Source organism: Pipra filicauda, unplaced genomic scaffold, assembly GCF_003945595.2.
Source record: "Pipra filicauda isolate LSUMZ 115617 unplaced genomic scaffold, ASM394559v2 scaffold104_size2351352_pilon, whole genome shotgun sequence".
Classification (NCBI taxonomy): domain Eukaryota; kingdom Metazoa; phylum Chordata; class Aves; order Passeriformes; family Pipridae; genus Pipra; species Pipra filicauda.
Window position 1 is genome coordinate 1,607,770 of NW_024103485.1, and position 288,358 is coordinate 1,896,127.

The window sequence follows — 288,358 nt, forward strand, 5'->3', positions numbered from 1 at the left end:
TTCAGTGTTTCTGTTTTCTGTCTCTGTTACCAGAAGTTTTATCCAGTGATAGCCTGGTCTTAATCCATCAAAATCCTGGCCACATTCATATCTGGGTCTGCAATCATCCCTGTTTGATTTGTTTTATATTGGTATTACTGCTGTTACTTAAAGAGTTTTTGTATCTCCCCATCATTCGTTGGAACTCGTCCTATCATGTGTGTCTTGAGCTGCATATTCTTCGTGGGTTAATGAGTATTTCAGCTGATAGATGCTCTTACTTTCCCTGTGTAAGTGAATGGGATTTGTTCTGAATTCAGAGCCTTCATAATGTGTGAAAGATTTTCCTTGAGATATCTGGCAATACCACCTGATTCAAATGCTGTTGTAAATTCAGATTTCTACGGTTGTTCTAATAATTCATCAGGTCTGTACCTGTACCTTTTGGGGAATGAAATCATATTTATTCTCTGTAAATCTATATATAACCCAGTGACCTGCCTGGTTTGGAAATTATAATCACTTTTTTTTCCCCAATGGCTGTGTGACACTATTATCCCTTGCTTAAACAATTATTAATTTTTTTTTTTTAGAACAATTCAGCTTTTTCTGAGTGAAGTGTTTTACCTGCAAGACATTCTCTAATATATGGAAAATATGGTAGTCAAATGCAACTAATTTCTTGTTTTCCATAGACTCCATGAAAATGTCCCGAATTACTTCCAGTTGCAAAGTCCCCTTCTGTCATGGGTGTCATTCTGAACAGAGAACTGGACTATGGTTCAAATGGCATTGCTATTTGAAAGGGTGAGCAGATTTTAATCATTTAAAAAAAACATGCAGTATGGTTACAAAGAGTTTTATGTGAAGCCAAAAAAGAATGGAAAAAGCGAGACTCTGAAGATCATCTTCCTAAAGGTCTGAATGAGAGTGGCAGCTTGCTGATACTCTAAATGGGAGAATAAGTGAGCATACAATGTCAGAATGAAGTTCAAAATGTTCCTTATACTTTGTGGAAGTCATCAGGAGAAATTGTCTGGGTCAGGAGGTAAGAATTAGTGCTAAGTGTCATGCTTTGAAAATAAAGCAAGAACATGAGTGAGAAGGGGGTTCGTGGAGCATGTCTGTCTAGAATAGTTCTGAAGTCATAACCTCTGACACTTTTTAGTACAGTTTATATCACATAGAATTATTTTTTTTAATTCTTATTTATTTTCCTAAATTCTTTCTGCACCTCAGTGTGCAACTCTGCTCTCCGGCACTGTAGGTCTGTCAAGTATCTTCAGTGATCTCTCACACTGGGTTCAAAAAAATGAGCTATATTTGGTGTAGGCCTGGTATCAGCTCCTGAAATATTTCCTTTCAGTTTCAGTTGCATTTGCAAAGGTGTTTCTGTCCTTGTCAATGATCCTTACTTTCTTATTCTCTTTGTTGTTTTTTAGATTAGAGGACTATATCACACTTGCTATTCCGGTGTAGTTGTCCTCTCCCCTAACACTGTGCAAAGACTGACACGTGTCTGCCAAGTGCCTCAGTTCACTGTCTTTCTCCTCAGCAGTTCTTTCTGTGTGTTGACACACAACTGCTGATGGTGGGACCTAAGAAGGAAACTCTTCTTTCCACTGCATCTTCTGACAGCACTTCCAGTTTGCTGATCACTTGTGTCCGAGCAAAATGGATTGACCATCTTGGATCTGGCTGACTGCCAGCATTCCTTGTCCTGGTGGTGGATAAACCTGTGTAGTTTTTGGGAAGCAGTTCTGAGAATGTCTGTCTTTCTTTGCTGATGTGACAAAGATGAGAACTAGTTTGTCAACACATTTATGGCTGTTCTTCATGCCTCACTTCTACTGAAATAGTTTTTTGTTGCTTAGTAAAATGAGTCCAGTATCTGTAGTTCTTTTCCTTGAACTTTGATCCATCACTGCATCGTAGAATTTTAGGACATCTTTCAGTCTTCTAGAATAAAAGCTCTTTTTAGTCACTTAAAACACATGTAGAATTGGAAAAAAAAAGCCAAAGAAAAAACAACCCAGACTAAACATTTCCATTACCTTCAACTACAGTTGGCACTGCACCCATTCATTAGCACTTCTTTGCTTTGTTATTCTTAAATGATACTGAGGTCTTGTGATGGCACTCAAAGAAATAATAGCTGTGCCCTTTATTCTTCACTATTTCTGTTCTCCTGGACCCATAGGCTGTGGATTTAGGATGGTTTTTTCCTTAGTAAAAAAACGCTAGTAATTTTGTTTACCAATTTAGAAAGAGATGTAGAAGAAATGAGGATGGGCTGCTCTGAAATGGTTGGGTTCCAGCCAGAATTAAACTGAAACCACATATTTCTAGCTTATGACCCTGCCCATGGTTGGAACTAGATGATATTTTAAGGTCCCTTCCAACCCAAACTGTTTCATGATTCTATGTGCAAAGCCATAGGCACTTGATGAGATGCTCAAAATAAGGTTATTGAGATGAGCTGGAGTTGCTCAGCTCACAGTCTCCTTGTACCACTGAAGTACACCCCAAGAACTGCTGGTTGTCAGATTTTTGCTAAGGTAGTTCCTGATCTCTCCCATCTTGCTGTAAAAAGTCTGACCCAGCTAACATGAGAAAGCATTGCTACTGCTCTGAAAGACAAAACAGAGTTAAGCTGAAAAGCAGACTGGTGTTTTCTTGTAATGATTTCTTCACTGAAAAGAAATTTTCTGGAAAGTATTCATGGAAGTCTTGGACAAGTTTTTCTTTAATCAGAGATCACATAGGGAAAGAGGAAGGGGAAGATCACTGTGGCTTCTCTGACAACTGGATTGTGTATTGAGCTGAGATACTAAAAGTATCTCTGGAAAGCTTTATTGTTAGAGGCTTGCACAGTTTAACAGTGGGGGGAAAAAAGCAAACCAGAAAATGAATTATGATAGGATTTTTCTTTTATCACTTTAATAAACTTCTCTGGGGTGCATCAGTAATCCACTCCACAACTTCTCCCACCCTCTCTTCCCTTCAAATCCATATATTCCACACTGACTGGTATAACGTGTGAAGAATGATACTACAAAGAGACTTGGAAATATGTAAAGATCCCTGAGTCTTCCCTGCATATGTTAAAATAGTCAACAAAAACATGGTAATTTCAACTTCAGTTCATTTGATCTAATATTAAATTAGCTGCTCTTGGGATATCCCGTTTTTAATCAGTCAGAACACTTTTGTATGCTCACATTTTTCTGTGGGGTTCATTAAGAGTCAAGGAATTGAACAGAACTGCTTCAAGTGGAGATGAGAGAATTCTCCTTCCCCTGTCCCAGATCATTTTGACCTTGTGATATTTTGGACATCAAAAGGATGAAACCTACTTTACTGTTTAGAATGAGAGCCTACAATATGGGAATGAAAACCCCATTAGTTCTCAAAATCCCACTGAGTCAGGGCATATCAAAACCAGAATCAATTCAAGGTTTTGGTTTGGATAAATGAGATGCAAAATTCTTACAAAAATAAGGTGAACTTTATTCTAAGAACATGAGAAAAGGAAAAGAGTGAGGTGGTGGGAGGAACAAAGTAGTAGCAAAGCATATGTAATCAGGAGATTTTTTTTTCCTTTAATTTAACAATCAATTTTACACCTCTAAAATATATGGTAAATATCACTGGACTTGCATACAATCATGATAGGAGCAAAGAGACTCTGAAAAGGAACAGAGACTTATTACCATGAGTCATCTTGCAAGACCAAAACCTTTATGGCAGTGGAGGTTGCTAGTCATGCTGCTGTAGTCTTGTAGTTTACTTTTTTGTCTGAAGACTAGAGAAAAGAAAATGTTGTGGATCTTTTTATGTAAAAAACCCCAAAACACCCAAAGCAAAAACAACTCTGTGCACATACACTGGAGTTTAAAAAAAAAAAAAGCCCCTTGAGTCCATTAATTTCATTGGATGCAATTCTAAAAGAAATAGCTTTGGATTAGCTGGCAATTGAAAATCCCATAGGAATGGGTTAGCTCACATACATGCTACCCAAGAGAAAACAAAATTGTCACATATTTTGCTTAAGGTGTGGGAGGAAAAAATCAAATCAAATAGCATTTTACAAGTGCATGTAATAACTTGAATTTAAAACAAGATATGTATTATTCAAGTAATTCTAAGCATGGAATAGTAAATTTTTCATGAAGGTTAAGAAAAAAATGACAGAAATATCATTTAAACTGAGTGTTTTTGATGCTGAACTTGAAAGTGGGAGATTTAATAGAACTTTTTTTAATATGACTAGTCTCAGATAACATCATATTTGGCAAAGTGCTTTATTGGTTTTTGGATTGGGATTTTTTCTAAATTTTTCTCTTCAAACTAATAAAATTGATGTAGCTGTCAGTTTGGATTTGATCCCTATTTTGTTTTGCCTCAACAGTGTAATCTCAATCAGTCTAACTTATTTTTATGCTGCATTTACAGGGTATAAAGATGACAAATCACTCATGTCTCAGTGCTGGTATTTTATCAAAAGTTTGTATAAATATCAAGGCTGAGGACAACAGAGAAAGATGAGGCTCAAAACAACAGCTGTGTGTTGCAACGTGGGTTGGACAGATTCTTCTGCCTTTACACCACTGCTCAGTAGTGCATTGTGTTAACAGTCCCATAAAAATCATCTTTGCACTGGCAAAAATCAACCTTATTTGTCCTGAGCAAAGGTAGAAGAATCCACAGGGAAGGTGGATAATGGGGCATTTTTTACAGAACTCATGAGGTCTTTGTCTTAACCTTCCCCTTGCTCCTGAATTGAGTGTCATTTGTGGTTCAATCTTTGAACCTTCTTTTGATGCCAGTTGCCTTCCTGATGTGTGAATGCAGGTAAAAGGAGGGGAATGGTGGTCTTGAGATGTGTCAGAAATTACCTCAACTCTATTAAAGAAATAAGCAGGTCTAAGAGCAGGAGCACTATATAAAAATGCATTTACTTTGAGTACTTTCTGTTGTACTGGTTTTATAGAGATTTTAAACTCTTTAAACTCTGACTGTTTTTTCACCATGTTTTCATGCAGAATGTGTCAGAATGAGGTCTGAATCTCAGGTGAGACATCTGGTGCCATTGTTGAATGCTATAATAATAGGAATTAAACTCCGATAGCTTGAGAAATATGAGCTTGCTTTCTTAGGAATTTCTACACTTTTTTTTCCCTTCTTTCTCTTAAGATAGGCTTTGCCTGAATTTTTTGATTCAATAATATTTTATTTCTGGCACATAAGATGTTGTTGAGAAGACAGAAATCCCCAGAGCATCATTTGTTGACCAGGTGAAATGTATCAGGGGAAGAAGTCGCACAGAAGCATTTTTCAATTATAGTTTCTTAGTCTCTAACTTGTGATGACTCACAAGCAGGCAGGAATATTAGCAGTGAATTCATCCTCTGAGGTTCCATCTCATGTGGCATTTGAGATGATTAGAGAATTAGGAGGTGGGATTAATGCGAAATATCAGGCACAGGAACATCTTGTTCCAAAGTTGGAGGATCAAATATCAACCTTTGGAAAGGAATTGCAAGCTCTGAATCAGAATTACAGTGGTCTAAATGAGAAGGCTGAAAGGGCTAGGCATTTAGCTGTAGTGTCAGTAAAGGATACTCTGGGCCTTCATGGGAAAATGAATGTGATAGAAAACTAAATTAAAATTAAGAACTTGACGTTGCTTGGCATGAAAATGAAGAACTGAATATAAATGAAAATAGGAACATGATATAGGAGTTGCTTGAACTTTGCCTTTTAACTGCTATGGATGAGGCATAGAGTTTTACTGTGTTTCTCCAAAACTTTTCCATTGTTAAGGTAGATGTATTTGACAGTGGTGAAGTCTTTAATGGAACACTCGCCTTATTTCTTAAGAAGGCAATAAAGAAGTACTGATGAAAAGTGCAGGACAAGAAAATCACTACTATTGCCTAAGGAAGAAATATATATTGTCCTCATCTGGGAAAGTACAGTCTGCATCTTAAGAGCAAAACAGTTTCCTGACAACACAGAAGAGTTCTTGAAAGTTTGATAATTTAACAGTCAAACCCCAGCTTCTTTCTTGTGTATACCTGCGGGTGTGAGAAAAGAAATTATAAAGTTCTTTCTTTGCAGATTTTCTTGGAGGAATATGGCTAGAGCCTTCTCTTAACCGTATCTCTTGCCAGCAGAATCTTTTATATTGTAATACCTTGTTAGAGACTCTGAAAGTGTGCTTATAATGTCTGATATTTTTCCAAAATGTGTGAAACACAAGCAGAAACAGGTAATGCTAACTGCTGAATGTGTGTAGTCCCAGAACTCCATGGATAAATATCTACCCAAACACACTCTAATACATCCCTTTTCATACAAAGATCAGAGTATAACTGGCCATGGAAGCTAATGTGCTTCTTAGGCAGTGTTTTCATTTAAACCATAATATTTAATGTTTAATATTAATATTTAATGTTTAATATTAAACTTAGAATCATGGAATAGGGTGGGTGGGAAGGAACCTTAAAGATCATCCAGTTCCAACCCCTCTGCCATGGGCAGGGACACCTTCCACTAGATCAGGTTGATTAAAGTCCCACCCACTCTGGCCTTGAGCATTTCCAGGGATGGGGCATCCAAACCTTCTCTGGGCAACCTGTTCCAGTGCCTCATCACCCTCAGAGTAAACAATTTCTTCCTAATGTCTAATCTAATTTTCCCCTCTTACATCATAATTTTTGTCATCACATGAGGTTGTTTTGGCATCATCTATTTCACTTCACTGAACAAGAAAAGTCCTTTTTATATGGTTTGTTGAAGTTTAGTAGTATTACAGGTGTACTGGAAGTGGCGTCTCTGTAGAGAGATGACAAAGACTGGAAGCACAGTCGAGATAACTACAATCTCTCAAAAAAAGCACTGGAATGAGTTCTTTTTGTCAGTTTTAAGGATATGTTGATAAATGGCCAATAATACAGGTATATTGTCCATACCAATCCTCTTCAGTGGATTGAAAACCCTTCAGCACCTGGCCTGCTAACCTGGTTCTTTTTTTATAAATGCTGAAGTTCTGCTAAATAAGAAACTTTTCAAAGAATTTTCGTACCATCTTTTCATTATTTAGCATGAAAATGAGTTTACTTCAAAGAATATTCTTGGTATCTTCCTAAAACGTACTTTGTTTTTATTTCTGAGACCAGGGCTGATTTATACTCTCATGAGCTGTGAAAACCCTGAAATTTTTTCTAGTTGTATAGAAAGTAACAAAGAAATGAAAATCCCTGATATTTGTGGGTTTGTTTTGTTTTGTTTTTAGAAAGTTGCTATCTCTAGATAATGAATTAGGCACAACTAATTAGCGAGGCACCACAACTGTGAAGATTCCTGTTAATTGAACTTCAAAGCTTTCGTGGTGACTGTTTGGAGGGGAGTGTTCATGCTAGATCATCATTGTGCTTCTCTGTTGCTTTTAGTAGTGTCAACAGTACCATGAGATGTACACTGATTTCCTCAATAGAGGCAGGAGGGATGGGGATCCTGATGATAGTAACAGATTTTCAAAACCTGCCTGCAGCATATATAAAACTTACATCGATAGGGTCAAATTTCATTTAGAAATTCCAGTTATGAAAACTGGGTCTGAAGTTGTGTTTAAAGTCAGACACACAGGACAGACTTTTTCATTTATCATGACTGTTCCCCTGGTAATACAGACTTATTCTTCACAGGAGATTTAATAAGATACTATTGGAAAAAGAACCTGTGTTTTGTGCTTTAGTGGAAACTGTCACTTGTAAATATCTGTCAGCCTCCTGTATTTCTCTCCCAGATGTGATTTTTCTAGGTTGTTTCTGGGTGAGCAAAGGGCTCTTAATTCCCCCACTGAATGTGGGGGCGTCCTTGTATTCATTCATGTGGCAGCAATTTTTTCCCCCTAGGATGCACCCGCACCTAATGCTCTGGGTGGGAAACAGAGACCAGACTTGTGGGTCAGATAGCAATGAACAGGAGGGTAAGGGCTAACTGGGATGAAAAGGGCAAAGACCTGTGCCAGCTTATATCCAGACAGGATTTCAGGCACCTTAGGCAAAGGACTGAGAAGCTCTGGCAGCAGTAAAAACAGGCTGAGTCCCTTGCAAGCAGTTTATTTTCCCGCTATGCACATGATTTCATGCTTATAAGTTGAAGATAGAGTATTATTTTCAAGTTGAAAACTTTTTCTTTGCCCATTTGATCAATTTCATTTGGTTCTTCTGTACTTTGAATTTTCCTTGGGGGTATTTGCAACATTTTCCAATGAAGTGTTGGTCGCGGGTTTAATTAACTTGTTGCTTATTTTTCTTTCTGCTATTCGACTTGAATTTTAATATATTTAGCATTAATAATAGTCTCTGCCTTAAGGGATGTACAGTAAAAAAATAGGGATATGTACAATATGTGACAGAGAATGTCTTATTTACAATTATAAACTTGCCTCTTGCAGCTATTGTGAAAGCACTCTGTTGCAGAATAGGACTTGAGTGAAAGGCAGTTAATAGCTTGGCTTTAACACAGCTTCTTCCTTATGCTAGTCAACACCTTGAGAAAAATGTTATTGACAATAACAATAACTACTCAATGTTCTCACAAAATTTCTGAAACATAAATAGTATCCAAGGAAGATTCCCCCCCTTTGCTTTTTCCTCCTACCCTTTATTTTTCTGTACTTAAATCGGTGCCCTGATGAATGAATAGATGTACAGAGAGCGCTGATCCTTATCTTATTAGCCTTCCAGATCTGATTTTATCTCGCTCAGACAGAATTTGGCTTCGGCTCAACACTTGCTGCTGTCACACATGTTGCTGGGCATACTAAGAGCCACTTTGTCACCATAATGGATTGCTGGTTTGGGGACCAGCTCATCCCTATTCAGCAAACAGCTGAGGAATATGCATACTTTTAGGAAAGTGTCCAAGCTGTTGACCTTAGTGCTCACTGTGGGGATGGTGTGCCCTGGTGTGCTTTGCTGAACTTGTACCCTCTTTGTTTATTAAGCACTGACAATTGCTTCTGCTGCAGCAAGCCTGTTTCTGGCATGTGCTTTGTGTTACAGAACTGGGCTGTGGCCCCTTTGCTTCCTCTTACATCTCTCGTGATCACTTTTAAAAAAGATTAAACCACTATTACTAAGTTGACAGTGGATTCCAAAGGGGTTCTTTTTACCAGGGTTTTAAAAACCTATGCCAAATCTAACCTACGTTTAGGTTTAAATATATGTAGACGCAATCATTGTTGGAGATTAGTGAGGCTTCTGTGCACAAAAGAATTGTCCTCACACAACAGCTTTCACTTTACAGTGTGTGTCTTAGTGTGTAGTTTTCATGCTTATCCAGGCTTGGAAAGTGGTAATTTTGAAATGTGGATACAGAAGCAGACACTTGCTCAAAATGTGGTGAACCTGGCAGAGAGGGGAGTACCTTGTGTGCTGCTCAGCTGCCCAGATGGCAATTGTTTCTACTGATAACCACTAGGAAGAGTTTATAATAGGTTAAATTTACACAGCCTCTGATGAGGAGATATCCTTTTAATTCTGTGTAGAAATCATAGACTATAAAGATGTGGTAGTTAAAGTCCTATGAACAATCTTCTTTGCTTGATTGTAATATCTGTAATCCCTGATGTTTAAAGCCCCCCCTCCTCTGGCCTAAGTGAAGATTTTAGCGATGATTGGTTTTCATGCTCAGCAGTTCTCTTTGTCCATTGCTTCGATGGTTCCCTGGTATGCTATAACTAGAAAATGGTAATATTTCTGAAGCTTACAGTTTAAGAAGTGTTAGCTCAGAAGCCACGTGTGGGTCAACTGGACAACTTCAGCAGTGCAAGCAGAAATGAGTGTGAGTGGATGCTGCATGCCTGTTTCCTTTGTGTGGGAAAACTGGTCACTGAATCATCCCTGCCAGGCAATTTGAAAAGCTCCACTTGCACAGTTGGACTCTCTCTTCTTGGGCTTTGAGTAGTGAGGCTCACTTTTTGTCCAGCTGTCAGAATATGTTATGGATCATGCTTGTAATTTTTCACTTGCCTGAGCTTTCTGCTGCTTAACCCTCAGTTTGGTGATCAGGACTGGAATCCTATTCTGGTTTCCTTTTTGGAAAATGCTTGATTCTCGTGAAAATGTTCAAAAGAATTTTTCTGCATGCTTTTGTTTCCTTGTTTGCCTTTTTTAAAGCCCCCTTGAATAAAAGACTGCATTGCTGGTTTACACTCTGGCAAATTGTCATCATCACCTGGGGTGCTTTTGGTTTTTTGTTTGTGGTTGTTTTTGGTTTGTTTTGTTTTTTTTTTTTACTAGGAAACCCATCATAGAGCTTACAAGCTTTTTTGGTAGAAAAAGCACTCTAGCAAGTCCTATATTGTCACAAAAGGTTTTGGTTTTGAAAGATTAATAATTCTATCAGAGAACAGAGGTTGAAGTTGAAAAATCCATAGTTAATCTCCATCTAGGAATGTTCCGTTCTTGTGGTGCAAGTTCACCTATGCTCAAAGCCAAGCTGATTCTTACTGGGCTTCCAGAAATGTGCCTAGTGAGTGAAACAGACTTTCTCCTATTTATAAAGCTGTTTTCACATGGGAAGACATCAATTTTAGCTGTGCTAATGCATAACAGATGTCACTGAAACAGGGAGCATCACCCATGTTGTGAAGAGTCCCAGCATGAGCCACCCTAACCAGAGTTTTATACAAGGAGGTAAGAAAGTTCTAATTAATTACCCTCCTGCCCCTTAAATCCACTCTGTTATAGACTAAATACAATGTGAGAGTTAAAGGTGCATTGGTACAGTGCACCAGTTGGTGTAGCATTGCTTAGCTCAAAATCCCAAACTGTGTCCTGGTCTTGTCCCTCTTTTTAGCAAGATGGGTGCTAATCAGGAGCTGTAATGAACAACATTTAACAGTATCACATTCACATGCTATAGCATTAATTCTTTAAGTGCTTCATTAGTGCTCCAAGTCTGGTTTGCTTTCCTTTCTTCACAGAAAAAAATGGAGTAGGAAGAGTTCTTGCTAAGGGCCTGCTTTACCAAAGCAGCTTGCTGAACTGCCTTCATTTTTTTATTTATTTATTTTTTTTTTTTTTTACATTATGAAATGCTGGAGTTCAAATCAAATGGTGGTGGAACAACAGAATCAAATCCACTCAAAAGCATTGCAGTCATGTCTGTAAGACTTTTACATTCTGTCCAAGTATTTTAATACTCAAATGGGACCCAGTTTTGCTGACCTGAAAGCTGTTTCCTGATTGCTGATTGTCTTTTGAGGGTCTGAAAGAGCATAATTGGGGCATGATTACTGAAAAAAAGTTATTAAAAAAAACCCCTGATGAACTAGTGCCTCAGAATTAGCTTTTGGAGTTATGAAGGTTGTTCATTTACACACTTCAAAGTGTAAGATTTTTACTGTTTTTACCCATGAAAAACTTGCAATGTGTGGATGAGGATGTTTACTCAGACTTTGTAGTATAAGAGACCAAATATTGAATTGCATTGACTTTTTTTTGGCTTCTTGTTTCTTCTTGATTTTCCTCTCTTTAGAATTGTTTTCTAGTTTTTGTGGGTACCCTCTCATCTTTCAGTCAGTTACTGTTGGTTAGAAACAAGCACTTGTTATAGTGGTCCTTTTAAATCAAGGTGCAAAATAGCAAGCAAGAAAAAAAAGCTGTAAAGGGAGGAAGATGCAGGAGACAATTAGGGAGATAAAGTGAGGTTGGCAAAAATGTTGGAGTGAAAACACAGAAGAGAGAAATCCAGCTAGCCCAGAGAAAACCTAAAAGCATTGAAAGGCAGCTTATTTGAAAGGCAGTTATTACTCAGGGTGTGGATTTTTTTTCCTTAATTCCCTGGGAATTTAGTCAACTAAATGTAGGCCCCAAGTCACCTTCTGACTGCAATTAAATGTATTCCCAGAGGTGAAGTGGTGTCTCTTTCTGTTCTCTTTCTCTGCTTCAGCTCCTTTACTTGCCTTATTCTCTTTTGTATCCCATTTTCATAATTTATCAGTTTGCTCCCTATAACTTTGTGTTCGATTTCTGTGACGTCTCTGCTCTCTGCTCTGTTTCAATATTTTTTTGCCTCCACTGCACTCCTGCTTTAGATAATGCCTTCCGTCCTCTGTTTATTTCTTTTTCCATCCTCTACTGCCCTCTTTGATGACTTTCTCTTTTGCTCCCGTCCTTATTTGCTATTCTTTACTTCTGATTTTTTGATCCATTGCCACAGAGCTTTGCCTGCTTTCTTTATTGCCTTTTTGCTTTCTTAATTTCCTTTCTTCCTTAAATCTGGCGGTATTAAGACAGCCTATATCTTAATATGTTTTCATACCACTGAGATCAAGGTAAAATATTCAGACCAACGAAATTATATGTGAATTGGGATTAAAGGCAAATTTCTTCTACATTTCTCCTCATTTTCCTCTCTGAGGATAAGACAGAGGATCACAAACCTCTTCTATGTCAAAAGTGTTTCTGTAGTTGTCAAAATGAGTTTTAGAAATTAAGTCTGTACTGGTGACCAAATGTGCTTCCATTAAATTTGTGATTGACCTCAAACTGCATCAGTTCTAGATATTATTTTGCATGTGTTACATTAGCATACTAAAACCTCCAGTGAAGTTTGAGAGCACCAATATGAATGACTCTAGTAAAACAGATCCCTGAAACGAAGGCAAAAAACGCAGTATCCCCTTAGATACAAGATCAAATATCTAAGATAGATCTAGAAACAAGTTTTCAGAGATTTTTTTTTTTTTTTAGAGCCAAATGTTTATTAAAAACCTTTCCCGTCTGCAAGAAGAGAGGGAGGTGAGCCAACAGGAAGACCAGAGATGTAAGTGGATCTACCACAAATCTCACAGGACCTCTGCTCCAGGCAGAGCAAAGAAAGACTGCTGAGATCTTCAGTCTCCAGCCCCAGTGGCCACCTTTCTGTTCCACTCTGGAAGGTCTTAGTGATGAGGCTACCTTGTTACATCGTAAAAAGCTGGTTTTCTTCTGCTTTGTCCTGTGCTTCTGCTGAGGAAAACACATGTTTAGGATGTGACAAGATGGGACTGTGAAGGATTAGGACTGTTTTGTGGTGTTCAGCTGCCTTCCGCCTTGAAAACTACATGAAAATCCATAGTTTGTTCAGAAGGCTCATCTTTCCTCTCCATAGTAGATTTGCATAGAGAATGTAGCTTTAGGGCTAACCCCTTCAAAGACTTAATATCCTTGAAATAGCAATTTTTATAAAAAGCCTCCATTTCTTTCATTCTTGTGGTGGGATATCCATAATACCATGCTCTTATGTAGTGCTTCCCTTCCATACCTTTTGAAGAGTTTTACAGGCAAAGGTAGTAACATTATTTGTATTTTACTACCAAACTCAGCCTTACAAAATAAATGTTCAAAGCTTGTATAATATTTTTCTGCTCTGCTCCCTGAAGCAGGGGTGAAATCCTGGCCTACCTGAAGATGGTGGCAGAAAGCCCCATTAACTTCCAGTGAAGATAGAATTCCACCCTGAGTGCCTGTCATCTATTTTACTTTCTCAGTTCTTAATACCCTGGAAAATTGAATTCACTGAAGCAACATCCCCTTTGGGCCAGGCTCCAGGGAATTCTAGCTGCAATTCAGCCCTCAGAGATGTGGATGGATCATAAGCTTTTGCCTTTTGGCAAATAAAAGAACAAGGGGGCCCTGAAACCCCACTATTCTTTCTGCAAACTTTCTAAAAAAAAAAAAAAAAAAGAATAAAGGGCCACTCAAAGAGAGAACAGAACAATCCAAAACAGTGTGTTTCTATAAGGGATCCTTGTTTTGAGTAGTCCAGTTATCTTTCAACAAGCTGTGTCCAGCTGCAAAAGGGCATATCTTGCCTTGTCCAAATATTTCAGTGGTGCAACAAAAGGGTTCAAAAATATGTGACTGAGAAAGATAGTAACTGAACCTCAGCAGTTCCTCAGAGCTTATTTCAGATGTGAGGTAAAGAGCACATTGAAAAGAACACAAAAATGCTTGAATCAAAAAAATGCAGTGCAAGACAGTTTTCTTCACTGTCTGGTACCTCTGTAGGCTTATCAGGATGGCTTAAGCTTCTCTTGTTGTCTAAAAGGGGAACCATGCCCTGCTCCTTGTTTCATCCTTTGGAATATGAGTCTAAATAGATGCATATCCAGTGCTTGGCTGTAGTTTACTCAGTTATAGCCTTCTGACTGGAAAAGGCAAAGTGGTGCTCTGTGCAATGAAAGCACATGGTTACGCTTAATCCTGCACATCTCAATATTTTAGTTGCCCTGTCTTCTAAAAGGCACTGTGGTTGGGACAACTTACATAGTCAGAAACTCAGGATTTCTTAACCCTTTCTTGTAATAACTTCAGGTCTCATGGCCCTTTCATAATTTTATCTGCTTGAAGCTTTTTTTTTGGGTACAAAACCAGTGATCATAATGGTTCTTAAAATTTGGAACTCGGGAGGCTGGGGTTTGTTTTGTAGTCACAGTTGTTTCTGCTCTGTTGATAGCCCCCTATGTGCTCTTCTTATGTGCAGGAATTTGCTATGGTACCCATCAGCATGTGGGGTACAGGGACCACAAAATTGTCTTATGGCAAACCTAAACTCCGTGAATAGTTAGTGAATTCTAAACTTCTCTTTCATTGTTTTTCTTAGCCTTCTTAGTCTGTCTTAATCAAATTTTACTGAGTAGTTATTTCATGTTTAATAGCTGCCCAGAGACTTGTTTCTGAATGGTTTTTTTCTCTTCTATAAAAAAATTGCACACCAATTTAAAGCAGAGCCAGCCTAACCCAGAGAAATATGGTCTGAGTTTTGAATTTTGGGAATGTGGAAGTTGACTGGTTATGTAACAAAGCCAATGCAGGCTTTTTTATCCAGACTTCCATTTTTTTTCTTCTTTCCAGTTGACTTCAACAGTGAATTTCAACCAGAGTCACAGAGGTGCATTCTGAGAATTCTCCATAGAATTTGGGTGGATAAGTGAGCTTCCATACCTTGGACCATTCAGCTAATAGCAGGTAAGATGTGTGCCTCTTGGTTTTTGGGACTGAAGAGTTAAGTCTTTGATTATAACTTGTAGATTTGTGACCACTTAACTCTAAACCCCTTTGAGTTTGTGAAAATTTGTGTGTATTGCCTCGTGCCTTGATTAGAACTCACTAAAAAGGCTTTGTTTTACCTCAGTCAGTTTTATTTGGCCTCCCTATAAATTCAGCATGGTGCTTTCCTGAACCACATCACTGTATGGAGGTTCTCTCTCCCACACAAAAATACCTTGCATGTAAGGGCCAGTCACATTCAGAGCAGAAAGCAGATGTATTATAGAAAAAGTGAATCTGGTCTAAGTACTGCACCCGTTTGGCCCTGCTGTGGGTGCTCACGCTTTGAGTGCTCTGCAAGAACAGTAAGATTTTGCTGTACCTAGTTTTTGAGTTAGAGAGCTAAATGGGGGGTTGTTTGCCAGGGAAACTACATGGAGGAGGAAAAAAGCTGGTGTGGGAGGCAAAAGGAGGAGCCCTTCTGTGGCTGCAGTCTCTCAGTTTAAAACTGTGAGGGTTTCACTTCTTTCATAAAGGTTCAAAGGGTTAATAGAAAGAGGGATTTTCATTGCATTGTGCACAGTACCTATGATGGTCTCAGTTTAAACTTTAAAGGACAGGTGAAAAGAGAGAGAGAGAGCTGAATGCTTGCTTATATATTGGAGAAATTGTTCATTCATGTGAAATGCTGACCTCTGTCATCCTGCCAAGCTGACTGGGCCCTAGGGTGAGAGGCTGCTTGAGTGCTGGTTGCAAAAGTTAAAGCTGCCTGGGGAGTGCTTTAAAAGGACAGTGTCAAGGTTGGTCTGCCCAAAATTTGACCTATCTTTTTTTCCTCTCTCTTACATCTATTTGAAAGTTCATGTCATTTGTTTTTGTGTTTCTAAAAAACTCTTCATCTAAAACAAAATGCTTCAATTGCTGTTGAAGGGTAGCGATTAGTGTTTGGTGTGGCAATGCAGATACTGGAGAGGAGGAAAGACCCTGAAGTAAAATACAAGTATGGGCACAATTGTCTTTGCATTAGGAGATAATTAGTAAATGAGAATTCAGGTTGAAATGGGGAAGGGATCAATGAAAAGGAGCAAGGATAATTTTTACTAATTGAAAATATCAATGCAGCTCCAAACTTCATTTCACCACAAGTTAATTCAAAATCTCTATATTTTTATTCTGATATATTTTATTCTAGTCGTATGTGCTCTTCCTTCTTCATAACAGTAGATTGTTTTATACAATTTCTGCCATAACAAAAAATTTACCCTTCCTTCTTATTTTCTTTGCTTGATGACCTAATTAAACCCACATTATATGAGTATGATTTTCTTTTATATTATATATTATCCTAAGATGCAGATAACTCTCTCATAAGTACTTCACCCACTCAAATAATTTCTAGTCTAATTTGAAAATAAATGAAACAACTACCTATGCAACTTCTAAAGGGAAAAAACCAAACAAACAAAACAAGAGGAAGTAGTAAAATCAAAGTAAAATATTTTTTCTACACATAATTATGTTTACCAGAAAATACGGGAGGGGCAAAGCCCGTACAAAGCCCCCCAAAACAACTCATAACCTGAACTCTGAGGATTGCCCTTCATCACTGGTTTACCGTACAAAATTTCCAAGCTCTCGAATAAAATGATCTCGCAATATCCTACATGACCACAAGAGGGCAACGGGATCAGACAGACACGTTTGCTTTAAAGTTGACCTTTCCAAGCTTTCATGAGTTTATTCCCGCTTCAGAAAAGTTTTCCTGTGAACTGCAAGGCTCACTTCTGATTTCCTTCTCAGTTCTGAAAAAAAACCACGCAGCTTCTAAGAAACCCTGGTGTGTCATAATCTCTTTCCTAGGTCCAAAATATTATCCTTCCTTTGCTTTATGTTGTGCAGGCTTTTCTAAATCCTGGAGGAGTAGATGACCTTGCTCTGCACTGTGGGACAGAGCAGCTGTGGTGAATGGAAAGAGATGGGAGTAAAGGTCTCACAGTGGCCTGTCCAGCTTTAAGGTTACAGGAATGTCCACAGAGAGTAGGAAGAGTCCGTAAAATAATCAGTTCCTCTATCCCTTCTAAACCCAAAATATCACAAATCATCCTGTGCCTTGAGAATATCACTTCTGTAAACCTTTGAAGGATATACCAAATTCTAGTACTTTCTAACAAAGATGATTACAAGAAAAACAAAACAACAACAAAAAAAAGCCCCACGCAACCTTTTTGCAAGACAGACTTCTACCAATTAAAATTTCTTAATTCTCTTCCTCTTTGTAACTAAGATTTCCCATATCATCTAAAGAAGTGTAAAAACCCAGGCAGCAGTAAAGAAGCTGTCTTGGTTAAAAGACACTGCCTCCTGCCAACAGAGCTATTGAATGTTTATCTCTATTACATCCATCTGTAGCTAATTGTATAGTTATGGTAATAGTGCCCTCCAGAGGAATTTTAAAGGAATTATAATACTCGGAGCTGATACAAAGGATCTTATAAAAATGAGTGCAACAGGAAAATGGAATATTATTAAAATGATAAAATACTTGAACCTCAGGGGGAAAAAAATCTCAATATCAAAGCTCTTTCTATTTTGCATGTGCATTTACATCTAAGAAAAGCATATCCTAGCTACAATAGACTCCTTCATAGCTTGATAGCAAACATGAAGTTTGCATAACTCCATTTGAATCAAGGATGTAAAAGGGGATCAACCAAGTGAAGAATGAGATAACTATTCCTAGTCTGCAGCAGACATGAACAATGTATTATGAGTGGGCTCCAGCCTCAGTCTAGGAAGTCTGAATTTTTCCTGGACTTGGTGCTATAATGTTGACATGGCACAGTTGAGGCACTCAGAAGGAAGTGCAGATGTTCAAGGAGTTCTTTGGATGAGGTTTATTTTAATATCAAGATAAATCACGCGTAGTGTCTCAAATTTCAGTATAGAGTCTTTTTTTTTCATGGCCATTGACTATAACACGCTGTGACACCAGGTCTAAAATGAAAGGCATGTTGCTGTGGAACATGATCTCTTATTTTAGACCATGTCCTGGAGGCCTGTGGTACAGCCTTCTGAGATGACACTTCAGCACCTGAATGTCAGGTGGATTTAAATTACCTTGGTTTTCTTTTTTTTTTGTCTTTTAAGGTTCTCAACCTATGGGGTCAAACTGCTTGTTTTACATTCTGAAAATCCTGTCCCCTTCTCCTCAAAAAAAAACAACCAGTCCTTAATGAAAACTGAAATGGTGGTGAGTTCTGTATTTATTTGCTTTTGGGCATACCCAAGGCTCATGTTTGACCTGAATGCTTCAGGTTTGTATCAAGGACAACCCTCACACTTACACTGCCAGAACTGGAAGGAGCAGTGTGGTGTTCCCGTGCTTGGGATCAGATGGATCTTGTAAGTACAGCACTTGCTTGGGAAAGAAGGGAGATGGTTTTGCTGCTTGTGATGTATTTCTTCATAATGGGATCACCCCCTCAGTCTAAAACTCCTTCTAAACTGGAGTTTCTTATTTTGCATGAACCACCAAGGTGAGTGAAGTGACCTAGGCACAGGCTGGTAGGGCAGGGGTGGCAGGGCATCACACTGAATGTACCTAACCCCAGAGCTTCCTGCTTTTTTCACTTGCCCCAGCAACTGTGGTGAGAAGTGTGTCTCTCCCTATCTGTGTTCACGTTGTCAGTGCATGGTGATTTTGGCCATCTTGTAGGTGATGGTAAAGGATGGTACTACCTGTTTATTTTATAGTAGTTGCCCTCACCCAAAAGTACCAGAAGATTATTGTCTGTGCAAAGACTACGGAGCTTTTTGAATGAGGGTTTTTTGTGGGCTGTTGAATGGGTGGACATGAAAAGAGAGCTCTCTTGCTTTCTCTCTTCCTTTCCTAACCCAGGGTTTGCCAGATGATTTAACCTCATCATGAACTGGGAACCTGTCCTTGGAAGACACCAGCTGCCCATAGAGGCCACCTTGAATGGATAGGATATTAAGTCCTTGCCCTTTATCTTCCCCTAGGCATCTCTACTTCAGCATGATTTTGTCACCTGCCTTTCCCACCTGGGCCTTGCAGATCCCCTCTGACTGTACAGGTGTAACAGCTCTCCCCTGATATGAAGCACTGTGCTCTTGGCTCTCCTCTCAGCACTGACTTACTTCTGCACTCGAGAGGAAGACAGAGCAAGGTAAGGAGGCCAGAGGAGTAGAAGTAACAAGGGTTGGCTGGGCTGCCCAAAGGTACTGCAAGGCAAACCACGAACCTAAGTCACAGCTGCTGCAGTGGAATGAACACCTTTGGTATCGAGTAGGATGAATGTTTATTGCTGCAGAAGTGCTGCAGTGTGAGTGTCTTGTCCAGCCCCAGGGAATGCACCTCACCTGTTTAATTCTGGAGGTAAAGTCATCACGGTCTTCCCTGTTGCCCCCCTGGTTCATAAATACAAAAACATTATTAGCAAAACCACAAGCAGGCTAGTGCAGGACCTGACACAGCTGAGAGCAAGTTGCTATTTAAGAATAATGTGTGTGAGTACCATTGAAGGGGAAGGCACTTTGGGATGATAGATGAAGCTGTGTTCTCAGCACTGCAAGTATCTCTTTGCCAACCACTCATTCACGGGCCAGTCCAATTGTGGTGGAAGGCTGCTGTGAGCTTAATTTCCACACAGGAGTTTGCAGAAATATATTTTATTGCAGGTGAGCAGTCCCTTGCATTATTTATGTGAAAACTTCAGTAAATTATTGTTGGCTTTCATGCTGCAGGTAAAGTTTTAATGAAAACAGTAATGGATGCTTTGCTGGCATGCATAGGCAACCTAAGTATGCAGCCAAATTAGCTATCTAAGCAGATGCTTTATATCCTGAATTGCATATAAGGAATGCTGTTCAGTTGGTTTAAAAATTATATATGCACCCACAAGCTATTTTCTTTTTTTTGTAAAAGCCATATGGTGGTTTGTTTTTTTTTTTTTTTTTTTAAAGCCAGAGTTTCAGTCATACTGTGAGCAATTATGACAGTACAATTAAAATCGGAAGAAAGATGTAAGAAGCTGCCCATGTGCAAGAAGTTCAGGGAAAATTCCGAAATACTGCATTAATTAAGATGTTGCAGTACTGCAGTATACACTTTGTTGCAGATGTAAGCAAAACATCCTTGAGAAAAGGCAAATTGACATAAGGTTGATTATACTGTGTGAGTAAGTTGTTCTTTGGGTTTAGAGGCCTGTATTATAGACTCATAGAATGGTTTGGGTTGGAACAGACCTTAAAGATCATCCAGTTCCCATCCCCCTGCCATAGGCAGGGACACCTTTCACTAGACTAGGTTTCTCCAAGCCCCATCCAACCAGGCCTTGAACACTGTGGGATGGGGCATCCACAACTTCCCTGGGCAACCTGTTCTGGTGCCTCACCAACCTCACAGTGAAGAATTTCTTACCAATATCTAATCTAAACCTACTCTCAGTTTGAAACCATTCCCTCCCATCCTGTCACTCCAGGCTCTTGTAAATAGTCTCTCTCCATGTTTCCTGTAGGCTCCCTTCAGGTTCTGGAAGGCCACAATTAAGTCACTCCAAAGGCTTCTCTTCTCCAGGCTGAACAATCCCAATTCTCCCAACCTTTACTTATGGGAGAGGTGCTCCATCCCTCCAATCAACTTGGTGGCCTCCTCTGACTTGCTCCAACAGGTCAATGCCCTTACTGTGCTGAGGACCCCAGAGCTGGATGCTCTAGATGGGGTCTCACCAGAGCAGAGGAACTGAATCACCTCCCTTGACCTGTATTTTTATGCTTACACAGTTATCAGTTTGTTTTCTTTGATAAAGGCAGTAGAGCTGGTTCAAACGTTATGTGAGGTTTGCAGTACATACTAGCTTATGGTATCTCATATGTATTGGTTTATAGTATAAAGCTAGCAAAAGGTGTTACAATTTTACTGGTTTCCCTGAAGGTACCTGTGGCACCCATAAGAGAAAAGGACTCGGTCCTGCTGGTTCATTTTCCCTTCTCTCACATGTGGGTCACTTTGGAGCTGAATTCAAAGCCATGTTTCAGTCAGGTCCTCTTCTAGGCAATTGTACCCACAGTAACAGCTCCCTGAGATAGCACAGCCAGGCTAATATGGCAACATTGCCCTGGCCCAGGTCTGCCAGACTGAGTGGTTAAGCTCTGTTCTTTGGGGTCGTCTTTGCCCTCCTTCTGCTCTAGCAACCCTGTAGAGGCCACAAGCTACAATGAAAGAGGGTCTTAGGAAGGGTGATGAGCCAGCTCACTACATTTTCCATAGGTCAAAGCCTGCTGTAGTGGCTAGGGAGCTTATCTTAACAGTGTGTTGGTATCACAAGACTGTTTTTATATTTGAACAGTCTATGATAAAGAACAATTTCTGAAAGGTCAACAAACCCTATTGAATACCCTGGAATGACAAAGCTGGGTTTCACAGAAAGCCACTGAGCAGGCACATTGGACCAGGGAGACGAAAGCAATAGCATAAGAAAACAGTGGGAAAATCAGAGAAGGCAAGAGAAAGGTAAGAAAACAGCACAGAGTAAAACTTATAGTGCCTTATGAACAAGAGCTTTGGCTTTTAGCACTTCTCAGCTTTGGGATGTTTGACTCTCATCTGAAACAGGTGGCCTGACTTCTTTTCTGAATCCCGTAAGCTCTTTTCTTGGGTCACTTAGCATTTAATAGGCATTTATAGGTATACACCTATTACAGGCTTTTACAGAGATCTGTTTATACATGTAAATGTGCACACATTTATGTTTTGTATGCATATGCATGTATGTGTAGATACACGTATATAAGCCTTACATATATGTGAGTGCGTCTATACCTGTATTTACACACATAAAATCTGCCTGCTTATCTTATTTTTAACTATATATTTAAGATGGTTGCCTTAAGACTTCTACTTTTCAGCACCCAGCTTTTCAGCGATTTGATTTTTTTTAAAGCTGGAGTAATTGTTTCTACCAGAAACAACTCTGCTGAAGTGCACTGTTCCTTTCAGAGGATCAAAGTACAAAAGATGTTCAAATAAAAGGAGAGATTAAATTCTTCAGTCTACATTTAGTCATGGCTAGCTCTGCAGTCAGTGTGTGCAGACTGTAAAGGCTGATCTTTCACAACAGCATATTTCAAACCTCAGGAGGGTGTAACTTTGTGTATTGGGTGTAGGTGTCAGCAGAGCCTGTGAAAATGTTTTCTATGTAAAACAATTTTTTTTCAATTTTTTTTCCTTGAAAAAGTGAAACTTTACTCCTCTTCTGTTCTTCTCTCTCTGTCCTTTCCCAGACTTGTTCTGTGTGAGTAAATAGAGGCTGAGGAGTATTTTCAGAACTGAAGAGTCCTTCTTGCCCTTTGCAGAAAATGTCTCCCTTACTGATGAATCATTTGCAGTTACTCAACTGCTGTATTGTTTGTCGAAACTTTTATTTTCTTTGCCCAGCAGCATCTACCCTTCTGGGTTTTACTAAACTGGTAAGAAGGCATGACCCCTGCTTGCTGAAGCTAGTAAGTGAGAAAGAAATAAGGGTCTATAGTACAAAACAATTCATTTTTAAATTTTTTTTTAACCAGAATTCTTGTTCATCTGCTGCTTAAACACAACAAACCTTTGCATTTGTTTTCGTCAGCACATGGAAGAAACCTGTTGTATCTATGTAGATTTGCTGATAATTCATCATCACCTTGGTGCAGTGGGACTAATCTAGGAGCAGTAGTATCACACCCTCTTCAAGCAGGACCTCAGCAATCGTGAATCTTTCCCATAAAGAGCAGCCTTCTGACAGGGGCCATATCTGTCAGGGATGGCGATAAATATGATGACATTCCCTGTAGCCAGACACAAAGCTTAATTGCCACTGTGCTCGACACAGCGATGTCTGTCCCCTGCCTCACAGTTTTGGGGAAGTGACAGTAGGTGGCACTGGAGATTAGTAACACAGAGGGACGAATCTGTTATGAAATGGTACCGTTTCCTCACTGGCTCTCTGTTTAACCAGTTTTCCATCCCCACAGATTGCCGAAACTTTGCTGCGTTCCTTTTGCAAGCCCCGTATTACTTGAAGCCTGAAGGCTTCAAATGCAAGGGTGCTGCTTGGGAAAGCTCCATACTGTGAAGCAACACTGACAGCAAAAGCCTACTGAAGATGCTGTATTTCAGCTTGGGGTGTGTGGAGTGATTATTTTGCCAGCTCTTTACCTGTAGCTTTTTGAGACCTGGCTTATACAAGCACACTCATGCATAGCTAAATCAAATCCATGATTCTTCGTTAATGAGGAGTGAGTGAGATGTGGGCTCCTGCCGGTGGGTGGAGCAGCGAGAGTATCTAACAGAAGTAAAGGAAACATCCCGGGGAGTATCCAGTTTTCTTTGTCTCTAGAGATTTTGTCCCACACGCCAGCAAAAGAGGAGGAGACAGTTCTTGGCAGTTCTAGGAGGAATTAGAGTAGAAAGTGACTCAGCAGTTTCCTGCCTACTCCTTTGATGGGAAGCGGAAAACAGAAAAATAGTGGCCACCCCAAAAGCCTAATATAATTCTGGAAATTTTCAGAGTTTCCCAAGAAAAGCCTTTGTAGCCTTCTCCTAGAAATCACCGTGGGGAGAGAGGGGGACGGGTCCCACCTCAGTTTGTATTATCCCTATCGCCCTCTGTGTGTGCTTGGGAATATGAGCTCTTCCCATGCATATTTCCTGTTCTCTCGATCCTCCTCCTTTTGCTGTGTCCAATCACTGTGAGATGAAGCAGCATCACACTGCCATAAACTCTGAAATGGCAGCTCCTAAAATTAGTGTGTTCCTCTCTCTCAGGATCACTTCACAGTAATCATTGGCAATGACTACAGCACAGCACAAATGCCACCAAATTGTGGAGCAAGTTGACATTTCAAGGGTTGGAGAATATATGACAAAAAAGGCATCACCTTTCACCAACTGAAATAAGTTTTGTCCTTGTCTATCTGCTTTTAAATCGCAATGACATCATTGGCTGCTTTTATACTTTGAAGGGCAGGGTTTTTCCTTTAATGCTTTATCAAATTATTACTTCAGTTTATCAGATATAAGATATCTGATATTAATTATTAACTTTAAATGCTTTGTCCTAATCTGTTCAGTCTTACTGCATGGCTTTTTGTAACTGAAATACTGTTTTGTTGATACTTACTCCCTCACTGCTTTTGCTGGTATTTTCTTGCCTGTAACAACCTTGAAGTAACAGGATTGGACTAGGGCTGGGATTTTGTTTGAGTTCTGAATAGCCACTTGAGTGGAGCAATTTATACCTTTTTAAGGAATGGTATGAAGTGTGAAGGCAGATGGTCCCTGGGGGAACTCTGTGTTGTGCCTGGAGCAGCTTGTGCTGCTCCCTTTTATGGAGGGTCCTGGGCTCTTTGAGGTCTAGGAAGATGTATGTGACCAGTGCTGTGTTTACTCCAGCTCTTAACCAGGCCCTTTGAGGAGGGCCAAGTCCTCATTGGTCCCTGAGAAATATCCCAGCATAAGAGAGGTTCTTCCCACATTGGACTACCCCAACTCTGTGTACTGAGGAGCCAAAGCCAGAGGGTCTCTCTGCCATCAAAGATCTGTCCCATCACCATCTCCTGTGAGTGGAGCTGGGAGCTCCTTTCAGAGCATGTACTACCAGCACAGATAGATGGAAGCTGTGTGAAGATGGAGTAAAGTTTTTGAATCCTGTTCTTGTGCAGAAGTCTTCCTAAGAGGCAAGTCTTTCCCTCAGTGAAGGTGTTATTTTAAACATGTGTGCAACTTGTACTGCAAGTGAGATCACCTACCACCCTGTTTAAAAAAAAAAAAAAAAAGGTTGGGTTCCCAAATTGAGAAAGGGAACAGATAAGGTGTTACCTTTTTATTGTTACTTCTGTTTCAACTTTCCCTGAAGGAAGACTTGGGAAAGACTCATCACCACCCTGGTAAACCGGTTAAACAGGAAGGAAGGCCTCTGACGAAAAAGTTACACCCCCTTGATACTGAAAGCACATAGGTCATCTAAATGTGTCTGTGAACAGGAAAACACAGGAGACTGAATATTCTTCAAATGAATTATGTGTTTCAGGTAAGAAGTTGCAACAGATAATTCTTACCACTTAACAAGTGGCCCAGTCATCTCCTCCTGGGCTCCGGTGAAATGGAAAAGTGAGCCCACAGTGCGCCAGGCTTTGTGGAATGCATGTGCATGCTGAAGTCTGGGAAGTATGCTTGGATGGGCTCACATGTGAGCATTGTGTGTTGCTTTCAAGTCTCTTTGTTTGTAATGAGTATTTTAGAATGCTTGTTGAGATTGTCTCTTAAAACCCCTGATCCCAGAACCACATGGTTATGTGAAAACGCAGCTGTCATTTAAAAGGAAAGGGAGGGTTCATAGCTGTAGGAGGAAAAAAGCCAAACCCTCCAAAATGTGAATTCAGAAACCACAAGGCAAAGAAATCTAAAAACTTAGGTTGTTTGTTGGGGTTTTTTTTTTTTTGTTTTTTTGTTTTGGTTTTTTTTTTTAGAAAGCATACCAATTTTTTCTCATTAGGTATTTTTGAAAATTCAGCTTTAGCAATGCGGTTTGCATGATTCAAATGATGTAATAGTGACAGGCAAAGAGCCAAATCACTTCCTGAATTTTGTATGCTGCTTGGAAAAAGATCAGAATTCGACCCTAATACAGAGCTTGGTTGTTCTAACTGAACTTGAATGTGAGACTTAAACCAGTGAGAGTTACACCACGGCATGCCAAAATTCCTGTCTAAATGGTTAATTTTAAATACAAGCCTATATGAAAGAAACAAACAGTGCTGTATGAGTGTCTGCTCCCTGCCAGGCCCTTCCTCTGCCCTGATCCAAGGCTGGGAGAGGGATCTAGTTGTGCAATCTTCCCATTGCTCACATGAGCTTCCCAGCCCAGTTGAGGAGAACAGGGGGGCAGAATACACAGACCGGCCTTGGGCACTGTAGCTAAACTCTGTGCTTTTAAAGACCACAGGGGAAGCAATCATTCTCCTGAACAGTATGGAGAGCACAGGAGATAAGCATTGATAACAGATAGATGGAGGTGGGCTCTGTGTGTGTGAATATTTGTTGCAGAGGTGTAGATGAAGCCTTAGTGGTGAATGAGCAAGGTTGGTTGTTAGGCATTTATGTGTCATCATTAGCAGAATTTGTTTGAAATGCAAACAAAATATTTTAGGAAGAGTTGGAAGGGTGTAAAAGGTAATGTATTTTCTGTACCTCAATTATAGTCTTCCAGGTAGCCAAGGTTTTCTAAGGAAGATGGGGCTGGAGAGAGATATCATTATTTTATCTTGTAATTCTCCTTAAATTCCAGTTTTTGAGATGGGTTAAAAAAGAATCAAAGACCTTAGACTTCTTGATTTAAAGGCTATATCCTTTCCTTTCTTGTTTTCCTTCTTTTGTTTACCTGCTGTAGAAATGAAACTGTAAGTTACAACTTTAGAACTGTAAGTTACAAATTTACAACTGAAGTTGTAAATGGGGACAATTTCATACAAAAAAATTCCTGTTGCTATTTTTTTTTTCCGAAAAAATGGTGCAATCTTTATCTAAAGACATAGTAAACTTTAGGGTTTACTCTCAGAGAAAGGTGGAAAGACTGTAATTAAAGTTTAGATCACAAATCAAAATGGTCTCTGTCATTTTGGTTATCTGGATTAGTGTAATTTCACCAATGCCTTTCTTTTTTTTCAACATGGTTAAAGCAAACCAAAGCACGCAACACATGGCATTACTAAGCTGAGTTCTTAAAGGAGTGGTTCAGCCTCTAAGTTGGAGATTTCATTTCAGCCCATTTAAGTTTTCATTTTGCTTCTCATTCCCCATGGTGGGTGACAGAAGCTTATGTCACCTAGAGTTTGACTTTAAATGAAACAAAAATAAATAAAATTGTGTGTCTATGTTCTGTTGTAACATAGATTTTCAGTGCAAGGTGCTATTACCTAAACTAATACAATATCTTGGAGACATAATGGAAAAGCTATTTGTGGAGCTAAGCTTTAGCAATTTCTGAGCACATTTTTTATCTCAATAGCTTTTTCTTTTCCTGCTAGGGAATACATTTTTCATTGAATTATTAAATCAGATGTTTCTGTTTCGTTTATGTGATAAAGTACTCTAGCACAACAGTGTGCTGTATGTAGTATTGCTGTTCTGTGTCATCTGTGTTTTTTAGGCTACATTTGTATCAGTAAATGAAACAGGCCAAGGCCTTGAGGGCCAGTGGCCCAGAATAGATTGTGACTGTAGAACTAAACTCCCTTCCTAAAAAAAGAGATACCCTCATGCCTGCTGACAGCAGTTTCTAGTACATGCTGCCCATCTGAACCAGAGGAGTACTTGGCACATACCAAAATTAGGTCAGGAAGCTTGCTAGTAACAGCATGAATGATGGTGAGCCTGCTGCAGAAGCTCATACCCTTGCCTGCTAATTTACTAAAGATACGGCCTCAGGCTTTGAAGATAAATCTTTTTTGTAAAACAAAGAAACAAAAAAGGCTGAAATTGATTTATTTATCTCTTCCCCCCCCCCTTTGTAAATACCATATCTAAGATTTTGGGGTGGAGTGTTTTGAATATTAATTGGAGGTCCATGTCTTCTATGTTCTCTTAACTTTCTTCACCTTATTACACTAAGATAAAAAGTGGTAGAATATGAAGAAACTTGAAGCACAAAGAAGAGGAAGATGTGAATGAAACTGACAACCATTATTCCAAAGCTTTCCTAGCTACTTGGTTTATGTCCCTGCATTGTGTGGCATCCAAGTGTAAAAATAATGAAAAAAACACGGAGATCTTCTTTAATGTTTGTCAGAATTAGTATCTTAATGTTTAGATCAATTGTTTCCAACATCCTGTTGCTATATTTAGGAATCAAGGATAATAATAGAATGAATTTGTTATTATTTGTTACTATTATTTAATAATAGCAACAACAATAGTAATAATAAAAATATGTCTGGAAATAAGGATCAGGCAAAAGAATATTCAAGCTCTACATGAAGAAAATATTTCCACCCTGTGGAGAAAGCTCTAAAGCAAAAAAGTGTACTGCAGTGCTTTCATAATATTAGATATTTTGGGGATTAACCTTTATTTTGTGCTTCATTTCAGTGGTGTGTAGCTCCAGTTCTGAACATTGCTCTCTTGACCTTGGAACTGATATGAGACTTTCCTGAAGATTAATAAGACTGAAAAGAAGAATGAACCATGGCATACTTTGGAAGGGTGCCTTTCTCACACAATGAATTCCATAAAGGACAGGCTGGGGACCAAGCATCTTACCCATTGTACCATTCTGGTTCTGATGGACAGATCCCTCTAGGATTTGATCGAATAGTTGATGAAGTTCGCAATGAATTTTTTTTTTATGGTTCATCACACTCACATCATCATGAAGAAATCTTTTCCCCATCAGATGTCTTTGGTCTGAATGTGCCTGGCCAGCATTTTTATGGTCAGCCTCTAGTTGCTTATGGAGAACCTAACCCTGAAAATCCAATCTCTCACTGGCAGCAAGGCACAGTGTCACCCGTGGCTGGATTCGGATCTTATTTGCTGTCTGACTACAGAAACTTCTCTCTGGTGGATCCCTACCCCTGCAGTCAAGGGAGAGAACTCTGTGGGTGGAGTAGTGTAAATTCAGTCACAAATGTGTTTGGTTCAGCTGTGGAAGGAGGTAACACAAGTCAGGGTTTTCCCATAGGCTTTGACGACGCAGATGCTCAATGTCCCGTTTTCTTAGACAACCGTCCATTTGGGCAAGAAGGGAGAGATGAAAGTGGAAATGGGGAAGCTCGTTTCACCAACACTTCCAGAAGATGCAGCACAGGACCTACTTGGCCCTATGGTTCTGGACATGACAGAGAGGTATTGAAATTCACTTATATTAACAGTCCTTAAAATTTTTTGTTCTTGTTTGTGTCCTTGTAGTTTGTGTATTCGCTCACACTGTTGCAACGTGGATTAGAAGCACTTAATTTGAAAACCTTATGAAAAATAAAACATTTATGCCTCGGGGGAAGCAAAAGCATTTTATACCAGAACAGAATCTAGATTATGGTCTAGAATGCTCCAGTAGGCTAATTTTTTGGCTCACTGAACCATAAAACTACCACAGAAGGATAAGTACGGAAATGTAGAGTAAGATGTGTTTGAAAGAGGTAAGATGACAAATCTTTATGGTCTGATATGAAACCTGAGATTCAAAATAACAATACATTATGCTGAATCTAATTCTTTTGTTGAATTAGATGATTGTCTGTGTGTCTAGCTTGGCTGACGTATTCTGATCCTGACAGATGAAACATACCCTATCCTGCCTTCACCATGTTCTGCATGCACTTACGTGTGCATATATAATTATTTTCTAAAAACAGACACGTCTGCTATAACTGTGGAAGCTGGATCCTATGACACACACTCTTAGGGCTGTCTTTTTGAGGCAAATCCTTTATCTTTTTTCCTCTTCCATCAGGTGTTCATAGCTCTATTTGTGATTTTGCCTTTTTTAACAACCATGTCTTATGGGACTCTCATGACTCTCTGATGTTATATCTGTCCTCATTTTCTTTCTTTCAAAATCCTGACATAGAGAAGGAAAAAGAAAATGATAAATCCACCCTTTCCTCCAGTCCTTGTTAGCTTTCTGAATCATTATAGGAATCCTGAAATAGCCTACAGGATACCTCTGCACCATGAATATTAAAAGACAGTTTGGGTTTACTTTCTGCTTTTAACTCCCAGTGATCACAGTATCTTAAAGCAAAGGGGAAGAGACACTTGATTGACTTGTTTCTGTGCCTGTGAATAGGGAGAACTACAGAAGTAAACATATGCAGGCCCAGACAGATGGGGAGGCAGCAGGGGGAAATATATCTGAGGACAGGAGCTCTTAAGACTAATCCTGTGCACCACATTTTGGAATTTGAGTGATGAATACAAAAGAGGAGGGGATGAATAGGTGGAGAGACAAAAGGCTGTTGTTGCTTTTTACTTATGATAGGAAAACCAAAGCATGCTGACATCATGATGAAAAGAACAAGCCCTCTCACAAGAAAAGTAGAAAATAGTGGGATACAAATGAGCAGGAGGAGATTAAATTGTGGTATGGGAAGAAGAGGTGCTACAGGAAGCAGGCATATAAAAACAGGCACAAACGCTTCTGTGATGGAGGAGGAGAGAATTGTAGAGGAGGGAAGAGGAGAGGAGTTGAGTCAAGGGCGACTACAATCAAATATGTGGGAGGATTTGATTAAGTCAGGGAAGTATTTGAGCTGTTTAGTGAGGAGAGGAAGAAATGGGAGAGAGGAGAGAATTGATTCGTGGCATAAAAATCGGTGTGGTCACAGGAATTCCTTCAGGGAGAAACAGCCAGAAAGAGCCAAGGCAAGGGGATGGCAGCTGAACTTTGAGATGATAAGGGGAAATAAAAGTGAAAGAAAATTGAGAGAGGGAAAATACTACTGTAAAGTAGTAACTCATTGCTTCTGGGCTGGGAGTTTTGGAAAAGGCAAGAAGTGCTGTGGGATGACAGAGCTGATGCCAACTGAAGACTATCAGAGTGGTTGGAAAAGTGGAACATGACAGTGAAAGAAGGAATGAGCACAGATTGGATTTGTGAGGTCCAGGATGAGTAAATGATGCATCCAAGTAGTCGGAGATGAGAACCAAGATTGCAGAGTGAAGTGGAAAGAATACGTGGAGGTTAGAATTGAGATAGGTCCTAGGCAGGCAAGATAAAACATTCACATTGGCTGAAATTATACTGTCACTCTGATCCTTAGCTCTTGGATGCAGTTGTATGGCCCTGGGCTTTATTTAATGTGTGCTAATCAAAATATGTCCACTGTAATAAAGGAAACTTTGAATTTCTCCTGTCTTGTCATCACCAGGTTAGATGTTCAAAAATAGTAAACTGTCTTCATAATATCCCGGTGAAAGGAGATGCTATTCTTTCTATATTAGAAAGAAAACTGAAATACAGCCTAAAAAGTAATATATTTATCTGTTTATTTAGAACCTAGTTTTAGAAGCTAATGTTTTCAGAGTTATTAAGAAGACTGACATCTCTACCCGAGTACAATCATCAGACCAAACTTCATGATTTTGCTTTGGGTGCTCCAGAAAGGAGAAATACACAATTAGTGTTCATATTTGGGAAGGATGGTTCAGATGACTTGATTAGCATAATGTGATAAATCTGTGGATTGAAAAAGATAGAATCCAGCCATCAAGGAATGCATTCTGTTACTTCATCCCTGTTATCATCAATTCTCTCCATACACAATTCTGTTTCATTCATTGCTCACTTTCAGATATTTGCAAGGAGTAGGGGCTCAAGTCCTGTTGAAAAATAATGTGTAATAATGTGATCATGTAATAATATATATATTATATATGTATACATATATAATATATATAATATATATTATATGTATATTATATATGTATTATATATATAATATATAATATTCCCAGCCTGCATCTTTTTATGCACGTTGCACTTCCTTTTCCAGCCAAAAAGAATCTTAAATTCTGTTAATTAGTTATTATGATGATTACAAATTTCCATACTTTTATTACTAAAATTATAAAATAAATCTTTTGCCATGTCTCAGTTTCCTCCTCTGTGACATCTTATTAGTTGCTTCTCTTTCTGAAAGGCTTTAAAAGCCTCATGCATGTCTCTGCCTGCAACAGAATGGGCTTGCAGATATAATAGTATTAAGTTCTTTTCTGGAGGTAATGTTCTGACTGAAAGGTTCTATGGCAAACAGACAAAGGGGTCCTCTGACCCAAAATAGTGGCTCAAGACCTCTGCTCTCCAAAGTGCACAGAAAACATCTGGGGATTTTTCATGGCTGGCTTCCTATTATCTGTCTTAGGGACTTCTGTGAACGATTCATAGAGTTTGAGGGGATCCTGAGCTTCCTGGAAGGCCATAAGGAGAGAAAATAAGGACTAAAATGCACTGCAGTATAAGCTTCAGTTTGCCCCCTCTCCCTTTTGTACACTCAACATACAACTTCTGCATTTAGAGTTATTTGTGCTCTGACACTAGGTGAATTTTGAAAGCTTTATAATTCCTTATGTTCTGCATGGAGAGGAAAAACTGTTGTTACCCAGGGTAGCTGATGCTTTGTGACTTTGTGGTTTTTTTTCTCTGAATGCATTTAGAGTGCAGTCAAAACGGGGTCATTTCTGTTTATTTGGAACTCCATCAATCAAGGGAAGAATGATAAAGTATGAAAGGTAACTCTCATGGAACCAAATGCAAGGTTAACCTCATGATCCTGTTTCTGATATCTATGTAAGAGCTCTGCTTTCTCTTTGTATTTTTAGGGTGCAGGTTGGTCTATCCAGCTGGTTGAAGCAAATCAAGGAAGTAATGAAAACACAGTTGGTTTTTGCAACGCAGTGGAGAAGTAAGTAATGAAACAAACTTCATTCAGCCAACTATCACATTTCATTTATTTATATTAATTGGATTGTTTATGCCTGTGTATGGAGTCTGACTGAGATGGAGTTAATTTTCCCCATAGCAGCCGTCGTAGAGCTGGGCTGTGCCTCGGCAGCTAGAAAGGTGTGGATAAAATACCAGTGTTTTGGCTACTGCTGAGCAGTGTTCCCACAGCATCAAGGCTGTCTCTCCAACATTCCCCCTTCACCAGTAGGCTGGGAGTGGGCAAGGTCTTGGGAGGGGACATAGCCAGGAGGGATGACATAAAGTGATCGAACATATAATTCCCTAACATATGATGTCTGCTCAGCAGTAAAAGCTGAGACAAAGGAAGAGGAGGAGAGGAGGGGTGATGACGATGTAATTTGTTATTACATTTGTCTGAAGCCCTTCTTCCTGGAAAGAGGCTGGGCATTGGCCACTGATGGGAAGTAGAGGATAAATATTTTGTTGTCCTTTACTTCTGTATGCAACCTTTGCTTTTGCTTTTATTAAACCACCTTTATCTTGACCCAGTAGGGCTTTTTCCCATCTTATTTTCTCCTCCTGCCCCTGCAACTTGGTGGGCACCTGACATCCACCCAAGGTAAAACCACCACACACTGCATTCCTGAACAATGCCATAATTCCAGTATCTACTTAAATAAGGAAACGCTTCTAATTTTGGTTTAAAGATTAAAGTACACAGAGGAATGTTAGTTCAAAAAATATTTTCTCTCTTAACTGTCCCTTTTATCAGTGATAAGTACATTTAACTCTTCAGTGTTGGTGGCTTATAGCGTGTAAAACTTAAGATCCTTTTTCTGTCGTTGTTTTGGACAATATTAGTGCCTGTGTAGCTCAGAGCAGGAAAAAAAGTTGGAGGAACTGACTGAGAACAGAATTTCTACCTACTGTCATGATGAAAAGTGAGACTAAGCAAGTGACAAAACCTCCTTTAATTATTGTTTACCGTTACAGTTAATAGCTTGGCTTAATGGGATTGAACTTTTTTTGCTTTCTTAATCTTCTTCAGAAAAAGAAATTGTGTTGAAATCCAAGCACGCTAAGAAATATGAGCTTTTAGACCATCTGTGCAGATTCATTTGCCTTTGTAGATACTCACTGATCACACTGTCAAGTTGTTAGCACAAATGCATGCTTTTCCCACCAGAAGACTAGTTGGAAAATAGAGAGCTGCTTTTTTTTTTTTTATTAGACCTTAATGAATTGATTTTGTTCAATGTCAGCCAAGCCTACTTCTCTTAAGGGGAAAAAAAATCCAACCAAAAAACCTAGTTTGATGTTGCACTGAAATTAACAGTGAATATATTATGTATTCATATGGGGTGGATGGTCATCTTCAAAGCACACTCAGTCACATACATCTCAGTTTTCTACTTTTCCACAGTTTTTCAGGCTGCACTCCAACCCAATTTTTCTACCATGAGATGCATGAAGGCACATTTCATATGACAGTTTTCATCTCAGATTTTCAGATTTTTTTAATGTCTAAACATTCTAATTATAGGAAAAGCTTTCTATTGATTTTCGAATAAATGGTTTTATATACAGGGCTAAAAGATAAATAGAAATAAGCCATTGCTGGTTTACAGGAACTTGTTTCTTGTGCATCCCGAGCAAATACTCTTAAAAAGAAAATAAGAACAACTTTTGCTTTTCTTCCATTAAATAAACAGAAAAACATGTTTAGGAGAAAAGGTCACAGCAACCAAAAGACCAAAAAAGTCATAAATTTTCAAACAACTTACATACTCAGTCTTGCCAAATGAGCATCCTTCTAAGGATGCTCAAGGTCCCCAATGAATCTCAATTGCTGGCGGTTTCATATGTCAGAGGCAAGATGTATAATTCAAACTCTGTGTCATGCATACTTGCAGCTCCAGCATGTAACTCAAATAGAAACCCGTCATGTTTTTCTCTAGGTAATACTTGTACAGGTAGAGGTCTATAATTGAAACATTTGGTTGTACATAACCATAAATCAGTCTGCAAAATCACTTTATCAGGTTACTTCTACAGTTATGAGCATAGCTGTAGTGAGCATTCATCCATGGATGGCTTCAGAACATGTCCTGAAGTGAGTTCGATACCAAGATGCCAATAGTCTCAGGGTTCAGTGCTGCAAAATGCAGAGTTTCCTCCACCTCCCACCGTCTTCAGGAATGGGCTCTGCCCTGCTGAGAAATACATCGTGTTATGAAATGCTGTCAAATAGCAAATCCCTGTAAATGTTAGTACTTTCCCTATACACTGAATTGTTGCAGCACAGAAAGCAAGTTACATGAGATTTTCTTCATGTAATACTTGTATAATAATTCAGCTATGCTTTGGAAGACCTAAACGTACCAAGTTTTGCAATGGGCTTGTTTTGCCCACCTGCTCAGACCAGAAACCCTTTAGTCACATGGAAATAGTAGATGGCCGTAAATGAGCAACACTTTCTGAAACTGGATGCATTTTCAGCTGAAAATCACGAAAAGCAAATTTGTGTCCCCACATTATCTTAAAATATAAGCAGTGTGTGGGTAGGGAAGGAGATGAGGTTCTCTTAGTTTTGAAGTGACTGCCAGTAAGTCACTGGAGGTGAGTCATGCCCCGTGTGTGTACACAGCCTGTTAATTTGATGCTGGAAGAAAGGGGAGTGAAATTTCCAACCTTACTGAGGCCTTGGCCTTCTCACAGAAACAGCTTACAGGAGTGAATTTGGTGATGGGGGAAAGTTTTATATGTACCTTGTACACAAAGAAAATAGACTGACATCAGCTACGTAGGTCATCCAAACAGCCTCTGTAGTATAATGGGTTTAAACAATGAGTGTAAATCTACCTTATACTGGAGGTTCTCTTGTCAAGCCTCATTTCCTCCTACCCCACTGAAACATCATGCCCCCTGGTTTTTCATTATAAGAAATGGGCTGCTTGACTGGATTACTAATTTTGGAAACCTGGGCTTTTTTTTTTTCCTTCTCATACTGTAGAAATGCATGGCACACGAGTAGTTTATATGGTTAAGAGACTTGGGCAGCAGCTCTGAGGCGAGGGTAACATAGCAATGAAGACCTTTAGGTGAGAGAACCATGGTTCAAAATACACTGTAATCAGGGATGGTATAAAGCCCTGCCAACCCAGAAGCTACAAAATGCTTCTTGAACTAACAAACAAAAGAGAATGCAGTATGCTTAATACAGCATGTTCAAGTTTAGCTACTAAATATTCAGGGCAATTAGTGAAATGTGAAGCTTCAGCTGGTACAGTATGTACCCTTACCTGCAACTGCAAAGTGTATTTACTTAAAAAGCAAATTGAATCTCAGATGACAGACATAATACCTGTGACCAGTGTTCATTAGGAAATGGTACCTCAGGAGGAATTAGTTTCTGCAAGACCATGGTAATTGAAAGGAGAAGGGGCAGTGTGTTTTATAGGTAATGATATATCAGAGGGACTCAATGACTGTAACAGTTACTATGCTCTACAGACATTTATATAAATACCCTGGGTTTTGGTAATGAGGGTTTCAGATTGGATTTGAGAGAGTTGTGAAAATAGAGACTGCTTAAGGTTTTGCATAGGAAGCATGCTCCTGTGTTCATTTTGTGTAGCTGTCCTAGTCACAGCACGTGCCCTTGGTTAGTTTTGTGTTAATACTCAGTTATTTAAGTATATATTTGAGCACCATTGTTTCTACTGTGCTCAACGTACACTGAAATCTCTGTTTAAACTCCTTTTGGTTTCACTGAGATCAAGCTCAGGCAGTGATGCTGTGAAGTTTATGAAGATTTTACTGCTGGTTTTCCTAAAAGTAAAAGATGTAGTTATGTGTGTTATCTGATGTGTGGTTATCTCACTAATGTAATGGGTAAACAGAATTTTATTCTAGCAACTCTTTATGTGCTGTTCTTATACGTGTCTTCTAGAATTTGTGTTTTATTCTTAAAAGAGATCAAAAATGTACACCCATTTAGACATGGTTTCTTTACATTTACTTTCCAGAATCAGAAGTGCCTATCCTGCTTCTGACTTGAAGACAAATACCGGGAAAATCTGGAGTGTCACAACAAGGTTCCCAGACCATATCCTTGGTGGAACAAAATTCAGAATCAGTGTTTGGACAGATTTTTCTCCATCTCCTGTGTTTCTTACACAACAAGGTAAGTGATTGAGGTGTCCATATCCTTCCACAACTGAGTTCCATGGAGATGATAACAAAATGCATTTGTTGTCTGGAAGGATATTTGGAGAGCAAGCCTTATGGGAGTCTTGAGTCCAAACTTTGTCAAGCATGTTCAGTGAGTATATTTGCTGTAAAATTAATATTATGTTAAATATCAAACTCTGCTAGTAGATCTCTACTTTCTTTTGTTGCAATTGGGGTCAATTCTGGCAGTCCCAAATGGGCCATCATTCAGAACTTTCATCCAGGAGGAAAAGTTTGTGCCTAATTTAGAGTGTAGGGGTAGCCCTTATATAGTCTTGGAACTTCTCACAGCCTTGATTCTGTTTTTGAATGTAAAACTTAAGAATCAGTGCTGAAACTCATCTGCACCCAAGGTTATGTGCAGGTCTGGGAAGGTACATCAGTCATAAAATGAAAAATTCCGACTAGGTGGAAAAAATAGAGGAGAATAATTGCTAATTGGAGCAGTTTGCCCATGGAGTTTGTGGAGTCTCCAGCCTTGGAGGCTTTTAAGGTGTTATAAGACAAAACTCTAAACAAGCTGATCTGAATTCAGTGGATTCCCCTGTGGAGGGGAAGAGACTGGAATAGATGGACCTACTGAGGTTCTTCCTAGCCTAGATTATTCTGTCACTGCTGACTGTGGGAAGCTGCCACTGCTCCTGTGCATCCTGTACCTCTCATGAAGAGAGAACTCTTAATTCCAGCTCTGGTAATTTTTATTCCTGCAACATATGCAAAAATGAAATAAATTACATCTTCTTCCCCCTCTCTTCCTGTTCTGTTGCATTAAGTGATAGTCTTTTTTTTTTTTTCTGAATCATTTCTTCAGTTGTCAAGGAATTATTTGGCTGTAACAGGCTGAGTACTAGTTTGTGTGGCAGGTTGAAAGCTGAAAATCCAAAGCTTTACAGAATGTCAGTCACACATATAAAAAAAAAAGCTTCATAAATAAGATAGCCAAGACTTAGAGACTTCACAAGTTTTCTGCTTGATTTGAGAACATCTACATAGTTATTGGAAAGCCTAGAAAAACAGTAGATTGTATCATCTCAAACCAATGTTTTGTGGATGCCATGGAAAATCTTGGAACACTTGGACCAGAAGGTAGTAATTCCAGCCCTTCTGTCAGCCAGGCAAGGGATCTACATGGAAATTCCCTGTAAAGCAAAAATCTTAATTACTGGCAAATGTTTTATCATTTAACATTACAGATTGTTTGATTTTTTTCAGTCTGCTTAACTTTGTTCACAAAATCTCTTTAGAAGGCACAGCTAAAACTGAAAGGGGGTGTAAGAAACAGTTCTATCCTAAACTTGCTTACAGACTAAGTAAGTGATAAGGGTAAAGTGCAGGAAGGGAGTACACTTTTCTACTCCATCTAATATAAAGAATTGTTGAGTTATGCAAAAACCTTTGGCAGAGAAAGGAAAGGAGAATGGGTCTAGAGAGTACAAATGATACTAGCAAGTTTCAGATTTTTTCCAAGGAGTGACCTGAGAAAAGTGCATGTTACAATTTTAATTCAAGATTCAGTGTCATTCTTTGGTTTCTGGAGTGTATAAATTTAGCGAAGAGGCACTGCAGTTTGTGTCAAACCAACTATGCTTAAAACAGCGAGTTGTCAGAGGGCTAAATGTTTAAAACTAGTAAAATTGGTAGAAAATGTGTAACTGAAGGGGCTTTCAGAGCAAAAGAAAAACCATTTTTCAAAGAAAATGAGCATTTTTAGGAGACACTTCTGAATCCATTGATACATTTGTTTTTCCCTGGGGATGACCAAACCAAAAAGCAAGCTAGCTGTGGTAACCAACTCTGTTTTATTTACTTGTTTCTGTCACAGCCCCCTCCCCTAAAAACGTCATCTGTTCTCTGTTTTTTTCTCAGTATCACATCCCCTTAAACTTCCCTGCAAAAACAATTTTATATTTCTTGGTTTGTTCTAAAATAATAGCATGACAATTCTGAACCAGATTTCTATTCTATTCTGTTCTATTTTTTTTTTCTATGAATTGGCTGCTGTGGGCAAATGGGTAATTCAGAACCTCATTAATCCTGATGAAACTGGTTGGTTAGACTCAGTTTGAGCCAGGTGTCTGAACCTGGACCAGTGTAAATTAGTCACCACACAAAGCTGGGTTACATGTTTATTTTCTGGGGATTTGTAGGTAGTTTCTGTTTATATATCTCAAAGTTCACTTAAAACTTCCAGAAAGGGCTCCTATGGCTGCTGCTTTTGAAGCAATAAACAAATACCACAAATGAAAAACAGAAAGGAAATTCTACTTTATCTGTAGCTGTTAACAGAAAAGCTAATGAGATTGCCTATGTGGAGGAAGTCCAGGCTTTATTTTTCATTATTAAACCATCTCTGTACATTTAATGAAGACTTTTCACTGAAGAGTCAGATTTTTTTCTGCTAGAGAAAGTTAGACTTGCAGGATCACTGCAGGTACACTGTGCTCTGCATGCCTGTAAAGACAAAACCTATCAGACATTATCCAGATTATGCAGCTCTTCTTTTCATTTTTGATCAATTCTTCAAAAATGGACAGGGAGGAAGTGTATTGGCAAGTGTTTAAAAATGGCTTAAAAAGCTGAAGTAGCTCCGGAAAAAAATCTCAAAATGCTGGAGTATTTCTTAACAGCAGGTTGTACAAAACTGACATAGAACTTCTTAATTTATAGGGATTGTATACTTATTTCTATAATATTATGTGGTTATACATATATTAAATAATTTTGACGTAATAAATGACATATATATAAAATGCATTTGAGTAGAAATTTACTACTTTGCTATGGCTAAAAAGGTGTGCATGGCAGAAACAACAACAAGTGAAATTGTGTAGCCTTCTTGTGTCATGAGTGGCTACAGAGTCAACTTTTGCATCAGGCCATATTTGCACATTGGAAATGTACCAAGATGTAAATCAGAAAAATTAAAAAGAAAAATAAATTGCCATTTGTCTTTTCCTTTCTTCTTGGAAATGTTGCTCATCTCGTCTTCATTGCAGCTACCTAACAAATTGCTAATTTCCTCTAAATGGACACAGATCCAGTGACACGTAAAATATTTGAAGAAAAATTTAAAAAATAATAAAATCAAGTGTGTCTTGATTTAATTCCTCTTGATGGAGCTAGTCTGCAGCAGTTGTTAGGACTTACGAAAAAAAAAATCTTATTTTCTTTGCTCAAGTATCTAGTCTGAAATTCTCTAGCAAGCTACTATTAATTTTTCTTGCTATCTTTATTTACAGCTGGCTGTATCACTCATGACTTAATTGTAGAGATCCTCCATTGCACAAATCAATACCCAGCCCAGGAGGAATGCTTTCTAAGTGTTTATGGGTCTGATGAATTCTTACAAAAGTAAGTATCTCATTAAACCATGAACCATGTAAACAAGAACCATAGGGAGAGTTAAGAGCATTGTGTTCCAAACACTTCATGTGTAGTTTCTGAAGGTTCTGAAACACACAGTACTTATGTTCTTCAGAAATGATGGTGTGCTCTAGTACAAGGATTCACATCCTTGCTCCTTTATATAAGCTTTGGGCAGCTTTTAATAATTTGTTTCACTCCATTGCCCTTCTGGTCTTCCTCGTCCATAATACAAGGATGCTGCTACTTCCACTATCTCATAGGGATGTTGTCAGCATATTCTCAAAGAGAGAAATAGCCAAAGAGAAGAAACAATATTATACAGCTGCATAGCAGGGGGTTTTTCTTCATATTCAGTGACAGTAGTAGTAAAGCAAATGAAGTCAGCACTTTGGTGCTGACTGCAGGTTAAAGAAAAACACATTATACATGCAAACAGGTCTTTCTGAATGTATGTAGTCTACTAGTAAGGAAGTAAATGTTCTGATTCACATTAATTCCAGTAGGCTCTTGTGGTGGTTGAAAGCACTACTGGACTCAGCTAGTTGTTTCTTGCCTTCTGGCAGCTTTTAAATTCAGCTGTCAGCAAAAGTGAGCAGATTCTGTGTTGAAGCAGCTAAAGTGCAGGCACTTGTCAGCTGTGCTGTGGGGATGGTGACTTTGAGCAGAAGGGGAGAAGTTGGCAGTACTCTGTGGTAACGTGTTAAGCTGGCACTGCAGGAATCGCAGCTCATCTATTAGAGATGTAAAAAGTGTTAGATAAAATAGGGTATGTCTGCAATTGAAAGGGAAAATTTTAGAAGCAGTCATATTTACAGTAGAGTGTAAAAATTACCTGAACCAGCCTAAAGCAAATCAGTTTGATTAATGAAGGTAATGTAGTTGTGAGAACAAGTGTCACACTGTATAAATTAGCTTTGTTCTGTATCCAGCTTGAACACTTGTATGCTAACACAAGCACATGGGTCAAAAGTTCAGATGTTTATGGTGAATTATGTTTGGAAACTAAAGATGGAGACTTCAACACCTGTAAACCACCTCTTCCCTTGTTCAAATCTCTGTAAAGCAGGAGCTGGGACAGCAGAGTGCTGTGTGAAGCATTAGAACACTAGAACCACTGAGCAAAGAACCAGGTCATACATAAGATCTGTTAATTACAGAAGAAAGCCAGGGTTTGTTTTTTTTTTTTTTTTAATTATTATTTTCAAGACTCTCTCTTCTCATTTCAAAGTAACTGCAAAAAAATAGAAATAATGAGCTGTTGTACTGAGAGTGAGCTCAGTGTGTTTCAGTACAGTGTACAGTACGTGCTGAAGGGTTTTGTTTTCACTGTTGGGAAGAACTCATCAACAGTGGACTGTTTAAATTCCTGCACTTGCAAAACCTCTGCACGTTTCATTAGCAGTGGAACAAGGTCAGTAACATTCTCAGCTTTGCTTTGCTCCTTCACTGTCACACAGAAAGCACTAAGCTGCACTTCCAGCTTCAACAGCTTGTAAGTCCATATTATACCTGTTAAGTTCAGCTCCCTTTCTTCTGCCTCTTCATCAGAGGCAGAAGAAATTTGAAACCCCAGACCATAATGATCCCTTGGGTAGCTTAACATGGCCTGCAGAGTTGCCTCAGGGTGAAGTTTTTCCTACGTGTGGGCTACCCTTAAGTGCAAATTGGTTTCCTCCCAATGTTGCTAGCACAGTGATTTGATGTACTTGTGCAGAGTTCTTCCCCAGAAGAGTATTTGGAAATTATTCAGGGATGAATTCTGGTAGTTCCCCAAGTTATGAGACAGCAAAAGGAATAAATACTCTGCTGCTGCTGCTTTACTGTAATCCAGAAAAAAACTAAAGTGTGGCCAAAATGGTGATGTGATAAATTGTTCTCAGACAAAGCGGAGCAGACAGCTTTGTGAACATCTGTCAAAAGCTTTCATTTACTGTTACATTGAGCTGCATTAATGAGCACTTCATCCCACCTCCTGCAGAAGCACCTGAAAGACTTGATGATTTCTGAAAGCCATTTAGTTTTGAATGAGATGAAGGAAAAAAATACTTGTGTGCTAATGACCATTACACTCAGCACCAAAAGATTTCATTGACCATTATTCCCTTCCTACAGAGAGATCCTGGAGCTCATATCCCATCTAACTCACAAGTAGAATATCAGATTTTTAACATCCAAATTTTAAAAATATCAGAAGGTTGCATCTAGACTGCAGCTGAGTCTGTAATTAGTAGAGCTATCTGTGAAATTCTGATTTGGAATCTCATTTGGTTTCTGGTCTTTAAGTGCACTTTGTGTACTGATTGGAAACCCTGGCCTTGCTGCAACCTGCAAGCTTTCTTCTTCTTCCTGTGTTTTCAAGTATTTCTTACAGTGCCTGTAGAAGCCTTGAACCTTGTCCCTGCTGCTTCTGTCGTTGTAAGGTGTACTTTAGTTCCTCCGTTGATTTGCTGTAGTTCCTTTTTCAGATGTTCAGTGTAAGTGCATCCGGAGGCAGAATCCTGCCTGAAAGATGCAGATTCCTTGAAAGAAGAGAAGACCAAACCCCACTACTCTACTTCTCTGGGTTTCCCAGCTGTGGGTGTGCTCTCCACTCCATTACACTTGTCCTGTTCATGATCATCTTATACCTCTTGGAGGGCCATCTGCTGTTTCTAAAAGTTCTTTATCATGCCATCATCCAAACCTTCTACATCCACCTTCAAATCTTGCTCTCACAGTTTACAATCTTTCCTTTGATTTAAAATGGATACCCTTAAAAATGATTTTGTGATGTCCTTCATGAAAGATGTTATATAGAAGTAAATTAAATTGGGCTTCAGCAGCTTGTGTCAAATTACTCCTGACTCTTAAAGCCAGCATCAAGCCAAAACCAACCCTTCTCATGTGTCAGCAATGAATCAGTCCTCCATTCAGACTGCATTGCCTTTAGCAAAGCAGGCCACAAACTCAGGGCATCCTGAAATGCCAGATAAAGCAAAACACATCAGTATATATATAAGAATAGGGGATTCATTTTTTTTTTAATTTCTTAATTTTTTTATTGATCTGTGTGCTGTCAATAGGTTGCAGTAGTGCAGATCCAGCAAAGGAATGTAGTACAAGGATATTTATAAGCTTTATTTCTAAACATGCTTTGTTTTTAAGGCATCAGTGTATTTAAAGTTCCATCTGCACTCTACCACAGTGTAATTTCCACAGGTACCTTACTGCTTTGCAGTTCAGCCAACACAGTGAGCAGGGGTATGGAACTGAAAAGTGTAAATGCTTATCATTTCTTCTCACATGCTTGTGACCTTATTGATGACATTTTATTATTTTTTTTGCCTTACTAATTCTGTTCTCTGGGAATTGAAATCTAAATAAGAATTGGTTTTCACTCAAAATTTAATCTATTAATTATACACTAGGCAGAGACATAATCGTGCAGATTGGAATCATAAGAAGCAAGTACCTTTGGATGAACATGTTCTTTGTGAAAAATAAACGTAATATTCTCTTGTCACTGCAGATTAAGTTTCTCATTCGGAGATGCTGCTCAGCTGAGTCTCTTAAAAAAATAGTCTGATTGAACTGTATTAGGGTTTGGAGCTAATAGCACATCAGGAAACCTTGCTGTGGGGAAGCCACTAGTAAGGGGGTCTCAGGAGAGAGGGATTTTCCCTTTCTCTGCTTCTGATATATTGTGAGATGACAGGCAAGTCCCTTTATTTTGACCAGTCATTACCATGTCTCCTAAAGACATGGACTACATTTCATGTCATTTGTCATGGCATTCCCACAAAGCTGTAATCTCCACGTGATTTCAGAAAAAATTAGGGGAAAACTTGAGTTAATAATGTTGTAGTGCTTTTATTTTTTTTATATACAGAACTCAGAGGGCTGTAAACCAGTTACTAATAATCGTATTATCCTCCAAAGGAAATATATTGCCTTTGTCTTAATGGTACAGGTGCAGTAGCAAATGTGCCTGGGGTACAGCTAAAACCTGTCCATCTGTAGTGAAGCTACACTTCTATTTCTTGTATTTCACTTTTCATCTAGACCAGGTTTCCACATTATTTTGCTGAGGCATTAATCCATTTTGTCTAGTCTCTTGTGTAACAATATCTGTCAAAATTTTTCTCTTTGTATTTGTGCAAATAAAATCCAGCCATGAAGTCAACTGCATGGCCAGTACTTCTGCCTGCAATATTTCAGGCAGCATTGCTGTGTCAATAAAGGATCTGATGATGTATAGTATCTGCCCGACACAGCAGAGCTAGCACAAACCACTGGTGTCGATGTAGTTACAATCAGAAAGTTCAGCTTCTCTTGGCATAGCTTGTGTTGCTTGGAAGCATGATGACATGGAAAAATTACACTTGCAAAAGGCAGTTTTTATACATCTGTGGTACAAAACTACAGAGGAGGGTATAGCTGTACACTAGGAGAACACTCCTCTGTATTGGTATAACTACACCAATATATCACCTTTGGTGATGAATTCCTGTCATTGGATTGGTGTGATGTTGGCATTGCAATAGGAATCTATCTACTGGATGAATGAGGAAAAAATTACTCAGGGCTCAGAGATGTGTTTTGTTGTGGTCATATTCTTGTCACTATGCCTGTCCCCAAAGGTTGGAGATGAGGCAGAATGCAAGGAGCAAGAATAATAGTGGGGTATAAGGCAAAAACCAGGTGTGAAGTAGTTCTAAAGTGTTAAGGAAACTTAGTAGTCTGACCATTCAGGAGCCACTGAGACTTTCACTGCTGGGACCGAAGCTTCTTCACAACAAGTGGCTCCAGTGACCCAGTGGGTCCCCACTTGATTCCCTTCACACTCCACTCTCACACAGTTTCCTCACTGACTCAACTGCAGTCACGGAGAGTTCATCATCAGTCACGAGGCAGACTTGATTAGCTGAAATGAGGAGAGGAAGAAGTTTCAAGAAAGCCATGGGAAGGCACAAAACAGAGACATGCTGAGGAGCAACAGAAGAGAATGTACGCATTGGTACAGTCACAGGAACTGGGAATTGGTTGCTTGGACTTTTGCTTCTGAAAGGATTTGAGAAGGGTGATACACAGATAGCACTAGTGCAGGTATTTCACTGTGGTACCTTGTCATTTAACTGCAAACTGTTGAGGTTAAAGAAGAAATCACCATGTGCCTGAGATTAGATGGACATCACAGTCCTTTCTGGTGTTAGATCTGTGACAATACATCCTGTGTTGGTGTCAGCTTATCTCACTCTTACGTCTGTACATCATGATCTTGAAATCAAGAAATTTTGCAAATGTATGGAAGTGCTACCAAAGGAGAACCTTTGGCATAGGTATTAGGTATTTGTTTTGTCAGATGAAAATGAGTTTGTCCTCTGTGACGTTTAATGTATAAGTTTAAAAAAAAAAATCCTATATCTACACTTGCACCTTTTGTCACCTCTAATGTTTTACTTAACTACAGTGTAGTATGAGTGCAGATTACTTATAATAGGTAATAATTCCCCGTAGTTGTGCTGAATGGCGATTACATACAGTGTATTTTTTAGTGTAACCATTCATTTATGCTGGGAGCCTCTGCTGCTCAGTGTGAGATCTGAGTCAAACTTTCCATGATTTATTCATTTTGATTTTTTTTAAAACTAAATCCAACTATTTTTATTCAGACATTCCATCAAAAGCCTATTTAAGTAGAAATAAAGTTTATATCTGAATTCTGAGTTTTTCATGGCCCTTGACAAACCAAGAAAGAATCGTCTTTTCTTCATGGACCGGTGAGTTCTGAAACAACTTACCATACTGCAAAACTGTATAAATACAGAATATCCTTTTTTGTGCTTGTCTGGTTGAAGCCTTGAAAAAAGCTACATGAATCTAACTGAACATACACTAGAGTTGTAACTGATGATGCATACTAACTTTTGGTGATGAATTTGTCTTTGTAAAACCCATTGTTCTTTTTCCTACTCATTAATCCCAAAGGATTTTTTTCTGATGTAAAAAGATGTTTGCCTTAACTCTGAAAAAAAAATTTGCGTTATTTCACCCTTTTAAAACAAGATGTGGAAGGGAAACGGTGAAATCATTTTTGTTCCAAGTAATTTCAAGTGACAAACCAAGGTTGTATTATAACTTAGAAGAAGTTGCCAAGTGGTAAGTGGGCTAGAAGCTACTCTGAGGAGGCAAATAAATAAGAATAATTAATTCCTCTGCCATGGGGGGAAGCGCATCCTTGACCAGCAGTGTATTTTGTAATAACCACTCCAGCTGAGTGAGTAGAGCTCTATGTCTGACCTTAGCTGCCATATGACTTGAGAAAGACCAACTCTGCTTTTACCACCTCTGTGTGAGCTACACAAGGTGAGAACTTTGATATCTTTAAGAATCAAGGGCCACCTGTCTTAATATGTGTGATCTTCAAACTTATAGTTAATATTTGATTTTTGAGTTGGGTATCAGACACTGCAAGTCGTCTGCAGTGATGCATTCATAACCAGGATACTTTGTATAAATTGCACTAACTTGGGTTTGAAGAACACGCATGAATAATCTCGAGTTTTGGGAGCACATGCTGTTGGTTAAGGCTGTTCTCTCCCTGTGTCATTTTTGTTCTGTTACAGAACTTAATGGTCAGTGATACAACTAATCAATCACTTTTCACAGAAATAGGCGCTAAGTACAGGGATTTTATTTTTCAGTCTTCTCTGCACTTAGAATTTAGTCAACTGGTGCTTTTAGGAGAGGGAGCAAGGAAAAAAAAAAAAAAAAGAAGGAAGTAACAAGCAGAGATAACGATTTGTTTGTTTTCCCCCAAACTGCAGCGACCACACTTTGGGCAGCCATGAAAGTCTTCGCAAGGCAACCCCCTGCGTTCAGCTTCGGCTGCACAACCCTGCTCACCTGAAGCAAAGTTTGGCTCGAACGGTAAGTTGTCTTTTTTCATTCCACCAGTCCTTATACATAGCAACTTTCGGTAACAGTCAGAGAGATTATTTGCTTTCCTGAGGGTGCATATATTATTGCTGAACTCCAGGTGAAATGTACTGGGAAACATCTCTGCTTTGCTCCCATATTTATATCTAGTGAGTGACTGCAGAGAACACGACTGAAAAAGACCGAAGGTTACTTTTTCAGAAAAAAAATCGGTTTTGTCAGAGTTTAATGCTGCTTTTTTCAAGTGGTCAGAGAATTCTTCATTTCCATTGGCCTTTCTGTTTTGAAATATAACAAGGGCAAAACTTCTCAAGGTACTGTGTAGAATGAATTAGATTTGGATTCTTGTCATTGTCACTGAAAACCAGGGTAGGTTTATAAAAGCCAGAATCACTGATGATGTGCTTGTGCATGCATGATGTGTGTGTCTGTGGTTGGTTGTGCCCATGCAGAAATGTCCTTGCAGAACATGTTGTTTTATCATCATCTCTAAATCCAGGGAGATTGCCATTAGGATTATTTGGCTTTAAGCAACCTTGTAGTGGATTACTGAGCTTCAGTGACACTGACCTGTGCTACTAAATGTGAACTTTATTCTCAGTGGGCAACCTTGATTTACTTCCAGCCCAAAGTCTGCAGTGCAGCAGAAGCTTTGCTCTGGGCAGTGTTCACTGACAGTGTGTTATCTCTGTTCACAGATAGTACCAATAACCTGCTTTGCATAGGTATGATAATAACCTGAGTCTGTCAATATATGAGTCAGATGAAAGATGTCTAGCAAAAAGACATAGGGACTTTTAATTTTTGTTATGTGTCACCATGTGAAACCTCAAGTTCAATACAATATTTTACCTGAAGCATTAAAAAAAGGACTATAATGAAGTTGATTATATATACACATTTAACATTTTAATCAGTTAATAGATAAAAGAGGTATAGTTTAGTGCTAATAGGTGCTATCCCAGTTTAAATTACTGGCATTCTTCACTGCCAGTATTATTCACTTATTTTTGAAAAGCTATTGATTCTCTTTGACATACTTTCTAAAGAAAGTAAATTGGGAAACATGAAACTTTTCATCACCAGGTCACTTCTTCAAATATGATTCAGATCAGTGAATTAACAACTGTTTGCTTTCAGTCTAGAGAAAATAGTTGATGTTTGAATATACCTTCAGAATGGGCTGAACAAGTGTCCACCTCATATGTTCTTTTTCATCTCATCCCCATATCACATCAGTAAAAAGAACACATTCAGTGACCACTGGAATGAGTTTTGTCTTGGGAAAGTATCTGTTGTACCTTGCTGTCATTTAGCTGCAAGTTGTTGAGGTTAAAGCAGAAGTCACCATGTGCCTGAGATTAGATGAACATCACAGTCCTTTCTGGTGTTAGATCTGTGACAATACATCCTGGGTTAGGGATGGAAAAGTTCATTCAGCTGCCAAAGGGGCTTGTGAAGAGTGAAGTGTTGGTGATTAGATGTAATTATGGACAGGTGTAAGTATGTGTAATGTTGGAAAAGTTATTTACCTTTTCTAGGTCAACATTACTACTATAGATCTTCAAAACTGGAACCTAATGATGTGTTCAGGAGTCTCTTGACAAGCTTCAAAGCTTGTTTGTGTGCTAAGGAAGTAGAACTCTACACTAAGGCCATCTGCAGTCTGACTCTTGCTTACCTTATATGACCCTGTTGAATTCAGATTGCATAGTTAAAAATATCTGTCTGTACATGCAAGTTACTATTATTTTATTATTATGCTTAATAACCAATATAAGTGGATACTTTCAAGTAATAAGCAGCTTTTTTTTTTAAACAGACACTTTTTGAACTTCAGCCAATAACTTAATATTCATAATTCTTTTGTAAATTAAGCTGAAAAACATATCTTTTAAGGTGAATACTTGCTTTCTTTCCTTTTGTGGGAATCTGGCATTCTATTATGAAGTATTCAGAGCAGGAAATTGTCTTCAGATGAGCAATTACAAGCAAGAAACTTGACCATGGGCTTTACATGGAATCACAGGTCCTTCAGCCTAGTGGATGACCTTTAATTTGGTTTTGGTTTTTGGAGATATGAGATTAATCAGCCTTAACACTCTTGAAGAAAAGTTTTTTAAGACACGAATTTTCAAGATGCACAATTCCTACTAAACTGATATAAGCTTATACAGGGAGCATAAGGTTATAGACTTTATACCATCTAGACAGAGCTTCTGTTGACAGGAGTGGGAATTCTGCACCTTAGAGATTTTTCTCCACACGCTGAAATCTTGAGATTGACAACAAATAGGGAGAAAATCCAATAGTCCTCTTATGAAGTGGTGGCCCAGTGTACACTGGTTGCAGTAATACTGAATAATGACTACTAGATTTGTTTTGACTGCACACCTGTCCTACTCTGTATTTTAACCCAGGTCTCTAAGAAGTGACTCTTAAGCACAAACCTCAAGTCGTAGCAGGTCAGAAAAGTTAAATTCCTAGCAGGTAGGTGGTGGTTTGAAAGCAGTGTTCAGTGGAATAGCATAGAAGCAGAAACCTTTATCCAGATACCATATCCAGGGAGTGCTCTGCCTGTCCTAGAGACCCATTTTTTTCAGAGTTTTCCCCACATTCTGATTATCTCAGAAAAACTGTTAATCTTTGTAATGGAGAGGCAGGAAAGAATTCTTATGGGTTCCTAACAAAAGCCTCACTTGCTCCCAGAAAGGGATTTTTGGCCTAAAAGAGCCAGGAAGTGGTATGTAGTCAGAGGCCCATCATGGGGAGAAGGTGAATATTTTTCCATATTTAAATGTTTGTAGTTTTCTAGAGGGATTGTGTAGTACTCAAACAGAAAGGAGCTTTGTATTTAAGTATCCCTTGAAATTGTGCTACTGAAAAATGCTGCATGTTCTATAAATATGTATAAAGTCTCCTTCAACTCTGTTGCAGTTTGACATGTTTAAACAAGGTTTAATATACTGCAATGCACTGTGGAGGCCAGGAGCAGAGGCTGAGCATCCTTGATGCTTCAGGTCTTGGAAATGGTTATAATTACCAGGTAGCATGATTACTAGCACACAGTAATGTCTTTCAGCCAGGTAACTAACAAGCTTGGAAGACAAATTAGCAGTGTTCAGGCCATTAGAAAATGTTCGTTATCTCAAAGAATTTGTGGAACCTACAATAGGGTTTAACTAGGAAGGGTGACATTTTAAGATCTGCTCAGGTGAATTATTGATAAACCCTTTATAGTAACACACAGCTCTGAGAGCTTCAGGCCATGAAGTTACTTCAAGTTACTAATAATAGCAAAGAACATGAGCAGCTCTTGAGGTGGAATAAGCCACAGACACAGAGTTTTCCTCCAGCTCCAGGGCATGCTTGTGACAGAGCATTTGTAAAGAAAGGAGAGGTTCTGCTAGCAGGCAGGAGTGCCAGTGAGTCTATCAGGACCAGAAAAAACCTAGCAGAGGAGACAGATATGGTGCATTGAAAACTGCAGTATTTATTTCACTTTGGACCCGGTTCTATAGATTTCTTCAGCTCTACTGAAATCTGCTCCAGTCACACTGAAATCAAGGCTCTGACAAAGTCTATACTGAGCTCACAGTTAATTTTGTTGTTGCTGTTATCTAAAACATGTGCCTTTGGCCACTGTGAAGTCACAGACTTAGTGTCAGGTTCTGGAAAATAAATTTCTTTCTCTCAGAGTTCATTAAAAAAAATGTGTAAAAAGTGTTCTTTTAAAAAAAAAAACAAAAAAAAACTTCAAGACTAAGATTCTTCAACTATCTCAGACAGTTATGCACTACTGTTTATTTTTGTGATATAATGTGCACTTACTCTTGGGGAGAATTTGACCTGTGATCTATATGATCCTTCTAAATTTTGAAATATGAACTGTGTTACATTATAGAAATCTCCACTAAGGTTTTAGTTTAACTAGTGTCATAGAAACATATGAATATCTTGTCATTCTTCTATATAATAATCAACCATATGTATTCAGATAAATAATTCACATACACCCTGTTGCTGTAGTCCATCACATCCTCTTTGGATCCTATCAGTCACACACTCATGGTTCTTTACAGAGTGGGTGTTCAAAAACAAGAAGTAGGTTCCCAGAAAGGTGGTCAATGCTTCATCACATCAGTCTCTTAGAAAGAGGCACTTGTACAAGCCCTTCATAATGGGCTTTAATCCTTGGCCAGTCCTGAAGAGGTGAGGGAGTTGGACTAGATGAAAACTGTAGATCCTGACCAACTGAAATACATTCTCCTTCCCTTCTTCCTCCCCGCTTCCCCCTCTCCCCTCTCTTCTCTCTATTGCATTCCATCACGTTCCCTTGTGCCCTTCTTGTAAATTAGAATAACACTGACTAGCTTCCAGTCGGCAGGGACCTCCCCAGGCTCCCAAGGCCTTTGCTAGAGGACTGAGGGGATCATGCCATAGGATCCACCAGCTCCTTTAGTACTTGAGAATGAATCCCACCAAGGCCTTGTGGACTTAGAAACATTCTTTGATCGTAACACACACGTGTGCTGGAAAGAACCATGCTGTTTATTGGGTGCAGGAGAGGGGGGATGCTGAGGGGCCGAAGCTACTCAGTGCCGTTGTGTGGGTCCAGGGGAGCAGCAGGGCCAGCTGGACACTCGCCTGCCCTCGGTGGGGCTGTCTCATAGGAAGCACTGGATGTGGGAGCCTGCTGGGAAGGAGCGTTGGAGGGCCCCAGAGCTGCGTCCTGCCTCTGGGCACTCTCAGTCCCCAGGAGGCCTCTTCTGCCAGCCAAGGGCTGTTGGTCGTGGGCCACCCATACTGGTTGTAGCGTCTCTGCGGTGAGTGCCTGGAAGCCCCACTCATAGGCTATCATCTCTCGCGCGAGGGCGAGCAGGCTGACCTTGTACTCCTCGTAGTCGCGGTCCCCTCGCACTGAGTACAGCAGCTTCTCCATGGGCTGCCTGCACACGGGGCAGTCGTCTCTCGCCATGGCCCACTGCCAGATGCACTGAAAGCAGAATTTGTGCATGCAGTAGGTCACGTAGGCCGGCTCCTTCATGTACTCCAGGCAGATGGGGCACCAGGAGTCTTCTGCTGCCTCCAGTGGTCCTGCCTGTGGCGGCTGGCTCAGGCTGCCACCACTTTCAGCACAGCTGCTCTCCCCCATGTCTTCTTTGGCACCTGATGCCATGTCCTGCCAAGAGAGACATGCAAAGTGCTGGAGCTTATCTGGCAGGAGGGGCACTCGGGATCTCTTGGGATGTCAAGCTGCTCCCTCTCACCAGCGCTGCAGCAGCGGGGACACAAGCAAAGAGAGAACCTGGCCTGGGGAGCAGTGGAAGAAATACACAGGTCCTTCAAGAAGGAAAGCCTCCCAGCTGCTCAGGGTGATGTTTCCCCTCCCAGCCCACCTCTACTGCTGTGAACTTGTCTCCTGGGTGCCCCCGCTGCCTGAATGTGCCATGGATAGGAAAAATCCTCCAACGGCATCAAGAGCTGCAAGGAGCAGCTCCCAGAGACGAGCACCAGCACCAAAGGTCTTGCCTACCACTCCAAACCTTGCAAATTTGCTCAGTTTGAGTTTGGGGCATGAGCTCATTTAAACAGCAAGAGATTCTGTGTCATCCGTGATGTCATAATCCATTGCTAGGTAGATCCATCATCCGATTGGGTAAGTAATTGGTGATGTCAATAGTGCATCACTTGGGCTAGATTATCACTCTAGGTCCCTACCAATTGAATTATATATTCTCTCCTCTCATCTCCTCCCTTGTATTTCACTGTATTGCATTCCATTTCTCTGTGCCCTTCTTGTAAACTGGAATAATGTTAATTAGCTTCCACTCAGTGGGGAGCTCCCCACATTCCCGAGACCTTTGCTAGATGACTCTGGGAGTACTGCCATAAGATCTGCTAGCTCCTTTAGTACTCTGGGATGAACCCCACCAAGGCCACATGGACTTAGGAACATCTGATTGATGCAGCTGGTCCCTCACAATTTCTGTATCCACAAAGGGAAAACCACTGTTCCCACAGCTCAGAGGACCAGAGAGTCCAAGGATTACCACCAGTATGAAAGACTGAGACAGAAAAAGCATTGAATGCCTCTGCTTTTTCTGCATGCCCGTTTGCCAGGGGACCATCTTCATGAAGTATGGATCCAGTGTTTTCCTAGGGCCTCCATTTACTACTGACATACTTAATAAAGTCCCTTCTTGCTTTCTGGCACAGCAAAAGCTGGTGGAAGAAATGCCCAGTTCCCTTGAGAAGGAAAGCCTCTCACTCCCCTGGGTCAAATTTTCCCTCCCAGCTTACCTCTACCTCTGCAAGTCATCTCTCCCCCTGGCCCACCACTGTATGAAATCAAAGCAGAACTGGTGCATGCTGTAGGCAGTGTTGTCTGCCTTTCTTATGGCTCCCAGGTGGATGGGACACTGGAATATGCTGCTGTCTCCACTTGCCCTGCCTGGATTCAAGTACATCCTGTTCCCCTGCTGAATCTAATTTAAAGCTCTACTGCTAAGTCCAGCTCACTTCCTTTCCTGAACACTCTTGCCCCCACTGGTACCTCTATAATACCACCCAGTGTACGAGAAGTATGATAAGATATTCACTAAATAAAGTTTCAGATTGAAACATCCTGAACATACTTAAGAACATGCTGACTTCGGAAAATACAGTGCAAATCTCTCCAACATACATGCTTCTTGTCAGAATGATATATCTCACTATGCACCTCTCTTCCACAGTGTGGGGATGACCAAAGAAGGTTCTGTATGAATCAGCTGTTAAGAGACACTTGTGCCATGAGACTGACTCGGTAAGCTGGTATTTAGCAATATTTATGTTTGCAATTGTTTGTATTTGCAGTGAACCTCCTTGCCCCAAAGGATAGTTCCAGAAGTACTGGAGACAGGAATGATACCAAAGAGAAAGACAGTTGTCTCAATATTTTAGACTCTTATTTTGAGACCTTTAATGCTTGTTCAGAAAAAATCAATAACCTCTTTTAGATCTGTGTAATTTTTCCTCATTCTCTTCCTTTCGTGTCACTGAAGTTTTCATTAGAGATTTCATGTTTCCCAAAGATTCCCATGATTGAAGGTGTCATAATTTTTGAGATTAAATACTGTAAAAATAATAGGCTTACTCTTCATTAGGTCTGTATTTTCACACTTGGGTGATCTTCTAAAATTTTTCATTTAATTTTTTTTTTTATGGAGGCTAGCTATGACAAGCTTTTAACTTGACATTCAAAGTGCATCTGGCTCTAAAGCTAATCTGGGATGGACAAGCACTAAATGAGAGATTCCTCATTCAACTCTCATTATATTCTGTTTCGTGCTTTTAGATAAAGAAGTAGTTAACACTTTTTGTGATGTTTTTTGTCTATGTGTTATAAAGTACTTTGCCAGCAATGGTAAATGCCACACCTGGAGGAAAATATAGAGGTAGTGACTTGTTCAAGGTACCTGGTGCTTACTGAGGACCCATCTGGTTTCCTGGGACTGCGACCTAAATTTCCATTCTGATCCTTGCTATAAAGTATTTTAATGATGAGTCTACGAACTTTAGGACCACAGAGAATGTCTGCAGAACAGGATCACTTACTATAGGTCCCCCTGAGCCCCCTTTTCTCCAAGCTAAACAATCCCATCTCCCTCAGCTACTCCTTGTAACACTTGTGCTCCAGACTCTTCCCTGGTTCTATTGCCCTTCCCTGCACATGATCCATCTTGTAGTGAGGGGTCCAAAACTGAGCACAGGATTTGAGGTGAGGCCTCACCAGTGCTGAGTACAGGGGGACAGTCACTTGCCTAGTCCTGCTGGCCACAGTATTGCTGGTACAAGCCAGGATGTTGTTCTTCTTGGCCACCTGGACACACTGCTGGCTCATGATCAGGTGCTGTGCCACTTTCCAGCCACTCTGCCCTCAGCCTGTAGTGCTCCCTGGGCTTGTTGTCACCCAAGGGCAGGACCTGGCACTCGGTCATGTTGAACCTCATGCAATTGGCCTCAGACCATCAATCCAGCCTGTCCAGATCCCTCTGCAGAGCCTTCCCAGCCTCCAGCAGATCAACACTCCCACCCAGCTTGGTGTCATCTTCAAACTTGCTGAAGGTGCCCTTGATCCTCTTGTCCAAAAGACTGATAAAGATATAAAACTGAACTGCCCCCAATACTGAACCCTGAGGAACACCACATGTGACCAGCTACCAGCTGGACATAACTTCATCCACCACAACCATCTGGGCCTGGCCATACTTAGTTAGGCAGCATGGGGATAAACATTTTAGAAAGGGATAAACAGCATTTTAGAAAGGGAACCTAGCATGTCTTCAGTAGATGGTGCTACCAGGGAACTGAGAAATAAATGCTGTAAGTATGTGGTATAAACTTGACATCTTCCTCCCATGTAGACTGACTCTCTTAAGTTGTTTGTACTTTTCTTATTTCTTTTCTTTTGAAGACTATTACCTTGCTAAAAACTGTCCTCAACATCAAAGATGCACTGAATGTTCCTGGGTTAGCATTGCCATATTTATACACAGCTATCAAAGATGTACAAATAGGAAGTATGTCTGTGTGATAACACACCTTTGTTATTATCTAGCAGACAAAGATATTCAGGATAGCATTGGTAGCAATACTTCAATCATTGGTACAAGTTGCTGAATTAGTTTCCTAATAATTATGTAAAATTATGGCTACTTTATACAGAAAATTCCCTAGGGAAGAATAAACTGATGGAAAACACGCTAATTTTTTAAACTATCATTATAACTAATGAAATTATTCTGTAACCTGCATTTAGGCCAAGTGTGCTAATAAATATGCTTACCTGGATGTAAAAAATCAACAAGGCAAGCTCACATGTTCAGAACTACTTTCGAGCTGGGCAATGCTATGGAAAAGATGTTATGCCTGGAGATTTGGTCAAAGTAGAGCAACAACTTGTATTAGCTATGATTTAACAGGATTACAGGAGGAATTGCCAGGCAGCTACTCCACACACAAAAAGCCTGGCTAGATAAAGCTAGTGCAGATTGGAAAAAAAAAGCTGTAAAGGCAGAACTACCTTTAAGAGGAAGTGAATAGTACTGTCTGCAGGGAAATGCACCATGGTATTGGCACAGGGAAGGCCACCTAACATTTCTCTATGATTATTTCAGTGCAATGATTCTCCTTGTCCTGCTATATAGATAATGGAAGCCTAATCATGTACCTTGAAACCTGTACTTTAAGGCCCTGCTTACAACCGTCATCTCTGATTTGTCAGCCCAGCTGAGACACATGAGGACACACACAATTTCTCTGTAAACAATAGTCCATTCGCTCTGAAGAAATCAAAACACTTTTGTGACTTTCAGCTACCAGACTGCAATGGGGGTAGGAGATTGGGGGGAATTCCCTTCTAAGCCTTCTGAAGAGGGAGAACCCTGACAGAAGATGATTGGGGGATACAGGAATGCAAAAAAGTCAAGAATAAAGTAAAGAATAGAGTAAAACAAATAATGCTTTCCTCATTAATTGCAGCTGAAGGTAGTTCAGTTGCAATTGAATATAAATTGCAATTTCCACTTTTTCATAAAAGCATGTGCAAACCCTAACTTACCTCTGATGACCATCAAGGCAATAATGTGTCAGTAGGGTAGGCAGGGTGTAAAAGTGGGGATTAGGGTTTCCATATCCTTTCCTAGTGTCTTGACCCTAGAGAGGAGGCTGACACAGAAATGCACCTGTGAGTCAGACATTAGCTTTCTCTCACAGGTATCTGTTTTTGGTTTGTTCCAGCTGACAAATAATCGACAGCCAGAATTTCACAGTGCTTGAAACACAGAAAATTACACAAACACTTCCTAAAAGCAAAACTCTGATTTTTAGTTATCTTTTGGTGATAGCACTTGGAACCTGTGATCCTGAAATGGTGAGATTTACAGCTGAAGCATCAGTCCTGGAGTTCAGTGTAGAAAATGTATGCTCCTCTTCATAATCCTAATTAATTTAGTGAAGCTTTGCTAAGACGCAGCAATCTGCTTGTACAGACTTTGTGGTGATTTGATGTGTAGCATGACAAAGGCATGGAACCACAGAGTGGCATAAGTCTGTCTACAGAAGTAAAACAAATTCACAGCTTAGGTAAGGCTAAGGAAAAGGCAGTTGCTGAAGCAGTTTGAGAATGTAAACTTGAGAACTGTATGCAAATAAAGTTTAGTGGGCTATGTAGCAATGGTTTCTCTTTATGACACACGGTTTTATACTTGTGATTTAGAATGGACTTTTGAAATGTAGAGCTTTTCCAGATGTTTTGCAGATTTTTTTTACCTGATTCTCAGCAACTTTAGTCTGTGAAGTGATTGAGAAAGAAGGCATTGAGTCATAAAATCATTTAAGTTGGAAAACACCTTTAAAATCATCAAGTCTAGCTGTAAGAAAGTAGCACATGCTTAAGTTCATCCTTCTTCAAGGTAGTATTTAAGCACTTGCTTAACCTTAAAGAGTAAAATAAATGGGATGTGAAGTTCAGTAGACACTGAAATAGCAAATCACTTCTTGGAGTTCTTTAACTTGGGAAACTTGTATCTTCCATGTATATGTAGATTTTTTGCATCTAGTCTTTGTGGCAAATAACTACCAAAAAACATGAAGATCCAGACTCAATTACATGATGTCTGCATACACACTTGTCCTTATTTTATACCAACATAAAAACACTGTCAATTAAGCTATTCCAGACTTACAGAATGTGAAAGGAAAAAAAAAAGGAAAAAAGACTCAAACCTGTTCTCTTTACCTAATTGTTATTAACTTGATGTTGGTTTTTTTTCTGATTTCCAGGCAGAACCTTTTCTCTGTTATTATGAACTATAGAGATCAAGTGGAATATCTGTTGCAAAATGAGGTATTTTTCTCAGTTTGTTATACCAGAAAAGCATTAACTTCTATGTGAAAGGTATCTAATTATTAATCTGTCTCAGATGCACTTAAGAAAGACTTTTAATTAAGGCTGTTTAATCTGACTTTGAAAGGATATAAATTCTCTTAATAAAACTTGGCTTGAACTTAGGGAGAAGGTGCTACAAATTTAAAATATCAAAGGTGACCGTTTCTAAGCGTCAAGGAACCTGTAAATAAAAGCAGGATCATTTGGGTTGACAGTATAATATTTGAAATTAGTAGAGGTATAATGCATTATATGTATCTGCAAAATTTGTCCCTGATTTTCAAACCCACAAGCCTAATGTTTACATATTTAGGATATATATGCAAGCATGTGATACTTCGAAGAATTAGGTTTAGACAGCAAAACTCCCATGAGATTTTATTTGAAAGCATTGTGGGCTGCCAATTGAATGCTACATCCTTAAAGGAAAAATCTCTTAAGAAATCTTCTCTGCTAACTAGTGTTTTAAGGACAAGTGTCTAGAGGAAAAATTGAGTCATACCTTGGAAGAAACCTCATGGTTATTTGATCTGAATTTCAGATTGTCATTATAACTGACTTTCAAGGGTTTAAAACTAGAAAGAAAACAAAAGGTGTTGGTAAAATCAAAGAATACTGAAGTAGCATGGAGATATTCCAGGGCATCCCTTCCAGAGTTATAACTCATTATGCTAAATTGTGGATTTCTTTGAAATGTATGTTAAAACATAAAATTATTATTATTTGTTTCAGAACTCTGTCACTTATTTTTAAGTCCAGATTTTAATCTCTCTGGATATCTTGATCCATGGGTATTTCTATTTTGAATTTTCAGAAAACATACACTTGCATACAAATGTGTATACATGCACACACTATATGTAAATGCATATATACATGAGTACATAAATATATATCAATAAGTATGTAACTAAATATATAGAGATAAAAATATTCTATATTTTTATGTAAGTCTTTGATACTTTTTCAAAATGCATGCAAATTTATAAGCTTTTGAACTGTGCCTTGCTACAAAGTAAAGCTCTGGGCCTGATAACTGTGTAGGTATTCACTGAATTTTCCTTTGTAAGCAACGTCTCAAAGGAAAGTATTTAGTGTATAAAATGTGATGCAGCCATAACCATTTGGAAAATTGAGGTCCCCAAGCTGAAATGTGCATATATATTTCCTTACTGAAGTAGACCCATCAGGGTAATTATTTACATTCACTTGAAATTTTAGGGCCTAAAGTAAGAAGATTCTAAATTCAAAGAAGGCTGTAACCTCAACATTAATGAGACTTTGCAATCCACCCTCTGCAACTGATGCTGTGTAGATATTCCTCAGACCTATAATGAAGCACTCTTAAATTTGTTTTTGCCAAAGATTTTTACCTTGAGTAAGCAATTTCTTGAGATCATTAACTTTTTATAAAGGGAAGGAAGTACATTTTTCAAATATTCATACTATCTAAAAAATATGTGTGTGTCTAGAGCTAAACTTCTCTGTAGTTAATTTTTTTTAATAAGGTCTTGCCTACTCTGGGACACTCAATAAAGTTCATATGAATTGCTTAAAAGAGCAGTATTGCAAATTAATTATATGGGTCAGATCACCATGCAGATGTTTTCATTCAAAGGCATCAGCATATGGAGCTTTTTCAAACCTGCAATAATTAAAACTAGTGTTATTGATTTGTTTTAATAAGTGGCTAAAAATTATGGAGCTGTAATGTAATAACTTACAAATATGTAGTAAAGAAAGCAAAAAATGAACATCTTTTTTTTTGGCCTTTGAATCCTTGTTTATTTATTTTCTCTAACTTCTTACTAGATTCCTTGAAGAAGGTTTAAAATTCAGATCTTTATAACTGCCCCACATCCCAAGGCTGCACAGGAGCTGTTATGTTGATTTTTAAAACTAGCACTTGCAGCACTGGGAGGGTTGTTGTCCTTCTCTGATTCACCTCAATCCACCCTCAGCACACACTGAAATTTAAGGCAGTGGGAGTTACTCACATACACCAAATTAAGTGCACACGTACCTGCTGAAGTTCTGTACTCAGCTGGAAGTTCCTTAAGCATTGGTTTTGATCAGACAGATCTTGAGATTCTCAATTAAAAAACCAAATCAAACAGTATTTTGCACATTTATCTGCATATTTCTAAATTTACTTTTTCAAAGACTTGGAGACACCAACACTTCTGACTTACGTGACAAGCCCACTGTCATTATTAATCATGGTAAATAAATGGAAAATTCATTTTAAGATGGATAATGCCTCTATAAAACAAAAATGAAAAAAAAAACAACATTAAGGTATTTGGCACAGGGAGGGGATTGGTGCTATTAGAGTTGAAATGTAAAGAGTGTTCCCAGAGTCAACCAACCAGCCCTTTTGATTGCCCTGATAATCACTTGACATGCACTTTATTTAAAAACCTATTCAGAATGTGCTATTGCTGTAGCGAAGACTTTGTAAATTTTTTATACAGAATGTAGAAGTTCTAGAATGAAGTAACATTTTTTTAATCATATAAATAATTGAAACACCAAAATATCTTTCTAAGGTTCTGCTGGTATTTAAATACGTAGAGGCAAAAATAAAAAAAAATTACAAGTTGCTGACTGTAATTGGAATTTCAGAAGACGTGAAACTTCTGCAAGAAATTAATCTCTGTCTTCCCTTTCTTGGGACAGAAATCGATGTCCTACTCTACATATGAAAAAGGAAAGTTCTTTACATGGTAATGTCCCAACAGAGAAACAGTGTGAAAGAAGTCACCATTCATATTATAGAGTATTATATAATTTTTTTATATGCTTACTCTCCTTCATCTGCAATATGCTCTTCAGAAATAGTTACCATAAAAACAATGTGTTATAGTATACTAGCTTCTATAAATATTAAGTTCTTGATAATTTATCTATAAAGGGGATAGCATATTAAACAGAAATTGATACATCCCTCAAGATATCCAGCTCTCTTTATGGAATAGTATGTATATGTACAAAAATATATAAACTGTGGGTTTGGTTTAATTTTTTTTATTTTTCCCTATCCAGAGAGCTGTTTCTCTACTCAAGGATTACTTTTGTGTGTGCCCATTGCTTGTGTACTGCTCAGTAATTGCCCTTCATAAATGTATTTACAAGCATAAAATCCCATGTTCTAATAACTCATACCCCCCCGTGAAGAGGAAAAATGCTAAATTAAAATGTATTTAAATTAAGTGCTGAATTAGAATTATATTTAATATTCATTAAAAACTCTACATAGTAATTAAATATATATATGTACATATGTTTAAATATAGACAGACATTTTTTCAACAACTCACAGTAAATCAGCATGTATAACTCTTTGGGTTTGTCAGTGTTACTTACAGTAGCAAAGCCATGCCATTTTTATGGGTTCCTGCTTCAGCTGGCAATATATGCATGCACAGAGAGTAAATCCTGCAAGAGTTCAGTTATAAAAACCTACTTGGTAAGAAAGAAATAAAAAAGAAAGGAAATGTCCTCTTTGTAAATTGATAGAACAGCCAATCACCTCCAGACCAAAGGAGAGTCTAAAGTTCTCAGGAGATCACAGTCAGCCATAGCCTTTTCCTCTCTAGAACCTGCATTATGAAAAGGCATTGCTGTCCTTAATTACTAAAAAACCCAACAACTTATATTTAATAGAATCTGATCACCAAATATTTGAGCATATTTTATGTAATTCATTCCTGCTTTAGTTCTGCTGAAGGCAGATAATGTGGAATTAGTCGCCTCAATATATTTTTATATTTATTTGTATTAATGGGAGGTGTTAGCCTTCTCAGTACAGTCTGCACATGAACCTTAAGCTTGAAACCAGAAAGTTCATCTTGGTACAGTTTTTCTTTTTCAGGCATGAAATGGATGAGTTAGAGAAATGGTTTTATCGGTACATAGACATGCTGTAGTGCACTAAAAGGAACATTTATCAGTACAGAAACATGGAGAATATTTATAGGAGAGCTTCTGTGTGTTCAGAGAATGTATTTTAAGGTTTAATGAAGTGATAGAACTATGCAGGAAACCCATGATTTTTTATTTATTTATTTTCCTGAACATAGAGTTCAGTTCAAATTGATATTTGAAGACTGCATTTTCCTTCCTTCGGGATCAAAATTTTTTCCCTTGAATTCCCCAAAGTATTTCTGAGATTATTCATCTAGGGATTTTTTTCATATGGTAATATTTAAAGGTCTAAATTTATGATCAATAGGATTTAATAGTTTTAACTGCATGTATATTTTTGCAGAAAGCTAGTTGCAGAAGTACTCAGTCCACAGGTGTCAGATTATGCAGCCTCCCACACAGTCACTATTTTTAGGAGGAACATGGCTGTTTTCCAGCTCTCACAGAGATGGGTAGGAGACAATAGTGAGGATAAATTCAGAGAATCATAAAACCTCAGAAAGCTTGTGAATCTCTTGGGTTCAGGCTTCCTCAGAAGTTTCTTTACAGTGCTTCTACACCCTTGAAGTTCAGACAAACCAATGTTTTGCCTTCAAATCAGTCCTTAATACCAAATTTGTTGCAGTTTTCAACACGGAAAATAATTATTTTGTGGAAAATAATTGGACTTCAACAAAAATTACGGTCTCCTTAGGAAACAGTTGGTCATTAGTGATTTCAGTGTAGCCAGATTAATGCATGGGGTGTTTGAATTTTGCTTGAGCAGATATGATTTTCTACACACTCACTGGCATGAAGTTTATGGTAAGGCATTTCTGATAAATGCTTTGAGTCTACTGTTTGCCTTTTTTTTTTTTTTAAGTTTCTTTGTTGTCAACAGCATGAAGTTGATCATGTGATTGAAGCAACTAAAGCAATCTGCAGTGTCCTCTGCTTCGTGGAAACCAGAGACATTACTGATGCAGTCAAGAAACTCAGTGCGTTGCCACTTGTGAAAGCACAGGTAAAAGAAGCACGTTGATGTCCTGTTTTTCTCCTTGAAACTGAAACTTGAATGGGTATCACTAATTTTTTGATTGATCAAGTCCACTTACTGTCTTGCTACATGTTTTTCCTTTGACAAATATTAGGTAAGAGGCACTACAAAGAAAGAAAAGAATGTTGACAATGTGCGACAGAAGAGCAACAGAGGACTTGTTTTGTGTTTAACTGGACCTGATATTCTCTTCTGGTTCTTCTTTCCAGTTCCTACTGAACATACAAATCTCTGCCTCACCACATCACCTATTCACCAAATTGTGATTTCAAAGTGTTAGATTTTTATATTTTAGCGTAGGTTGTTAACAACAATAAAAAAATAGCCCAACTTGTTTTTCTGTAAATGTCACCTGAATTTTGAGGTTATTTTCAGATTGAAATGTTTCTGCTATTTATACAGAAAAGGACCAGCAGTCCTGATTTTAGCTGAAATACTCTTAAAACACAGAAATGGGTTTTCCAGGAGTTTCTGGACCTTTCCCTTTTGTTCCAGTTTGTGAACTGGGACTTTTTAGGGCAGTATCTGTTCTCAGTTTTGACATCATCAGCTGCTTTGGTACGACCTCAGACAAGTCACTATGACCTGATTTACACAAGTTCTGAGCACCCAAAAATTCTTCTGAAGTCAGCGTCTTGAAGATGCAGGTGCTCAGCAAATTTGAAAATCAAGCCATTAATCACTTGGATTTAGTCTGGTATAGTCATAAGTCATGCTAATTCTTTCAAACTGTAATGAAATTCCCTCTTCACACTTTTTAAAAAAATTAAGAAGTTTCTAAGAAATTTTCTTCTTTCCATATGTGGTCTTTTGTCATTCTTTCTCATGGCAAATGCTGTTTAGAAAAACATGCCAGACTGGGTGGAATGTTTGTGTTCAGAACGTTACCTCCTTACAAATTTTTATTCTTTCTCCTTAGTATTTGTTGGTTTTGATTTTGGTTTTTTTTTCTCATGGCTTGTGATATGTGTAAGAACACCTATGACAGGGAAGTAAACAACGGGATAATTAGCATTAACTGAATTAACTAGTGAGCGTTAATTAGAAACATGTCTAGCTAAATAAGTGGGACTTAATATGCCTGATATGCTGTAAGACTAGGAAAAGTTAGTGTAATTCTTTTCATAACATTCCTTGTGCCATAGGACTGATACATATCAATTCTGTACTGTCACCTATATACACTTACTCTTAGCAGGTTCAAAACCTCAAACAGTCACCATCATACAGAGGCAAACTTCTTCCAGAGAGCTGAAAAGACTTCCCAAAGAGCAGAAAGTATATTAGTTGAAAAGGCTCCAGTGATGTTCAGAAAACCTCTTTTCTTAAATCTCTGCATTTTTAGCCTCTGTTTATTCCTCTGAGATGGGGCCAGGGGAGGGAACAGCTTCCACCTTAAAGTACAGAACCCAAGCAAACAGTCTTTAGAACATCAGTGTAGCTCTCTGCAGGTCTGGGTTGTAAGTAAATTATAAGTAAATCCCTGCACCATGTTTCTGGAGCAGAGGAGACAGATTCCACAGAGCTGATACTGCATGTCCCTGGGCAGAACCAGCTGAGGCCTTCTGGTGTTGGTTATATGGTGTTGGTGCTGTCTCTCTGAAGGCTGGCAAGTGTTCTGAAGGACCAAGCTGCAAGAAACAACATAGCTTTAGGGTTTTTGTTTGTTGCTCAGACCTGACCAGCTGATTCACTTAAACCTCTTCCCTTGCTTCCTTTCTAGGTCATGACTCACTGTAAGTCTTGCTTCTATAGCATCCTAAATATTTTCATGTCTGCTTCAGCATTCAATTATTAGAAGTCACTGTTGGGGATAAACTGCATAAATGGGTCTGCACAGCACACATTTTACGGCATGTTGTGGAATTAAATGGAAATAAGTATATCTCCACTTAAAGTTTTTCCTGTATATAAGAGGGCAAATACAGTAGAAAAAGAGATAAAAGAAGTAACAAGGGATTCATGTGGTCTACTTTTCAGTTAAACTCCAGACTTCCTGAGAAGCATCAGGATGATCAGCATCTTCTCCTTAAGAAAAGTATTTTACCAACACAGAATCTTTCTTAAGAGATAGATAAAGAGCTAGGTCCAGTTAAAATATAGAAAGGACAGTAATAGAACTTCCCTGTAGAAAGTAGAGAGCAGAAGAACTGTATTGGGACTAATTTGCTAAAAGATTTTTTTTGTTTGTTTGTTTCTTTGTTGTTTTTTTTTGTTTTTTTTTTTTTTTTTTTTTTTGTTTTGTTTTGTTTTTTTGAGGTAAGAAAAAATTAGTGTATTTTCTCTTTGAGTGTTTGGGTCAGCTCTGTGAACTCAACATAGAAACTGCCTCCTATGACTGGCTTATATATACTGCATATCCCCATTTTCAGCCCCATCCTCTCTGAATTTGAGCAGAGAAATAGATACAGTGGTCAAAGAGCCAAATCAGTTCCTATTAGTGTGGCTTGTCCTGGACAGTCAGAAAACCCCACCTCATATCATGAAAAATAAGATAATGGGGTAAAAAACAAAGAGTACAGGTCATCTTTTTCAAATGTAAGGTTTCTGTTGATGTTCATGTTTGCTTCTGATTGTCTTCAGAATCAGTGTTATTCAGAATTATTTTAGAGATTAAGTGATTGCTACTAGGCAAATAATTGAATTATGAGCTTATCTATCCTGTTATAAAAAGAAACAAACAAAAACCCACTGCTCTGTGTTCCTCTTTTGCTGTTGCTCATTCTCCAGCACGTGTCAAATTTCCAACTCCACTGTATAGACAGTCTCCAACATATACAGGTTCTGCTGAACCAACTTCACTTTCCTTTTTCTGTTTCCCCTATTTAGGTTATAAGCCCTTCAGAGCAAGGAACAGCTCTCCTTATCTATGTGTACAGTCTCCAGCACAGCAGAGTGCTGGTCCTGGCTGTGATCTCCAGAGGCTAAAAATGATAAGTGGTGGTGGTGGTGATGATAATGATGCTGTTTGTTTCTCTGTAATGAGAAAAATCATACTGTTCCTGAATACCCTCTTCTGAATGTTAAAAATACTGTGTCCTGATTGAATAGTCTTAAAATATTTTTCTGTCCTAATATTCAGTAAGAAGCTGCTCCACGTTTCTCTTGAAGACTCCTGACTAGACTGTTACTCATTTTTTAGAGTTTTTAAGTTATTGAGGTTTTGTTCCCTTAACATTGCCTTTCAGGCTTGGTTAGTTGAACTGGTTGTGTCTCCCTTGAAGCCTTCCTGTAAAAGCTGCCTGTGACCTTTCCTGACACTCTGCTCTCTCTTACTCCCTTTTTGCTGAACCAGACTTGACTAACAACTGGCTTCAAACAAGTGAAGGGGGATAAAAAAAAAAAAAAGAGTCCAACTATTCCTGCAGCAGCAAACGCTGTTGCTGCTTCTTGCCTTTTCCTCCTTTGAGAAACAGTTGCTAGGACAGTCGATCAGACTGCAGCAATCTAGAAAATGTTCAGGTTTGAGTCTATAAGGAACTTCATCTTTCTCAGCAACTGAACTATAAATGTCATGAAAGCAGTAAAGTATGTTTCTGCATGTTTTGTAACCTGAACACCTCCATTTTATGAAAATAGAGGTTACACATTATATGCAACTATCTCAAGTATGGAATAGAACGTAAGCATAACAAATCAGAGTGTATCTATATTTATCAATATTTATCCAAAGACAATGGACCAGCTTTCCTGCCTGTAGCAACATATGGGGTCAAAATTAGTACTTAGCAGCTAGTTGTTTGATGGAATACAACTTTTTCAAACCTCTTTTTGAGTTAAACTCGTATTGAATTGTAGGGTCAATTTATGTGAATATGGGCACTGACAAAATTATTAAATATTGCAGTATCAGTGTATCTTGACAGATTGCTTGAATTGTTTCTATTGTGTCCATCAGCATAGTACCAAAATGTTTTTTTAGGTAGAAGAGAAGCTTTTTTTCAGACAAGCAAGTAACTTGCACATTAAGTTTAGTGACATTTTTGAGGTTACCTGTTACATCTCAAGTGCTGCAGCATTACACATCAGGTAAAGGAGAAATGCCAAAAAAAAAATAAAATTAATTGCTTTTTCACCATGGTTTCCTGATTCTTTAGTGTAATGTATGGTGTGGTTTTACATGGAATACTTTTTAACACATCCATTTGGCACATGTGCACATAATGCCTTAGGGAAACCACTGCTTAGTTCTTCCAATGTAAATTATGTAGGGTGCCAGTATATGTTTGTTTATACGTATCTGTACATGTGTGCTTGCGTACTTGGAAAGAAATTTCAATGTGCTTCTATTTAATTCTGGTTTTATGGAAAAAAAAAAAAAGAAAAGCAAAGAAATTTACTTTCAATCTTCTGTGTTTAATTAAATTGTACTTACTACCTCCTTACTGCCTCCTCACTGCCAGTACTGTGCATTCCTGTACCATGGTTAAGAGATTATGAAAGCAACTGGCACCAGTGATAGTTTCTTCTTAGCTGATTGCATCTCTTTATAAATGTGATTCATTCAGTCTCTAACCAACCTAACCTGGGATTTTAAAATCTGTTCAGGGGAGACTCTGGACCTGATGCACAATTAAAGTTTTTCATCTGTCTTTCTTTTTTTTCCCCTCTTCCTTTCTTACAGCAGCTCACAAAAAGTCCTAGGAGATCAAATCCTGCCAAAACAAGCACTAATCCACTATATATTAAACAGGCTACACTATGTTGAAATTACAAGTGCTGTGCCAAAAGGTTGTTTACTTTCCAAAATTTGAGAGAATTGAACAAAGGTCTCTGTTCCCATTTGTCTCACTGCATTATAAAGATTGTGAAAACGTAATTCTCAGCCTGGATGTCGCTTTTCTCCCCTCAAGTAAGCATTTGACTTCTTCTGTTCATATTTACCAGACAAATGCTTGCTGCTCCAAGCTGGGTGCTAGAGGGAGAACGTGCATCCAGTATTTCTTATGCCACCTCTGCATGCTTTGTAATTTTTGAGAAGCATCATGCTGAACACATATGTACTAACATGAAGCATTCTCAACCCACTGCAAAGAGATTATGACTGTAGAGGACAGTAAACCTTTCAGGGACATGGGTTCAAACAGCACGAGCCATGAGCAATGCTGAAACAGAAATAACTTTCTAGTCTCTCTGGTCAAGATTTGCGACATTTATTTCTGTGTCACTTTGGTAGATGCAGGTCTGATCACAAAATATCCTAAGTTGGAAGGGATCCATAAGGATCACTGAGTTTGACTCCTGGCCCTGCACAGGACCATCCCTAAGAGTCACACCATGTTCCTGAGAGTCTTGTCCAAACATTTCTTGAACTCTGTCAGGCTTGGTACTGTGACTGCTGCCCTGGGGAGCCTGTTCCAGTGCCCAACCACCCTCTAGGTGAAAAACCTTTTTCTAATACCCAACCTAAACCTCCCCTAATACAACTTCAGGCCATTCCCTCGGGTCCTGTCACTGGTCACAACAGAGAAGTGTCTGCCCCTCACGAGGAAGTTGTACCTGCAATGAGGTCTCCCCTCAGTCTCCTCTTCTCCAGGTTGAACAGACCAAGTGACCTCCTCATATGGCTTCCCCTCAAGGCCCTTCACCATCTTTGTAGCCCTCCTTTGGACTTCCTAGTAACTTTCTATCCTTATTATATCGTGGCACCCAAAACCTTACCAAATATCCAAGGTGAGGCCGCCCCAGTGCAGAGCTGAGCGAGACAATCCCCTCCCTTGACCTGCTGGCAGTTCTTTGTCTGATGCCCCCCAGGACATGGTTGGCCCTCCTGGCTGCCAGGGCACTGCTGACTCATGTCAGAGCCAGGTGAAGACGGGGCAGACTGAGCAGCTGGTGCTCAGGCAGGGGAAGGTGTGCCCACACTTGCCTTTGGGCCAAGGCTGGGTCCCACCTGTGGCCCTGGGGCTGATGGTGCCGCCAGGAGATGCAGAACTACCTGCCATGACAGTTTTTCCTCTGTGGACAGGGAGGCACAAGCAGTGTCACAATATTTAATTCTGCCCAGAGCAAGGTCTGATGGATGGCAGTTATTGTGCCTGGGGATTTAATAAATCAGCATTAAAAAAACCCCAAACAACAAAAAATTTAGTTAGGCTGGTCAGTTCAGTCTAAATAACTGGCCTGACCTTTCAGCAGACATAAGCACACAGAAGTTCCTGCTGACAGCAGTGGGATATGAGAGGTGGGAATCTAGATTTTGCCTTAATGTCAAGAGCTATGTTTAGACACCACGGGCCTTAACACCCTCTAAATCCCCACACCTAGTATTTCCTGTTGGCTGCCTTTGGCTAGCTGCCTGCTCAAAGGCCACTGAAGAGCATAGCTGTTTTTGCTGATTTGGCACAGGAACGTAGGTGAAATGAAGGGCACTTGGGTGGAGACTTGTTGCTCTTCAGCTTTGAAAGGATGCTGAGGCTCTGCTCACTCAGCATGGTTTGGGCTTCATGTCTGAATGTGTAAGGCATGCAAAGGGATGGAGAGGGAATTCTTACCTCTGTTATACCAACACAGAGGCTGAGAATGTGTATGTGCCTCTAATGTTGATAAGTGCTTCTTTTTTATCTTGACATACCCAAATGCTGTCAGAAATCAGGTCCTGAGTGACTTGTCTGAGATGGTAGAGGAAGCAGGTGGAAGAGCTGGAGAAAGGAGGTCCTGGTACTGTGAATCCCAGTTATATCTTCTGTCATTGTAACAATAAAATATGTCCTTCCCCATTTTCACCTTATTTTCTACGAGTACTACTCCTATAACCGTTATAACTGCTACCTGGTCTTTTCTGAAGTAACTGATTACTTCTTTCCCCTCTGGTTTTGTCTTTATAGGATTCACTTCAAAGTGTGGAAACACCCAGCAAAGGTAAAGTGTTATTTTTAAAATATGTTAATTCAAGGTATATCATCAGAAAACACATTTTGCTATTTGTTTGTATTACTGAACTGGTAGAGTTGGCATATTGCTGACATTTACGTATTTAGTCGTATTATAAAGTAATTATGACAAGTTAAAAGTGTAAGTAAAAGAGCATTTCCAAAAACTAATCTGGAGACTCAAATATGGAGAATGAATAGTGGAATGAAAGACCTGATTACAGTATGTGGTGGTCATGGCAGTTGTCTTTAATTCCAGCTTTTCATATGGAGAAAAGGAAAAATAATGAACTTTGTGGAAGTCTAAATTACTTTTCTGTATGACTTTTCCACTTGGCTCCAAGAACTTTCATTCCCTCTCCTTAAGCTTTAGTTCTTTGTGATCTTTTGTTGTACAAATAGTGTTTCATCTAATGACAGACTGTCATAAAAAGAGTAGGTTAAATAACAGTAATGGACAAAATCATAGGCCATTCCTTATTTAATTCCTCAGTTAAAAATAGCTTAGACTCACTGGCTGATGCCCAGCACTGTTGGCATTACTGTGAAGCACCTCACAGACCAAGGGATGAGCAGGAGTCTGTTCTGCCATGGGTTGGATTCCAGGAGGGCTCACCCACATCAGGGCTCCTGCCACACTGGGTCCTGCTCTACCTCTCATGCAGCTGGGAGTGTTACAAGGGTGCTGTCAGAGGTCCCTCCAGCTGAGCACTGGGGTGGGCTGGGATGTGCTCAGGAACTTTGGTCTCTCTCCATTTTGTTTGAAGAAAAAAAGTAGCCTCTGAAATGCTCTTTTCCCCTCTTTCCTCTGTGTGCTTTTCTCCGACTGCAGGGTGCTCAGAGAGGCAAAAAGGTGAACCAACCACAAAGGCTGCAGCAGCTTTTCAAACCACAGAGGTGGTTCAAATGCAGGTTTCCAAATGCCAGGCTTGTTGTTTCAGCATTATTCAACTTCATGAACAGCAAAAAAAAGAAACAGCAGTTACATTTGTAAGCTGCCAGGAAAAGCTAAGCAGCTGGAGGGCCAGGAGAGTGGGGGGAGAACATGCAGGTGCAGAAGGGAGAAGGCAAATACAGTTTGTAGGATACTTCTCCCTTGGATATGGTCCTTTATCCTGTGCATGTTTTTAATGCTCTTGATGGCAACTAATTGCTGCTGCTGAAAGAATGAATAGTTACTAATCAACATCTACCTTAGAAACATCCTCTCCACACTGTTCAGAAAACCTGACTGGAAAGGATCTAAAACATTCCTCTACTGAAAGATATTTCCCAGTTTGGATTCCATTGAATCAGCAGCTTCCTCAAGGAAAATCTGATTCACTGAATAACAATAAAGGATTCAGTGTTTACTCCTTACCTCTCTGTACCTATTTATTTGTGTCAGGAAACCTTCAACTGTGAAGTGTTATGCTTCTGTTTGTTCTTGGCACACCCTAATTTCAAAACAATTGCAGAATCCTTTTGGTAGTGTAATATTAGAAAGTACAACTTACTGATTGCAAGCCAGAACTTGCCAGGCCATTAGTCATTCCATAGAGAGGTCTATATTCAAAGTTGTCCAAGGTAACCAATTTTCCAATTGCCCTCTTACATGCACTGATATATATTTAATGTATGTTTTAACATGCTAGATGCCCTGCATCTGCACTTATTTAATAAATTCCTAAAAGTCAGCAAAATATTTAAGGTTAGGCTAATGGGCTAGCATACCAAAGCTGGTGTTAAGATAGTGTCTGAGAAAAAAAAAAAGTGTAAGTACAATGACCAAAACTGATCCTTTGGAACCTAAGCCTGACATTCAAGAAGTGGGTAAAGCCAAATTACATGTCTCTTGTTTTGGGGATGACAAGCTCTGTTTAGTCCTTTTCTGCTCAGTGCTCCCTTTCATGATAATGCCATGGGGCCTCCCATCCATCGATCTAGGAACACTGAGCCTGAGAGGAATCCAGATGATATTTTCACCTGCTGAAGCTAGAAGTAAAAATTTAATAGGTGGTGAGTTGTATATTCCTGCTGAAATCACCTTTGTGTTTCCTTTTCCACCTCATTTGCGTCCCACCCTTTCTTTTACTTTATTAGGCTTAGCAGTCTAGGATTGCAGCCATGTAAAAATCTGCAAGCCTCTGACCCAAAGTTAAAGGAAAATCACAGCCTTAGCTCAGTGCTGGTAAATCTTTGCAGATCTCTGGGAAACTTAAACCTAAGCACTTGGCTTTCTCCAGCAGCACAGTTGCAGATGAAGTCAGTGTTGACAGCCAAGGAGCAGACAGACTACATTTCCCATTTGTACTGTTCTTTTCTGTCTCTTCCATGTATTCGTGTTTATCTTGAAGAAAACAGGATCAAATTTGAACAGCAAGAGCAACTATCAGTTAATCCAACTAACAATTTCCTTTACCTTCCCTCTTTTTTCCCCAAGTAGTAACTATTACCCTGAGTATCATAAAAGAGTTTTGATTTTCTTCATTATATCTTCTCCCTACCACAAAAGAAGAAAAGATAGAGGATACTATTAAAATTAAAGCTTCACTTAATAATTTGTTTAGAAACTGCTTTAATCTTTCCCTTTAATAAAAAATTTTCAGAGGTTTATTATTAGTCATTCACCTTGGACTAAGCAAGTCAAAGACTATATTCAGCATATGTAGCCTTGATTTAGTGTTGCAATAACTGCCTTTATTAAGAGTTATCTCTGTAGAACAATTTGTTCCACTGCTGTGAATAAAGCAGTACTTATCCATGTTATACCTGATTCTGGATCATGTTCTTTTTCATCTGTGTGCAGTCCTTAGAAGATTGTTTTAGTGCTTAAAATATTTTTTTTATTTCTTCTTAGATGTGAGGAACTATAGGCATTTCTAGACATTAGGACCTTTTGCAGCATCAAGTGTTCACAGAAAATAATGACTAAGACTACTTATGTTAATAGATATTTAGCACTGGAGTTTGTTGCAGTCCAGAGTGTGAAAAGACAGCAAGGCTGGTACAAAACTGAGTCTGTGCATGTTCCTCAAAAGCTGATGAATGAATGTTTATTCAGTGTCTACAGCCTTGCTACTTCAGGCAGGGATTTCAGCAGATCAGACATAATAAGCAGCTTTTGGAATTTGATCAGTAGTTCTTTGGGACCCATCCAGAAAGTCTAGTACGCACCAGGAACGACAGTCTTTTCCAGCTGAATTGCTGCAGTCACTATCTCATTGAATAAATGCACACCTGTATTGCTAACAATGAAGTCAGCATTATATTTGAAGAGTGTAAAGGTTCTCTCACTGTGCTTGGGATTTGATAGTTGCTGCTAGACCCGGTCATAAAAATATTCACAACAGAAAGTTGTAAAAAATAAAAAAAGGAAGAAAGGGGAAAAATGGAAGTTTTTTTTTAAGGTTTTCCTTAAAGTTGAAAACTCCACTTCCTTCCTTTCTTATCACAAACCCATTATATTTTTGTTTTGGAAATAACACTTTTTGTTTTGCAATATGGAAGAGTGTCAAGGGCTTTTTATTGATTGCATTTCATCTCTGTAAGTGTCTCTCCTGCATTGTTTTCAAATCAGAGCATGGCTCTTCAACTTTAAGTTGTTGCTGTGTTACATTCTGATATGTTGGTCTTAAAGTCAGAGGCTTTTTAATCAAGACCAATTTTTAAATAATTGCAATCCCCCAGTTCTTCAAAAAAATTAGGCAGAAGTTATCAAGGCCTTATAAAGCATATAGGAGCAGAGACATTTTTGATAACAGGACAGCAGATTTTTAAGTTACTTTCAAGGGATAATCCATAGGACTCTTGAACTAGTAGGAAGTAACAATGTGGTAAATATTGGTGTTTGGAAGCTGCATCCTATCACTATTTGCATTACAGACTTTTCAGGTTTTTCCTCTTTCTTATTACAACAATGATCTAGTTAATGCTGCTTAGCACTTTACTGAAATGTTAGGAGGTCTTTTCCTGTTATTTTTTCTGTTTGTTTTTATGGGGGGTTGGAGGGGTTTGTGTGTGTGTGACATAAACTGCATTCAAGATTTTTCTCCTTTTTTTCTCTCTGAAAATAAGTTGGAAAGAAAAATATAAAGCTCCATTTCACAGAAATATTTTTAATGTGTCAAAAAGGTCTTAAGCCTTCATTCCAAATTCTGTTCAACTAGATATTTGACATGTTTTAACCAGACAAAACATGTACAGAGTCAGAGAGAGTGTTTAGCATGTATTGAATTGACATCATCTGTTGGTGCAGTAACAGCAAGGTACCTGCTCCATTGGAAGGTCTGGCACTAAACTGTGAATTGTAATATTGGACTGAAAAGAAGAAAATAAGTAGTGTTCTGTACAGAATACACTAGTTCCTTACTAAATCCTGAAGGCACCTGCAGGTATATTCATTAATACTTTCAGGGATGGTGCAGATTGTTCTGCTTCTGACCAAGGGTGAAATTTATTCCTTCAGACTTCATGTACAAGGAGCGTGTCAGAAATAAGCATATCTGGCAGCTGTGGTTAAAGTTCACTTCCCTCGTTCTCATCTCATTTCTGCAAGTCTGATTTCTTCTCACCTTCAGTGAGGAGGTGATGCCAAATAATTTCACAGCAGAAGTAAATTACGAGGTTTGAGTTGTGAGATTATTAATCTCGGTCACAGTTCACTTTGCAATGTGGTCTGTTCATTGTCTCCTCCCTGCTGGCTATGACTGGGGCATCTTTCTAGAAAATAAGTTCTGATACAGCTGCAACGGTGAATCTGCTGTAGGAAGTCCATAGCCTGTGCTATGTAAATCAGTGAAACAGTCTTTTCTCATCTGAGATTTATTAATCATAAAAGTCATCAAACCCGGTAAAGTTCTCTGGCTTCAGGAAGGAGCGATATAATTTCAGTTTACCAAATCCTATTCAGCAGCTCATAAAAATGCAGTAGAAAAATGCTGACCAAGTTTTATGAGTAATGGACATTTACAGACTATCCAAGATGTTTGTCTCTAATTTAATTGCTACTGGTCTTAATGAGTGAAGAATGGGGTTTGAAAAAGGGTTGGCTCAGGCACAGAAACCATAGAGTTTTTTAAAACTGAGACTACTAAGAGTGAGAAAATGAATGTTGAAAAAAAATCCTGGAGGTGCAGAGCAGGTTGTACTTGGACATTTGCTTACACCTGAGGGCTTCTGTTCCTGAGATTATCTTCATTCTGTATCTCCTAGTAATTAGATGAATAATGCTGAAATTCATTTGATTCCCTTGACTGGCAGCTGAGCTGATTGCTCCTTATTTCTCCATTATTGTCTTTACCCCTTCCATGCCATTATAGCAAGAGACAGCCTGTAGTGCCCATCTCAGGCCCTGTTTCCAGACTGACTCCATTTCTGCAGTCAGGCACAGACCCAGCAAGCCCTCAAGTGAAAGATGGAAACGTGAGAAAGAGAGGAAAAGGAATAACATTTCCCAGCTCCCTTCAGCAGGGAGTCTCATGGACATTGCCTGCAGCTAAGTGAAGGCTTTCAACCTTGCTCCATCTCCCTGCACAGTAATACAGGGGGTAGTTCTCCGACAGCGAGAAGACTTTTTGCACCTCATCACTGGCAGATAGAAGCGTGTTATAATAATTATGGCAAAAATTCCCCACTCAATTTTGGTGGGTTTTCTTTGGTTTAGTTGAGTTTTCTCTTTGCTTGTCTGGTTTTTACATATCTGACATTCTGCTTGTTAGCAGGTAAACCATGAGAATAGTTTTTCTGCAAACATGGTCAATGGACAAGATAGCTTGGATATAGTGATAGGCATCTTGCATCTTACACAGTTCCTCACCTGGCATGTGTAAATATTCTGTTATGGAAAATACTCACCCTCTTGTGTGTGTTTCTCCTGACTTTCCTTTTTTGGGAATCCTTTGTCCAAGGAGTATTCCCTTCTTTCTGTGGTTTAGCTGAGATATAACACATTTCCTCTTGTTCTGGAGACAAAATTTGAAACATTGCCTTAAATCCTATGATATGGGTTGTATAAAAACAACCTGTTATAAAAACAGTCTGTTTCCACAGATCCTGAGCTATGTTTTACCCTCTTTTGGAGAAAATGCCAGGAAGGTTCCACTCAGCAATCATTGACTGCAGCAGGCCAATTTGCATAAATAAGGATTTTGCTGTTATGCTGTATCTACCTATCAGCCACTTTGAACAGCTTGGAGACAGGGAATCTCCCAAGTAGCTGTTTACTCTAAATGTAAATAGTGTGGTACTTTTCAGATAAGGTAGGAAGTACTGGTTCAAACAATAGTCAGGTTATGTCCTCTTCTGGACCTCTTAAGGTTCTATGTGTATGACTATAGGTAAGTTCTGGGGATGTAAAAGAATTCAGTGCAAATTAAACATTATTAAAAGTTTGGAAGGTAATAAGTGATGACACATCCAAGAGAACTGGCTATGAGAATGAAATGGTATTCTAGGGGAAAAATCATTAGAGGAAAAGATTTATTCAAAACAGTTATGATGGAGGATGATAAATGGTGAAATATTGAAGAGAATAAATAAAAAAGTAATTAAAAACAAGTGCTAGACAGAGAGGTATACACAGAGAGTAAAAGGACTGAGTTTTTTTAACCTGTTAATCTCTAAAATGATTCAGTTTTCATATGTGGAAGGTGATTACAACATACCAAGGTGTAGTAATCTAGGCAATCCTTCACGTGTGCAATAATTTGCTGTAAATATTTTTAGTAGCAAACCCCACTGTATGTCAAACTATTTTAGTTTTATGTATATTTCTATTGTTACATAGTTAAAATTTGTCTGTTATAAAACGAAGACTGAAATAATTTCTTGGCACTGTTTGCCATGCATTTTGTGACTCAGTAGTTCTGAGTATTTGCTAGTTTAAAGGCAAAAGGTATCAAAGAAGGAGAATAAAATTCCAAACTGAGGATACAGTTTTTTGGACACATTTCTGTCAGGAAACTGAGATAGCTAACTCCAGTGAATTGTGGTATCTGTATGTGATGTTGGGCAGGATTCCTGCATCTATTCCAACTATAAAAACTAATAGATGTCTCAGACTTCCTATTCCTGGGTTGTTTCATTTTTTTTTTGCCCCCCATAGTCACTATTAGTTAATAGATAGCTGCTGACTACAGTGGGCACACAAGTTTAGGGAGCACGTCAAGAACTGTAACAAGTGGTGAGAGTGTGTTCTTGATCATGTAGAAACCCAAGAGTTAGAGGGGTGAGAAAAGGAGAAATTGTCTTCCTTTTGGAAGACTAATCATCTTGATCTTGGAATGATATAATGTACTATGACACTTTCTCTCTTAACCTGTCCCTTGCCTTAGAAATGAGTGCTCTTAACAGCTCTCTTCACTCAACAGAGGCTGCCAGGATTGGGTATTTTAATTTACACTGGTAAATTAAAGGCAATCCCAAGCTGCTCCAAAAACAGAGAGAGGGAAGATAGATAAAAGTCAGTAATTGCACAAAAAAAAAAAAAAAAAAAAGGCACTGCAGAGCTGAAGCCAGAGGAAATAACAGTGATATTTCATATGTATTTCTGCATTTCATATGTATTCCCATGGGTATGTATTTCAGTGTCCATTGTTGTGTAATTTTATCACAAGTCCATGACCATCTGAGTGCTGACTATGTCTGATTCTGGCTGCTATTGTGTGTGTTTTGTGAATTGTTTCCCTACAGTTACAACAGCTTATGGTCTTAAAATTTAACCAGTGCCTTTTCTCCACTCTACTGCTGCCTTGCCAGTTCCCTTGAAGTAAGTAACTACTTAGTGCTGAAGTCAAAAAACACCTACTTAATAAAAATCCTTCCAGCACGAAAATTCACAGACTGAAATGGCATCTCTGAGGCACACACTAACTTGCTGTAGTTGAAAATGCTTACTTTGAAAATGCCTTAATTTGAAAGCACTGTAATGGAAGACTGTTAATGATACCCCAGAAATGAGCTAAGGCTGCTTTCAGAAGCACAGATGGCTAATTGGCTTCAGTTGGTAGGTTATGTCATTTTAATTAAATTTTATTAGGGAAGCGTTTGAAAGCTCTAACTGATGGTTTAAGATAAATATGGCTCTTCATAAATGACCTATTGGTAACCTTTATTTATTTCTCTCTCTCCTCTCAGTGTTAATAGAGGCTGCTGTGACTGAGCTCTCTGTGGCCATCTCTCGTCTCATCCACGTTTACAGCAGCAGCTTTGATGCAAATTTCCAGCTTGTCAGCATACCCAAAAGCCCTTCCTGTGCAGAGATCAGCCTCGATTCCCAGCTCAGCTTCACTGTTTATGCTGCCCATAACATCCCAGAAGCCTGGGTGAACAGGTAGGAGGAGGTCCAGCAAGTGTTCACAAGAACACTCTTTCATCACATATTTTTCACAGATACCAGCTTAGCTCTGTTGCTTTGGTGATACTTTTATATTAATGTTAGAGGCTGAGTGGGTGTATTTCTACTGTTTTTCTAGCATGAAGTGTATTTACTTAAGCTTGACTAGCTAGGAGACTTCCAGGCCCCATAGGTAGATGGAGAATCAGGGAGGTAGCCTGGCTGATTGCCCTTGACCAGTGTGGAAGGATGGTAATAGAAACAACCTCAGAGCACTGGCCTTGATGGGTGTGTTCAGAAATGCTTCCATGACTGACTTGCTCGGTGGGAAGGAGGAATGAGTGTGTACTGCAGGCCTAGAGAGTTTGGGCTGGGGCTTTGTGTGGCCTCTGCAGCACAAGTAACTGGAAGGGTTGGAGTCCAGCTTACCCAGTTAAACAGAGGGGTGATTTTGCTTCAACCCAACCTGAATGAGGCTTTCTCAGTAACTTTTGCTCTTGGTGTATTCAGCATTACATGGCTAAGCATCTGCATTGACTATCCTCTTTATGGAAGGTGATTAAAATAAATGTAGTTGCAGATCCAAATATAGCTGGTATAGCAGTGTAACATAAAAAGAAAGAGGGAGATAACTTTAATAAAAAGCTGATTGGAGTATTCTCTTCTGTATTTGTAAAATTTGGTAGAAGTAGTTGTCTCTTCTTTTAAATATCTGCTTTTCCTACTCCGAGCAAAACTGGTGTTCTCTTACCACTCCAGTGTGCTCGAAGAGGAAAAGGGGACCACACTCTGGTAGCATTATTTTTGAATCAAAATGTGGTTCTCAAAGTTAATTTTCCCTTGCTTCCATTTTACCTTGTATTCCAAATGACAGTGGATTCATTTGTATTAGACTGTGAGCAAGAGTGTACTATACAGCATTAGCTGTAATTAGCAGTTTTATAAAAGTCTAAGAGACTTTGTGTTAGTTAAGATAATAAAAGCAGAACTATAATCACTATCCTGATTTCAAACGGTTATACCATTCCCACTGCATTTTGTTGTACCAAAAAAATTTGAAATTACATATGGCCTAAAGGCCGCTGATGACTTCAGTGCTATGTTCAAGTATGTGAAAATGAGAATTTCTCTTCCTCCTTAATCTCCCATTTCCAGTCCTTCCAATATTCATATTCCATAGCACGGATTTCTTAACATGGACTGCTACTCTGACACCTGCTTTCCTCAAGTACTTTCAGTAACATCAATCACATGCATATTCCCCATTCTTATTTCTGCACTGCATGAATTCGTGCTGACTATGTCATGGATCTAATTTTCCCTTTCCTGAAGGTCACATTTAATGATTTTGCTGCCTTTTTTTAATATATATTTTAGTATATATCTCCCTGCATATATATAATATATATACTTATTTTATATATAATATGTATATATTTTTATACATATAATATATACGTTATAAAGGCTAGAATTTTGACATCCCTCACTGTCTGTCTCACATTGGTTTTCCTATACATAAGTATAGAAACATACATGATAAATGGCTTTTCTTTTAATTCTTTGAGATAACGGAGAATTGTCTCATATTTTACAGGGTCATGTTTGTGAGGTGTCAAATCCATCTAAATTTCACTTTCGTTGTTTGATTTTTTTGTCAATTTTTATATCTGTGTTCTCAATTTCAACATTATTATGCAACTTGTAATGTCTGTACAGTAATTCAGGAATATGTCTATATGAGGACAGGAATATGTCTTACTGTCCTCATAAAAAAATTGGTACAGACATTACAAGTTGCAGAAGAATATTGCAAAACTGGTAACCTTTATTTACTTATTTTAATTTCTTCTTGTTTCTTTTATCTGTTTGTTTTTCTATTTCATTTAAATTCCAAGCAGATGTGCCTTATTTGCTGCCAGTGGCATAACACTGCTATCTTCATGTTTCACTGCATTTGTTTTTACACCCAAAACCAATCAGGTTCCTGTCTACATCTGGGTGATATGAAGTGATCTCTGGGACAAAACTACGGAATCATGTCTTTGAATTCACAGGGAGGCTGCTTAGGCAAAATGCTCTGTAGAGACCTAAAATGGGTTGAAGTGCACGCACTCTGAGCAACCTGTTTGACTTCAGTCAGAATGAACATTGTATAAGCATTAATCTTCCCAGGATTAGATCCTTATGATTTATGAATCAGGAATATGTCTGTATATTGTGTATTGGTGCTTCTGCTTAAACAGCAATACTTAGTAACTTGATTGTATTAAAATCTATCACTTCCTGAACTATCCTCCAGCTGTTTGCAATGTTTGGACTCTAGGGGAAGCATTTTCCTAGTCTTACAAGGTGTTTTTTCTCTCTCTGCATTGATGCCTCATAGGTACTACAGATTACAGATCATTTTCTTGGAATAAACAAAAACAAAAACAAAACAGAAAAAAAAAGAGAAATTGAAAAGCAAATCTGCTACAATAATTATAAAAATTATTATAATGTTCTGGAAGAGATCAGCCGTCATTCTTATAAATATGACAAATTCAGGCACCTTCAGTCTGCAACTGCTTCAAATTTCCTGTTCACATTTGACTGTTTCCATGCTCATTATTCTTGTACAGAATGAGATCTAAAGCTGAGACTGGCAGGAAGATCTGGAAGTTACAAGACTCATTAAGAACATTAGTTATTAATACTCTATGGGTTTATTTTGACTAATATTTTAAAAGATCTCAGTAAGAAGAATATGAAACAACAGATAACCCCAGTCCCAAATTTCGCTATGAAGGCTGTTGGAGAACTGTCTGAAGAAAACCAACACAGAGGCCTTTAATGCTTCTGCTGTAAAGAATGTATAGATTCCCTTAAGTAGTAACCTTTTTTTTACAGGTTGGGAAAAGTAATTATAAATAGAATCATACAATAGCCTGGGTTGGAAGGGATCTTAAAGATCCTCTAGTTCAGGGACAACTTCCACTAGCCCAGGTTGCTAAGAGCCCCATCCAACCTGAACTTGAACACTTCCAGGGATGAGGCATCCACAGCTTCTCTGGGCAACCTGTGCAAGTGCCTCACCACCCTCACAGGGAAGAATTTGTTCCCAATACCTAATCTGAACCTACTCTCAGTCTGAAGCCATTCCCACTTGTCCTCTCACTATATGCCCTTGTAAAATGTTCCTCTCCAGCTCTCTTGTAGATTCCCTTCAGGTACTAGGAGGTGCTCTGATGTCTCCCTGGAGCCTTCTTCAGGCTGAACAACCCCAACTCTCTCAGCCTCTCTTCGTAGGAGTGATGCTCCAGCCCTCTGAGCATCTTTCTGGCCTCCTCTGGACCTGCTCTGGCAGTTCTGTGTCCTTCATATGTTGGGGGTCCCAGAGCTTGTCACAGATGTCCAGGTGGGAGATTTACTGTTGACTGTATGACAAGCAAGTAGCAGCACTTCAAAACTTATGTCCAAAGTTTCCTTCAACGCAATAATAAAGAAAAAAAAAGTTAACCTTAATAACAAAAACATGAAAGAGAACCCAGATGTCTTAAGAATTTTTTTTGAACTCAGAAAAATTAAAAAACCAAACAACCCAAAATAAACACCCCTTCATGCACACATTAATGTGAGATTCATTATTTGAATTCTTTTTTTCATGTAAGCATGAATCTTCACAAGTTTCTGAATGGTTAACTCCAAATTTACTGTGCTGGACATGGTACATTACAATTAATCTTTTTTTGTTGTTTCTGTTTCCTTTTTTTTTTTTCCTCTTTGTAGCTACAAAGTTTTCTCTTTTTCCTGTTCACTGACTTATGCTGGGAAGACAATATGCCAAGTGAAGATTTGCAAAAATACTCCAGTTAGAAGATCCTTCTTTTTCCTGGCTGACTGGAACGAGAAGTAAGTTTGGGTCTGTATTTGATATAAATTTGTCTGACAGATATTGCAAATCAAATATTCATTTAAAAAAAACCAAAAACCAAAACCCAAACATCCACATCTTTTTAATGAATCTTCTCCTGAGCAAATTAATTCACAGAAGCTTAGGGAGATGGGAGTGAGAAAGAAGTGGGGTAGCCAGAGGAAGAGAAATAGGACTAAGGCAAGTCTGGTCTGAGAGCAGCTTTTATTCACTGGAGGCATCGTGGAGGAATACTGGAACCAAAAGGAGATGCAACTAAATGCTGTGTTTCTGTCCTCTTTTGAGAAATTCCACCTTTTGGAACCAATTCTAGTATATATGCAACCCAGCCTGAAAACTCATTGTAATATTTCTGTAAAGGTTCTTTTTTACAAACCAGCAAGGCTGTTGCGGTTTGTTGGTTTGGGGTTTTGTTTGTTTCTTTGATTGCTTGGTTTTGGGGGGTTGTGTGTTTGTTTTTTATTAGAAGGATCTTCAGTTTTAAAATGAAGGCTTTCATTTGAGACCGGAAGTTTAGTGTGAAAATTACTAATTACCTCTTACCTGCCTGTCTACTTTGAAGAAAATAATTCCCCTGAAAAACAAAGCACACACTCAAACAACATTTGTTTAAGGCAATGGGATGACAAAAAGTATACTTGCAATAGATGAGAAAGAAGTATGCTTTTGTTGGTGATTTGGTAGTAATATGAAATTCTTTCAGCTTCCTGAGCATGACATGTTTATGTTTACAGTCTTTCAAATTTTTGGTATTTCACATCAGTGTTTACTGTATTCTAAATCTGAAAGCAGCTTGATTACATTAGAATTGAACAAAGGCTACAAGTAATCTGAAAGGTGTTTTTTAAAATTACAGTTCAATACAGAGTGTAATTCATAACTTCTCTTTGCCTTTATGTAAGACACACAGCAGTTGCAAGCTGGTCATATGGGAAAAGATCTTTTTATGTCAAATGTGTTATACATCTGTCTTAATGGAGATTTTGCATAGCCTTCTTGTACAGCACTCCTAACAGATATAGGAACCAGTAGTAGATCTACCCTATGATGAAGAAACAAAATGGGTGCACTTCTGCTGAGCAGAAGTGTGTTTAAAAAATTGGATCATTCTTGTATACATTGTAGGAATTTTCACCTTCTCCAGGTTTTGGTCAAGTACTTTCTTATGGTACATGTGGGCAGATATAATTGAAGTGTAAGGGAAGGATTATATTTCTTAAGAGCATATTTGGCTTCTAAAATGTGGGTGAAGCCTTTCTGGAATGCATCTTACAAAACCTTTTCTAAAACAAAATATAACGAGATAGAGTAGAAATAAATTTTTAGCTGTAACTGAAACAGGAACTCTGCTCTTCTTCCATTTCATGAAAATGTAAAGCAGTCAGACTGACACTTCAGGCTTTCTGCTGAAACCTCTCCCCCTGCAAACTAATTATTAAATGTGTGCAATTCCATCCAAATGCTTCTTGGGAAAAGAAGCAGTTAAGTATGGACACCAAATTCTTTCATAGGTCACAGATGCTTTAAGGGGCTCTTAACATCAGAAATAAGACCTAGAGGTGTATATAATAGTATCAGTTTGTAAGAGCACCTTTTTACTTTTTATTGTTGCTTAAGTTTCAAAAATAATTTTCAAAATCCAATTCTAATAGATTCCAAAGTAAACCCCTCCAAGTTTATATCTGTCTGGTAGGCTTTTCAACATTTCCCTCAACTATTAAAGGTGTTCACATATTTTCCACCTCAGACATAATGACCTACATTTGTTTAAGTCTCAAAATGTGAGGGAAGGTTTGTTGAACCTAATGTCCTGCGATCTGGAAACACAGGCTGAGAATCCAGGGAGCCAGATATGCTTATTTTTGTATGTTTTACCTTGTGTCCAGAACTGAGTTTTGTGAACAGATGCTGTTTTGAGTCAAAATGCAGATGTCGGATGAGTATTTTAAATCAGCTAACAGGGTTAAACTGAAAGAGAGTAGGATTAGATTAGATGTCAGTAGGAAATTCTTCACTGTGAGGGTGATGAGGCCCTGGCACAGGTTGCCCAGAGAAGCTGTGGCTGCCCCATCCCTGGAAGTGTTCAAGACCAGGTTGGACAGGGTTCCAAGCAACCTGGTCTGGTGGAAGGTGTCCCTGCCCATGGCCGATGGTCTTTAGGGTCCCTTCCAACCCAAACCATTCTTGATTCTATGCATAGTGAAGGAAATATTTATGTTGTTTTTAATTTATTTTAAATATTAAATACTTGTCACAGTTCTATAATGAGACAATATGATTCTTTGCTATTTGTGCTGCTAACCCTCTAAGATTAAAAGAGCAGCACTAAACTTGATAGAATAATCAGTATATTTAGAATATTTTGACATACACAGAGAGAAAGAACAATATAGGTTATCACTGAAGGTTCAGTGTGCCTAGTTGGCATAATTTAAAACATGTAGGAACAGGCTGTTTTTTTCTTTCCTAAAAGAAATAGATGTATGCAAACACTAATTAATACTTTTTTGCAAGAATTCAAGCTGAAATTGGTTAAAAAAGTAGAGTATTTTAATGAAGTAGGTATTACTGAAATTGTTTTCCCATGTCATACAGTGATAGGAAGTCTGTATCACTCAAAACTCTAACCAAAGTGTGTTCACTCTTTGTTATCTTTTGGCTGTAATATCATATCACCTTTTTTGAAACAGAAGGAAATATGTTTGCATAAAAAGTTTACAGAGAAGACAATGTCTTTATTGTAAAGTTTCTTGCTACTTTGATTCTAACCTATGTACTATTTTCTGTTGATAACAGCTGTTGAAAATGCATGTGGTAAAAGGTCATCAGGAAGAGCTTCTATTACATTAGGAAGTCAGATATTTTCTATATAACTAGGAATCAGGCCAAAAAAGAAAACTAGCTAATTCAAAATGAGTCCTGATCTGAGATTAAGATTGATTTGAACAGAGGAGAAAAAATACGGAGAGTAGTGTTTGGGTGATTAGGAATCTAGGCAGGGAGCTTCTACCAAAGACAAGGTTTGCTTTATTTGCTGATTTTCATGTATTTAGTTTCTGTTTTCAACTGCTTCAACCAGTTAGCACGTGAACCTTAAGTTGATAGGTTTTTATGTATAAACATGAGCTTCTGTTAAAGTCTGTTACCACATTCAGTCCTTCCCAGAATGTTCTTGGGAATGATGAGAATCATTTGCTATGTACAGAGGTTGCCTTGTTCAGTGTTTCTTCTGTCTGTACTTTTTCAAGAGTATGCTTTTGCTTTAGAACTTGTGTATTGTCTTTGAAAAGCGTTATTGTCTCCACGGTGCAGAGTTTGAACAGACTAATACTATTTAGCACATAATGTGTAAAGTCCAGAAGTTACCCTCTTATTTTCTCACCAGTTTCATTTTTCACTGACTGAGACTCTTATATTATCTTCTGTCTTTTCTCTTAGCTGGTTGCTCTTAATATATTTATTCCACCTTTTCCATCCTCCGTAATTTATGTTAAACCTGCAGACGTGAGGTATGGAATTAACGTTAAGCCCATCATTCATCACCTCAGATACTTTCTTGGCACTGGCTTTCCCTCTTCTCCGTGTTTTGTTTGGCTTGCCTGTTTTGTTTACACTCTCTCAGTGCACAGCCTGGGTTGCCCCAGAGCTCTTCTGTGTTGAGTGCTTTTATGATATTAGGCCCTTGGCTTTGAATTAAGCTGTATAACTTTATCTAGTATCTGTGAAGAGCAGCTTCTTTGTTCTTCTCAACTACTGTTGAAATTGTTCACCCACAGGGTGTCTTATATCTGGCCAGTGTTCCATTTCCTCTTTCTTCTTCTTAGTCATCTGTTTGACTCAGCCTCATACAGTCAGAAAGGATGAGACAACTGAGTAAGTTAAGATATGTATTAATCAAAGTTCTAAAAGCAATACAGATATTCCCCTACCTTGTGTATCACATATCACTGGAAGGGAAATGTTAGTCCTCTTTGGCTCATACTTTAACTCTTGGGATGTGTAACTTGCTGTAGTTTCCATGTTCTTTTCCTGCTGGAATTAGTGCTGTATAATGTGCCCGGGGGAAACTCTGGCAATCATTTGCTTTCTTCAAATTGTGAGGGTTTTTTCACTGCCCCAGGTCCACTAGGAGCGTTAACAATTGTCTGTATCATAAAATGAGTGTCTTGATTTATTTTTTTTTGTCTCTTCACAGCATGGGTGATGCTTTAAAGTGCAACTCTTTGCCAAACATTTTTGTGTTACAAGGGCAGTGTTGTTGGCCTGTCAGTGAAAGAGGCAGAACAAGCCATCTCTAGCATGTGAAACAGTTGTTTCCCAATAATTGTTTCTAACTATGAGTAAGGAAGAGGGCATGAGACAGGGAAGGCAAAATTGAAAGCTGTAAACAGGGACACGTGGGACGACAGTTGAGAATTGCTTCTCAATTCCGTTCCCTTTAATCAGGAGTGGGAAATGGCTGTCTTGCTTTGTTATTCAAAGAGAGAGGTATGCAAATTTGCATAATTTCCAAATGTTTAGGATTGATCATCTGAAATTTTGACACTAATGCTAATGTGGAGTACTTCAGAATTTCAGCTGAAAACCATCTACTTTCTTTCAGTGACTCCTCAGTGCATTCAAGGAAACTTTCTCAAATTCAGTAGAAATCTGACAGATTTGGAAGCAATCTGACAGATAGGAGCAAAATCTTATGCTAATTTTTCCTTATACTGTTACCATGTATCATTTCTGGTACCCATAAGTCCTATATGTTTCAGACTACTATACTTTTAAAATACAGTTTCTACTTCTGCTTGCTGTTCAAGTATGACTATACCTTTGACAAAATGCTGAGAGTTGCATTGCTCTGCCAGTGTATGTTATTTAAATTTATCTTCTGGTTTGTTTTTTTTAATCTCCATTATGCAGATCTTCTGTTTTCTTAATGATTATGTTGTCAATGTGGAATAATTCTTTTAGCCTCTAGCTCCTTATATTGATTTTGTTTATACAGAAACAGTGTAATTAATTTTCCTTTCCACTTGAGAAATTTCAGCTTGCACTGAGTATACATGAAAAAAAGCTAGAAATGCACTGTCCACCATATACAATCTTTTCAGAAAAAAGAAAATACAAACCTGCAGATGTCTGGGTAATTCCATGCATGGTTTATCCATACAGCATGAAAGTATCTGATTTATTAGAATTATTCTAAGTTATGAATTTAAATCAATTTTTATAAACTGTATAAACAAATGAAATGACCAACCAAGTTTGCTAATGGTCAATACAGGGTGGAGATGAATATTGATAAAACTGATTTTTTTCACTAAAAAATGTGAATTGCTCATTGCTGTTGAGACAAAATCTGTCTGTAAATTATGATTGGGAAATATCACACCACTAAAGCACACCTGAACAAGAGACTTATTATCATACTCTACTCAGAAGCAACATTTATTTTTTTTAAGTGGTGTTTTCCTCTAAAGACACAAGACAGCAAATAACTAACTACTGGTTTACAATTCACTCCTAGGGCTTTATTTATTCTGAAATAGCCTTTCATAAATAAGGTAATATTTAAAACAAAGTTTAACTAAGCTTTTCCTGCCTTTGTCAGCTCTGGTGGTTACCACTGAAGTGAATGAGTTTTTATCTGCCTCTTCTCAAGTACTGGGACTCAAGTTAATGGGTGAAAATACTCCTCAGTGTATTGAAGGGATCTGTCAGTCGCATTTTCCTTCAGAGTGTGACTCCTGTAATTTATAATTTGATATATGTTAGGGCATCTAGAAAAATGTAGAAAGAACTCACTTGTGGTAACAATGCTCAATTTTTATTAACTTTTATTTTTATCTTTTCTGATTTTTTTTTTTTAGAATCAACTTTCCTCTACGAATAAAGGCTCTTCCGAGGGAAACTATGCTGACAATAAAACTACTGGGAGTAAACAGTGCCTCTAAAAATACAGAAGTGCTTGCTTGGACATGCTCCCCATTGTATCCAAAAGAGTAAGTTCAGTCTTGTATGACAGCTTAAGACCATTCTTGAAAAGTATCGCACTCAACTTGGGAGAAACATAAAAAGACAGAAATACTTATTTCAGGACATTGCAGTAATAAGACTGAGACAGTCACAGTAAACTGCTTTTGATGTCCCAGTAAGAGGCCCATCCATAAGCTTTTCTGTCTTTGCCTTACATTGTTTTTAAACTTGGCTTAGGTGACTGTTTAACACTTACAATAAAGTTCTGTAGGCATGTTGAAAGGCCCTGCTGAACCCTTTCCTGTAGCTTTGCAAAATCCTTTTCAGCCCAGCCTCTTGTACAAAATGGTTGGTGGTTTTTTTCTATTCTCACACTCATTCATTCTGCTTAAATTGGGACAGTCAGTGATGACCACAATGAGCACCTTTCCCTCTCCACACCACTTTAGAAGCTTTCTCCTTTTTTTTTAACCTCTTCTTTCTACACAGTACACAATGTAACAATACTTTAAAGGTACTTGTAGCTTTGAACTTCTCTGCAGTGATGTGTAGAAACTAAGGTAAATTTTCTGCAGTGTTCTAAATATATTTTAGTAACACTGTGACATCTGAATTTAGATCAAGTCTTTACAATGATACTAAAATTTTTATTTAGTAGCCCATAGCTGCATACCCTCTGAGCAATAGATGGGTATGTCCAACACATACAAGTCCCTTCATTAGCATCCATCTGTTAGCTACAGCTCTTTCCTTATCCTGAGACATCTTGATCTACTTCTCTATGTCATGGCAATCACCACTTAAAGCAAGATAAAACAAATAAAATATCTCATTGCACATATGAATTTGCCACGTTTGAGAGACCTTGTGTTTCACCAAACTTTGAAGCTTGAGAGGCTTATAAAATAGGTTGGACTGGGCTAGAGGCTTTTTCCATGTTTTTAGAGAAAATTCGGTTACTCTGCTCTTTTTTGACTTAGTGATGAGAGCACTTGGCTTGAAGGAAGGAAGGAAACATGAATCTCTGCTCCAAGGATTGCTTGGGCAATTTATTCAGTTACTTTTCATAGTTAGCTTCCAGAAGAGCACATCACTCATTCTTTGACTGCGTATGTCTTTTTAAACAAAACATGCAATATGTTTATTTTGAGTATTTCTACCATCCTGGTGTTTAGGGTGAAATAGAGAGGGAATATCTTGGCTGCGAATCTAAATTGAGATGAAGGGTTAAGTTGTCCTTATCCCGGGCAAGCTGATATGTGCTGAGTGCATTCATTCAAAAGCAGAGCATTAGGCATGATAATGGGGGGACACTTATTCCATTTACCTCCAACAGTGCCTGTATGGGGATCCTCTTCTTGAGGACCTGTGTTGTTCTAGAGATTTTCTTATTTTTCAGCATTCGAGTCCAAAAGTAATGACTTTTGGAAGTTCTGAAAGCCCTCGGCAACCTGTGATTTTTTTTTTTTAATGTATGCCATCAAAACAAGCATGTTGATTGTCGTTGAGGAGATCTCCAAATCACCCAGACAGTTTCAAAGATTTTACTGAAAAATGGCTCCATTCTTTCCTGGTACACACAATGAGCACAATGAAGGGGATAGAGGGCTACTTTCCCTGCATTTTCTATGTAATTGTAGAGATCATTGCTGCAATGACCCCTCAAAGCAGAAATGAAAAGTGAGTTGTTGGGGAGGAATGATTTAGGAATAGCATGTTCAACACCCCCTAATCTGATAGCTGTGTCATTTGCAATTATAGTAATTACTAACACAAAGAAGCCTAAATGCTTTTTCCTCTTTTAGCCAACCACAGCTCCACAGAATTATTCTTTCACCATGATTTCAATTGATAGACTGATTGGTTTAAAAATAAGAGTTGCCCTGAGAGTCCCCTTGCTGCTGGAATGCAACTAAACTGCAAGACTTATTTCAAAAAAGTACTTCCAAACTTGAAAGTATGTACCAAGAAAAGATTTGTACCTGTAGTGTCATGCTAATATGTCAAGAACACCTTGTATTACTGCAAAGATTATTGTATTAGGGTCTCTAAATAACAAACTCTGTAAATGTATATAAAGAGATTAAAGAAGTCTGACCAGAAAATCTTTGACAAAACATTTCTAGCTTGGAAAATACCACTTTCTCAAAAGAGAACATTTCTCAGAGGTGAATATGAGTTCTATGAAAGTCCTAGCATTCTCATGTCCAGAATTTAATTTATTGGGGAAAGGACAGAAGTAAGCTCTTTGAAGAAGCCAGGAGCCCTGAGGTGTTTACCTGGGTCATCAAACGTTCTTGTTCAAATCCTTGTCTCAGTTGGTCCCTTCTCAGGGTCATTCTTCTCAGGGTCAGGGAAGATAAGGACAGAGTGTGGCCCCTCTTTCTCTATTCAGATGCTTGTTTAAAAATAAAAAAAAAAGACAAATTGTTTTGTTAAATATTGGAAAAGTACAATAAATGTCAAACATTTTTAAAATACAGTTCCTCATTTGTGTCCCATTATATCTTCTGATTGAAAACACAGGGATTCAATCAAGCTCATTGTGGCTTATGTTGAAGAGAGAAGGGGAAAAGGACCAGTTTTGGGTTATTGCCAGATATTACTTAGGAATCTTGATCTACTAGTGACTTAGGGCAAAAGAACACTTTATTTTAAAAGATTCTGAATTTACTCATCTCTGTAAATTTTATACCTGTTTTCTCTTCCAAAGTGATTATTGTCATTGTATGGTCACTTCTGTCCTTCATATTTTAATTCTTTATGTTTAGTTTGAACTGAAGATTAAGAAAACATGAACATATTTTAACATATAAAGTATACAAATTCTATTCTTCTCTTTCAAGAAGTGTGAAGGTTCTCATGCTGTTGGGCAAGACCATGTCAACGTCTCTTGCCAGATTAAAGGTCTGTAGTTATTTTCTGATATTTTAGCACTGCAGTTCTCCTCTAAAAAAATACTGAGCAGACTGTATGAGAAATATATATACATTTATAAAGAAGCAAAATCTAGATCTTTATTTAAAGTATATTATTTTTATTTTTTATTACAATCTCTTCATACCTAACCCATTTTGAAACCACACAATATCTAAAAATTTTCTCAAGCATTTGACCTATTTTAGGTTTGTTGTTGTTGATAAACACTTGTCAGTGAACAGATGATTAGTAAATTTCAAATTTGCCTAATTTTAATTACTTCCTGAACTCTAATTCTGTCAGTTTTCTTGCAGTGTGCAGATTTATCACATAACTGGCTGCTGGATATGAAGTCTTTACCAAACATGTGTTAGGATCAATGCTATCAACTTTGGATGTTTCTGTACAAATAGTTTCACTCTTTCCAGAAGTTACTTCCTACAAATATTCTCCAATGGTTGCCTAAATGTACTTATTTACCTGAAAGTTATTGCTTGTAAACTTAAACTTTACGTTTTTGAGGAAAAATTTAGGAATTAATCAGGAATGTAACTGCAAATTTGTTTTAAAATTCTGAAATAATCTGATAATTTTGTATTTGATCACCTACAAACTTAAGGAAGTTATTTAAACTGGAAGCTGTGGGGATGGAAGTTATGACCCTTACAAATGTCTGTAGGACACTTAGCATTACTTTGCAGTTGAAAATTTTATCTCTATTTTGAATTTTCTAGGGCTCTGTAGTATTTGTAATTGTAATAAAGTAGTTATTTCACAGTGTCATTCCAATGCAGAATTAAGACTGCTTGGGTCATAAGCTATGGGGAGTTTTATATTTTAGGAGCTTTGGATTTAACCTCAACTCTGAATTTCTGAGACTTATAATGTCAGGTTTGGGGATAATTACGTTATTTTTACACAGTACTTTGTCCTAATTTTCCTGGTATATCCAGCCTAAACAGTAACTCCAATGTTATATACATTTGGGAATGAACACGGTAATAATGAGTGCAGCTGACAACTTGTCCAGTAGGTGAGCCTCCATATCTGCATTTCTCAACCTTATCAAGTAGCTGACTTCAGTCAGATAGTAGCCCTAAATCATTGCCAATAGAGCCCTTGATGGTGCTTCTGTAACAAGAAGTCTTACTAGACACAAGAGGCAGTTCAAAAAGTGTTTGCGAGGCTGTGTGTCAACTTTCCCTTCCTTCACATCAGAAACTGTGTTTGTCTCTTGGGCTGAATAGTTTAGTGATCCAGAGTTAATTAACAATCCATCACTTGGGGCAGCTTTGGAGTTGCAATGTCCCCCATAGTGCCCACTGCTCTGACTCCACTGACTCCAACACCACAATTTATTTTGAACTGGTATTTCCAAATTGAGACAGAGCAGGCAACAAAACTTTTCTCTTGCAGAGCGTGGGGAGGGAAGGCTGCCATGTGACTTCGGGATACAAGTTGACTTTGTTAAGTAAGGATACCTTGAACTGCCTTTTAATAATAGTGTCCTCTTCTGTGATAAGATGGGAAGTTTATTTTATCTCTGGTAATAAACAGGAGCTGAGGATCTGTGTAATTCCAGGGCTTTCCATCTGCCCTGGTTATGCAGGAGCATATAAAAAAGTAAATGGTAGTAGGTGCATTTTATTATTCACCTTCTGATATGACTGTGATCACTACACAGTCTTTAGATGGCTGCTGTCACTGGCCTCACCTTACAGATGGGAAGACTGGCAGGCAGAATAGGAGTGACCTGCCTGTCATCAGCACAACCAGGTGGCAGAGAGAAGAATCTGTCCATTCAGGAAAGGTTATCATGCTCATGATGATAGTTCCTTCCTTTTCAGATGGATGCTGCACACTCTCCTGCTTCTTTTTCTAAAAATAATGATGGAAGAATATTGACTGTGCAGTGTGTACAGTGCCCAAGAGATTGCTAGGGAAAGCTGTGCTTCAGAAACATACACCCTAATTCCCAGCTGATGTGATCTTTTAAAAAATGCCTCCTGTGTGTTTACAGTCTAGCTTTAGCCCAAAGAGTGACTTACTGATGGAAGATACATAAATTGCTCACTTATTTCTAACTGTATAAATTAGGCTGCTTTATATACAAGGTATTAATGTGTCTCATAAAATTCATTTTTTCTTAGATGTTATTTCCACGCTGTGGAGGTGGCTTAACATCTTTGGTTTTACTAACAGTCCTGTAATCTGCTTTAATCTATGAAATTGTCTCAGTCCAGCAAAGGCACATTGCTTTACTTGCTGTGTCTCCAGTTGAGGTCCTGAGAAGCCCATCTGATGATTCTTCCTTATCTTCCTGGATGATCTTTAGCCAAATTAGTACTGGGTGTAAATGAGTTGAAATAATGAGCTCAGGAAATGTCTCAAACACATCTACGGTACCTCTGAGGTCTGTGCTACTTCTTGTTTTTGTCTTCACAGGTTTTCCTTGAAAAAACCCCCACTGTATGGCTTCTTCTTTAAAGCCCCCCATAGTTTTAGAGCACAATATGAAAGTGATTAGCAGTAATGAGAGCTCAGAAGGATAATTTAGTCTTCATGTTCATTTGTTCTAAGCTACTCCTCTCCCTTCTAACAAAAGTGCCAATTAGTTCACATGATGATGTAAATCTTTGTCAACAAAGGAATGGTTGAAGAGATGCCACTCATTTATTAAAGGTCAGCTGAGTACACATCACAGGAAAACAACTTTGAATGACTGTTGATCATTTCCACATTCACATCAATTACCTAAATGAGAAAGACTTCATATAACACAACTGCTGCTTTCCCTCAAGTGCTCTCTTGTTCACATCACAGCTTTTTCTGCCTCCATTCTCCTGTAAATGTACCTACAGCTGCAAAAGAAACTTCAGAAAATGGTTGTCTTTAATCCTCCTGAGCTGTGCTCTCACAATAAAATAAAATGTTTGCACCAACATGAACAGCTTGAGAGGTGAAAAAGAAAAATTAGTCCTGAATTATGTTTATACTAATTTATGTTGACTATAACAATGACTTTGTGGGAGTTGCTTAGACCTTCCTCAGGTGACTTTAAGCAATTTATTTCAGTTTGCAATTCAAGAGGTACTTTCATACAGCAACATTGCAAACTCATGCTAGAATCAAATAGTTCATCTGGATTCTCTTGTAGCTCTAAAGTCCTCCTTTTAGGTAAAAGCTGGACATTCAGACCTCACTTATCTGACTGGCTCTTTCTGCTGCAATGGGCAGAAGGATATCTAGTGCATTCCTCAGTTTTTTTGACTGACCAGTGTTTGAAAAGATATTAATAAAAATTATTTGTCAGTAAAAGTAGAGATGCTGAACATAATCAAATTTCTCACCTCACTAATCAGTAAGATATGGACAAATAGGTCCAGCCTCACCTCGAATATTATGGCAGTTTTGGTCACCAGAATATAAGAAAGATATTAAGCTCTTAGACAGCATCCAAAGGAGTGCTACAAAGATGGTGAGAGGCCTTGAGGGGAAGCCGTATGAGGAGCAGCTGAGGGCACTTGTTCTGTTCAGCCTGGAGAAGAGGAGACTGAGGGGAGACCTCATTGCAGTTACAACTTCCTCAGGAGGGGAAGAGGAGGAGCAGACAATGATCTCTTCTCTGTGGTGACCAGTGACAGGACCTGAGGGAATGGCCTGGAGTTGTGTCAGGGGTGGTTTAGGTGGAACATTAGAAAAAGGTTCTTCCCCCAGAGGGTGGTTGGGTACTGCACCAGGGTCCCCAGGGAAGTGGTCACAGCACCAAGACTGACAGAGTTCAAGAAACGTTTGGACAATGCTATCAGGCACATGGTGTGACTCTTGGGAATGATCCTGTGCAGGGCCGGGAGTCGGACTCGATGATCCTTATTTCTCCCTTCCAACTCAGCATACTCGGCGTCTCTGTGAAATGAAAGGTTAAATCCAGGATGCTATATCTTTCTTTATTCAGGTACTGCATTCTTAATTTGAGTCGATTGGTTATGCTTTGAGTTTCCACCCAAACTTTCTGATTTTATTCAAGTCCTCTAGACTGAGTTGTGCTGACATGCCAAATTGTGCTGGTTTTCTTATCTGCAGGCCACATGCATGCCTGTTTTACTGATAAGACTTTCTTGTATGTGTAGTGCTCAGACTGGTACTTCAGACCATAATCTTTCATCTGTCCAAAAGCCATATGTGGTATATGTGGTACAAACTATCCCACTCGAATTTCTTTCAGCTCTTTGGAGACTCTGATATCATACTCCCTCCTCCCTGTCATCTGAACATAAAATCAGCAAGGATCCTTCATGGTTGCAGTAGATTACCATGAGTTTCTTCTTTTTGTGGAATAAATGTTTGCTGCCCTCCACTTTTTACACTGTGTTGACACTTCACAGTCTCTAACATATTTGTCCTCAAAATTAAATCTTGGGATAGAAATTACATGGATATAGTATTATCCTTATTTTACATCTAGCTTGAAGGGCAGTGCCTGTCACACAAGAAATCAGTGGTAAAGTGCAGAGCTGGCTTAGAATGTCTTGGGAATGTGATTTGTGTCATGAACCCTGCAAATGCACAGATAGCAGTGAGACCACCAGCATGCAACCTCTCCTGATCGAGGCCAGATTTGTACTAGTCACATAAAGAGAAAAGGTTTGTTCTCCTTTTGCTTGTCTTTTAAGCTCTCCAGTTCCACGTTCTTTGATGTAGTTTCAGTAAAACCTGTTGGCCTGTTTCCCTCTGTGTTTATCGCAGGCGGCTCGTTCACGGCACTGTTCTGCTCAGCATGAGGCTGTGCAGCACACCCACAGCAATGATCACCCCGGGCATCTGCAGCACCAGCACACCAACCTCGGTCACACTGCAGGTAAGAAAGCCAGAAAGCAAAGCAAAGGGTTGTTTTCTAACAAAGTGCAAGAAGGCAGGTTTTCAAGGCCACACAAAGAAAGTGTGTTAATCTTCAGGGTGACAGTCTGTAATTCTGTGCAGTGGCAAATATGTCTGATGCTTTCCATACCAAATAACCACTTCTGAGGGCTGGAGAAAGTTTTTGTAGGGTAATTTTTGTTGCTGTCATTTTGGTTCCAAAAATACTTTTGACACAGGTTAGTGAGCTGGTACCTGAATGTTTTGATTCCCAAAATACTTCTGACGCAAATAAAGGACTTGGTACCTGACTTACAGCTGCCTTGTCAAATCTGAGCTTTTGTTCTGATGCTATTGAATTGTGTGCCATTGTGAGTGTAACACACAGCTTACAATAAGACTGAGTGGCACAAAGGAAAGTGGCTAAAAGCAGCTGTTAATAGGTTTTAGTGTAGCTCTCCTTGATCACTACATGCTGAGCACAGAATCATTGAAGTTGGAAAAAACCTTCAGGATGAGTCCAGCCTTTGACTGATCACCACCTTTGTCAACCAAATCATGGCACTAAGTGCCATATCCAACCACTTCTTGAACACCTCTGGGATGATGACTCCAGCACCTCCATGGGCAGCCCATTCCAATTCTTGACAACACCTTCCATAAAGAAATTCCTCCTGATGTCCAACCTGAACCTCCCCAGGTGCAGCTTAAGGCTTCTTGTCCTATCTCTGGTTGCCTGGGACCAGAGACTGACCCCAACCTGGCTACAACCTCCTTTCAGGTAGTTGTAGAGAGTTATAAGGCCCCCCCCTGAGCCTCCCCTTCTCCAGGTTGAACACCCCCAACTCCCTCAGCCACTCCTCATATGATTTAGTCTCTAGACTCTTCACCAGCTCCATTGCCCTTCTCTGGACACAGTCCAGCACTTCAATGTCTTTTTTGTACTGAGGGGCCCAGAATTAAAAATAGAGTTTGAGGTGTGACCTCACCAGTGCCGAGTACGTGGGGAAAATCATTGCCCTGGTCAAAGTTCTCACTCATTCTGGGCAGAATGGTGCTCCCAGTATTGAAAATACATTAAGTCTGCATGATGGTTTTGCCACCTTTCCAGGTTAAGTTAGCAACTGGATATTTAAAGGGCAAAAGCAATTGTTTTCTGTATTGAAAAGCTGAATATCTATTAGCAAATCACATGTAGAAGCAGATAATACAGATAAAAAAGCCTGACCTAAGAATAGCCCAGTTTTAACAGACAAGCAAATGGGAATTTTCTAGTCTGAGGAGTTCAGTCAAAGACCATGCCTTAAAATAGCTCCCCCTATTAATAATAAAGGGATGTTGAGACAGTAAATGGCTATTAATTTATAATCTCTCTCTACTGAAAGAAATGGAACAGGATCTCTCATTTTCAGTTACTCCCATGCATGTGGCATTATCACCATTTGGGAACATGCTGGAAATGTCATAAAGATAGATTTTCATAGAATGAATAGCTTGGGTTGGAAGGGACCTTAAAGATGATCTGGTTTTCTGATGTGACTCTTTTGTAGGGTATAACTTTTTTAACCTTTAGAAGAGTGTTGCATATTAAATACATATATTAAAAAATAGATATTAATAAATAATAAACCAATAATAAACCATTAATAAATCAAAAAAGGATGCAAATTTAGCTGATGTTTGAAGAACAACCTGAGTTTTCAGACAAGTATGTATTCAGACTATCAAGTACTTAAAGCATTGTAATTTTAGTTGAATGTTTACTTTCTCTGCATCTTAAAAAACATTATCCTAAATTTCTGATGCTACATGTAAATGTAAAGAATGAAAAATTGGTAGATATTCTATGGTATATATGAAATTGAACATCCAGAAATGATAATAGAATCATAAGTAAACCTACTTTAAAAAAAAAACAAAAAAAAAAAAAAAAAAAAAAAAAAAAAAAAACACAAAAAAAAAAACAAAAACCCCCAAATCTACATTAGTGAAAGTTTTCCACTTACAAACCATCCCATTAAAAACCAGGAAAGGAGGAGAAAAGGAAAAGGTTGCTTCAGCTTTGTGTCTGTGCAGTTCTAATAAAATTGAAATACACTAGATGAAATTCTCTCGGGAAAGTTAGCTTCCACTGATTTCTGCAGACTGAATTTCTCACCAAAACATTTAATATTACATACAGTGAGTATCCCCAAATAATTATCTGTTCTTCTTTCTGTCCTATTTTGTATACTTACCATACAAATCCAAGATAACATTTATTGACGGTTGTATCTGACAATACATATTGGTAAAATAATTTCTGCCTTTTTTCTCATCTTTCTTTTTTTTTTTCTTTTAATAAAGATTGACTTTCCAGAAACTAATCTGGAGTTCATTAAACCTGAACCTGAAGAAAGAAGAGGTGATCTTGAAGAGCCAACCCAAGGGTGCCTGAAGCACATTGCAAGGCTTTCTCAGATACATTCTCTCTTGCTGTAAGTTGTACCCAGGTAGCCCTGCTCATTCTTGGCTTGCTGAACTTATCCTATCGATCACAATTAGGTGTATCCAATTCTTTGAAAACAAAATTTTCCTCTGGAGGAGCCAAGCTTGACTGATGTGAGAACTAACACCTCTAAATCAGAGAATATATCACAGCAAAGCCTAATAGGCCCCTGGAGGTGGCTGTGTATTTTACCAGTTTAGAAAAGGATTGTTTTTCTCTTTCTATTACTGTATCTTTTCATGTCTTTGAAGTGAGAAACTAATTTTTGGTTCAAAAAATAAGATTTTCAGGTGATGCAGTACATCTATATCAGTATCAGCAAGAACACCTTTGGGTTCAATGGAAATCAGCCTCTCTCACTTATACATTCAGACTTCAGATATAGTAGTTAAATGGCATTTGAAAAATCTGTTTCAAGTTATAAGCAAGGAAAGAAGTATGTAAAGTTTAGCTTTCACAGAAGGTGGATAAAGGCAAAGTGAAACAAAACACACTGTATATACTGAGGCAGATTAGTATGCTCAGCTATACTGGTACATGTTATACTACCAATTAGGATTATGTACTGCATAAAATAATTTTGGGTAAAATCAGAGGGGAATTTGGTGCTTACAGAGAGCCATTTTACTAATGACAGTTAATTGTGTGAATTAATCCTCCATCAAAGGTCAAAAGGTGCATTAACTGTACAATAACTAAATAACCTAGAGTCAGTTCAGCCCTCTCAGTGTGATACGATGTATCTTTTAGGAAGACTTTTCTGTTCTGATTTCTAAGTTGATGGCTTGGAGTTTTTAATTTTTTTTTTTTTTTTTAAAGACAAATTTACTGTTGTATTTGATATTTACCTCAACTTCTAAAAAGACAGGATGAAATGTGAAATTATTTTTATTAATCATGGGATCTGTGATTTGAGTTTTTTTATTTTATTTTGAAATGTGAATGGGATGTCAGTATTTTATTGTGGGTAGCCATGGTGCCACGACACTGACAAGGTGCCAGCAAAATTTCCAGCTGCAAGATATGCTCCCGAGTGATTTTGGGAACTTCAAACCAGTGCATCTGATCTCTATTCATGGTGAAATGGTGGGTTCAGTAAGAAGGAATAAGATCATTAAGAATTAAGCTAGGTATGAAGTAATTTGTCAGGAAAGAACCAGTGTGGCTTCTGTGGATAGAATCCTGCCTCATCAAAGTGTTGCTGTTCTAGGAGGTTGTCAGTGAGTTCATGGATATTGGGGGGTTGGTGAACATAAGACATTTGGATGTTCAAAAAACAGCTTGTGAAATAAATTATTTTGCCATGGGTTTAGAAGGAAACTGGCTAAAGGCAAAGATAGAATGTTTAAAATAGGATTTTCAGAATGGAGGAATCACTAGCAGGGTCTTCCAGTGCTCAGGGTTGGGACCAGTTTTATTCAGTACCTTCATTGATGACAGGGTGAAAGAAGTGGGCAGGGAAATCTCTAGGTTTGCAGATGGTACTAAACTCTGCCAGATTGTCATTGTGCTATGGAGGAAAGATCCAGAAGGACTTAAAAAATTGGTAAAAACATGGCCAATGAGCTTCAGTGTGGACAAATTTAAGGGGGTATATTTAAGGAAAAAATAGCTAAGCGTGTTTATGTGACACTGTTCTCAGAACTGGCAATTAGAATGCAGGAAGTACATCTTGACATTACTTCTGATATTTCCCTGAACTCGTGAATGCAATGTACCGCAACACCTGAAAGTGCTAATAAAATATTGGGCATCATCAGGAAGGGTAAAGAAGGAACCAGTGTGTGCCATTTCCCTGCTACCTAAAACCCTGTGCTGTATTTTGAGTATGCTGCATAGTTCTTGTCTCCCCAACTCAGGAAAGACACAGTAGATGTGGAAAATGTACAGAAAAGGGCAACTAAAGTCATTAAAGGGATTAAGCAGCTGGAGAAGCTAAAAAGATTGGGACTCTGTAGTTTGGAGAAAAGACTAGAAGGTATCTGTGTGTGCATGATTAATTTTTATATAATCATGATGGTGATAGACAAGGTGAATGCCTCATCAATTCCTACAATATTTGAACTGGGGACATTAAGTGAAACCAGGTAGGAAATCACTTGTCAATGGGAAGAAAATAATTTTTAAGTCAGTCAGTGGTGAGCTTTTAAAATCTATTGTCACAAAGCTGTGAAAGCAGACAATGCCATCACAGTCATACACAAATTCATGGGTAACAAGTTCATTCAATAGGTATAACAAAGAACAGGCAAGGGTAGACCCTATAACATCCTTTCATGGGAATATGAAAGGAAGAGACCACTGAAAGTCACCAGTTTGGAGTTAAAGCTTTGATAAGTTCAGTAACAGATTCTTGGAGGAAAGAGAATGGTAGTCCAGTGTTTTTCCACTCTTAATTGTTTTCTGTTATCCTGTCTTATAGGCAAAGCTAATCTACCAATTGAATCATGAAGATAAAGGGCTTTGAATGAAACAATTACATTTTTTAGTACTTAGTGATCAAGGGGAATCTGTCAGCCTGCAATTTTTGTTTACCTTCCTCATTCATGAGACTTTCTTTAAAAAATTTGTAACATATCAGTATCCAAACAAATTATGGCCATGATATCTAAAGATCTTCTCCTTCCTTTTTTCCATATGTCAAGAAAAAGAAAGGAATCTAGGTAGATTTTTAGCCTTAAATACAATTTTGAGATACACGGGTTTCTGTGGTCAGAAGACACAAGAAACCTTTCTCAGGCTGTTCATTCTACTGGAAGTGGAGGGAATATGTGAATGGATAGAAAATGTTCTTAGCCCAATGATAGAAAAGGAAGAAACAGTGGTTAAAAACAGACATCTGCACGCTTGTCTTTGTTACAGGCTGTTGAATCCAGTTGTGCTATGAATGCAAGGCTGCTGTGGGAACGTGTCCCCAGGTTCAACCCTCACAGAGGTGGATCATGTATTCCTGATAATATCAGTAAATCAACAGAGTGAAAAGGCTGTACTTTACTGCCCAAAGAGGGAACAGTGCCACAAAACAGACAGTACAGACAGCCTGATTCTGTTCCTCCTCTCTGCCTGATCAGGATCCAAGTCTGCTGGTGGAATATGTACATGCATATTTATATATATATATATATCATAAAAAATATTGATTGTTCCAGTAGTTGGGCTTAGACAGTCTCTACAGGAGCTGACCCCAGATTTTACTGCTCTCCCCAGCTGCTGACACCCAGGCATATGATCCTCCAAGGTTCACAACCACACTCTGATTTGGTTGCTGGTGCTTGGGCCTCTTCGTGTTACATGGGCAAGGTATTCTCCAGTAGCTGGTCCAGACCTAAAGTCTTCCCAGTAGCTGAATCTCAGACTCCTGTGTCTCTGTTAGATAGCTCAGATCACTGGTCCCCATGGCAAACATCTCTTGGATGTTAATTAATGAAGATGTTCAGTGGGACTGAAGGCAATGAGCTTCACCATGTGGCTCTTGTGCTCCTCACAGCCCTACACTGTGTGATCTTTGGTGTCATCACCAAACCAGACAAGAGAGTGCCAAGAGGGGAATTTGTTAGTTACTGACAGGTGCTTTGGCTGAGTTCTGAAAACATTTCACATGTGAGCCTCTGATTCCTTTCAGGATTACTGTGTTTGAAATACAAACCCTGGAAGACTAGCCATCTGAGATGAAGGCTGCTCTTCCAGCCTCATACAGCCCAGTATCCCAGTGTTAAGTGTGTGTTCCAGGGTAGGGATCAGAGACTGGTTTGGAGCTAGGAAGATGACAACCTGGTTTCTACCATCTTTATTTTATCATTTTCCTTCTACCTTTTTCCTCTCTTTCAGCTTCTCTTTCACTTTTTGCCACTTTCCTGGTAAGAATCTAGTTTGCCTACGAGTGGTCACAAGAGTGCTTTTGCTGTGAGTTGTGATTAGAAAGGCTGCTTCCAGTTGGATGAATAGTGGAAGAGGTCTAAAAAACTGTAGTAATGCTGCACACTTTTCTGGGGTGTCCATGGCAGAGAAACTTCCAAGAGAAAATCAGTGCCAGGGGACAGAAATTTGTATTTTCCAGCTTTGCTGCTCCTTCCTCTTTTTGCCTTTTGTCTTATTCTGCTTTAGTACTGAACATGAACAACAAAGGAATCTCACATGCATTTAAACTCATTTTTTGCCATTCCCCCCCCCCCCAAAAAAAAGGTAACAATTAATACCAACTAACAAAGCTGTCACAGAAGCTGTTCTCTTCATTTAGCTAAAGGGATTAATGAAAACTTAAACTGAAAATTACTGAATTATTTAGGGTTTTTTGGGTTTTGGGGGTTTATTTGTGTTAAGCAGAAGGGTATATAGTTTAATCTAGATCTTATATGGAGAGAAATTTGGATACGACTCTACCTAAAAAACCATAAACTTCATTTTTATCAATAAAGAGGGTTTATTAGCATCTTATCCCTGTTGAGCCAAAGAAGTGTCCTTATTAGCATAACAATCTTCAGATGCTGTGTATGCAAAATACTTTTACCATCTATTTTAAATGTCCTATTACATGTATATGTTAACTTTTGTTGCAATTAAGAAGCTTAAATCAGAACCTAAATAACCCCTGCCCCACCCAACCTTTAATTTCGTCTCTGATCTTTAAAGCATGGGAAGAGAAAATGACATTGCCTCTGGAGTAAAGTCAGAGGGAGAAACCTGTTGTTTAGAAAACATGATACAAGGATTGATTTCTTATCTCCCTTTGCAAGCTCAGTAGAAGCTTTAGCTGCTTTAATCTGAACATCAGATTGTCTAGTTTGGAGAATGCTGTTTGAAAGCTTAAACCTCTGCTTAAAGTTAACATGTAAAAGAGGTCCTTTAGGTGAACTGCCCTGCAGAATACCATCCGAATACATAAGATAATCAAGAGAGGCAATGAAATCTTAGGCCTGCTTTTATCTTTTTCTGTGTGTGACTTCATACACTCAGAAAGGCATTTATCTATTGTCACTTTAGACAAGCTGTGAATTCTGAAGCTGTTTCCTGAAGTGATTACTGAAATGATACTTTTCCTGAAATGATTACTGGAAGTCACAACAGAATTTGTATCACAGTTAGGTTCATCTCTGCATACATCTATAAGCTTATTTTCCTTAAGGAAAGAAATTAACATTCACTCTTGTTATAGTAAGAAACATGCCCATCCTTGTGCTGCTGCTCTCTGTTCCTAAACGTTTGGCAATTCAAAATGGCAAAGGAGAAAAGTTCTGTAGTGCACAGAGAGCCAAAGGAACTCATTGCTATGAGTTGTGAAAGACACAATCTTGACTGTTAGAGTGTGGCTAAGATTATTTTTTTTAGGGTAAGAACGTCCCAAAATACTGCAAATAGAAGGACAATGAACTTGGAAAGAATGTAAAAACTTGAATTTTTGAGCTCTGTTTACACATCTGGATAATTAAATGCTTGACTGGAAACAAACTATTTACTTACTGCCTTCTACAAGATTTCTCACGCCTTCTGAAATATCTGTGTCTGTTTGAAGTCACAATTATGTTATTTTATTAAGTAGACAGATCACCAATCTGGTCAAATATGACTAAGAAAAATGATGTTCTTGATTTCGGTAATGATTTATATGAACTGGACATCGGTTTGCACTTTCAGAGTTTGCTTTTGAAGGCTCTGATATCAAATTAACGAGATAGTCTGGGCTTGTCTCTCAAGGGGAATTTATTTTTCTGTTTTCTGGTGTGTTAAAACCTGAGATTTAATATGCATGAGGCAAAGACATCCAAATTGTTGACAAATCAGAGCATATAAAGCAGAAATTATTCTGTGGCATTTCTCACTGTGGTGAAATATAGTGTGATGACTGATCATTTTATCAATATGTCCTTTAGATATCTAATATCTCTTTGAGGAATTTGGTATATTGCACCCTTTTTTGTGAGTACAGCAAAGCGTGGCATGCTAGGCTTTGTGAACAGATACAGAAGTTGCTGGGAGCTTTTCTTCCCTTTTCTAAACTCATACCAGTGCTAGGCAATAATCACACTCTGTGTGTGTGCATGTGCACATGCTCATGTTCTTGTGTGTGCACATGGATGTGCTTAAACCCTATTTTAAATGCAGATACATTAAAAGTAGGCACACCTGCTTTAAACAGTCAAAGCAAGGGCAGAAATGAAAGCAATGACACTGTGTGTCTACAGTAGTTAGAGACAATATATAACAGATGGATGTAACAATAATTTATCTGGTGATAACTGTACCTTCTTAGTGGAAAAAAAACAAACAAAGAAACAAAACAAAACCCCATACCAACAACAGTAAAAACAAACAAACAAACAACACCAACAACAGAGATAGCGGAGAAGAAAATTGAGAGTGCTTGGGATGTGAAATAATCATATGTGTGTGTCTTTTGACACTTCATTTTTATATGACCTAAGGCTGACAGATCCAGAGTATAAGTATCACTTTTCTTATAAAAGCTGGTCTGCAGAAAATGATATCCTACCCCAAGGAAAACACGTACTTAGCTGAAAAGCAGTGTACTGTGTGACTTGGCCCCTCTGCACAATAAAGTTTGTTGCTACACAAAGCTCCAGGTGGTTTTGATTTCAAACTGAATTTCTAATCTTCTTTTCCAGACTCTCAGAGCAACAGAGAAGAATCTTATGGTTTTATCGTTACCACTGCACTAATCAAAACTGCTCCCTTCCTCTGGTGCTGGGCAGTGCACCCAGTTGGGATCGAACGACCGTGTCAGAAATGTATGCCACGTTGAGGAGCTGGAGGTTTTCTAACCCTTTAGAGGCACTTGGGCTTCTGACTTTCAGGTAAGGGAAAATTAACCAAGTAGGAAAATAACAATAAGCAGAGTGATCACAAGGTGATTAATTCAGCTCGTCAGTTTGCTCAACACAGTATCACGCTGTGGTTCGCTGATTGTGCTTTTGGCTCCGTCTCTGTGTCAAAGTGAAAACAGAGTTGCAACTCTTGTGATGACCTTGAGTTGAACGTGTCAGCCCTGTCTTCTTGGCTGAGGTGGTTTTCTGTTTCTCAGGATAATGAAAAGAGTATTTCAGTCTCCATAACAGACTCAGTTTCTGGTAACAGGTGATCAGTCACATACTCAGCACTTACACAGCACTCCATTATCTTCAAACTGCTGTACAGACATGACGTGACTAATGGGAGAGGAGGACTAACAACAATCAATGTAAATACATAGAGTCCCACATGTAACCTATCTTTCTGAAGTAGATTGGATGAAGCTTTAAAGTCAGTTCCCCACACTCTGAATAAATTCTGTTGCGGTGCCTTATGTTCCACCCCCACTTCTTACACTGGGAGCTGTTTGTTTGTCAGGAGACTTTCTTGATGCTGGAGATAGTCCTACCCATGATGTAATAGCAGATGTCAGGGGACAGAATCTGTGTCAGCAGTTACATTTCCTCCAAAAACTTGGGAGGTACTTTGCATTAAGTGACCTACCTGTGAAAACATTAAACATGCAGATGAAATCCTTGAGCAAATTTGGTTTATCAAGCCCTTGCTTGTCTTGTGTAAGCACAGGCTGCACCAGCTTTGCTATCTCAGTTTCATGCTGTACCTTTAGAAAAAAAACAAACCTCACCTAAAGCTTTACTTGAGAAATTACTTTATACACTTACCTCCACAGTATTAAAAATAGTTATTTAATATTCTAAAACCGATTATTGACTGTTATTTCCCTCTTGATGCAATTTCCTCAGAATCCTTTTATCCCTGTTTTATATCTGAACTATTAGCAGTTTCACGTTTGCATAAGTGTCTTTTTTTATGCATAGTGGGAATGAAAAATCATTCAAAGGTGGAAGCAAAGATCCTGAAAGATCATGTTCTGGAACATAGTATTGTTACCTTATTTACCGTTATTAAATTATTAGGATCCATTTCTAATTTATAAAAGATCCATGTAGAAAGGAGTGTATGGAGAATGTGTGCTTACATGCCCCAGAGTAGCAAGAGATTTTGAGATTTATTTTTTTTTTTTTGGTCTGAGCATGCCAGGTTTTCAGATCAGATCTTTCGTCTAATTTTGGTTTTGTGTATGGGTGGCATTTCTGCAAATGAAGAGCTTGATTGTTCTTTGAAGATGCAGCTCTGCACCAGCTCTGCACCACACCAGGGTGTGGTGCAGAATATCAGTCCTGTCAGGTGCTTCTCAGGTTATTTAATATGACTCAGTCTGTCACTGAGCTTCTCAGTGTGTAGCGGATGCAGCAGATGCATTGTTCATTCTGGCTACCACAAAGATTGCTGGCATGAAAAGATGGGAAAATGTCATCACTTTGTCTCTCTTGGTGCCACCGTTGGGAGTGGCTGGCACCTGCAAATACTTCTCTCCTGATCAGGATCTTAGATTGCTTGTCCCTTTAGTTTCCTTCTCACGGAAGATAATATCAATGCAATTTTTTTGCTACATGGTAACACCACAGAAAGAAGTTCTGGATCACGGAACAAATCCTCTTTAAAAAAAAAAAAAAAAAAGAAAAAAATCTGTTCTTCTCATATCCACAATATTTTGTAGGTGCATGAACAACTGGGAAGCTAACCTTCAGAAACAGAGAGGTTGCATTTCCTTAGAGATGTCTAGTTTCAGAGACATCTAGGTTGCATGATTTAACAGCTGAGAGACATGTATATGCAAATTGATAGAGTGGGTTGAAGGAGTGGAGTACTTTCCATATAAATGGGTTTCTGAAGCTTCTTCTCTCAGTTCTCTTTTTCTCAGATTTCTGTCATTTTGAAAAGTACAGTAGCACTGGATAGGGTCCAGCTTCCCTTCACCATTACCTTCAGTGGCTTTGGACCTGGGCTCTTTAACTGAGCTGGTTTTGAACCTTCATTCAACTCTATCCTGTATTATGTTTGGCACTGACAATTCATCAACTCAGTTCCTCACTTCTATCATCCACAAGACAGCTCTCTGATTTCTTGTGATTACTGAGGCACAGCTGAAAGATCCAAGTTCATATAAAACATGAGCAGAATATGAAATGAATGCTTTTTGTATATTCATGCCTATTTTAAGGACTTGTGTTACCATCACCATCAAACCACGGGTAAGTAAAATGTATTAGGGCTGATCTTTGTCTACATGTACTGCTAACATGAGCAACTGCACTAAATCAGCCTGAAAGTCTGTGTAGTGCATCCTGTCTCCAACAGTTACCCAGGGAAGAGAATAAGAATGGGCCAAACTGAGCTACTCTCCCAACTTCAAGTAATCTGCAGCTCAGAGGCTTCCTGAGACAGAATTTTTTGGTTTCAGAGCCCTCTTGCATTTTTCTTTCTGTGGTTATTTTCCAAATAAAAATTGATTCCACATAGACATTCAGCTTTCAGTGCATCCCGTAGCAAGGAAATATGCAATTTGGCTTTGTGTTGTATCATTTCTAGGCACTGCAATTTACCACATTTATCAGTAGCATAAAAGAAACCAAGAGTTCCCAGTCAGTCCAAATTCTGGATGCTTTCTGTGGTAGAACTTCCATTTGCAGTGTCTTAAAGAGTATCTGAATTTCTCCTGTGGGCGTGTGCTTACTCTTTATATAGTTTAGTAGAGTTTAGAGAGGGTACTCAAAATCACTAGTTCCTTCTACAAGCATTGGGCTGGGAGGCTCTAAATTATCCTTCTTCTCAGCAAAAATGCAGCATCTGACCTCATGATTAAGCTCAAGCTCACATTTGCAAGGATAAAGAAATGAAAATCATTGGAGGCACTTTCTCATTGCCTGGGTTAGAAGACAGCACCACAGAGCTTAGAGAGAGGTATCACAGCCCATCAGAACAAGCCCCATTATCAGGCATCTGAGCTAGAAAGCTCTTTGCAACTTTCTGAAACTTCTAAATTATTTTGCTCACTACACAGATAAATGTACAATTTAATAGATGTTTCATGTTCTGTGAGCATGTCTCTCTTGCTTATGCTCTTCCACTTTGCAGGCGCCTCTGAAGGCAGCCAAATGATAACATACTCATTTATGCAGTGGAAAGGATGAACTTTCATAAATTGAAAACATAATCATGGTACATTTCACAGATAAATTCAGTAGCAATGTTGCATCCAGTACTTGGAGCAAGTGCATTGATTTTTAAAGTCCCAGAAGCCAACACTTAAAAAAACAATTTAAAAAACAATGAATGTTCCTTTAATCAATAAAGATGGGATGGAGAGGACGGGAGGGGGAAGTGTAGAATAAGATTTTACACTTACTTTTACCTCTAATTTCAGGGAAGGATGATTATAAGCCGTTGCCTGAAATATAAAATTATCCCTTAGGCAGAAGGTACAGAACTGGTCCCTCCTACTCAGAACAGCTTATTGGTGCCCTGTGCATTTTGCCGTTGACTTCACTTATTGAGTCTGGCAAAAACCCAAGCCTTAGTGGAGTTAGAGCTTTCTGTGACTATATCTGCATTGCATGGCACACTAGCCAGGGAAATAACACCAGTACACTCCTTTATTCAGAGAATTTTTCTTGATGGCAGAAAGAAAGCAAAGGCAGTGTTAGAAACGCCATCATTTATGTTGTGTTGCTAGTGGGTGATTGTTTTGTGTATGTATAGAACAACCATAGTTGCAATTTTTTATCTGGTTATCTTGCTATTCAAAAATGAAAGTCCAGACATATTTGTTAACCAAAAAACCAGAATGTTTTCTTCAACCTTTTTTTTCTTTTTTTTTTTTTTTTTTTTACTGGCACACCTAGAGTGCAGTTGCAGCCCTGTGAGGTGTCATGGCTAGGAATCAGGAAAATTGAACTAGAATGAGGAAACAGCCACCACAGAAGAAAGTGTGTTGTTTTCCAGCATTGTGAATGGCTGCAACGATTTTGAAGAGAGAACTTTTTGATGTAGACTGTGGAGGTGAAGGCATAACCTCCCTGGTAGGATTAAACATTTTCCTAGAAACTTCCTGCTGGATTCTAACTCTCTCAGGGCAATTGCACAGGAAAGGACGTTCCTGTAAAATCATGTGCCAAATCAATGGTGTCAAAGGGACTGCCTTATTTAATCTCTTGTATGGAGCACGCAGAGTAGGGGAAGATATGACTCCATCTACCTCTCCTTGACCAGAGAAGATGCCTTGGTTCATAGAATCACTCAGCCTTTGACTTTCACAGTATTATTGTTGATTTTCACTTTCTCTAGCAGAGTAACTATTGAGTTTCAGAGGTTAAGATATCTAACCAGTAATAATAATAAAATGTGATAGTTTGAAGACAGATTTTGTTCTTACACCTTTGCAAGCCAAATTGATTTAGAATTGTTCGACCAGATTGTCATTGTTTTAATAAAGGCAGAATTCAAAACGTTCCCTTAGAGTTCACAATGGAATGCCCAGCAGAGTATTTATAGATAGAGCAGATCTTGCCCATTTGCATCTTACTTGTTACTTGGCTGTAGTTATATATCAACTATGGAGAGCAAACATGGGCTTATGCAAAGAAATAAGATAAGAACAAAGTAACACTCTACTGTTAATTTCGTACTTTGATGTACAGAACACACTACTGATAAAGCTCGAAAAGTGCTTATGCTTAATATACATGAAATTTAGTGATAACTTAGATGGGGCTGTATACACTGGTAGGAATAGACAACTCTTTATTTTAGGCATCAGAATGTGATGAATTCTTTTTTTTTTTTTTTTTTCACTTCCTTTAATCATTTTTAGCTTTCTTGGCAATACATATGAAGGTACTACAGCCAAAAACTACAACAGGACAAATAATAGACAACTATGTAGGATATGGCATGCTTTCTGTGCATAAATGTGCAATCCTGTCAGGAGGCTAAATCTGTAAATAATCACATTTTCCATGGTTTAGTCTTAATGTATTAATGTAGCAGAGAAAAAAGTTTGTCTCTGAGGTGGGAAGAACCTTCTAGATCATACAGGTTTCAAATGAAAAACTGCTTTTGTTACTTTCTTCCTACTCTTGTTCTCTCCTAGGATATGGTTTACCATATGGTCTCCATGACATCCTAAACTTAGTTGTTTTAGTCAGAATTTCCTGTAGAAAAACCTATATAAGCATCTTTTAAAGTATGTTTTCTGTGGGTAAATTCAACATATCTATCTGCCAATCAGCCAGCCAAAGCAATTGCTGGTGAATATGACCATGACCTGTGCAGTGTGTGGGGATGGGGAGGGTTCATGTGACTCCTTGTAATAAAGAGTGAATATGTGACTCTTTTTCAACAGAAAATTATGAAAATACAGTGTCCTTTTAACTGATGGTATTTTTTATCTTTCTGTACTTTCTTTTAGTTCTTACCGTTTTCTAGTCCTTACACACTCACTCCCTGTTTTATTTAGAAACCCTCAAAGGAATGAAAAAGAACACCAACAGAAAGTCCTGCTAATGTTGTCTGTAAGCTGAAACTAAATCATTATTCTAGTAGTTTGTTCTCTCTTCCTGTCTGTTTACTTTTTAAATACTTAAACTGCCTCACAAAACTTATCTGTCTATTCTTTTAAACAATTCTTCCACATTTTCTCTCCTGGCCCAGTCGCACCCATCAGGGACATGATACCCTTTACTACTTAGAGGGTTTTTGTTTTCAGTTGGTATCTTTATTCCAGCAGGTTTGCTAGCTCTGCTTTCCTTGTTTCTGCCAGACTTAATAACATGCATTTCACTGGACTGAAGTCCTTCTTTTTTGAAAACGCAACAGGACTTAAAATGTGAAGGGAATTGCAGATGAAGGGAATTGCAGAAATATGTGGCATATTATAAGCCTCCAGCTTAAAAGAAGGCCTGTGAAAGGCCATACTGTTCTCTACAGAGATCCTCACACGCCAGAAGATGTAGTGAATTGTACAGTTCCATTGACCTGACAAATATATTTCAGCATAGGGTTATTTGAAACAGCACAGAAAAATTAGGATAATAAAACTGTTAAAAATGAAATGCACATCTATTTCTCATTTACAGTCAACTCACCACTGGCAGATGCTATAACCTCCAGAGAATTTCACAAATCCACAGGATGCCTCAGCAGTGCTTAGCTTTCTGTTTGAATCTGATTTAGCTGAAAGGTACAGCTAGACAAATAGCTCCTGACTGGCTGTCTGTATGAAAAGAATGAAACACTGAAAGTTGTCCTTACTTCTAAAGCAAGTTGTAATCTATGCTTATCCAGCTCAAAATTCATCTTTTACAAAAACAGTCTTAAAGTCTTGAGGGAAACCTAATAATCTACAGCTACTTAGAAGTTAAAGAATGGGTGGCTGTCAATCGTTGGCATCATGCAGGGAGGGAAGAACAAAACAGCAAAAATAAATATCAGAGTAAAAGAGTTTCACAATTTATGGAGAATCCAAGGCGTGAGAGGAGCTGTGAAGGGGAAATTTGAAGTCCTGCTTGGTGTGACCTGTAAATAAAGACTAAACTCAAAACCAGTAATTTACATATTGTTTGTTATTCAGAAGAGTCTTTGAGTGTGTAAGCCTGGAACAAACTTGCAAGAAATCACAATCTCTGTTGTGGAACATGCATTACCTGAAGAGAGAACAAACAAAGTTAGTTCTCTCAGGAGCAGAAAGCTACAAGATATTACAATGCAGCAAGGCAAATAAATGGGGAATCCGTAGTTCTGTTCACTGAAGTATTTATTGGCCAAAGGTCGTTTGTAGAGAAAAAAAAACCAACAAAACAACTAGAAGTAAATGGAAACCTAGAACTGGGTGAAAAGTACCATTTAATTTGCTTTTTTTTCTAGCTAAATTCTCAGATGTTTTAGTGAAAAACATAAAACAGCTAGAGAAGATGAGTCCCCAAATGTCCTGCTTCTCTGAAGCCATTGTCAGAGGCCGCATGTCAGGAATATGACAATCTGTGGTTCAAATCCTTTGCAAAACTGATCTGATGTTGACAATCTGCACTGCAGATGAGCTCCTCTTTCCTGGGCATGTACCTTTAAAGACTGGAATATTGAATTTATTGTCATAAAGTCATCTCACTTCTCTGCTTTCAGAGTTTTCAGTAGGTTTAAATAATTGCATATTCATTGTAGGAAGCCCTGGAAATCAACTGTCCTCTAATATCCAAACTATGAAGCTCTTTTTCTTAAGCCTGAAGGGATTTCTCTTGCACTGAGTCACAGAGCCAAAAAAAATCAATTAATTGTGTCCTCTAATCAAGAGCAATTTATGGATTATTAAAATCAGATTTGATGCAACTCAAATGTTTGCAAGATTATTCACTGGAAAAAAAACCTTCCAGCCCTAATTAATTACCAGCCTACAAGATGGCACAGTTTCCAGGCATTTGAAGGGTAGATTTTTTTACTCAGATCTGCTTCTAGACCATAACCTATTACTGGCTTTAGCAAATAAACCGATATATGCAAGCATGAATAACATAAGCACCATGTAATACTAGTGGAGTTCATAAGAATTTTCCATAATTCTAATATTTCTGAGGATGTTAAATTTTTGCTCAAATACAAATGTAAGGGGTGAAACAGATAGAATTAAATATTGTACCTGTGTACAATATTTAAATACAAATTAAATGTTGTACCTGTAACCTGTTGTACCTGTGGCCCTGAACAACACTGAAATTCAGGGGAACACTGGTTGTTAGATCCAGGGCTCAACAGTTTGTCAGGTAGTTAAAAAAATGTGCTAACTACCCATTCTGTTAAAAAGACTCAACTAAGCCTCAGGCTGACCTGGAGATTTACAAGCTGAAGGAAACATTTTAGTAACCAGGACTAACAAATTACCGAAATCTTATTCAAGAAGAGTGACAAGAGCCACGTTTCCTGAAGCAAATTGCCCTGCAGATGTTTCACCACAGTGCCCATGCGTTTGAACTCATCATTATCCTAATCACATCTCCCTGTACTGCTTCTGGTAACTTAGAGCCCCAGTTTTGACTTGCAGCAAATTAATTCTAAGTAAATCAAATGTTAGCTGTCGAATTTTCTGGAAAGTTTGGGATTAAAATAATTTTGTTATTCTTTGTTTAGCTGGAAAAAATAAGAGTTTCCCTCATCATAGCACTGCATATATATTTAGATCTTGACTGCTAGTAAGGACAAGCTGTAACTAATAACATTTTTCTGCTTGACTTGGTGCCTCTGTGAAGTGTATTTCACTGTTCAGTAACCTGTTGAACTAGGAGAGAAGGGAAAGACTAATTTCCATATTATGTGCACATGCTTGGCACATCACCCTTTGGAGCAACTGCGTAATTGGAAAATAGGATATATGAAAGAGATTTTTTTTTTTTAATATATAGATCTCCTTCAAATATATTTTTTTCTAAATAACCACATGGCTATTAAAGTAACAACTAATTCCTAATAGGTTGCCTAAAATAAATAAATAAAAAGAAAATAAGCCTTGCAGAAGATGCTAATTTGGGCCTGTCATGATAATTTATTTGTAATGCATTCCTCCTCTCCCCATCAAGGCCTTTTCAGCATTATACAAAGAATTATAAAGTGTATTAGAAGCATCATCAAATATGTACCATAACATACAAACAAAATAATAAAACCAGACCTGAGCTGCATTGTTAAAAGGGGGGTTGAAAGTGCTACAGGTGGCAGTTGGTTGCAGCCCAGAAAACCAGGCCTTTCAAGTAAGTCCAGCTGTTCACTGTTTGTTTTTTGATTTTTTTTAATCAAAATATCCACAATTTTATTTGATGGCCTGTATAGTTAATTCACTGATCAAAGCATACATACTGTCTTGCTTCAGCTTGTTTGATTGAACTCAAAAGCTCAAGATTCGAGCAGCAGGTGCCATTATACTGCTGAGCACTCAGCTTTACAACTTCTTCTCTTTTTATCTTGATAGCAGTGGGCAGTCATTGCTGCAAATACGGCGTTGTCTCCTCTGTTTCACTTCTGATTTTCATTTCTGTTGGGTATATTGTTGGCAAAAGGTGCTGGATGGGAAGGTGGGAAGAGAGCAGTCTGGTTTTGTGCTGAGCTCCTGACGCGGTGATACTGTTGGGCTGTGACATCTTCTGCCATGCATGATGGTTCTGATTTCAGAGAATTTTCCTGAGAGTGAATTATCAAGATAACCCATGTCCTTTAGTCATCATTTTTATGTGATGCCAAATCAGAGATTTTCCAAAGACCCTGACAGCCATATCAGTTCAGAAGGGAGGGATTTGCTGCTTTCTGTGGGGCAGGTGCTTGCCCTCAAGAGAACTGGATCAAAGCCCAGCAGCTCTTCTGAACATTATCCAATTGACTGGGGTGCTGTTTGAAGACATTTTTGCCCCTTAGGCAGAGATGATCCTTCTTGCAGCTCTGGTAACTGGAAGGTCTCTGTGAACAATTCCAGTTTGCTTCAGGAGAAGACAGAAAAGATTCTTGGGATGGCAATGGGCAACATGCAAGTACTGATACACAGATAAGGCTGACACCACGTAGAAGACACACACAGAAGAGCAAATCAGTTCTTTTCCTTGTAAAAGCAAAACAGCAGCAAACTCGCTGAATTTGAAGAAATCCAGGCAACTTCTGTGTACCTGAAATTCTCCGTGTATGGAATCATGGAATCATTAAGGTTGGAAAAGACCTCCATGATCATCGGATCCAACCTTTAATGATTAATGTCACAATTGCAAAATGTGAAAAGGTAGCAATTATTTTTTATATTTTCAAAAGAAGTCCTTGAAATATTATTTTTTGACTTTCAGATGTTAGAAGAGATACTGTACACCTTTTGATTTTTTTTCTCTAAAAAGAGATAAAATGGTCTCTTGAGAGTCAGTTTCAATCAGTCAGATTGCATCAAAATTTCATTCTCTTTTAAAGAAAAATGTTTTTTACCAATTCTATTATCCAGCCTTCTTTCTCTGTGTTACCCCTGCTGCTGTACTATGTTATCCTCTTATTTCCTTTTTACAGTCAGAGCTCTCCATCACAAAATCTATAATAGGCTACAGCCACTCTGGTTTCAACCAGAATTGGTTGAGAATACAGCTTATGCTGAAAACTCAAACATTTTCCCATCAAAAATATCTGTTTCACTGACTTGGAGCCTTTCTGGGGGAAGATGTTGGGTTTTTACTAAATTTTGCTTTAAAAAAACTAAAACTAAAAAAACCAACCTGTGTTTTCAGTTTCAAAATTACTTCTGTTTAAAAAGTATTTTTGATTTTTTTATGATACAATCTAGATGAGCTGATATTAGAACAAATTATCTGAAATGAACCCTTTTGGTATGGGAAATCTCAAGCTTCTCTGTTGTTGTTCAGAACAAAAGAAGTCTTAAAGCTGAAAGTTCCCATGGCACAGAAATTTCCTATTTCAGGTGAGTAAGAGCAGCAAGAGATCTCTAATTTACTTCATATCTCAGGAAATTACAATACATGGTAGGTCAAATTAAAAAAGGTATTTGAAGATCAGGTTGGATGTTTTTCGCCTGTATGACACTGTAACAGTCAATCCAATTAAGTTATCTGTAATATGTTTCTTGACTCTCATTGCAATAAAACACATTAATTGATTTTTTTTCCTGTTCAATTTTGAGAGAAAACCATTTTTTCTAACATTTTATATCAGTGAGAGCTCAGGAGATCAGTGGATCGGTAGCTCTTAATGATACCTCTTTATCTTGCTCTAGTTTTCCAGATCAAGATATTCGCAGAACAGCAGTCCAACAAATAGAAAATATGCCAAATGATGAGTTGTTAGAATACCTCCCACAGCTGGTTCAGGTAAGGAGGAAACTGATAGCCAAGGAAGTGGTCTGTCCTGATCAATAACTTCATTAAATGCTTTTGATTCTTTTGGGTGGGTTGAGACATTGTAAGAGGAGTAAATAAGAAATGCTGGTCACCTGATGCAATTATCGAATTAAAAACAGGGCTGAGGTATAGACTGTTTTCCGCTTCTTTTGGCATGCTGATTGAGCTTTTCTGCATACTACATGAAGGTATTTTCAAGTGACAATGAAAAATAAGGAAAAAAAAATGAAAACTAAGAAATTAAAAAATGCATCTGAACAACAGAAATTATACTGTGGTCCCCCAAGCAAGTGGCAGGGCTTCGTTGCACTCAAGGAAGCAGGTGGTGTTACCAGAGATTGCAGTTTTCTTAATACCATATATACACCAAGAAAACCACTGTCAACGCAGAGTAACCTGGACATTTGGGTGTAGAATTGTCTCTTTAGAGGTGTAAGTTGCATTTCACTAGAAATTAATGTTTTGTGAGTTATGGCCTCACTGCTTCCAAAGCACTTGGTGATTGAGTAGGTCCTGTGTTGCAACTGAGCAAGAAGTCTTGAAAGTTTTATTCCCTTATTTTGTAACACTGTGCACATGGATGACTTACTATTCCACATTGCAGAGTTTTTCAGGGGCTGTTTTGTGTGTTTGTGGTGTGTGTATATCTAGATAGATATCTGTGTATGCATATATGAATATATTTACTGTGAAGCAGTGGAACCTTCACAGCTTTACAGCATTCACACAGTAACGTGACTTTTCACCTTCCACAGCTTCTGTTTCACAAATAAGTTTGTTTTGCAAACCAGATAATCGGATAAAAAAAATAAATATAGCATTGATAGTTTTAAGTGGGGGAAGAAAAGCTGCATATTTACATACATGTTAACACAGCCAGAATCAGGATGGTATCTGCCTGTCTTACAGGTGGTGGCAGATTCTCGTGTCCTGAAGTTTCTTTGCCCATTCCATTGCTAGAGCAAACTCTGTGTGTCTGATTGCTTCATTCAGGCTAAGCACTGGGTCCTTTCTGATTATTTTTGTTATAAAGACATAAAAGCTGGCATAAAATTGATTCTTAATATCAATTTATCTGTTAAGGTACTCAAGTTTGAGTGGAGTCTTGAAAGCCCTCTAGTGAAACTCCTGCTGAATCGTTCCCTTCAGAGCATCCAAGTAGCCCATCAACTTTACTGGTAAGATCATTTGCCAGTGCTATCATAGTAATTTTCTGTTACAGTGAAATTTATCCATGATTCTGTTGGTGAAAATCTCTCTTTTGGTTTAAAATCGACAGAAAATGTAGGTTTTTGCTCTTTTTTTATTCTGCTTTTAGTGCACGGGTGAATTGTATGAAAGACCTACTTATATCTGCCTTCATCCTGCCCCAGGTGGGAGGGAGAGGGGGAGGTTCTGTTCATTGGTAGTTTTCTGCATTTTTTGGTTTGAGCCAAAATAGTCTTCCTTAAAATTTGTGCTCTAAGCAGTATTGGCTTACTTATAAAGAATGCTCCTCTGACATCTCCTGAAGCTATCAGAATTCTCATTTATGTCTAAGTATCTCTTGTAACTCTTTGCATCTGAGACTGACTTGTGATGGCAGAGTTTCCAGTAGTTCCTATTCTGATACAATATAAGGAACCCTCTAATTGTATTATTGCATGGGGTGGTTATTCTCTTTGCTGTGCTGTTACCTCAAGACTCTCTGAATAAGCATGTGGCTTTCTGACATCTGAACATCTGCCCTGTGATCTGAAAATTAAATTCTTGTGCGTTTTCTTTTTTCTCCATCTTTAGTAATGATGGATGAACTGAGCTTTCATTTACAGTTCAACTGGTTCAGAACCCTTGAAGCAAAAGCTTTCCTCCCTGCAAAGGAGAGACAGCAATTTTAAATGTAATCATTGGGTTGATGAAGTGTGGGGTCAGGAAGAGCATAGATCATACTTTCATACCTGCACAGTTTCTGGAAGTGTTAGTGGGGATAAAACAGAATTATGAATGTGTTTGTTTTACTGAAATGAGTAGGATAACAATAACGTGCCTAATGAGCATATCTGTCAGATTAAGTGGAACCACATTTAACAAGGTATTTTTCTGGCAGTGCCTGAAACATGCCCAAGATGATTTCTGCTAATATTAAACTTAGTCACACTGGATATAAAATGTCCAGTCTGGAGTTTTTAAATATGCCCCAAGAGTTGGTAGTTTTCCTGTGCAATTAGAAATTAGTCTAGGGTTCAGTGGACAGGGGAACATCATTGGTTTGCCTGTGCCTCTCTTCCTCTCAGAAGAAAAATGACTGACTATGGTATTCTTCCTCTTTCCAGTGTAGACCTGTGTAGATTTTTTTGCTCAAGCTTTCTAATATTATAATATTAGGTAATATATAGCAGATATTCCATCCTGAATAATATATATCGTTATCTGACACAGTGCAGTTTTTTGTGGCAAAATACATTTATTTTATCCACAGCTTAATATGTAGCATAATGATACCCACATCAAATAGATTATTTCTCAAGGTTCATGGTATTTTCTGCCTTTCAGCTGGTAGTAGGCCTGTTCATGCTGAGTACATCTTTTTTTAGGTGTCCTTTTCAAGTCTCTTAAAATTTTACTACTTGTGCTCATCACAATATATGCTTTTATTTTCTTGATTACTCTGCTCCACCCTGTTCTTCAGCAGTAAATTGTTTTCTACCTAACATTTCAATTTATGCAATTATTCATATTCTTGTTCCAGTATTTAAAAGGCAGTTTCCCAAGCTATAAATTACAAATTTATAAAGTACAAATTTACTTACAAAATTTAACAGTAACTTCATGGCTTTTATTAATAAATCCTTAAATAATTAATAAAAGCTTTCCTTCACAAATTGAATTTCAGTCCTTATAAAAGAACTAAGGGAAAACAGAGGTTTTCTTCTGCTGACCTCTAAAGAGACTTTTAAAAGAAGCTCAATGAATTAATAATATGAGGAACACATGTGCATACACACTCACACAACTTCTTTTAACAAATGAGATTAGTTTATATCTTCTTCTCAAATGTTGCATTCTGTTTCATTACCAAATAAGAGACTGAGAAGCAAGGACTGGCAAAAACAAACTTTAGCAACAAGTTTATATTTATTTTTAATTGTGATTACCCTTCTACTATTCAATAATGCAACGTTGTGTACACTGTACCTCCCAAAATAAAACTTGGAAAACCAGAAAACTGGTGATGTGATTTCAGAGCCACAGGGGAAAAGTCAACTGATTTTAACTTCCATGTTTTACAACACTATTGTAAATCTAGAAACTAGTTACCAGAAGTGGTGGTGACACTAACTTATTTTAGTGGCAAATATTATTTATAATAGTGTGTCAGTTATTGAAAATTGACTCAATTTCTCTGATAGACCAGAGATAATCAGCTACCCAACAATGGTGTGTCAGCTCATCATCTTTTTAGTATTAATGTTGAGTAGTAAATTGTTAACTTCTTTCCATCAAGTAGTCATAAGTTTGTTTGAAGATTTTATTTAAAATTTATGGGACAGTAATTGTCAAAGGTGGACAGAACAGAGAGAATATTCATTCTTGGGACACACCTGTTGTAAATCAGGATATTTTCAGTCTGTTCTCTGCTTGTATCTGCTGCAGATTTGTTCCATTAATTCTACTATTGAGAATGAAAAGTATCTTACAACTTATTTGGGTGTTTGGGTTTTTTTCTTATCATGTGTGACTTCCCCTCCTCTAAATTCTTGAGGAACTTAGGCCATCTGCATCCATCAGTGTTTCAGCTCCTCTTTGGTTGTTCTAAATGCACTCCCCTTCCCAAGGAGTCTAAAAATTGCCCATGCACACACAGTACCAGTACCAGACACGTGTACCACTTAAATCCCATTTCAGTTTTATTTCAGGAGTTCCTAATGTCCATGGGACATGGAGAACTGTCCCAATATCTTCTAGACATTCTCTCTGATTCTAGTCTTTTCCCACCAGAGCTCTTGGAGGGGAGAAGGCTAGAACAAGTTTTCCCAAGCCCTGGAGCTATTAAGGAGAGGCTGAAGGAGCTGGGGCTGTTCAGCCTGGAGAAGAGGAGGCTCAGGGGAGACCTCCTCGCTCTCTGCAACTCCCTGAAAGGAGGTTGTAGCCAGGTGGGGGTTGGTCTCTTCTCCCAGGCAACTGTCAGTAAGACAAGAGGGCATGGTCTTAAGCTCTGTCAGGGGAGGTTTAGGCTGGATATTAGGAAGAAATTCTTTACAGAGAGAGTAATCAGGCATTGGAATGGGCTGCCCAGGGAAGTGGTGGATTCTCCATCCCTGGAGGTTTTTAAGATGAGACTGGATGTGGCATCAGTGCCATGGTCTGGTAACCACGGTGAGGTTGGATCAAGGATTGGACTTGATGATCTCAGAGATCCCTTCCAAACCGGCTGATTCTATGATTCTACGATTCTATTCTAAATGACAAGTTATTAAACTGGTTCTAGCAAAGCCCAGAAGTTGCTTGAGGGGAAAGAAACCTGCTGTGAGCCCCTTTGGGCCCTTCTGCTTGCTGAAAGTCGCTGTTTATCTCCTCGTGACTTGATGTTTCACACACAGGTGGGTTTATGGCAGCTTTTGTGCTGGAGTTTTAATGCACCCCTCCGTCTCTGGCAGCCTGCCAGTCGGTTTCCCTCCTGCTTGAGTGGTTTTTGGCTTTTAGCTACTGTCACAGGTGGCAGCTGTAGAGTAGAATGGGAACAGCTGGCTGGGGCAGCAGGTGTCCAGGAGTGTGTCTCACAGATGGTTGCCTTCCACGGGAGGATTGAATAACAGGGAGAATTACGGTGTCCTCTAGGATCTGTGGCAGCTGCTTGAAGGTGGTGCTAAGAAATAGGTTCCACCGTCATGGAAAAGTACAGTGTTTGTAAATTCTGCCAGAATACGAGAATCTGGTGTGCTTAGCTAAAGAAAAGAAAAAGTCAGGTGAAAACCTTGCTGAAGGTAAAATGTCCTTTTTTAAGCTTGTCTTCTAAGTCAATAAAACTTTACAGAACTTCCCTTGGTTTTGGCATTTCTCAACTACATTTTGACTGACAATCAAGAGAAAAGAGAGTAGTCTTCCATCTTTTGTAGTCCACAACTTGTAGAAAAGTAGGAATGTGGGATTAAAAATGAACTCTTAGTGGAATCCAGCACACTGAAAACAATGTAAATCAGACTATTGATTTCATGGCTAGAACATAATATTTTATTTTTATTTCTTTTTCTATATGAAAAGCCCTGTAAGAAGCAAAAAGAACACAAGCAATGTATAAAAGTTTAAAAAGACCCCAGTTAGATTTTCTTCTACTGGGAGGTTTGTACCTCAATACTTTCTTTTCCAAATTCATTACCGCTTAGTTTCATTCAGCACTGGAACAATAGATTATTGTTTCATATTTTCTAAAAGGAAATATATTTTAAACTGTCAGAACTGGTCTATGTTAACCATAATTTATTTAAAGACTTCAAAAGAAGGGATAAATCAAGCAGATACTCATCTGTCCAACACTCTCAATTATCTGAACATTAAACAGGCAGCCATCCTCCAGCTCTTCCTCTTCCTGCATTATGGTGTCTTTCTCTGACAGTCAGAAGTTATCAAGTCTGCTAATTATTAAATGAACTTCCTAAATAGCTGTGCAGAGCACGTTGAAAAGCCCAGCCCATTAAAATGACATGAATGTAAATACAAAAGACATCTGTTTTGGTTTTGTGGTAATTTGGTCCTTCTTACTGATCAGAATGAAAAAATAACTTAATCATATATATAACTTTAAACCTATGAAAAGCCAGTCTATGTTTGATTCAACCAAGTGATGATTATAAATTTCATTGGGATTCAGAGTACTTGATGTGATCATTATTATGTTTTGGAGTGCTGAGAACCCCAACCTTAGATGACACCTAGGGATTTTAGTTCTGAACTCAGAATTATTACTTATGAAATGCCAGTCATTTGGAGACCTTTTTTTCTGTAGCAATTTATGTGTATAGTAAATAGCACCATTAGAGCATTATTTTTGTGAGATAATTATTCAACAGTCTACTGTGCTAAGTGCTTCATTATTAGTCATGTGGGACTTGGATTATTGCCTTGGAAAACAGACTGATAATTATTTTGTTTCCTAATTTACAGACTTTCAATTTTCTCAGACTCCAGTTTTAGAAAAAAAATGGTGTCAAATGAAACAAAGAGATTTGTTGTGAGCAAGCACAAAGGAGTAACACAACTGTTGGGTTTGACCTTCAGTAGTTACAGACTGAGTGGGAAAATGGTACATTTAAATCAACAAAACCACATCTTACTTTTAATTAAACACATTGGAGATTTTAAGAAAAAAACCAGTATTTTAGACTCACTTTTTGCCAGCTCTTAAGAAAGAGGAGTGAACTGGCAGGGCCCGCAGCTGGAACTGATAAAAGCAGCTACTAACTGCTGTCAGTGTCTGGCTGTGGGTCTGTCAGTACTGCCCAGTAAAAGAGGACTGCGGAGCAAGACCAAGTGCTAGACCTTTGGTCTGCCATAATTCCTAACAGCTGCCTTCCTCTCTGGCCCCTTTTGGGACTGCTTTTTTTCCAAGATAACGCTGGAATGCAGTTTGGGAAAGGTTCACTCCGGGAACCATCCCTAAAAGACAAGGTGGGCAGAAGTGCTTCAGCATTGACACACTCTGTCCTGCGACACCGCTCCCCCCGTGCTTGCACGCTCACGTGAACGCTGGGAGGTGGATAACCCTGACCCTCAGCCTCTCAACCTCTCTGTCATTTGTGTACTATAACATAGCCATCACAGTGTTTCTGAAACTCTGGGCTCAGACACACACACACAGATTTGTCTGTTGTGACCACAGGGTGTAGCACACGAGCCCCAGGGAGACCCAAAGCCCACCGGTGTGTGGTGAAGATTCAGCCTGGGTGCTGCAGGAGGAACTCACCCTACTCCTGTGCCCTTTGATTCCAGGTCCAGGAGGTGCTCCATGGCTCTCTTAATCTTCTGAACATGCCCCAAAGGACAGATTAGAAATGGTTTGCCTGCTAGAAATGATACAGGCAAAGCTTCAGGCACGTTGGCAGGTGTTCTACCCTTTGGTAGGAACTTAAGTTGCTGTTTATACTTTTCTATATATAAAGCAGGGAAGTCTGAATCTATACCCCTTTGCAGTTCATGAGACTCTTTCCACTGATTGTAGTAGACTTTTATTCAGGCAGTTATTCTCTGGGACTGCCTTGCTAGAGCTGAATTCACTTATTTGATTTAAATGGCTTTGCACATAACGTTTAGGTGCTGCAGATGCTACGATTTCTGTTTAAAAATGAAATATTCTGGCATATTCTGACTAAAGTAATAACATTTTAAACTTTCAAAATTCAAAAAGAAGAAAGGAAAATGAAGATAAATTCCAAGGAAATAAAAATCAATTTGGAAAAACTACTGGTAAAGGTTAACAAAGAATCTGAATATGGTATTTTAACATTTTGAATATAAAGAGGGAGTTAGTTTTCCCATGCTGTTAAAAATTACAGCTTTTTGAAAAATGAATCTGTTTAAAAACTAATAAAGCAATCAAAGCTATGCCTTTTTTTAATTTAGTTAATATAAGATAATCTGGTGAGTCCTTGACAAAGGACATAAGTAACATACTTTTGCATGTGTCTGGTTTTAATTATTTTAATGATTCTTCGTAGAATGAATGTGTTCTTGAACGTCTAGAAGTCTAGGAATGTTAGTTGTTTTTCCAAATTGGGTGTAAGCACAAAAAGGAAGAGGTGAGGCTCCCTTGTGATCATATATCAAGGTGAGAATGGAGTGAGGCATGATTGTTCACATCTTTAGTTGTATTTGTGCAGGCACATTGTCAACTTCACTAAATAAGTTGCTGAACACAGAGATAACTCTGTGTGTGTCCCACCTTTGGAACAGAGGAAAGTCCGTGCCAAAAGTCATATTCAAGGAGGATTAACATTGTCAAGTGCAGCATAAAAAAGCCTGTAAATGTCAGTTATTAGTACCTGTTACTGGAATGAAAAAACACACCGCTGTGTGTGTGTACAAGCGAACCTACTTAGAACTGCAAAGATAAACTAGAAAAGGTGGAAGAGTTCTGAAAATCTTTAATTCTCTTAATTGTTTCTTGATTTATAAGACAGCACTAAGGAAAATGTTTTCCAGTACATTGTTTTTTCAAACATGGCTTGTCTGATTTATTTTGGGTTTGGCTCCTTTTACATTTGAAAATGCTCAATCTGACAAATCTAGTTTTTTGGTTATGCCAGAAAACTCCCTACAAGCTTCAAGTCATATCTGTCATAACCCCTCCAGTAATGTAACTGCATATGAAAGGTGGGCTTGTGTTTTGGATATCCTCTGCAGAAAGGATTGCACAGACCATTTTGGTGGTCTGTTAGGATGCCTCTGATGCTGGGATGTGATGGACTGTAATGACTCACTTGTGTATGGAACAGGACTGAGGAAGCAGAGCAGTTGTTGGTGAGGAAGGGATTCAGAGCAGGGCTCTGTGCAGCTGTCACACTCAGCTTTCATCTGTGCCTTTCATCTTTTTTCCATTAAAAATGTTTTATTGTTGCAGCGTTCAAAAAACAAAACAATAAGCCAAAATCTTTCCTGACTGATACCTCACGTAATCTCTGCTCATCCCAGAGGAACATTTGGGGATGTAAACCAGAGTAGTAATAAATCAGGAAAACTTTTGACAAAACATTCATCTAGCTCTGTGACTTCAAATGGATAATTTTCAATCATTAATTTGATGGATGTGGCGTAGTTTTGTTATTTTATACTGTGAAAGACTGCTGGAAAGAGATGACTGAAAGTAATCCCAGCAGCTGTGTCTTTACACTGCAATTTGCTTTAGGGATTCATTGAGCTAGACCAGTATTGAGTGACCAGCTATAATAATCTGATATGTCCAAATCATGAATAACAACAGTAGCTGCAATTTAAGGATGATGCAAATTTCCCAAATGATGTTGTAATGATTTTGGAGACTGAAAGTCTCAGCTGGAAAACAAACAGCGTGGAGACTCTCCTGTGATTCTCAGCTGAGCAGCTGGTGCTGTGTTTCACTGGGGAAGTGTTGCCTCTGAAGCCCAGAGCAATCCTGCAGTTGAGAGGGGTCCTCCAGTGGGCTGCTTCTCTGCTGCAAAGTCGTGGTGGTACCTGATTCTGATTGCTGAGGTGAAATACAAGGATAGTATGCCTCACTTCAGATTTTTCAGATATAATATGTACAAATTTTTAATGTTCTTTGCATTTCGAGCTTCGACTTCCAGGGTTTACCTTTTGCAAATGTTTGGAAACAATTCCATTATTATTTCCTTTGTATAAAGCCTTTTTTTTTCTATAAATGGCAATAATTGTATGCAAAATGAGTCTTCAGATGTTTCAAAATCGCATCAGATTAGGTAAGACATTTTATTAGATTTGTTCTGTTATAAATCCCTTTCTCTTCCCAGCTTAGCAAGCTTTTGTGTTTTAACTATAGCCATTTTAACCAGTTTCTGGTAAAATTCGTCTTGAGCTGCCCTAGAGAGTTGTTTTCAATCCATTTTTCATTGAATGCACATTGCACAGCTCTTGTCTCATGACTTGAATAAATGCAGTTCAGGCCCTGATTTTATTGGATAGATATGTTTGGACTCCTCATTTATGGTTAGGCAGTTGATCATAGCCTTGTCTGACAGGTTGGAGTGTTGTAAATCGTTCCTGTTTCTGAACACTGTCAGGGAGAACTTTAAGGAAGAGTATGAATAAACAGAGGCATCAAGTGGATATAGGATATTCAGTGTAATGAGTTATTGGTCGTGTTAATGTTGCTGTCAGTTGTATGTTTCTGTGGTTAATATTTCTAGGTTTAGTCATCGTTATCTGTCAGAATGAAAACTGAGCCTTGGACCTTTGCCTAAGTAACTGGAACATTAGAAAAAAAACAGAATCACGAATTAGACATTTTTGAAGGTGTTCTACCAGTACATGACTTATCAGAAAATTACTTTGTAACTTTCTTCAATTTTGGGGAATTTTTTTGAGAAAAGAATTCCCTAATGTAAGCCCAAATATTATTAGTAACACATTTTAAATAAATCAGTAAACTAGAATAAAAGGCACTATTTCTATGGAGGAGAAGGAGAGGATTGATAAAAGGATAAAAGTGCAGAATTATTATTATTCAGTATTTTTAGATGTTTGCAGATGATGAGTATTTCAGGATTAAACTCATAAAACCCTCGCTGTTTGAAAATATTTCCCTAAGCATTAATTACTTTCTGAATGCTCACCCGTATTCAGTGGTATATTAGTCTGTAATCATAATGTTGTCATTTGGACAGCGACCAAATTAAAAATAAGCTGAGAGAGGAAAGAAAGAACTGTCAGATGAGTTGTCTTTGCATAGCTCTTCTGCTTGAACAACACTGCAATCACATTGTAATAACCTACATTTAAGTAACAGAATTACTCAAGGGGCCATTGTCTCACATCATCTCATTCAGTGTTCCTTGGCTGAGAACCCACTCAGTTGAAACTGGTGTGTGTTAGGCCCTTGAATTAAACAGCAGAAAGTGACCAGTGAATCTAAAAGAATTAAAATCCATTCCAAATCTAGACCCTGTAAAATTCTACCCAGTAGTTCATACAAGCAGTAGGTGTCTCAATCAAAAGACAGAGAGCTGAATCATTCTTTAGGTTTCTCTGTGGTGTCTGTCAAACACACAGAATATGGTTTGGTAAAGTTTATGACATTATTTTTTTGTTTCAGAAATAAAACCAGGCTGCAAGGATTGACTTTTGCCTCTGAAGGGCCTTTATTCCCATATAAAAGTATTCAGAGATACCTTATCTCAGTATTGTATCAATGGTGGGTGGCTGACAGTAATGTAAAGTAGTTATTAAGGATTTTAATTTTTTTTTTGAAAAATGTTCATCAAAATCAAAGCTTTTCACAGAACCATTGAGCTTAGATGCAAACATTCAGATGGTACATGAAATGCCAGATGAAGCTGAAAAAAAGTCTTAATACTTATGCTTGTCACTGAGTGTGTGGAAGAGACTTGTGGCTGAGGTAACCCGAAGAGTGCCACACTGAGCTATTTTGAATTATTTGCTTCCCCGCTGCCCCTTGTTGAAAATTATCCCATCCATTCAAAAGCAAGTCACCAGCTTGTTTTCAACTCAACTTAAAGGACACTCAATGCCTGTTTTAAGGCAATCCCTAATGTAAAGGTTGTTATATCAGGCACATCTCCTTCTCTTGGTGTTCATCTGAATTGCTTAAGCCTAAACCATTAACAGATTGTCTTATTTCTTGGCTTGAAAACACACCATCTTTTAGACATAATGATTTATGAAATACCATTGGTGTCTCACCTGTGCAGTATGTCACCTGGCTGCTGTTCACTCCTGGCTGTTACTTGAGGGGAAAACCCATTTGTTTATGTTAAGAAATAAAAAAAAAAAAAAAAAAAAAATTAAAAAATAGTGTTATGAAGTGAAGGTTGGGTTTTAAGTGGGATAAATTGCTGGCAGCATATATACAGGAAATTATTTGTTCATAAATTTGATCAAAACCTCAGTGCTGGAGTAGCTATTGCTTTTCAGTTGTCTTTCTTTCTTTCCACTGAAAATTTCAAATGGTGAATGGAAATTTGTTTCTATTCATACTTTTTTTTTCTACTCAGTTCAGGATTTAGTGGACAGCAGCAAAATCATGTGCTGGCTGTTGACCTCATACAAAGAAAGATCAGAGGGCTGAATTTCCAAGCTGTGGTTGAGCCATGCAAGCAAAGCCCAGTGGAATATTTCCAGCCCTAGGGTGGTGCAGGTTCTGCTATGTGGATAAACAGATGTAAAAAAAAAAGCCAGCATCTTTTGATAGTGTTCTTAACAGTATTAACAATGAGAAAACTGCAGAGGTGACCAATTTGAAGATGTTTTAGGAGGTGGCTTTTAGAGACTGCCTGGTCCAAACTAGAAAAAGTATTTCTCTACTGCTGACTGTTCTTGCTTCCCTTATAAGAATCTAGATAAACCGAAGTAAATGAGCCATCTTGTTAGTAAAATTAAGAAAAGTAAAGTCCTCCTCACTAAAAAAAAAGAAAGAGTGCTAAGACAGGTATTAAAATAATATAACATAGCATGAAAAATTAAATGGTGCCTTGAATAATAAAGCACATACAGAGGTGGATGATCCTTTGAAATCGGTACCATCCCTCTCTCACAAACTGAGATTTCCTTTCTCATCTCATCTAATAAATGGTTTGTAGAGTTAAAATCCTTACACATAAAGGGTGACTTAAGTATTTCAATGTAAACAACAACGTAGCCTTCAACATATCTCTCAGTAAAATCCCGTTTTATGCTTCTTATGCTTCATTTTTCTAGCTTGTGCAACAGGGCTTATACCCAAGTAGATTAAAAAAAAAAATTCTCTTTTTTCCCCTTATATAAGTGCTCAGTTTTCATGTTCAGCCTCCCCCAGCAATTGTTCACAGTCTGTCATCCAGTGAAATTAAAATAACTGTTCCCCCAAGGCCTCCTGCTTAATTCCCAAGATTCTTCAAGATTCACTTGGAACTGGGTAGAGGATGTAATGTGCAAAGTACCATGGTTCTGGCAGTTTGAAAGGGTTGAAACTGGGAATTCCCTCCACCTGGCCCTGCAAACATTTCTGTCTCTTCTGCTTCAAGATCCGAGTTCTTCTCCCGGGGACAGAAGTCTGGGTTGGGAAAGGAGGGAATTGCCACAATGTTCCCAGTGTCTGCACAGAAGTGTGGAACTGTTTGAAGCGATACAAAAGAGGCTTTAGGCAGGCTGAGGAGTGGTCACTGAGAGAACTGAGAAGGACAGCAAGCAAAGTATTTTTATAGGAGGAAGGATGCAGAAAAGCAAGAGGAGAGCAGTCATAAGTAGTGCTGTAAGTAATATAGTTCTACTGTGTTCTCTAAGTAAATAATCCTTTTTCCCAGCAGTTAAGTTTAGATTCAGGTGACTTCCCAAGAGAACTGGGGCATCTAGAACCGCTTCTACCAGAAACCATTATTCCCAAGTATAAGCTGTGCTGCTGCTCTTCTTTTTCTATACAGTGTAATTTTGATTGCCTATGTTGCTACATGTTCCTCTAGAGACCCTTGTGCCTAGAAATGTAACCACTCTGTGCTTCTATCTCAGTCCAAGTTATTGATTCTAGAAAACAAACAGCCATCAACTTCCCTTTTGGAGAAGCCACTGGAGACTTTTACTTGATCGTTTCACACAAATCCTGGCTCTGACTGAACTGTCCTCCTTTGCCTGACATAACTTCACTAAGAACTGCAGACTGTAGGCCAAACAGTGATAAGTGAATAGCCAGCTGTTTGTTCAGAGAAAGGAACTCTGACATTTTGTGCATTGCAAACACACAAGAGAATGTTGTCCAGGCAGTGGCATAGGCAAACCCCAATCTCTGCTATTCTATATACAAGACTGACATGTTTTAGACAGTGTAAAGAATAATGTGGAGTCTTTGTTTATGCCTTAAAATTAATCTATATCACAGAAATGTTGAAGTATTTGCTGTTCCTGTGACAGCTGGGCCCTGGCTAGAAGCGCTTGCCAGAAATGATGCTTCAGTTTCAGTGCAGTTGATGGGACTGAAGACAGACCAAAGTGATGTTCACAACTCAGAAATGCAGCTCTTGGCACTTTTACTCATGTTACTGGATAAACAACAGGCCTGTCTGTCATTAGGTCATATCTTTTGAAACGGCCTCGTGTTTTGGGGACTCATCATCATACGGTCAACTTGCACTGCTGTTCCTTCCCCATCTCTGGAACTCTCCTAGCCTTGCTGAGGTCAAGTCCTCTGAACAGCCTGATCCTGCTTCAGAACTAGCTGAACAGGGAGCTGTTAGAACAGGAACCAGACCAGAGGACCTACACAGGTCCCCTCTGATACCAGCTGTTACGTTTCTGTGAGTTACAAATGAATTCTGTCTTTGCATTTTTACTGATCCCATTTCCACGGTCCTTCAATTCTTGAACCATCAGGGTAGCTCTTAGGTAATGTCTTGCAGAAAGAGTGCTCTCATCTGGGGAAGGATTGAGAAGGATAAGCATATTTTCTAAAGAAGCAATCTTGTGACAGGTATCATCTGTTGGACGGACACTTTCATCAGTAACTTTCTGTAGGGTTCCACACAGATCGTGTTACACCTGAAAGAAAAGTTTCATTGTGAAAACCACAGGACAGGATTCCAGACAGACAAGTAGGGTCAGATGGCATGTCCAGCCTCAAGGGGGTTCCACTTGCCATCAACGATAGCAGTGTTGGGCGACAGCAAACATTGCATTGCACAAATGCTTCTTTCGCCCAGCAGTGCAAGCAGAATGCTTCTCCTTACTCTTGTCTCTTCCTTGATATATAAATATTGGCATTCCATTGCAACCAATGAGGGATTTTATTTTTTACGTTATAATATGAGCAAATTGCATAGCAGCAGGGATGTGCACTTTCTTTTGTAGCATCTGAAGAAACCAAGCCTGAAGGCAAGTTGAACAAACCCCAAATTATTTAGTAGGAAAAAAAAACATAGCTAGAGGGGCTGAGTTCAACACTGTTTAAATGAATAGTTGTTTCTTTTGTTCATTTGTTTCAATCAGTCCTTTTACAAATATAAAATGGAAAATATGAAGAAAAATTGGTAAAATAAATACCTTTAAGAGAAATTACCTGATTTTTCCATTCTGCACATATCACCAATCACACACTTGGGTATAAAAGTTCTGCAGCTAGGCAGAAAACATAAAATTTCATGATGATATTATTTGAAAAATAACTTTATAGAAAGCCATAAGTTATAAGTGACAGCAAATGCTCTTTAGAATAAGAAACCAGTAGTTTTCAATTAGTGTTAAATGAGAAATTATGTTATGTCAGCTGATATTAAATCAGTATAAATGTCTGGATTAGTACAAAATTATCTGATGTCTGCAAAAAAAATTTAATTTACTGAATTGATATTAATCAGGCTCATTAGCTTTAGTGTGGCAGCTGCCATCTTGGCTAATGAAGAAGGGACTGAACAGGGATTTCCACAGTCAAATTCATGGGCTTGGATTAACTGAAAGAATAGTCCCTCATCATGAGTATTGTAGCACATTATACATTTTTAACTGAAGTAGACCTTGTTTGTACATCAGCAAGGGAGGTGGGTTTCTGTCTGGGAAACAGGGCATTGCCATTTGTATTAATTATCCTGTGAGCACTGGACACGGAGGAGGTCAGACAGTAAACAGGATTTCAATGCTTTTGTAGCATTTCCTTTGTTGAGCCTGGTATTAGAAGTCATCATTTATTCTTCTGCTTAACCTGCTTCACAATGTCACTCGATGATTTCTATCAGGAGGAGCTCTTTAATAAATTAAACTTTTCTAATAGACGCTGCTTTAGCCAGCTTTTGAGTGTCTTGCCCATCCCTCAGATCCCATGTATGTGCTTTTGTTGATAGGACAGTTTGTCGAAATGAATTTCAGCAGCCATCGTGGCAGATATTCTTGAATTGTCAGCGCTTTGTTCTGCATGTGGCTCAGAAGGACATTGCTTCGTCATGGTATGAAAATGGAAAGTCATTTGAAGAGCTGCCTCTTTTTAATATAGTTTTTTTCATCAGTTTAAAGCTGACAGAAGCTGTCCTCAGCTGTTGCCCTCCTTTATAATCAGGAGTCTTTGAAACAGCAATTTAAAGGTGGTTTAAACAGTAATTTGCTGGGCTCTGTAAGGCTCACCCTGTGAGTATTGCCAGTGCTTTGCTGTTAGAGAAAGCATGGCTCTTATCCATATTAATTTTTGTCATGCACATATTTTTGGTCAGTCAGCAGAGCGCACACCTGAGAAGAAATGTGGTTGATTCAGGGATGTTTACAGAGCGTATACGTGGTGGGAGAGGGGAGGAAAGTTCAGATTTCTGCCTCAGTCCGCTATCCAGCTGCAGCCTCACATGGGCTGAGCATGAGGACAGCACTTTGAGTGCAAGAAGGATGCCTATAGCAGAGCCAGTGAGTTTCAAAGTCCCAGTAGCATTTTGTGTCAGATGGCTGATCTATATTTATTCTGCCAATGCAGTAACTGCCCCTGGAGAGCTTGCTCCACTCTTTACCTGACTCAAGACATATGGAAATATGACATCTGCTTACTGTAATAATACTTTCACAAATTTGATTGTGAATCTTGGAACCAGAGCTGAACATTTCATCGCAACAATTGAATCTTAATTCTGCTTTTCTCATGAGCAAAAGAATGCCCGGGGCTGTTATTTTCTCCCATATGATTGAAAAATGCTGGCTATATGAGCACCACATGGGAAGGAGGTGGCAGTGTTATTAAAAAGACCTATTTGCCATGGCATTTACCTCTGTGGCATAACAGCAGCTTATAAACAAAACACAGCATCCTGTGAGAAAGCCTATGAGAAATAATCCTTTCCGTGTTTGAAAGGGAAAACAAAAACGTGTAAAAATAAAATAATTTCGTCAAGGTTACTCATCAAGTAAAATTCAGGAATTCAAGATGGATTTTCATTCTTATACCTGCCTTAAATTCATCTGACATTAAAATCTATGGATTTTAACCCCAAGACTATACAGTTTGATCTGAAGAGAGTGATGTAAGATTTCCTTGATAAAAGCTTAACAAGTAATACCTTCTTGGTTAGGGGTTCATCAAAAGGGATTTTAGTTTATTCAGGAGTTTATTCAGACCTGGTCCCACAGCTGAACGTGTCTCAGCAGAGCTAAGATGGACTTGTAAACCTTGATGAAACTTAATGTCTACTTCCCAGCAACAAAAGAGCAACAAGCTGTCTGAAGTGGGAGATTAATTTCAGCAAGCCTCTGCAAACTAAGTCAGTCTAATTTCATGTAGGTCTATGCCTCACTTTCCTACTGTGCCTGCCCTCCAGCTCTTCTGTTTTCCATGGTAACTAGGCCAGCTGTCGACTAGGGAAATACCCTTGGGCAAATTTTCTCTTACTAATATCTTACAACGAGCTTTCCCTGGTACGTGAGCTTAACTTCAAATTCCCACTTCTCTTTTTACAAAGCCAATATTTGGTGGCAATAAAGCAGTGAAATGGAAGGAAGATCAGAACCAGAACAGTATTTAAAAAAGATAAATCTAAAGATATTTCCTTCTCTGCTCTGCTCTCCTACCTTTGCAAGATATACTATTACTATGTGTGAAAAATTAATAAAGACCAAGAAAAGAGGATGAAAAATAAAACCAGAGTGGAAGAAATAAAGCAGGCCTGAAAAGAAAGGGACGTGAAGATAGAAACATCCTTCTTTATAATGTAAATGCTTGTTCTTCTGCCACTGACAGGAATGAGCTGACAAGAACCATCTTTCATGGTCCCCTCTGTTTTAATTAGATTAAAACATGGTAGATACCATCTTGTTTGAAGAAGATTTCAGGGTAGCCTTATGCATATGGAGAGCTGTAGTCTGACAATACTTCTCCACTAAAAGTCAGAATCAGGAAAAGATGAAAAAATTGTTATTTGGACTCCAGAGACTCCCCTTTGAAAAGTCTGATTTTCTCTCTTCTACTCCCTGAAAACAAATGAATTTTGCTAGTTATTTTTGAAGTGTAAAGGACTGAATGCCTTCCTGACGACGCTCTGAGCTATGAAGGTTCTCTCAGAGTTGCTGTATTGACAGAGTCACACACGCACATGCACTGAGTTAACACGTTGCTGTGATCTGACGGTCTGATCCGTTCACCCTTTGTTGTTGTGCAGCGTTGAGATGCCACAAAATTGACAGCGAAAGAAGACTCGACATCTTACAGAAAGAATACTGTGTCAGATATGAGAGGACTACTGAAAGCAGCGTTTTGCAGTCTTGTAATTACGCTGAAGTACCATCATTGCTGAAACACTTGTAGCGGTACCTGCTGAGGCTCATTTTTCCTCACTATTCCTGTGTAGGCAGTGATCTGAATAAAGTTCCCTTTGTTAGATATCGGGAAAATAAGAAGCCAGGCTGCTAGCTAGAGCAGTGATGAAAGTAAAGATCCGGAAGAGACCGACATGTCAGAAAGTAATGTGGGATCAGTTCTTGTTGTATCTGTATTACCTGTGCTTAAAACACAATGGATCCACAGACAGGTTCTTCCAGAGAGGTAGAAAGGATGCTGCCTTGAAAGAAACATTGACTCCCCACGTATCTGAAATGTATCAAATCTCATACCTCCTTCCTCTGCTGTTGACATCTGAGCACTGAGATGTAAAAATCTGAGACTCTGCTTGAAAGATAACAGCTTTGAATGTAGATGTCGTTAAGCAAAGCAAATTCTTGCAACCAAGTGCAGAGCAAATAGGAAAATTAACAGCTCTGCAGAGCAAGTTCTTTTGAATGACACAATATTTGAAAAACAATGTCACTGTCTCATCCTATTTCCCACCCCCCCCCAAACCAAATCCTTCCTTCCCCATGACCAGAGCCATAAAAATAGTAATCTGAAAACTCTAGGATTATAAAGTACAGATCTGGCTCAGAATGTATGAATAAAATCTGGGACTGCTCCTCATATGAGCAGGCAAAGGCCTTAATGACCTTGTAGAAAGACAATTTTAGTTTTCTCCCTGAAGCTATTTCAGTATTAGTATATTAATGTCACAGTTTAACCCCAGATGGTAACCAAGCCCCACACAGCCACTCGCTCACTGTCCCCTGCGGTGGGATGAGGGAGAGAACTGGAGAAGAGACAAAACTCGTGTGTTGAGATAAAGGCAGTTTAAGAGGTAAAGCAAAATTCTCATGCCCAAGCAAAGCAAAACAAGGAATTCATTCCCCATGACCCATGGGCTGGCAGGGGTTCAGCCATCTCCAGGAGAGTAGGGCTCCATCACACATAATAGTGACTTAGGCAAACACCAGTGCTCCAGATGTCTCCCCCTTTTCTGCTTCTTCCCCAGGTTTATGTGCTGAGGGTGATGTCATATGATATGAGATATCCCTTTGGTCAGTTGTGGTCCAGCTGTGTCCCCTTCCAGCTTTTTGGGCAGCCCCAGCCCACTCACTGGTGAGGTGGGATGAGGAACAGAAAAGGCCTTGACTCTTCAAACCCTGCTCAGCAATATCTAAAACATCCCTGAATTATCAGCAGTTTCCAGCCCAAATCCAAAACACAGTCCCATACCAGCTACTGTGAAGAAAATGAACTCTACCCCAGCTAAAACCAACTCAATGAAAAAATAAAAACAATTAAAAAATCAAAACAAATGAAACAAAAAACAACAACAAAAAACAACCAAACAAACAAAAATGAGGGAAAAAAACAACCAAACAAAAACCCAAGCAAACAAAAAACCAAAATGAAGTTGAACAAAGTGAATTGCCCAGTGCAGAACCATACAGAATTAGTTCTGTATCATACATTTTGTTTTATAGTGTCGTGAGGGATTTTTTGTTCCAGCTGTGAAGCTAATGGGAACCACAGATGCTATCCAAAGCCCCTTTTGGTAGACACAAAGTACCCAAACAATAGGCAGATGAAGAAATGCATTTTCAGTTTCTCCTCAGTGTCTTGCTGCGATAACTGTGGCCTAAATGCAGAAGGAGCACAAAGCTTAGCAAGTGCATTGGCTCCAGTGGGCTCCTTCGGTCTGAATTAAATTTGTATTTTATTTATATGGTTTGAAAGTAGACTAGCTTAGCCACCTCCTGTATTCAATTAATTGCTGGCATGTTGGACAGCATCCCAATAAAGCCACTGGGTCTGCTTATTTTAGTGGTGATTATCCCATCTAATCCCATTCATTGCTAACTTCCAATGCAGTTACCCACTGGGAAGAACACAACAATTTCTGTTATGCCTGGAATGAATGGCACATTTTAGTTCCTGTGCATGAATTTACTCTAAGCTATTACAAGGATAGATTGTTGGGAGCTTTCAGGCTTACTGATTCTGGTGTAAGATACTGTGTGAAATTCTGAAAACAATGGAACATTTGTTTTGAGGAGAAAATCTGCCATTTTGGAAAAATTGCAGACAGGGACGTGCCCAGTCACGTGAAGAAAACGCTGGCAAAGATGAAACCAGACTTTTCAAAATTAGTGCCAGACTTGAGTGCCAAGTTTCTCATTGAATGCAAAATAATACTGTCCCATTGATAATCTTCATGCAGATATTAAATGCAATAACTCTGTTAAACAGCACTTTTTTTTAAAATTCTGAATACTCTTTTCAGAGGGGAGGTTTAATCATTCTCATTACTGAGGCAGTGGTACTTTTTCTACTAATAGTTGAAAACGGACTTACAATTTTAAGCTGGAGCTGAAGTCACTCTTGGTATTAATGTCACTTCAGGATGAAGAGTTTTATTTTCTGTAGCTTTGGATTGATGCTTTATTGGGATGGGATATTTGGTGGACCATGAATGGTCAGTCAGAGAGCACTGTTGTATACAGATGCTGTCAGAAACAACCACTACTTTTGTTATGTTGGTGTTGTGCTGCAGGTATTTTTTTTGTGTTTGTGATAGTATGTTAATAAATTTGGTCCTCTGCTGCTTGCAGATTCCACCCAATTTACAGACTGGAGCAGAAAAGGAGAGACAAATTGGAGAAGGCATGTTATAAGGATGATCATTTCTTGCTTAGTAGACTTTCGGCCAAGTAACATCCATATCTGGTGGTGGTACCTGTACACTACTATATTTTCCTATTAATTCTTGATACAGTTAATTTTCAAGTTTCATTTCGTTTCAGTTTCGTTTTCAAGCTTTCTTCTTGGGACAAAATCAGTTTTATCTGGAGTTCATTTTCTTAATGCAGAAGTGTGTGCAACCAACTATGTTATGTACCAAATAAAACATTTTTCTGCAAGACAACCTCAGCAGGGCTTGGCAACTTCCTTGCAGAGTGTAGCATAGCCTTTGTTTTCACTGATCTGCTGATTTTTTGTGAGTCAGCAGGACACGCATTCCACAGCTAAGGCATTCAGTGGGAGTGGGAGGAGCTGTGTTGATTGAATCTACTGCATCAAATTTGTCTGAAAGCAAATTTTGTTGCATTGTTCATAAAGATCTTTGAGTGAAGATTAGCAAATAATGGCAACGTTGTGTTTTTGCAGCCTAACCAGCAGGCTTTATAATAAGTCTGCAGCACTATTTTGTTGTCTAAGAGAGACCAAGGTGGTAGATGCCTGTTTTAAGTTATGTTATTATAAAAAAAAAATCAGAAAAACAAAAGCAAATTAATCACACGGTATGTTAAAACAAAATTTCACTTTAAGCAGAGGTATTTTCCATTCAAGGGTAATGCTTTGAAAAATGAGTCTATAAAAGCAGCTCTGTTATATGAGAAGCAGCATGTGGAACTGACTGCAGGTTTCTTATGTGAGAAATGTGAAGAGCCAAAAGTGGACAGGTGCTGCAAGTTATGGAACAGCTGCTGTTCTTCCATCCTGGAGACTGACTTGGTTAGAGAGATTCAGAGAAAATATTGTACCACACTTCACTCAGTTTGCTCAAGAAACATAAACTTTCACTCTCTTCTTGTTATAGAATAGAAAGAAAGATGAAGGATCAGCAGATTGGGCACAGTTTTGCTAGCCCTCTTGTACCTCTCCCTTTCTGTTGGCTTTGTACTTGGTGAAAGAAAGGGAGAGCAAATGAAGCTGTCTTCATCCTTCCAGTCAAGTTGATGATCTTGCACTGTGTTTCCCTAAAGTTATGGAAAATGCACAAGTCACTTGGGAGAACTGCAATATCCTTTCCATCTTTGTTGTATAGTAACTCTTCCGTCTAATTGACTTTGCTCCCCATTCTCCCCTGCAGATATGGTGTTGTTCTCGGTGTGCCAAGTGTTTTGTGCTTCTCAGTTGTTAGTTTGTCTTTATATCTGTTGTTTTGTTGACTGCCATGCCCCAGTAGGTCTACCCAGAATGATGCTGTTGTTTTCTGTTTTCTCCTTTCTGACTTACAGTACATAAATCACACCTTTCTAGAATTTGAGGTTGGTTTAAAAACGGGGGCGTTTTCCTGTATCTGGTTTTTGAAAGGAGGTTGACAGAGATAGCCTGTATGTTTCTCTTGGATAACAAAGGACTGTGAGAACAGAGCCACTGTAAAGCTTTCCAGCAAGCTTAGTTAAATTAAATTTTTCTGTCCAAGAATGGACAGTGTTGCACCAAGGCTGTGATGGAGGCTGGGAACAGAGATTAAATTGCAACAAGTGCAACAAGTATGAGTGGTCCTTTCAGTTCTCTGAAGCAATAACTGCCATCCTACAGACACGTTCCTTGGGGCTTCAACAAATTCAGTCATCCATCCTAGGCACTGGCAAAGAGACCAGAAAAGCCACAGTCATATTTGCCAGCTTGGCACTCTGCTGCTTTAGAGTTTGGCTGTGTCTAAAGAGACTGTGCCTGACCAGACCAGCTGACAAGTGATAAAGACTTGAAAAGACAGGTTCTGCAGACTTGGCTGTACTCTGCAGAGGAGTAAGGGGAGTTGCAGGGGATGGAGGATGAAAGGTACTTTTAGAACCTGGAAGTTGCTGGAGTTCAGTGTTTGTGCAAAACTTTCTATGATGATATCTCTATCAAAGGGATTATTCCCATTATCACTATCAGGGAAGTAAAAACCTTGTCCAGTGTGATCCTGGGGAGATAAAACTAGAAAACTAAGAAAGGTTTTATTTGCAACTACTAATTATTTGTAATTAATAGCAGCAGTTCCCTAATCATCCTTGTGACCAGGTGGAGTCATCTTCAGCTGCACATTTTTGTCATCTCTGTCATCCATGTGTCTGTGAATAACTTGCAGTGGGAGCTGCAAAGCCCAAATGCAATCCCACTGGCAAATCAGCCCTGTTACTTATTCTTCTGTTTAAGAATGCAAACAGTAAAATGTTTTCTTCAAGGAGTTGAAAATTAAATCAGTTATATGCTTCAGGCATGTGCCATAGCTCCATGGCACAACAAAGCACAAAGGACAGCTTAGGAATTTTGCAGGATGTTTAAGGATAATCAAGACAGATGGCAACCTCAGACATGGGAACTGTGCAGTGGTAGAGAAGTGTTCTTGTGTGCTGATCTTTGATATGAAGGGCTGTGGAGAACAATTTTTAAGCAATTATTGCCATAATGAGCAGCAGTCTTGCACTATTGTTTTCTCCTTCTGCGACTCGTCTTGCCTCCAGCTTAGCAAAACAGAAAACAAGCATAAAATATAACTTCAGAACAAAGCATATTGACTTCCTTGGTCCGGTTTTCAAAGACTGAGCAACAACAGGAAGTACCTCAGCCCTATAACCCTAAGGCACCTTCTTTTCATAGTCTGTCTCTGAATTCAAAACGCCTTAAGCAAAGAGTGCAGTGTGTGTGTGCTGGTAGGCACAGCTTTTGTGTAATGAATACCAAGCATCACTTGGAAGCATTAACTGGGGTCACTACTGACACCATGTGTAAATAACCCAGTCAAAGCGTGCCTCGCTCTCTCATGGCAGGTAGGTGCTAAACCTGCAATAATATACTGGAAACTCTGGCCTTTTCTTGGTTTGGTTTGGTTTTGCTGCAGCGTGGTTTAACAGGCTACCTGTGAGCTAATCTGTCCTGTCAGGCATCGCTCTCTGGTTCACCCTGCTCCCCTTTCTGAAGGAGACAAGGAACAGATGTTCAAGCAGCAGAGTTGTCTGAGCTGCCTCACTCTTTCATTTGTCTGCCAAATCCAACTCAGAGCAGGCTCTGTCAGCTTCCCTGTCTTCCAGCATCACAGAAGGAGAATGAGGCCAGCTCACCTGTTTTGCTCATTCCTTTCCCAATCTCATTCCTTTCCTTCCTTTTTTTTTCCTCCTTTTTTTTTTTTTCTTAATTTCCTTTTTCTCTATAGCTGCTGGGTTTAGCCCTGTTTCTCCTTCTCTGACACAGCAGCCAACCCAGCCTGATTCAGTCCCAACTTCCCTTCTTCCCTGTGGCAAAAATCTCTCCAGCACACTTGTGTTTCTACACCCAGAAAAACACACACTCTTCTGCAGCTGTGAGTGCCAGAAAATGGGATTGGAGCCACCTTGCAGGATGGAGCAGATGCACGCAGAAAGGAGGAGAAGCAGCTGCTTGCAGAAGTTGGGGGGCATCTTTCAGGGCACTCCAGTATTTGACTTGGACCCTCTGACTGCTGCTAGGCACAGGCAGTCTAGTTTGCTTCCTTTCTAAATTTTAGGTCATCTTCCTTCTGTGCTATTCACAAGAGTGACCTTTGGACAGTGTCTGAATTTCCCCGGCCTTGCTGAGAATGAGGGTGTTTGTCCCAAATGGGAGAACCCTGAAGAGTAAGGAAGCCTCCCTGTTTTTAGGAGCAAGATCCTCTGTCTAGGCCTGGCATAAAACCAGACTTTTATATTTAGTTCTGTCTTGCAGAATCCTGTGAAAATTGTCAGGAAAAAAACCAACCTTTTTGGCTTCTTCACTGGCAGCCTTGAGTTTTAAATCATTCCAATTTTGTCTTCCTCTGTCACAGCTAAGCATCCTGTTCTAACTTGAAAATTTCATTACTGTCTTGAGCATTTCTCCACCCTGCAATCTCAGAAGCTACAGCCTGTCCTATGCCCACTGAGTTCTCACACTGGCAGGGTGAAGATGTGCTCGCCAGGAAACTGGGAAGACAGAATTACAGCAACATATGTGTTCATTTGTTGAATAAACATTTTAGCAAACCCTACAATGAGTCATCACATTAAAAGCTGTCCTTTGTATCCTCCTTGGGACTGTTTTTATAAAAAGAATATAAAAGTCAGACCCAGTCAATTCAAATCAATTTGCAAATTAAGGTCTGCAGGCTTTTAGAAGCACACCTACCTCAGTGGGCAGGGAGAAGGCAGCTGTGCTGCCTGTGCCACAGTCCCTCATGGGGCTGCTGGGGAAGCACATGTGCTGTCAAAAGGTGACATGTGTGTTCAGGCTGTGGAGTGTGTGTTGGGCACGGAAATGGATTTTACCAGTGAGATCATGATGACTGCCTCAATTTTCCCCCTGGACTGGGCTCAAAAATCACATGTGAGAGGATTCAGACTCCATATGTCCTCTGTCCTCATGTACACCTTATGTGTAAGCTCTCTGAATCTGGCCTGCAATCTTAGGTAGGAAAGAAATTTTTATATCATATGTGTGTATACAAGCTTATTTCCTGTGAATGCTCAGCCATAAGAATAATCAAAAGTGGGTCTTTTAAGTTGATCTGAGTTATGCAGGGAGTAGCTCTGTTTAAAATAGTAAACCATTTAAAACAGTAAACCATTCTGGTTTGCTGTTTTGCTTCCTGTATGTGAAATCCTAAGCCTTTCATTTTAGGGAGGGAAAAAAGCTGGTTTAATATTCTCTATATGTGAGAGGATTAAAGGGACATCTCTAACATGAAAAAGTAGCCTTTCTGGATTCCCTAAATATGTACTGTTAAAAATGGAGTATTTGAACAAATATGATTTAGATGTTCAGAAGCTGATTCCAGTGCAAGCCTAAGTGCAGACAGAAGGTTCTGCACCAACACATCACAGTGATCTTGTCTTTTCTTAAATGCACTTGTCTTTTCAGGGCAAAACTGAACAAGCTCATTCTGCCTGTGTGCCAAGAGAAATACAGGCTGTTTAGCTGGACTGAGGCTGAGCTGGGCTTTGCTGTGGTACACTAAAATTCCCATATGAGAGTTTGAACTGCACCAGTGATGCTTTTGTTTAAAAAGATAATCATCAGGCCTCTTCCTGATTTGCTGCTGAAGTGGACAGAGTATGTTTTTGTTTTGAATCACCTTGTTTGCCTACAGCTGAGCTAAAAGGCCACTGCAGAGTGTGATTCAGTACCCTAAACATTGGCTATTTTAGCCAGCATAGGGAATCTGAAACATCTGCATGGGATGCATACATGAGATATTCCCTCTAGTGGACCCATACGCTTCTAAGGCAGCAGCAGGAGGCCAAGTAGGATATCCTGAGATATCTAAAATGGCATGAACTATCTACATTTAAGCAAATGAATCCCATCCTGTTTAAGCTGGGACTTACTCGCACTGAAAAAGGAAAGAATTTGTTTATCCACTGCCATATATCCACTGTGTGTCCTCTCAGCCTTCTTCCGTTTGTGAAGGGCTCAGGAAAAGAATAAAACTACCTCTGTGTGCTGGAGTTTGCCTTCCAACAGGCATTGCAATGACAACTTGTATTTTTTTCTGATCCAAAAAGTAATTATTTGTTTTTACTAGTCTACAGGAAAAAAAAAGTAATTTCAGACTCCTCCAGAGAGTGCTGATGATAAACTTCTCATATCGCTTCCCTTTCATGTCCAGGCATTTCTGATGGAAACACCACACATTCTTTTTAAGATTTTCAAGTCCTTAGAAGTTCAGAGGTTTTGTATAGCTGCAAAGGCTTTTCAGAAACCAGTAGGTGATATTGTTCTGCATTGAATTATATAGGAAAAGGGGACCTAGAAGAATCGTTGCCTTATAAAAGATGACAAGAATCCCTCATCACCAAAAGAGGCCTGTGCTGCAGTAGCAACATTGTAATGCCTTGTATATGATTTCAAAGGGGTTGAAGTGTATATAGGAATTATGGTTTTTTACCTATAAATATCAGTGCTTTATATTATATCTTATTCTTGCTTTTTGTTATGTGATATATTCTTATGTGATGTGCCTTGAAAGTCAACAGCTTCTCTGATTTTCTGTCCTGTGAAAACTAGCATTATTTGTTAGGTTTGAGTAGCCTCATCAGGTAAGGGAAACTGCACTGAGATTGAGACATTTTTAAGGAATTTGAGGTTTGAGATGTTCTTAAGGATGAAGTTGGGGGGGGGGGAAGTTCATACAAAAGCAAAGAGCAGTTTATCAGTCCTTCAGGCAAAGGGAAATCCCAGGTGATGGGCAGGATGTTAGTAGCAATACAGAGCTGGTGATTCCGTCTACACTTACAAAAATAAATCAAATAGTGTACAAAACCTCTGGTCCTCATAAGGAAAAAACTTCCCAGTGATTAATTCAATTAACTAAAAAAAAAACCTCTAAAGCCATAGCTTTCCTGACCCAAATAAATGTCTAATTAGAGAAGACTGCATGGTGAATATGATTTTTAAAAGTATGTTTTTGGTTTTATTTCTGACTTTTATGTTGGCAGTAATTCCTGTTCCAAAGCTTTTATAGACTTCAGTAGAACTAAAAGCTGAGTTTTTGCTTTAGACCAACACCAGCAAAGAAAGGAATAAAATGGGCTCATTTCACTCTTTTTAGCCATTTAGCCAATTTCAGAAATGTCTCCTCATCTTTAAATAGTGAAAATTTCTAGAACTGATGGTACATCTGAGACTAAAACAGACTTTAAATGCACCTCACAGCTGAAAGATGTGCTTGCTTGTGTAAATGTACTTGTAGGAGGAAAAAAAAGAATAGATTTGTTACAACCTGCCCAGCAAGGTAGAAGTAACTTTTGCTTTTCCTAATAAATCCCTTGCAGTGAATTTAAATAAATTGATACTAGATGATCAGTGTTTACAGATATAGATAAATATGATTTATTTTTAGAACAACGTCGTTGCAAAGGAAAACAGGTATGTAGCCATTTTGGTTGTTATAATATATAGTAATATAGCAATAAAAAAGCTTAAAGATGTCACCCAAGAAAAGGTGTAAGGGAAAGGGGAGAGAAAAAGAGAATGACAGTTACACAAAGAAAGAGAAAAAGTGTGTGTTTATAGTCAGAACTCAGAGATCTTTGCCATACTTGGTTGTAGTTGCTGTTTGCTGGTGTGGGAGTGGTGGGGCGAAATAAGCCCATGGAACATAAAGTCCAGTGGCTTCAATCCCCTGGCAGGAGGCTTGCACAGCTCACTAAAGGACACATGTTTTAAGGCAGTTAAAAAAGTCCCAATTCCTGACAAGATGTAGGGGTATATGTTTAAGACTGGACTTCAAAAATACAACTTCTTTTCGCTTTGTAAACTTTTCTTGCAGAAATAAGAAGCACTACAGGCTCTGCACTGTGTATGGCAACAAGAAATGGCAGGTTCCTATTTATTTAACACTCTTGGATCTCATTAGTTATGAAGTGGGACTTGAGTGCTGCCTAAAAATAAACATTTTTTTTCTTTCTCTGCTGCCCAAAGTTGCCAAACATAGATTAGTCTGGAGCCCATTTATTGTTCCTGCTAGAAGTGATATAAAATAAAAATCAGTTTTTGATACACAGGTTTTTTTTCCTCTCTTTCGTTCAGGCTGTTGAAGAATGCACAGAATGAAGTTCATTTCAAAATCTGGTATAAGAAACTACTGGCTGCTCTCCAATTCTGTGCTGGACAAACCCTGAACAATGAGTTTTCTAAGGAAGAAAAACTCATTGGAATTCTGGAAGACATTGCCATAAAAGTGAAAGCTGCCAGTGACCCTAAAAGAAAGGTTTGTTAAAAATTATTGCCCCTTCCATCTAAATTTCTTCAGGTAATTTTTCTGAAGTGACACCTGTTTCCTTTAACGCCCTTTACATAAACAAACCAAATTTGACTAAACTTTGTAAAATTTTTTGCTGCTCTTAAAACAAGTAAAACATAGATATTTAATAGGACAACTCTCATCACTATTATTATTGACATTAGCAGATCTTGTAAGTCATTCAAATTCCTTCATCAGTGGTTGCTTAACAAGACTTGGAGGTGTACAGAAGTAATGGCAACCAAGCTGACTAACATTTTACTGAGGGATGAATGCTCCCATTCACCACCTCATCCCAAAATATTTGACTCCTGTCAAGCTGCAGTATTTCTTGAAAGCTTTGCTAAGAGTTGTTCTTGACAGGATGGACACATTGTCATTTCTTAACAAAGGCAGCCAGAGTGGAATGTACTTAATATCTCAAATGTAACATTTAGCGACGAATATTGAACTCATATCTGCAGAGATACATTCGTGGCAGTAGAAGCTTGCAGTTGTCTTCTCCAGCAATTGCAGCTTTTATATTGCATCAGTACATTTTCAGTTCAAAACTGTTAATTTTCCAAGACAACTGTTGTTACTTACCTGATGTGTAAAACTGCTTCTTGCTGAAATCTCAGCAAGGCAGAGAAGGAAACCAAATAAAAATATACTTGCCACTGCTGGTTGTCGTGAAAGATACCATGAATCTTTTTGCCTTGTTAAGGATTCAAAGATTTTCAAAGGATTTTTCAGAAAACTCTCAGTGTTTCGCTGCCTGAGAACAGCAAAGCAAACAAGGAAGTAAAAAGACAAAAATATTTGCAAAAGGAAGATCCACGTAAAGAAAAAGAAATAGTAGTAGTACATTATACATTACTGATGCATAATTCAGATTTAAGTCTTTAATCTCGAGGCTGCAGTTACTGTGATACTGAGAAGTACTCAAACCCTGCAGTTAACACACAGAGTTAGGCAAAGGAGAGCACACCGTTGAGACAACTAGCAATAGATTGTGAAGTTCTTGGGCAAGGCAGAAAAAACCACGAGATGCAGCAGAGCAATGGAAGGCTAATTAGCTGCTAACGAAGGTCATTGAATCACAGAACGGTTTGGTTGGAAGGGACCTTAAAGATCATCTCCTTCTAACCCCCCTGCCATGGGCAGGGACACCTTTCACTAGACTAGATTGGTCAAAGCCCCATCCAACCTGGTCTCCCAGGAATTCTTCTGGAGTACGGAATGGGGGAAAACCCAGACTGGATTTTAAAAAAATAAAAAAATTAAAAAAAAATTAAAAAAAAATGAAGGGTTGGACTTGATGATCTCAGAGGTCCTTTCCAACACAGCTGATTCTATGATGGGGCACCCACAGCTTCTCTGGGCAATCTGTTCCAGTGCCTCACCACCCTCACAGTAAAGAATTTCTTCCCAATATCTAATCTAAATCTACCCTCTTTCAGTTTGAAACCATTTCCACTTGCCCTGTCACTAGATGCTCTTGTAAATAGTCTCTCTCCACCTAAACCTACAGGTCACCATGAGCTCGTTATGCTTCTAGGCTGAGAAAGCATGAATGTGGAGTAAAATCACAGTTCTTATTTTTAAGAACTGCATGTCAGTGTGACCTCATTAGCTGTTACAAGGTCACAGGGATGCTCCTGGCTCTGGAAATTGTACTGCTTGTTTAAAATACAGCAAGACAGTCAACAGTTTAAAAACTGGTGCTGTGTTCTTTTGTGTTGCCATAATGTTTCACCTGTTGCAGGAGGTGTTAGAGGTGGAACTGGGCAGACTTCAGCAGTTCTTCCAGGAGGTAAAGGTTTGTCGGCTTCCCCTGAATCCTGCGCTTGTTGTCCAAGGCATAGAGGCAGATGTAAGTCTACCTTGTGTGATGGATTGCATTTTTAATTTTATTTTTTAGTATAAAGGGGAGAGGCAGGGAGTGCCTGCATTGACTGGGAAGTGATGTTACTGAGATTAAGCATAAATCATCTGGTAAACTGACATCAGCCTAATCCTTTTTAAACTGGAGGCTTTTGTTCAAGACAGAGGTAAAGGGGCTGGTGGGGTTGGTGCTGCAAGTATATCACACATTGCACAGAAATGGCACCAGAGGTTTCAAACTCTGAGCAGCCCATTCCCAGCTCAGACTCCAAATGGGGAAAAGGGAATATATTACAATGACTGTACAAATAAATACCATATCACATTATACATATGATCACAAACTATCTCTACCATGACATATGTATTTACAATGGATCAGATCTCTTCTCTCCTCCAAATAAAAGTCCAGGAGGGAAAGAAGGACAGATCCCTTCCAGTCCTTAAACAGCAGCATCTTCTGAGGCAGCAGGTTTCTTCTTCTCATGCATGCAGCAGCTGATAGCTGGCTTTCTGCCAGCATCCACGAGGGAGGTATTCAAGCTCCCCCGGCCCCATCGCCTCACAACCGAGGGGTCTTCCGTGGACTTCGTAACCCCAGACAAGGTCGTTTCACCACGTCATATCACGAAGACACAGGGGGGTCTTCGTGACGGTCTGGTATCTCCAGGAGATTCAAGCTCCTTGCAGAGCCTCTGTGCCCTGTCTCTCAGGCTGCCACCGTGGCAGCAGTGCAAGGGGGGAGAGCCAAGGTCAACTCCCCCCGCATTCCATCTGGCCGTCCCGATCCAGCTGCGGGACGCTCCGAGCTTCTCAGCTCCTCTCTCTCCGGTGCTGCATGTCTAAAACTGCTCTCCAAAATAGGAGTCCATGTCCCTCTTCTCCAAGAGGGATCTCAAGGGAGTTTTGGGGGAGTGTGGTACAGTCTTACCCCCAAGAACTCTGTAGCTCTCAGTTGCTGGCTCTCCTTTCCTCGGCTCTCCTTCCAGGAGTCTCCTCTGCAGTGCTGCATGTTGCTTCTGCTGCTTCTTCAGTTCAGGTTCTTATCTCTGGCTCTCTGCCACCGTTTCTCTGGTCAGCGTCGGCTGCTGCTCTGTGCCCATGGAGAAAACATCTCCCGGCATACTACAGGCACCTAGCCCAGCTTTATGCTGTTCCAGGTCCCTGCAGCCCCCAGCCAGGGGCTGGGAGGCCCCAGAGGGCCAAGGGGCTCAGAGCCCCTTCCTCGTGGCTCTACAACATGGCCACCTCTCCTACAACCAAACTACAACTCTTCTTTTCCGGTCTGGTTGTGATATGTTTACATTTCTGCAGGAGCGTCCATTGGGCAGAACTTCAAAACTTCCAGGGGTTTCCACCCCTTGGGGTCTACCACTTTACTTAGCCTCTGGGGGAAAACAAGGTTCAAACCACTACACTTCCCTAAAACTGAGACCTGGTTACCATCCAACCTGCCCAGGTAGCTCTTGGTGTCAAATTTTTTCTCATCTGAAACTCTCCCCTGTCACGTATAGTAGCAGCTAAAGGTCTAGAGCAAGGTGTCTGCTGAGCTGAGACTTGCTCAGAATTACTAAAATATTAAATATTCATGCTCACTTACCTTCGTCTATTAACCCCTATTAAAAATGACTTAAGGGTAAAGGACACAACAATGCTCAACAATGCTCTCAACAATGCTCTTTAGTGATACTTGACTTTACTTTGACCACAGTACTAAGATTCAATTATTCTTTGTTCAGAAATATTTTCGTAAGCAACATTAGACCAGGAATAACCTGTTCCATCTCTGGAGAAGGAAAATGTATCCAGCATCAATTAAAAAACAAACCTGAACACCCATACATATTAGCAGTTATAGCTGTCTCATTACAGCAATTTGTGCTCTATTTTTGTTCTCTAGTTCATTATCCATAGTGGACTTGAGTTTAAGAGGTGCTGATCCCTTGAATTGTCTTTGACCTGTGTTTCTCCAAGTAATTGCTATTCAACCTTGATCTGGCTGAGAACTGAGGTCTTCCAGCACCCCACAGGCTTGGGCCAATTGTGTATGAGATAAGTCAGAAAAATTTGAAGCCTGCTGCTTCTCTCTGCTTTCAGGCTTTTTGGAAATGACTAATGGGAAGGTATCTCACCATAAAGTCATGCTATTTATACTGCTCCAGCTTGGCTGGACAGATACAAAAATGTTTAAGTGTAAGTATCTGAAGAGAGATTATTTTTTTTTCATTTTTCTTATAGGCTATTATCGTTCTATAAATACATCCAGCTTCTTGATTGAACTGTACGTCAGTATAATTATGCAAATTAGAACTTTTAAGTACTTATAATTACCTAAATTTAATTCATTTTGGTGTCATCTATTGATTTTACCAGTAGCAAGCACTGCTCCCAGCTCCGTGATGCGTTATCTCCCGGTAACCTTTCAAGCACTTACTGAGACATTTCAATTGACTAAATTCCGTAGGGGGTTGGGATTTCATCATGGATAATGGCTGCTGCACTTTGCAGAGGTTTGATGTGTCTAGGACAATATTTGCATGCTTGTACCATGCTTTGAGATGTTTAGATGAAAAGCAAGAGGCAGCTGCGTCTGGTAGGGTTTTAGTTCAAATTAGCCTCCATTACACTCCACCCTGTAAGGACAGCAGTAGCTCTTGTGGGCACTCATTATTTCTAGAAACCAGGCCATTAATTTACCATTGTTTTTAGTTGTTTTTCAGTGGGTTTCCCCGCCACCCCCCCTCTTTTTTTTAATGAGGATAGTAATGCCACCCTAACTCACACAGGATTTGCAGTGCTTGGCTCATTAATGCTTTTTGAAGCCCTTTGAGGTCTTCCAGTGGAAGGAGCTATAGGGCATGAGAAGGCAGAGTTTATGTTTAATTAAGATAAATTCCACATAAAATAGACCATGATTTTTGGAATTTCCTGTAGCGTCAGCCAGACTGAGGTTGCCAAAGAAATTCACAGGTTCTTTGCTGCCATAAGGATTGTCTGATTGGGCAGGGGTGGTTTTTTAGAAAATAATAGGACCCAAGGCTTTTCAACGCTTTACAGATTCCCATTAGATCAGTCTTACATACTTAGACCTCTCAGTTCCAGCCAAAACTTATCATTAGCAGGCCTGGGTGAAAATGAAAAACAATTAGTATAGAAAATATTATCCATTCTTATTATCTGATATGGAAGTGAAACTTTGTCTGGGTCGTTTTTCAGACCCAGTTAAACAGTCAGTAATATCAAGAATTATTTAATTTTTGTTATCAGTGCTATGAATAGTATTTAAAGATGGTATCTTTTTCAGAGGTATTGTTTTGGCCTGATGTTTTGTGTATGTGACCTTGTTGTTCTTCTGTCTCATTTTGTTTTCCCCTGAAGTCGTGTTCATATTTTACGTCCAATGCTTTTCCACTAAAAATCTCCTTCATTAACGCGAATGCTCCAAGTGGAAACATCAATGTTATTTTTAAGGTATGTTCTTTCTCTATTCCTCTGGTTTTTTGGTATGGAAAATGATTAAAATTCACTTAATATATGTTTTAAACTTTGAGCCAAAGCTGATTTGGCTTTGCTGCTCACTTATCCCTGTTATTTTTGACACTAGAACTTTTAATGGAATATGTTGAGGCAATACATTGAGTATCACCTTTTTGAGTGATACCTTTTTGAATCAAACAATTTCTTGCAATTTTTTTTCCTAGTGAAGACAACCAGACTAAAATAAAAAATTTATATTTTAAAGCTAGTTTATTTATCATGCTGAAGTCAGAAGGCAAGTCTCAGAGAAGAGATAGTTCAGAATGACTGAAACCATTAGCTTTTCCCATATGTTTCTAAAAAATCAAAATACTGGAGGGTTAGAAGCTGCATTTGCCTCACAGAACTAATTCTACTCCTGTCAGGCAGCATGGGGAAATGGACTGAGGAACATGAGGTGGAGTAGACAGTAGAGGAACTCTGTCTCATTGGAGTTTCTTGGAGGAACTGACTCCAAAATTAAACTCTGGTTTATTTTCCAGTTGTCACCTAGAAAAGCTTCAGAGTTCAGAACGGTCCATCTACAGAAAGACAATACATGCATTTTAAAACTAGTTCTCTTTCAAAAAAAGCAAAAGTTTCCCTAAGAGTGGATACTGGTTTTAGACAAGTCCATAAAATGCTGATGGATACAAAATGGTCAGTGTTGCCAACAGCATTATTCCTACATCTTTTGCAGAATCATTTTCTAAATCAGAAGTCTAAAAAATTGATAAAAATAAATAAGAACAAACAAACAGATTTCTACACTGCCTTGATTTAAATTGACCTTTAGAGCAGCTGTGATTCTCAGAAAGGTGAATCTCAAGGCCTGTTAGGGGGAGACTAGCAATTCCGAAGGTTTTCTGAACATTTAGAGACCTGGTTCTTATGCTATTTAATCTAAAAATCACCTTCTCCTGTCAGCAAACCATTGTGTTAAAGTACCTTTTACTTGTACTATAGTTCCATTGCTTATTCATGGCAGATAATGCATGCATAAAATGATATGCACTGGTATTGTACTAAATTGTCTGCTGACTGCATATGTGAGGAAAGGTAAGTGGAGAGAATAAGATTTTTTGCAGGTTTGGGTACTAAGAGGGGTTGCTTGGGGTCAGTGTTACCTTTAAATGAAAGAAAAACAGATTTGGATATTTTGTTTTTAAGATGAGTTTTATGTCTCTTCAAGTACTCGTTTCATGGCAGTAAACGTCTGTAAATTGGAATGTTTATATGAAAAGGATGTAATAAAAAAATAAAGCTCTTTAGATACTAGTAAAAGTCATGTATTTTACATAGGGTGAGATGGGGAAACAAAAAATCAGGGCTGTTGTTTTCAAAGGCCATTTACTCAGCCACGGTGGAAAATAATCTCTTCGTTAATTCTTGTGGCTACAATTAAAGCCCCATTTCACTGAGATTATTGTTTGACCAACTCCATGGGGAGAGGGGTCATCACTGTTTGAAACTGAATATGAATCGTGTCATGGATAAAATGTAAATTCATGATAAAATTCCCCTTCAGCCTCCTGCAAATACCAACTTGTGAATCTTAACGTTAGACAAACGCTGCCATTTGTAAAAAGAGGTCTAGCATTACGTAAACTTTAAAATGTAACTAGACTAGGATCCTACCTCTGGATTAAATTTTCAAATTCTAATAATTACATAGGAATAATAAGCAGAAAGGCCACGCTTAATCAGAGAGCATTTGTTGCCATCTCAGTAGCTGCCAAAACTGTTCCTGCTTATGTGTGCCATCTACTCTGTCCTCTTCTGACACAGAGAGAGAAGTAGCAACTGTGAAGAAAAACAAGAGGGATTTATTGTAAAATGAATGTAGCTGTTTTGGTGGGCAGAAAAAGTCTGAACTAAATAGGAAGTTATTTCTTTCTGGTATTGAAGGAGAAAACTAAATTTCATGTGCAATTTTCACAGATAGGTGATGATCTGCGTCAAGACATGTTGGTTCTGCAAATTATTCGAGTGATGGACGGCATCTGGCTCCAAGAGGGACTGGATATGCAAATGATCATTTATAGGTGTTTATCTACAGGGAAAAGACAAGGTCAGTTTTAGATTATGAAAGGAACCTGCATTACATTATTCGTATTTCATGTAAATGGAAGTATACAAAAATCATCCCTTTAACTTTTGTTTTCATGGGTGTCTTATCTATATTACCACGCAAAGAAAAAAAAAATCACTCAGATTTTCAACTTCTTGAGCCCTTGATTGTATACTTACCTACTCCTGAATGCTGACTTTAATTTATTTATTCTGCCTCTCCAGAAGTACACCTGAACTCACTAGATTTTGTAACAACTTAGGTAAGAATTTTCCAAAAGCCTCAACAGCATCAGCTGGCACCAGATTCTTAAGAATAACTTCACACATCAAAACGAGGGCTTTGGAGAAAATTGGCCATAGCTACTGAAGTTTTAATCCAGAGTGGTCCTACATAGATGCTTAAATGAGCCTCCATGCACGTGGTTACAGAAAGTACCTGTAGACAAGTGATGACAGCTTTGCAGTGTTGATTTTGAAATATTACTCTTGTGATTAATGTTGCTTTGGGCAGGCCTAACTCATCTGAAAGCTTTATTTCTCTCTTTTATGGTTGTTATAGCAGAGCTGTAGCAGGGATACCAATTGCTTGCTAAAGAAATCTGCTGACAGCAGTAAGCTTGCTATTTTTTACTGACCAAATCTTTTACTGGAAATAATCCTTGCTCAAATAAAAGACTGATGTATCCAGATTACTTGCTGTACCAAAGCTATTAAAATAGAAAAACTAAAAAAAAAAAAGTCATTGCTTTCTGAGCCACAAAGTGAAAATGGGAGAGAATGAGTGATTGAAGGAACTAAGAGAAAATACAGAAGAGTTCAGGCATGTGGCAGGTTGTTATGGTGACCTGAAAAAGACTCCTCCCTTCTTTTTAGAGATGGGAGTCAAAGCTTGAAAGCTTCTACTTCAAAGGCCAACAATACAAGAATACTATTCCTGAACATAAGATTTTATATAGACTCTTTCATATACCAACAAATTGATTTTTGCCAAGGAAGATACAGGGAATGTCTCCAAATAATATTCTCTACCTGACAGTCTCTTCCTTTCAGCATCATAGCAGCAGAAAACTTCTCAGTGTCTCACAGTTTTTCCAGACATCATTCCTTATGAGTTACAGAAGTGTTAATATAATTTATTTACAGTTAGTGGTTAAGGATAAAAGGACCAAGTGACATGTTTGTGGTCATGCAAAATGCCTTCTTAAGGAGACTTGTGTATGCAGGTTTTCCAAGTCCTAGGCTAATGCCTTACTCCATAGGCCACCTTGTCCACACAAGGGAATAGAAGATGATAATTTCATGGCCATGGGAACACAGAAATCACTTTTCACAGAAACATGAAAAGCGAATACAGCACTGGTAGAATGCTACTTTCCAGACATGGTATCGGGGAGGAGCCTCTCACCAAATGAAATTATTAGAGAAAGTCCTTCCTGTAATGCAGAGTTGAAGGGTGGTGTGCCAGGGGACCACACATGGGGACAGGGACAGAAGGCTGGCAAGCCAGCTCTCAGTTCCAAAAATGGAATTAAGTTCATGCAGTAGAGACAGAGGATTGAAGTGAAGCATTGCAAAATGTTTGGCTTCTCTCTGCGCTTCAGAGTCCCAGTTTATGACATACTGGATCAGACTAATTTCAACATATCTAGCATCCTTTCTGCCAGCTGTGATCTGCATCATGTACTGCAGAAAAATTTGTGTAGCTTTCTAGACAATAAAAACATCTGAGGAAACTTTATATTTAATAATAAATATACAATTCTATTTTTTATAACTTTTTTTAGGTTTGTACATATTCTACCCACTTTGAATCTCATTAAATTGTTGACCTTGTTGGTACCTTGAGGCAGTTTATCCACACTGTTGTTATTGGTGGTTTTATTTCTCATTCACAGAACTACCACCTTTTACTGTATCCTTTACTTTTCATTTCCAAAGAGCAAAAGAAAAACAACGCTGATCTATATTTTCTGTTGCATTAATTATTTATAAACTTCTAATTATGTCTTTTTTTTCTGCATGGAGCGATCCAACAACGGGCAATATGCATTGATGGTCTTCATATCTTTTTAAAGCTAAAGATTTTTCATGCAATCTCTTTTCTGTCTGATTAGGGTTGGTACAGATGGTGCCAGATGCTACTACACTAGCAAAGATCCACAGGGAGTCTGGACTGATAGGACCATTGAAAGAAAACACAATTAAAAAATGGTTCCATCATCACCATCCGCTGGAATCAAGTTACCACGAGGTAACATCGTAATGAAGCTTATTACACATTTTGTGTTATACCATGGGAAAAAAGAAACCAAATTACAGTAGGCAGCAAAAACAAGTGGCTCAGACACGAGACAAACAAGTCACATGCATAGAAGCCAAGGAGTTGACTTAAATGCCACTCTCTTTCTAAGTATTCATTCCTCTGTTTCAGGTGTATTATATTACATTTTCTGTAAATATGTGTCATAGAGATTTTTTGAAATTTAGTAGTAAAGTGAAGAGAACCTGAAGTAGAAATTGAATCTTGAATGCAGAAACATCTATTTTTTAGGTCAGCTCTCTCCCTCTCTAAATATTTTATTTTATGTAAACCATACAAAGTTTTGATGAATTTCCTGTATTTGGAAATTACCATGTCACTACCTCCAGTTTTTGAAAGCTGTTTTATTAAAACTACCTAGTCATATTATACAAAAGATCATGCTTTTCATATCATATGTTCTCATGGCATCCCATAAAATGCATCTGATTTTATGAAACTAGATTTTATGTGTGAGCCAAAAAGTTGGGAATTTTATTTATATAAGTGAAGATTTTCCAAGGAACTCTTTCTGTTAGTTCTCTGTTGACTGAGCACATTGAGAGGCCCATGAAAAACCTTTTAATGTTTGTGTTGCTGGGACGATTTTTAGAGCCCTTTCTTGTGCCAACAGTAAATCAGTAGTGAAAATTTTAAATTTAAAGGAGTGCTTTGAGTATTTACCACTCTGAAAATGAAGTGGATTTAGAGCAGTTTGTTAGTAGGTGTAAAGTATAAATATGTTTGATAAACTTTAGTATTTTAGTAATTATTCCATAGGCATTTTTTCATCCTTAGTCACATTTTGACTAAGAGCACTTGAATTCCTAGTATATCATTTGATTCGGTTAAACAGGAAACAATCTCTGTAGCATGCTTTTTTCCAAGTTTGAATGTTTACAGTGTTATGGTAGAAGTGCAGGCAATATTTCAATTCAAAAGTGAAATACAATTAATTATTGATGGAAAACTCGATTTCTTGCTGCTGCTGCTGTTTGTAAAAGGTGCCATTAATGTGGAATATTCTAAAACTAATTTCTACCCATTTTCTTTCAATTTTTTAAGCATATAAAATGCAGTCAGATCTGATTGCACAGGGTATGCATAAAATTACTGCTATACATTCACTTTGTACTTGCTAGTGAATGAACCTTTGTCTTCTTTTACTCCTTAACAGTTTTTTACTCACACAGTACTGCATCCAAGGTGCTCAAAACATTGATGCAAAACAAGCTTTAATATCCTCATTTTACACTTGGGTGAACAAAATCACAGAAAGCTGAAGTATTTTATCCAAGGTCATCAAAGTGAGCAAGTAGCACAGTTGGGAAAAAAATTCAGCCAACTCATGTGCTGTGACCTAAGTCTTGCACAGTGCTGTCATCCATATCAGCCATTGCAGGAATCCCTGCATCTACAGGGAATTCCTGGATGCCTAAATAATCATTTACCTTGGCTGATACAAGTTTTGTCCAGGAACATAAAGATCTAGATTAGGACGGTTTGAGTTTCTATGTTACATAGCAAGCAGAAAACTATTTAGCCTTCCTGTATTTCAGTTCATTTCTGTAAAATGGGGTTCAGTTTTTTGGGTTGGAATATTTTGAGAGTTGATTATTAGGATTTGAGAAAGGCAGCTGAGTTCTGGAGAAAATAAGATCTGTGCTGTTACAGAACATGACCGTGGGTATAAAATAACCTACTTTGTTTATGAAGCAAATGGTTAAATTTGTGAATTTTCGTCTAATTTTGTAACAATTGTTTTTACAATATTCATGCAGAACATTGAACAGAAAATTTTTGCTTCCTGCCAAGAAGCTTGCTTTCCTAACGTACCTTCCCCCTCAAAGTTTTCCATAGACTTCCAAGCATCTGTAAAGCACAAGGTGAAAACCTCATGCATAAAGTTGTTCTTGCATTGTAACTTTGAAATCTGTGTATTACATTCCTACAAACACCTGTCTCTTAAAGTTTTAGCAAAAGCAAAGCATTTGTAGAACTGCTTTTTTTGTTTTGGTTTGGTGTTTTTGTGGTTTTTTGTTTTGTTAGTATCACAAATCAATGAGTCTGCGTACTTCATGTAAGTGCTTTCATTTTCCCAACTAGGCAATAAGGAATTTCTTTTATTCCTGCGCTGGCTGGTGTGTCGTTACCTTCATTCTGGGAGTCTGTGATCGACACAGTGACAACATCATGCTCACAAAAGCTGGGCACATGTTCCACATAGATTTTGGAAGATTTTTAGGTCACTCACAGATGTTTGGGAACATCAGAAGGTTAGTATCTGCAATAACACCCATGGTAAACTTTAAAGAAGTGTTCTGAAATTTCACAGCCTTATCAACTCCCATTAAAAAAAAATACAAAGGAGGTCATGCTTCTTTTTCTTTCAGAATTTTCCCAAACGACGTATTTTTATTGTTTATTAAAACCTCCATAAAAAATGGAGGAATGACTGGAAAAGGAATTAAAATATGTTGGAGATCCTCTTTCAGTGTAAAGGAGAAATCTAAATCCTTGTTTGGTCAGAGGTTTGAATGATGCAGTTCAGTGACCAGAACAGTAGACTGGCCTATGATAGAAGCATTCTGATGTCCATCAGTTTTTTTCCTGACAGAGAAGTGGTCCTGTAATGGATCCAAAATCATACATTTATCTAATTGACAACTTTTTCCCTATATTCAGAAAAGAAACCAAATTTTCCAAATAGACATGGAGAATAATGACATTATGCAAACTTTTTCAAGGTCTTTTGAAGCTCTGCATCCAACCACACCGAACTCAGGGGTTGTTTTGCAAATATCTGATTTACCTTTGTATCTATTTGTGATGTAACTATCCCATGACAAAGATAAATCAAATAGTGTGATCACATATCCAAGCTCCTAATGTGAACATACTGTGAAGGAATTAATTGGAATGGAATAAGAATAGATAGGATAATATAATGCCAGTATGTCCAAAACACAAAGCAGCTGTTAAAGCAGAGTAAAGAATGGATGAACGGTCCCTAATAGTGACAAGATGAGTAGTGTGTGTATGTCTTTCCTCTGTGTTTCCTATGTATCAGAATTGTTTGAGCTAATTGTTCTTTTTTTTTTTCTTTAAGCTGGCCTTTGACTGCTCTAGACTATCTCAGTGTGTTAGACAGACATAACAATGTGGGAGTATTGATATGAGAGAAGCTGATGAGGATAATAAGTACTTCTAAGCCAGGCAGTCAAAAGATTTAGTTGCTGTGCTCAGAATTATCATCCATCATTCAGGATATGCTCCCTTAATCCTACTTATTTGCTGTGGAAAGAATAAAGCAGAACAGAAAAATAGAAATAGATACCCATGCACACTCCTTGTCAAGTGGTGCATCCTTCTCTCCAGCAAAACTTCTTTTGGAAACTAAGAAGAATTTCTTTGAGTATTACTTTTACATAAGCAATGAATTACCTAGTTGAGTGAACAACAGGGTGAAGCAAATATAGGAGGGTAAACAACAACCAAATTTAAACAGAAATCATGTAATAGCAATAATAAAAATAGATATTAATTTTACTGTTTTACAGCTCAGTTACCACATCTTCTTATTAAGTCTATGAAAATAACTTAAAATATAGTCACTTCCATAAATAGCAGTGTTCCTCAATGCAGTGTATTGCTTATAAGCTACAGAATAAAATCATACATTTAGGACCTCCATTCATGGACTGCTCTCGTGATTCCTAAGGAATCCTTAGGTCTCCCACGTAACAGCAGGTTGTGAATACCATGGGATAGTCATTGTTTTTCTCAAGCCTACATGCAGCTGGGAGATACAGTATCAATGACTGTAGTTCTTATGAGCTGTATGCACCTTCGTGAACTGTAACATATTATTTTTAATACAGGAACACTGGGATATCACATTTTTATATCTCACATTTTTATGGTTCCCTCAAAATTTGAAACTCTCAATGCTATTTGTATCTACTCATTCCCACAAGGAAAGGCCTGCAATAGGCTTAGCCTCTGGCTTCTTTAGCAGCTCTTATATTATACTTTTATTTGATTTCTTATTAGATTTTTATTTGAGTTCTTTGCACCCCCAGCATATCATACTTGTAAAATAATATTGAAAAACCAGCAGCACAATGCTGTCAAACCTTTAGAATTATTAGTGCTGACTCTTGGGGGTTCATGTAGTAGATGCCCTACATAAACTTGTGAGGTTCTATAGGTGGCTTTAAATAATGAAAAGCTTCTGATGCAAATCCCTATACATGCAGCTGTTCTTTACACACATCACACAAGCAAGCTTTTTTTTTTTTTTAAGGAAAGAATGAAATCTATGCAAGTGAGTGAAGGCTTATAGAAAAGGCATCCCTGTCTGAACTGTTTAAAACAATAATTTCTTACAGAATTTAGGAAGCTGCTTGCCACAGCTGTCCATTTTCTATTCTCAGGGAATGCTTTTTGCCATTATGAAACCCTAATTCCTTATAAAACTTCCTGAGGATAGATCCTCTGCAGTATTCTGCATAGGGAGTGTTTCTTCTGAAGTGCAAGGAGTACTTTGGCAGCTGTCATGCACGGGCTGCAGTTCTTGATATCAAATCCAATATGAGTCTTCAGAGAACCTTTTGAGGCTGATCTGATTCATGCAGTCATGCTCACTTTTGTGCTCCTGATGTATAACACCCCAACAAGGGATTAATTAACTTTTCTAATTCCTACCCCCATCTTTAAAGGATATCCAGTAAATCTACTCAGTTTTGATTGCAAGTCACAAATCAGTTCTTTCTGATTTCAGATGGAAGAGGAATCAGGAATTTGCTGTCTTTGCTACTTCCATGTACCTTCACAGTGCAGCAAATACTTTAAATACTACTAATAACCTGTCTTTCCTTGCATCTAGAAGCTAATATTTCAGAAGTGTTTGAGGGAGACATATGATGTATCTAACCAATAGCATAATAACAGAGCTTGGTAGAAGAATTATTTCTTAAGTCCCAAAGGGATCTTTCCTACTGAACCATGAGATTTTATTATATTTTTTCTTTTTTTTTTTTTTTTAAATCATACTGGATGACACATTTTGTTAGTGGTAATAAAACGCTCCTTTCATTCTCTAATCCAGCCTCCACTTTTGATATATAATTTCATATAACTGTTTTATTCTTCATTTATTGAGCATCCTGTGGCAATCATCTTAGACCCATTCCAACTTAAATAGGTACAATATTATCCAGGTAATCATACAGGACTAGGTCAGTCATCAAATGGTTTGGAAGAAGGTGTCTGGCTTATGGTTGTGCCTGCCATGCTTTCTTTGGCTTTTGTTTTCTTCTTTTCAGTTCTGACCAGTTCCTTTGGAACATTTCTTCTTGGTGAATTAAGCAGGAAGAGATTTATTTAAATCCTGTGCTAACTGAACTAATCCAAACTTCTGCAGTCTCATCCTCCCCACTACCAACCTCTTCCAGCACTGTCATCTGTATTTTTTCAGTCAGTGATGTGTGGTGTGAAATTTGGTGGCAAGAAATGAAGTAGTCCAGCTCATGGCACACTGTAAATTCACTGTCCATTCTGTTATTTAAATATCAAGTCATCCTGATTATAGGCAGCACTCACTGACTGTTCTTTTCCCTGATCAAAATCGCAGAGAGTCTCTTGTCTCTTTGCCAAACTAATCCTGGGTCTTGGCATGGTTTTCCCAGAAAATCTGTTAAGCTGGTTTCCTTCTACAAAGTTAATTACTAGAGGCAGCCTAACTATTCCATTGGGAAATTCCAGTTATTAAGGAAGTTTCAAAAATATGGGAAAATTATGTTTCCCACACTTTCTTCCTAAGTCAGTGTTTTCTTACACTGGAAAGTACCTAAGAAATTCTGAGCATATAGAAATGTAGAAGTGCCTCTTTTTATTTTAAAAGTAAAACATATCGTTTTTAGTGTTAATAACCTAAAATTAGTGTTACTGCCTCACTGGAAGTGTTTATTTGAAAAAAAAAAAATTCTTTTTTTCTCAGGTATTACTTTCTAAAACAGAAACGTTGGCACATGGACATGGAAAAAATAAGTTGTACCTGCATTTTTTGGCTATATTGTATCTACATTTGTAGCTGCTTTGACAGAGGAAGAACCGTGTGCCTGAAAGTGCTAAATATTATTGCTATGTTACATTTTTAACACTTGGACATACTCGTGAAGTGCAGGACACGTCTCCATCCGAGCAGGAAAGAATGAGCCCAGGGCTGCAGGTTGCAGCGGGTTCGTTCATGCAGGTCCATCAGTGCAAGTCCCAGATCCCTGAGGTGGTTTCGATGGTTTTGAACAGCTTCTAGGCACAAGCTGTTGTCAGGGTGTTCTGTTTGTGTTGCCTGCTGCTCAGAGTGCAGTCTAATCTCCACACTTGGTTACCTGTGTCCTTCTTAAGGTTCGTGCCTTTCTGACTGCAGGTCATGTGATTGTGCCCCTCGAGGTAGCTGGCAGGTTGAGGAGGTGTGAGGGTGGGCCACCTGGAGCAGGAAAACTGACTGACAATCAGTGAGTTTACCTCAGCTCTTTCAAGTAATCCAGTCAAAGAGGATTTTGCCAGTATTTCCACCTGAAGCCTATCATTGCTGTCTTGGCTTTATGAGTTTGGGTGGCTGGTGGACTGGGAGGGACAAGAGGTTGAGAAATGGTTAACGAGGGCGTGAATGTAGTTACTTTTTTCTTTAATTACTCCAAGGCATCTGAAAACTGGATTTCTAGCTAGACAGAGTGGGAGTAGCAGAATTCATTTAAAACTACCTTTTCCCAGGTTCAGCAAATTCATAGACTATTTACCACTATGGGTCTAGTAACGTGGGGATTCAGAGCAGGTTTACAAAGAGGTGAGTTTATAAACCATCTCCCTCAGAATAGGGCAGAGCTTTTATCTCATCTGCTTGACAATCAGGTTACTGAAAAATGAGTTTAAAGTAAAAGGCTAGAGTGTGACCTCTTGACAAGTCTACGTTTCCTCATCCATGTGGTCAAGAAGAAAACTGGCCTCTGACTTCAGTAATGGCTTAAAATTTTACTCAACTCATAAGGAAGAGCAATATCTCGCGATACTTTGAAGCAATTTTGAAATAAGACTGAAGTGGAAGAAAGCAGATTTCAGTCGAGTGACTCAGTTTCTGTAGTCATTACATAGGTGAGGGTTTGTTAGAGAGGAAAGTAAAAAAAAGGAATTTCAGCCTTGACAAATGAAAATGAGTAAATAGAGGTGATGAATCCATTGTTTGCATGTCCTGCCTTTTATTTTAAGAGGAGCTTTAGTTCTATTTGAGTCTACCAAGGTGCCAAACATTCTTAATGCACAGGTGTGTGTGATGAGATGCCCACAATTATCTACATATCACCAAAGCTCATATGCTTGCCAATCATTTATGTTGAATTACACAAATGCTTCACTCAGATACATTCTGAGTTGTGCTGCTTAAGGTTAATTATTTGGTTTGGGTCTGTGAGGTTTGTGAATCAGGCCTTTGCATTTTTTCACCAATACCATGAAGTCACAAAGAAGCTTTTAATCCACTCTGCAATAATAACACTTTCTAAGTTATTTGACCATCTGTTTCACTGGTCAAATATATTTGCAGTTAAAATGCAACTAAAATACACTTCCATAAACAGAAGCAGGAATTGTTTAGTTGATGCTGTAATGGGGTCTGGTTTTGGTGGTAAGCACCTCCCTATTTCATTTGACAGCATGAACTTCTTTGCAGATTTAAAAGCCACTGAGTCAGACAATGACAGGAGTGTGGATTGATTATAACCCCAGACTCTGAAATAGATTAAGTAAATGATCTGCAGTGGTCTCAATTATGATCTTTCAAAGTGAACTTTACTGGTATGAAAGAGAACCAGGTCCCACAGAATGAGTTAACGCTTTTCATTTTCTTTTTTTTTTTTTTTTTGTCTTTATGTTGGAGGAGCTGTTGTGAAGGTTTTCTGAAGATAAGATGATCTGGCCCTTCCCACTGAGAGGTGTAAAACTGTTTTGCCAGCACTGCAAAGAGAGAGCTATTGCTCCTGGGTAAACAAGCCCACCTTCCTCAGCCTCTCCTCACAGTCACGTACCACCAACATGTCTTTTGCTGAATTACTCCAGTTTAGCAACATCTTGCTTGTTCTGGCAGGGTGTGACTGCCAAATACTAAGTAGAAGATCTTTCAGTAATAAGTAGAACCTTTTTCTGTTTGGCATCTTTCAGTCTTTTCATTTGCAACCACTATGATGGGATGGAGAATGTATTCGTTCATTTTTTTAGTAGAAGTCTATTGTAAAAGGTTTTGACTGTGACAAAAGTTTGGATTAGCAGTGTTTTAGAAGGGGATCTGGGAGTTATATTATGGTCAAGTTGAGTACAAGTTGATAAAATACTGAATTGGAAAGCTTGAAATGTGAAGTAATTATTTGCTTCATGTAACATTGGGAAAACTTCACATTCAACTGGAGTATTTTTAACATGTTACTTATAGATAGATGTGGATAAGGAGTTCAGAAAAATTACAAGGAGTCCGAGAAAAGCAATTAAAATTATCAGACATCTGAAAAACAAGGCTTGTGAGTAAAGGTTGAAACAATTGTCTACAGAAGATTGAGAAAGACAGTAACAGTCTGAAAATACATTAGAAGCTGCTGTAAAGGAGACAGGATCTTCATGTTCCCTTAGGAAAGAACAAGAATTAATAGAATGAAAGCATAGCAAGGGTTAGATTAGGCATTAAGGGAAAAAACACTGTGAGGGAACATACTAGAACAGAAATTTGATAGGGAGGTTTAAGAAGAATTCAGTCAATAAAAATCTGTGAGAATAGGCTAAATAAGCATCTCAGAAACATGTTTATAGTTGATCTTGTGCTGATAAGAAGAAAAATTGAGTATCTCTTGTGGTCCAGGCATATTTCTTTATGAATCTTTATGTGCTTGCTGGAGATGAACTGTGTTGTGCAGTTGTTCCCTGTTTCATTCTTCAGCGTATAAAAGGAACACAATTGCATATGCTTTTTTCTATTTCTACAAATATATGTGATTACTATGATTAAATATTTTCATTTGGCTTAGAGAAATAAGCACTCATGTGCATTTATTTTGTGCGAGTGCATTCTTCAATAAGCTTTTGGCTTTTGCTGCAAAGGATGTCAGCAGTCAAGCACTTCCTAAAATCTTTTCCTCTTTTATTGGATACATCTAAATTCCACATAGTCATGCTGAATACTATCAGTCACTCTTGACTCAGCCAAAATGGTTTTAAAGCAGTCAGGGAATATCTGGGGGGCATGTGCTGCTGAGCAGCTGGTTTTAAATTGCACAGAGTTCTGTCTGGTTTCTCACGCACTGTCCAGATGACAGCTTGGCCTACAACTGTTTTGATCTCATTGTATTAATGTGTGTGACTTGCACTTTTCCATAAGTACACCATTGGGAAGTTTAGATTGGATCAGAGTAAAGGTCATTTGTTGTTGATTATCTTACCTGCTTTTAATATAAAGGGAAGTCAGTGTATCATTCTCAAATGTTCTGTACTGTGAGACTCACAGTAGGAAAAACTAAAACAATTGTTGACCTTACAAGCTTTGTTAATCAGTTTACATCTAGTGCTTCATAACAAATCCTGATGATCTTACTGGTTTTCTAGGAATGCAGCATATTTCTAGCCTACAGTTAAGTCCCAGTAGATGTTCCCATCACCCCAGACCAAGTTTATTTTTGCATGATGATCTCTTCATTTGCTTGAGGTTTCCTTTCTTCCTTCCCTCTCATGACATATCATCCAAACATTTGTAATCTCCAGAGGAACTGTAAAACACATTCCCATGAAAATCTTAAATCTCTAAAAGCAGTACATGAGAAAAAAAAAAAAAAAAAGAATAAAACCACCATAAAACCAGCCTTGCTTCTCACTGAATGGCTTGAGTAAGCTCTTTTGTCACAGCCATAGTAAAGTATAAGTCTTTAAAGTCCAGGACTGCAATCAGACTCTGTCATAAACAGGAATATTGCCTTTTTGACTGATTTCTATTATAAAACCAAAGGGTTCATTAATCTCATCTGGGGCTTTAGTGGGGAGGAAAAAAAAGAAGGAAAGAAAGGAAAGAAAAGAGTAGTTGAGTAAGGTAGGTTTAATGATTTTGGGAGGTTTATTGGCTGTACATCTTTGGTCTTTGGTCTGTCTCAAGCCTAGTTCTCTCAATGAGGCTTTTCTTCTCTAGAAATAATGGTATCTGACATTACAATTACACAGTAGAGGTCATTCAACAATGCTTCAATTCCATATTTCTTTGACACGCCATAAAGAAAAGAAAAAAGGCTTTTGGTCTACAGAGATGTAGTAAAAGGCTTTTACTTGAAAATACTTCATCATACCAGTTTTGTTAAACTGATGCCAGTCATTTCTTTAATTTGATGGAGGCAGCAATTTGTAATCCATACAGATTTTAGGCCAAGGGGCTCTTGTCCCATTGGCTGTTACACAGATATTGGTCATTGAATATCCTATGCATGTAAAGTATGACAGGCCTTAACTGTGATCTTGAGGGTCTGTTTTAGGGTAAGAGATATCTAATGTTTATATCTTGTAGATAACTTCATGTGAGCAAGCTCTGTAATAGATTTAGGTCCAAATGAATATTATTATTACCAGGCTTATCTTCTGAATAAATACCATCATGTGTTATGATCTTGGCTGTGTGCCACAAAGAAAGCTGTCAGTGAGAGATGTACTGGTTTGAATATGGAAATACAGGCTGTGCACCAGGGTGAGGTTCATTTGCACATGTGTGGGGGGCGTGGTACATTGGCAACATTAGGGCATGTATTGGTTTTTTTTCCTCATGCAGGCTAAAACAACCTCTGTTGTTTCCTGATGTAAATTTTCCCACGTGTGGTGGACGGTGACTGGACTTGGCTGTTTGTAATTCTGCTGGAGCAATTTTTAGGCTATCCCATGTCTTTTATTTTCCAAAGGGGTTTAAGAAAGCAGTAAGGAATATTTTGCATCTATACACAGACATTGTGCCTGTCAATTGGCTTTTCAGAATCCTTTATGTACTCTTCTGTGATTAAGCGTCTCCTCCCACTGAAACTTTGGTTTTTTAATACTATTGTGAGAAATGACTGTAGTTTTCCTTCTAGTGGGTCTTGCCTCCTGTATTCTAAGTTGGTTTTATGTGTTGGGTTTTTTTAAGTTTAGATTGCAAAGAGTTCCCTTTATGACCAACCAGTTTATTTAGACACACACAGGACTGAAGCTTCAGCACCTGACTAGTGCAGGGATTACCTCATGGGAGAGGGTCTGATATCACAAGGCCTTAAGCAAAACCAGGGAAATCAGATTTCTACATCATATTTTGAGGTTAACAAGGGAAAACAGGCCTACCACCTTAAAAGACAGTGATAAACGATACCGAGAAATTTAAGAACCTCGTAAAACTGCTTTACATCGTTTTACAAGCCAAATTAATCTACAAATAAAATGTAAATACCAAAATATCAGTTGTGTGTTCAAATGGATCCTTTTGCAACAACAGTAAGAGAATTGACTAATGTTGCAGTGATTACATTATGTGGAAGTTGGCCCACAGCCCAGCCCAACAATGTTAAACACCATATTTCTTCCAGTAAAGTAATTTCTGATTGCAGTATCTGTTTTCATCTCAAGTAGCTCAATGTGGGAGACTTGGCCTAGCTCTGAAAGGGCTGTGTTTTCATGGTGTGACTGTGTCTCTTGATGCAGTTGGACATCAGAAATCAAATATGAATTTTGAAAAAAATGCATAGTATTTACAGCAGTAGTTTTGACTTTGGAACACTTTAGCCCAAGAGCAAGTTTGAGTTTTAGACATTCTTGAGATGGTGAAATGCTTTCAAATTAGGATTTAGATTGGATTTCTGTCCATAGATAAGTCAAGATGTTAACATTGCTAAGTTTCTGGATCTTTCCTATGGGCTTCAGCAGATTGACTTCTGTGACTCTTACTGTATCAATTTATTTAATACCTAATGTCAATTTATTTAATGCTTAATGTCTATTTTAAATACTACTGATAAACAAAAGATGAGCCAGAAGATGGATGAGTGAGTGAAAGAAGGTTCTGGGAAAATCTCACTCTTGGAAATCAGTAATAGACACAGGTTTGCAATTCTCTGAGAGCTACAGCACAAATATACACAACAACTATGTAACAGTCATGCTATGATATAGCCCTGACACTATGAACTCCTGTCTTGCATCATTGTGGTGGTGCTTTTTTAAGCGACCTTAAAACACTCATTTCACAACAATCATACAGAAAAATGTGGAAGAAAACAATTACTATTGTGGACCCTCACCATGCCTAGTACTACCTAGTTGAAATTGAATAATATATTTAAAAAAAAAAAACAAAAACACCTTAATGACCTGGACTGCTTTGAAGGTGAATGACAGCCACGGGAGGTCTGGATTTAGTTAGCTGCCATGTACACCGGGAAGAATTTCCAGACATAAGGATGAGAAGGCCTCAAGCAATTCTTGTGACTAAAACCTCCAGCTGCAGCCTAGAATGTCATGACAACTTGTTTTTCTTTCTAAAATAATAAAAGTCAAGCATCTTTACGGGAAAATTAGGAAAACTCTGAGGAAAACTAAAACTGCTATTTATGAATGCATCAGGAAGCAGAGTGTGTTCAGACTTGGCCTGTGTTTGAGGTTTTAGCAAGAAATAGACATCCTTAAATTTGCTTCTGCATTCAAACTTCACAAGAATATTTAGTTTATTCAAGTCTGTTTTGAATTAAGGGTTAACACACGTATATTGCCTTGGAATAGAGCCCTCTAATCTGTTTACATGCCTCTGTGTACACAGTTGTGGTGAGTAAATCACTGCAGTCGTTTTTTCTGTGTGAGGATGCACTTTATCAGGCCTTTCTGAAACTATGGAATGATAGGATTGTTAGCAGAAGCCTGGCTAATCTGTTTTCTTCTGCAATAGCATGCCATAGCCACAAACCATGCCAGTGATAAGAAAAAAGGCAAGCCATGTTGTAGGATTCTGCATCTTATTTACTCTAGGGTGAATACAGAGTAAATGTACAGACAACCAAACAGTGTTTTTATATTCTGTTTTAACTTGAGTCAGAAATATCTCTTCAGAATGGTGTATATTTAATGATAGCACCATACCTGTTGGGGTTTTTTTGTTGTTGAATTGTTGAATTGTGTTGTTGAATTGTTAAATTCCCTTCTTGCCTAGTAGGGAGTTGATATTTATAACCCATCCTCTTTGAGAACAACTTTTAAATATTTCAATACCAGGAGAGAATTTGCTTCCAGATTCACTTTCAGGCTAGAGTCAAGAAATTAAAGCAATGAGAGTTTGAAAAGAAAGGCAAAGAAGAGCCAGAAGAGAACACCTGTTCAGTTGTTGGATTTCTCAGGAGGAAGCTCTTGCTCTAAAACCTGTCTCTGCCCCAATTAGTCAGTGACACCAGGCAGAGCAATAGAGATTTCCACACCGAGGAAGGGAGAGATGAAATAATGAGGAAGGTAATACTGGGAAAACAAATGTGAATAATGAGTTACAAATATTAACTGTCGTGCATGATTAGCTGTTTTCGGTGAAATTTCTCATGTAACTGTTCTCTTTTCAAGGGACAGAGCTCCCTTCATCTTCACATCAGAGATGGAGTATTTCATCACGGAGGGCGGAAAAAACCCACAGCGTTTTCAAGAGTTTGTGGAGCTTTGTTGTCGAGCTTACAACATAGTCAGGAAACACAGCCAGCTACTCTTGAACCTGCTGGAGATGGTAAGAAGCTTGAGGATGAAACCAAAAATCAATTTCCTCTGGTGTTTTCTTCCCTTTTACCATTTCACTGCTCCCTCCAGTAGCACTGTGATTTGAAGAGGTATCAGCTGCACTGCTGGAAATGTTAGTGCTGCACTTGCTGTGCAAAGAAACTATCCAATTTCAGTACTAATTTCTGAGAAAGGAAAAACTAAGCTTCTTGGTGTTTTTTCCTTTTTTTTAATGCGTTACTTTTTACAGAATAGCAGAAAACTGCAAACGAAGCTGGGTAGAAAAAGTTTCACATTCAGGAATTTCACTTAGCCCTTTTTCTAGGTCTTCAAAAATTCATTTACCATTCCTGTTTGTGGTTACAAGGCAAAGTAAGCTAAATATTTCACAGAGTGGGTGATTTGACAGTACATAGCAGCACTGCAGCTACAGTGATGCCATTAAGAATGGGTTTTTTCACATTTTTAGAATCATAGAACCATTTGCACAGTCCCTTCTTAGGATGGCAGACACAGGAAAGAAGGAGCACCCATACTGACACAGGTTGAAAAATTCTTTTTATGGGATTTTGAGACCACTAGGGAGTTTTATCCTTAAGTATTCCCACTGATTCATGTGCTGTGACAGATTCCATAACTGCTTTATGCCTCTATTTACTTGTGTGTGAAAGGTTAATGATTTGCCCCTACGGAGAACAATGAGAATATTAAATTAACTAATATTTGCTAAGATGCTTGGCTAAGATATTAATCCAAAACATATGTCCAGGGCCCCATGACAGAGGGGACTGGTCTGTGCATGAAAAAGTCTACATGACCTTATAAACAGAACTCCTGCTGAGATTGGGGTACAGCCAAAAAGTTGCTCTATAAACACAACTTTATTGTCTCCAACTTGTGCTGTGGGGGAGGGGGGAAGAAAGGGTAAGAATCTCTCATCTTGCCTCTCCCATCTTGTACTTCCCATGTAATGACACAGTGAGGGTTTTCCCAGTATGGAGCAGGAAGGATTGTTCCAGATCTCTTAACCTTGCTGCTGAGTAGTCACAGAGGTGCAGCAAAACTGCATTCCCATCGTAAAGCACAGTTTTGCCCTAGAAGCCAAGCAGAGTGCAGTTGTAGGAGATGCTGTCCAAGTAAAAGAGCCTCTGGAAAACTCAGGAGGAAAACACCCTTGCTCTCTCATCCACGGCAGTAATCCCTGCATTTCTGAACGCTGCTGAAAACTGCATGCTGCAAATATAGCTACGTCTTCTGCCCACCTCCTTGTCCCCAGTGCAGTGCCTTTTCCTGCAGGCAGCAGAGATAATGATGTTAGATTACTCTGGGATAATAGAGAGAGCGTGTTAGGAAAATGTTCCCAGCAGGGGCTCTGAAATAACTAGCTATCCCTGCCTGGATCTAGCTCAGGTTTGTCTGTATTCAATATGTGCTGCATCTTTTGTTTCTGCTGATCTTATAGCAGAGGTAATAGTGCTGAGCTGAAAGTCAGCATCCAGACATGTTTTGATATTTGTCAATGGGCTGCAGCTCAGTCAATTGTATAGCATTTCATAATTGAAAAATTAAACTGGCAGCCCACTCGCACCCCATCGATGAGCACTTCATGTCAGAAGGAATTAAACAAACAAGACAAGGTTGCAAATGCCTTGTTTTTGCCAGTAATGTTTGGAAGGGTGAGTCTGGTTCTGCACTCGAAATGGGGTGTTGGTCAGAAACTGTAAATATCATAATGTTTAATTTCCATGGACCATTTCTAGAAAAAAATAAATAGACTGTGAAGTTCCACTTGGAATTCATTTCCATTCCCAGAAATTGAGATGTTATCATGAAGGGATAAGATTAACTAACCACTGCTTATTTGTATCAATGACAATCTAAGATTTCTTTCAGTTTGGAAATATGCATCATTAATCTTTCGTTCTCGTCCCACATTCTGTTTTCGGAGATGCTATTTATAAAACATGGTTAAAAAACTTAACAATAAGACTATTTCTATAAAGTAGAGTAGTAGAGTAAACAGAAGTAATAAACTGTGCTCTGGATCATCAGCAACAATTAGTGGTTGCTAGCAAATATAATTATGAACAAATTGAGGGTTTTTTTGGCCCAGTTTGGGAATTAATTCTATTTCTTGTTGGTAAGCAGCATGTTTCTAAAGCTGCACTGACATTTTGCTACTGGGAGTAAGAAATAATCCATGAAGTTTCCACCACTTTCAAAAGCAGAAACATCTGTGGGAAACCCAAGAGTCTGCTGGCAGAGTTCAGCAGCATAAATGCCTGTAGTTCATCAGCTTTGCTCTCATTAAAGATTTGATGTGAACTGTTATAAAGAGGGTGATTGCAGGACACAAACACCTTTTGACTAGTTTAAAGAAACGCAAACTCCATTACTGTTGTAAAGATTTTTCAGATAGAAAATTATTAAAACTGGCTTAGATGTGACACTAGAGAGCAAGTAATTAATCCACTGTGACAAGAAGCAGGTCAACTGAATAGTATGAAACAGGAGAGAGCACCTACATAGAGCAAACCTAAAACTCAAGAATCTGGTGTCCCCATACAAGTCATTTCACCCTTCTAAACTCACAAACACCATTTGAGAAAAGAGGATGGGGAAACACCCCCATTTTGGAGGTTCAGCCAATGAAAATGTGAGGACCATTCCTTTTCCATGGATGGTGGGCTGAACATCACACACTAGCCCTGAATCCAGGCCCAAGGAGAGTGTAGGCAGCTCCATTCAATGAGTCAGAAGGCCTGGGATAAACAAGGCTGGTAGGTTAAACCATATGTGTGGGCAAATGAAGGTAGCAATGCAGGCACTTGAACTTAGGCATCTAAGTGACATTTGAGTTTGCCCCACGAGACCTGTAGTTGATTTTCAAATAGTTGTTCCATCTCTTGTCTAATTACCATCCAGAATCACCGGCCACAGTATTGAGAAGCCTCCTCCATCAGTGGACTAGAAACACAAAAAATATGCTGTACGGAGAAAAAGGGATGAAGGAGTATAATAAGCCTCTAGGACCCTCTTGCAGCCAGCAAAGCACTGTGTAGGTACTGCCCAGCTAGAGGATTTTTTTTTTTCACTTAAGCAAATGTCTTTCCACCTTTGACAGTGCAGAGAACCTAAAAAAAAATCCTGATTTTCTGTTACGTTACAGATCGTTCAGATTATGTTTATATCTGGTATCATCCCCCTTTCTAATGAAGGGTAAAGAAGCTTAATTTTTTTTTTCCCTTTAAATCTAAAGGGAACAGGAGTTGTTATCTTTTATAAATTGGTTGAATGTATATCGATAAATAGCAGTGTGTGTCCTCCAGTGCTGAATATTGTTATTGCTCCTGCTGTCAACTCAAATTCACCTCATTTAGCTTTCTGCTTCTCTGTTCCTTGCTAGGTAAAACTCTGTGAAAACAGCAATCTAACTATCCAGTGGTAGTATGGATTGGGGCTGATACAAAACAAGATTTTCCTCATAATGCCAAAAAGAAAATATACAAAATATTGAAACTTGACTTAAAAATACTGAGAATGTTTGAAGGAGGAAAGAAGATACATGCCCCATCTCCTTTCCCTTTACACTATTCATCTCTCAATCAAACCTTAAAATAAAATCAGTGCTCCCTTTTTTCTTTGCTGTTACATGAAAAACTCAGTGGGTCTTTCTCTCTGAGCTAGACATAAATATCAATGACGAATGCACAGCAGTGACTGCAAATTCAGATACATTTCCTTCTGAGCAGTGTGGAGGACTGATTCTTTTTTTCCATTAAGCAAAAAAAGCATCCCTCTCAACTTGCTGTGATTGTCGAGTAAAATCATTAGGTTTTGAAATGAGTAAAATATTTTGTTGTTGTTGACATTTTAAAATGCCTGGAGATAGCTGAATGGGCAATTGTGCACATTCTATTGTCTACCCTGCTCATGTTGTTACTTTGCAAGGGGAATATTTGCATGGTGTTTTGAACCTAATTTAGTCAACTAACTAGAGGATTCTGTTCCTCATCGATGGAGAACGATGCCGTCTCCAGAGGGCAGTTCTCACTGCCCACCTCAGGGCTCCTGCTATGAATCAATGTCTAAAGAAGCTTTTCTCCTCCATTGACTGTAAAGGGAGTGAATCCATGATCCCCTTGCAGGAGGAGTCCAGAGCAGTGATGGTGGAAGGAGGAGTTACAAATGAGAAGGTGATGTTGCGCTAAATTGAATTAGGACAAAGACGACGCTGTGAGCATAACAGAAATGTGGTTACTATTGTTCAGGATGTGGTCACCTCCCCTTTATCACTATTAGAAAGCTATGAAGGAGGCTGAGCAATTAACACCTTGAGGTTATGGTACCTGAAGAGAAAATAAATAACTGAAATGGATCATTGATTCTGACCCATGTCTCTCTCTGGTCCCTCAGTGTGAAGGTTTACAGTGCAGTATATTCACTTTAGTATTCCAGGCATTGCTGTAGCATCAGGAACACTTTTCAGATGACCAAAACTTTATGTTTTCCAAGAAGAACTTTTGGTGTAAAACCTTTCTTTTCTCAGCCCCGTTTCACTTAAATTCCTTTTCAGCAGAACAATGGACTAATGATCTAATATTTCTTTACTTTAAGATGCTGCATGCAGGGTTGCCTGAGCTAAACAGCATCCAGGATCTGAAATATGTGTATGACAACCTCCGTCCTCAGGACTCAGATCTCCAGGCTACAAGCTACTTTACAAGGTAAAACCAAAATATAATCTAGAAACCTTGTCTTCTTCAGACATGAAGCAGTTTTTCTGTTATGTTAAGAGGTTGTAATCAGGGAAATTACACAAAAGGATAATTGGTTTACTTTTACATGTTTACTTTTAAAAGTTCCATTCCTTATGCATGCTATAACCAGTTTCCTCAAATTTCTGGAAGAAACAGTTGTTCATTTGTTTACACTTGTATCAAGTCACTTACTCAGTGTCTAGAGATTTCTTAGGCTTTCATGGTGAAACCATCCTGGTTTCTCTCTGCTTTTAAATGCAGCAGCTACATGCAAATGGATTTGAACTGCATAAAGAGGTTCAACTTGTTAATGGACTGTGTGAGAGCCTTCAACTTCTGCATTTTACTCCCTCTTCTCTTCTTTTGTCCTTCTATGTTGCTTCAGGCAAGTTACTTTCTCTCTGCTAGCCACAGTTTCTCCATCTGCAAAGCAGTACTGGTTCTTCCTTTTAAACATTCAGCAGATCAATCACAGAAAAGCATTGTGTGTGAATATAGATACATTTGAAGCTTGATTCGTGTTAGGATAAAGAAACCTTTCCCTTGTTTGTGATAATAACTGTGGACTATTGATGAGCTGCAGGTGATGTGCATAAAGTCAGTTTAAAGCCCTCAGTCCTGATCTCTCAGGTCAGACCTCTGCATTCCATATAATTCCAGCTGTTGATGTGAGGATGCTGTGGATGGAAGCAGTGGAGACTGTCTGGATTTGGAAACCCTCTTTCCTGTTTTAGGCAAAGTATGAGAGAAAACCTCCCAGTCAGAGCCTGCCCTGAGCAGCACCATCATTCTCCAGGGACAGTCTATGAATTTACACTCCCTGGACACCCCGTACACGTGCAAAACAAGCCTCTGGTGCCTCTCCTGGTGCAAGTGCAGGACACATACCCAGTTCACAGCACTGGACTCTGAATGAAGGGCTCTTTTAAAATTCCAAGCCCCAAAGGACATTCCCATAAGGCAGCACAGTTCTCTGCAGGGTGCAGACTGCCTTCAGGCAGGAGCAATCCCCCTGCCCTTCAGTACAGCCAGAGGGAACAGTGCAAGGGATAAAAGAGATGAAAGCTTCGACTGGAACAGCTGGGCCAGTCTCATTACTGTTACAGGGACCCACATGAAAGTTTTGGGCAGTTTGAATTATGCTGTTTATATGTCTCCTTCCCACGTGCTAGAATCTGAGAAAACTGAGGCAGCGGGTTTAGAGAAGGCTGGAAGAGAGACCTAGAGACTTTAAGGATGACTTTCTTTGGAAAACAAGAGAGGAACTTCTCCAACAAAACTATTGTTACATTACTTTGCACACAACATAGCACTGAGTTCCTCCTCCTTTAACACTTGTTTTTTTCATCTGCTTTCACTCTTGTCCCTTAACAAGATTGTTATATTTTAAAATTTAATTACAGCTTCACATTTACCATCAACTCCTACCTTATCCTTTCCTTTAAAATTTTACATATTCCCAAATTACAGACTTACATTTCCGCTTCAAATAGGAAATACGCACTGTCTAATTAAATTGTAAAAGTTTTGATTCTGTCAAATAGTTTGGGTGGTTGTGTCTGTCTCTCACGGGTGAAAAATCCAATTCATTTAGGTAGTGAAAGAGGGCTAGGATATACATAACAAATAGGAAAATCTGAGTCTTCAGAGTGAAAATTGCGTTAGTGTCACGCGAAGCTCAGAGCTGGTGCCCTTCTGGAGGCGGCAAGGATCAGTATTGCTCTTCATTTGGGTAAGATATGCTTGGTGTTGGCATCACTGCAGCCTTGCTTAGCTGGGAGACTGAGGATGAAGGCTTGGTTCAGGACAGTTGAACCTCCATGGTCTTTCTTGGAGTTGGGCAAGGTAGTTGTGGGTAGTTTGAGGGTTAGGGCAAAGAAGGTGAGGGACTTCAGAAAGAGAATTTATCTGCAGTCTTCCTCAGCCAAAGCATATGGAATAACAGCAGGCCTTTGCAAGGAGATGTGGCCCAACAGGAGTTTGGAAGTAAGAAGGGTTGATGTGCTTTGTTGCCTGGTAGAGGTTTGTATTTGGGATAGGAAATCCTGTTCAGCTCAGAGAGACTATTGGTAGGACTCAGAGACCAGCATGTCCTTCTTCCCATTAGATTAGGGATGATGTTAAGGAAATGGAGGCTTTCAGAGTGGAAATTCCACTCAATTCCTGCACATCAACAAAATGGTTCAGACCTCTGCAGAGCTCTGGGCTCAGTTCTTATTTGAAACTGCATTTTCTGCTGTGTTCAGTGAACTCCAGAGCTATTGTTCCAATTTCCTTTGAAATGCTGAAGTGTAGATTTGTTGTTGTCCACAGAGATCATTACATCGTGTAGAAAAGTCAGGTATTGCTGGAGTGCATGTTTTGTTCATTAATATTCTTAGGATATGTTTGTATTATAGATGCTCATTTGCAAGAAGAAAATCACTTTACATTAGCTCATGAATTTCCATGGATTCTATTTCTCTTGGAGCTTTTTTTTCTCCCGCTTTATTCTAATTTCTATTCAGTTGAACATCATTTGTGTTAAGTCGAAAAAATATGTTAGCATTTTTACATGTTTAAACATGGACAGAACATCAGGCTTCATGTCTAGTAGTATTTGAACTTCTGGAAATTTTATCCAGGCACTTTCCAAAATTAAGACTTTAGGATGGCCTGACGACTAGATCCATGCAGAACTTGCCCCCGTGTAAAAACGTTTTCCAACCTGCTTCTAGGAATGTTAATATCTTGAGATTTTTGGGAGCTTTGTGTTACCTACATCATCTTTATTGCTGTCCTTCAGAAAAATTCATTCTTATCTGCTTGTTATACAAAATATTGATGTTAAAAAAAAATCCAGTTACATACTTCTCATGGTCATTCTGTAGCTTATTCATCTATTTTTCAAGCTGCCCTTAGAAAGACAAGGAAATTGGAAGCTCTGATTATTAGCACAGTTTCTAGTAGCTTTTAAATCCCTTGCAGTTTTTAGCTTCTTTTTCTCTATAATTACTTTCAAAAGCACTTTATTGTTTTTCAAATGTTCTTTTCTAGACAAGGAGTGTGGTCATTGGAATGTCAAACACTGCCAACAGAAAGTTATTGCTTGTTCTAAGTACAAGGTAGTTATTGTAATCTTTCAGATTCAGTCATATAATGTATCTACTGAAAATCCCAATCTTTGACAGTGCAAATAGGAGAAAAGTATTTCTCTGTATTTCTGTAGAAATTCATTGCTTTTAGCAATTTTCTGAGTTTGGTTTGAGCAATAATAGTGACATTGCCCCTGCTGTTGTTTAAAAACAACGTGAAATGATGAATGATGTCAGAAATATTCCTGGCAGAACAGTGTTAATTTGTTCTTTGCTGTCACCTTTTTAGCCAGCAGAACAACTCTCTCAGAGTTTGGACTGTAACATACTGACCCCTGTCAGGATTGTGAAACATTCTGTGTTTTACTAAATTCTTTTAGACTCATTCTTGATTTAAGATATGTTCAGCAATCTGTGGTCCCATTTGTGCACCGTATTCTTCTCACCTCGGGTCAGTTCCCTGTTAGGAGCTGATGAGCAGCGGCGTTAAGCCTCGCAGCTCCCAGCCTTCTGGAAGGTCACACCCTCAGGTCGTGAATAAACAATGCACCAATTGAGAGTTAAACAAGAGTTTCTGTGTCTCCTTGTCAGGCCCGTGCACCTCGTGCCAAACGAAACATCGTTGTCTCTCCAGCATCTGCCCTGAACTCAGTTTGATCCTTGAAACTCAGTTTGATCCTTTATCCTCCCTCTTTTCCCCTTCCCCTGACAACAAAGTTTTACCAGAAACTGGAAACCCGTCTTACCTCTGGATACAAATTTTCTCTATGGTTTTCTGCAGATGTCTTCAAATGTCAGGATGGTGTGGGGCACTGCCTGACATTTTTAACGTGCCTGCAAAGGGATGTATTTAAAGGGGTATTTAAAACTGGTTTTAAGAGCATAAAGTTAGCCTAATGCAATGAATGGAGCTGATTTCAATTGATTGCAGCATGCAATCTAACCCACTCATAGAAGCCCATGAATAAGAGATGCAGGGTGGGATCTGGCAATTACCAGGGAAGCTCATTGCATATCTTCAACAGCCTGATTGAGGGAGGTGCTGCTTGGGTCAGCTACTGTCTTTGCTTATTTATTAATGGAGTCATTTGTTAGGTATCTCTCATTGCCCAGGTCAAGCACATCCACTCCAAGCCACAAATGCCAGCAGTTTTCAGACTAGACAATTCACAGTAACTCCTTTCAAAGCATGACACTAATCTCAAACTGCAGTCAATCCCTGTTTCTCAGGTGGCTGCAGATATTTCAGCAAGAAATTTCCCAAGCAGCTAAAAAGCACAGTGAAAGCTGATGGCATCCGAAAGAGACAAAAATACAACACTAAACTTTATTTCAGTGGCATTCAAGTAGTTTGTAAAGATTGTGGTATATGTGCCTCAAAGGAACAGAAGGCAGACTTCCTCCTTGAATTGAAGTTGTTTGAGGCATTGTGAAGGCTGTTGCACAAACTCCACATGCCACCAGCTCAGGGGAGAGGAATGTCATCTGTCCTGGGAGAGGCTCATGGGAGGACTAGTAGGGAAACTAGACTGGAAGATGCATTTCAGGAAAGTACCTGATGTGCTCAGCCTGTGGGATAAGAGTTAGTCTGGAAGCAAACCTGGATTTTAAAGCCTAGCAAGTCAAGCGGTAAAAGGAATATGATTATTGCTTGTATACTACCACAGTGGGAAATAAATTACTAAAGTGAAGGGTTATCACTGCTGCACATGGAAAGGATACCAACTGTCCATGAATAAATGTCACTGAGAATTATAAAAGGTCTGTTGCTCAAAACAGTAATATTCTGGAAAACTCTGTTAAGAGCTTCTGGGGACATACTACCCAACTTGTTTTAAAATGGAGCCTGGTAAATTCATGGATGTAGAATATAAATGAAACAACATTCATTAACATCTGAGAATCCCATGAAAATAAATTTTACTCATTATCCTCTAAATTATTTTCAGGCCTAGATGGAAATGAGAAGCAGGATAACATCAAGAATGATAAAGAAAATTATTCTGAAGTTAGGTGTGAATAATAATTTTTACATATACTAAGACTAAGATCTTACTAAGTCAGGAACAATGAGTGTATGTGCTGTGTTGAAATGCTGGTGTGTCCAAAGAGATCCAAGCACCAGCCTTCAGAATACCAGTCCATAAGAAATGGTCTGCTTCTTAAAAATCAAGTCACTATCACTAGTCACTGCTGAAAACATTAACCAAACTTTTCATCCATCTCTATTTACACAAGCAGCCAGCCAGTCTGATCATATTTTACCTGATACTGTAATTTGACAGTTCTGTAGAAAGACTGAGAGCCAAATCTTAAATTCAAAGTCAATTCAGCAGGTGGAAAGAGGAAAATCATTACTTTTCAGTAATCCCAGATATTTAATTCACTTCTCTGAGAAGCAGGTCAGACACCAATGTGCACAGTTATTACTGTGTGGAAAAATAACTTTTTTGTGCCTGAAAACTATTAGCAATATTTTACAGATAGTGAATTGTGATTCACTGCTGATGTTACTCTAGTTAATGACAGATTTCTGTTTTCTTCTGATTAACCTGTGCTTTTGATGTCCTTCGTATTGGTCACTTCAGTTTTGCTTTCTATGGACAATCAGGCACTAATTCTCTAAGCAGTTGGGCTACCAGAGCTCTGCAATAAATAAGACACTTTTATCATCTTTGCTGAGACAGAGCCAGCTTTGGGCACAGGCAAAGGTGGTAATGGCCAGGGAGCAAGGAATACCCATGACCTTACCAACTGCTTTTCACTATTGCTAACCTTAAAGTGGCTACAGAAAAAAAAAAAAGGTGTATGAGGAACTGGGGGAGTTCAAGGAGAAACTTCCACCACTGGTCTTCAGGATGAACTTTAATAAATGCTAACAGAACGGGGAATCAGATACCACAGCGTGATAAACTGGGTCATTGAACTAATCCAGGCCAAAAATATACTGCAAAATTTCAAAAAGATACAACACATGGGTTTGATGTACCCCATTGTTCCATGTATAGTTAGGAACCAGCTTTTGGCAAAGAGGGTTCCTGTAAGCCAATTTGTCCTTGAAAGGAAGTGCAGAGAACTGTAACCAGATCTGTTTTACCTTGCTGTGAAGACACACTCAGAGATGGCATCAGAATAACAAAGAGGTCCTCTCAATTCCTTGTTGCTGGTATGATATAAGGATTGCTGAGTGTTTTCTATTCTAACAAAGAGGACTGAACACAGACAGAACAGAATATCAAGAGGGGGAGAAAATAATGTATACTGGTTTTATTTGATTTTAAATGTGATAATTTAAACTAACTCACAGGAAAAATTTGCAACAATGACAAAACAAGCCTCTGTTTAGATTTAAAGTATATGATTAGCAGTCTGGGTTTTAAAAGTATTTTAGAAGCCTAAAGGACCCATGAAAAGAATAGTGGTACTCTGATATCAGGCTGTTCTACAGAGTGATGATGTCTGAATCAGTACTAATTTACCAGCTGAGGTCTGCTTTATGTGAATTAAATTACACTATGTTTAGCTGAAAAGTTATCATGTCTCTTATAGTAATATGGCTGATTCCCTAATTGCTTTGCTATTGTATGGCCAGTTACAGATTCTATAACCTAATAGCTCAGTGACTTAGGAAGTGTTTCAGTTACACATTAAATTAAGTATGTAAGAGTTAAAAAGGAAAAGTTCACCTCTGATGCAGCCTAATTAATCAGCACTGAATTGATCTTCTACTAATATGTTGAAATTAGGTTTGTTTTCTTGTTTTACATTTGAGTGTTAATTTGTTTAATTTATTAAATAGTCTGCATGTATCTGTTTCTGGAGAATGTAATTAATAATTAAGATAATTAACCAAATCAGTTCAGAGATATTTTTCCTTGTATTTCATTGAGAAAAATATATACATCTTCTCTTCTCAGTTTACCATACCTGATTAGTGTATGATAAATTCACACACTATTTTGAATAAAATCTGAATTTGGGGGGGGGGGAGGTGAGCTGGGGAACTATCTGTAGGTGGAATATTCTTTCTGGTATGGTTGCATCTGTGAAGCTACAGACTTTAGCCAGAGCATCTGAGATCATGAAAATTAGGCTAATGTGATGAATGGAGCTGATTTCAAATGATTGCCCTACGCACTCCAACCCACTCAGAGAAACCCATGAATAAGAATTTAATTTGAAATGACAGGTGAAGCATTTGCTCAGCTTTGAACAAGGGATGATGGAGGTGGTTAAGGATATCATCAGCCCTTGTAACCTACTTAGATACAGTCAAAAAAAAACTGGAAGAAAGAAAAAAGAAAAAAAAAAACCACAGCAAAACCCTGACAATTTGGTAGAGGTTTGCTGCCATATGGCCTGAAACTAATGGATTGTTGTTCTATAACATCAAAACCTATCTTGAATATCTTCAGAGAGCTGTAGAAATAAGCAGGGAAATGAAAAAAAAAAAAATTACCATCACAAATTAATAGGTCTTAGCAATTCAATTAGCAATTGAATTCAAGAGGGCAAGTGTTTTCTAATGAGTACTGCATCTTACTCTTCAAAGACCCACGATTATCTTACAGTGTTATTTCTCAAGTCAAGTTCATTTGACTTTAAGACATATTTGCAGTATATATCTACATGTATATCTAGGTTGTTTTTATCTATTGTGTCTTTTCTGATGAAGGATCTTAAAACTCTAGGAAATCAGAAGTGTGTTCTGGCTTCCCTTGCACAGGGATGAGATGGAGGGAGATACCAGCAGAAAAATTCTCTCTCTTCATTTTTTATTTTTTTTTTTTTTAATTCATCTTAAGCAGTTCCACAGGGATAGAGCTTTTAAGAGCTGGGTAGAGGATTTAGCAACACATCATGCACAGCTAAATCACAAATTGAATCCAAGAGCCTTGTGCAAACACGTGTAAGTCCACGTGAGGTTAGCGCTACCAAAAATAAATGCAATAACCAGTGCGTTCTCTCCCAGCTGTCAAAATGAACACATGTTGTTCAACCCTGGAACCCCTCAAAACACACGTGGAAGTGTTCTGCTTGTCTCTATTGTCTGCAAGAAAGCTGATGGTATCATGCTAATGAAGAATAACTGCTCCAAACTAAGCCATAAGACAGGCTATGGCAAGAGCACTCCTTTAAGCAGTAGAGCTCTGGGCTGGATGTGCTGCATTGCTGCAAATAGCAGTGACTGGTGTTTATGTGGGTATGTGCTTGTGTGAGGTGGGCTTTAGAATTTGTGATTTTTTTGGTCTTGCCTCCATGAAAACAGGGATCAAGAAATGGAAGCAAAACAGGTGCATAAATAGCGCCTCTTCTGTTTGTTTGTTCTTCAGGAAAATAAAGGAAAGTTTGGAGTGCTTCCCTGTTAAACTCAATAACTTGATCCACACGCTTGTACAGATGTCAGTGACAGGCTCTGCAAAGCCTCCAGCTCCAGAGGCTGTCCCCCAAGAATGGATGATGCTGAACACAGAGAAGTCAATCTCAAGAGCCACCATTTTGGGATTCAGCAAAAAACCTGACACTGTATGTATTGTATTCTTTCCTTGCCCTCATTGCCTTGATCTTTAACGACTCCTCTGAGAGCTTATATACTCTCCCTCTTCCTTTATAGAAGATTTACTTGTGCCACATTAAAGGGATCATGGGATGAACAGCAGTGCCATAAGCAATGAGCTACCAGAGAAAAAGAACACCAGGCAGGCAGATATTTGCAGGGAGCCATTAAGGAGAACAGTTCATGCCCTATAGTGAAAAATAAATCAGGAGCTAATTAAAGCATCCAGAAGGAAAGCATGGCACAAAATTAGGAAGCCTAATAGAAATTGGAGGCTGTTATATGATGCTTTAATGGTGCACTATTAGTTTTCACACACTGCAGTGATCTTTCCGTGTTTGAGTTGTATGCTATCCAGGCAAGTTTCTCTTTCTGTGCGGCAAAGACTGTGAATTACAAACTGAATTCTCTGGCACTTGGCACTACATTAAAGGAAGGTTTTTCTTTGTTAAAATCACCCTATATTTTTTCCTGTACATTTTTTTTAAACGTGCCTCTCTGATCATTTCTCTTTTCTGCCTCTCCCTTTTTCCCAACACAGATATATCTAGTCCAGGTGGTGCAAACCTGCAACGTGGTCACTTTCGTGGAAAAATCGTTTGACCAGTTCTCCAAACTTCACAGCCATCTCCAGAAGCAGTTTCCGTCTCATGCCCTCCCAGAGTAAGGCAGCATATTAGTGAATGTTATTCTGCTGTTAATTGGCTCTCTCTGTGCTCAGATAGATCTGTGAGAAGATGCAGGGCAGACGTATTTTTAGAAACACAAAAGGCAATGCGACGTATTCTATCAAGGCTTCTATTCAGCCCCAGAAGAAACTGAATCATAGACCATTGTGACAGTCTAGTATTTATTGTTCCTTTTTTAATGGGAGGAGAAAAGGGAGAACAGCTTAGACCTGACAAAACTATTCTCAAAATCAAAGGATAAGTGGTGTTGACTCCATTAAAGGCACGATGAGGCTTTTAATAGTTTTTATTTTCTTCATGGTGCTTATCAAAACTCATAGAAAAATCCATATATTAAAGCAGTGTTTACATTGGAATATTTACACTGGATCAGAACAGAAACAAGCCAATCTCTGACACTGGCTGGCATGAACAACCTGCTTACAAAAAGATGCACATATTCCCCAGCTGAGAGATATATGATAATCTTATGTACTATCCTGGCTCCAAAACCCAAACTTTGTGCCTTGCATCATTCAATTTAAAATCTTTTGGAAAAAACATGCTGTCATTAGTTGCAATAATTCTGAATATTACTTTTTGTGCATGTCTGTTCCTGCTTTTCATTTCTGAATCTTATTTCTTCACAGTTTCCTGGGACAGCGAGTCCCACAGTTTATTTCTGTCTTACGTAAAACTGCTTTTCCTTAGGTAATGATTGGCCATGGCTTTAGTAATACAAGTGGAGTTATTTTTTCTATAAATATCTACAAATATCATATACATTATAACGATCCCCCATGAGAACAAAGTAGTCCTCTCCACACAGTCATTCTGATTCATCTGGTACAAGCCCTTCTTCAGGCTCTATCTACAATAAAACATAAAACTGACCTAAAATACAAGCAGTTTACTTGAACCAAGTTGAGATTCAAGTGAAATCCTTGAAAAATATAAAGGTCTGGCATTTGACCTGAAGTACGCAGCCACAAACAACACAGTTTTGACTTAAAGTCCAAGAATTTCAGATCCAAATTTTCTATTCCCTCAAACTTGTGAGAAGCATTCAGGTAAATGGCTTTAGATTAGTTTATTCTAGAGAATCTTTCTTCTACCTGAGGGGACTCCAATTTGATTCATTATGAGTGGCTCACATGAACTGTTTTGCAGCAGCTGGTGAGAATCAAAATTTCACTAAACAAATACTACAAGTGCTTGAATCATGATTTTGATTTGGAGATATTTACATACCAACCTTTAGGTTGTAAAATGAAATATTTAACAAGTACCTGTTTATGACAGAGCCCTTTGAAAGAAAATACATTTCTCTGTAGAAATGCACAGACCTCAGAAACCCTGTAGTACTACTCAAAAGTAGTACTAGCCATTTTTCAGATAAATCTACTTTTAATAAAATCCCTCACAACATTTTCACAAAGAGTGTTTTAGAACTCACAGAGGGTTAATCTGCATACACTGAGGCTGTCTCTAAGAGCACCAGGGCTTTGTTGTCATAATTCAGTCCCAGCAGTAACCTGTCAGTGCATGATCTTTCTCCAAGAGTGTGTTAAAGAAATTCATTTTATGATATTTCTTGATAACCATGTTTTTTAATATTAAAGTTTTGGTTTGTTTTCTAACAGAACTTCATTAATTTGAGGCTTTTCATGTATCTCAGATTTTATCCTAATAATAAAAAAACTAATTATTTCTTTAAAAGGAAATTGTTGTTATTACTGAAACTGCCATACCATATCAGACCATTAGTCTGTCTGTGTGTTACAAAGCTCCAACTCTGTCTGATGCCAGATGCTTCAAAGGAAGGAAAAAGCCTTGTTCCACAATATAACCACAAAATCAGTTTAAAAATGTATGATTTAAAAAGTAAAATGTTTATTATTACTAGAATAATTGGAACTGCTTACAGAAAGGACTTGGTTTCTGCTTTGTATTGATTCCGTGAAATTGTATATATTTATGTCTCATTAGGAGAAAACAATGCAATATGAGAGTGCTTCATACAAGTGCCAAATACTGACCATATTACAAGAAACTAATGGCAAAAGCTCAGAGTTCTTAGAATCTGAACTTTTGCTATTGACATGTGAACATTCAGCCCATATTTACAAGCCAAAGCACAGCTGCCCCAAGCAAGCCCTTGCATTCTAGCATTTTCCTTTTTATTTGGTTTCAGAGAGATTACTAATTGAATTTAGTTATTGTTTTGCAAAAGGCCAAAAATCTTTTCACCCAGGAAAGCATTCAAGTGACATAATTTGTACACAGAACAACGTTCAAGCTGACAAGGAGGCTGTGGAATCCTCCGTGGAGGACATCTGCACACTGTGCAAATTTATGTTTTTCTGATCCACTTAAGGTAGATGCAAAGCTGAATGTCAGGTTGGGAAGTTCACCTCTTCTAACACAAGAGCACTCACAAGGGCAAAGCTGGTTTCAGCCACAAACACAATTCAGCAAAAGCTCAAAGGCCTCCTAAAGAAGGGTTCGGTGCCACCACAAGGTTCATATTGTCCTTCACTCCAGCAGTTATTGGTGCTATCAATCAGCAGTTTCTCTGTCCTCTGTTTGGCCACTGTGCTTAGGATGCATCTTCTGAGGGCCTGCATTTTACAGCCAGAGCCTTCTCTGTGTCTTACACAGTCTAATTCATTTTAAGCTGCTTCCAAACAGCTCCTCCCTATAATCCCTTGAAAGAAGTCCTTTTGTACCCCAGAGGGGAACCCAGAATATTCACAGGCTATCTATGTGTACCAGATGACCTGGGCTCTATTTTTATCTGTGCAGCTCGTCTGTGTCATGATCCTGGGTCATATGTCTCACTTCCCCCACTTCTTTATGTGTCCTGCCACTGTGATTTCATGAGGCAAGAGTCGCCTCTTGCTGCTCATCTGTGCAGCCCCTCACTGAGCCCCAGCCCTTCAGTGGCATGGGCAGAAATAATGAAAAGTTCATACAAACATACAGTATGTTGCTGTCATCCTGGTCCCTTGCTGGTGTAATTGCAAACTAAGTTATACCAGCACTGAGTTTTTCCTCACAGTATTGCCCAGCTGCCTTTCTAAAGGCTGGCCAAGTGTCCCTTTCCAATGTATCACATGCTAGACAGCTCCTTAGTCATTTGTCTGAAGCCTTCAGATACCTCTTGAGGTCTAGTGGATAAACAAGGTTGTAGCAAAAACAAAAAGAGGTTTGTAAACAAGACACAGTTGACTATTTACAAGTGGGGGTGGTGGAACATGAAATATAACCAGATCAAAACTTCTGCCTTCCTCTATCCCATACATTAGAGGACATAAAGCATAATGTTTATTATGAATCTGACTATTAGCAATCCATATCACAAAAACCATTACATGCAATTTAGCACAGATAGCTTTTCTAATGCTCCTTCGACCTGAGAGATAAATACCCTTCGTCAGGGCAAGGTTAATATAAATTGATTATGTGCATTGTTAAAAATCTAACCTTTTGACTGATTTAATGTGCATTGTCTCTAAAATGCAAAGATGATTCAAGTAAAAAAGTGTGAGGTTTTGACATTTTCAACCACCAAAGCATTGGAAAATTGACATAAGGCCATTCTATGCATATGTGATTTATTTACTAAACTGAAATTAAATTCATCTTAATAAAAATTCAGCAAGACCATTACTTTTACTATTATTATTGCTATTGCTTTTGTTGGGATTGATTTTTTTTGCTATGGACAATCGTTTGTTTTCATATATTGCTTTTATTAGGCTAGTGTCTGAAATTACATATGGGATCAGGGACCTGCTCTGAAAAACCTATCTACACTCTAAATAGCTGAGGTAAAAATGCAAGCAATGATATATTCATCAAATGTCACATTGTTTCTGTGGGGCTTTGGTACTCGGTATTCTGTTGTAAGGCTGTGTATAGCATGAGCCCTGGGCTGAGGTCAGAGATCTCTTATGCTGGGCACAGTGAAAAAATGGGGAGGGCAGTGCTTTCCTTTTTCATAAAGGGCTAATTATTTAACTATCACAAAATGCACATAACTGCCTTTTAGGTTTTATTTATTTACCTACTCTTAAATTAATGATTTAGACAGAAAAAGTGCTACAGTATGAAACAAAATATCAGCAAATTATTAGAAGAACCAGAGTGAGAGGGTAAAAAATCCTCTGGACTCTGTACCCATCCCTTCCTCTACCTGCCAAACCACTTAGAAAGTCTTGACTTTCTTCTCTTAAGTAGAATTGGAAACGTTTCCAGCAAATACAGTACAAGAGTTATGCTTACGAATATTTTTCTTTTGCAGGTTTCCCCACTCGTGGCATTTACCTTTTACAGATCTCGAACATAAAAGAGTGAAGGATTTGAATGTCTATCTGAAGCAGCTATTAAGTGGCTCCAGGAAACTGGCTAATGTGAGCATTTCTAGTTGTTTTTTTTTTTTAATTTGCATATGACTTCTAGTGGCGTTGTACCAAATGATCCAGGAAGCCTTCCATTGCCCCATTTGGGGCAAAAAAAAATTACATAAGTGACACATCTTCTAATGCAGCTGTTTTGGGATGGAGCCATTACAGCATTCATCAAAACTCAAGACAAAGACAAGCATGACGGAGAAATAGTTTATTAGACCTGGCAGGGCATTTTTCAGAAAAACTTTTCTTCCTTTGCTGCCATCGAAAAGTAGTGATTCACTGAATTTTTGACAGAAAGGAGTAGGTTCTGAGGAATGTAATGTCTAAAAAAAGGAGTAAGCTTTGAAATATTGAAAAGTCTGATTTTGACAGCTGTTAAATGAAAAGTTCCATTCTTTCAGCCCAGAAATACCCATTTCAAAATGTGGTTAACATGTAGAAGAAATTGTTTTGCAAACATAAGACCAAATACAGACTGTTTCAATATTATCAGAATGATACACTGTGTCCATTAAAATTGGGGTTTTCTCATTTTTTATTCATTATTACCTTCTGAGATTTGAGGTTCCTCTGTTTAAAAGGGGAAAGTTTAAATGGTAACAAACATTGCCTTTTCATTGTCTGGGCCAGGACAAAGCCTTATGCACTTCAGCATCATAAAAGCCATGGCTGAGAGTAGCTAAGGGGCCTCTGCCAGGTGAGCCATGTCATGGCCTCAGGCCTGCAGCTCAAACAGGGGCTGCTTTGGTTTAATAGCAGAGACAGTTTAGGTTACCAAAATAGGGTATGACAGGATGTTTGTTCTCCAAAATTTCAAGCATCTTGGAGGAGGAGAAAAACGTTTACTATCAAACTATAAAATTTTCCCAGCTGTGACTGTGTAATGGAGATTAAAGAGGAAATTGTCCATATGCAAACCGAACAAGATTTCTCTTATTAATATGAATATAAATTCTGAGCCCTCTGTTGAAATTGAGAAGACTTCCAAAGAGGATAAAAACTATCTGTCTCACAGATTTACACCTAATTTGGTACAAACAACTGACTTGGGTGCTTGACTCCCTTGGCTGAACCTGCCAAATAATCTGCATGAGTATGGGTTGATTGTTGTGCAATTAAAACACGAGAAGTCCCACCTCAACATGAGCAAGAATGTCTTCGCACTGAGGGTGGCAGAGCACTGGCACAGGCTGCCCAGGGAGGTCATGGAGTCTCCCTCTCTGGAAACATTACAAACCTACCTGACCCCATTCCTGTGTCACCTGCTCCAGGTGCCCCTGCCTTGGCAGTAGGCCTGGCCTAGATAATCTCCAGAGGTCCCTTCCGACCCTAACTATTCTGTGATTCATTTCTGACGCTCACATTCGGGTCGTGGGTTTATTTTACGTTAGTGCCTTTTGGTCACAGCTGAGGGAAAGCTGATATAAGCCAGTGACCTAGAAATGAAAAGCTGGGTATCTTCTGCTGTGCTCTGGGCTGCTGGAAGGTACACAGATTTTCAATTTTGGCCAAGCACTGCTGTGTAGAAGCCTAAGCTTCAGCTGAAAAATTATACTGCTTAAGGCCCTGGGATAGCAGTGAAAATGTTTCCCGGTCACACACAGAAGCTTTGTTCTCCCTCCCACTCCATGGTCTGTGCATGGGTTAGTGATCAGCCAGAGCAGGTTGCCTTGCAATGGGTTTCCTAATGCCCTTTGTGCTCCCTTTATGGGCCTGCAGCATGCACCCATGGAGCTGGGGATGTCCTCCCAGCACATTGCTGCTGGGACACTGGGACACAGCCACAGCTGGGGCAGTCGGAGGTAACTGTGAGCAGATCTGCCTGGGGACACGTGCTGTTGTGGCCCTGAACAAGCCCAGGGGGGCTATTTCCAGGCTGGTACAGCCTGTAGCACTGAACCATGAGGAGAAGAAAGCAATTCTGTGCCTAAGAGGGCTGCGCTGCTCCTGGTGTGCTGGACTTGGAGGGCACGACAACAAATGGAACAATGAGCAGGTTGTTTCCCTCTGTAAAGTGCTGCTGCATGTGGGAAATCATCTTGCTTACCCCCGTGCAGCCAACCTGCAATTCTAGATGGTAACCTTTAAAGTTATTGATACTCCATAAACATTGAATCATTATTTTTACTTCAATATGCTTCTCCTGCTGGGAGATGTGAGAAATTTAGAAAATACTGACGTGTTCTGACCCACTTAGAACAAGGAGATCAGCCGGTGGGTAATTTCCTTTGTATTCTTTTTTTACTTTTCACTTTGGTATGACTCTTTTAAAAGTGTCATGGTGTCTTCTTGGCTTTAGCCTGAGCGGAAAGCCAAGCTAGGAGGTTTTCTTGATAAAAATAAATACAATTGTTTTGTCTCTTTTCATGCCTATGACTACTTTGCAGTCAAATTTGCCCTTTTTCTCAAATTGCCAAGGAGCCTGGCTGAAACCATTTAGTGAGTTGTCTGTTCTCAAGCGTTACCAAAGTGTCATTCCTATGAAATAGTAAAACTATGTAGGAATAAATAATTAATTCATAAATTTGTGAAGAAATATTGTAAGAACAGATGCCCACAGGGCAGAGTCCCTTTTACTTTCTTGCCCCAGTGTTTTCTTCATGCTGAAATGTACCTGTACTGTGTCATAGCTGTACTGTAGCTGTGCAGAAGGCTGGAGTATTGTCTGAGATGGAGAGAAGAGCTTTTATTTCATTATAAAATACCCTTGTTATCACTGTAAACACATTACCCTGATTGACTAGACACCATTTTCAGCTCTGAAAAATTTAGTCCAGTCCACACAGGACTTGGTTCTACCAATTAAGTAATTATAAATCCTAGAAATGAAGAAAGAATCAGATTATGTCCAAATTCCTTCCTCAGTCATGCCTTAAGTGCATGCTTTTTAGTCCAGACTAAGTTCTGATTATGCTAATTGTATTATAATTAAGAGTATGTCAGAATGTCACTGACCTTTTCTGCTAAATGGTTGGAATGAAGGAGTAGAGATGGAAAACAGCTGCCTTCTCATTTGCACTGAGCTCAAATGGAATGAAATGTTTCTTTACACCCTTCTTTAATATAGAAACTTTTCCTTTCTCCATCACTGAACTTTAGTATCAGATCCAACAAATGCAGACACATCATTTGATGGAGATACTTTTTCTTGGACCAGTTTAAATGCTTAAATATGCTCATACCCGTCCCTAGTCACAGCATGTTTTTTAAGTCTGTTATTTAACTTTGAGCATAAGCCTCACTCATTGACTTCCTCTTCGATATTTATTGAAGAATTGCCTGGAATAGGAATGATTTTCTTAAATTCAGGTTAACACTGTTATAAATAACTCCACCAGCAGACTGTATACATGAACAACAAGCTGTATTCATTACATCAATCACTAAAATGCAGAAGCTGATGCACCTTCATTTTGCACTGAGTCAATTAGGACAGGATCAAAAATAGGTTTCAGCACCTTTTTTTAATTTTGTTCTACTCCTCCCAAACCAGTGGCAATATTTATGATCACAGTGTAAGAATATTTAGGTTTGGGCCAGTTGCACCATTGCTGACTGACTCACTGCCTGCATACACTGAAGTACCTGGGTTTTCTAGATCTGCAAGGCAACATCCTCAACAATCTTTAGACTTCTGGAGTTTTTCTTCATGAAATGGCAAAACAACCAAGCGATGTCACCAATAAGAGGTGAAGCACCAAAACCCAATGAATTGAAGCTTGGTAACACAGAAGATGACAAAAATATGCGTTCTCAAAGTGTAAATCAAATCTGTGACAAAAGGCAGCTGCTGCTGACTACTGTTACCTTTTTCTGTTTTGCTCAGCTCCAACTGAGCGATGGGCTGAGTGGAGATTGCAACCCAAATCTCCTAATATGAATTAGGGCTGCCCTAGTGGCTTGTCATTGCGTGGCTGTATTGTAGAAGGGTTATACATTGCCTGGGGACACAAAAGCAAGGTAAGGCTCCATTAATTTAGTCTACTTTTGGCCCTGGTGTCAAACAGCAGCATTGACAAAACCGAATGTCTTCATGCTTAACTTGGAAAAACAACTTGCACGTGGCTTGGGCATTGCAAGTGAAAAATCTAAAACTGACCCTAAAGCAATGTCTTATATTGCAACTATGTGCATTTGGTGCCCTCAGCCAGCTGGTAACATTGCATGGATAATCTTCCCATCTCTCATCATTTAAAAGATGTGGTATTTAATTTGTGGATATTATATGGTTATTGATATAATAACTATAATATAATAACTGGCTTTTATATAGTTATTGATAACACAGCTCAGACACTAGATGTACACACTGATCTTGCAAAACTACGTAGTCTTAAATAAACTGATGTTATTTGTCCCACATCTTTCACATAGATTTGTTTTCTGTGCAACTTCAGCGGGCTTGGAGATTTGAGGGGGTTTGTTGATCGTGCTGAGGGCATTTGACAAACATAATAGTAAGTGCAGGTGCACAGTAGGCTAATCAGTAAAAAAAAATAAAATAGGTCTTTTGGGGTTTGAGTCTATAAAGGTTTCTCTGAGTATCCAAATTAAGTAAGGACTTTGGGGGCAAAGATAAATCTAATGCAAGCAGGTAAGCAAACAGTGGCAATGTTTCAGCTATGGATAGGTTCTATAAACAGCTTTATGGTGACTTATAGGCTGTATAAAAGGTCTTTAAAGAGGGTGTAAATGGAAATGATTGTAAATTATGTTCCCTCATTTTCAAGCGTACAGTAAAAATGAGGACCGCAGCATTGTTCTAGAGTGAGTAATGTTTTACACTGTAAAAGTAATCACGTTTGATAAGAGCTTCCCATATTTCATTTGCGTTTTATTCGCTGGCGCTGCTCGGGGTTTGCAGAGACGAGACAACAGCTCCCACAGTGCCCGTGTGGGGGCACAGAACGTGGTGGTACAAAGCTCCCCCCCGAGGTGTGTGGGTCCCTTGAACTCCCACCACCCCTGTACTCCCGTGGCAAGGCATCCAGCAGATCCAAAATGGGGAGGGTTCAAAGTCCTCTCTTTTCCGCTGTCCTTTCCTGAAGTTTTAACAGCTGCACCAAGGTCAGCTTTTTCTGGTTTCTTTCTTTCCTGCTGATTCTCCATCCTGTTAAAGTATAACAGGCGCATGGGTGTTCTCTGACCCCAAATCTACTCTAAGATGGCTGAAAAGAAAGCTGAAAGCAGAGGGGAGGCTGCTTTTCTTTCTGTCAGAATTAAATCTGGTTTGAAATCTGGCTGTGTTTCACTACCAGCAGAGTACTTTTCTAGTTAGTCTCTGATGGAGAGCAGTAGACAAATTCTACCCTGCTAAACTGGTGCAGGGCTGTGCCAGTCCCCCCAGTGCCACTGAAATTGTTTATCCTAGTGTAAGTAAAGGTGGAATTTGTACCTTTTGAGTTTAATGGCTGAAAAAAAGGGGATGTGTGAGTTCTAACCAACTGGCTCCTCCCCTTTAGGCTAATACTATCGAGTGACCTGCAAAATATCAACATTACCTATTAAAGCCTGTTGTCTTCTTTGGTAAGAATGGTTAGACAAACTATAGGAGGCATTCCAAGAATCCATATGTAGAGAATTTCCATTTGCTGATTTAAAGGTAAAAATTTCAGCAGAGAAAAGGGTAAGTGGTCATCCTCAATGCCTGCGTATTTGCCAAGACCATCACAGGGTCTCTTAAGATTCCCACCAAGGGTCACATTTTCCTAAAAAACAATTGCTTGTTTAGAAGTGGGCTCTATCCACTTTATACAGTGTGCCTGTGGTCATACACATGTTCAAAGCTCTAATATACCTGTTTCTATTCAGCAGTGTAATTAGATGCATGCTTAATTCTGAGCTTGTACTGTCCCATTAAGTGGGGTCCAGCTGATCGAGGTCCCACCGATTTGGGAATCACCTGAAAGTTCAGTGTGTGCTTTGGAGCTCTGCTGACACAGGCTGAACTTAAGGTACTGACACGCTTTGTTGGTGGAAGTCAAAATGGTGGAGTTCTGCAGCAGGCAGATTAGCACAGTTCAGGGGGAAATTGCTGTCTTATGAATAACAGCGTGCAAAATGCTTATCTCCCCAAACACACAGGAGACATCCCCCCCACTGCTTTTGAAGCACTTAGCCCTGGACAGCCTGCTTCATCTGCCCCTGCCACATGACCTGTTCCATTAGGTTTCTGCATTCTTTTTGCCAGCATTAGCCTTGCTGTTTCTTCCTGAGCTTCGGTACCTGTTGAGTGCGATGGACAGGCAGGCAGGGAAAGCTTTGCAGCCAGTGCTGTGGCACCAGCACTGTACATGCCTGTCCTGTTCCTGCCTGTTGTGAGATCCTGTCCTGTTCCTGTTGTGAGATCTGCCTGAATTCCACTTCTGTACTTAAACCAAACGTCATTTTTTTCAGTGTTGTCTCCTTCAGAATGAAATTTTGGAACTATCACCTGAAACAATCCTTGCCTCTCCTATTTACAAACCTCTGGGTTCACGTATTTCCATTTATTGCAGAAAGTGTAGGTGGAGAGGAAGCAGAAAGAACACCATGCTGCTCAGCGTGGAATTTTTTATTTCTCTTTCAAGTCAGTTTGTGTATCTTTCTTTCCAGCTCCTGCCCACTTCTCTCAAGATTTTTGAGCTTGAAGGGTTAGAGTTTCTCTGCTTATTTTCATGCTGTCAAATAAAGGCTGGTCTGCTAAAAATATACTCTCAACCCTGGAGATTTCCTGCACATGGGATTTGTGCTGGAAGAGGGAATGAAGGTCCCACAGGGAATAACTTGCCTGTTTAAAGCTTCTGGAAGCTGAAGCAGGTGTATGGGCTTTCCCCTGTAAGCTGTTTTTATCAGATGAGAGAATAATCAGTCATGCTCAGACAGGCAGGTGTATTGGCAGTCCACTGCTAATAGCTTAAGGATTTGTCATTCAGTTCAAGGAAAACAATTCTGTTGGTTTCTCCTGTTTTTTCCCCCTGATTTTTCTTTTAAAGAAAATATCAGAGTGGGAGGAAAAACTCCAACCAGTAGAATGAAAAATAAAAGGTAACTGTTAAAGTAAATCCCAGTTGCTAAATCTTATCTCTACAATGAACATACACATCTTGTTCCTCTGTCTGCTGTAACCACGTTAACTCCTCCCTAGCTGCATTTGTCAGTACCCTCTTCCTTTTCTTTTTCTCCTTGCACAAATTACACCACATCTTGTCAAAGTGAAACAACGCAAATGCTACATGAAGTACATCTTCCCAATAAGAGACACGTTATTTTCCACAGGCTTGAAAAAAACAGTGGTGACATTTTAATGCTAGAATCTGAAAAGTCTCTTGTTCTACCCATTCATTACGTTGTCAGTCCAAGTAACATCAGCATGAATGTAGCAATTCTAACCATCCTAAAGAATGACCATTCTGATAGACGGCTTTATGGAAAAGCTAATAAAATGCAATTACTGTCCACCTTTGATTCAGAGTCATAAGAGTCCATTTCAGAATTCACATTTTTATTGCCTTGCCCAATACTCAAATCTGGGGATTTGGTTTATTGTTTTAATTCCCTACAGCTGAATGTAACTACCTGTTATCTATGTTCACTAGAGCAGCACAGGTCAATACATAAAAATAAAAGTTACAGTGCAGTGCATAAGGTGGATTACTCTTTTAAACAGGATGGTGAAATATGATCATCCCTTTCACTCCCTGTGGGTTTCTGGTAGGATTTAACTCTGTATGGAGCTTTTCAGTGTAAGTGTCCATTAAGCTGACATGTGAGGGAGATTTATTTATACAATATCCAAGCCTCAGGGAGGCCCACACGATGCTCGGGGTCAGTCCCATGCCAAGGGCGAGTTTCGTGCTGACTGCACAGGACACAGCAAAGATGGGCTCCTGTGTTTGTGTCACAGATGGGCTGCTCTGGAAAAGTAGTTGCAGCTACTGATACAAATCTTGAGCTACTGGAGATCAAGCAAGAGTGCAGATCCGTGGCCCACACAGCACACTGCTGTCTGGAAGTGTATTGACAGAGAGGGGCCAGGTAGGCACCAGTGCAGCATCCCTGGGACAGTGGTAACAGGCACCATTGTCTTCCCAGTGCCTGAGTAGAAGTCATTATGATTGCCCATAATCATAAGGGAAAGGCTCCCTTTTTTTGCTAAATCTAATATATACATAAAAAAAATTAACAGCAATCTTCTTTGAGGGGAATAGTTTAAGGCACAGAGCACAACATATGGTATTACCTAAGGTATTTTTATTCTCTTTCAGAATGAGCTTGTACTCAGCTTCTTCCTGAATTGGTCCAAAAATACCTTGGCAGAAGATTCATCATCTGTGACCTTAGGTATGTGGATTACCCATCTTTTTTTTTTTTTTCTAAGAAGGACTTCTTTAATAATATTAAATATAGTAAAGCAAAGGTGAGTCTAAAGTGTTTAGGCACCTTTATTTATTTTTTTTTAGGACGTAAAGATACCATCAAATAATTCCTAATTTCTCAAGGTCTCTGAAAAAGTGTTACTAATGTCACCTGTAGCTTTCTTTCTCTTTTGCGTATTCCCCTCAGCCTTGCTTCATTTCTTTTTGAATAAACATGCCTGTATGCAAAGCAAAAGTTTATTTACACAAACTGTGGCAGGTTTCTTGTTCTACAAAACAAAATATTCGTAGAAGACTTTGGAGGAAAGGATGTGAGTCATGACAAAGCACAATGTGTGCCTGCACAAGCGAAGAAAATCAGGGGTGACTTCTAAGGCAATTTTCACCATGAGTGGAGCAGGTAAATAAGAGAACATTATGCTAATGCTTAGGCATACATTATTAATGACAGTAGTAATTCACTTCTTGCTGAATGAGATGCTACACTATTCCCTTAGCCTATGTAAACACTTAACCCATTTTCCTCTTCTGTCCAGCACCTAATTTAATCTAATTTCTGACATTACAGCATTAAGAGCCAAAGCATAAACTATAAAAAAGTAAACTGTGAATGTTTATTGTCTTCCATTGCCTTAGTTCTGCACTGAAAATAATCTTCCATAGTCAGTTTTAGGCAAAATAAAATCTCGTAAAGAAGTCTGCAGCTGCACTCTGCACCACAACAATTCAGCTGGTTGCTATGTGCTCCAAGTGATAGGATAGTTTCCAAGATCACCAGTTTTCCACATTTCAGAAAGGAGCGCGAGTATCTCTGCATAGTTAGTTTGCATGTCCATTAAGTTAATTTAATCCCTCTGCAGACCAAGGTTTCATTATCTCTTTTGCTGAGACCATTTTTTTTAATCCATCAGAACAAAATAAATCCCATTTTTTCTTCTCAGCCTTTGGAAGATTCCCCATGTGTAGAGTTTATTTGATTATGGCATGCCATTATCATATTAAACCCATTATGACTATTGAAAATTACTAATGGTTGCTCTAACTTTTACAAAGGATCAAGGAGATAATGCAAAGATGTCCTAGGTGTTAAGGACATAAAAGGCTAAATCTCATCACATAAAATCCAAACCAGAGTTCAAATGGAACACGTAGTCTGTGTCCATGGTGGGCTACATCTCTCTGTAGCCATCTTTAACCAAAGATATACAGATGTGAGAGTGAGCTGAGGCACAAGGGAGTTTAAGTCCCTGGTCTTTGGAAGAATTTTGACATTTCACCAATATTTAGGTGCCTAATTATTACAGAACATCTGGATGTAAAAGTCTTATGCAAAAGCATGAACTGAGTCTGTGATAAAGCTGAGAAATAACTTGCAACCTCATAATTCCTCCTGTGGTGTCCTGAGCTGATAGAGTCTGAAGGATAAGCCATTCATTTTTGTTGCCAGTGACAGCAAAATCAAGGAAGAGAATGAAGAAACAGAGGCAAAAATGTGTTTAGTGGGTGTTTGAAGAAAGCTATGTGACAGGTAACCCAATCTGCTCGTTCACTATACAGTTAGTGGAGGCGAGGGTCACATCCTGGTCAAGGAAGATAAATGTATCTCTGGCCTCGAGCAGTGTGGTTACAGGGGGATTTTTTTTTTTCCTTTTGAAGAACTCTGCCCTTTAAAGTTTGGACACTTCAGTTCTAGACTCAGGGCAAAACCTTTGTTTAATACGGGAGAAAATAACAGTCAAAACCCAAACTACAAAAACCCCAACTCCTTTTAGCCCAGAAAATTGATCACTATCATTTATTAGAATAAATAGAATAGATAGAATACCAGTAGCACACAAGGCCCAAATTAGGACCCAATTAGCTTAGACCTTGTAAAAACAGAGAACAAGAAGCATGGGCTGAGTTGCTCTGGATACTGCACCACTTGTGGTCAGCAAGGAAGGGCTGACAGTCAGTTGTAGTGAATTGTGGAAGAAGATGAGCTTAGCTGTAAATGAGCTACCTCAGCTATCGGAGGAACACCTGCCATACTTGTGCTAGTCACCCACTTGAAAAATTATTTTCATATATGTTTGTCTGTTCTTCTTCTGATTGTCAGACTTAGGCTGCTGCCATACCCTAGTGAGCTCACTGAAATCTTTGCTGCAGGGCATTTGCACGCAGTTGTTGTCCAGAGAAGACACAAGTCCAGCTAAGGCAGGAGGTGGCTGATCATGCCAAGCTACCAGGTAGCAAACAAGGAGTTGCTGGGAAGAGCACAGTGGCCCTGGAGGCTCTTGCTTGCTAAGGGTGCCCAGAAAGTCTTGATTTAAAAGTAAACTCTGTAGTAATGCCAGAGTCAGTCTGGGGAGGAATTAAGTTCACAGAGCCTGCCAGAGAGAGGTAATTACCATGAAAAAAAATATGTTCTTTCCCCACAGATATCATTGCTTTCCAAGGTTACGAGGGTCTTAATATTAGTCTGTTTTGAAAAATAACTCAGGTTTAATATGGGCTGTAGCTTTGCATGGATGTGGTGATTTCTCTCTTAGCCTTTATGCAAGCAAATAATCTGTCTCTTAGTTAGGATCAATATAAAATAAAATTAATGCCCAATAGGATCAGGTTATGAATTTTGATCAAACCAGCATCTTTCTCTTACACTGCTTTAATTTATAAATGTTGTAGGTAATTACACTTACTAAAGTAAAATAAAAATTAAAATTTATGAATTTGTACTTTGCTCCTGGTGATGAAGAGATTAGAAATCAATGCTAAATTTATTTTGACATGAATACTGAATCAGTGCTCCCAGTGCGGTGAATTCTGAATTATACTGAATATTGTCAACATTTCATTATACCAAGCTCACTACAAGGCAGTGAGAGCAGACAGAGCAGATATCAGGAATGATTTCACAGACAGCCTTTCATAAAAGCCCTTTTAAAAAAAGGAGAAAGAAAATGTATCAAAAACATTTTTATATCAATCTTGTTTATTTTTCTCTTGAGTTTATATCTCCTGAAAATATTAATAATTCAGACTGTATTGGTTTTGCTGTGGGTTATAACACTGTACAGCCCAGGACCAGTTCTGACATGTAATTAGTGCTCCATGGCTTTTTATAGATTTCTGTGGCTTCTGTCCTTGTAGTACAGAAGAGGGACTGGCTCCGTGTCCTTCTAAAGGAAGATCCAAGCTTTCCAAGAGAGCTGTAATATGATATTCCTCTCCATGCAGAATCACAGTCCTCATGAGTAGTCCCTGAGGAGAACAGCCTGTTTTGCTCATGTTATGTAGTGTTTTGATCTTCTGAAGTTGCTCATTCTTGATGCAAATCTTTTGCCACAAGTTGTGCTCCTGATTTAGTCACATCTGGACTCTTTTGCTGGCCGTAAGTACCTCTGGTTGGCTTGGAGAACAGAACCACTGAGATAGTCAGTGGATTTACAGCTGACTATATGAAGTCAGATACATTGGAGGCTCGTAAACCCAGCTAAAGCAGGCAGATGGTTGGCTTGGGGCGTTCAACCCCAGCCCTGGAAAACCAAACAGGTTCCAGTACTCTTTGATGCCAGATGTCAAAACAGGCTGTCACCAAGAAGAAAGGCCTAAGAAAAATCTGAGGGTGAAGAATACAGAATAATACTGAGCTCCCCAATGGCAGTGTGTTGACACTTAGCTAATTAGTTTTTCCACATTGCTTTGCAGTTCACGTGTGAAATGCAATGTATTATTAAATTATAGTTTCCCTATTGATTTTGTTGGTAGCATCTTCCTCGCCGTTTCCATTCCTCATGCATCGTGCAAAATGTAATGCAGAGCTTGATTTAAAATGTTGCTAATGGAAACATTGGACAAATGATAGAATGTGGAGCTGGTAGGTCTCCAGCATGCAAGAAAAGGCCATCTAGATAAAGAAAACAACTAACTGCATCCTTGACCATTGTGAAGATCATTTTACCTTCAGTAGAAATCCGAAAGCAAATTGCCTTCATTTTGTCATTTGAAAAGATGAAAGGACCCACAGTTTTCTCGTGTTTATGTTACTTGATAAGAGATTATAAACTGGCAGAGTGTTTGAGGGTTTTTGGGTTCTCATTGGGTGTTTGTCAGCTTTTGCATTGACACCAGTGAGGGAAATCAATCCCTGGGAGGGGAATCTTGCTTCAGCTGTAGTCAGTGCAGCTTTGTCCTGTATCTACAACAGAGCAGCATTTGGTCTTTGTCTATAATGGAGTGCAAGTAGAGCGTGACACTTCCTAAAAATGCAGAGCCTGAGTTCAAGTCCATCTGCCCAAACTGGATAGATCAGAAGTAATTATTGTATGTGTATTCTATTATCATTTGAAGCTAAAATCATCTGGACTTCAGAGAGGCCATGACTTAGCACTGAGTGTGGGAAAAACTAAAATATACCAGCTAAGAGTAACTCGTTTTTATTACAAGTGAAAGATGTTTCTTCCATTTTTATCAGATTTCCCATGCTCTCTTTTTTTTTCTTTCTCTTCCTTTTATTTTCTTTTTCATTTGTACTTTATTTATCACATAGTAAGAGTAAATATTTTAGTAGTTATCATCCCATAGAGTCTGTTTCAGACTTCATTTTACATATTCAGCTAGAAATGCATTTTCCCCTCCCATGTTTCTCATGAATTTCAGCTTGGTTAGAAACTTATTTACATTTGTTATTTTAAAATAAATAAATAAATAGAATAATGGCCAATTCCCACAGAGGAATTCCTTAACTGGATATAAGCACCACAGTGGAAGACTTAAGTAATGCATAAAAAAGGTGCTGGTAGGAGGGGGAAGGCACAGGGATCAGATGGATTCTGATGATGTAATTTAGCCTCTGAAATGCTTAACTGCTCAGGGTGAGTCACTGCAACTCACAAATTAACAGAGCCCCACAAGTGAATTGTGCCCTTACACTAAAACACAACTCCCCTTGTGTTATGCTCTGTGTAGTGGTCTAGGATTCTTACATTTCCTGTTGCAGCTTAAAGGCAAAAGGACTCACAGCTTTAAAAAAAAAATAAATAAATTGGTAAAGTGACTTTGCAAGAAGAGGGGAGGAACTGATTTTTATGGGCTTCTTCTTACCCTGGAAAAAACTCAGCATTGTCTGGTTCATGGAGTTTTCATTCCCTATCCCTCCCTGTTCTTATTTGCATGCCACAAGAAAATGAAATAAGGTACAGTCTTGCCAAGTGATTCGCCAATGTTCATAAGGGAGAATAACAAACGAAGAGCTGCAACTCAGTCTTCTAAGTCCCAGCTTAGTGATTTCTTTGTAAGATTTCAATTCTTCAAGAGTATTTCAGGCCCTTCTTTAATTAGGATGTGATTAAAAATGTATTTTTATAATCTCTAAAGGGAAGAAATTGGAGATGGATTCATATTCTCAAATTCCATTCCAAACATCAGAAACTCAGAAGTGCTGATATCCAGGCTGCCTGGAAAAATTATGTTATGGCATTTATGTGTTATTTTTAATTCATTTGAGTTCCTTTCCTTGAGATAAATTGCACTGGTGCTCTGGCTGTCAGTAGTACATGACACCACTGTCATTCTGTCTGCTTAGTGGTTATTTTAGCCTCTGTTCACTCCAGAGGTTACACATTTGGTTTCTTCAGAAAAATACAGCCAGTGTGGCTTATTCATTATAAGTTCCCCTCTGAGAGGAGAGGCTGAGGAGGGGGAGTTTGATTTCTTGCTCTCACAGTGCTGGCTGTGAGAGCTCTGGTGCACGTGTGGGACAGAGAGAGCAAGAGTGCAACAGAGAGCGCACAGGTGTCTGCTGAGGCTGGAAGGGAGATGTGAGAACCCTGCCTGCTGCTGAGGGTCAACAGTCCTGATGCTCTCCAAAAAGCCTCCTGCTGACAGCTCACAACCCTTGTGCATGATGGTTGTTCTTTCATTTTCATCATCCTTTCTCATTCCTTCTGCTTCTTAGAAGGTATGTTTCCATTTAAAGAATTAATTGCTACTGTATTATCTTGTCTCGTGTCATTATCTCACCCTGTGGTGGGTTTAAGGGTTGTGTGTCAGTGACAGATCCCAAGGTGCTTGCAGGGGAGCAGGACTTCTCTGACTGAGGTCTCAAACTCAACTACTTCTTTAATGGGGAGGCAGGAGAGCAGAGCCCAGCTCATGAGACATCACTGTTGTGTCATAAGGTTAGCAGGACTGAGTTCTTACTTTTTCAAGTGCAGTAAATACATAATACTGGTTGCAATACAGCTTTGGTCTCATTAAGTGAAGCCCTGTTTGCATAAATAAAACCAGGCTACTTCACACAGGCAGTATCTGGACTGTCTTTGATTGTGACCACGTGGGGAGAACCCAAGGTCTCAATCCAGGTGGTGCAAAATGGCTCATGTCCACCCTCAGGAGAAACACTGCCAAATAAGAAGGTCAGATAGATATTGAGGAGGGGTTGTGTTCACCACTACCTGGTTTACTGTGGTAAAAGGCACCTGTATTTTCTTTCCTGTCCCTGCAGGGCAGGTAAACCACCTTACTTACCCAGCTTCAAGGACACACCTTTTTGGCAGTGAGGACAAGCTGGCTCAGTGCCTCCAGCAGAAAGATGGAACAGGACATGCTTAGTCATTTCTTCTGCATTATGAGACTGATCCTTCTCGCCTGGAAAATGAAAAATGTTTTTTTTTTCAGTGGGAGTGGAATCAAGCTCTTTAAGTGCATTTTAGTGGAAAAATCTGTGAAGGCAGTGGGTTGCATGAAAAACAGCCTGGAACAGTAAAAGTACACAATGAGGAAGGGAGAATTTATATATGATAGATGCAGATGTTGTTTCTCTAATTTGTTTTGGAACTAGTCAGGAAATTTGCTCTTTTTTCTTTCCTTTTTTTTCTTTTTTTCTTTTTTTTCCGTTCTGTTGGGAACTGAAAAAAGAAAAAAAATCCGGTGTTTTTAACCAGACAAGAGAATTGCATCAATAGTGAATAGTGTCATCAATGACTGCCAAAAAACCAACCCAATTATTTGTCACTCAAGCATAAATTTCCCACTGAATTTCAGATTGATGGCAATTAGAAAACAAAAAAATCTTACTGTCAGTTCATAAGCAGGAAAGAAAATGAACACTGCATGTCAGACCACTTTCTTCCATCCCACTCCTTATCCGTGTCCTAATTTCATCCCTGATTTAAACATGCAGTAGGTTCTTTTTATATATTAGTTAGGATGTACTTCAGTATTTTACAGATCTACTTCCTCTGAGCTGTTAACTAAAAAAATTAAACTATCCGTCCTTTTTTAGGTCCTCAATCAACTGGTCATAAGCCTGCAGTACAGTTAGTCATATCCTACGAGAACACACGCCTGACAATAATGTTGAAACACATGAGGAACATTGTGAGTACTTTTGTTGTGATGTATAGTTCATAAGTCCTTGCATTTGCAGAGTGCTGTGAAAACATTAATCTTCAAACACGTTTTCTGGGATAACTAATTTTAGCTCAAAGTAATGACAGTGCTGTTCTGTCATTATTTAACAATTGGGGTTTTTTTTCCTTTGAGCTCACTGAGTATGGTTACAGGCATGGGACAGATATGGAAACTGGATTTCCTTGGTGGCTGGTAATGACCTTTTCCATGAAAACCAATTCTGATACTGTTTTGGCCTCTCAGCTGACACATTTTGACACCAGTCAGACATAAGGCATCACACCACTGCATGACTTTTTGTAGCATGTCAGTCTGGCATTATGGATTGGTTATCCATACATTTCCTTCTAGTCTAGCACGGCTGTCTACGAGCAGGGCAGGGCTCAGCAGAGGAAGCAGTGGTGTGTTTTAAGCAGCAATGTTGTTCTCTGCGACACTCAGCTTTGTAGCACAGTCTCTGTCAGGGAGGTAAATGCTGTGCATTCCTGGAGCCAGGCTATGGGAGGGGGAAGCAGGTAGTGCTCCTGCAGCATGAGGCAGGTGGAATTGGCTGATGAAGGTGTCATGAGAGATCTTCCTGGACCATGTGCGATCTCTCGGCTGAAGGAGCGTGTCGACTGTTCTGTAAAGAGTTCAGCACCCAGATGTGCTCTTGAATTCCCAGTGGCTCATGTCTCAAGTAATGGCTGTGGCAAGAGATCCTATCTTTGTTTAGCTAGGGGACTAAAGCATTTATTAACTGTTGTGGGTTCTCATTGCATACACCGATGCCCCCTCCATCCCAAACTGGATTGCTGTCGCTTTCCCAAACTAAGAAGTTTATGTGAGCACCAGCCGGTAATAAAATAAGGCTGAATGTTTAATTAGTTGTATGATACACATGAGGCTTATGTAGCCCTTACTGTTCTCTATTGGCCTCTCTGGCTTCTGATTTGCAATTCAAGTATGTTCATTTTGGTCTGTAACATTCAATACATCTCTGTCCTGAGACTTGATTTCTGTTTCCTGTGTGCCACCTTGACAGGTGAGATCAGCCTCCGCTGACAGGTCCAATTTATACAAACTTTACCTTCAGGATGTATCATAAGACCCTCTTTTTTTTTTTCTGTTGTGCTTTTTAAATGTAAATGACCTTGATAAACTTCTGGTAAAGTTCTAATGGGAGGGGCATATTTAAGTGTTTGCCATGCTGATGATGTCATTGGGTGTTTAAGGAGAGAATGTGGAGATGCACAGAGTTACAGGGGTTGGAATTAGTCTTTCCTTTATTTCTTTATCCAGGGTTCAGTTCTTTTCATTTTATGGAAATGGGCAATACAACTTTAAGTTATTGTCTGCTTTTGTAAGTAGGCAACTTAAATCAAATCCATTTTAGTGAGTTTGCAGAGAAGTGGTAGGAGCCCCATTCAGTAAGACTGGCCATGATTCATGACTTGAAAATAAGGTCATTGTTTTGGCAACCTAACTTAGGCAATGATGCTTTTAAATCCTGGGCTTCCAATTCTTTCCTTCCATCTGGCCATCCGTCCTTCATCATCTGATCTGAAATATGAAATTGTACTGCTTCAGGGTACAGTGCTACTGGACTGCCTTCAGACTAGCAACCTATAATAGAAAGGTTCTTAATCCTATTAGTAATATTCTGTGCTTTCCAGTCATATAGATCCATCTCTATGACGTGCTCTTTTTTCTTTTGCCTTGCCTTGCCTTGCCTTTTTGCCTTGCCTTTTTTTGGTTGAGCTGAAGAGGGATTTTAAAAGCATGCCAAGATCATATCTTATTCAAGACGTGTTAAAGCTATTTCAGGTATATTCCGCTTTTTGCAGAGTCTCACTAATTATATTTTAGTGGTTCATCTGTGCAGAGATTACTTTGCTATCTTGTTTTATTTCATAATTTATAGTAAATAATTTTTGTGCTGCTCTTCCCTATTTAATTTATCTCTATAAAGAGATTTTATGATGTGTTCCGATGTGAAAATAATTGTAGTGGGCCAAATTAATCCCAAATGTAGCTTCATAGAACTGACAGAAATTGTGATAGAGATTTTTGATCCATGCAAATAAATTTTATTTAGTATTTGTGTGAGTTTACTTCTAGGAGTTTTAATAGGACATCTAGATCCTACCATGAAAATCCTATATTAATATATAATGCACAAGAGACTCCCTAAAGAGCTGGTGTTTATGGCCATTGTCAAGTGTCATACGGGTTCTTTAAAAGAGGAAGCCAAAAGACTACAATGCTATAGCTTTGCAGGAGTTTTTCCTGAAGGAAATTTTCCTATTCATCTGGGATGTCGTAGAGAAAAAATGCTATAGCAGTGAAGAGCACTGTTCTGGTGCAGCCCTGCCAGAGGACTGTCTGGTGTGGGTACATACATGGACTTCACAGTGCGGGCACTTCTGATCTGAGGCATCCACACGTGCCAGATGTGCTGCAGATGTACAAGTCAGTCAAGCTGTAGATCAGCTTAAGAATGTCCTCTCCCTTACCACTACAACATTTCAGTCACGTGTTAGGAAAGCCTGTCCTGCTTGAGGAAAACTCTATCAAAAAATTCTTCAGAGACAAATAATGGAGAAGAACAGCTTTATAGATTTTGTGACTGGAAAGGCCCATTAATCTAAATGAACCTCCTGTAAAGAAAAGGCTGTATTTTTTCACTGAGAAAATACTTGCAGCCAAGGCACTGTTTGAACACAGAGATGTTAAGACTGGTTGTTAATGTTTGCCTACAATTTAAGACTGTGGGTGCACAATGAAGACAAGTTCTGTTAAACAGATATTTATAAGATACTAAAAATGTTTCAGTCTCAAGATTTCCCTCAGCAATTCATGGTTTCATTTGAATTCTGTGATTCTGTAAGTCAGCTGGCTTACTGCTTCTGCTTATGATTTGAATGGCATCACCATGACTGCTGAGGAAAAAAACTTTAAATCCAATTTTCAAACATACAAAAGCCATGATGGTAATAAAATGAAATTTTCCAAACATATCTATCACATAATTGTAAGTCAGTCTCTTGGGGCATTGCTTGCTCCTCTCAAAGGCAGATGGTGCAACACTGGGCTATACTGCATAGGGAGTACAGGCAGTATTGCCTTAATAAATTGAGCCTGGGATAAAAGGAAACATTTGTGTAGGGGTGAAAACCATAGAGGCCTGGAGAGTTTGCCTCTGGAGTCATGGAGGATGTAACAGCTGGAGGGGATGAGACAGGGCAGGCTTATTCTGCACATACAGTAACACAGTGCCTGGTAAAGCACACTGAGTGGTCTTAGGAGGAATACACAGGAGCCCAGGGGAGGTTTGTTTTGGCATCTGAAAGGATTTGTTAGCCAAGAGCAGAAACAGTCCAGTTGTGGCAGCACAATACCAGGAAAACAGCAGTAGGCAGGAACAGGAGCACAGTCTGCCTTAAAAGCACAGGCTTGTAGATCAGTGCAAGAGGTGTGGAGATGGATTTATGAAAATTGAAAGACATGTAGGTTTTGAACTTGAAATGTTCAAGTTCAGTTCTGTTCACCTGTATTAACACAGAGGATGGGGGATACCAAGACCCTACCAGGTCTCGCACAGGGCAGACTGTGGGCGAGCTTAGTTCCACGCAGCCAGAAACAGCCAGGCTACCTACTGGTGCTGCTGGGTTTGCTCACTGCTCAAGAGACAGCAGAGGCAACAGAAATGGTCATTTTGGAAGTTCAGAAAAGCTTGGCTAGCATATTTCCTTTCCAGCTTCACAGAGAAGTAGAAGAGAACAGTGGTTCTCTTCAGCGTTGGCTCAGGAGGAAGTGTGCTTTCTCAGCTGATTTCATTGCCATGACTTCAGGCATCCCCTGTTTTCCCAGATAAGCAGCTAAACTTTCAGTCCTCACTGCTAAACATTTTTGCCCATTACTTCTTGTGGACAGAATAACTCCTCAGGGGTAGAGGGGAGGAGAAACAAAGCCAACTTATCCTCAGCCTCATGCCAGTAAATGTAAAATGTTACTAGAATTCAGGAAAGCATGCGTGGGTGATGAATTCAGAACCAATTTTACAGGGGGAAAATTTGCTGGAAGAAAAATAAACTCCTACAGTTCTCTGCAAATCTACTTCCAGCTTTCCTTTTATAAAAGCTCTGAAGCTGTCACGTACCACTCTTGGTGATTAATGATTCTGGGATAGCTGATATGTGGGTGACAAATTGGTAATCAGCTTTAGGATTACACAGACATCCAGCCTCTTTTCCATTTCGTGTCCTACACCATCCGAGTACAAATTGCTTCCAAAAATGTTTGTGAGATGTGATGCCTTGAATGTGTTGTGAAGAAAGGTGAGAGCCAAGGTTTCCCAAAACCAAAGGGATGAAATCTAAGCCTGCAGGTACAGGGCTGTAGGGAAGATCCCACATACAGTACGGGTAGATGCTCCTCTGCCTTTGCTGGGTTTTGTCTCAAGCTTGATTGGGCAAGGGTTGGGATTTTTGTTCAGTCTTAGTTGGTTCCCATGGTTCCTCTCATGGGCTCACTAACTTTTACACTTTATGACTATCACTATATAGGTTTAAATGGAAAATATATACTACCTGCCAACAATGCAATGCCTGCCAGCTAAATAAAAAGCCACATTATCCTTTCAGAATATTATGAATGTATACTGCTTTCCTTGCTGCAGTCCGTGGAACAATCAACAGGGATTGGAATGAAGTTGCATAGGGAGGCAAACCTGGTCATCCTGGGATAGAAACAAGAGAAAAAAAAATGTCTTTGAGCTGAACAAAAGTTATCCAAAGAGCATCAGTGACTGAATGAAACCAGCAGCCTGGCTGATGGATGGAGGTAATGCATTCAGATGAAGTTCTCCCTAGACTGGCACAGGAAAACAAAATAAAAAGCCACAGGGAGAAAGCTGTTGTACTTAGTCTAGCTTATAAAGAATTTGGATTTAATTTTATACTCATAGGAAATGCTTTTACTTTTAAAATGAAAGGAAATTAGCTTAGATAGACTGTGTTCTCTTTTATACTAAAATTAGCTGAACACCTCTAAACAAAGAGTGCAACTACTCAACAGTAGTTTAAATTGGAAAGAGATGAGGTCTGTTCTTGTGGCACAGGGATTACTGTTGGATTTGAACATATTTGTTATGAAAGGTGTTTGACAAATATGTTGTACAGAAAGTTGTGTTATTATTTCTTGTTAAACCCTTTAATCTGTCACAGTCACAGTACTGCCTCAGCTCTAAATTCTAACTGCTCATTTTAAAATAAGTAATTCTTTACATAGTTGATATGTGTTGAATAAGATAAAAAAAAAACAACAACAAACAGTGAGCTCTGTTTAATAGTATGAGTGATCTGGGAGATGAAAGTGAAAATAAATTAAATTTGCCACTGGTTGCAAATGAAGAAGACATTAAAAATAATAGTGGAGACAGAGCAAGATCAAGAAAATAAAAGTAATTTCCAGAACCCTACAACCAGCTTGGACAAATGAAAAGTATTTCCTCAGGGAGGTAGAGATCTATATCCCAGAGTAATGTGAAGATAAAACAAGCAAATGGTGAGACATGAGGTTGCTATGAGATGCCAATGAGAAAGGCCTGATGTCAGATCCTGGTGTCATGGTGCAGAAAGAAAGCAGTTCATCTTTATAAGGCTTTGATAGTAACATATTTCTCTCAGGATGGTTTTTTTAACTAGAATACAAGTTCAAAGAACAGTTCTCAGTAGGGTTACTTAGGAGTGATTGATTCTTCAGGAGTGATTTATTGTTGCTGAAACTTAACTTAGTTAAGAACAGACTAACAAGGACAGGAGTCAATTGTGCAAATATTTAAGGGAGAAGGCGGCAAGGTTCAGGAGGAATTATTTAGCACACTGAGCAAAAACATAAGTAGAAGTAATGAGAGCTAATTAAGGAGCAGAAATTGCATGCCTCATGTAGTGAAATGCTTTCTTACAAAGGGAGATGGCAAGCTCTAGAATAATCGAAAGAAAAGTGGAGAGAGCTCTGTACAGTTTGAGAAATTAGAAATAGTTTAGATCAGGCATATGCAGACTTTTGTAACTAATTAAGAAATTGAGAAGAAAAATAGTGCAGGATGAAGACACAGATAACAGTCTCACTGTTTCTTTGTGCGTTTTTATATTCACTTACTATCTGGGCCTAGACAAGGAGAGAAAACAATATGTATGTGAAAAAAAGAAACAGAGCAACAGCATTTGCTTGTGTTTCCTTTTTCAAAAGCTAATTTTCTTTCATACCCTCTAACAGGTAGCAATGCTCTTTAATCCTGAGTGTTTTCAAAAGCAAAGTGAAATGGGAATTTGTCTTAAGTACTTTTTCTCCTCTGCACTTTATTCAAAAGAGAAGAAATTCAGAGATCTATGTTTCTAAGGGTCAAACTACATCAGTCTTATCTCAGCCAGTGTCATAGACTCTGAGACTAAATAGTAATCTGAAAATTAAGTGTTCCAAGCACAACAATAATATAGGGTTGAAAGCAATGGAATTTAGTTTCTTGTTGGTTTGGTGGTAATTCTGAAATAAAACCTTCAGAGGCTTGTCCATGAAATCTGCTCTCTACATTATGCACCCTGCACCAACATTGCTTATCCACAGAATAATAATATTTTAAAGCATGACTGAACCTTGATTTCTTTCATCTATGCAAAAAAAAAATGGAGTTAAATAACTTAATGATAGTAATACAGTGTGTGGTTCAAGAATCTAGAACATGTCACCTCTTTCTCTTACAGAAAGAAAGTGTTCTATGTGATTCTTACTCAAATCTCTTACTGGGAGTTGTACATTCACACTCTGGTTATACAATCACATGATTTATATTATTTTTGCAGCCTTGGTAACTTTTTCTATGCCCACATAGTGCCATGTGGAGCACCCAGTTATCTAGTCCTGAGCATTGGTGTAGGGTCAGAGGTTTGTCAGAATTCAGAGCTAGAATTAAGATCTGAGTGGGCTGGGCAGGAACACAAGTCATCCTGTGATATCTTTTTCTGTGTTGTTTATTCAGAAAAGTAATAAACACATACAAAAGTTTTGTCATTACTTGCTGGAGCTGAATTCCAGCCCTCCTTGCCTGCTACTACCAATGGTCTGTAAAAGGCAAGAGCCAGTCATGGTCCTGTGGTTGTACAGACTCTTCCCCATTTCATTTGGGATTGTGTCTGTCCTGATACACGACTCCTTCTGGAACATCAAGGCAATAGATTATTCCTTTTAAACAGGGCATCAGAGATACATCTCAGTGCATTTCTTCACCTTTCTGATTTCAGAGCTCTATAGAAATAAAGGCTTGGGAGAGACACCCTTATGACCTTCTGGGTATCACGGGCCAGCTTTCATCTTATTTGCTTCATTTGAGCAGGTTTACATGGGCTTTCCTCTCAAATGTCTGAAGCAGATCAGAAACATTTTACATAGTTGTTAGAAAGCCCTGAGTCTTTTGGGATCCAGGCTATTTCCCAGAACTGTCTTTCTCCTTAAAAAACAAACAGATGAACAAACCTGGTTTTGTTAAATATTTAACAAATAGTTCTTCTTCACTTTGAAAATCCCGATGTCTGTGTTCCTTGGCGTAATTGGAGTGGGAATCAGTTTGCAACTAAGATACTTATGTACATGGTGTGCTGGAATCACATTTCCATCACATTGTGGTGGATCAATTGCCTCATCATGGTTATTTTGAATACCATGAATTATTTTGCTTGACCTCCAGTGACCACTCCAGAATGGTCCATTTTCCCATAAAGCCTATATCATATTTCCAGCTGCATAAACACCTTCTGTCATCTATGGTGACATGGCAGCAGCATTTTAGAAGCTGGATCCTTGTCTAGATGACTAAGCTCTCATTTGATCAGTGGAGACCTAAACTCCATTTTCCTGAGTCTACAGGAGATGACTGAACATGTCCCATCTGACCTCCAGCTGCCACTGCAGAAGAGCAGGGCCTGTGTCATATCTGACAGTTTAAGCAGATATCTCAAACATCTTTTGTGCCTCAAATTGGGCCAGGCACCAAGATGTGGGCAATTTAACCAAGCCAAGCCAGGAGATGCCCACAATACAACGGGTTGAATCTCTTTCTGGCCTCCCTCCTCAACAGCATGACAAGAGATCAGCTGAGACTTCACAGGGCACTTATATACCCACCTCATGTACACACCAGGACAGGTCAGCACTGGGATATTCTGCCCAGGACTGGTGTGCTCACTGCAGTGTGTTAGCTGAGGTGCTTGCTTTCCCTCTCAGTGACCTTGGAGAGTGTTGGTTGTTGGGTTGCTCTTTAGAGATTTTGTGGCTCAGGACAGCTCTAGACCCTGTTTTTGCCAGCACAGTTCTCCCTGTCAAGAATGAGGTGTAAAGCCAGGCTGCCCGAGTCCTGGCTATTCTACTACAGATGGGCTGATGAGGATGCTGAAGATGCTGGACATAAGCTGTATTTGGATATTCAAATCAATAACATGGATGGAGCATCTCTGCATTTTTATCATAGTAAATGACAAAGCCAGCTGGAGGTTCCTTCCACTGACACTGCCAGATTTCTGAAAGGTAGAAAATACCTGCTCAAAAAATGCTTTCCAGAGCTTTCCTGACAGCAAAATATATGTTGTTCTAAAACCAACTTATCTTTTTGTTTCCCTGCATTAAATTGAGATAAAGCTAATTTCTTTTTTGGTTGCCTGACCTCCATGTCAGTGACCTCTGTCACAGTGTGTCTTCTCTCTTTATTACCTACCCAGATGCATGCATAAAAAAGGAAAGAACTTAGGAAAAGGAATGAGGCATCTCACAGAGAAGATGGAAAAAAAATTTGTATCAGAGAATGTAATACAATAATTCCTATCTTGCAGAGAAGCAGTAAAGTATTTTTTAATTTTAAGTGCAAAAAGCAGTTGTTTGGGAAAAAAAAAAAACCTTATTTGTGCAATCACTTTTGGCCAGTTGCTTTTGTGATTTGTCTTGCCAATAGCAGAGAGTGCAGGGTGCACCATAGTGATATAGTGGATTGTCTTCTTTTGTAATTATTATGTGATTACTGCAAATGTGATTTTATTTTTAATTTTCTTTGAAGCAGTTTGAAGATATTTTGTGAGAGGAAAATTAAAAGCCTGGTAGCAGAGTGGAATAGAGATGTTCAGTGCTTTGGGATATGCAGAGCCCAGAGGAGAAACAAGGAAGGATCTTTGGTCCCGCGTTAGGATTGATGAAGTAGCAACACAACCACCTGTTCACACAGCAATCCTGTTTCTCCTGAAGGTTTATATATCTTATTAATCTGTTTTTGAAGGCACCTCTTGCTTTGTAATATACCAGTTTCTCAGCTCTTTAAGTTTAGAAGTAGCCCAGAGGATGTTCTCTTTTCCTGAGACGGAGGCTGTATTTGCTAATTAGGCTGCAGCTTTGAAAGACAGGATTTAGCCTTTCTCTGCAAAGTTACAAAGGGACTCGGAGAAAGTGAAAGACAATGTAGCAGCAGTGATGGCTTTTCCACATTTCTTACTAATTTTAATTTAAATCTAGAGGCAGCTAGTAATTTATAAAGGTTACTGCGGTGCAAGGCTGATTTCTTCTGTGGATTTTTTTCTAATCCTCCTTTATTGGATGATAATCAAATCCACCTAATGTCTACACTTCATATATAGACATTTTGCTTTGTAGCTGTGAAGGTTTTTTCTAACCATTTATTATAGTGATATGGTTTTTAAAGGGGTAAAGATATCTTGATATTAAATATTAAGGAATATTTTGTAGTCCTTCACTATGTAAATAATCTCATGGCGGTGTATGTAAGAACACAGGATGAAGGCAAAGGATAGGAAAACTAAGAAAACTACTGGACAAAGTGAATTATTTTTATTTGGGGGCAGTAGCTGAAATGGGAGCCTTTCTAAAGGCTGGATATCTTTTTTTTTTTTCACTGAAGAACAGGAAGAAAGCAACTGAGATTTTAAAATGTCCAGGAAATTAATTTTTTGGGGAAGAAGGGAAGTTATTTATAAAGGAGAAAAGGTGGCATTAGTTAATACAAGTTACCTTTGATCATTATTTTTTATTGTCAAGATGGTTGAAAATGAAAAATGGGGAAAAGAGAACAGCAGCTGGAACTATCAAATGTTCAGGAGTCATCAATCTGTTTCACTCTAGGACAAAAGGTGATCTGCATCTCTAACACTAACAAAAACTGATGGCATGATTTAAATGTTAGGCAAAAGTCACCTGAAAAGAAAATTTTATGTCACTTAGGAAGACGTGAGTTTTAAAAACGTTTCACAATAAATTATCAGTAAAGTAGGTATTTTAAAAATCATAAAACTTTCTTCAAAATTCACATGGATATGGCCCAACATTCATACTGGCTGCCAAAACACTAAATAGTTTAATATATGGCAAATTTAGAAGTAGCTAGTAGTGTTGTAATGGTGAAGGGAGAAAAGTCATTAGGATAATACAATTCTTGTGGAAAAATTAATTGAATTTCATCTATTATTTCCCAGCTACAGCTACTATATTTAAAATTAAATTACACAAGATATAACCTATCAGTGGTGTGGGTTTCTGTAAGTAAATATCAACTTTTTTGTTTTGGAAAATAATATTGAAATGAAAAATGGAACACAACCATAACAGATACAGGTCTGTATTGAATTAGAGATGTGGAAAGTAGTAAATCCAGACTGTTATTTCCTCTCCCTCACTTCTAGTCATTCTTAAGTATTTCTATCGCCTTCTGCCTGACTTTAGAAGAAAAAAATAAAATAAACTGCTTTTTTAAACATATATGCAGGCAGTTGTAACTGAGTTCCTTAAAAACACTTGTCATTATCAAGGTCAGGTAGGCTGGTCATTCTCTGAGAAAATCATTCCATCATCACTTGGTTGCATTTGAGGGAAGCACAGGGAGTCAGCTCCTAAATTCAAATTTTTTTATTGGCAGATCAAAATCAGTGGGGTTTTTGTGGTTATTTTGTCCACAGGCATATCAAGGGGACCTATGGCATTTTTGTTGGGAGCTTGGTTTTGTATCTGTCCAGCCTTACAGATTTTTATGGCTTGGATTTATTCGCAAGAGTACACAATCAAAGATTTAAGACAGTAATTTAAAGTGCGATTAGCTTCTTCTGAAGGAAGTAAAACCCCTTTATTTTGGGGTTAATGAAATGACTGCAGAATGAAACATAAATAGAATTCAATCTAAAACTTTGGGTTTTTTTCTGTTTGCTTGATCACGAGTTCATTCAAGCTATAAAGGTTTTGCAGAGTAAAGCGCAGAATGTCGTTCCCAAGAGACCCTTTGATTTTCCTTCTGGACTGGACTATGGACAGAAATCAGTGATTTTTTTTATTCTTTAATAATAACAAAAAGGGTTTTCGCTGGATTTCAGAATTACTCATAAACCTGCTAGAAATCTCACTCCATCTTTACAATGGGCTCACCAGAACAGATTCTCTTTGGTGCAGAGGCAGAAGTTCCACCTGAAAATGAGGATGAACTTCTTTACTGTGCAGTGACCGAGCACTGGAACAGATTGCCCAGAGAGGGTGTAGAGTCTCCCTCACTGGAGATATTCCAGAACCATCTGGATGCAATCCTGTGCCATGTGCTCTGGGATGACCCTGCCTGAGCAGGAGGTTGGACCAGATGACCTACTGTGGTCCCTTCCAACCTGACCCATTCCATGATTCTATGATTTGGGTCAGGCCTTCTTCATGTTTATCTAAATTTATAAATGTGCCAATGCAGTCTCAGTTAGAAGTGAAAGGACAGGGAGTTTACTCACTGAACATGACAGAAGACATAATCTTTAATAAAAACAATATTTCTGAGGTTTTCTCCATTTTTCCTTTATTCTTCATTCTTCTTTAATTCAATGCTCAACTCGTATATGACACCTGGGAAAGAACTAGCTTGCCCAAAACCTTGGGGTTTTTTGCCTGCTATGTCAGTTGTCTTAATAAAACTTTAAATTCCACCTACTTAAGATTTAAAAAGATATTTCTGCCATGTTAATCCCACTCTTGTTTTTGCACTATGATTGTCAAGCTGCCAAGGTCACTCCTTGTCCCTGCTATGGAGTGTCTAGCAAAGCACAGCTCCTTCCACTCCAAAGTCTTGCCTCAATAAATCCTGTGGTGAAGCAGGCTCTTCACAAAAAAAAAAGTTCAACTGTTGTGCCAATCTAAGGAGAAACCAGCATAAACTTATCATACAAACTACCCATATCCTGCTCTTGTAAGGCCATGGCTTGGTTATACGTGCTCTTAATCTGTAGTTTTGAATTATAAGTGTGTGGTGGGACAGAACCTTTTTAACAGTTGGAGCCCCTAATTAGATGTGCTGTGTCATAGCAGGAGTCAGGGGAGGGCGGCTGAGAAGTGGGAGATGTGATCAGGCTGGAAGAGTGCTCAGCGGAAGCTTTTTTCCTTGTTTGATGGCATAACGGTGCCACTGCAAATGGAGAACCTGGACAGTTGTGGAATTTGGAGTGGCCTCTTTGCCTTTTCTTGGCAAGGGAAGACGAAGTGGGAAAATGTCACCTGTAAAGCAGGGGAGAGTGAGAAAACCAACACCCAACAACCAGAACTAAGATCTCTAGTTGGAATTCAGGTGGCTGCAGTTCAAATTACCTCTAACGCTCTGGCTGCTGATTGCTACTATTCATGAAAAGCGGCTTTATTTTAGTTCTGAAATATCCCAGGGCAGCTACTCTACCTCGAGTTTTCCCCCTCTGAATCGCTAAAATATTCTCTTTTTTGAATTTTCTCTCTTGACCCTCTCCTCCCACTCGCCTCTTTCAGCATGTATTTAGCTAAATTCAAAGGAAAAGCGAGGAAGCAGTTTTCAGTCCCTGTTTCACGTGGCCAAAGCACTGCTGCAAAGTGCCTTCTTTCAGTTTTGGGAGGAGTCAGCTACGGAGGAAGGTTAGTTGGCTGAAGGGTGGGTAATATGCCAAAGAACAACTCAAAGGCATAGTGAGAATTTTTACCTGACTTCTTTTCGATTCGTCGCATCCACTTCTGGATGCCCAGGTCCTGTTAAGCAATCTCATGGCAATCAGCTTGTATTCTTTCCCTGGCAGGTGAATGTCAGGCTGAGCCTGTTTCCGATTCAAACAACGCTGCCATGATCTGTGCCCTTGCTGTCTGGGGGTGTGCAGTGGGGCACAGCACTTGTGCCTACACTCTGTCCTAGCTGGGCAGCTCAACAGGAGGGGACAGGACAGGTGCAGCCACCTTACCTTTGTAGCCTGTTACCTGCTACCTGAGCTCCTCAGCCTGCTGCCCTTGGCGGCTGCTGCTGACCTCAGCTTTCAGAATCAACTCTGGTATGGTCCCTGGTTAGGCAATACACTGCTGGGATGATTCATAAAGCCTGACATTTTATGGGACTCTCCCCGTGCTGTATTTCCGTGCTGGAGATAGTGAAGATCATAGTACTGGGCCTCAGCAGTTGTGCTGATAAGGTCTTAGTCAAGAGTGACCCTTTTTTTTTCCTTTTTATTTAACCAAGTTCCCTTCTTTGTCTGAAACAACTGAGTTGAGCTTCAAGTTACAGTGATATTTACCTATTCATTGAGAAGGGAAGAGCTTGATTACAGTTACGATCCTGCTTGCTTGAACTGGTATTTAAAGCTACATTTCTTTCTCCTTCCTGATTTTTAAGAGATGTTCAATTTACTGTTACTTGTAATCCTCAATTGGAATTTTAGTGCAGTCCTAGATCAACAGAGATGTGCTTTCAAATGGGCAGTATGAGTTATAAATCCTGCATTAGCAACAAGCTACTCTGCCCTAGGAAAATACCCGTTGCTTTCACTGCCCTTTAATGGCTTTCTTATGTCAGCCATTGAATCCCATCTATCTAAATCCCATGTGGATTTTAAATCAGATGTACTTTGGGGGGCTTAGCAATAGTAATATTAATCACTCACGTGGTGCTGACAATATGTAATGATTTGAGTAGTGCATCCTTTGATGCTGTGTAGTGTTAACGATAGCAATAATGAGCTTTGCAGTTGGCCACATCATTTCCCTTGAAGGATCATTTCAGATAACGAAAACCAGAGGTTTGTTGTGCAAGCACTGGTTGCTCACACCCACAAGCAGTGTTTTTCTTCCCAATAGAGAAGTTATTTATTGCTGAGAGACAGTGGTTTCTCCTATCCCAGGGATATGTTGTTGATAATGCCTGTAGAAAGCCCCACATTTCCAGACACATACTGTGAATAATCAAAATCTGAGAAATTACTTTCTTGTGAGCCAGGTGTAAAATTACAATGGGAAATACAAATGCAAGTGGCTGTATAATACTCTGGGTTCATTGGTTACAAATGTTTTAAGATCTCTTCTCCTGTGTTTCTATTTGGATCCTCTCACTGGATTGCCTGTGAGCTGCCAGGTAAACCTGCTGCTTAAAATGCTGATTATATGATTAAAATGACTGATATTTTGATATGCCCCATTTTGTGCTTTCTGATTGTATACTGTGTAACCAACACAAGGGTTTGTGCTTAATTATAAGGGAAGCATTAAGTGACATGTGCTGGCAAAATACCTGCTCCATGGTTTTTCATTAGTATGTTTCTTGTGTGTTCTTTTGAAGCCTCAAGTAATAACAGTGTGTTTTCTGAGTAGTCGTAATGCTCCTTTAGGAATAACCTTACAGCTCCTCAGAAGTTATCAAAAAACTCTCCACCCACCAGCACTGGGTTATGACTGAGCCTGGTTAATAGATTGGCTGTGATCTCGAGTAGTTACCATAAGATGGAATATCTGGAATATAGTTCAGTAACCTGAACTGGAAAATTAAAGAGAGATTGCAGCTGTGTGATGGGTGAGATTGGAAAGACTGTTATTATAAGAATCCTTATTGCTGCAGGAACTGCTCCTGGACCTTCTATAGTAATATGTTCTGTGAAACACCCTTAGAAACAATCAGTTCTACCCAGCATCAGCACTGATACTTAGGAGTTAACATCAGTAGGAGCTTACTGGCTAAAATCCAGTTTCTCTGGCAATGCATTGCTCTGGAAAGTGGAAGGGTTTGACTTTGTATCAGATTAAGCTGAGTTAAAGTAGATTGAGGCTTAAGGGTTTTTCCATCAGAATGTAAAATATTAAAGATAGGCAATTTTACCTTTCCCTGTATTATTTAATTTCTATTATTGATTTAATTTTAAGCTGAATTCTAATATTTCCTGTTATTTACTGCACTAGCACTCCAATTTAGCCAAGAGAACACTGAGAATCTAACATGTTTCTGTGTCTGCCTAAAATCCAGATTTCATTTGGTACTTTTTATTTGTTTTCTTTGCTAGAACGTGGGCATTCATACTATGACCTTTTTGGTTTTTAGCACCTCCCAGATGGCTCTGCCCCAAGTGCACATGCTGAATTTTATCTTCTGCCAGATCCTTATGAGGCCAGTCGAAGGAAAACAAGAACAGCTCCAAAAAGCTTTGACCCTACTTACAATGAAATTGTGAGTACCATTCACTTTCTTCCACCGTTTCTTATTTCACAGAGTCACAGAATGGGTCAGGTTGGGAGGGACCACAGTGGATCATCTGGTCCCACCTCCCTCCCTCAAACAGGGGCATCCCAGACCACATTGCACAGGATTGTGTCCAGATAGTTCTTGAGTATGTCCAGTGAGGGAGACTCCACAACATCCCTGGGCAACCTGTTCCTGTGCACAGTCACCCACACGGTACAGAAGTTCTTCCTTATGCTCAGGTAGAATTTTCTGTGCATTAGTTTCTGCCCGTTGCCTCTTGTCCTGTTGCTCAGCACCCCAGAGCAGAGCCTGGTCCATCCTCTGGCACCTCCCTTCAGGTACTGACAGCATTGATGAGGTCCCCTCGTGAGCAGCTTGTTGTCCACCACGACCCCCAGGTTCTTCTCTGCAGAGCTGCTTCCCAGCAAGTCGGTCCCCGGTCTGTGCTGGTGCAACTTGTTTGATCTTCTTTTCCCACTCTTGAAATAAAATTATAACAGTACAGCCTTTAGAGCTGCTGCAATGAGGGTGATCAGAAGGAAGGAATGTTTCATAAGCTGAACCACAAGTGGGCAGAACCATGGGCCGTACATCTTTCTCAGAAGCGGAACAATCTCTTTTATGTCTCTCTCTTCAGGAAAACAGTTGGATTTTTCACACTGCTCTATCTTACCCATAACCACATGTCAGCCAAATGAGACCAAGCATCATTGCACCATAGCCTAGTCGGTTTTGAATGCAGCTTTGTACAATAGCATGAAAAGTACTAATTGAATGGATGCTGTTATTCAAATTCACATTTGAAAATTGGTTGTCACTGTCCTAAGTGATAACACAAGAATAAATAGCCAGGTTCTTTTTATGTCAAAATACTAGCAGTTCACAGCTATATATATGATTATTTCACACACCACTGAAGTGCTCAAGCCTCTGGGGTGAAAGGAAATGTTTTTATGGACAAACATTTATGACAGAATAGGAAGTGGCATAAACTATGTTCATTTGTAAGGGCAGATGAGATTGAAACAGTAGGTGGGATTGGAGATTGTAATTATTACATATAATAAATCTCCTAAAGATCTCAAAGCAATTTACAAATGCTCTTTCAGCAAGCTATAAAGTAGAACGCATGGAAAATATTACCACTCCACCCTGTTTCATAGATAAGATATGATGAAGCTTAGGTTAGTCAGCAGAGTCTGAGTCCTTATCTCCTAGTTTCCCAGTCCTGGAGTTTTAATATTTCTCTTTTCCCACATCTATGTGATTACAAAACTTACCTACTTACACTGATGACTTCCAGTGCTTCTGTAAGAAGGCTCCCTGAGTAGTAGGGTTGCTCACAGCTGAGACAAATTTCCCTCCCTACGGTACTGCAGTGGAATAACAAGGAACTAGGCTTTATTTTTTTGTTATTTCTTTCTAACTTTACAATCAAAGAGAGAGTGGAATGAGTCCAATTAACCCGTGTAAAGAAATTCCTTTACATTAGAAGGATATTTAAAGCAAAAAAATACAATTGGATGTATCATAACATTTGTTGTAAAGTATCCAAGATGGTCCACAGATAAGAACCAACCAGCAACATAGGAAGACAAATACTTTCAAATCATTATTAGATCAATTTGAATACAGGGAAATCCAAAATCCTGTCTGCAGTCAGACAGTAATCACAGGGAGGAGATTTAGTTGTGGTTAAGGAATACTCCACTGCTGTTAAAAGAAATTCCATGAAAACTTCAATATCCTTAATCAAAATTAGAACTTTCTTCACAGATGCTCAATCTTTTTCACCAGGAACTCCTAATCGCAGTGGGGACATATGGTTCCCTTGAACTTGGACATTACAAACCCAATGCCTGTGCTGTTAGCAGCTCTGTTCTCCCATATGTGATGTCATTCTGTATGCATTTTCTGTCCAAGGCTGGTAGACTGAGGCAAAAGCTGCCCCAGGGAAGAAAACCTACTAAAAATATAAGTCAGCTGTCTTTTAAGTTAGTTACTGTCCAAAACACTGTGCACAGAAATGTACTACCCTTTTTTATGAGTTCATAAGATTTTATTAAAGCCAAGTGGCTGGAAGGAAGCTGTATATTAATTTCTTTCTTTGTTCGAGACTGAGAAAAATCTGAAATGTGCTTCTCTCGGGTATTTCTGATTTTAGTTTTTTACTTCTATTGCTTATGACTGCCTACAGCAAATTATCAACCTTTCAAAAGTGCTTTTTATGTTTGATTTTTACTCATGTGTGTGAGAGTGAAGATGAGAAAATCCAGGAGGACTGACAATAAAATGTTTTGGATCTGCTTTTAACAAGAACTCCTTTTTTTTGCTCTTGTTCCTTTATTTGGATTTTGGTGTTTGTGGCATTCACACTGGTATAACATTGCATTAAAAAATAATGGTTGAGAAAAAGAGTAGGTTCACAGAAAAATGGAATGCAAAGAGAAAATTAATAACATACCTGTTATGAATACATTTAGGAATAAAAAGGAATTCGGAGGTTTCAGAGTAGTTTAGTGAAAACGAAGTTAGAAAGAATTGAAAATAAACCTGAATGACTTAATTTTAAACTCTTGCCAAGAGAAGCCACGATGACCAGATCCAGCTGCAGTGGGTCCTTGCTCCTATGTGTAACTTTTGCCCTGAGAAATGCTTCAGGGTTCTTGGTTGTCCTCTCCTGAGTGCCTACCTGCAAGCACAGACATGGAATGAGGAAAGCTAAAAGGCAAGGCAGAGTGTACATTCCATAACGAGAGGGTACTCTCTCTGTCCTGCCCTTTGGGCACAGCCAGATGTGAGCACACAGACCTGGGCCACACCAGTCTGTTGGAGCTGAGGGGGAGCTGGACTGGAGCAGCCTGAAACAGCCCCAGCAAGTCTGATGGAGGGGGAGGAGGGGAACTGCACCAGGAGCCACAGCCACTCCCTCCAGCACCACGCATCAAAGCTAATTTGGATTAATTACCCAAATCTAGGAACTGTGCCATGGCTACCTAAGGAGAAGCAACTGTCCCGCATTTGTGATTAAAATGTCATTAGACTCCTGTAGGTCAACAGTGCTTCCCTTTTTGGAGCCAGGAATACTTGAATTCCAGCCCTAACTGTCCCACTGATTTGCTGCATGGACATGTATTAACTCACCTCCATCTGATCCAGCTGTACAAATGGCAGGCAAATATTCTTCCTGCACAATCATTTCAGGATTTAACTGTTGCGGTACGAAGTTCTGGCAGGTGGCATTTGTTTTACCCACGGAGTAATTCAGCTGTCTCCAGACCTTCCTTCTGTCCCTACATGCTGATGATATATACCTTGCTCCAGCTGAATTTGCAATACCATTTTAGAAACAGTTTACTGGGATCATTTGAAAACCACCCACCGTGCACTGTAAAGGTCTGTCATTGCTCAAGGCTTTTTTTTTTTTTAACTCCTTTTGGCCAAAGATTGAAAGTTGTTCATTACTCCAGTTCACGCCTGTTGTGATCCACCATACTGAAGATTTCTTAGCTTTTACAGCTTACATGTATACTTTTTGTTGATTTAAAGCAGCAGCTGGTATCTTTAATATATTGGCAAAGAAACAAGGCAGCTTTCTTCAATAACATTAGCATTGCTGCAGTGTCAGATCATAAATTTACTCTAAATTATATTATCACACTGTACTTGCCCTTGCTTTTCAGATTTTTTTCATCATTTCAGTTTTATTTTGGTGGTCAAAGGGAACTGGGGAACAGAGAAGCTGGAATTTTTAAATCACGTACAGTTTGGCAAAATAGGCACAGTAAACATCAAAAAAACAAAAAGCACCAGGTGTGACTTTCATGACAGCCGTTCCAAACCATGATTTCCAAAGGTTTCTAAATGGAAAAGGAAATGCTGCCCCTGCTAAGATCTTTCTAGTAAAAGCCATTTAAAAAGAGTGAGCGGAACAGTTTTTCTTTCCCCCACAACCCATGGCAATAAGTGTTCATCCCCACAGTACCAACTATCCCCTTAAACCAGAGAGCTTGGTGTCCTGTCTGTCGGTGTTTGCTGCCAGAGTTCCCTGGCGTCGTCCGTTCCATGTTCCCTGTGAAATCCCTCCAAATTGCAGTGCAGACAAAACCCAACAGGCAGACAAAGCCAACTTGGGTTTGGGTGGAAGAACCAACAGTTTTGTGCCTCCCGGGTCCACCCCCGATCCTCAGAACCACCTTTCTGTTGCCACTGAGCGTGAGGAACATCGCTGGGGATGAGCCTTTAGAAACTCTGTCCCTGCCTGAAGGACGTCTCCCATGACTGGTTCTTTCCCTTTAGGAGTGGAGGTGCAGCGAGGGTTTGGCAGTTCAGCCCACAGAGCTCCAAGCTAGAGGGGGCTCAGTCTGACGTTTCCTTTCCTCAGCAGTACCTCAGGTACAACCTGTGCTCAGATTGCACAGAAAATCCAAGCAGGTTGCGTGGCAAACACCTTTTAGGCAGTTTCAGTTTCCCATTCTCCAGAAGTGACAGACTGTCACTGCATTTGCTGCTTAAACTGCGCAGGGAGATTAAAATTTAAAGAGTTCTTCCATTGCAGCTAAAATAGCAAAAACATTTCCAGCCATACAGATTTTAGATTGAATGTACTTCTCTTAACAAAGCTTACCTTTCAGGCCTGAACCAGCTGAGAGCATTCTTTCGCATTTTTTCAGCCCACATGCAGTTCACTCAGCAGTTTTTGATTAATGCAGAGACTGAAGCAAGGGAATCTGTTCTGAGTGCAGCTCATTCTTGTTAGCCTATCGCTCCAGATTGGTAGGATTTTTTTTAAATTCAAAAAATACACCATTAACATTTCATATTTAACCTCAGTGTGTTCTCACAGTACCAAGGTAATTTAAAAGATACTTTAAAAACGATAGACCTTAGTACTTTTCTAAAGAGATGCCGAACAACTGTCTCATTTATTTCGAGAAGTATTACCAGCACTTCTGGAGTAATGGAAAAATCGAAATTGAGTAAATTCCACTTGCTAAACTGGGTTCAATCTCAGAGGTGTTCCACATCTACAGCTTCTACTGAGTGGATTGAGCATTCTGTCATGTTTAATATTTGATGATTCCATAAAAAAATTCTAGCCTTTTTATAATCATAGAATCAGCTGGGTTGGAAAGGACCTCTGAGATCATCAAGTCCAACCCTTGATCCACTATCACCGTGGTTACTTGACCATGGCACTGAGTGCCATATCTAATCTCATCTTAAAAACCTCCAGGGATGGAGAATCCACCACTTCCCTGGGCAGCCCATCCCAATGCCTGATTACCCTCTCTGTAAAGAATGTCTTCCTAATATCCAAATAGGCACATTTGGGTATAGTTAGCATCCAGAATCATTCATGAAATTATTTGCATTAGAATCAGAGAATCATTAAGTTTGAAAAAGACCTTTAAGATCACCAAGTCCAACCTTAGCACTACCACTGTGTTCACCATTAAACCATGCCCTCAAGTGCCACATCCACACTTTTTTGAACACTTCCAAGAATGGTGACTGCACCACTTTCCTGTGCAGTCTGTTCCAATGCTTTACAACCATTTCCATGAATATTTTTTTCCTAATATCCTATCTAAACCATCCCTGGCAGAACTTGAGGCCATTTCTTCTTGTCATGTCACTTGTTACCTGGGAGAAGAGGCCGACCCTCACCTCACCACAACCTACTTCAGTCAGTTGTAGAGTCATAAGACCCCCCTGAGCCTGCTTTTCTCCAGGCCGAACACCCCCAGCTCCCTCAGCTGCTCCTCACAGGACTTGTGCTCCAGACCCTTCCCCAGCTCCATTGCCCTTCTCTGGACTTGCTCCAGTGCCTCAATGTCTGATTTTTTTTTACTATTGAATTAGTAAAATTTATAGACCATTTTCAGAGGAAAATTCTTATCTCTTTTACGATGTGGGTCTGCTGGATCTAGGACAGTTACAAAATGTTACGGAAGTCTTGGATAGAAGAAATTTTGGGGTTACTTTGGCTTGATCTTTTTTTTAATTCTGGTATGTAGCATAAGATTTAATCTCAAGTACAGTACTGGGAAAACATTCTGAGGCACTGTGCCTTGATGTGACACACCTTTGTAACACATATTAATGCAACAGAAAGTTGCTTTAAGGTGCCAGTAAGGAATACGTAACAAATAAAATATGCATAGGTTAAACAAATTGACATCAAAACTGTTTTCCTGTCTTTTTCTGATTTTTGCAGAAGAGCAATACCATTTATCAAAGCATCTGCTCTAGAAGGATATTGAATAATTAGAAAAATCTATGCTTTTACAGAATTACCTATCTTATGTTTTCATGCCACTGTCCATAATGAGTGCGCTCCATCTGAATTTCTCCTCCACAAAACCAGACACATTATGATTCCCTGTGGAACTTCATGGAGGTTGTGATATTTTTTTACATTTGAGTTCAAAACTCTGCTTAAGTTAGAGTTTCAATTTTCAAATGGAAAATTATGTATACTGGGGTTTTTTTTCTGAAACATCACACAACACAGTTTTCAAATTTATTTACAAATGGTAATCAGATTTCACAAGCCTAAGCTGGCAGAATCTCTTTTATATAAACTAGATAAGGTCAAATATATATCTGAGGTAAATTCACTAAGTGATTTCATCTCATGGTTAATATTTGACAATTCTGGATGGAAATTTAAAGCAATTATCACAAGGTTGTAATCATCATCCTGATTGAAGTAAGTAATTTGCTTTTCAAACAGGTTAACAAATTTGTATTTTTCTTTCTGTTTCATTGTATATTATTTCAGGTTGTGTATGACAGAGTCACGGAGCTCAAAGGCCACGTACTGAAGCTTGTTGTGAAAAGCAAAGGAACTTTTGTGGGAGCTGTTAACATTCAACTGAGCAGTGTCCAGTTAAATGAAGAAAAGTGGTATCCACTGGGAAATAGTATAATTTAAATGTTCTCTGAGATAATTCACTTGTTTATCCACTAATTTTTCTTTATCCCATTTCCCACGATACATTTTGTCTCAGTTGCCCTTGAGAATGTGCAGTCATCTGCTGACCACATTTTTTAACATTCTAATCATAAGGCTGTTGTCTTAAAATTGCTACCATCTTCCTGCAACAGATTCCTGACAGTGTGAGTTTAAGAAATCAGATGCTAAGGACTTGTAGCAGCATGTAGGAAATTCTTACGACAGCAATAAAGATTTTTGGTTATTTCATATTCAACTGGACTGTAAAAATACTGAATTCTGTACACATCAAAGTGTGGGGCCTCATTCCTTGCACATTAATTCCACTGGCTGTGTTGAAACAATGCTGATAATGGTGTAATTTATCAGCAACTGCTGTGACCCCACTGCACATGATGATTTCACCAGAAAACCATGGGATGGTTCCCCGGGTGCCAACACATTTCAGATGTCCAACAAATTTCACATTAAATCTTATGCAATCAATAATTTATTTAAAAAAAAAAATCTTAAAAGCTTTTGCTATAATGTAACATTCAATCCAGGGTATTAATTTGTCAGTAAGGATATGTAGTTTCTTTTGTTCTGACATTCAAGGAGCAGATATAACTGGTGATTTGTTATCACCAGAAAGGAGGAGGGAGCAGCTAATGCTCATGAATAAATAGAACATATTGAATGTGAGCTTTCAGTGGGGTATTTATTTGAGATCATGACATCACAAATACTTGTTCATCAGTCTTACCACATATGCTTACCTCTTATGCTGCATAAGGCATTCAAGTCAATACATGCATTGAATTGACCTTGGGGCTATAAAATATATCTTTACATATCAAATAATGAACATGAGTGATTCCTTTGAGTTCACTGAGGCTAATTATGGGCTCTGTTGTTCAAGGCCTTTTTACATAAATTGAGGAAGCACTTAAGCACATCTTTAAACATTTGGCATATAAGCAGCCATAATAAACTGTCCATTATTGCCAGACTCTTACACACACTCAGCTGACCATGTATATAGACCTTTCCAGGACCAAGGGCACATTTTTAAGGCACAGGAGAAATGTTGATTTGTGATCTGCTCTGCCAAAAATTTTAAGCTACCATACAGTGGGTAGGTCTGACATTTGTTCTACCAGGTGGAAGAGTGGTCAACATAGGGATAATAATGCCAGAAGTGAAGATAATTGCCTTCTTTTCCCAAAGGACACTCAGAAATGGATCTTCAGAAGGTAAAGTTGTATAAAGCTCCTGAAGTGGGACCAGTTATTTAGGAAACAAAATAGGTTGGAGTTTTTCTCAGCATCAAACCAATTGACTCTGTCACTTGGCCAGTTTTTATCTTAGAATATTCTCCCCAGGCAATCTGCTGTATTAAGCTCCTCCTCAGTAAGAGGAGGTGGGGGGAACTCTGCTTGAATATTAATAGTGAGAGTATATGCAGAGCTGTAAGAAGCTATAAAATATTTACCACATAAAAGGGACATTGGCTGGCACACAGATACCACTACAAAGATCAGTGTGCCTAACATTTTAGATTATAGGCTCACCTGGGTGAGAAATCAAGTGCCTTGTCATTCAAGCACAGAAAACACATTGAGGCCAGCTTACAACGTTACCAAATTACCTGACCTTACAGTTCAATATTGATTTTAGATTCTTCTTAGTCTACTATCTTAGTTTCCTTATTATAACTATAATGCAGTTTTCTAATAGTGTTATTTCCTGTGACATTTTCTAATGGTTGTTTACCACATACCCTGATTTTCCATCTTAGAGCAATATTAAATAAAATAGCATTAAAACGGCAATAAATAAAAAGAGCGTTACAATATAATATCACAACTGTCTGCAAACATAAGCAATATTTTGTTTGGCATTAAAGAAAGCTGTAAACATAATATCCTTTTTAAAAAAAAAAATCATGTTTGAATAAAAAATCTACCATTAATTGGGTAGCTACAGTCCCGTGGAAGGTCAACAATACTTCAGTTCTGTAAGGAGGATGGGAAGATTTTGTCTTATGGGCAAGATCTACACTGATAGCTGTCAGGTGAGAAGTTGATCTTAAATGACACAGTTAATCCTTGCTTTTTCTAAAATTCTTCTAGTTCACCTCAAAACACTATGCTTCCTATTTCCTGAGTTCACAGTAAGATATATCCTGAGCTCCCTGCTGCTATGAGGAACGTGGCCCTTAACAAATTAGTCCACGAATTTTGTTGTCTTTCTTTAGCAGCAGGAGGTTCAAGACTTAGCTAAAAAAAGGTACCAATATTAGCATATGATTTTTTTATTATTTTAAGAGCTACTTTTTTTCTCGAAACTATTTTTTCAGGTAACAAAATTACAGTGAACATTAAGGAGGAATAGCCCAATCAGAAGCTGCCATTGTTATAAATTTAAAGGGTACATTGTATGTGTAGTTTTTCCAGTTCTCTTAGAAAGATACAATGGAAAGAAATTTTTTTCAATATAATTGAAAATGTCAATGTAACAGGTTCATACCATAAAAATTAGCCTTATCTGTCAGAGGCTATATATTAGAGTATTATTCTCAGTAATTAATCATAAATTTGAAATTAGCTGAAAATGACATTATTCACTGAATTTTAAAAATATACAAAAAATTTCAGTATTTATGAATTGTTTCTAAAGAATCATAGAGTTATAGAGTCATAGAATGGTTTGGGTTGGAAGGAACCCAAACAGTTCCCAGCTCCCTGCCATGGGCAGGGACACCTTTCACTAGACCAGGTTGCTCAAAGCCACATTTAGCCTGATCTTGAACACTTCCAGGGATGGGGAGTCCACAGTTTCTCTGGAAACCTGTTCCACTGCTCACTACCCTCTCAGTAAAGGATTTCTACCTAATATCTAATCTAACCCTGCCTTGTTTCAGTTTAAAGCCATCCGCCCCCCTTTTCCTGTTGCAACAGCCCTAACTCTCTCAGCCTGTCTACAGAGCAGAGGTGCTTCATCCCTCTGATCATCTTTATGGCCTCCTATGGACTCTTTCCAACAGGTACTCCATTTTTCTTGTGTTGGGGTCCCAGAGCTGGATGCAGGTGGGGTCTCACCCGAGCAGAGCAGACAGGGAAAATCTCCTTCCTTGACCTGCTGGTGGCTGTGCTTTGGATACAGCCAGGATGCTGTTGGCCTTCTGGGATGCCAGGTCATGTTGATATTCTTGTCAACCAACATCCCCAAGAACATCCCCAAGTCTCTCTGAGACTGACCAGTCTGTAGTTCCCTGGGTCTTCCTTATTTCCCTTTTTAAAAATGTGGCTTCTGTTTCCCCTTTTCCAGTCAGTGGGAACTTCACTGGCCTGCCATGACTTCTCAAATATGATGGATAGCAGCTTAGCCACTTCCTCAGCCAGTTCCCTCAGGACCTGTGGATGTACCCTGTCAGGTCCCATGGACTTGTGCACCTTCAGATCCCTTAAATGTTCTTGAACATTCTTCTCCTACAACAGAGAGTTCAATAATAGCAGCAGGGCCAACGTCAGCAGCTGTTACTGATCCAGGTACCACTTACACAAGAAGGCCCATTATCTTCATAAAATCATTGAGAATGTGCCACGCTGGAAATCAGACCACTGGGTTGTTGCAAACCCAGTAATGCCACTTTATTGAAGCGGGGTGCCATGCCCCAGAACAATTCCTGTTGCAGAAAACACCATTAATAGTACCAGATGTGGGCAAACAGCGACGCAGATTCGATCTTGATGCCCTCTCTGGTCAGCAGCGGAATGTTACGGTAACCTGGAAATGCAATCAAACTTTATTAGTGTGCTAACCACAAGCCCAAATGTTACCATGGAGTGCTTTTATGATATACAATGCAAATAAGGCATAATTTATGATTCTCTCAATTAACTCTTTAAAATAAACCAAAATGATACAGAACCCAAATACCATTTCTGTTGTTTTTTTCTCCTCTACATATGCAGTGTTCCAATTCTGGCATTTTTGGTCACAGAGCTAAAAACTCTAGTGTTTTTCACTATGTGGTATTTTTTCAAACTGAAGACTTTTAGCCCAGTGATATTTAAACATGGGGAAAGCATATATTTTAACATTCAAAGTTATTACATGCTGTATCATTGTTCTGATAGCAAATTAAATAACCTGTGAATCAGAGTGCCTCAGAGAAGAACAGTGTTGCAGTAGCAATGCACTGTCCAGCTGAGGCAGAAAAAAAAGTGTAGTGTGAGCTCTACCATGACATCTTAAATCTGTTAAGGTTCTTCTTTTGCATATGAGTAATTCCTGTTATCAGGGATAAGGCATGCCTCAGAAACTGTGTGGTCATCTGGTTGTTGAAGCATTTGGAGAAGCTGCACTTATCAATTTAAAACAATTAACTTACCTGCTTGAAAAACAAAACAATTTCGTCTCCAAAACCCCAACCTGTATTGCTTTATATGACTAAATGTCTGTTATTTCATAACAATAAACAATGTTACTTTTGATTAAAAAACTGTCCTGTGCTTTATCTATTTATATTTAACTGCAGTTATTTAAGTAAGTCTCTGTTTTGAATAAATATTTTCTGGGCTGCGGTTTTCCAACCTAAATGATTCTGTGATTCTGTATAAAAGAATCGAGACATTCCAAACTCACATAAATGAGGGTCCCAAAGACATCCAGACATACCTAAAGAAGGATTTTGAAAAGACCTCTAAAATCAAGTCCAACATTTGACCAATCACCATCTTGTCAATCAGGCCGAAGTGCCATGTCCAGTCTGTTCTTAAACACCTCCAGGGATGGTGACTCCCCCACCTCCCTGGGCAGCCCATTCCAATGCTTGACCACCCTTTCAGTGAAGAATTCTCCGTGATGTCCAGCCTGAACCTCCCCTGGTGCAGACTGAGGCCATGTCCTCTCATCCTGTCATACTACATGAAAGTTCCCCTGGTATCTAAGGTTCAGCTTCTGGGCAGCAGATAGTAAAGCTGCTTCCAGGCAATTTACATTTGAAATCAGTTTTTAGGGCATGCACACAGTCTGTGGAAGACTCAGTGTATTTCCTATCCAAAGATACACTTCAGGGACTAAGACTAATTTCTGAAGATGCTGTTCTAGCCCCTACCTACAAAATATTCCACAAAGTTTCCTGAGAGAAGTAAAGCTTCCTTTTTTTTTATTCAAATTGCTCCAATTTGCATTAAATAATTAACTGTTCCTGGATCCCATGATAATAACAGTAATAACTGAATTCCTGTCCTGTATTAGTATTCTCCACTCACTGGAACTGGGACTGTAACACAGGACTCCCCAATCTTGCCTTTAACCACCAAGGTAGAGAATTATTTTCAGTTTAAGCCCCTCTGAGTATAACAACATAATCATTGCATGAAAAACCAAAGTCTGCTTCAGCTGGGCTGCAAGCATTCCTCCCCAGTGTAGTCTGCTGAGTTGGGAGGCTGCTACTGGGGAAAGGAAGGCAGGGAGGATACAGATTTGAATCCTTTCAAAAGAAAATGTGGGGGAGGGTGGCAAAGGCACAACTTTGTCCCACTGCCCGTCAAAGGGAAAAGATGTAAGCACTGCTCAGCTTTTGGAAGCAACTTGCCCTCGGGGACACCTCAGGGATATGAATACTAAGGAAAGAGGGACAGTCCTGTAGTACAGATTAAAGCTGAGCTCTGAAGAGTAAGACTTAAATCTTAGCTCACTCTTCAGCATTTTAGGCAGTTCTTGCCTAGGAAATGTAGACTGTTGTGACTCCCTCTGTAAGAACATTATTTTCCCATTTTACTGTCTAAAGAGCTTGGGTACCTAAAGCAAAACCATTGTTCCACACCTGGTTTTAGAGGTCTCAGTGTTAAGCATTGCACTAAATTTTGAAATTATTTATCACTTCACCTCTTAGAAGCATTTTATTAATGCCTCTGGGCAATCCTGATGGCAAATTACATTTTCTTTACATTGTGTTAAGTGTTGATTGGGACAATTTGTTTGGCACCATTTGTAGGTTTTGTACCTACACTGATTTCCTGGTATTTTGTATTATTCCACTCAAAATACTTCCTACAGAATCTGCAAGCTCTTACTTTTCCAAAATATAAATCCCTCATTTGTGGCCATAATTAATCATACAGGCACATTAGAGCCAGAAAGAAAAATTGTATATAAGAAAAACCCAAATCAATTATTTTACAGGTGTACGTAAACATCGTTTTCTGATATTTAAATTTGTCTCAGGCACTGCAAGTTGTCGGGTTTTTTTTTTCATTATCTGGAAATATACTAAGGAAAGGAAAGTAAAAGGTTATCAGTGTAAAAATTGATGTTGTAGAGAAACAACTGTGCTCCAAGAGTAATGTCTTTGTTCTTGCGTAACTCCTCAACCTCAACTAAGAATCACAAGCAGCTTTATGACTTTAGAACACGGGGGAAAAAAAGCCATTCAAAATCCTGTTAAGCTTAATAAAAAAGGCACAGTGCCTGTTGCCAGCTCCAGTGTTTTCCCTCCACATCTTTATTCACTAATAAAAGCTGTTTGTTTTGTCAGAAATAGCTTTAGAAACCCAGTGTGGTAAACAGCCATTTTACATAAGCCTTTCTCCTTGGCCTACTGACTTCTGTGTGTGCTCTTTATGTGCAGCCTATTCATTACAAAAGGTTCCAGGAACCGTTCCAGAAGCTCTAGTAAGAAAAATACCATAAATATTTTGCCTGATTTATATTCTTTGTTCTCCACTCTGAAAAGTTGCAGATAGGTTACCTGAGGGTTTTTTGGTGGTTGGTTTTGTTTTAATTTGGTTTGTGTTGGGTTTTGAGCCTAACTGAGTGGAAAGTGCACAAAACTGTTGCCTTCAGAGCCATTCTGACTAATCCTGCTCCTTGTAGTGAATTAAAATACCATCTGAGCAGTTTCTATCTAGAGTGGAATATTGCAGTAGGAATAATTAACTGTCATTAATATTATTTTGATTTCAACATCCTGGATTCACATTCACAGGGATTTGCATACTTCAAAAACCAGGGAGTGCCATTTTTACATATAGTTATACAATCCTCCTTTAGAAAATAGACATAATGCTGCACTTTCTCAATGCTGCAGTAATGATAAAAGCCTGGAATGTCACAGATTTTTTTTTGAGCTGTTATAGGTGGCTCACATAAAATTGTTACCTGTATTCAGGCTCAGCACAGGTAAAGTGTATTGACCAAGGAATTCATTGTTAACCAGAGAGACCTCATCCTCCACACAGAAGCGTATCATTGCTAGTTCTGGAACTTGGATGTTAAAAGAGAAGGTTTCATTCCATTTAGGGCACAAAGCTAATGGGAAAAAAAAAGAAAAGAAACAGGATTAAAATACAATTTCATTTTTTCTACTTAATAACTGAATTATTCTATCTGCTGTCACTAGTTTGAACTGGTGAGGGTTCATTCTTCTTCCCTAGATTTCTGTGCCCATTTAAATAGATGATGAGACTCCCACTGACTGCGGGTGTACGTAGATCACATCTTTTGTATAGATTATGGAGTTAAAACTCTCAGTGGGAAGCTCTGAGAATGAAACAAACTTAGACAGCTTGTGACTTGCTTACAGTATATATAGGCCAGCCCCTTCCTAAGGATTTGTCAGGGATTATCATACTGTAAAACAAAAGCCTAACAAAGTCGGTGTCATCTCTTAGAAGAGCAAAATAGCCAGGTTAAGAGCCCCTGCTCAACCTAAATTTTCCTACAGACATGTAGGAACTATATGTCTATATAGACATATAATGTCATGCTTTTGCCGAAGTTTCTCCTTTCACAGTGCTGGAAATGAGGTAGGAGCTAAATAAATTCAGGTAGTAAAACATTCGCTAGACTAGAAATACAAAAAGAGGATGTGAAACAGGAGGGAGTTGCTTTGTCTTGAGCAATGATCATACAGAGAAAAGAAATTCAGGGGCTGATTTAAAACAGCAGCCATCTATAAAAAAGGCAATGGAAAAAAATAGAAGACAGAAGTACAGGAGAAGGAAGATCACAGGCAACTTGTAGTCTGAGACATCAAGAAGATCTATATGATAAAGATAAGGGAGTGCTTGAAGGCAGCTACAAAGAGTACACACTTCACCTGTCAAGCAATTAAGGGACTACTCCTACTAGAAGCTTCAAATGAGCTAAGTGATGAAGCTACGGAAGTTTCTTCAGAAAAAAAGGTCTTTAAATGTACCAATTAGTGTACTGATTTAGGCTGGTTGATTTGCTTCATATCAACCCTTATGGTGCTGTGTTCTGGATCAAAACAGTGTTGATGACACACCAACGTTGGAGCTATTGCTGAGCAGGATTTGAACAGTGACAAGGACCCCTGTCTTTTTTGTGCTGCAGCACACCCTCCCCATCCCAGTGAGCAGGCTGGGGGTGCACAAGAAGTTGAGAGGAGACACAGTGGGGACAGCTAACCCCAACTACCCAAGTGATATTCCAGACCATGTGGCATCATGCTTGGCAAAAGAAAGCCGGGGGAAGGGAGGAAAGGAGGATGTTCAGAGTTCAGTGTCTGCCTTCCCGAGTAACCACAATGTATAACGAAGCCTTTTTTTCCTGGAAATGGCTCTGTGTCTGCCTGCTCTTGGGAAGTGGGGGATGAATTCTACATTTTTCTCTGCCTATGTGTGCAGCTTTTGCTTTACCTCTTAAACTGTCTTTATCTCAACCCAAGAGTTTTCTTCCATCCAACTGGGGGAGAGTGGGCAAGCAGCTCTGTGGGGCTGTCCAGGGTGACAGAAGGGTGTAAAAACAATTCCATCTTCCTTTAGGAGAGTGCTCCTAACTAGGAATTTGTGCTTCCTGAACCTACTAATCTACAAAAATGGCACATAGCACAAGCTTCTGCTACAAATTTTGTGCCAAAAGATTCTAGTCTAGAGAGAAATAATTGGAGTTTCTGTAAGTTAATACCAATGCCCTGGGATGCAAAACTGATAATTCCTTATAAAATACTATTGTGCTTTGTTCACAGTCAAGAGAATCAGACTGATGCTCACCATTGCTTTTTACAACACTAGATTTCTTTTTTGCTTGATCTTCTGGCACACCATAGATTTCTATCTGCACTAAAGGGTCAGCTTTGTTAGTCTTCGACAGGCTGCTGGGTGGTAACTGATGACCACTGATGAGCTGGAAAATTAAAGTTGTAATGGACTGAAATAACTCTAAGAATCAATTATACATAGTAGCCATATTGTAGCCATAGTAGAAATAGCTGTTTCATAAGAAACTACTGTAAATAGCATATAACAGCCATAAACTCTTCTAAAAATGTATATTAAAGACAAGAAAATTAGGAATATGGTCCTTCCCATTTAATTTTTTGATAATTTCATAGAATCGTAATGGTTTGGCTTGGAAGAGACCTTTAAAGGTCATTTAGTCCAAACCCCCTGCAACGAACAGGGACATTTTCAACTAGATCAGGTTGCTCAGGGCCCCGTCCAAGCTTAAATGTTGACAAGGACAAGGCATCTACCACTTCTTTGGGCAACCTGTTTCAGTGTTTTGCCACCCTCATTGTTAAAAAAAAAAAATCTGTATCATGCTTTAAATAATAATTTACAGGCTTAAATTTTGATTCAATAGCTAGACATAAATATTATACTTTGTTAATATGCAAGATAATAATGTTGTAGGAATAAGTTTCATGATTTCTTGCATTTTCTGATACCAAGTTCTTGAATTCCAATTTGTGTCTAGTGGACCAGCATTAACACCCATGGTGACATCAGCATTGTGTTACAGGGTGTGTAGCAGACTGCCTCACCTGTGTTCCTTCTCTTGCATAGTAATACATAAAACCTCTGCATTTAGTAAGCTCCCTGATGTTTTTCTCCTTAATTTAGTTAGCTACCTAGAAACTTTGCCTCAAACTGCCCTGTAATCTGGCAACCAGCCTAAGAAAGGATTCATGAAAGTCACAACTTTGTGTGCTTTCTGCCTGTATTTCAGGACACCTAGGAGAGAATAACCATCTGTGCATAATCTGCTTTTTAGAAATTGGTGTATGGAATGTATCAATAGAGAGATACAACCCTGCAAGCCTTGGTGAAAGCTATGACTCCTGATCCTGGTGTCAGGACTAAGCATCAAAACTCGTGATAGAGATTCTTATTCCCCTGTCAACCACCAGAAAATCAAACCCCACAAATTCCACCTTTTGCTCAAGTATTTCACCTTGCTCCAAGAAAACTTCTAGCCTGACATATTGAAGAGCAGTGGCTTAGCACACACTGATGCTGTCCCCTTTCTTCCTAAAAAATAGCTACTACCTTCACTAGAAAGCTTTGCAATCACTCATGGGGTGCCCACTTAGATCCTGGGGAGGTTCCTTGCCATGGCCTGAATGTCATGATGAAAATGCAGCCCCACTGGCCAAGGCCTGCATCACACTCCTACCTCATTGCTAGACCCAGTCTAAGTCCTCCATGGGGTGGGAAAAGAGTGAGCTCTTTTTCAGCACACAGTGACCTAAATCCATAAATCCAATTAATTTTTGAGACCCAAGGTGAAGCAGACATACAGAGAGTAGTAAAAAGGTTGGGCTCAGAAGTCTCCTTGTGAAGCACCTTGAATATCTGTATTTGTCCTTCAAAGGCTATATGCTTCTTGCTGATGGGAATTGTGGTACATCAGCTTAAGAGGGATATTGAATTCGGTAAAATCAGGCCCTGTGTGATTTTTCTGTTCAATTCTGTTCTTCATTGATTGATTCATTCCCAGTCATTCTTAGACATTTGGCCCCCAGATGTTTTATATCTTTGCCTTCTGTTAAATAATTTCTCTACTCATCAAGGTAGTAACTCTTTCTCAGCAGAAACTGCTTCTCCTTTGACTCCTGCTCCTGATTCTTTTTGTCTTCAACCACCATTTCCTGGGTTGTGTTGCTGACTCTGTGAATGGAGCTCCCTATGCCCTACAGTCCCATTGCTCCTCTGTAGCCTGCACCACCCAGCCTGTAATCTCAGTCTGTGCCCTCAGCCTAAAAAGCTGCCTTTCTCTTTTCCAGCTTCTTCCACACTCAGGCATTTACATCCCATTGTCAATGAATTTGTCTGTCTCCTGCATTACAGCTGGGGAGTTCTGCTCATCTTAATTAATTCCTGCTTTATACAAATAAGGGCTAAAATAATTGAGGTATTTGCCTGGCTGCTTGAAATCATTCAGCAATGTCTATTCACAATTGGTATGCTCACTGTCAGGACACTGAAATGGTCTTGATTAGGTGCATGCATTATGTAAGTACTTCATAATTGGTATTAACTAATGTTTTATCTCCACTCTTTATTTTTCAGAAAGAAACAAAATAGCAATTATACACTAATTTTATGCTAATTAAATGGCATTTATGCAAGCAGTGTACTGGGTAATCAGAAATATCAATTTTTCATTGGGAAAGGGTAGTTTTCTAACTAGTGAACAATTATAAGGCATCTACTTGACCTCAAAAAAAGGGTTTTTCTAACCCATTATTTGTAAATGACATGTATTTCTAATATTTTTAGAATATTTTAATTTGGGAGAAGTGGAAATAATTCAAAGGCTTATTAATTCATCCCTCTTCACACTTATTTATGTTATTCTAGGATGATAAATAGTCTTTCATGTATGCACAGGAAGATAATGAAACTTAAAAGAAGCATAAAGCTTCCTATCATATCTTTAAATTTTACTATTTGTGAGTTAACATTATAACAGTACATGTGGTATTATTAATATTTAAAGAAAAAAAACACCAAAAAGGAACATTTGATTTCTGAGTTTTCAGAGTTCAGTCTCCACAACCACAACTGACCGGTCCCTTTGTCAGCTACACTGTTTATATTTCTGTACCCAACACCACGAGAAAAATCATGTATTTTTACAAACTCTTACAAGCTCTGAACACCTACATATTTTAGCAAACATGAGTGAAGTACAAATGGGAAAGCACCCAAGCAGCAATAGATACTGTATGAGAGCTTTGCCGTCTTGTTAAAAAACAATATTAAACTTCTCGACGACCAGAAATGGGGATAAGATGAGAAACCGATAATAGATAACAAATACATCTGAACTACAAAACATTTGTTTTCCCATTTCTAAATAATCTTACCCTTATTGACAGAGACATTGGTTTACTGTATGCTCCCACATTTTTTGGTGTAAAGGTTGTGTTGCGATCTCTCAAGAACTCGGGTTTCAGCACGTAGCCACAACCACCGTTGTCTAGGAATTTTCCATCTTGCAATTCCATCTGTGTTCCCGGTGTCTGGAAGTTTAAGGCCACTGTAAAATTGGATAAATATTGATTTTAGTGAATTAGATTTGAGACCATTTTATAAAACAAATAGTAAAAAAAAAAAAGTGCAAGTGGAGTTAAAATAGGTATATCTTTCAATTCATCTGTAAGTTCCCGTTATTTCTCTTAAATTTAGCAGCATTCAGTAATTAATTGTTCACACACAAAAGCAGTGCACTATGTAGAACTCCACCACTTTAAGAATTTCCCTATAGATCTTTTTTATATTGCAGTATGTCACGTGTTTTCCATTTTCTTTCTAAATTAGACCTTGGAGAATATGAAAGGAGACATCTTTTTTCTCTATGAGAACTAAATTCACATACTAGTTTCTCCACAGCAGCGAGACCCTGCAGCCCAAACTTGCTAACAAAGTTCTGGTGCAGAAGGCAAAACTCTGGGATTGTATCTGACCTTAGTTACGGCACAGAATTCGTCACAAAAACATGTCACCCAGAATATCAAGAAGCTTTATCTTAGAGTTAGAATATTCAGTGCAAATACAAATAAGTTTATAGAAGCAATTTTAAAAGTGTTCTTAAATTTATGTGAGCACTCTCTCTTCAAGCTTAATCCTCCAGTATTGGTGATTATTTTCAGAATACACCTGACAGCTTTTCCTTTCCTTGGCAGTTCAAAACATTCCTGGTTTGCTGCAGCAGCAACAATACAATACTCACGTCTCGTCAACAGGATATTGTAATTCATGAGATAAAGCCAACATTGAACTAGACCTGTTTAATGAAATTTCCCCTATTCCAGTACATTAGAGCTTCCTGTCACATTCAAAATAGAAAATGCAGAAGTCAAATCAGCGAAGTGATAACATGACATGTGTTAAATAGAAAAGGATAAAAAGTCATTTACTTGATGGCTTGGTAAGAAAAAAAAAGGAAGACTTTAGCAGTTTAAGTGAGTCCTCATAATTCAGGAAGAAGATGTTATTAGATGTTCCAATAAAATAATATAAATGTACTGAATGAAGATTTGGCTCAATTCAAAAATCCTCATCTGATGTGGAAAACGCATAAAATGTTTTCACTTCAAAATTATTTGTTTCTTCACTGTTTTGATGATCCTTTTAAAACGTTCTCTAGTAAATGACAAAATAGGAATGAAGCAGCTGGTGCTATGGGCCTGGTGTTTGCACTACACATGTTTTTGGTGGGGTTACTTCAGAAGAGCTCTAGCCTGGTTCCATGGCCTCAAAACCAACCAATGGCTGGAATACACCAGGTGCTCCCCCTGTGCATCACCTAGTTCATCTGAAAGGAATGTTATTTGTGCTACCTGAGATTGCTCTGCATCATGAACCAACATGGAACGAGTAGGAACAACTCGAAATCTTGCCTAAAAAATCCCAAAGAAACAAAAAAAAACCAAAACAACAAAGACAAAACACAACATGCACTCCTGCTTTGAACTAAATGCTAATGTAGATGCAGAGATAAATTTTGTGTCAATATGCAAAGGAACTTTTTTTACCTTTGACAATAGAAATCAAAGTGTTCATATTGCCCATTACATTTAAAACAGGGTAAATATTCTCCTGGTATGGTTTTGGCAGTGGTTCACAATTTGGTTTTTTATGAGTCAACACATCATCCAGAAACAGCTCCAAATGTGGTGCTGTATGATGCTTGTCACATCTTAATGCATTGATTCAAGCTGTGCAGTGATGCTACAGAGCTGCAACCCCAAGGGCCCTGGAAGTCTGGGCCCTGGTGTGATCTACAGATAACCCAGTTCATAGATGATTCCTAGGCCATACTCAGAAAATGTGGTTTAAAAAGTGTAGCTGAAATTAGGCAAATTGAACAGTTGTAGCTTCAAATAGCAGCTTCCACACAATGAAACAAATTACATAATGAGACTATTGCTAAATTTGCTAAGTTTTATAGGCTACTAAGTAGGAAAATCTGATGTAACAACAGAAACAAGCAAAGGAGAATACTTTACATGTCATCACATTAGGAAAATTACTTTTGCAACACATGTGAAGGGCAATGTTATTATGGGTTCATATCTTCAAACATCAACACTATATTTTCACTTAATTTAATTTTACCTCAGAATAAGTTAAAGACACACAGAACAGTAGTTTTAACTTACCTACTGGTTTCTTGGCATTGCAAGTTTTAGGGAGATTAAGGCAATGTGAAATTTTGCATCCTATGCTCTGAGATGCACACCTCTACTAAAACTGTTAGCAAGGTTTGCAGCTGCTTGGGGCCTCCCAGGACACTGTTTTATGGTGTATTGTTGATGCACAGTTTTTCTTTTTAATTATAATCCTTATACTTCTTGAGAAATGGGAAGGATCATAAACTAAAGCCTATGCCTAGCAGTGTGGGCTTAGCAACATCTTTCTGCAAGGAAGACAGAATTTCTACCCAGAGTTTCATTTCAGTTTTGCTGAATTCAAGAGCAGAACTGTCAATAATAACCTTTTACTGTTGTTTTATGAAAGAGTAGAAATTTAATGCACGTATGAAGAGAGCTTTAAACTGACAATTTCTTTTGGAAAGAAGCCTAAATGTTCTTACAATGAAACCATTTGAGCAGTACATCGTCTTAATGTGTGGCTTTCATGGGGAAGTACAGACACCTGAAGTTTAGCACTGTGTACATTTAACTTTCGCCTCAATCCTTTTACTGAACTCTGAAAGCCTTTTAATGTTGACATCAAAATCAAAACAGCAAAGCAAAACATGGTCTTGGAGGACAACCTGAGCAAAGGAATTCCTCAGTGTGATTCCTGCACCTGAAATGGATCTGTCTTCCTGGAACCACATGGCCAAATCTCCTTCAGATCAGAGTATTTAATACTCAAGTCATCTTCCACGGCTGTCCCAGTAGGCCCCAAATGTAAATAACTTCCTATAGCACATGGAAGTTAGGAAATTGCCTAGCTCCAAAAGATGAAACAATCCACACTGCACAGAGGAATACAAAGGGTATATTTGACCAAAACCCTCTGTATCACAAGGAGTTAACTAAAGTCAGTCCTACAACTAATAGCAGAACTAACAACCTTCTAAATATTCAGATACAGCCCCTTCCATAAGCACTACCATTCAAGATGATTTATAGACTAAAAGTAAAAGCTTTTTAAAACCAAAATGAGCCCTGTAACTATGATTTGAAGGCAGTTGAGGAAAACTGCACATCTTTTGTCTGTGATCCTGCCTCTCAATTAATAGTCCTGCTGGGACTTTAAAATTGCCATTTTTTATTTTTTATTCTTTGCTTCCTGGCTCTATCAGCTGTATTACTTACATAAGGTTTAGTGTATTTTCTCCATTTAAAAGGGAAGATTTTAAAATGGCTAAGGACACATTTGTCATCAATTTTTCTTAAAATGAGCTGCTTAATTGCATTTTATGCCATTTAAAATGCATCTCAAAATTTTATGTGATTTCAAACAATATCGTATGTAAAACCCGTTCATTGCCAATGTTCCTATCTCCATGATTTACCTCACTCATTTAAGTCTAAAGAGATATAATAGACCACACTTCCAACCCTTTTGTCAGCCTTGTTGCCATCCCCTCAGCTCTTTCCAATTGTCTCTGTTCTTAAAACGGGCCACTCACAATGAATGCAATGCAATTCTGTGCCTTAAATATTTAAAATTTGAGCTGAATTCCACACAGACTGGGAAATGCTGGTGAAAACAGCATATCCTAATGATCTGGTATGTTGCCATTGGTTATGAGATGCTCTATGTGATTGGATTTGAAGACATTGCTTTCATCCCACGTTAGCACTCCCAGCTGGGCATTGACAGTCTATCCTTTCTTCTCACATGCAGCTCACAGCTGCACCCAATCCATCACTGCCCAAATTTAGAGAAATATTTCAGAAGTCCAGGAAAGATGGAGAGAGACAATTTGCAAGGGCATGTAGTGACAGGACAAGTGGGAATGGCTTCAAACTGAAAGAGAGCGGGTTTAGATTAGATATTAGGGAAAAAATCTTTATTCTGAGGGTAGGGAGGCACTGGAACAGGCTGCCCAGAATACAAAGGGTATATTTGGCTGCCCAGGCTGCCCAGAGAAGTTGTAGAGGCCCCATCCCTGGAAATATTCAAGGCCAGGTTGGATGGGGCCCTGAGTAACCTGATTTAGTGGAAGGTGTCCCTGTCCATGGTAGGAAGCTTGGAACTGCATGATCTTTAAGGTTCCTTCCAACCCAAACCATTCTGTGACTCTAAGTTCTCACACGGCTGGGTATTCCACATGACCTTTTTTTAGAGGGATGAAAGGGGCTTTTAAAACTCAGTATGAGTTGACTCAAAGTCTGGATGCAAAGGGAGGATATTCAGTCATCAGATTACATTAAAATCAACTGAAGACACCTGAAGGAAGAATAAACTGTAACATGATGACATATTGTCACCTGCTCCATATACCAGGAGGCAAGCATTAATTTAAAGGAAGCAGATTACACAGCAATGGGATCTCATCAGTAGTAAACAAATTCTATCAAACTAATACCATCATCATCTGAATGATAAATACAACACCCATTTCCAAGCCTTGTGCAAGCATTAACTATCACAATGTGCTCAAATACAAATAATATTTCTCTTTGAATACTATTTTCAATATACTAAATCTAATATGCAGTCTGATGAGTCTGCATAGGAGAAATGCAATGCATATGTAGTACCCTATAAACCTTTCTCACTAACAGCAGGTGTAAGGAAGATAATGTGCTCCATCACCAAGTGGTCAGAGTATGAAACCAGAGAAAATGGTCTTTTTTAAGCATGATTTTTAACTTTATCTATCTGAGAAAGTAGAAAGACTTGCAGCATAAGCAAGCCTCTTTGCCAAATTACAGCAGCCTCCTCAGATGGCTCTGAGCATTGCTTGCTGTTTTGGTCTTGTCTTGACATGTCACTCTGATCCCCACTGCCATCTCTGGGGACTTAATTCAGGCTTGAGGACATCCTGTCCAAAGTCAGTCTTTTAAGTGTCCTCAGCATCCCTTTTGCCTTGAGCTTTTCAATTTTTCTAAATCTTCATGCAGCTCTAGCCCTCTTGCCAGGCCTGTGAATAGGTGAGATCCCACCCAAACTTTATGAACAAGGACTTTGGTCTACCAGAAAAAAAAAAAAAACAAACATAGTGATCAGTTCCCTTGCAACACAGAGCAGGCTTAAATGGACAGTGTAAATTTTGGCACACAAATTCTCATCTCTTTTTCTGATCAAAAAAATTCGTCAGACTGTATGTATTTTTTCCTTCTCCTTACAGAATAAAATTGGGCTTTAGGTATTCAGACTCCAAATATTATTAAGCCTAATTATAATTTCCGGCTTTATTTGTCACTGATGTATTTTGAAACGGTTGCTCTTATTTTACAGACACTTAATTTCTGAATGACTTACAATATAAGGGCTTCTGCCACGGTAAGAGTAACTACTCTTCTGAGAACTGAGTAAATGCAGAGCTGCCTGACATAACACGCTTAGAATGGGCAGTCAGTCTTTTTTTTTATTGTCATTGAACCAATTCAATTCAATACTTTTGCTCTAAAGGCGCTGTCATTTGAAATGTTAAGAATTCAGCCCTGCAGTTCATAATTGCTGACATTGTTCCCACATAATTACAAGGAGTTCTACTGGACAAAAAGATTGCGGGTGATTAAAAGTCATCCATTGTCCATGTACATCCACGAGTGGTTTCAGTTAGGGATCCTCTCTCGTGAGGTTCTCATGGGAGAAGTACCTAAAGCATTTCTGATAAATTATCAAATCTAAAATCTAAATTGATTTTTGCTACCTAATGGATGTGTCAGTCTGAAAGTTACACTTCAGTGTAAGTCTGAGCATCTTTTAGATGTCATTTACCTGATTTCATTCATCATTAAACAGATATTTTTACAAAATAATTTAATTTTTTTTTAACTTGTGATTCTTGGCAGAACAGTGTATTTTATCAGCTTCCCTTTCCTGTTTTAGTCTGACTCACTGACACACAGTTTAGAATAAGACCAGCAAAGATTTCAGAGGTATATGTGTCCCTGCAATGTTTTTCTGTCCTTCTTTAAAATTTACTGGATTTCAGATATATGATTTATTATTCTACTGGTTTTCTGAAGTGAAGGTAGCTGGAAAAAACTGATAAAACTAAATTCAATGTTTCGTGCTTTTAGGTGAAATCCCAGTGTATATTACATACACCAAACACTCTAAAAAATAACCAGACTACAGAGCAGCCCAAGAGCTTTCTCATAAACCTGACAGTAGGCACATTTCTGCAGGAGAAACATGAAACTATCATTCAAAACAACTCCCAGACCCTGGAGCCATTCCAAAGGAAAGCTGAGTACATTTAGGGAGCTTCATACATTGAATGATATTGTCCCACCTAACCTGTACGTGTCTACACCTGAGTTAACTGCCCCACCACAGCTTGTGACGATCAAATCAATGAAGTTTAATGGACAACATATTAAAAAAATGGGTCCTTACTGGAAGTATTTCATTAATCATATCCCTGGAGTCTGCAATTCTAATAGCTGTCCCATTGGGCTGAGGACTTATGGGCAGTAAGAAGCAAAGCAACCTTTTTGAGGAGGTCCATAAACCAGGATGGCCATGTGGCCTATTACAGCCGTGGAATTTTTTCCAATTATTTAATAAACACACTTATTTCTTTGGCATCTCAGTATCATCTTTACACAACACATTATTCATCAGTATTTAGTAAGATTTGTGATAGTTGTGTGGAGACTATTCTGCAGCAATTGGAGGATATGGAAAACATGGAAGGGGAAAGAATGTTAGAAAGAGAGTTGTATGAACTCCACCAAAAACAACGCGTGGCCCTCCAAGATTGTGTGTGGGCTCCCCTGGCAAGCAGGTTAAAACACCTTCAAGAAGATCCCCCTCACCTAGGTAATGAAATAGGGGGAATGCATCAGTTGAGTTCATTAGCCAGGTTGTAATAAATCTAGTTTTCACTTCCTAAAGAGGAATTTTTGGACTGTTAAAACCATATTAGGAAGAAAGTAATAATATAGGTATTGATACAGAACCCAAGCAAGGTCGGACTTCAGTTGTTTTAAGTTGCAAAGGTGAGGCACACCAAGATTTAAGTAAGCAGGTTTCTTTTCCCTAGGAAGCTTCAGAGGTTAAAATCAGAACTAGTTAGAGAGCTTTTTATCTCTCCTCTTTTTATGAATTTTTTTTTGCATATTATTGCACACAAGATTAAGCCACAAAACAGATGTCACAAAACTGCCAAGATACATTTCAACATCACAGACCAAAACAAAACCTAGAATAAGAAAAAAATCCATCATACAAGTAGAGGAACTTTCACAGCAGCATACCAATTTTTATGAGTGCTCCAGAAAGCAGGTGTTCTATGTGGCCTCTTCTGATGCAAAATTCTGTACCTGCCATACCATGGCTTTCTCATAAAACCATGTTTTAGTGATTCCTGTAGAGTGTTTTGATACATGGATAATGTTTCATACTGCATGCAAAGGCCATATTCAAAAGGATATTTAAGTCTTTCTATTTTTATTTTTGCTGAAGCTTTCTTATGTTTTGGATTTTTTGCTCTGTTTAGTCAATATAATTCAACTGATATATGTTTATTTAAATAACTGTCCCGAATTTTCTTTCCCCGCATAAATCTTTACATTCATTTTATTTACTACATAAAAATGAGCTATGGATACACCAAACCAGTTCTTTCCAGTGCCACACTGCAGTTGTATGCAGGAGGCATACTAATTTTCCACAGACTATTAAAAGGGGGTTTTTTCTCCATAAGACTTCTTTGTTCACAAAACCTAACCTTCTCTTATGAGTCTCGATTTTCAGAGGATGGACATGGACTGCAGAGTGATATCCCAAAGCAATTTAGTGGAAACTCTGTACTCTTAACTGAGGTTTTTAACTTGCCTTCCCCTGGAAACTAGGTTTACACAATTACACGTCTCGTCCTCAGCCCCAACAAATCTCGAGCCTGTTGGACCATTTCATCCTGCTTTAACTGAGTGCCAGACTGCTCCAAGTTAATATGTTCCAAGCAATTTAGGGAAAATTGCTGGCAAGGTAAAGAGAACACAGTTTTGGGTCGATCACTAAGGGAAGTGAAGAAATAGTTCAGCTCTCATGTCATGATGCAGAGACCTGGTAGGTGGTATTATATGTAGGTTTGACCAAAACCTAATAAATTTTCTTTGCCCAGCCAGAAGAGTCATGGATGTTAAAGGAACTTAAGCTAGCAAGTGCAGGGAGGGTAAAAGGAGCTGAAGAAGGGGAATAGGTGACATAGGAGAAATCTGAGAGTCCTGTGAACAGTTTTAGGGAAATGGCAGAAGGGATCTGGAGGGATTACTTCTTTGCATGGGATGTAAAGTGCAATGGCAGGGAGACAGGAAGGGTATGTGGACTATGCAGACAAAGGAGAGACACAAAAATTAGAAGATCTGTGTCAAGTCAGTGGAAGGACATCAGCAGAAGATTCACTGAGATTCCCTCTGGGACTTGCATTGTGAAGAGCAGTTATATTTCTGCCAAACAGTTATCTAAAACAGATTAGGGAATTAAGAATAGATCTATCATGGTTTGGAAATAATATATGTGTAGAATTGTTTAAATCAGCCTATTCCCATGAGAATATATATTTTTTTAAAATGAAGATGCAAATGAAGGGACCAAGAGGGCAGATTTAACCACTTCCTGCATATTTTCAATTCTTCCAGGGAGGGCCTCAAGCCCACTCTACACCAAAAATCATATGTTTTGCATACTATTGTTTAGAATGATTTTTCTTTAAAGTATACTCTGAGTAAACAGTAACTTTGAAAGACTTCAGTTCTGTCTGAGATCTAACAAATGGATATTTTTTGCAGAGATAAGTATGGAGATTTACAGGCTAGAAAGAAAACTAGTAAACTGCAGCATGATAAGCCTGGGAGATTAATTGAATTTTAAATTAAGGACCTCTGGCCAGTGCTTCCTCCAAGCATAAAACAAACTTACTAGTGTTTAATAGCAATGGGGATAGTATATACAGTGCTCATTCTAAGTTCTTGAACTGTAAGAGCATAGCTGGGGATACATTAGGGGGTTAAACAATAAATAATACATATGTGCATGATTCAGTGGAAATTGCACATCATTAACAATATTTTCAAGAAGGTAACTTGCCACAGAAGATATTTTTGGAGCTGAGAAAAGAAACAAGTGGAAAAGACAGCCTGGAACATTGGTGACATCAGCTTCAGGGCCCTACAGGCAAAGTGAAATCTGTGCCTGTCCTTGGATGAGTATTTTAATGTAACAAGGTGAGCCCATACCTGTCACCTCTCAAAACTGGGAGCCTACGGCAAACTGCCCTGCTCACCCCAGAGCCTCCCTCAGGTGTCCTTGGCATAGACTCGGAATAAAAGACAGAATATATATGTGGATGCAAAAAATATTGTTCTCTACTTTACCTAAGGCTGAAGAAGGTGTAGGAGACAGACATAGAAAAATATTCTGCAAATGAGAATCTTTTCAACCGAAGAACAAAGAGATGAAGGCAAGATTGTCTCTAAAGCCATTAAAAAGGGGAAAATGCTTGCAGGTGAGAGGTTTCTCAAAGCCTGCTGAGTACAGAAGTCATGCTTATTTTTAACAGTTTCAAATTAATAGCTTGAAACGAAGAGAAGCAGGAATTATTGTTATTTCATTGTTCAGGGAGCTTTGTACTGGAAATTAAGATGTTAAATTTATGTTGCGTCTGTACATACACTGGAGACTCCCAGCAGCTCCCAGCTGTACCTGGGTATTGTGCTGACCAGGAGTGTTTGAGTGCCTCCTTGCAGTACCATATCCTATTCTGGGAATTCTTGGCACCTCTGTTAATTGTTGTGCCCACATTTCTTGCATCTGTGCAACTTCAGTCACAGAAAACCACTGCAGACCCACAGATCCTTCAGAAAAGACTTCCACTGCTGAGTAATGGAAGCTTAAAAATGTTGTATTGTTTAAATAAACTAAAAATAAACTAAGTAAACTAATAAAATATAATAAATGGGATGTTTGGGATAAGATACAGCTATTTAACACAAAGTGATATTTATAATTACTAGGGATGAAAAATTGCTAGGATATGTGGGCTGAAAGAGAAGTTTATATAACACAAAATGAAATTGATGCCAGTGGGGGAAAATATGTAACTTACATAACAAAAAAGTACTCCAGGAAGCGAAAAACCTCTTGCATCTGTAAAACCATGAATGCAACAGTCTCTGCAGACAAACATACCCATTTGACACCCCACATTCCAGAACTCTTGAGGATTATAATTTGAAGAGGTCATTCTTGTTCCTCTCGGGTAGATTCTTGTAATAAATCTTGTAGTATGTGAAATAAACTCTTTAGCTTAAAAAACAGAATGATAAAAGCTTGGTAAGAAAAACTTTGTTATTAAAAAGAGTCTATTCAAATAAATAACAATAAAAATACAATAATCTGATCCAGCAATTTTTTTAACTCAATATCATAACAGTGTATTCTATTTTAATATTAATATATGTATTATATAGTAATATACTGCTCTGAGATACAGCTAAAATCCTATTTTAAAACTTCAATATTTGACTCATATTGCTGTGTAAATGCAGACTTATTTTAAAAGTTTAATAACCAAGAATCATTCCTTCACTGAAATATTCTGTTTCTTCACCTCTTTGCTAGGTAAAAATACGATTTTTACACTAATGCCCACTGTGTTCTCATGGAAAACTAAGACACAAAACAGGAAAGTGCTCAAAAAGTCCTCTCATGCTTTAGTAGCTCAATAGGAAAAAAAAAAATCACCCTAAGATGATCTCAGCTTGTTTGCTGTTTTGAAGATTAATAAAATGACTGAAGAATATCAAGACCAGTGCACAGCACTCTTTAAATGACATTTAAATGGTTTTTAATAAGCCTCAGAAGATAGTAAGTGGGTTGGTTTTCTTCCTGCTAGCAGTGTTCCTTCCCTCCTCAGATGTAGGCACAAACTACTCCCATGTGGGAAACTTCAGGTGACTTCTATCTACACGACTCCTTTCTAGTAATTAAACGAAAGGTTTTTCATTTTCCATCCTGATCCTTTCCATCCTCCTTTAACCCTATTTTTTGGGGTTTTTTGCATGGTTTTTGTTTGGTTTGTTGCTTCTTTGATTGGGGTTTTGGCTGGGTTTTTTTGTTTGTTTTCAATATAACTACTTTTATGTTCACTAGATTGCCAGAGGAGCCAGAGAGGACTGTCTGTTGGCAAAATCCTACTTGTTTTGATGCTGTTCAGCACCATTCACCCACCCAACGACTGAATCACCTCCACAAAGTGGTGGGTGGCAGCTGGGCTGGCCCTGAGTGAACGGGCATGTGGCAGATTCATTGTCATGGCCACTGATCTCTGTCCTTAACACTCCCTCAAGGCTCTTGGCAGGCAGCTGGAGTTCAAACAGCAGAGCCTGAACTGTAGTGGCTGCACCAAATGGAGATGCTCCAACACAGAATGAGTTTTGAATAACCCAACTTGGCTGCTGTGAAAGGTCTGGTCCAATGGAGCAAACTCCCTTCTCTGGGATTTATCCATCCTGTCAGTCTTATCTGCAGCTCTCCCCAAAACCAGGGAGATTCCATGCCCAGCTCCAGTGAGTGCTGAGACCAGACATGGAAGGGAGTGTGAAACCTATTCCACGTGTTTTCAACTATTGGCTATAACTTCTAAATTATTTGATGCAGAAAGCAGTTAATCAAAAGGCAGCCATACATTTTATAGACTATGTTAATATTTGCTCTTATAAAGCCACGCGAAATTAAAAGAAAGTTGCATTTCGATTTTCTTCACATAACCAACTGAAACAAAAAATGCAATGCAAAGGACATTTCTAAAACAGTATTATAAAAACAACCACATAAAATCCGAAGGTATGTGTTTCATAAAATTTTAACCCTTCCAATGCACTGACAGTGAGCCATAGCAACAATGTAACTTTTAGCTGAATAAATCAAAATAAATTACCTGAATGTTTTACAAATTTTCGTGCTTTAGCCTCTCCAATTGAATTATTTTCATAGCACTTCTGATTCTCTAGGGAATGCTCAAAGCTCACAAACTTTGAAGATTTGGTATAAACCACAAGGTCTGACAATGCAATGGCAATTTTTGGCTTCTTCACCTAATAATCATATGAATAATGGAAAAATAAAAAAGTCACAATTTTCATGTTTCATTATTATTATTGCTATCTTTAATTCAGAGAAACTATCAATTTGTATGAATAAAGTATGAGAAAATGTGTCACGGTTAATGATATTATGACTTTTGATAGTGAGAGTTGACACAGTTAGAGATTATTAAGGTTATTGTGTCCATGTTTATCACAGCAATTGTAGGGTGAATGGAGAGATGCTGCCAGTGTTCTTTTGGATAGCTTTATAATTGTCCTCATTCCGAGATTGGTATGTAAATTAACATAATTTTTCATGGCTTTAAACATCACTCATTTAAAATATACATCCAACTTTATATTCATAAATACATAAAGCACTAGAAAAGATCAATAGCATAAACTCAACTACAAAATCTAGAATAACAGGAGCATATTTTACCATGCCAAGCGAATTAGTCATAGGAATATTCCTCCAAGCCTCGCTCTGAAGTTAAGAAAAGTCTTTTCTTTTTAATTAAGACAGAAAGTTCTTTTGCCAAAATCTTTGTTAGCCTTGCTCCATTACCAAAGCAAGCAAAAGCAAAGGGACTGAGATTTTACCAGGGTCTTCTCTCTCACTGTGAGACACTTTGTGACATTTTTACTTAGCATCACTTGTGAACTAAGCAGGGGCAGTACCCAGCAAAGAGCTGATGATGCTCATAATGTTTACAAGGCATTAAGGCTTTTTGAAGGCAAATTCTCACCTGACAAAATAATAGAGATTGCCTGCTCATGGCTCTTAAACTATGCAAAGTTCAAGTGCATTTATTATTCTGGGGCTATGTCCCATGAGGAGCAATAGGAATCTACTGTCACACAAGTCCTGAAGAACACAACTCTCTGGATGTGGCAGGCAGGGACACTGGCAAAGCCAACAGCATCACTGGGGTATCCTGGCTGTGGATTCCAATGCTCTCCCACCCTCCCATAATGGGATCTCAGGATAAATACTCCAACAGAGTGGAATCCTGGAAATCATTTTCTCGTCTGCCTGTGAAACATGACCAGATACCTGTTGTTGCTGCTCTTGAGTATGTGGCGTTTTTTCTGGTCTCTGACATGATCTTACAAATATATTTGACCCTATCATCTGGAAAGTTGGCCTTTCCTCTTCAAAGAGGACTCCATCCTTCCTCAGAATTTTTCCTTACTATCTCTCTTCATCAGGTGGAAAGACAAAAAAGCGAAGATCTTGACCATCAAATCGTTTAAAGGAAAGGGACACGGAAGAAACACTGCCTCTCAGCAAGAACACTGGGCTCTGAGGAGCATGGCCAGTTTACCCACATTCAGGTAATTGGAGCATGATGTGGAAGAGTGGCTGGATACAGAGTGAAGCTTAATGTCTTAAAAAACTTGAACAAAACACTTTGAATCCTGATGATGCACCAGATTCCCATGGTAGAGAATTATACTTGGTTAAAAATATGAGTTAAGTTCAATTTGACTTTCAAAAAGATCACATCCAATTTTTGCTCTCTCTTTCAGAAATAATACTTAATGTCAAGTCTCTGCATGAAAAATGTAAAAACACCTTTTCTATTCTAAGTGTTGAAAAAAATGTTTTAGCACAACCAGACATGGTTGTGCACCTAATTTCATGCATAAATCCAGAACAGAAGAAAATAGGGGAGTGGGAACTCTTCAAGATCTCCAAGACAGACCGATGGACTTCAGCAAAAAATAGTTACCTATCTGTCATCATCAAGAACTGCTACATGTGTTCTCCATACATAGCTCCAGGAGGGCCTTGGGACCAACAAAATGTTTGGACAACTTCATCTTAGATCTACTGTGGTACTGAACACCTGGGACAAGCACAAGACTTGAAAGAGGAAAACGCAGTTGAAGCTCAAGATGGGAGCACAGGGAAGGGTTGCCTTTTATGTGGATGCTAAAATGTGGTCCAGTTTGGAGTTTCTTGTAAGAAGAGGAAAACTTTGAAACCTTGAGCTAAAACATGTCGTTTCAAAATGCTTTGCTCTATGTTATTTTAAAGTCTGGCTTTTAAATTTAGTCTCTATTTTAGGATAACATATTCCTTCTTCTCAAAAAAAAAAAAAAAAAGAAAGAAAGAATAAAAAGGAAGCTGACATACATCTATGTAATTTCTATATTCAATCAAGACAAAAGTTACCTTTGACTTTTTTGAAGGTGGTGGGGATGAAGTTCTACGATCTCCTTTTCTTTTGGAGGGACTCTTGGATCGGTAAATAGGGGTTGTGTCATCAGTCTCTTCGTCAGACAGCAATTCAGACTCAGATATGTCCTCAGTCTCAGCACCAGTCTCAGCAACAGTCTCAGCACCAGTGTCAGTAGCCTCAGCAGCAGTCGTATCACCTGTCCTGAGCATACCTTCTTCAATGGTTCCAACTTTTTTATTTTTTATCAGAACTTTGAATTTTAATGCCTGTAGAAAAGAGGTTAAACAGCAGTAACCAGAATATTGTATGGATTAGTAGGTTTTTATCTCTTGGTATTGTTTAACCCATGTTCAAAGTTGTTTATTATGTACAATGAAGTGAGTTAACAAAATGAAGTAAAGATAGATATGAGTGAGGCAGAAGCCAAAAAGAAGTAAACCAAACAGAGTCTGGGGATCAAAGCACATGACAGAATGTGACTATCTAAACCCATGACAGGAGAAAAGGCTCTCCACCACAAATACACAGATGCTGAAACCATGAAAAGATAAAAGTAGGAAGTAAGTGTCAGAGGTGATGGCCAGGCAAGGCATAGAAGGCATATTTATTTACTATGCATAATATAATCTTAAATATATATATATATACTTAGAGACATGTATCTGATGTTAATTTGGATGTTGTTTTAGCTATTATTGCAGCTGCAGAAAATTTTTTGCCTTATCTGATTATTGCCTTTGTGCATATCTGTCTAGTTTACCAAATTAAAACTTTTTTGTTATTTTACAGTGGATCCTCATGCTGATCTGGTCAGGGAAGTAACAGAGTTTTGTGAGTTTGCTTAAGCAACTTTTCTGTTTTTAAATGGGCACATTTCAGCTTCTGTAACATAGAATGCAGGGGAAAAAATCACTAAATGAAATCAATTCTTACAACATGTCTTTCACCTATGCACCTGAATCCTATGAACAAATATTTCCCTTAGATTTATGAAATAGTATTCATAGTAAAGGAGCTATTACTTAGCAGACATTCACCTCTACAGCTGTACACAGGAACTGTGAGTAATAGGACTTACTATCATTCTTGAATAAAGTGATCCACAAAAATATTCCTTAAGTTTCATAAGCACTAGCGAAAAGGAAGGTTACAGAAACAGGGAACATATAATCTCACAGTAAATGAAAGGTAACTGAAATACTGTATTTTAAGGTATCCATTAAGTAAATATGAAAAGTACAGATGATACAAACATATAAAACCAAAGTTCTGTAATGGAAACTACAGCCATAGGCAAGGAAACAGGCATTCCATTTATTTACAGGGCAATCTCCATTGCTCATAATCCCCTCATCACTTCAGATCCTGTATTAGTAGTTTGCCAGTGTGCCAGTGGAATGAGATATCTTATGCTTAATATCTATCAATGCCATGCTACTGTAAGATTTGATTAGTCTCTCTGCACTGGTGACTCAGAATAAGGATGCCCTTTAACATTTCCTTCATTTCTTATTGATGCACTCATTTTTTTTCCCCTGCGATATTTTTAGGAGAGTTTTAATATGATTAATGCTGCTCATATTTTTTGAGAGTTCTGAATTTTCCTTTGCATGTTCACATTTCCCAATATTTAAAAGCAGTTCTGTCCACTTTTGGTCTCACATTTTGTTATTTGTAGGTAAGATTTAATCCTACAAATTTAAAAAAAAAAAGAATCTGGTACATAAGGAAGGAAAACCTTTCTATGGCTACATTACTGCCTCCTATATGTAAATTTGCTTTAAATAAAAAAATGCCATAGTATGTGTGTGTGAGCCTGTAAAAATGGGTCCTGATGTTTGAAGTCAGTTTCTAAAGCTCTGTTTATGAACTATTAGCAAAAATGTAAATACCCTGAGGAAGGAAAAGTTTTTTAAAGGGTTTTTTTTTTCAGTTTTCTACAAAGATAACATTTTAAATCACAGTTCTATTTTCAAAACCAGTTACAGAGAATACTCTAGCAGTATGAAATTTTGCTATTATTTGGCCAGAAGCAAATTCCAGTAATAGTTATCCCAAACCATGGAAAGTGAACCCTGAACTGAAAAAATGACACATCAAGGATTTTAAGTCTGAACTTCAAATATATCTTCAAAAAAACCCTTATAACAAATGTATGGTTACAAAACCAGTGACTGTGTAAAATTGGAGTTCTTTAATTGGTAATCAGCAGTGCTAAACACATAGCACCTTATTCTCTGAATGTCCAAGTCTTTAGAAGAGCTGAAAAGTCTTTTAATGAACTGAAAGTCTGAACATTCATTATAACTTCTCCTTTCTAGTTTTAATATGAAAGGCAAAATATGTTAAAAATACATTTGCTATGTACTTCTATATAAACTCTAAGCATTATAAAAAATTTAAATATGTAAAACATAATAGATCTTCCCTAGAGCATAATGGGACTTCAAGGCTGGCATAAGCAAAAGTCTCCAAGTACCATCAACTGGAACAAATATTTACATAATTAAATGAACAAAATTTATTTCTTGTACATTCTGGTTAATGTGATGTACAATACAAATCAGAACAGCCGAAGTTGACTCCAAAACTCCGAGACAAAATCATGGATTTGGATCAGGCAAACCCACCCAACTGAGTACTGTAACTAATGTAAAAAAGGACAAAATTAATTCCTCAGAAATGTAGGGAACAAACTCTGGTTTTGCATGATAAGTATTAAAAAGAGAAGAATAGCTTCCCTTATTTAAATTTAGCATGGAGTTTTCTCTTCTCCTAGCCAGCCCTAGGTGCTTAGTTAGAGGAATATCTGATCCTGAAAACCTTGCTAAGTAACAAGGTTAAAATCAATTTAAGTTTTACATACTTTTTTTATTTCAAGACTTATATTTATGCCTTAAATACTGATATAGGGTGAAGATGCAACATCTCCTGTGAATTCTAACATAGGGAAAACTTATAAGACAATGACAAAATTTCTTAAGTACAACTGTTAAAAACACTCAACACCAACATTCTTCACTGGTTCAAGAAGAGAATCACACTTAGTGAAAGTGAGAATGGATGTCTTTGTGGCAGCCTTATAAATCACAGTTATCAAGATACTTGAAATCAATACTACCATCAGTGTCTGAACTCTACTTAAACAGATATTAATTATATCAGGAGTTCCACTTTAGCTGTCTCATTACAAGTTTTCATACCACACATTTACCCAGTGAGAAGACCCCTGCACTGAAAATTACAGTCCTGTATTGTGCTCTGTAATAGACTTCATGTGAGTTTGATCCAAGGCTAAACAGCTGTGCCATATTAGAGATGACATTCTGCCCAGGCAACTAAATCTCTGGTGCATAGATTGGAAGGAAATCCAAAGGATTATTACTGAGAAAGATGGTTACAGGTTGGCCAGGCTAATTAGTGTAGTGTGCTCAGGGCCTTCATTCACAAATTCCCTACCACACTTCAAGGTTCCAAGAAGATACCTTGGATCTGATTTTTATACATCAAATAAACCATCAGCCTAAGACCTACCTGATTTATGATATAAAATATTGCAATTTTTTGTTTTTAATTATCTTCTGAAGTTGTTTTACAATACAGAAAAATTATTAACAAGAGGTAAGTGACTTTTGCATGTTTAATACATTTGGGGGAAAACCATGATCCCTGAAAAAGACTGTAGAGTGTAATGCCCAGAAATGGTATAGGAACTGGATGAGTCTTCTGTAAGTTCTCACTAGAACCTAGAGAATCCAGAAATTTTATAATAAAAAATACTGATTTTCTTATTTTTGAGGTCATCACCAAGGCATGCTACATTTTCAACATCTTTCTTCTCATTTTTGTAAAGAATAAATGCCATAGGCAGATTGAAAGGCAAAACAGTGGACTAGAAATGTTTTGACTTGCTAAGAAGAAAAGATATTCCTGATGCAAAGACTTGGTCGAGACATTTGCATACTTGACTTGTGGGTGAAAAAAATAGGAATGAATCTTATCACTGACGCAACAAAATTTGACATGCTAAAGCAGCCTTGGTCTTGAATGTCTCAGTGAAAATCTTCGTGTCCTGGTTTTTCAATAACAAAGAAATAAGATTATAAAACCCTACAACATTATACGAGAGAGGCAAATATGAGGATGGTTAAACTGAACATTGGATCCTACAGCCACAGGTTAATCTGACCATTACCATTTTGTCAGAAGTTACAGTTAGTCAGTAAGGATCTATTTGCCACAGGTCATAGACAGCCAGGTACAACTAAGTTTTGAAAGTTTCTCGGTGCAACAGGTAGGAGGGAAGAAGGTGCAGTAGCAATATGAATCTCTCAGATACACACTCCATTATTATATCTAGATGTTGAAGATTTCAACACTTGGTTCACCAAGACTGGTGCATTCTAGAAAAACAGACACCATGACTTTAATAACTCTGGGGAAACCTCGGCAATCCTGGTCTGAAATGCTTCTGAACCACCACAATGCAGTAACTGATCTTGCAGCTGCGTGGTAAACATTAAAGACCACTTGTAAAATAACAGTAGTTGCCACTTCACTTTCAGTGAACAACACATCACTATCTCATTCCACTTTTGTGACAGGAAACCTGCAAATAATGGAAAATTCCTAAGCAGCTCATGTATATATCCTGTCAGCAGTGTAAGGCAGTTTGATGTGCTACAAAAATAATTGAGAAACAAACCTTCATCAAAAGCACCAATGTGTTTGCATTCTTTTCTCTGTGTTACATTGGAGGCTTACTTATTTCTTTCAGTAGCTGTCAAACTTCTTAGAGAGGAAGGATACAGCCGGGTAAGTGAAAATATATCTCTTCTTGGATTCTAATATTTTCTAAGTTCATCTACAGACTGCTGCATATGACACTACATTCTGTCACTTTATATCAGCATATCACCAGGACTGCTGGTGCAACTGGCAGGGATCTCTGGCACCAGCCAGTGATGTCAAATGTAATTTAATGTGGGAACGGACTCAAAGGACCTGATATTCCAGTGAATATTAAAGGAAGTTCACAAAGCCTCTTTAGGAGCACCATAGTGGCCAAGATGTGAGGAAAGAATGGCAGTGGGTCTTTTGCTTTGCATGGAAAAATATCCTCCTGGGAAGGAGGTGGAAGAGATTGGTGAAGCTTAAGAGTAGCCTCAGTTTATCATCAAATAAGGGGTGTGTGAAAGGAAGAAAGAGAGCAAAAGTCTTCCCTTCCCTTTCTTCCACATGTAGAGAAAGAACTATGTGTTGAGATGGTACAGAATACAGTAATATTCCAGGAAATTAACAGTACTGGTATAGTCAGCTGGAAGGGTGCATATATGGCTGAGAACAAAGAATTAAAAAACCTCTTTTCCTGAAATTTTCTGGTATTTTTTTTTCAGGGCAAGCAAGTGTCGAGAAAAAGCAATAATTCAGTGATCATCCAATTTTCTTTTATGGACCTCCTTAAACCAGGTCTTATAAAGGTCCTCTTGAACCTTTCACTTAGACTTACAATGGTAGGAGACATCATTGCATGACCTGTGGTCCCTAAGAATGGGTTTGCTCTGCATTTTATTCCTCCTTGCTGAGGCACACAATCATCTCAGCTGAGAAAGGTATAGCTCAAAACCTACTTAGAAAAGGGATTAGAAGATTGACCAGACAGAGGAGAAAACAATTTCCATCGAAGTCTTCAAAACTCCAAGATCTAAAAAGAACCTGTAATTGGAAGAAGTTTCTATGAAGTGTTTGGAGAAACTTTGTGGTGTCCCACTTCATGAACACTCAAGAGAACCATTTGAAGGACACTGAGATGGTTTGTTCCATTTTCTTACCAGTGCTCCATCTTGAAAAAAGTGGAAGAGTAAACTATATAGGTGACAGGTTGGTTTTTTTTACACTAACTGAGAATCTTTCTCACAAATAGCATTTTAAATTCATCATTTATGGTTCTGTAACATCTCTTTTGCACAGCTTAAGTGAAGCAGGTTGAAGACCAAGTTCAGCATCTGACTTACTCAAATGATAATGATTTTACCTAGGCCTTGAATATACACAAGCTTTAAAGATGTGATGTCACTAAACTCCTTTTGAACATGGACCAAAAGTGGTTCTTCAAAAAGATGCTCCCCAAAAGTCAAACTTATTACTCAATTTACAAATTCAGTCATAGCTGCATATTTCCATTGCTAAGTAAAATCCTACTGATTTTTCTTACATCCTTGATCAGGGCAGCTAGGAGAAATGGAGATGATCCTAATTTTTTTTCATTCTCAGGATAACAATTTATTAAATTCAGACTTTTGTAAACACCTGAGGACAGTGGTATTATTTAGGTAACCCTTACCTCTCATGTAGATGTGGAACGCACCTCACACAACTTTAATATATTAAAAGTTCAGGAGAATGAATCTCACCTGAACAGCATTTCCAGCAATGCATTTTCAGGCAAAAATTCTGCAGGGCTGACATATGAAAACTTTAAGCTATGAAAATATGAAGTATGAATTCCCTGCATCGCAGTAACCTCATGGTAAGGGACATGCCTCTTAAAAAGTAATATTTTTAATTATGTGATTCAGTGACTCCATGATTCATATGCAGTGCAGTGATTTTGTGCTTGCTACAGAGAACATATGATCCTTGGACATGTAATGCACTGAATCCAGTCATGCTTTGAGAAGTTTCAAAACAAAGCCTCCTGTTTAATATAGGTTATATTTTTTCAAAGTTACAAAAAAACTTGCAAGGTTTCAAAGTGACATTGGACACTGTGATATAAAAAGTGTAATGCTACAATCAAAAAAAATGTTGGGTGAGAAATTTATATAATAAATATATTTACAACTACATTGTTATGGACATATAGCAGCATGCATATTTCTTTAGCATATCTTTTGGACACGTCTCTTCAAAAATTTTTTTCCTTGATAAATTCTTAAAATTCTTGTATTCCTTTATGTGTATTTTTTTTTCTTGTGACAGTGTTTCCTCCCCATATTTTTATTTGCATTCTTTTTCAATTACTGTAAACAAAAAAAGGTATAAAATATATCTATCACTGGCAAGAGCAACAAGTCTAAATAAGTATTTTGGATGTATGCATTGTGCTACAAGAGATTAAAAAAAAACTTTTGCCCTTGAAAGAAAATTGTATGCAAAGACTGGAACAATGGGAATTTATTTTAGTTAGCAATAAAATTTTCAACACCCATCTAATTGCCTTTTCTGACTTCATATCCCAGGGGTCTGAAGCCACCAGCTGAGAAAGTCTTAGGGAGAAACACACTGAGAAAGAGAGAATGTCTTTGCAGTAGCAGACCTCAATAAGAAAGTTTCATCATCACAGTTATTGTCAAAAAATTCAGATTCGGGTTTCCAGTTCAATAATATGTTTAAATTTCAGGAATTTCCTTCACTTTAAACAACAATAAATAAATGAGCAGATAACAGATACACTAACATGTATCTTTTCACGTGGCTTCTGTGTGCTGTTTAAATATTGTTTTGTTACTATCTGAGATCTATTTCAGACACCAGAAGTGTTCCATACATTCAGTTGCAGAGAATTAAAAACAAACAAGACCCCCAAACAAACAAACAAACAAACAAAACACATCTTTTTCCATGTCTTTCATAGAGAAAAGTGCAATCTTATTACCTCAGGAGAAGGTAGTCTAGTCATCTCTGTCTCACCACCAAGTGGTGAAGAAAGAAGTTTGTCACCTAGAATACTTTTTAAACAGTTTGCCATTACTTCCTGTTGTTTAGGGCTGCAGTGGTTCTCCAAAGACAGCACAAGTGGATAGGCAGATGACTGAAAACATAATTTAAAGATTTTATTATTCATAAATAAAAATAGTATCACTTGCTTTTGCAAAATATCTTACAAAAGTTCCCTTACCAATCTGTATTTTCCTTTTTTTTCAAATGTTCAGAATATAGGTCAGTTGGAACAACTGTGTTAATAACACATAATGATGTGTTAATAACACATAATAAACACTCACAATATTTATAGAAAAGAGAAAGTACAATTGAAGAAGAGAAAAATGTATCTTCGGGATGTTTGGGGAGGTTAAAACAGTGCTAGACATATACAGAGGTGTAAAAAGAACTGTTTGGTTTTTGAAAGGTAAAATCATATTCTAAAATTAAAATTGATGAAGTATAGCAGGATTAAATGTCTTTTGCTTTAGTTTATGACAGATTTTAACTGATGATATTTCAAGCTGAGTATCCTTAAAGCTTGTTCAGAAATCATTGCCTTCACATTAACAAGCTATGCTTCTACTTTTTCATAATATCACGAACTTTTCTTGGGACTCTTCACACTTTGCTCATCACAGTGCTCAAGCAAGACAGGTAAAACAAGGGAAATTGAGTAAAAATCAGAGAATAGCTCAAATGAAACACATCCATATAGACTGTAAAATTAAATCTCATAAATTGTCAGTAATACTGGTGGCTACCAAAAACAAAACTCTGAATAAAATCTTTACTTCAGCAGGGCTTAAAATTATCGGTTTCCAAGAGAAGTACTGTATTTTTACCCTGTCTTCACACTTGTCCCTTGAGCACTTGCTATTAACCACTAATAGAAACACAGCTGGTATGAACCATTATCTATTGTGATTTTATCATCTTACTGTAACTTGTCCCTGTGAAATGAAGTTTGCAATATAGTTAAGTACAATATGTGGTGTATTAGCAAGAGCAGGAGAGTTATATCTAATTGGTTTTGAAGAACAGTGAAGTAAGACCACGTTTTTTATTTCACCTTCAAAATCAGAGGCTAATTAAATTGTATATAGAAATAAGAATAGAAAAAACACAGCTTTGATTAACACTGAGAAGGCTATAAAAATACATGCATAAAAATCCATATAACTGTATGATCATAGATGTATATATTTAAATATAATGCTGGCCTGAATTCAGGAGTTATCTTAATTTCATTCAGGACTTTATTTGAGCAGGAGTTTTGTCAGAAACCTCTATAAAAGCCTGAGACAGTGCCAAGAACTCTCCACCTTTTGCTGCTTTGCCAGAGATGGGCAGAAGGGACACTGCCCTAACGAGTCACCTGACAAAAAGACATCAGTAGCTGGCAGCCTGTATCAGGTTCAACATTTAAAATAAAAGGAAAGGAAATGGAAAACAGAGTAAGTCTCAAACTCAGCTATAATCTAACATTGTTGTCTATCTCATAAGCTCACATGTAGGATATAAGACAGTCTGATAGCAACAGAAGAATAAGTGAAGCAAAAAGATTTAAAAGATATAAAGGAGTAAAACACCAGACTGAATCTGAAGTAGTTGTTCACTTTATATTCAGTCCTTGCTTAAATGATCTCAGGTGAGCATTCCACCTAACAAACTAAGTAGATCACCTGAATTCTTTGCAACAAGTTTGGTTTATAATCATTCAGCATGTTTACTCTTCCTTAAAAAAAAGATTAAAAACATATGAAGAACAGATAGCACGATTTTCCTGTAATTCATTTCAACAGTGCCCACTGCCACAACAATCTGCTTCCTATTGTTTTACCCTGGACAATCTCCGACAACAACCATGTCCCTGGGCTTTGTTAAAGCCCCCATCACATTCCAACCAACTTATATATACAGACAGGTGTGTGAACATACCATAAAGGCATACTTGTCAATCACATGGATTACAGAACGAAATGGAATCTTGCTTGTTAAGGTGTGCCCGTGGTACACCACGGGTTCGTTGTTGGAGCCATCCCAGCAGTCGATTTCCAGGCAACGACATCCTTTTAAGAGAGCACTTCGAAAGAGCAAGAGGAACAATTGTATAGTGAAAAGAAAGACATCACGCTTTTTTATACAAGTTGCTGTACTTCTGTTTACAAGCCACATCGGTTAATTACCAAAAAAAAAAAAAAAAGCCTCTACTTTTTCATCATAAAAAAAAAAACAAAATAAATCCTATAGAATTATATAGATATAAGACAGAGCAATACTTTCTGTTGTTTGTCTTAGGTATGTTAGGTAATAAACTATATTGGAGCATTAAAGAGTAAGGGATTACCTGAATAACCTTCACCAAGAAACTAAAAACGAGGGTCAAAGATTTCAATAAAGGCATTGTGGGATAATGGCAAACTGTCGCTTAAAATAGAAGAATAAAAGTTTGAAATGGCCTTTTCTATTACTTTTCCAGGACTTGCCTGCAAGTCTGAGGACCGCTGTACTTAAAAATAACAGCATTGCACTTAGAGAGTCAGCTTGTGCTTGGTCTTTACACAATTCAGTTGTTCTACCCCCACCCTACTTGTAAGAGGGAGTGCTAAAGTTTCTCAGGTGCCTTAAATTTACTGGTTTAATTTTTAATATGCTAATGGCATCCCTTAAAGGTCTTAGATCTCTAATATTTGCCTTGGAACTAATTGAAATATTTCTTCCAGATTATTTCACTTAATTACCAACCAATCTCTTACATGCTGCCCTTCACGTTTAACATATCTCAAAGATACCTCTTGCTGATTTTAGCATTTTCCTCACACTAACAGTAGATAAAGATGAAGAGATGGGGGCTTATACCCTCTTTGTAATTACTTTCAGCAATGCAGTGTTAGCATCATATAATTTTAAATCCTGTGAGAAATTCACTAATGTTTCTGATTATTGCAAGTCATTTTGGAATATTCAGAGAGCCACCAAAACAAAAAAAGTTGAGATAGGTGACAGTTTCAACTGCTTTCTCGTCACTAATGTAGTACAAATAATAGGAATGCTGGACACTTGTCTTCCAAGTTCTTAATATTTTCTGCCTCCTCTGTGTTGCTGTTATTACACCATCCCTTTTCTTCTTCCCTTTCTTGGCAATAAGGTATCCTGGTCATCAGGTCATCATCATCTTGGAGTTATACACTGCAAAGTTTTTTCTCCCTCCTGGCTACCAGAGTGCCCATGTTTTGTTGTTGTTTTTGTTTCTAAACTTGCAGCATGCACTGATCACAGATATCCTTGACATACTCCAACATGCTGCGCCCTTACATCCTATATATTGATCAGATTAGAGTTTGCCTGGGAATTTTATATTTGTAACAGGGAGTTATTTATTTTTGCATGGCATGTTGAGATTAAAAACTGATTTAATCATATACTGTGCGCCATACTATAGATTTCATTTGCTGAAAGGTTGATTTTTTGAGATGTAAGTGAAAAAAATAGATTGTTTCCAGACTATGAACAGATGGTTTGGCAACTATATTGAAAAGTCTATACACAAAATAAAATACCACTCTCACATTTTCAACTTGTATCTGTGATGGCTTTGTTCCTGATTGCCAAGTAGGATTATACGTGACCTAGTATTCATTTAAAAAAACACCCAAAGATTGTTTAAAATATTAAAAATCAGTATAATCAGTATCTAAATACCTGGTATATCCCCACAAATGACTGGGTCCCATTAGCTGGTCAGCTATCAAGTAGGTGTTGTGGGAAGATGAAATAAAATAGTCACACAATGGCTGGTTCATGTCTTGGTAGATGGTCTTGTGCTGGCTTTTAAATATCGAACATTCGTCTGAGTTCATGTACCTTACAAATCCCTCAAATGACATCTGCTTTTTTTTCCTCACTGAAAAAAAAAAAAAAAAGCAAAAGCAAAATATCTCTGATGTGAAGCTAAACTGACAGTTTATATACTTTCCAGAATTTTGACAGTCAATTCTGAACACTGCTAAAGGATACTCAGCACAACACTTTCCTGCAATTTTAAAACTCCTAACAAACATACAAATACAAACATCAGATAGGCACGATTCTGGGGCTGAATTGCTGTGCTTCAAACTTTTGAGGGGAAATAAATGTGTTCTGACATTTTTATTCTTCTATGGACACCAGTAAGAAGAGTTTACAGTAGTCCTTACTGTTTAGTTTTGCAAGGTAATGTGCAGTAAGATAACATTTTTTTCTCTTTTTAAAAAAACAGAGATTGTTCTCCAAAACATCAGTCAGAATCTGTCAATATAATCTTGCAGAAGCTATGATTCCCAGCACCAAATGTCCTTCTTAATGGTGGAAAATCCCAAATAAATATTGATTAAACAATGCTTGGAAATATTTAAAATAAAAATAGCATTGTAACAAAAGAAACGACTGCCCAGACAGATGAATTGCAAATCAAGGTTATTACATTACTGCATTTATAACAAAATGAGCTAATTGCCTCCATAACAGTGATAGTCATCCCATTTGTTTTGGTTTTAAATGATTTAATGACAAGTAGAGCCATTACACCGCCAACTGCTGCTCCCAATGTCATGTTTTGAATGTAATCATTTTGCAAATGATATAATCTCAAAAGTCAGCTTTGCTTCAAAACATAGTTTGAATTAGTGAGGGATTTTGCCCAGTTCTGACTGTAAAATAACCATTTTGTCATCATGGTAGGCTAGTGATGTATAAGCATTAAGTAATCCAAGATTACTTTATGTTAACAATAACTTACAGATGCATGTATACAAACCTGGGGGGAGGTTGGGAATGGAAAAAAAATAAAGGAAAAAAGCCTGGACAGAAATCCCTTTTCTGACCTCTTAATTCTTAATACAGCTATAAGAATCAGCATTTATGAGCTAGAATTGCAATTATCGATCTTCAGTATGGGTACAGACTGAAAGCTTTACACCTGAATGAGAATTTATAGAAAATAATTATTTCTAAATTACATAGGTTTTTGAACAAGAAAACCTGGAACATTTTGAAATTATAAATAGAAATAGAAAATAAGGATGAAAGCCACTCAGACATCATACATATATTCATCCTTCTTCTAACCCAAACAAATGTTATTTCTACTGAAGTCTGTTTGAAGCTATTCTTACAGACATTCATTGATGAATAATCCCCAGACAACCCAGTAAAACCACTTCAACACCGGAGTAACCTTATTGTCAGAAAGTTTTACATAACTTGGAGACAGAAGTTTACCCTGAAACTTCCTTGCTGTCCAAAATATTTATTCTGTTTGATACTATTCCTCTCCTCTCTTTTCACACTTCGTCTGTTTGACAGACCAAGACTGCTACTGCACTTCCCCTCCTTCCAATGCTTTCCAGAAGAAACAAATCCAATTCAGGGCATCTTGCTCTTTAGGTCAGGTTTTCTTAGACTTCTGAGAATTTTCATTTTTCTTCTATCCACTAGTGTTGCTACTATCTCATAGAATAAAACTGGATACTATTCCTCATGAGGTGTCCTGACAAACTGCTACTCATCCTTACCATCTTAGAGATCATTGCATATTTGTTATTTGTTCCAGGTTTTTTTCTGGTAACTGACCGCGTCTATTTCCTTGGATGTTACCTTTCTAAAATAAATATTACATTTGATCTTTCCCAGTCTTTCAATTCATCATCCATTTTCTCATATCTTCAAAGGTAGCCCATATTAGTCAAGCTTGTTACAGTCAATTTTCTAAGAACTTGGCTTTGTCAACCTTTCTTCACCAATCTGAAGTCATTTAAGCATGTCCTACCCTGATTTATCCCTATTTTTGACTGAGATTTTAGTCTGGTCCCATTAATAATATTAGGCCACTAGATCGTACCTAGGTAGTGCATCAGGAATTTCTTTGGTCTTCTTTTAACTAATATATTTGCAGAATTACATGGCTACCCTGATGACTCTTGATAATTGTGTCTTATTTGGTATCCTGACTTTGGTTTATCCACATGCACACATTGTATTATTCAATGCTTGTAGCAACTGGTTTAACTTTCTACTTTCTGGGTCTTTAAAAAGCAGTTTGAATTTTTTTTACATGTTGCTCAAAACAGAATACATTCATTCTGGATGCTTAGCATATAATGAACTGCATGAGTCGTAGACAATTCCTTTGAAGTGAAGGCTTTTCATCAATGATATCTAGTTTTTATTTATTTTTCATGCTCTATATATTTATCTCTGTAACTAAAAATAAAGCTGGTAACTTTGTGGGGGGGAGTGGTTATTTATTAACAATTCTTACTTTTATTTACTAACAATTCTTACTTTTTATTCCCCTGCATTTATCTTTTTAATTTTGTGAAAAATACTGACTTTCCAAAGTTTTGCTTATTTTCTGAATTATTTATGATCCTTTCCTGGCTGTTCTTGTCATTAACAAAAGTTAATTATAATATTCTCCAGAAGAGAAATTATATGTCGATAAATAAGCTCATGACCATAATCCTCACAAAATAAAAACATATTATTACTTTGTTAGTCCGTATGTAAGATCTTGGACTTCAGTAAAATATTCCACTTGTGTTTCTAATCAAAGGAATAAAAATCTTTTTGTTTTTATACAACTTATTACAGGCCCTTACATTAAACTGGCTTATATATAATTTTCTCAGGGATGTCTAGTTGTTGTCACTGAACTGCTCGCAACTGAAGTCACCATCATGTTTCTGGAGAACTACCAAAACTACAAAGTTGTAAACTGAGCTTTGCACTAAAAATTCACAGAATCATAGAATCACCTGGTTTTGAAGGGACCTTAAAGATCATCTCGTTCTGCCCCCTCTGCCTTGGGCATGGACACCTTTCACTAGACCAGGTTGCTCAGAGCCCCATCCAGCCTGGCCTTGCACATTCCCAGGGACGGGACATCCATAACTTCTCTGGGCAGCCTGTTCCAGTGCCTCACCACCCTCACAGTAAAGAATTTCTTCCAGATATCCAATTTAAACTTACTCTCTTTCAGTTTGGAGCCATTCTTCTTTGTCCTGTCACTGCACACCCCTCTCCATCTTTCCTGTAGGCTCCCTCCAGGTACTGGAAGAGGGGCAGAATCCCCTCCCTCACCCCGCTGCCCTCACTGCTTTGGATGCAGCCCAGGACACTCTAGGCTTTCTGGGCTGTGAGTGCACATTGCTGGCTCACATCCAAGCCTCTCATTCACCAGCACCCCCAAGTTCTTCTTGCCAGGGCTGCTCCTGATCTGTTCATCCCCCTGCCTGTACTGATAGCGGGGATTCTCCCCACCCAGGTACGGCACCTTGCACTCGGTCTCGTTAAACCTCACCAGATTCCCATGGGCCCAGTTCAGTTCTAGCAGCATGGGCAGCTCTGGGAATTGAGATATGCAAAAGACCTTCACGTGTACATAAATGACATGCCATTTGATAAAATAAATTTTCAGAAATATGATGTTTGGTAGGTCATAGTTTTGAGAGTTTAAGATAATGGGACACTTAATTTTTTATTACTGCTACTATTTGTTCACCCCTCTCGTACCAGGGGAGAAGACCTACTGTGTTTCTTCAGAGTTCTGTCCTATCTTTGTCTGATGAAGATACCAAAACTAGCTAGAAGTGGAAGGACCTGCTTGTTAAATTATAAGGATTAGCACAGTCATACTATTTTCTGACCATTTACAGACATTTTCTCCTTTTACATTAGAGGAAGTGACAATTCATCTCCATAACTATTCTGCAATGAAAAGATACATTCATCAGGACCTCACATTTCTTCCTGAGAGGAATATCAGCTTTATCTCCATCAGGATCCTTTAGCAGTAGTTAGTGTGTACACATATCCATTTGGTGTAGAAAGAAAAAGAGAAGGCAAGAAAATATACTTGTCATCTCTTTTTGTTTACAAAGTTCAATGCTTTTTTCTTGCCTTCCTCTTCTGGATAGTCTGGAATATATATTATTAATAATAATCCTTTTTTTTCCAAATCTAATTTTTAAAAAAATGGTTTTCCCTATTCCTCCTGTTAAGGTAAACTCCAGCTCTGCCACATATACAAATGCTGTCATATCAGAGAAGAATTATAGATATAACCTGAGTATTTGAAAGACTTGGATTACACGATATATTATTTTTAGAGTTTATTACATTCTGCTTTCTAATTTATTTTGGAGCTATTGTGAAAGTATTTTTCTTTCTTTATGGAAAGAAAAAAAGTGAAAACTTTCGTTAGATATTTGCTGCCCTGAAGGGACTGAGGCCTGTGCAGATCCATGCTGAAGCAGACAAAATAAATAAGTCACTACATGCTGACCACAGCCTCCTGCAACACCTTTTCCCCACTGAAGGGACTGAGTACAACCTGCAGCCATCAGAAGTGGGAGGAGAGGTGTCTGGACTGAAGTAGAGACTAGGAAGTGGGGATGAGAAGAGCCTGAGTGGAATTTGAGACTAGGAAATGGGGAGAAAGGTGTTTTCCATGTTTTTAAATGTATGTATGTGTTCTTTGTTTCCCAATAGTTAACTTAGTAATTAAATGTATATGTTACTTGGCCACCAGAGATATTGAAATGTGTACAAATAGGTGTGCTGGGAATTCTAAGGGTGAAGTAATGAGAAATGCAACCAGAGACAAGGGATGTTACTCTGCTATATTGGAAGAAGGAAGCTTTCAACAGTTGTTACAAGTCAGGCAGAAACATTATCAGTTGCAATTTCATACTATGAAATTTTACTACTTAACATCAGATTAAAAGTTTCATCCTCTAAGTGAACAATAAAGACAGAAATATTTCCATGACTAAAGAAAGAATACCGTTGTTCCTTTTCTACTCTGAGTTTATATTCTGGGGAGTTTGTTTTCCACCTGACCCACACTTATAATTGGTGCACACTTGAATAAAGTATCTGAGCTGCAGTGGAGTTTTCTAAGGGCTTACATCTCATAATTGTCTTCCTCTGCTGAAAGCTTTTCCTGAGGCTGGATATTTACACACTCTTTCACACATCTGAACTCTTATGTCTCATAAATCCAGAGACAGGCATTGTCTTAGTTGAGATTTTGTTGAAATTTGGGTTGCAATGGCCAATGGGATCAAATTTTCTCTCCTGCAAATGAATGCTCTCTATCTTGCTCTGTCTTTAACACACTCATGCACACACACAAAAAAAAAAAAAAAACAAAAAAACAAAAAAACCCCAAACCAAAAAAAAAACCCCCAAAACAGCCCAACAAAGTTTAAAAGACTGTATATCCTAGGAACAAACTGAAAATGTGGGTTTTTTGTTCACAAATACATTTTGGATTACTCAAACTCTTTATCTGACAGATGCTTATACTGTTATTTACAAAGTAAGCACGTTTTCAAGACAGGATTGTATTTTTGCCCTGTTTTTGTACTGCTTAGCAGAAAAATAGAGAGACAAGAGCAGAGTCTTTGAATGGCACTACACTGTAAATAATAGTGGGATGCACCTTCTTATTCTCAATGTGCCTCTAATCCTATCCATGTAAATACTGAATAATAAGCAATAATTTTTTTTAAAAAGAGATATATGCCAAGCTTTTTAAAAAAGGTGCATTTAACTGACATGTTTTCTTTAACCTCATTTAATGACTCAAGACTTCTATTCAAATTTAATAATAAAATGGAGAGATAATGGAATATTTGTGTGAAATACAACTGACAATTCGATGTTAGTAAGACACAACAGTCAGGTGTGAATCACATATTCATATTTTGTGATCAATTCCACAAAAATGGTTCTTTCTGCCAAAATGCAAGCTTTCAGCACATAAAAAAAACAACTGTTAATGCAGCGTTTTCCCATTAGACATTTAAATTGTACAGTAAAAAGGGATGAGTGATGTATTCCACACCGTTCCTGAACAAGCTACAGTGCCCTCAGAGAGTTAATACAGAGTTATCTGGCTCGATAGCATTGGAAAGTCTTCTGTCTCTGCACAAATGTTAGGGATGTACTAAATGCTATAGATGCACTTATCAAAGCTGTATATAAAGTCTAGTCAGTTTTCATCTTAATCTTGACATGTGAGTGCTATCAAGTTTATCAGATAATGGTTATTACTATTAGCAGACCAGTCAATCGAGTGTCAAAATCTGCCCTTTTCCCTTTCAGAGGACAAGGATGGCTGATGAGTCCAACAGATCATCTTGATGAAGAATATTCTATACCAAATTGAGAACAACAGTTACACAAAATGGTCTATCACAACACCACATGAATCATTGATCATGTCAGTCATAACTGGAACTTTCCAATAAATATGTTTGAGTGGGAGTTTTAGTTCACTCAAAGGAGCATTGAACAATACAGTTATTATTCCGTTCAGCAAGATTATTTCCAATTACAAGACAAACAAATTTTATCACAGATGAAGAAACAAACAAGAATTTGGCTCAGCATCTGAAATTTAAACCAGACATTAAATTAAACCTGCGGAAGCTCCATTTGATATTTACAAATGTGTTTTCTAATGGAGTAAAGATTTTTTCGTTGTTTAAGTGTGTTATAGCTTTTAGTTTTCCCATCAAAACAGATAATACAAAAAAAAGGAACCTTTTAAACTGGTAACTTATGCAACTGCTTAGCAAACATAGTAGTCCTCAGAAAGAGCAGAATATATTCAATAAAATACAGTCTAATTTGAAAGGCAACGTTAGAGAGTAAAGGCATAAGGAATCACATGTTGTGTAGCTGCTACTGGACAGTAAGTGCCTCTTCAAGAAACTTTTTGACAGAGTGATTCATTTTCTTCTTCCACCACAGGATCAGTATAGATATTTCAGGATTATTATCCCAAAAGGAACACTTCTCCTTGGGTTTATTTTTTTTAACCAGTTATCAAATCCACCCATTTTCAAAGACCGGGAACCAAGGAAACTGAAAAATTAAACATCTGAGATTCATATTCCACTGAACAAAGTAACAGCTTGCAATGAAATGCATTTAGGTCCTTTTCATAGCTTAGTTGCAAATTTTGCCTCAAGTTATGTTCAGTGAAACTCAGCAGAAATATTACACTACAACTTGAGGCAGCTTTCAACAGCTGAAGAATACATGTTACAGCTTTATAAACCTCTCCTCATCTCAGAATTCTCGTGATTCAGAAAGGATGATCATGAAGATCATACATAGGGCTTATTCTGCAAGCAAGTCAAGGGCACAAGTCTTGTCTGTGGCCCTACATTGTCAGTGAACGACTCAAGGGAGAGAAGACAGTACAATGAGCAGAGAAGCAACATGGCAGATAAGAACCCTAAGAAAAACAAATTAAAAGTGTTTTGTTGTGACCATCAGTGAGCTGAAGAACAGAACACGTGGAAGGACAAGGGAAAAAGAGAAATAAATGACAGAAAAAAAGAAGAGAGCAGAGAAAGGATAGCACCATGAAAATAAAAGAAAACACAGAAAAAAATAATAAATACACAAAAAGGCATTGCTTTTAAAGTAATAAACATATGAGGTTCTTGCAAACCCCAGTCATTGACAGAAGCTCTATAAATAAGAGATATCAAATACTTAAGCCATGCATACCTTCATCAATGGGTTCATACTTCGAAATAAGTTCAAAGGCAGTTGCTTCAGTGGCTTCAGTGTAAAACTGTTCTTTCACAAGAAATTTAATGAGCTGGCTGTCAGGGAGAATTTTGCCGTCTGGCGAGTAAGCCCGGAATAGTTCCTGAAATTCAGATCTGTGCACAATAGCTCGATAAATTGCCTTGAAGTCTTCCATGCTAATTATATGTCCTGAGTGTTTGTCAACTGTTTTCTGGAAAAAAAAAAAAAGCAACCAAAAAATCCACCACAAAACCCAATCAATACAAATATATGCAACAACACAAAGAGACACACAAACCACTTTATTCTAACTGATCATAAGAGCAAGAACCAAAGAAGAATCCTCGGGCAACAGTGTGTTATCAGATCATATTCTTTAACTTTTAGATTTGATTTTGTGTGGTAAAATATTTTATACAGGTTAAAACGGACCATATAACATAATTAGTATCTAAATAATTACAATAAATTTATATTTAATGTGTATGCAATATTAAAACACATTATGCAAAGTCTCTTAAATGGTACAAATTAAAATAAATTTGCAGCATAAAAGTTATCAAGTGGAAAATATATTTAATATAATATTTCTCCAACAGCAATTTAGACCATATTGTAAATACTGTCCATTAAATTTCCATACAAAACACAGCAACCAGTAATTTAAAAATGAAATAAGGATGACCAAATTATCATGAGATCCAAGTCTTTCAATACCTCAGATAAGAAACACTATTAAAGTTTGAAGACAAGGTATTTTATAATAACCTATGACATCATGTTCTATTCTTAACAAGCCAGACTGGTTAAGTTAGATTAATTATTCACACTTTCAGAATTCTTAAACTGTAAGCTTGTTTTTATACAGCTTACAAAATGTTAGCATAGTAATTAATTTCAATGTTCCAGTATAAAAGCCACTACAAAGTTTAAAAGGGCAAAAGAATTTGAGTAGAATACTTTTTTACCATTTCTGCCTTGAACACTTTTCTCAGATTTAATGATTCAATATTTCCTTTAAAATTTTCTACTCAAGTAATTGTGCATACAAAATATAAATATTTCTAACGTTTTAGCTTGCCAAATTAAGAGAAATTTGATGACAAAAATGCTCACAAAAGTCACAAATAAATGGCAATTAATTGCCTCAATGATTATCACCGAAAGGTGATCAAAATTCTTAATTGTTGGCTCCTCAAACTGAGACTACCAAAGAGCCTAAATTTTACCATCTAAAACCTGGCAATTACCTCCCCAAAAGTGTCCATAAACAGGAAATTACTTACTTGAGCTCTGGCTTTGATCAAGACTTTAATCAAGACTTTTGATTATTGCTAAGTTAGATTAGTTTTGAAGCTATACCATAAAACCTAAAAGTTTAATGATAAATTACCAGCTCCTTCCAATGTAGTTCCTACTGTACTTCTGAATAAATACAACAGTGGGGTCAGAACATATTAGATAACGGAAACAAGTACTAAAGTAAATTTCATGAGGAGTTCTAGTGAAAAATCTTATATATCAGTACTTCAGTATTTGTTTTGAGTTTGTGAAAGAGAATAATAATGATCATTTTTAACAGAAAATATTTCAATACAAATGCTAATTACACACATTTCCCTATCACTGAGAAATTCCCCAAGGTTGATACCTTCAACCTGATTTTTAACATCTTTAAGAAAGTTGCAAATTTGCTCATTACTGTTAAAGAGGGAAAGAAAATACCAACTTATTTTGGAAATAAATAGTCTATCAGGACTTGAGAGATGTTCACTTGGGCACTGGCTTGGAGAGAAGCTGGGCAAAAAAATTAAAGTTTCTATCTCACTTGCCTCTTCATGAAATACAGGCAACAATGCTCCACAGGAGAGCTCTTCAAATTAAAGTTATAAAAATCATGTTGCTATAAAAAGATAGTTACAAATTTCTTCTTGGGGGATTTTTATTATTCTTCTTTTTATTAACGCACATCAAATGTTTGCTATTCAGAAAAAGTATCTAGACAAAGAGTCTTGAGAGGAATCATATGAAAATGTATTATTCCTTAAAAATCTTAATGTTAATAATTCTGATATTGCTCAAAGAAGCATTACATTAAAATAAACTAAAGAGGACAGACAAGAAAAAAAAGCAGATTTTTCTTTACAAACTATGTTTTCTATAAAATGTATTTTTTATGTATAACCATTTGATTAACTGTTGATGAGTAGTTACTTACAACAATGTCAGTAAGATTCCCTTTCAGACTCCTTTGTATTTTTACACATTATTACACTGATGAAATATTTGGACCCCTGAGCTACTGAATACACTTAAATTTCTCTCAAATGGCGAAGAATACCTGTAAGTACAGCTACAAATATCTAGATCAGGCTACTGAGCATAATATGTTAAAAACAACTAGATCAGTCTTGTTCTTTGCAGATCACTTCCTCAAATAATTACTCTCTTCTCTACCCACGACCGGCCACCTCTCTCAAACTTCTGTCAGAAAGCAAAGTAGATGGAAAACTGAGGAAACTGAGAAACACTTTTAAGTTCTCATGAGATTCTCAAGGTTGGCAATTCTCTCAATGCAGTGCAAGTTCCAAAACCACAGGAAGCCTCTTTAGCAAGCGTTGAGCTCATGCTGCCGGTTTTACCTTGGCTTGACAAGGCAGAGAACAATGAGAGAGGAACACAACAGAGTGAGGAAATCACAATGCCTTCCCTCTGCCTGTCTGACTGTCAGCATGACATGACCTGAAAGTTTCTGACTCACCATAGTTAATTCTCCTCTGCCAAACTGGGACAGAATCAGCCAGTTGGTTACAAAATTCTCAAAAGAATCACACACACACACACACACACACATATATATATAGCCACTTGGTTTCATTCCCTCAGGAAAAGAGTTTTACCAGACAGTTATTCTGGGGGGAAAAAAATGAGGTAAAAAGAAAAATCATAGAGCTTTTGAGTCAGTACTAGAAAGGACCTGAAGAACATGTAAACCCAGGATGTCCTAAGGCCCCCTCAAATTTGCACTATTTGCTCACTGGGACAATATCCACCTGCTGATAGTTTTCTTCCCTACACTAAATTAACCCATCAGTAAGTCCAATTTCTAGCTGTATCATGTAACCTTATAGAAATCTCTTAAACACTTCCATATCTCTAGGCCCAATACTTTCCCTGGGGGTTAGAGTGCAATTCCTATCCATTCAGGAACACCTCTTAAATCCTAGAGAAGAGGTATAGTGAAGAATGAATGAATGTGTGCTTCATCTATGTTGTTCTGAAGCCCAGGCAGCTCAGACAAGTCCATGTTGTCCTGCTGGCAAAAGCATTTTTAGGAAGTTGCTCTAATGGGTCTGTCTAGGATCAGACAGGGCCGTCTGGGTTCCTTAGCTTGATCACAGAAGAAGTTGGATTAGATGAAACCAGAATATTTTAAATTTTCCCAAGTGTAGACATGCTACAAAAAACCTGGGAATCAAAACTTATGTATTTTCCACCTTACACTATTTTGTTGTGGCAAAGAGAAGGCATTATGTTAATGTTGGTCTTTTCTCCGACTTAATAGGACAGGAGGGAATGGCCTCAGGGTGTGACAGATTAGATATTAGGAAAAATTTCTTCACCAAAAGGGTTGTCAAGCACTGGAACAGGCTGTCCAGGGAAATGTCTGAGTCACAATTCCTTGAAGGTATTTAAAAGACATGTACATGTGGTGTTTAGGGACATGGTTTAGCAGTGGATTTTGCAGTGCTGGAATGGTTGGACTCAGTGATCTCAAAAGTATTTTCAACTTAAATGATTCGGATTCTAATGCAAGCCCTTGGTTATCTATTTTACACAGAAACAAAAATTATTTGCTGATTTTGCACACTTTACTAGCATGAAATACACTTCTCAAAAAAAAATTTCAAAGTCAGCAAATGTAAGACACTTATGTAACTGAACTTCTAAACTTATTTAATTACTTAACCTACATATACCTTACCTTGAAAATATGTGTTACGTGTGCCTCATCAAAAGGTATTTGCATTTTTTCAAGCAGTCTCATGCAGCCCTCTAAATCAATATTCCCAGTCTTGAAATCATTCTGAATGACAGACCAGAACCACGTAAGAGAAATGAGGTTAAGGAAACTTCTGGCCCACGACATTGCTTTTAATAGGGGAAAGAAGGGGAGAAGTTTAGTTCTGTTAAACCTAAGAAGTTTGTGCTTTGCTTTTCTCATACTCTAGAACGTCCTTGTCTTCTGGTCTCTGGGAACGCAGCAGGCTCTGAGGTGTGCAAGGAGAGACTTCTGCTCTGTTCCCAAAGACTCTGAGGGCAGTGACAAGAAGGGCCAAAGGTAGCGTGTGAGGGAAACCAGGGGGTGGCCAGGGCGAAGAAAGGGGTGCAGTGAGAGAAGGGAAATGTGGGGAAGGCTGAAGGGAACGATGGGGAGTGCCAAGAAGCCTCAAGGAGTGAGTGTGCCCAGCACTGCGCCCACTCAACCACCATCAAACTGGCCCCGGCTGACCAGACTGGTTGCCCCTGGCCCTCCCTGACACCCATCTGGGGGTCCCATGTGTGCCCAGGCTGGATCCAGGCCTGGGGGGAAGAGGCATGTGGGGGGTGTCACAACAGCAGCTGACACAGGACAGGGAGAGGAGGAGGAGGAGGTAGAGCAGCCAAAGGATATCTGTTCTCATCCATGCTGGCTGTGCATCGCCTGCTCCAGTGCCTTCACTGCAGTGGCGTTGCCAGAACCTCGCTCCAGTTCACAGTGGGCTCCTCATCCCACAGTGCCCTGTCGGAACTGCACAGAATGTTTGCTCCCCCATCCCGCCGGGGTTGTCCCGGTGCCGCTCTGGTGATGTCACAAACCGTGGGCGCCCAGCACAGGCCCCTTCCAGCCACTGCTGCTGCCCCCCCGCCACCATCTTGTGCCTTTTCCTTCGAGCCCAAAGCGGCCCCCGTGGCCTGCCCTCGCCCGCCATCTCCCACCCCTTGGACAGCCCACAGCCCCAGAATGGGCACCAGGAAGGAGCTGTGCAAGCCAGAGAAGCTCTTTCCTATTTTCAGCCAGCTGTGCCAGTGTCCTGCTGGAGAGTTGGGCCAGCTTGTCCGAGGTGTGCCTGCTCTGGTCCAGGATGACAAGCTGGTGAGGCAGGAGGCTGCCACAGCAACATCCTCACCCTCATCCAAATAAATGGGCACACCGTGATACTGACCCACTGCAACAATTTAGGGGGAAAACCCTTTCTTTGGCCCTCAGGATAAACTCCCTTCTGAATCTGCCCACCTGGGCGGGGGAAGCAGCAGGTTCCAGGGCACAGTGTGATGGCAGATGTGGGGGAACATCCCAAGGGATGGAAGCCCACATGGGTTGCCGCGTCCCTACTGTGTGCACAAAAACACCCCGGGCAAGAGGAGCTGTCTGTGCCCTGCTTTGAGACCCACCAGTATCAGCCTTCAAACCACTGGAACAGCCTTTGGAAGTCAGACTGGACTTTTGCCCTGGCTCCACGTACCACTGATGTTACAGGGATCCTTTTCCTCCAGGCACGCTGCTTCGAAGTTGCCAGCCTCCATGTAAATGTCAGCAAGCCTGAGAATGAGACTCTAAATGTGACAGACCAAAGGCAGTTTGCCACAGATTTTGTGAAACTTGTGAAAGCTGAGGACACCAAGTTTCATATTGCCATTCTGGAAAACGTTCAGGTTTTGTCAGAGGATATATGAGGGGGAAATCTGTCGAGGAAACTCCCTGTTAGTCACACTTTTAATGAACTGGAATAAACTATTGAATGATCAGCATCTGAACACCAGTGTCTCCAATGTCAAAGTGTTTCCATGGTACTGAAATAAACCCTTTGATATGGTGTCCTAAATATAAAAAAAGAAGAAAAATACAAAATGGGGTTGTTTGTTTGATTTATTTCTGGATCACTCAGGAGAATACAGAAATTTCCATCAGTCAACTACCACTTTAAAAATAATTCAGGTTTGTAGTGACTGGAAATAATTTGCTGTACTTTTTTTTTTTCATTTACTTCGTGTACTTTTCAACTGCTTTTAAAGATACTAGTAGTGGTCAAAATGTCAAAGGCAGGTGAGTCAGCAAGCAAACTCTTACTTTCCTCTGTAATTTTAACCAATATGACATTCACTTATGTAACTTCATACTAAATAAAGCACTGGTTATAAGGAAAGTTGGTAAGGTAGGTTGGCATTGTATCCAGATTTTTTCATTGGTACTGTGAAACGCTGTAAATTCAGCCTCCAGGCTTGGCTTGTACATACCTCTCTGCATGCTCAGGAGACATCCCTAACACAGGTTCATGAACAAAGGGAGATCAGTACACAGGAGGAATAAATTTCTTATAGCTAGTGCAGAAGATATTTCAGGACTGATCAGGGCTGTGTGCTGGGTGCTGAGGCATTACAGAATAAAGCAGTGCTACTTCCCTTCTCCCAGTGTTCCTTACAAAGGCCAAAGGAATGTATGTGATTTTGGTTTACTTTCAAACTATGACAGTGATTATTTCCTAATATTTATCACAAGTTATTACAAATACCTCCCACCTTTGCTCTTTTCTGTAAATATAACTTTTAATTACAGTTTTATCAGAAACAAAAGTTAATTTCAAGCAGTGATGTAAACACTACACTTCTAAAAAATATTGACATGAACATTTAAACATTATTTTACGAAGATTTTGCTGTTGTTCATCACTGATGATGGCAATTGCAATGTCACATGGGTTGAACATGCCCTCTCATCTGTGGCTTTATAGCTTCACTGATCAGACTGGTCATGATTGCTTTCACTGTCTTGGTTTAAAAATGTAGAGAAAACATCATGCAAAAATGCTGTTTTCAAGTTTCTTTTTTGATAAAAAAATGAAGATTTTGCATTCGTACTGACCCCTGATTTGGGGGGTTCCATTTTCTATACATCTGGAGTAATGAAGAGGTGTTTAATACAAAAACCATGTTTCTACATCATTCTATATTGTTGATGATAAAGTCATAGGCTCAATTTTTATTAATAAGCACACTAATTTACAAAGCCTTACTGCAGAAGACTGTGTTGCAGTGTTTTCAATATTTGAATGCAACTGAAATACATGAAATAGTTCCTTTGATATATACTGAAATTCTTCAGATTTGCATTGACTAGAGCACATTTTTCATCTGGTCGCTCATCTTTATTGTCATTCAGCGCAATGGTTCTAATCCATGTGCAGGAAGATGCTCATCATGCAGGTTTCTTTCCTGCATCAGAAAGCAGGCTGCTGCCCTTCCAACAATGTCCCTTAACAACACCTTTTGCAGATATCCATTTGTTAGAGAATCTGCACCATGCACTTGAATAGGAAGAAGGTTGGAGCATGGAGAGCATTTTCTGTGCTCCTTTGGTTCTTCAGAGAAAGCTGCATTACCTGTGGGTCATTTCTCTTTTCACCCCACAGCTGCTACTGGGTTCCATCCAACACCAATCCAGCCCTTTAGTGCCCATGTTGCTGCTGGAGAGCATTCAATGACCAAGCAGCTGTCTTTACATGGAATTTGGTTGAGTATGTGATTATTCCTTTATTGAAAGTAAGAGGAATTTATTAAAAAGTGTTATACAACCCAGGGATGCTTTAATGAAGATAGCCTGTTGTGAGTGTAGTTCACATCTGCAGTACAAAATAACAGACGAAATTTTGGACATAAATTTAAGTACTAACAGAAACAGGAACAAAGCACTAAAAATTCTGGATTGTGAAAAAGCACTTTATTCAAACAAAAATGGTGAACATGAACAAGCAATAAGGAACAGTAGAGAACAATGAAAAAGACTGAGCAGTCAGATGACTTTCGCTTTCAAGGTTTATTCCACCAGACCTTACGAGATGCAAATATATGGCATTTTGCAATATACTGTTTGGTACTGTAGAACTCAATTCTCTCTTCTTTAAAATGCAGTTTCTCTATGGCAAAATTGTAGCAAACAGTGCAATAATAAAAACATTTAATATTGTAGGATTACACAGTCTTCCTATCTTCCCTATCAGTCTACCCTTATAAACTTTTCATTATCCTTCCATTTCCTTTCTCTATAGAAGAGGGAATCTGTGAAACCAGAATCTGCAACAGAAGTTGCTCAGAGGGATGGAATTTGGGCAGAGGAAATGTTCTCATCAGACTGAAAATGCTCACTCAGTTTTCACAAGGCCTATGAAATTAATCTGGGAAAGGTAATTCCAATACAGGCTTTGTCATTTTTCCCTCTACCTTTTCCGAATGGGCTTGGAATTTCTTAATTTCTTTTGGAAAGAGGAAACTTGGGGAGGAGTAAACATTATGAGAAGAAAGTGAAGATGCACAACTTCATTGAACACTTGACTGAACTTTTACCTATACACCTTTGTGACTCTGCATATCTTTGAGATTTGGTTGTAACTTCTTACCTTTTTGTCCATACCAGGAGGTTTTTTTGTTGCATAGTGAATACATGACATCTCTCATTATCTTTGTTCCTAAAATAGCCCTCTTTTTCTCTCTACTCCTTTGAAAACAATTCACATTCTTATAGATCCTTGTGAATCCATCTCTTTTTGTTGTCATCAGCACCCTGTATTTTAAGAACAGAAATGAAGGATAGGCATGTGTAACAAAAACAGAAATTCAAGTTGTCCAGCTATATCATGCAGTAGGTGTCCACTGCAGCCAGTACAGGGAATTGGAGCTCTATCTACCTATTTACAATCATAACTATCTGCTGTTAAAGACTTGCTCTGTGCCAGCAAAAACACATTATCATCAGATATCTTTCTGTAATATGCTCCCAATACTGCTTTTTTGTTCTTATCTTTGGTGGTTACTGAGTGGCCATGGTTCTTTTTCACAAGGAGAAGATCATCTACTCCATCAGTTCAGAACAGTTACACAATAAGAGGCAATTTTCTTTCAAAATAAAATAGGACTTCTGTTGAAACTCCATTTACAGGCTTGCAAACTCATTGGAATTATCAAGTCAGTACAAATGTACCTGAGCCAAATTGTCTCAAATTTTTTTTATTTCTGACAATACTTTTGAATCTACCATTAATTGTTGTTGCAAAGAAAATCATCATTTTTGCTATGCCAGTAACATTAGAGCTTGGCTTGGACTTCATCGTCAGCTTACAGCTGCATTAAAATTGGAAGATGCTTAAAATTAGTACTTGGACTGAATATTTAATGTCCACATTATAAAGTTTGCTTCATGTTTTGCTAGTACTACAGCAGGTGGAAAACCTATCAAAATGAGGACACTTAGCAAAACAAGCTTACTCATTTCATTTTCATATTCATTCAAATATATGTGTGGAATTAAAAGCTAATTTCTTTTTAGTTTCAGAACAGATAGACAAATCTGTAATAGGCAATAGAGACTCCAGTTATCTGTTGGTAGAAATCAAAGTCTATCAATACTCAGTCTTTGGAAGAAATTCATGTTTTCCCCTTTACATTCTCCAAAACAGTACTAATTCTTTCTTTGCTTCATTCATGGAATGAAAAAGGCATTTTTTTGTAAAAAAAAAACAGCTTTACTTGTATGTTTTCCAGGCTGTAGTCTGTACTAAAACCTCCACTGTATTTCTTACTCCCTATTCCTTACCAAGTGATGGAAAAGAAAGGAAAATATGATTTTGAAACAGAGGAAATAGAGGTGAAGAAAATCCAAAGAACCTTCTGTCAAGTGTATCTCTCTCACTGATCTCAAACAATCAGTGCATTAATGCTCCAGCTATAGTGAGACCACATTCAAGGATTATTTTCCCTTCTATGGTAAGAATGGTTTAAAATGTTCCAACAAATCTGAAAAAGCAGATTTCGTGCCAAGAGCAAGACAGTTTTCAGGTCTGTATGTCAGCATCCACAAATAGTGGATTTTATAGTTCTTTTTAATGAAAGCCTCAGAGTTACAAAAAATGAATGTGAAATGGTTTCGAAAGTCATTATTTCAAAAAATAACTATTTTGAACTATACAAAGCATACTAACCTGGGATTTTCCAAGGTTACAAGAGGTGTTTGTTACAGAAAGGCTTAGGAATTGCCACCATACAAAACTGAGGGAATAAGATACATAATATTTAAAACTGATGACCCATATCATATTAGGTCATTTATGTAGCAGATTATTCTTGGATGGAACAAACATAATCTAATCTACTAATCTAAAATAATCTACTACATGTCCTTAAATTCATACTCAGAAAATGTCCTGAGATTGTGGGATCCTAATAATTGGATCTGGTTGGACTTGGTGGGATTTTTTGTTTCTATATTACTGTTCCTATAACACATTTGGAAGAAAAGGAAGTGTGGGTCAGCTTTTTTTGTAGATGTAAGTATAGGCCTTTTAGTCCTGAATCTTTATACATAACTAAGGGTCACCAGAACTGCATATGATCCAGGTGTCTCTCCTCAGGGGAATGGAAACCCAGTGTCTAGAATGGCATTAGAGGAGAACTAGTAACCTGGAACAGGAGGGATCAGGGAAAGGGTGTAAGTGGCGGGATGTTGAAGAAAAATGTAAAAAGGCAAATTCACAATTGGAGAAAGGAAATAAAAAGAGACAAGCATTATAATTCCACTGTTCTGGGACTTGAAGAGACAGTTCCAGAAGAGTGGAACTGAAATCTCAGCTCCCTTGCTGTCTTTCCTTCCTTGACTTTGGGGCAAGTCACATTGACTCAGAGATCTCAAATCAGTACTCCAGTATATGCAATCTTCAGCCTCTCTGTACCCAAGAAAGCCAACCATTCTCCCTGATCCCCCAGGTATCCTATCAGAATGCATTAAAATGATAAATAAATAATACAATAGTAAGCTCTTAATAACTGAGGTAGGGAACAATTTAATTATATGTGACACATGTGCAAAGTAGCCACGGTCCCAAATAAAACTCTCTTATTATTATTAACTATAAGTTAATGCAAGTTTGTTTCACAAAGTTAAAAAGCATTAAGAAACAGGAAATTTTCTATCCTGACTGAAATTTAGAATTACAAACCTACATCCTCAAGCACTCTGCTGTGTTCTTATGTATGACAGGTTTTTTTACTAGCAAAGCTTCATGATCTACCTACACAGATCACAGAGCAGTGCACCAGCCCTTGGCAAGCCTACAGCTACTTAGGTGTGCTCATCTTCACTGGCAGAAAGCTCATGTTCCAGATAGGAATAGCCCTCAGGGGCAGACTGGTGGTAAAGCAAGGGATCAAAAGGCTTTATTTATTCACTTACTCATTGTTTTTCCTTAAACACATATTGTTTATTCTTAAACACAAGAAGTTTAGAGGCCTGAGGGAGACAAGAAGACATCGAGTACAGTGCTGCTCACATAATTTCAGTGTTACCTGACTTCTGAGACACACACCAAAGAGTTAGACTTTAACCCAAATGCATGGTGCAGGCCATACTAAGTCCTATACACTCAAATAAGATGAAGAAACATGTTTGTGTCCATAGTCATGCATGTTCATGACTGGAGACTGTCACAGAGGCCCATTCTGGCATTAGTCCTCCAGTCATTCTGCCTGGACACATGGTGGAGTGCTCGTTTCATACAGCTCTTTTTTTGCCACACAATCACATTTCTTTCCCTTGGAAGTTAATGTGTATTTTTGGGGTTCTGTGATGACAGGAGGTTGAGACAGGACTGGGGAATGTATTCCACTGTGGAGATTCAATGGTTGAAAGAGTTTGAGTTCCTCTATAGGGTAAGAAAAATATATACTCACCCTACAAGCCTCCTAGAGAGTGGTTTCAGTGGGAAAAAAAAGTAGCTTTGGTTTCAGATAGAACCATTTTCTTTCTGGAATGAGATAATTAAAAGGAAGGTGAAGATGAACAGATTATTAGGGGATGGGGTTTTTTTATTTGGTAGAGTTTGGAGTTTTTTACCCTGCATTGAAGTTACTATTAAGAGAATGACCTTTGAGAAGCTCACCACTCAGGGGTCAGGCTCACAGAGAAGTAGGAACTCCTGTGTATGCCTTTAACAGCTGTGGTGTCCTGTGTGTAGCATGAAATAATTAGGACTCCACTGATCTTGAAGCAAGTTATATAGATGACTTACCTTTAAAACCAGGTATAGTCCAAGTTATAAAGGTTCTTTATGCTGTCTTTCTTGCTTTATGGCATTCAACAGATGAGAAAAAGCACTTTTTGATTTTAATGCTTGTGAGTTCATTAGTAAATATTTTTTAAAAATCTCTCAGATTGTTTTTGAGAAAAAAATTTTTGCCAGTTCACTGAAGATATTATTAATTTTACTTAACAACTTTATTTCACACAAGACTTCCCATTTGCAACTTTTAATTATATCATCATTAGAGACAGATATGAGAAGCACAGCTTATTTCAAGTATTTATTATTCATTCTTGTATTGTTAATGAATCAATGCCTGAAGTGCATCTGCAGTAGAAAGTCACCTTCTTGTTCATCAGCTTTGCATGTCCATAAAAGAAATGTGATTTCTTCAGCTATGGTATTACATAGAATTCAGTACCATTGCTTTCCATATATAACATCTACATGCAAATTTATTCTGTTGTTCTTTCTTAAATAATTAACATTATCTGCTAATATATTCTTGCTCAGACCAGTTCCTCTAGTAATTAACATTGAGTGTGCAGTGTGTATTCACTGAGCTTCTATAGTTCATTCTTCCTCTTTCCATCAAAAGGTCATTTTAAAGGCACATCGACAACATGCTTTCTATGATCTGTAAGTCCTGCAAGAACCAAGCTGTTATTTCAGCCTCTGGGCTGTAGTTCTCTATGCCTAAATCCATTACAAAATATGGATTTATCTGAAGCCAATGAAAAGCGTAATTAACATTTTGGTATTTGGTGTGCAATAATTTATTTTCCATTATCAAAGTTACATAGGCTGCCAAATGCGTGATGCAGATTATGGGACAAACTGTGCTTAAAATTCAGGTTTTTCAAAACAACCTGTTATTTGCTGTGAAGTGTTCATGGGGAGACAGAGAAGATTAAAATGCATAGGTTCTATTTTGCCTTCAGCTGTTTTCTGGCTCCTCTGTTCAAGTCCCAGTTTGACAAAGTACTTAATTGTTTGATTAATTACAATCATTTGACTATTTCCACTGGGAGGAATAGTATGATATAGGTACCATGATGTTACAGTTAGTTAAACTGGATCATACAAAATGAAGGACCTGACAAAGAAGGTACAGAGAACAGGAGAAATGTTCCCTTCTTTTGACTGTGAAGTTTAGACCCGCTTGGAGAAAGTTCCTACAGACCAAGTTCCTGTCCTCCAGTGCTCCAATATGTATTATAAATCAATTTATATTATCCTGCTGCATTTTTTTGTCCTAAGCTATGAAACATGTTAATCATAAAACAATTAATTTTTAAATTAATACCTCTAAATCCAGAAACGGGCTGAAAAGTCTAGAAGCTTCAGTAAATTAAATGCTAAGCACTTATTTATGCTCTAGTCATAAATAAGTCAAGTGAAGCACCTATCCCATGGATATTTAGACTGTGAGTTGTAGAGAGTATGCTCACTCTGGGAGTGTTCAATGTCTTCTTCATTTAAGGAAGTTCAACTCTGTGTCTCATTTTTCCAGTGGAGTTCCCTCGCAGCTTCGTTATGAACTGGCATTCGCACACACCTGTAGAAAATGTGTTATTGTGTGCTACAGAATGCACAATCTGTGGGCATAAAAAGAGAAAGATTAGCATAATTCATGACTTAGCTGGAAGGTAGCTGGATCCAGCAGAGCAAAATTCTTTTCAGTGACAACTGACTACTGTTTATTGGGAAAGTAAAAACATGAAACACTCTGATCTGCTGAGATTCTGCAAGAGTGGGGGTTGCTTATGGGTTTTCAGATAACAGAAGGGAGGAAAAAATTAAGTGCAGAATGAAGGTGGAAAAAAACTTGGATTTTTGCCTGCCATTAGAATCCTTATTTTAGAACTTTAGGTTGTTTCCAGTATTTAAAAAAAAAAAAAAAAAAAAAAAAAGCAATAATAATTTTAAGAACTCCTTTAGTTCTGAGAATTTCTTTGAGTTCTGTGAACATGTAGGACCAGACTAGAAGAGGTGAAAGCATTTGCAAGTCTACCCCTGTAACTGAGTAGGTAATTCCAATGTCCAAATCCTATTGATATTGGCACAATATTTTTATAAGCAAAATATAGTGAAAACAAAAAGAACTCAATATATTAATCATAAAATTCTGCAGTGAAAAGTGACTTTGACGCATCTGTTCCTGTTTCATTAAACCCCTCATAGGCAGCATAATCCTGATAATTTTAAATCCCCAGATGAATATTCTCTATTTCATTTGCTTCTAAAAGACCAAATTATTAACCATGTCATATTGTAAAATTATCATCTAAAGACTTCATGATGTGCTAAGTAGAAAGGAAATTGCCAAAGGCTGTAAGCTCTGGGTCAAAGGACAGTTGTTTGTAGCTCGTTGGTATGATGAAGCGAAATCAGAAATTATATTAAATGTTAGTTTAAGATGTAATTAGTGAGGAATTTATGCATTTTCCAGTATTCCACACAGATCCATAGTCTCATATCAACAGTGGCAGTAATACTTGCTTGGGTACATTATTTGCCTACTCCAGAAGCAGGAAAACAATGCAAAAGCCAGAATATATTGCTCAGTATTTGTTTGCTTTTATTCCTTTTACCACTTGTCTCTTTACTCAGCTGTGCAACCCTGATTGCCAAACTATGGTTTCACAGGAGGGCTCAACTCAGTCTTTTTCCCTTTCTGCCTTTAGATACTCACAGAAAATTCCAATAAAACCTAAATTACCCTTGTGACTTTGTAGCATTGGGCCAGAAGTGAGTTTCCAGGTTGGTGTGACATGAGTACTGAGTACCTCAAAGGCTCTTTCTCAGGTGCACAAGCTAAATGCTGGGCAATCTCTTTGCTTAGGCTGGTAAAAAAAATAAAGACTTCGCACAAAAGACTTCAGCTGGACTCCTTGTTTTGATGTGAGGGAATCTGGCATGAAATAGGAGATTCTATTTACCCTTGGAAAATTGGTCTTAATGCCTTTCTCCCCTCAAAGTACACGCTGTGTTACCTGTGCTGCACTCCCAATTTAGTGGTTCACCCAGTATCCAGAACTCTGAGCAACCCCTATTTCCTCCCTTTAAGGCAAATTCTGGATGCAGACCTTCAGACCAAACAGTAGAAGCTCCTCTTTGATGTGTTAGGTGGAAAGGATTAAGATTCTGTTTTCCACAAACACACAGAAAGGAAAGAGGGCTTGGCAAGCAGCGCAGTGAATGTGAGCACCCACGTCAAAAAAAAAGAAAGGGAAGGAGTCAAAAAAAAATCTAAGTATGCTAGGGGGGAAAAGAGTGGTTGTTCTTAGAGTACAGTAGTGCCTGACCTGTTTCTTAAAAAGGACCTGTTTCTAAAAAAATGGATACAGGACGTATATTTCTATCAGACTGCCGAAATAAGGACTAGTGAATCCTGAAAAACTTCAAAGGGCAAGAGCATTTTGGAATGCTCAGAGTAAATACGGCATCCTCTAGGTGATATTGTGCTTAAATAAGAACAATGCACACAAATAATTCATTGAAATCTGTTACCTATGTGTTTTGAATAAAAGAAAGGGTATTTGGCACTCAGCATGTAGCCATTATTTAGAGGGAACAACTGAGGATAGTTACACTATTAAAACAAAAACCTATATGACCAATGGCTTACTAGTGTCAAGGGACATGTTAGCTAAATATAGTGCACTGAAACACCATGTTACATTAGGCATTAGAAAAACATATCCTTTACTGCATTAAAAATACCTTTTTACAGTTAGATCAATTTGGGATATTTTCATCACAGTTTGACTACTCCATTTTATACCAGGTGAAAAACTGGCCTCAGGATTTTACTACTGGTGTGACAAGTACTGATTGCTGTCTAGATTCGGGATAGTACCTTCTACCCAGCTACAATCTCCTGTCCATTTGGTGTTAAATCCATCTAAAATCTTTGTACAATTGATCTTGGTGCTGGGATGTCAAAACACCAGTCAGCCTAGTTCTCAAAACAGATTCGTTACTGCTCTGTCTGAAGAGCTTAGACCCAGCCTAACGAGATTACATGCACTGTGGAACTACTGCAGCTCAGCTGATTTTGGAATTCATACTGTATCTCTGGCAGAATTCCAAGCTGTGCTGCACAGTATAACTGTTCTGGCATTGATGCTGCTACCTCTGGGGTCACTGCAAATGCATTTGTGGACATGGAATGCTCTATATAGGACAGGGTGGACCTACCAAATAAATTTTAGGGGAAGAAAAAAGCCTATATATACATATAAAAGACATAAAGTGTATGTGTGTGTGTATACAGAAATATATGAAAAACATAAAAAGTCTGAGTGTGTATATATATATATACTTTGATATAGGCTTTGAGATGAAATACAGCCAATAAAATTAGGAGACCTAAAAGGTTTAAAAGGGCTAAGCTCTAATTCGCATACAGGATGCAAATTGTAGTCACTTATTCAATGTTTAATGTTGTATCATTGAAGATTCAGTCTATGTAGATTCCAGATAATCCTCACAAGAAACAAGGTCGTAGTGAAAGGCATATTTGAGGAATTATAGAAAAATAAATGTATCTAAGCAAGATGAACCTCAGTACGCTGGCTACATCTGTGTTAGTCTTCACATTTCAGGATAATTAAAGTTTTTGTTTGAAAGAAAATTTAATGATCCCATAATAATTGGCTGACAGCTAAACTTTTTCTCTAGTTGCCAAATAGATTTACAAATATGCAGTTAAAAATACTGATGTAGCTACTGTATCTAATATAATTATAAAATATTGAAGCTTTATAACCAGCATTTGTTGATATCTACACACTATTTTAAAAAAACAGCAAATACTATGTTTTTCAGAATAACAGCCTCTGAAAATACTATCTGCTCACTTAAAATATTGAACTTAAAATAATTTTGATCATAGATTACTGTAAATACCTCTAAAACCAGTTACTATATATAAACTTACTATGGCTCATGATAAAAATCTATCCCACATTAAATCTATCCCACTCTCATGTTCAATCTAATTTGTTTATAAAAAGACATCACTTATACAAATAAGGATAGCTATAAAAATAATACTTAATTTAAAAGTTGTTATTTATATTAAAAGAATATTTAAATGCCTCGATTGTGTCAAATCAGGTGAAATAGCACTAAGAGTGAATATTTCTTGCTAAAAGCTTCCAGGCTGAGTAAAGGCTTGTGTATGTATGAGTTTTGTAGCTATGACAATGCCCATGTAGAAACCTAGACAGAAGGAATATAAATATTTATTAAAGACGTGTTTATCCTGCTTAAAATAGTATTGCATGTTGTCAAAAATTCCTGAGAAGAAACTGTACTTGTACCCTGCATCTTGCAGCCTGCATGCATCCTATGGGAAGCCACATCCTAATGAATTACTGTAATGATACAGAAATACTTATGATTGCATAGACAGAGCAGCAAGGATAAACAGCATCAGAAAAATCAGCTTCCACCCACGAGGGGAATAAACTGTGACAAGTCTTAGGTGGGAGAAGCAGTGAGTCCCTGGAGACTGAAGGAAACCTGTCCTGAGGGACAAGGTGGAGTTAATAGTAGAGCACTGGCATCCTATAGGGAAGAGATGTAAACTGAGCT

General features: G+C 38.5%; 4 protein-coding genes across 6 annotated transcripts; 2 read left to right on the forward strand and 2 right to left on the reverse strand.

Annotated features, from left to right (window-relative positions):
• Positions 1–19,176: 19,176 nt before the first annotated feature.
• On the forward strand, positions 19,177–224,855 carry PIK3C2G (phosphatidylinositol-4-phosphate 3-kinase catalytic subunit type 2 gamma). Its single transcript, XM_039379280.1, has 33 exons — positions 19,177–19,219; positions 28,174–28,929; positions 32,404–32,486; positions 36,517–36,674; positions 39,961–40,072; positions 46,894–46,996; positions 53,743–53,813; positions 57,833–57,896; positions 62,746–62,868; positions 69,729–69,762; positions 77,889–78,084; positions 81,856–81,978; positions 87,862–87,993; positions 95,633–95,744; positions 98,090–98,220; positions 104,852–105,040; positions 115,855–115,948; positions 117,062–117,156; positions 144,237–144,417; positions 146,198–146,305; positions 149,695–149,787; positions 151,774–151,903; positions 154,020–154,156; positions 156,311–156,480; positions 167,843–167,999; positions 172,607–172,716; positions 181,157–181,349; positions 181,922–182,043; positions 186,355–186,463; positions 194,710–194,785; positions 202,088–202,182; positions 217,583–217,708; positions 224,511–224,855. Exons 2-33 carry the CDS (start codon positions 28,270–28,272, stop codon positions 224,661–224,663), a joined length of 4,440 nt encoding a protein of 1,479 aa, XP_039235214.1. The 5' UTR covers positions 19,177–19,219; positions 28,174–28,269; the 3' UTR covers positions 224,664–224,855.
• Positions 51,534–52,538, reverse strand: LOC114001911 (putative E3 ubiquitin-protein ligase RING1a). Of its 2 annotated transcripts, none has more exons than XM_027747491.2 (2): positions 52,405–52,538; positions 51,534–52,187 (listed from the first exon to the last, which is right to left on the reverse strand). In XM_027747491.2, the coding sequence occupies exon 2, from the start codon at positions 52,182–52,184 to the stop codon at positions 51,597–51,599; it is 588 nt and encodes a 195-aa protein (XP_027603292.1). In that variant the 5' UTR covers positions 52,185–52,187; positions 52,405–52,538; the 3' UTR covers positions 51,534–51,596. The 2 variants fall into 2 exon arrangements, with proteins under 2 accessions (XP_027603292.1, XP_039235221.1); XM_039379287.1 differs by lacking the exon at positions 52,405–52,538 and adding an exon at positions 52,276–52,376.
• A 3,425-nt stretch (positions 224,856–228,280) lies between the features above and the next one.
• On the reverse strand, positions 228,281–275,444 carry PLCZ1 (phospholipase C zeta 1). Of its 2 annotated transcripts, XM_027747489.2 has the most exons (13): positions 275,323–275,444; positions 274,633–274,756; positions 270,624–270,858; positions 262,758–262,959; positions 260,994–261,138; positions 259,006–259,161; positions 251,342–251,614; positions 249,012–249,168; positions 247,262–247,378; positions 236,794–236,966; positions 233,693–233,825; positions 231,837–231,986; positions 228,281–228,455 (listed from the first exon to the last, which is right to left on the reverse strand). In XM_027747489.2, the coding sequence occupies exons 1-13, from the start codon at positions 275,334–275,336 to the stop codon at positions 228,373–228,375; spliced, it is 1,962 nt and encodes a 653-aa protein (XP_027603290.1). In that variant the 5' UTR covers positions 275,337–275,444; the 3' UTR covers positions 228,281–228,372. The 2 variants fall into 2 exon arrangements, with proteins under 2 accessions (XP_027603290.1, XP_027603289.1); XM_027747488.1 differs by lacking the exon at positions 275,323–275,444 and having other exon boundaries at positions 274,633–274,797.
• On the forward strand, positions 275,059–276,567 carry CAPZA3 (capping actin protein of muscle Z-line subunit alpha 3). The gene is given in 5 exon segments (XM_027747490.2): positions 275,059–275,800; positions 275,803–275,876; positions 275,878–275,950; positions 275,953–276,407; positions 276,409–276,567. Coding segments are annotated over 5 exon segments (1,146 nt in total). The 5' UTR covers positions 275,059–275,334; the 3' UTR covers positions 276,487–276,567.
• The last annotated feature ends 11,791 nt before the right edge of the window (positions 276,568–288,358 follow it).

Coding starts and splice junctions, on each gene's coding strand:
- PLCZ1 (XM_027747488.1), bottom strand. CDS start 274,797: ATGTCGTGGGCCAGAAGTTTCCTTAACCTCATTTCTCTTACGTGGTTC. Junction 251,615..259,005: donor CTAGACTACCTTCTCCTGAG/GTAATAAGATTG, acceptor TCTTTTCTACAG/GCATTAAAATTCAAAGTTCT. Junction 247,379..249,011: donor AAAATTTGTAAAACATTCAG/GTAATTTATTTT, acceptor CTGTTTTTTAAG/CTAAAGAGTTTATTTCACAT.
- PIK3C2G (XM_039379280.1), top strand. CDS start 28,270: ATGGCATACTTTGGAAGGGTGCCTTTCTCACACAATGAATTCCATAAA. Junction 156,481..167,842: donor ATGTTTGGGAACATCAGAAG/GTTAGTATCTGC, acceptor TCTCTTTTCAAG/GGACAGAGCTCCCTTCATCT. Junction 186,464..194,709: donor GCTCCAGGAAACTGGCTAAT/GTGAGCATTTCT, acceptor ATTCTCTTTCAG/AATGAGCTTGTACTCAGCTT.
- LOC114001911 (XM_027747491.2), bottom strand. CDS start 52,184: ATGGCATCAGGTGCCAAAGAAGACATGGGGGAGAGCAGCTGTGCTGAA.